The sequence below is a fragment of the Pezoporus flaviventris genome, unplaced genomic scaffold (genome assembly GCF_033815535.1).
Source record: "Pezoporus flaviventris isolate CSIRO_AGI_PZ_B2104156 unplaced genomic scaffold, CSIRO_AGI_Pfla_v1 ptg000054l, whole genome shotgun sequence".
Taxonomy (NCBI): Eukaryota; Metazoa; Chordata; class Aves; order Psittaciformes; family Psittacidae; genus Pezoporus; species Pezoporus flaviventris.
The window spans coordinates 1,154,354-1,440,765 of record NW_026892602.1 but is presented as its reverse complement, the minus strand read 5'-3'; the positions used below and the strand labels follow the sequence as shown (position 1 = coordinate 1,440,765).

At 46.2% G+C, this 286,412-nt stretch overlaps 6 protein-coding genes across 13 annotated transcripts; 3 read left to right on the top strand and 3 right to left on the bottom strand.

Moving 5' to 3' along the window:
* Window positions 1–49,943: 49,943 nt before the first annotated feature.
* GNAO1 (G protein subunit alpha o1) lies at window positions 49,944–196,840 on the top strand. 2 transcript variants are annotated; one of them, XM_061468987.1, is made up of 8 exons: window positions 49,944–50,587; window positions 50,679–50,721; window positions 99,762–99,903; window positions 146,175–146,335; window positions 173,006–173,134; window positions 173,945–174,074; window positions 181,149–181,302; window positions 184,886–185,591. In XM_061468987.1, the coding sequence occupies exons 1-8, from the start codon at window positions 50,470–50,472 to the stop codon at window positions 185,071–185,073; spliced, it is 1,065 nt and encodes a 354-aa protein (XP_061324971.1). In that variant the 5' UTR covers window positions 49,944–50,469; the 3' UTR covers window positions 185,074–185,591. The 2 variants fall into 2 exon arrangements, with proteins under 2 accessions (XP_061324971.1, XP_061324972.1); XM_061468988.1 differs by lacking the exons at window positions 181,149–181,302; window positions 184,886–185,591 and adding exons at window positions 194,431–194,584; window positions 196,265–196,840 and having other exon boundaries at window positions 49,960–50,587.
* Window positions 196,841–201,479: 4,639 nt separating this feature from the next.
* Window positions 201,480–235,356, bottom strand: AMFR (autocrine motility factor receptor). 4 transcript variants are annotated; one of them, XM_061468957.1, is made up of 14 exons: window positions 234,966–235,282; window positions 233,472–233,564; window positions 230,117–230,281; window positions 228,333–228,485; window positions 223,464–223,504; window positions 222,546–222,678; window positions 221,779–221,912; window positions 220,096–220,206; window positions 216,394–216,584; window positions 214,538–214,641; window positions 212,543–212,677; window positions 207,422–207,505; window positions 203,716–203,900; window positions 201,480–201,681 (listed from the first exon to the last, which is right to left on the bottom strand). In XM_061468957.1, exons 1-14 carry the CDS (start codon window positions 235,185–235,187, stop codon window positions 201,537–201,539), a joined length of 1,896 nt encoding a protein of 631 aa, XP_061324941.1. In that variant the 5' UTR covers window positions 235,188–235,282; the 3' UTR covers window positions 201,480–201,536. The 4 variants fall into 4 exon arrangements, with proteins under 4 accessions (XP_061324941.1, XP_061324942.1, XP_061324943.1 ...); XM_061468958.1 differs by lacking the exon at window positions 203,716–203,900 and having other exon boundaries at window positions 234,966–235,300; XM_061468959.1 differs by lacking the exon at window positions 201,480–201,681 and having other exon boundaries at window positions 203,767–203,900; window positions 207,370–207,505; window positions 234,966–235,302.
* A 1,512-nt stretch (window positions 235,357–236,868) lies between these two features.
* Window positions 236,869–244,438, bottom strand: NUDT21 (nudix hydrolase 21). Its single transcript, XM_061468938.1, has 7 exons — window positions 244,219–244,438; window positions 242,099–242,299; window positions 240,788–240,851; window positions 239,450–239,539; window positions 238,746–238,821; window positions 238,270–238,384; window positions 236,869–237,161 (listed from the first exon to the last, which is right to left on the bottom strand). Exons 1-7 carry the CDS (start codon window positions 244,332–244,334, stop codon window positions 237,140–237,142), a joined length of 684 nt encoding a protein of 227 aa, XP_061324922.1. The 5' UTR covers window positions 244,335–244,438; the 3' UTR covers window positions 236,869–237,139.
* Window positions 244,404–253,610, top strand: OGFOD1 (2-oxoglutarate and iron dependent oxygenase domain containing 1). Of its 3 annotated transcripts, none has more exons than XM_061468937.1 (13): window positions 244,404–244,695; window positions 244,770–244,915; window positions 245,003–245,049; window positions 246,171–246,271; window positions 247,133–247,249; window positions 247,936–248,027; window positions 249,502–249,630; window positions 249,760–249,873; window positions 250,609–250,688; window positions 250,836–251,131; window positions 251,629–251,751; window positions 252,524–252,602; window positions 253,070–253,209. In XM_061468937.1, the coding sequence occupies exons 1-13, from the start codon at window positions 244,539–244,541 to the stop codon at window positions 253,074–253,076; spliced, it is 1,488 nt and encodes a 495-aa protein (XP_061324921.1). In that variant the 5' UTR covers window positions 244,404–244,538; the 3' UTR covers window positions 253,077–253,209. The 3 variants fall into 3 exon arrangements, with proteins under 3 accessions (XP_061324921.1, XP_061324919.1, XP_061324920.1); XM_061468935.1 differs by having other exon boundaries at window positions 244,405–244,695; window positions 252,544–252,602; window positions 253,070–253,610; XM_061468936.1 differs by lacking the exon at window positions 252,524–252,602 and having other exon boundaries at window positions 244,405–244,695; window positions 253,070–253,610.
* Window positions 253,611–258,125: 4,515 nt separating this feature from the next.
* On the bottom strand, window positions 258,126–276,994 carry BBS2 (Bardet-Biedl syndrome 2). 2 transcript variants are annotated; one of them, XM_061468969.1, is made up of 17 exons: window positions 276,849–276,994; window positions 275,508–275,735; window positions 274,803–274,928; window positions 274,467–274,529; window positions 271,707–271,784; window positions 269,104–269,208; window positions 268,550–268,636; window positions 267,114–267,249; window positions 265,079–265,218; window positions 264,146–264,284; window positions 263,406–263,577; window positions 262,230–262,359; window positions 261,239–261,370; window positions 260,563–260,700; window positions 260,004–260,116; window positions 259,173–259,321; window positions 258,126–258,546 (listed from the first exon to the last, which is right to left on the bottom strand). In XM_061468969.1, the coding sequence occupies exons 1-17, from the start codon at window positions 276,963–276,965 to the stop codon at window positions 258,440–258,442; spliced, it is 2,160 nt and encodes a 719-aa protein (XP_061324953.1). In that variant the 5' UTR covers window positions 276,966–276,994; the 3' UTR covers window positions 258,126–258,439. The 2 variants fall into 2 exon arrangements, with proteins under 2 accessions (XP_061324953.1, XP_061324952.1); XM_061468968.1 differs by lacking the exon at window positions 275,508–275,735 and having other exon boundaries at window positions 276,849–276,993.
* A 7,647-nt stretch (window positions 276,995–284,641) lies between these two features.
* LOC133277206 (chorion class high-cysteine HCB protein 13-like) lies at window positions 284,642–286,041 on the top strand. The gene is made up of 3 exons (XM_061468846.1): window positions 284,642–284,885; window positions 285,187–285,252; window positions 285,774–286,041. Exons 1-3 carry the CDS (start codon window positions 284,657–284,659, stop codon window positions 285,866–285,868), a joined length of 390 nt encoding a protein of 129 aa, XP_061324830.1. The 5' UTR covers window positions 284,642–284,656; the 3' UTR covers window positions 285,869–286,041.
* Window positions 286,042–286,412: the final 371 nt, after the last annotated feature.

Here is a 286,412-nt window from a genome sequence, read left to right as displayed (position 1 = left end):
GTGGGCTGGAGAAGGCAAGGGAAAAGTTTCCTGGGAGATGAACCCAGCATATGATTCCATGGCAGTGGGTATACCCCCAGTGTGCCAAAGCCATAGGTTCAAAGGGAGAAGGAGGAAAAGTCTGTCAGAAATGTGAAAGAATAAAAGCAGCAGAGGGGGAACTAATAAAAATGTATTCAAGAGTTCAAAATAATTAAGTAAACTAAAGTTATCCTGTTGACGTCACTTTGGGATTTCACCCTGATGGGGGATTTATAAGGCTTTTTTATTTGGGGAAGGACTTTCAAACCTGTGCCCTTACTCATCCCAAAAGATAGCCGTTGATACCATGCGTCTGGCTTTCCTGGGCACAGTGATGCTTCTGCCTGGAAACCACACTGGGAGCCAAATCTTTGCCCAGGATGAGAGGTGATCCCGTCTGATGGGGATAGCAAGTGCAATGCAATGGGGCAGCTGCAGCCATGACCTTTAGCTGACAGCACATTGATGGGGAGTTGGTTATTCACGGTAGAATAGTGTTCCTCCAGCCCAGCCATGTTCCCGCAGTCAACAGGAAGTCGAGCCCCACTGGGTTCATCATGGCAAGGCCATTTCCAAGGACGACGTTCATTTTGAAGGTCTGCACCTTAAGAAGCCCCCAGCGAGGAAGTCAATAAAGGCAAGGTAGAGTTTCAAAGCGAGACTGCAGGCAGGGCTGCCTGCCATTATTTCAGCTGCGTGGAGCAACGCTCGCTTGGCATTTGCAGGCAGCTGCTTGCCAACAGCATTAAAATGTGTTTGAGGTGGAAGAGCAGCAGCGCTCAGCTTCCAAAAATCACAGCCCTCATCCCTTGTCTGGCAGTGTGAGAACCGCCCCCACCCCAGGCTGAGACAGGCTCAGCCCCACAGCCCGGGTCCCACTCAGCGCCCGCGGGCACAGTTCAGCCTTCGGGGGGGGGGGGGGGAGGGGGTGGTGGTGGTGGTGGGTTCTTAATTAAACCAATTACAACGCAATTACCCCCGTTTCGCCTTGGTTTGCCCCCGCAGGGGTGCGGGTTTCGTGTCCCCCCCCTCCCGCCACGTCCCATTCGCGGCGCCCGCCGCTGCGTGGGCTGCACTGCGGCGCCCCCTGCCGGCCGCGGGAGGCGCGTTTCCCCGATTGGCGGCGGGGGGAATGGGGGTTGCAAAGCATCGCCCCGCACACAGCCCCAGGGAGACGGACCGGGAACAGTGCTGGAAACAGCGAGACGAAGGGGGATATCTGGGCTGGAGAGAGCCCTGCAGAACTTCCTGGGCTGTCCCATGTAAGCCCCTGCTGCGGGAGGGGGTGACCTGCACCCTCCCAGGCAAGGCGGCTTGTCGAAATCTTAGAATCCCAGACTGGTTTGTGTTGGAAGGGACCTCAGAGCTCATCCAGTTCCAACCCCTGCCACAGGCAGGGACACCTTCCACTAGACCAGGTTGCTCCAAGCCCCTGTGTCCAACCTGGCCTTGAACACTGCCAGGGATGGGGCAGCCACAGCTTCTCTGGGCAACCTGTGCCAGGGCCTCAGCACCCTCACACGGAAGAACTTCTGCCTCAGATCTCATCTCAGTCTCCCCTCTGTCAGGTTAAAGCCATTCCCCCCTGTCCTGTCCCTACAGGCCTTTGTCAAAAGCCCCTCTCCAGATTTCTTGTAGCCCCTTTAGATACTGGAAGACTGTTAATAGGGTCTTGCGGAGCCTTCTCTTCGCCATCAACAGCAGCTTTTCCTCCCTGCAGTCAGGAGCCTGTTTCCAGTCCTACCAGGCTTTTAGAAAAGCTGCTGTTTTCTGTGAAATCCCACAGCATTTAAAAGCCATTTAATGTTTGGCTACTCCCCTCTGAGTTGCAAATAATTTTTTCCAGCACTGAAAAATTGTTTACTAACACTTTCTGGAGGCTTTCTTTTCCAAAGAAGGGATGACGTGACTGGTGGTATTCCCCGTTGGGACTCTGGGTCACACACAATGGGCTGACCCAAACACTCTCGGAGGTATATTTGCAAAATTTAGAGTGAAACTTTGCAGAGTTTGGAAGCCAAGCATTGTCTCCCCAGGCATTGCATCCCCTCTGTCTCAACATTTTATTCACCACTTTCCTATATTCTATCCCATTTCCAAGTACCAATCCCTAATCTCTCCATCTTGAATTTTGACACTGGATGTAACGCAGTGTCTCAATGTCTGTGGTATTACACATCAGCGTGTCTGCAGAGATATTTCTAGCCATCTCAGGAGTGAGATAACAGCAGAGGGGTTGACCCATGGGTTCCATCTGGAAACCTGTGCCATGTGAGTCACCCCTCCAGAGGAAAACACCATAGGATCTGGTGCCAAGATCACCCACTGCTGCCCAAAACTCTTTCACCCATCAGTGATTTCTGCATGGACCTGAAAACATCCTGACAGTGCTGACCCTGGAATCAGGAATGGAAACAGAACATCTCCCTGGGGAAGACACCCTGTGCGGCGCTATGCTCCGAGTGCTCATATCTTTGGTGTTGGAAAACAGCCGGGTCCAGCACGAGCATGGCACAGCAGCACAGATGTGGCACATGGCTTTTTGGGTGCTCAACCCATGGCAGCTGTCAGAACTGGGAGAAGGGCTGCACCACACACCTGTGGTGTCATCACCCACATTTCTGGGCTAAAACCTCACCTGTGATAGCCTGGGCATTGCATCCTGGTACCTCAAGCCAGCCATTCAACATGCTGGGCTCTGATAGTGCAGGCAGCCAGCCAGCAGGGACCCTGTGTCACCACCCACCTGCACACTGACGTGGCTAAGCCCATCAGCAGTGCGAAGGCGAGTTTTTCTCTCTGTTCCTTATTTTGCGTCTGCTCCACACCTTTTCTGTTAGGCCAGAAGTGGTGCTGGGGTGCTGGATGCCTCCACAGCACCCAGCAGCTCCGCTGGTGCTGCAATGTAAACAGATGCTTACTTGTGCAGCAAGTGAATGCAGATGTGGCGTGACGTTAGAGCAGCTGAAGAGAGGCATCACCCTGGGGTGGGGGTTAGACCCTGTTACACCAGCCCTAAATCCTCCTTGCCCATGCCCTTACTCTTTGAGAACATCACTGGGGTGCAGGTAAGCAGCTGGCTAATAGGGCTGCCAGTGGAATCAGTGGTATTCGTGGTTCACCAAAGGATGTCAGCACATGATTGGTTTTGTGTGCATTGCACAATGTATATTCCAAATTATCAGCTGATTAAAAAGAAGAGGTTTGGGCTGCAATGGGTGAGCTTGGTGCCAGATCCCACGGTGTTTCCTCTGGAAGGGTGGCTCACATGGCACAGATTTCCAGATGGAATCAACAGCGAATGGAAGGTGTCCCTGCCCGTGGCAGGGGGTTGGAACTGGCTGAGCTTTAAGGTCCCTCCCAACCCAACCCAGTCTGGGATTCCATGATGCTATAAAAGGGAGCTGGGGCTTGGGTTTGGACCCCACTGGGTGGCTGTTGGGTGCCAGTCACAACATGCTCTTGTGTCCCACCGAGTGGTGACACCCAAGGGACAAGCAGTGCCCACAGCCAAGGCAGGGCTCGGGGGGGCACTGGGTGCACCACAGCCCCAGAAGCAGACCCTTCAATGAGCCCTGTCACCTGGAGCAGCCGCATCAGGCTGGGTGTGGAGATGGCTGATGGGGACATGGTCAGGGCAGGCAGGGCTGGGAGGGAATGACATGCTCCCTGGCCTCCTGCGATACCGAGAAACCCCCAGGAGGCAAACTGAGGTTTATCCCTATGGAAAGCAGACCTCAATGCTCAGACATGCAAGCGCCAGCTGCTGGGGCAGCACCAGAGAAGCAGCAGAGCTGCAATGTGACTCTGGGAAATGATCCAGCCAAGGGAGCTGCTCTAATGAGAAAATGAACCAGACATCATGTGGTGTTGATTTAGTGCTCAAATTTGAAGAATATGGGAAAGGGAGGAAAATAACACCAAACCAGCCTCAAAGCCCCTGGAGTTTATAAAGGTGCTTTGTGCAAACACACTGCTTTTGCCCCAAGAAGCAAGCAATGCTCCTCCTGCTACCCATATAAGGTTACACTTAATCTGGGTTCAGCAAACCAGAAATGGAGTTCCCAGCTCTAGTAAGAGACACCTTCTGGGGAGTCTTAAACATCTGAGCTTTGTAGAATGCTGGTGAAGACAAAGGAAATTAAAGCATTGTTTAGGGTGACACCATTCAACACTTCTGGAACAACAGTTTTAATGATGTTTTATCACTGAGGCACCTGATCAGCTTCCAGAGCTGTGGGCTGGCATCACCCTCAGAAACTTTTGAAGTCTTCCTACTATTGTCTAAAAATTGTGTTTGGGATGCAGTTACAGGTGTTCTAGCTGGGGGATGCTACAGATTGTGACTATCTTTCACATCCTTTGGCTACAAAAGGTAAACACCCCTTGCAAGTAGCCCCAGGACTGGTGGCTAAAGAAACAATGAAAGGTCAGCCTGCCTGGGGGAAACACGGGAGTTCAGCTAAGACCATCCTGTGAACTGAAGCCAATTTAGACATCTGAGCCATCAGCAGCATGAGGAGTTTGAATCACCCACACTGAGTCCCCTCAGCAAAGGCACAGGCAGACCTGTGTTTGGGGAAGACATAATTAGAAGAGATCCCAGACCATTAACTTCATTACTGCAGCTGTGATTATAGCAGCAGCAGTGTGGAGCATCACCAGGGAGGATGGATGTGGGATCGCAGCCCTTTGATGAATTCCCTCCACCAGGAGCTGCTCTTGGTGGCTGAAAAGGGTATCTAAATTAATTGCCACCATGTCCTGCTCCACAAAGGAGGTACCTCCAAAAAGCAGGAAGCTCCAGCCTGTGCTGGCAATAGGAGCTACAGAGCCCCATGGATTGGGCCCAGGATTTTAGGGTCAATGCGGGTGATGCTGGGGATATGGCCGGTTTGGAGCTGTTGGGTTTATGGACACTGCATGTCCATACTGCACCATCACCTGCACTCACCTACTATAATCACCTCTTGAATGACTCCATAGATAGGCATTACAATGCTTGGTTAGTGTATGACAGGTTCCATCTAATACAGAACACTCCAGTAATGCCACATTCATGCGCTGGGTTTTTTTCTTTTTAATCAATAGAACACTAGATTGGTTTGTGTTGGAAGGGACCTCAAAGCTCATCCAGTTCCAACTCCCCGCCATGGGCAGGGACACCTTCCACTAGAGCAGGTTGCTCCAAGCCCTGTCCAAGCTGGCCTTGAACACTGCCAGGATGGGGCAGCCACAGCTTCTCTGGGCAACCTGTGCCAGGGCCTCAGCACCCTCACAGGGAAGAACTTCTGCCTCAGATCTCATCTCTATCTCCCCTCTGTCAGGTTAAAGCTATTGTCCTGTCACCATAGGCCCTTGTAAATCCTTGCATTAGCTGTGCTGCATTTGTTACCCACTGGCTCTTGACTAGCTGCCATTCCACAGCTCCTGCTATTTCACCGGCTGCTCCCGCTTGCCTTCCCAGCCCGTGTCTGTCCAAGTGTACCTCCTGGTAGGTTTCTTCTCTAATAACTTAATGAACAAGCCAACAGCAAATGCTATGGAGTCAGAAGGAACTACAGAGCCTGTTCTTGCAGATGGAGGGGACTAGTGATCTGGCAGAGCTGGCTTCTCCTGTGAGATGCTGAAGATGGCAGCATACGCTGGCAAAAGCAAACGCTCTGACAGTAAACCTCCCTGCAAAGAAAACCAGGAGTTCATAGGGTTTTCTTGCTATAAACCAGGAGCAAAAATAAATGAACCCCAAAGCTCACAAACTTCAGTCTTATAATCCCTGAGAAAAGCCAGGTATATGCATGTATGTGCTCGTGGGGAAGAGCAGGGTTTGATGCTGCTTAGTTATGTTCACACAAGCCACGCGCAGAGCTTGTGTTGATGTCCATCCTCCTACCCTGAAGAGAATATACTTTAGATACACTTTTTGCTCAATGTATTTCATTGGGGTTGGAACTAGATGATCTTAGTGTCCCTTCCGACCTTAACCATTCTGATTCTAGGATTTAGCCAACTTGCAGAGGCTTTGATCTGGACCATGCCATGGTGTCTCCTGGTCAACCCAGCTGTTCCTTCCCTTGCACAAGCCTTGTAGGCAGATATTTTGGGTGATGAAAGGAAAACACAGGAAAAGCACTCTCCGTCCCAGACCACAGAGTCAAGGGTGCACTGGCTGCAGCTCAGGATAGCAAGGGTAACAAGAAGTGATGCTTCTGGCCCCTAAAGCATCAGGGAGGCAATTAGGCATGTAATAAGCAGCATTTGGGCCCCACCTGCCAGGCTGGAAATGCTGTGACACAAAATTCGTGGAGATATGGTTTGGGTCTGCAATTGCCTCCCCCCCCCCCCCCCCCCCCCCCCCCAGCATTAGCTTCAAACCCACGAGATTTGCTTTGTTGCATGGGAAATGCTTCATTTCAGAAATAATCGTTTTAAGTTCTATGCTGTTTAAAGGCACATTTGGAATTTTAAAGGGTAAAAAAAAAAAAACAGAAATGAACGCATCTTGAAGAGCAGAAATGAAAACAAAACTTCAGCAGCTTATTTTAAATTAACAATGCACCAGAGCTGACACGTTCATTTTTCTCTCTTTTGTTCCCAGAACAAAGTGCTTTCCCTGTTGATATAGTCCTCCAAGACTCAGGAATAGGAACCACCCAACACCCAGTCGAAGCAGCAGCAAAGCTGTACAGAAGCTCAGAGTGTGGGAAAAATAAAACGAGCATCACTCAAAGTGTGCAAGGGAGGCCATGTGTCCCAGTGGGACATGGCCGGGCTCATGCCTAAATCCCAGCTCTTCTGTGCTACAGAATCCCTGAGTATCCCAATTGCAGCAGCCCTGGGGCTCCTCGGATCCAGGATAAACCTTGCAACCACCACACACTCAGCAAGGAGCAAGGATACTCACTGAGTTTGAACTCCAAGATGCTAAACACCAGCCAAAAAACCCTCACCCTACAACCCAAGTATAATCCAGAGAGCAAGGATTCGGGATAACCCATCAAAAGCCGTCTCTAACTAGCAGCTCCAAGGTGATCCCAAGTGCCTGGACTTCATGAGGTCATGAAAAATGTGCCTGGAGCCAGGACTGGTTGCCCAACAATGCTGTCCCCTGCCTGCACACGCACATCAAGTGCCAGAAGGGGGCAGATTCGGTACTTAGCAGTGATTTCGGTAGACAGTTTTCCTTAATGAAAGCCCATTTGGCCATTGACAGCCCAAATTCATTGTGAGCTCTTGCAGGCAAGGATGCTTCCCCCAGCCTGAGGATGCAAAACCACGGTAGGTAAGGAGGGTGCAAGTTCTGGCTCCTGTAAGGCCAGGGATCTGCGGTAGGGAGAGCCATTGCCTTATGAAAGCTGCTGGGCAAAATGGCTCTTCATTACTTAAAGTTCCGGTAGAGCTGATTAGCACCTTCACCCCCTCCTGCCATTGGGGAAAAAAAGCATTGGAGCTGCCACTTCCCAGCTTGTCCTTCATCCAGAAATGCTTCTTCCCCCATCCCGGGGCATTCATTTGGCACTACAACTGCCCTCAGCGATTGCGCAGCACACAGTGATGGAGAAAGGGAGGAAGCTGGGCTAAAGAAACTGGAAGCAAATAAGTGGTGTCCTGCGAAGGGACACATGGCCCGAAGGGCAAGACAGGAACGCCCCATGAGACCGGAGCATCTCCTGCGGCCCCGCGCTGCTCAGCTCCCGCAGGCTCCTGACAAGGACGGAGAAGAGGGAAATGAATGCTACGCAGCTGCTGATTTCCCCGCCGTTGGCAGACTGGCAGAGGATGAAGCCATCATCCTAATTAATTGCAATTGTTCCTGGACAAAGCGGAAGGGAGGGGAAGCAGCCTGTGCTCACTGGAGTGGGAAGCAAGAGCCTCTGGATGGAAACGTGGGTGCTGAAGGAGCTGCAGCTGCGTCTCCTCGGGCTCAAGCGCCTCCGACCCCCAGGGAAGAGGGTGAGAGACGGGAAGGAACCGGCACCTCTCTCGGTGGCTGCGGGATGCCCTGCGCATTGTTCCCAGATCCGGCCGGGGCCGCAGGATATCCTGGAGAGGCTGCCGGACCCCGGGGGGTGGGCGCGGGGGGCTGGATTGGGCCCTCCGCCTCCATTTTACGTCATCTTTTCTGCGAGGAGAGCTGTGCGTAGGTGATGCCCAGGCTGTGGCAGCTTCAATCAGCCACCATGCCATCAAATTTGCCATCAAATTTCATGCCAGATCACCATCATGGCGATTTGGTGTGGAGCAGGAAAACTGGCTTAAGTTGCTTTCCCCTGTAGCAAAGCTAAAGCCATGGGGTTATAGCGACCTTTAATATTATGTGGGTGCTGGGTGAAGGGTTTGGGTGGAAACAACACAGACAGCAATCTCCAAGGAGGGAGGGGAAGTTTCCCAAGGTCTCATGAACCTGAGGGGTGCAGCAGTCCTGCTCTGTCAGCCCCACCAATAAACTGGGGCCAGCCAGCACATGTTGCACCCCAGCAAGGACACCCCCCACCAGCCCCCATATCCCCATAAGGTTATCTGCAGCACCCACGGGTGCCTGGAAGGCCAGCAGTAGGAAGGCCTGGAGGAGGACGTGGCCTCGCTATGTGTCACCTTGCTCCTTGCTCTTCTCCCAGGATCAGACTGCTAGAAATAGTCCCAAGGCAACAAAGAGAAGGCAACGAGCACCCAAGACTTCCTAGCTTTGCTTCATGGAGCTTTTTCACTTTGGCAGGTGGGTCTGGATGGGCTGACATGGCCATGCTCTCATCTCAAGGGGCCCAGGGAGCAAGGGGGATCTGCCTTTCCCCATCTGCACCCCAGTCGGGGCTAAAAACCTCCACCGAAGTGCCAGGACCCACCTTGGTTCCCTCCCACCTGCTTTCCCAGCAATGGGACTCTGACAGCGACGGTGCTGCTCCTGCCACCAGCTTTCCCCATGGTCTTGGTCCTTTCCCTGTGCCCCCCACAAGGCTCTAGAGAAGCCCTGCGAGTGCTGCTCCCACCACCTGTATGGCTTTCTTTGGGGCTTTTTCTGGGGTCTGGGCAGTTTTATCCAGCCTCAGGTGTAGGGAGAGGACAGTGACCCCACGCTTGCACTCTCGGGTGTCATAGCTCTGTTGAAACATCATGATAATATTCCTCAGGTTGTCCTGTCTAACAGTGGCTGATTGAAACTGCCAACAGGTCTCAGATGTTCAGAAAGTTCCAGCAAGCACAAGAAATACATATTTTTATCCTATTGAGGTGATTACTCAGCTGCTCATGTATTATATTTGCACCCTGAATCTATGCACCAGGGAGCTCATGGGAGAGCAGCAACCAGAATGGGTTTCTCCAGACCACAAGCTAAGAAAAACCATGAGGAAAGGAGTTTCTGTTTGGGTGGAAATGGAGATACAAAACAGTCAGTTGGGCTTGGTATGATAAAAGGGCAACTGACTGAGGTGGAATGTTCCATTCTGGAGCTTGAATTGCTTCTTTGAGTTGTGCTGGGGTACATTTGGTGAGGAAATGTCAGTACAGAAGAAGTGTAAAATCCTTCTGAGGCACCTGGTGTGAAAGAGTCCAACTTGGGGGGAAAAAAATGGGGTTTTTTTATTCCCTTCCTGAAAACTGTGATGAACAAAACAGGAATTCATGAAATGTTTGACTCGACATGACTCTGCCTATTTCCATGTGAGAGAGAAAAAGAAACCCCAACATGATGTTGTGACTCAAAACCGCTGCCCAGTGCCAGCAGCAGCTCCCGTGCTGCTTACTGCCAGCATTCCTGCCTCCAAGTCAGTCCGTCCGGCAGCTCCCACACGGGATGTCTGTCCCACTGCTCACCTGGCTGAACATCTCCTGGCAACTTGGCATCAGGCACCAGCTCCTGCAAGCAGTAATGGGGATAATACCCAGCTTTTAAGGGATGAAGTGCATTGGGCAGAGGAGCAGGTCCCGACTGCTGGAGCGATTCCTCGTCAGCATCTGTCAGGAAAGATTAATCCTAAGTAGGCTGTGGGCTGGCTTCCAGCAGCATTTTTAATAATCAGATGCCATGCTCAGTTTGAGCAACCCACAGAAATGAAGTTGCCTCATTACAATGAAGAAATAAATCTGTTGACAGGAAGCAGCTCATTTGCCAGGGATGTTAAAGCTGGTGACAATCCCGGTTCATGGTCTGACACCCCAAAACCCTCTCCCTCGTTGCAGCATTGCCTGTGCCGGCACAGGAGGGATGTGCAACCAGCACAGCACCTGCACAAAATGTAAATGAGGCCCTGAGCTGGAGCTTGCAAGGTCTTACGGGTAAAAAAAAAGGCAGATTCCTGCCTCCTGAGGAAGGGGCTGGGCTGGGTTTCAGGCTGGGTTTCAGGCTGGGAGCCAACACGCCTTAAGGTATGACCATAGCTTTGGTGGCACCATGGGAGCAAGCACATTACCCTGTGCCCCCTCAGCAATATCACCAATCCCCAGAGTTTGGGATACGTTTCTTTTCCATCTGCTGGCACTCAGTGCCAAACTGCTGCTTGGTGCTGCCATAAAATCCAGGTCGCTTTGGAATTTGCACTTCATTTTCCTCTACCTGCAGAAAAAAGTAGCTGGTTTAGGAAGAAGACACACACACACACACACATATATATATATATGTGCAGTCCTCTTGCATCAGATCATCAATCTTAATCCCATGGGATGCTGTACTGCTGGTGGTGAGAGCCCGGCAGCAGAGGCAGGACCTGAGCATCCAGCCAGCCCTGCCCAGTCCATGGTGGCCAGAGGGGCTCGGATACATCCTAAAACTCCATTAGGGCTGGTGGCCCCAGCCAGCTGCCAGAATATCCTTGTCTTCATTTCCAGCCTCATCCTCCCAGAAGCTCTGCTTGATGCCAGCCCAGCATTAATTGGGAGCTTAACCACCCGGAGAGGCTGGGCGGGATATTAATAGAGCCAAGGCAGAGCACGCTGCTTACAGGTCCCAAAATAGGCTGCCAAGGCCAGGGAATGCCTGAAATGGGGGATGTTCTCATGAGGGAGATCCCCAAAAGGGCTGTGAGGGCACGGGCTGGCATGGCTGTAGCTGGGACACGCTGGGAGCAGCCATGGTCATGGGGCAGTGTTGGGTCCAGGTATGGGGCACTGGCAGCTGGCGAGTGACAACGCTCTGCCACTGCAGTGAAAAGACATTTCTCCTCCCTGGCATTACACAAAGGCTCCTGCAGCAACCCGGGCTGAACCCCATAAGAGGATTACTGGGCTATTAGAGGATTGGGACCGTGGGGAGGGTGTTTGGAGAAATTTGCTCTCCCACCCCTTTGGAAGGGACATTCGTGGTCCCCAGTGGGTGCCTTCTGCGTGCAGAGCCATGGGTGATGCTGGTGCTGCGCTCCCCATCCCTGTCCCCATCCCTCTCAGCCAAAGGTCACCAGCAGAGATGAGAACAAGAGTGGAGTGAAGACATCTGGTCAGGCCCTCAGAGCTCTGGATGGGCTCACGGAGATGATTTGCCAGTGTTAGGATTTGTACTGGGCAAGCCTGACCCCCCAGAGGGCTGGCCACCAACCACAGGACATGGCAAGCTCACCCAGGAAAGCTCCTTCCTGCAGAGCAGGAGGGATCCCAGAGACTTACATTTATTTAACCTGAAAATGTAACAGGGTGGAAAGAAATCTGGGAGCAGTATCGACAGCGAAATCCCATTATTTGGCATGAAATATGCATGTGCTGTAACTGCAGGGGCTACATCCCCAGGCTGGGCATCCTCAGCCCTGGAGAGAGCAGGGAGATGGGCAGCACAGGCAGCTCAGCAGGTCCCATTTTATGTGCTTCCTCATGCTCCTGGGAAGTAACCCCACGCCAACACACTGCTGCAGCACTTCCCAGGCTGACAGCAGCAGAGTGTGCCTAAATATATTCCATAGTGTTCATAGTTCAAGGAACAAGTTGAAGTCCTGGTGCCTCTGTGCTTACCATGTGCAATGCCTTTTGCATTTCTTCCCTAGTGCTGATCCCATCCAGCTCCTTAAATCCCTGTGTTGACTTGACATTAGGGGTCATTTGGGAATGTTTTCTCACCAGCTCCAGGGGGGAAATTCCAGGTTAATTCATTTTTGCTCAGTGCTGCTCCCACTGCCGGTTCCTATCACTTTCTGCTACTCTCAGGGGGCAAAACTAAAGTCAGAAAGCTGAAAAACCTGGTGGAAATTGCTCACTGGTCGAAAGCCCTCGGGAGGGGTTGGGGTGTTCCAGAGCAGGCCTTAATTATGTCTCCAGTTAATTGTTGGTTGCTGTTAGAGCGGATTCCATAGGAGCGAAACCTTGGATGTAAGACCACAGAAAAGAGGTTCCCCCTCATCCAGCCTGCTCCTGCCCCAGAACTGGGGTGCTGCGGGGTTTGTGAGGTGCTGCCCAGCCTTGCTTCTTGCCAGGAGATAGAGCTGTGCACTCCTCTCCAGAGCTGCCTGTGAAGGGATGTCAGGCCCTGGGGAGCATCCTGCCTGCTGGTGCTCCACACCAGCTCCAGAGCATCCCACCCCCAGTGCAAAGTGAAGAACCTGGCTCCAGCCCGCTGGGGGGGGCATGGATCTGGACCCCCATGCTTCTGCTGAAGCACATCCTATGGGATGTTCTTCTGGGATATTGTAGAAGTGGATGGGGTTTGCGAGCAGAGGCTCCTGCCTGGGGTGAAGGTGCAGATGTGGTGCTGTGGGGTACACCTGGCTGTGTTACACAGCTGCTTCATCTGTATCATTTATCACCCCTCTTCTCACCAAGCTGTGCTCTGGCACCAGGCTCTGGTGTGTCCCCATCCCTCTTCCCAGCCACCCTGGTGAGACTTTGCACTGCCAAAACACCCTTTGGGGTAACATAGAGCCAGTCCCAAACCCAGAGAGGGGAGTTTCCATCTCCAAAGCAGCTCCATCACCTCAGCACATCCCAGGAGTTGCTCTGCACTCGCAGTCCCACTTCAAATCAGCACCCAGCTAATTACCTCCAGCAAGCAGGAAATGTTTGTAGCGAGGATCTGCTTTAAAATGATGTTTTACACAACATAAAAGGATTATTTTGTAATTAGCTGTCTTCTAAAACCTGACCTATTGAAATTATGATATTAAAACACACACCGTTCTCTGCCTTTTAAATATCATCTGGAAGTTGATTAGTTTTGCATTACTAAAAAGCAACCCATTCAAATATTTAATCATCAGGAGACCCTTTTCATATAAACATTAACATTTGAAGGGTTTGATTTTTTTTTTTTTCCCTTGGTAATTACTGTAGCTTTGCTTACACCAAAAAAGCAAAGAACTGTCAGAGCAGTATTACCCTAAGGAAGGGATCAAAACAGTCTTGTGCTTAACACCTGGAGCATCCTTCAGGATACTGCCTGGCACAGCTCCAGATAGAAGATAGTGCTTCCACTGCAAGACCAGTGAGCACCCTTAGGACCCGTGTAATGGGATGCGATGCCCCAGGGGGGATTTTCCTTTCTGAAGGAAAATCCTGGCTCTGGGAGGAGTAGGTGGGAACAGGATGTGTGAGATCAGGTGATATACCCCAGGGGATGTATTGTTTTATGCAGGGTGATGAGAAATTTTAGGACAGATGGGGCTGAGCTGCAAACCATGGCACCAGGATGCTCAGATCCTGGAGCAGAGACGCTTGGCAGCTAGGGAGCTGGACATCACCTGTGGACACCTAAAATGCTGTGAGGATGCAGGGCTGCAAGGGCAGGGACACCCCTGGCTAGTAATAAGGGAAAATGGGAGCTTCTGTTATGCTACATCTAAAAGAAGCTTTGTGGGAGGCTTACTGCTTTTAAAACCACATAGAAATGCACATGGGCATCAAGGGCTGAATTGTCATCCCATGTGCTCAAGACAGGCAGGTGCCAAACTGTGCTGCTCCATACAGTGGTGGGCACAGGGGATGAAAGACCAGCCATCCTCATCCCTTCTGATCTCAGATACAAAGAAAGGAAGCAAAGCCTGAGCTGAGAGGTGCTGGGAGGAGCAGGATCTGTCCCATGGCTGGACTCTGCCCCTGGCATGAGGAGCAGCCAGCTCTGCTTGTCTTTGTCTGCACTCACATGGGGAATAAACCATCTGGGTTTAGACACACTTGAAATTCAGCTCCTGCTCCATGTCAGTCATCGGAAATGATGCATTTGTTGTGAAATGAAGCCAAGAAATATAGTGTAGAGAGGTTTTTTTCAGTATGCCTTAAATAGCCAGAACATTTATTCTGTAGGCAATGAGATCCTTACACATTTCGGTCAGATAATGAGGATAATGTTTCTGGCTTAAGGAAAACTCTCCTAACATCAGCAGAGGGGAAATGCACATTCCAATTTATAACCTTAAGTTACAAATTTGCATGCAAATGTGTATTTAGAAATCTGAAAGAGCTAAGTCATACATTCTGGGCAGGCTTTTCCTTGCAAAAGAAATTTTCAGCACGGATAGGACTTTGTATTAAATTCTATTATGTTGCTTAAAAAAAATAATAAAAGCTATAGAAAAGCAAAGGAGATCTGTGAAACACAGCTGGGCTCATCCCTAGCGCATATCCCATGTGCATCTGCACCGGTGGGACCTGGAGTATCAAAAAAAAGGTCCCAATTTGACATTTGTAGATTGATTTTTGCAGCCTGTGTGTGTTGCATTTGCCCCCAGGTTTGGGGTTCATTTATCTTTCAGACAATTTAGGAGACAGAGTGGTGCTGGGGAATGCAGTGGGGCTGGGAAGCGCCAAAACCTCCTGGCATAAATCAAGGGGAAATGGTCTCTTCTCCCAGGTAGCAAGAGATAGGACAAGAGGAAACAGCCTCAAGCTGTGCCAGGGGAGGTTTAGTCTGGACATTAGGAAAACTTTCTTTGCAAGAGGGCAGTCAGGCATTGGAACAGGCTGCCCAGGGCAGTGGTGTAATCACCATCCCTGAAAGTTCAAAATCATGTATATGAGGCCTATAGTGACATGGTTTAGTGGTGGCTTTGGCAGTGCTGGGATAAAGGTTGAACTTGATGATCTTAAAGGTCTTTTCCAACCTGGCTGATTCTATGATTCTATGGGTCCATATCCTCTCCCTGCCAGGCAAGCATGCATCCATGGGATTTGGGGTGGATACCACACTGAAAAGCCCTGAAATACTTGTTTTCTTGCCATTTTCCCTTCTAAACACTATTGTGAGAGTTTGCCTAATGTCTGACCTAAAGGACCCCAAAAACATTTGTCCTCACCAGAACATTATTTATTTTCCCCGTGGAAAACATTCCCCTGCATAACCCAAACCCACAAAGCCTGAAACCACCATTTCCAGCAAAAACCTGCCCTAACCAGTAATGACACCTATTTCTGCTCCAGGACCACAAGGAAAATTCTCCTTCATGAAATGGCACAATTTAAAATAACTTTGAATACACCTTTAAAATTCTTCTGCTCCTTAGGAACATAATTGTTTTTATTTGCAGTAAACAGAAATAGGGTAGATCTGAATTAGATCTCAGGAATTAAGTTCTTCCCTGTGAGGGTGCTGAGGCCCTGGCACAGGTTGCCCAGAGAAGCTGTGGCTGCCCCATCCCTGGCAGTGTTCAAGGCCAGCTTGGATGGGGCTTGGAGCAACCTGCTCTAGTGGAAGGTGTCCCTGCCCATGGCAGGGGGTTGGAACTGGATGAGCTTTAAGACCCTTTCCAACCCAAACTAGTCTGGGATTCTATGAGTCCATGAGATGGCTGATTTATTGCATAACTCCTCTTATGTGCATGGAAAATCAGCTATTAGTTGTGGCAAGTTAACCACCATCATTTCACCCATGTTTGGACTCGACATCAGCATCCAGCACCTATGGGGCTGGGGAGGGCTCCCCTATGATTACACATTCCCACAAATGCCATTTGTTTGGAAAACCAGGAAGTCTGTGTTGCAAAAGGAGGGCTGTGTGTCTTGGTACCCATCACATTGATGTTTGTATCCAAGCCCTGCCTGCACCTGTCTGTGCATGGACACACTGGCACTGGTCACCTGTCCAGGTTCTCCCTCGCTGCAGGAAGAATGCATTCGTGTGACTTCAGAGCACAATATGTGAAGGATCCTCCAAAAGAAAAAAACAATCAGGAAGCAGCAGTGTTGCTATGGAACCAGACATGAGTACTCGACTCATTTTCCCCTAAAGGACACCAACAGAAATCCCTGAATTCCAGGTCACGTGCAATGAGGAGCTTGGCTGGTGGTTCCCAAGCCTCTGTGCTGGCTCCTCCATGTCCAGGGTGCAACAATGCTGCTATCCTCTACAGCTATCCAGCACATGGAGAGGACAGTAATGGAGGGTGGATAGGGCAGCAATGTATAATGGGAAAGACAATGATGAAGGATGGAGAAGATGATGGAGGATAGAGAGGGCAGTGATGGAGGATGGAAAGGTCAATGATAGCAAGTGGAGAAGGAGATGGTGGAGAATAGGGAATAACATGATGGAGGGGGCAGCAACAATTCATGGAGAGGGTGATGATGGAGGATGGAGAAAGCAGTGATGGAGGATGGGAAGGACAACAGTGGAGAGCACCTAATTGAAGGGAGCAGTTAAACAGAAATAACCAAAGCCTGTGGTTGTGGCCACTCACTTGACCCAGAAGAATGCTCATTAAGCTTTAATGCAATCTTGCACTGGTGGAGATTATTTATGAGCCTCCAGCGTTCCTGTATCATTAGGCTCAAAAAAGGTATAAATTATGGATCATACTAATGACAAATAGAGTGTTAAGGGCCTGCCCGCATAAGGGGAAGGTGTGTGTGTGCCCATCACCTGGCTGGTGACTGCCCGTGTTCCATCTGCATGGTCCATCCAGCATCCTGAGATTGCTGATGTGGCTGCAAGCACCGCGGTCGCCACCACAGCCACCCTGCAAAGCACAGATCCTCCTCCTCTGCAGTGGGATCTTCCTTGTGGAGCTCAAACCTGAATCCCTGTGCGTGGCCACATGTGATTTTGGAGTACTGAAGTGACTCTCACCCACATTGTCTTCCAGCTTGGGAGCCAACCAGCTTCTGCTGCTAAACATAACTCTGACTTTTCCTTTTCTTTTTTCCTGAAAATACTCCAACTATTTTCCAAAGCAAAGCCCCAGAGGATGCTATTTTCATCTCCCCAGTGGGCTGAGGAGCCAGCTCGTTTTCTTCCCACCAAAATAGCTGTGATTTTACATGGATTCCTCATTTCTTTTCGGGTTGCTTCCTATTAAGATCCTCTGGCAGCCAGGGAAAGGAGGCTCCCTGGTGCTGCCCTGTTCCTGAGCTAACACATCTCAGACTTCACGGACTTGCTGGTGCAGTGCTTTTTTCCCTGCAATGATTCTGATTTTCTAGAACTTTCTACTGTGTAGCACTGACAGTTGCAGAGCTGATGGTCTCATTTTTTCAAGGGACATCAAGTGAAGGGAGTTTAAAACATGCAGCCAACATAACAGGATTGCTGCTAGCGCTGCAAAATGCCACCTGGATCTCTCTCCCCATGAAGTCTGCTGAGGGATTGCAGTATTTCCCAGATTAAGCCATTTTAAAGAATTTGGCAGCACGGGGGATGCTGGCAACAGTCAGTGCTGAGATCCAGCTCACCATCACGAGCACTGCCAGCAAAGGCTGAAATTTCAGGATTAATTCAGAGCAAAGACATTCATTCCGGTCCCCATGGGGTTATTGATTCCAGGAAGGCATGGGAAGCTTCAGCTCCAGGAAATGGGTGGTGGGCAGAGAAGGAGGATGGACATGCAAGTGGAAGCTGAGAAGGTTGACTGTGAGTAGAAGAGCCCTGAAAAAGCAGAGCAGACCTCACCTCTGCTCCACATCTCTGCCTTTGCACCGTCACAGATGTGAAGGATGCTCTTTGCTATGAAACCGGAGCAACAGCGCACTGAGCCGAGCTCCTGGGCTGAGGCTGCTGCATTAAACATGACCAGACAAATCCGCATGAGCAATCCACCGGCTGCTGCTCATCCTGGAGCAGCTTTTAACAGTTTAGGGGCCAAATTCAAACCCTTCACACTGGAGGATTACTCACCCTGAAAGCTCGCAGGCAGAGTCGTGGGCTACGTGAGCCACTGTGCTTTATATTTCTGTGGCATTGAGGGCTCAATTTCTTTGCTCACAGTAAACACCACTGTAGTTGAGAGGTTTCTTGGTGGAGCTGAGCACCATGGGGTGGATGCTCAGAGAGGAATCTGACATCTGGCTGTGAACCAGGGACTTTAAAGAAGATTTTAATCTAAAACTCTCTGTAATCCTATGATAAACATAACCTGAGTTTATTCTCTGAGTCACCCTTTTGCTACCAAACCAACCCAAACTTCAATAATGACCCGTAAGCCTCCTAGACTGGCTCAGTTCTGGAAAAACAAGGGGATGTTTGTACATAAGCAGAGCTGCAATTTAATCCTGCCTGCCTGGGGGAAGAGTGCAAGAGGCTGGCTTCCCTCAGGAAAATATCAACCAGCCCCTTCTTCCTTTGGCATCGCTTTTCTGAATCAGAAGTTGGCCAACTTGAGCCTCTGGGGAGGACAGTGCTGATGAGGGCCCCAAGTCCAGGTCCCAGTTGGAGACCTGATACACTGACATCCTCCAGCCCCTTCCACCCACCTTCAGCCCACCATGGTCTTCCTCTGAACCAGATCTGAGCTTTCCCACATTGCAGCTTTGCCCCAGAATTCATTATCCATCGGCATCCTTTGCCATTAGCAGGGTGTGGGACCCAGATGTCTCTTAGCTACACCAACTCTTCCTCTTCTTCTCCTGCCACAGCCACCTTGCTTAACATCTCCAGTCCTTCTTCAGCCACAGCACCCTACCAGACCCAGCCTTTTCCCTGTGCCGGGCACCTGTCCGCTCAGACACTGGTTTAGCCCTGCCAAGGGATTAGGATTACACACACTGTCAGGCAAAAACATGCCTAGGGAAGAAAGTTCTTAATGTTGTATTATTTTTTTCCTAAGTAGGTAAATATCCCTGTTGAATGAAACACGGATGTCCATCTTTGGGGTCAGGATGGGATTTGGGGCTGTAAATCTCTCTCCAGCCCAGTATACTCCATCATGTTTAACCTACAGTGACCCGGGCTGGAGCATGAGATCTGTGTCTCAGGTGTGCATGAAGCTGGTAGGCACATCCATCTCATTCATCCAATCCATCCCATTCATCTTATCCCATCCACCTCATCCATCCTGTTCATCCCAAAAAGCAAAGGGACTGAAGGGACAAACCTGCTGTAAAATCCAGCTGCTGAACATCAGCATACCAGGTCAGTAGCCACCCTGGGAATGGTCTGGGTTACTGTGGAGGGTAATTCATGGAAATGTTTCCTATTAGGTTGATAGGGAGGTCAGTGCCCACTTCCAGTACCATTTTATTCATGGGGTATTTAAATGTGCTGATTTTTCAGCTTCCCAAAGGGAAAACCAAAAAAGCAGCCATATAGAATAAATAGTACAACGAAACAATGAATGTGCTGATGTAGGTGAAGACCAGGAAACAGCAAGAACTTGGCTCTGGACCTTGCAGTGGCCACAGGACCATCTCAAGTAATCCATCCTGAGCCTACCAAGCACAAAAAGCAACTGAGCACACAAACAATGACCATGCAACTTCACAGTAGCATTTTCCCAAATGGAAACATCTACATCTTGGGCAGGAGAAGCTGTGAAAGGCACCCAAAGGTTCACAGGCACAGTGAATGGACAGGGAGCACCCTGGGAAGGGCATAACACTTTTTAAGGTCCTAAGCCCTAGGCACATCGATTTTGCTGTCAGTTCTGGAGGAGAGGGGTGCAATCAGAGCAATGATGGTTCTGGGCAGAGGCCAGGGGATAATGGAGCCAAAGGTTCCACTACCAGGTTCACAAGGTGGTTTGGGTCAGGGAGAAGCAACACATCACTAGTCGTAATTTCTTTGCATCTCTTCCTTAATTTCTTTTCTGTGACTGTACATCAGCACACTGGTTAATTTTTCTGTTTGCTTGCTGTTCTTATGGTATTTCTTCTTTGGTGGGTTTGGTTGTTTGTTTTTTTTTTTTGTCCTTTAAGCTTGACTGCAAAAACACACAAGCTGGAAAAAGCATTCAGAAAAGCAGACGAATAAGATAAGATCATCTTACAATTCAAGGGGTTCCAGGAGCAAAGGCTTACGGGAGAAAATCCCATGAGGATCACAATTCCCACCACTGTGAACTCAGACCCTGCAGCAGGGTCTCTACAGGCAGAGCAGGAGACCCCAGCACATCAGTCCAACTGGTTTTGTGGGTCTCCCCTAGACACAGCATAAAGAAATAACGACGTAAATCCCAGCAGAAGTGGTGGTGCTGAGAAGCATTTTCATGTCATGAAAAATGCCCTTCAAATAACTGCTTTGCTTCATCTTATGCCATTTAATGATGGCAAGCCAGAGTAAAAATTCATTTCAAGGTGAGCCAATGTGACACTGGGGTTTCTGGTTTTCCACTGAAGTAAAAAACATAACTCCTGTAGCTGGAGTGAAACAATTCATCCCACGCTCAGAACTTTTTGTTTGGTTTTAATATTTAATTGAGGCAAGGTAATTTTGTGATCAAAGGCCAGTTCAAGGTCAACATTTGCAGTGTTTCACTTAGAAAATGGTGAAATAAAAGGCTCTGACATTTTGGGAAGGCACATAGCTGGTTTTCCTGCTACTCTGTGTTAAAGCATTAGTGTGAGAGCCTCCCCCCAGGCCACGGTTTGCCTCTTCATCATCATCTATCATTCTATGATTTCTCATGGCAGGAGCTGCCAAGGCAGATCCCAATGGAGGTACCATCCCTGCCTGGAACTGACTGGCATGCTAGCCCTCATGCAGAACTAGTTTTACACCATATTAAAGCCCCCCAAAATGCAGCTTTGACCACCAGAGCCCAGTTGAGGGCATCTGAGCCCATCAGTAACATACATAAAAGCCTTCCTTTGTGACTCCTGTAGTTAAGTTTCACAGGGTGACAATGTGACAGACATTTCCACTTGCACCGTACTGGCTATTCCCAACAGCGTCCTTCTGTCCAGCCTCTGCCCCACATGCTGGGATAGATGGTGCTTCTTCCCCGGTTCAGAACACACCACAGTGATGTATGGCACTTTTTGAAGCTGCTTTTCCTTAACCCAAGTGTTTTCAAGTTTTACCTTCTGAACTAAGCTCTCAAACAGAGCATGCCCAGTGAGGGATGAGTCCCACACCAGACCAGTCTTCACAACCATAGCAGAGGGCAGTGTCTGAGGGCAGTGCCCCCAATGGGGGACAGGGGATGTGAGTGACAAGCACATTTCAGGGCCATGAGGGTGATCTACATCCAGCATCTAGCCCTTCGGTGGTGTCCATCCACCTCTTGCCATGCCTGTCCTCCCGTGGCCTGACACAGTCTCCTTCCCATCATGTATCCAGTTGCCTGAAGTACCCGCTCACCGGAAAACACATGATATTCCAGAGACAATTAATATTCCGGGAATATACAACTCTGCTTCCTGTGCTTGTACATTTGTAACCCGAGTCTCTCTGCTCACTTCTTCCCCTCCTCTGCAACATCCTCTGGGGACAGCCGAGGACTGTTGGGGGATGCAGCCCCTCACCATGGCTTGGAACCACACCAGCCCTCCTGGGACCATCCTTTCTGGGGAAGGGCTGATCTTGAAAGCAGCCAGAGGCCACAGGCAGCATCCCAAAGAGAGCTGCCTTTCTCCTCCCTGTGGCTCAGTTTTCCCTGGGGAGCCATGCCCTTGCCTTAAATCTAAAAGGCATTGCAAAGGCTGAATCAGGATTAAGCTGAGAAACCCCCACAAAAAGGTCCAGAAATTATGTTTCCATTTAATTAGCCACAGGGCTTTGCTTTACTTCCAAAGACAAAACACACACCAATGCCAAGGAGACTCCTGGGCACCTTGTGTTCACACTCATTCGAACTAAGTGCATCTTCCACAGCCCATTTCATTACTCCTTATCTGCTCTGAGCAGGGTGATTAACTTGAGCGGAGAGCTCATTGGAGGTCACCATGCCACAGGCTCTATATGGACTCAAGTGATTTTCCATCTTGAATGCAAAGACCAGGAGCTAGGAGAGGCAGGGCCAGCCGCCGCTTGCATTCACCTACACCAGTGTTATTCTCCTCAAAACCCTCTCCTGACCATCTGTCAGATGCCTAAGCCTGCATTTGCAGCTGGTGGAAACCTGGGCACTGAAAAAAGTAATGCCCAAGAGCAGCAGTGTGCTGGGAGTTACACCAGCAAAGGCTGAGAGACGGCTGAAACACTCCCAGCCCAGCACTCCTAGGTGGAAGGTGAGAGGAAAGAAGTTCTGCTGGAGCTGGGGAAAAGATCCCATCCCACCCAGAAATCACTTCCAAAAATATTTCCATTAGACATGACAGGTATGTCGTGGCTATTCTTTGCAGAACAATCAAAGCCCCTTCCAGCCCAGCCAGCAGCCTTGCAACTGGTCTGAAAGAAAGGAAAAAAGATGGTGAGCAGCCTCTGAGTCAGGGAGCAGATCACAGAATCCCAGACTGGTTTGTGTTGGAAGGGACCTCAAAGCTCATCCAGTTCCAGCCCCCTGCCACGGACACCTTCCACTAGAGCAGGCTGCTCCAAGCCCTATCCAACCTGGCCTTGAACACTGCCAGGAATGGGGCAGCCACAGCTTCTCTGGGCAACCTGTGCCAGGGCCTCACCACCCCCACAAGGAAAAACTTCTGCCTAAGATCTCATCTCAATCTCCCCTCTGTCAGGTTAAAGCCATTCCCCTTGTCCTGTCCATACAGGCCCTTGTCCAAAGCCTCTTTCCAGGTTTCTTGTAGCCCCTTTAGGCACTGGAGCTGCTCTAAGGTCTTCCAGTCTTCTCTTTTCCAGGCTGAACAAGCCCAGCTCCCTCAGCCTGGCTCCAGAACAGAGGTGCTCCAGCCCTTGTAGCATCTCTGTGACGACAAGCTCCATTCTGCAGCTGAGGCTCTTGGCAGGTAAATGTGTTGCAAAGCTGGTTCTGGTTCCTGGTCTGGAGAAGTCCCCAGCAAAGGCAGCACGGGCACAGACACAGCTTCCCTGTCCCTGCACGCCCCACCTGGTCCAGTGGTGTGTGACACCAGTGTTCCCAGCCCTCATGTGCTGAAATGCTGCCTCTGCACCAACACATAACACTAGTACAGCCCATCTAGTCTGTATACCGACCTTGAAAAGCATCCTCTTTAGGTGCAGTCCTTCCTTGAAGACACTGGCAGGTGTTGGACTGGGTACTGCTTTCTGTGAACAGGTTTTCCATTGGGAACCAGCAATGTGGGCAATGGGAGGATCACGCCCAAGTAAGCAGAGAGGGGGATGTACAGCATGGGAGGGCAGGAACCCAGGTTTGTAAGGAAGGGTGGGAAGTAGCAAGGTCCCTGGGCTGGGTGTTACAGTGCCCAGTCCTCCTCCTAGCAGTTTGCTTTCTGATTTTAGGACATGATGCACTCAGTGCTGCATTCTGGCAGTGCGGGATGGTCATAGGCTCAGCTCAGCTACCTCCCAGTGCCTAATAGCTGGATTTCTACCCCTAAGTCCTATGGTCCCTTGTAAAGCACATAGCCAGGGGAGGACCACAGGCAGCACAAGTTACAGCAGCCACCCCAGCACACCCCTGCATTCACACTGCTTCCCTCCTGGGATGATAAAATAAGCCTGGAGTGACTGATTCCAGCTGTGGCTGTCAGATTCCAGCTTCTGGCATGAGGGGACATGGCCCCTGTAGGCCAAATCCTGCTCCATCCCACTTGCACCAACCCAAGCTCCCTTCAGTTCAGGCTTGCAGCAGAAATGAAGCAGGACAAATCCCCTCTGCCCTGGCTGGGGTAGACCGGTTGTGTATCAACTGCTGCATCTCCTGGGCCATGCTGCCACGGGCAGCTCAAAGGCATCAGGCTCAGGGCATTGCATCTCCAAGAGGTGGATGTCTCACCTGCACTGGGGCCAATGGAGACATCCAGGACATGGCTCTCACTACCTGCCTCTGGACAGAATGAATCCCCACCTGGAGATGCTGTGCTGTCTCCATTGTCCACACAGAAACTTACAATGCAATTTAATGCAGCATTAAAATCTGAGCAGCCCTTAGAGGAAGGAAAAACACAGACACCCCCAAAACCTCATGAAGCAGCTTGGCTTCTTCTTGAGCCTGTCTCAGTCCTGCTCCCTATCTCAGCCAGGACCTGAACATCCCAGGGTTGTACAAGGTGTTCTCTCCACATCCTGGGATGCCTTTGACACTCCTCTGAAACTGCATGGGACACCCCTGCAATTCCCTAGGTGAGGAATAAATGAAAATCATATCCCCCTCTCTCCAGGGCAGCACCCCAAATGAGCGCAGCACCCAGCAGCACCCCAGAAGCAGTGCAGCACCCAGCAGCACCCCAAAGACAGCACAGTGCACATGTTCAGTGGTGGCTCATTCCACAGCAGGTCTGTGTCCCCTCTGACCTACAGTCCCCCCATGCCATGACGCAGGGGCTAGCATCCACCCTATGGACCACCCTGCCTCGCTGGCAGTTCCTCCACATCTTTTGCTGGGTTTCCATGGAAACCGGCATAGCATGCACATGCCAGCCAGGCTGGGCAGCTCCCAGCCTCGGTGGATGGCCCACATCAGATACTGCATCTCCGTGGGCACATCTCCCTCCTCCCCTGACTGGCATTGCTCTGAGCCCATTGCTCCTCGTGGTATTTTCTGGCTGGTGGCAGCAGTGAGGAGCAGCGGGGCAAGGAGCAAACCCATCTGCTCAGTAATTCGGAGGATCCTGTGAGCACACATGCCGTGTTCTCCGCCTGATGCACTTGCAGGTGGCATGTGAAAACAGCCAGCTCCTGGCCTGGGGTGATGCAAGAGATGCATTCCCAAGGGAGGAATAAGACCCACATATGAAGCTTTATCTCATTGTAAGTTGTTGCCCCTAGGTCTCAAACAGATTTCTGCCAAATAATCACAGCCCTGCTATCCTCACCCTGACCCCTCTCCATCCTACACACATTGCCTTGCAGCTCAGCTCTTCCCCCAGGCTGTTATTTAATAGTGTCACATCATCATCTCAGCTGCGTAAGGAGGGATGCATGCTCCAAGCAGCTCAGGGAGATGCTGCACCCGCTCTCCTCCATCCACTGCTGCAGAGAGATTGAATTGCTCCATGGAGGTGGGCTAGTGAAAAAGCAAGAGCTTGTTCCCACGGTGCCAGCCTGGAGAGCTATTCTTACCACTGTCAAACTTCTTCAAGATCTGGAAGTCCTGTGGTTCCCCTATGCTATTAAACTCTTTATGAAAAAGAAGTTTTGACAAATATCCAGTTTATCACACTAATCAATCTCCCTCATGTTTCAAGACATGTCCTTCACGTCTTCTCCACCTTTAACTCACAAGTACTTTTGCAAATGCAGGTGAAGCATCTGTCACCTGCCAGACAAAACACACCACTGGAAAGGGAATTCTTACTCTTGCCCCTCACCAGCAGTGATGCAAATCCTGCTCACAGTTTGAAGGAGATGCTTACCCACTTCCACTGTGGGAGCCTCAAGACAAGTGCTCTGCTGGCAAGTACAGCCCCAGGAAAAGGAGGAAAGAGCACACAACCCCAGACCGGACAGCTGTGTGGAGCTGCAGTGGTTCCTGGCAGTGTTAGCAGCCATAATGACACTGACAAGGACTTTTAAACCCTCTTACAAATCCTGTGGGTATCTCCTGGGCCAGAGTTATCTCTAAAGAAAACATTCAAATTCAAGGAAGGGCATGAAAAAGAAGGCTATAACACTATCAAAATGGAGGTATTGTTTCCAGCTTACATCTGTCTGTGGGGCTGGTCTCATCTTGAATGGAAATCATGAGGTCATGGTGGGGAATGCAGAAGAGTGGTACTATTGTGTTGCATCAACACATTTACTCGTAATAAAAGGCAGGCTGGTTTTGTTTGGTTTGCCAGTTTCCAGACTGGTGAAGGAGTATGGAGAAAACTTCTACTCCCTCTCACCCCTGTATGTTCCCACATCACATCCTGACTGATGACCAGTATCACTTGAAACTCTCTGGGTTCAACAGGAACTTGCCCTGCTTGGGTACAGCTCCACAATTACCCAGCACCTCAGTATTTAAGCAGGTGCTTATCAGCAGACATTGACTGGAACAAAACTTGGGCAAGTCTCCTTGTTAAGCACACAGCCAAGTGTTTACTTCCTCTAACAGGATCTTGAAAATACTCTGTTTACCAAGGCAAAAGTACAGTTTAGGGTTTTTTCTGCAGCCCTGAACTTACAAGCTCCTGAAATCAGGCCCTTTTGGGTTGCTTCAGTGCTGTCTTTGCTTCCTGATTGCATACTATGCAGTAAGTATGCCACATCTTTTTCCCCAGGAGCACCAAACCTTGTATTTATCTCTTGAAAATTGCTATGCAATGCAAATAACTCCAAGAGTGCCAGCTGAACAGAGCACATTTTCAGTGCCCAGGGCAGAGGATTAGGAACAGCCTCTATCATTCACAACTGCTCTGCGCCAAGCAGGAAAAAAAAGTTTCGTACTGAATTAGAAACACAGCTCCTGTTCCTGCCTGCAGATTTGTGTTCTGTGAATACAGCCAGAAAGAATCAAAGACAGAAAAAAAAAGGAAACTTGGCAAGCAAGCACTCATTCACTTTGAATGAATCTGCTTTGACCAACAATGTGAGGTTTCCACATTTTCAGCCTCGCCAAAAACCTATCTCATGCATGGTCAGCAAGGAGAGGTCCTGGGGGACACAGGGAAGCCCAAGTGCCACAGTGAAGATGCTGCCGGTGGGAAAAAAGTGGGTGCCAGGATATTCTGATACAAAAATGCATGGTAATTCTCAGCTGGCCATGGCACTGGGGGGTAATGTTGCACACTGGTGTTTTCTAGTGCTCCCTGATTCTCCATCCTGAGTCCATCCATATCCATTGGGTGTCCTGGTTTATACAGGACTGCAGACTCCATTTTTGAAGCAGTGGGATGCTAATCTATAATCAATGCTCTGGAAACAAAATGCTCTGGGATCTTATCTTAATGCACTGATTGCAATATACTCCTGAGTGATTCCTCTATTTGAACAGTGCTAGTCAAAACACTTAATGTCTTGAATTTCATTGGGTGGATATCACTAATGAACTACTTCTGTGTTTCAATAGTTCAAAAATTGGTGGCTGAAGGGTGAAGGGAATCATAACATCTTCCCTGCAACCTGCAGAGAGAGAAGAGGGAAGAGCTCTGTCAGATAAATGATTCATTACCCAGCCTTCTCCCAGGCTAGGTGCTCAAGTTAGCATCTTAAGGAGCTGTCTACATATGGCTTCTCTAATTGCAGTCAGTGATGCCCTGCCAGGGCAAGCAGTGCCCTGGGGCTGGCACTGCATGAGCAAGGTGTCCCCTGCTGCTGGGTACACCCTCAATGACACCTCCTTTGAGGAGAGAGGCTTGACTTTAAGTAAAAAATCCTGCTTCCACGAGACACCCTGGAAACCAGAAACCCCTATCTCATGCCAAGTTAAACGCATGGGAAAGAGAAACAAATAGGAGTTATACATCTCCACAGGGTGAATGTATATATTATTGACACCAGCAAGATGCAAAAGTCTACTGATGGGTTGCTATACGTATGTTCCTGAAAGAGTAATTATCCCGTCAAGTTTCCAGCTCTTGATGACGCAGAGGATAAACAGAAGTTTCCTGCTTGGGGTTTCATAAACACTCTGAGCAGATAAACACTCATAAGCAAGGGGCTTGGGACGGGGAGGCAACAGGCAGCAATCCTCTTTTATGAGATTGGAAAAATGGTAATCTGCTAAATGGGCATGGCTGGTGGGCTGATAAACAGAGCTCCTAGTCATTACGGTGATGAGCTCAATAGAAAAAGTGTAATCCCAGCCCAACTGTTCGGGAGATCGCTGCACTGCCTCTTCCCCCCTTTCCCAAATCATCACATTAGGCTGCTAAGAGAAAATAAACAAGATCTCTTTGTGCCAGGTTGTGTAATGTCATTGAACAGAAGCATAGAGCTTTGCACTTTCAGCTGGGGGCATCAGTGACTTCCTACCCTGAATCAGGGGAGAAAACCTGTCTTCCTGCATGCAACTTGTGTCCTCCGGTCCCTCCTCTCACGGAGCATCCCTGATGCATCACAGCCAGGCCAGCCTTGCTGAGAAGACCAACACCCCCCTTTACTGCTATGGAGGAGGAACTCAAAACACAGCTCCAAGGCATACATACCTACAGCTTAAGTGTTGTTCTGGGTCTTTTTCTCACGGTTCCCTCAGTAGGACTGCAAAGGAACACTTTGCATCCAAGTGCATATGAATACAAAACCTCCTGAGTGCCAAAACTGCAGGCTGGGGACAGATTTAAGGCAGAGGACAAAATGTCATTTGATGTATTTTTGTTTAGTCTCAAAATGCAGGGGCTGGGGTTGGAGGGAAGTAGAAGGCCATGTAAAAAGTTGTAGGCAGCATGACAATTAGTGATAGGATAATGACTACCCAGCAGCACTGCAAAGCCATATGGACATCACAGACCCACAGCACCAGCCACATCAAAGAAATCTAACTAGCACCAAGTTCCACCAGCCAATCATCAAATCAAATCAAAGCAAAGGGACAAGCTCCCCATTTCTGGGAACATACCCGCAGTTATTGCTCCAACCCATTGCAAACAAAGAGCTGTCTGCAGTTTGATTAGAAGCTCGTAAGGTTTGTGCTAATGGAAACAGAGCCAGAGGGATGGCAAGTGCAGGGCGAGCAGTTCAGGGAAGTTAGTTTGTAAGGTGACAGTTTTTGGGAAATAATTTTAAATACAGAGAATAACGAACAAACCTCAAGCATTCATGGCATTTTTTGGGGATTTATTTTGCATGAAACAGAAGACTAAACCAATAAGCAGTTTGTACAGTAACAATAAACAGCATAGGAATAAAAAAAAAAGAGGATTATCACTGAAAGAGGCTCCTGCATACACAGCACTGAAAGTGCAGGGGAGCAGATCTGTCCTTCTTTCTGCTGTCTGCAAGGCTGACTATAAAAGATGTCAAACTACAGATAAAACAACAAGGTAGAAAGATGAAAAAGAGGTTTTTGTAGCTAAGCCCATGATTCACATTCAAGCACTAGATTCTAAAAATAATTCTGAAAATCATGTTTAAAAAAAATAATACATTTGATTTTTTTCCTCCCCTTTCCTCACCTGAACAACTCCTGACTCCGGAGCTGGCTGTGGGATAGTTGTGGATATTTAGGTTCATGATTCACAGGAAGAAAGGATGGATTTGAGGTCCCCTGTGCCAGAACTGGGTTTGGCTGAGCTCAGACTCCAGCAGGAGAGACTGTGGGATGTAGGGCCATCATCTGCTTGGAGGTGATCAAAGCCACAGGAAGGTGGAAGGAGTGGGCATGATTTACCCTGGACTTCAGACAAGCTTTTGATGCATAGCACATGAAAGCTTTGCTACAGGGATAGTAAAATAGGATTGCAAAAGAGTGATTCTTGGAAAGATAAAAAAGCTGAAAATGGAATCAAAAGCTGCAGGGATCACACATGCTTCTGTGGCAGCAAAACTTCACTGCCATGAGTCCTGCAGGCTGTGGAGCCATGCAGTCTGCTTTGGAAATAGGAGGCACAGTGGTGATGGAGCAGGCAGCATGGATTGGTAACCACGGGAAAATTGCAGCAGGGCTCCAACCCCTGAAACCAGTGTCTGGGGGCTACATAAGGAGCTTGTGCACCACACAAAATGCCTCAGCATCTGGTTTTCTCCCTTCTCCTGCTTTCCCCAGGAATATTCATCCCTCCCCCCTCTGCCACTAGCAGAGTACCCCAAGGGGGAGTGGGAAATGTCCCTTGCTGGGAGTCAGGGGCAGGGAGTGATCACCACAGAATCTTAATCCCCAGAGGAGTGCAAGACATCTTACTAAAAGATCAAGTAAAGATCAAGTAAAGATCAAGTAAAGATCAAGAAGTTTCCACTCACCAGTTTGATCTAACTCAAACATTATTTAGCTGGTCTTAGAAAAGGAAGGGGTGGGTTTAGGGAAAAAAAAATCTCATTCTCCATGCATTTAAATGGTTGAGAAAAAGAAAATTCCCCATCTTTGCCCCTAATAAACAGACCTTTTTCTACATACATCTTCAGCCCACCACAAGCTCAATGCAACACCCAACACCAGAACAGGCAGAGGCCCTGCAAGCAGCCTTCCAATGGCCGCTGTCAGAGCTGGGAAGAGCAGTCACAACTCCAGAATAGACCTCCTCCATCCCAACCTTCCCTGAGGCTTGGAAGAGGTCCCAAGAGCTCTGGTCTGTGGTATGCCATCCTTGCTCTTCCTCGCTCTGAGTCCCTCAGAGGGTGTGTGGAGGCAAGGCGATGCTCCTGGCTGCTTTAAGAGCCAGCCAAGGCTTCTCCCCCAGGCAGGGGCTCAAGGTACTCTGCAGCCAGCTTTTAACAAGCATCTATTATGAGAAATGATATATATGGTATATTTCAAGAACACTTCATTGAAAAAGGCAAAAAAAGAGGCCCTTGAAAGCCTACTCAGTACATGGGGTTGTGTTGGAGGTGTTTACACAGATGCTGAATCATTTTATCCTGCTCTTGCAGGGATGAAATGCTTCAAGGACAGTTGGGGAGCCTGAGTTGGGTCTGTATGTCTGCACCAGCCTGCACACAGGGTTGTTGTATTGAGCTTCCAAATCAGAGATGGGAATCATCCCTTCTTCCACTGAAATGCAACCTGTTCTGTGGGAAAAACCGTAATTTTAACATATTCTAATCTGGGGGGGGGGGGGGGGGGAATTGTGGATTGAGCTCTGGCTGTGCCCAGTGCAGTACAAAATTTAAAGTAAGAAGGTGAGCTCGCCTATAGCAATTGAAATACAAGAGAGGAGCCAGGGGGAGGATGCAGACAGAGGGATGCAGACAGGCGGATGCAGGAGCATGGGACCAAATCTCCTAATTTAGGACAAGAAACAGAGATTTTGCTCCAGCTGGGATCTGGCAGACAACAAGCCAGGGCTCAAAACCCCCCACATCCTCTCTTGTCACGCAGGACCTTGCAGTGTCAGGGGCTGTAGAAAACCCAGAACAAGTAACAGTCCTTCCTCTACATACCAATAATGGGCATACCAATAGTGATACCCAGTGCTTCCTTCCCAAGGGAGCTGGGAAGCTTCATTAATGGTGAATTTTAAGGATCCTTGAAATCAGTAGCTGAAACGAGCTCCAGAAATATAGAGCAGCTTTATTTTTAAAATGGATAGGCAGTAAAATCCCTCCCTGTATTTTCTGAAAAGGTTTTTTTTCCCAGTCTGGAAAGGCTAGCTGGGCTACCAGTGCTAGGAGAAGGGAGGGAAAAAGAAAAAACAGAAAATCAAACCCAAGGCAAGACAGACAAAGATGATTTTTCTTTTTATTAAGAATGATATTAAAATGCTGAAAAGTCCTATCAGGATACCATAAACCAGAAAGTGGGGAGATAAGTGGAGCATTTTCTGCCAGATGAGCAACAGCAGGAGGTGCTGAACCTCCCCAAGCATCCCTGCTTCATGCACCACATGCACTGGCATCGCTGCAGCAGGAGCAGCAGTGGTGAGCTATGGCCAAGCAACTTGCCAGCGCTGCGGGGATCTCAGGAGTTGGCTGGAAGCAGCCAAATAGGAGGGCTCTGCTGAAGAGGGGCCTTAAAGTGAGGTAATCTGGTCAGACTAGGTATCTTCTGGGGCTAAAACAAGCCTCCAAGCACAGCCGGAGAAGGAAGGATGCAGTTCTGCCCTGGACAGAGTTTATTCCAAGCCTTGCTCTGCTGCAGTCATTGTCCCATCCTCCACAAGGCTATGTGTTTCCCTGGGGAGCTCTGCCACCTTCAAAAACCTCTAGAAATGAGTATTTACCTCCAAAAGTCTACTTCTGCTCATTATTTCCGTTAACCTATTGCATTCTCTTTTCAGGGTGTAATTTTGCTCTGGTTTATTCAGAGAGGGCTGTAAGGAAGCAACATGAAGAAAGACAAAATGGGCTGAACAGAGAACAAATGAGAACAGTTTGTTCTTGAGAAAGGTATGATTCATGTCGCAGACAGGACTGAATAATTCTTTGGACATATTTGAAAGGGACTGAACCTATTTTCTGAGGTTAAGCAAAGCTTAGGTGCCAAATGATGAGCCACACCAAGTTCTGCAGAAGATATATACCAGATGGACACATCTGGGCTTCATCCATCAGTTATTCAGCACTTTTCAAGTAATTTGCATTTATTTCTCCTATTCCATAAGACAACAAAGCCTCTGAAGAGCATCTTCTCCAAATCATCCATTTCTACACAATCAGAGCCGAAAAATAGGAAGCTATCAAAATGAGACACTTTGGTCAGGGCGTCCAAACACACTTTTCCCCAGTGTTGTCACAACTTAGCTTGTCACCAGAGGATTAGTTTCAGAAGACAGTGGTGGATTTTGGGTTTTCAACGGCTCTAAGGACAGGTAGAGGAGAAAGCAGGGAGAGAGCATCTCTGCCCTCCTCTGCAGCCTTACTGTTCCTTGTAAATGGGTGCCGCAGCAGCATGGAGAGAGGGATGTGCTGAAATGGGGTGAGGTGGGGAGCTGAGCCCTTCATACCCTCACAGGTGTGGGGCTGGGAGGAAGGAAACAGAGCCAAACAATGAGCTCCAGGAAGTCACTGACTGAAAGCAAGGGCCTGACTCAGCAAATACTCACTGGAGATGAAGTTCCCACCAGCCAAGGCAGTGCCTCAGTGGCTGCAGCCCGTGGTTCCCCTCATGTGGATACCCAAGGCTAAGCTGGGCAGCTTGGCCAAGATGCACTCCCTTCATCTTCCTCATGGGAAATGTGCCCTATGCATCCAGCACAGAAGCAGAAAGGTCCAGCAACAGCACCCTAAAGGGTCAGACCCAACCTCAGCCATAGAGTGAGGGCACATCACATCCTACGGGCTGGGGTTTTGGCTCAGGCACAGAGGGAAAGAAAAAGGCTTTTTAAAACACCCAGGGCTGAGGAAGGTGGTACAGCAATGGGCATCTTCTCAGCTCTCATCCACCTGTGTAGCATTCAGTGACTGCACAAACACCATCTCCCCTCCAGGACCTTGGAAAATCTCTCTTTTTTTCATTTGCCTTTACAGTTTGGGTTTTGGCTCCCAGAGCATGCAGCAGCACCCTGTGCTGGGGCACACACCTGCGACCCAGCCACCAGTGGACCACATCATGCAGCACATGTCTCTACATTGGCCACGTTCAGATGCAGAACCAACTGGAAATATAAATAACTAATAAATTATCACTAAATAATGCATTTTCCCTCACTTCTTGTACTTGCTCCATGCTCAATTCCCAAGCGATCTGGAGCTCCTTGGATTATAGGTAGCCTCTGGTAACAAATGGGGCCTTGAGCAGCCTGGTCTGTAACGCTGATACGCACCCCCCCTGCCCCCCCCCCCCACACCTTTTCCACTCCCTTGCCCCAAAATGGGAGATGTTTTAGGAGATAAACACTGCCACTCGTCCAGGGCTGTGGTTCACAGGGCAGAGCCTGCTAAGCCCATTTAGATGCCTACCACTGGGCCCCAGAATTGTTTTGCTCCAAAAGGCAGAAATAACATTTTTCTATTTGTGAATTTTCCCAGAGGATTCATCTGATTCCTCTGCTTCCTCAGCCAGGATTTCCAGGAGGAAGGAAGTCTCCTTCCCAGTGAGAGTAATCAAGCATCTCACCGGCAAAGACACGAAGTGGCCATTCACACACCCAGCACATTGCACCATCTACACATGAACAGGAGTGCCTGCTGTGCTCCCTCCAGCCATTCACCCATCGCCCACCTTAAGGGCTTTGGCACAACACTTCAGGCCCCCTGTAGACACAACAGCCTTGATTTTTCAGGGAGACACTGCAAAAGCAGGAATGACCGTGCCAGTTCCCATGCCAAAAGGTAAAGCTGCAGGCTGGCCTGTGTCTCTGTTACCCATCCCGAGTGGCAGCATGTGAGAAGCGGCTGTTCAGCCCCCATGGGGTGATTCACCCATGTCGACATACAGAAGCTATCACTTTCTGAAACAGAGCAGGGCCCAGCTCAGGACCAAGTTTAGCTCTTAAAACTCAGTACCAGGAGGCCAGGAAGACAGGAATTTGCACTTCAGTCACTAATGCCAAAATCATCATGTGCCCAATGCCATGTTTCTGTTTGGAGGAGGACAGTGTCTCAATCTAATGCCTCCCCCAGGGAGAACTTCACCACTATGATGTGGGAAAATACTTTCTAGGGAGTATGTGCATGGATAAGTGTCCAGGCTAAGAAGCAACATTCATAGGTACTTATCCTGCCAGAGGATAAGTACCTGTTTGCCACTGGTGTGGCAAACAGGAATAGTTTCCAGGGGCCTCATGGTTTCCAACATGAAATCTGTCCCCAGTTAGCCCCCATTGGCAACATATACATAGCTCAAATGCAGCATTGATTAAAGCGGTGGGTAACAAGGTCTTAAACAGCTTCTTATTTATAAGAGATCTAAAAGATTCAGAGACAGAAGACGCTGGAAGAAAACGGTACTAAGTAGATGTGGATTCAGGAGACCTGCAAGCAAAATAGAGCTGCAGCTTAGAGGCTGCAACAGAAAATGTAGGGCAATAAATTTATAAAGTGAAAGCGACCTCAACATTGATCAAAAGTACAGAGAAAGCATCAGGGAGATGAGCAAATAACAGAAACTTTAATTCATATCCTACCAGCCAGTACATTAAATATTAATGGAATAAGTTGGAGAATGGGGGAGCTTCACTGGGAAAGCAATAGCAAAAACACTGAGATTGATTTTCCATCAATCAGTATTTGACATATTCAAGCACTTGAGGGCTGAGAAACAAAACCTGATTTTAGGGGGGTGATAGGCATGATAAATGAGTTTTAAGGCCCACTGACGGTGGCTTGAATTAAAGTGCCCAGAACTCCACAAGCTGTGCCCTTTGAGCCCCCTCTGTCTAGAGGGTCCTTCCTGCCATTCAAGGACCAACAAAATATGTTTCTAATCTCAGGCCTCTGTAGGCACATAAAATTCAGACCTGTCCACAAAAGCGACTTGCAGTCCATGTAATGAGCCAGTCCACACAATGAGCACCACCATTAACCTCCCATCCCACAGCCATCAGCTCCAGAGCCAAAAGTGGTGAGGAAATACACCTGCCCTCTTCCTTTTGCCCTCATGGGCCACTGGAAACTATTCCTTTTCACCATCGATTCCTCTGGCAAGAGGGGTACCTATCTTAGCCTTCACATACTCCCTAGAGAGTAATTGCCCCATCATATAAGTTGGAGGGCTGTTGCTCTTCCAGTTGCCTTGCCCAGTTTTAGGTCAATTTACACGAGGAGATATGCACAATTTGGTCTGAAGGCACCATTGAAAATAGCCCTGCATCCTTTTCTTTCAGAGAAGTGCATTGTTGCCCATGAAAAAACTCCTCCTGTTGATACCCAGTGAGCCTCTCTGTGTGGGGAAACTTTTGCCTAGTTGGACAGCTGATGATGCATCATGTGAGGTACTCCCAATTGGCATCGATAACACTGCAAGTAATGAGCTCATGCTGTGCCCGACCCCAGCTTTTTACTCCATTGTTTGTTATCTTCAGCTTCCCAAGAGCTGTTACAAATTCATGTTGGGTCTTGCAATGCTGGGATGAGACCCCTCCTCTCCACACACTTGGCGCTCCCTCAATGAGCCAGAAAGCTAAGCTCCCTTGGCACTTCACCACCCACCCCATCCAAACCTTGCAGAGCAGGCTCCACTACACCACACACAGCAAGAGGAGCTCATCAAAGCAGCCTTTTAATTGCTGGAGTAATGACTTGGATGTACAAAAATTCCTGCAAAATTTGCATTACTAATTAAATAATTAAAAACAGCCTGACAACTAAGGAACACAATCGTGCAGCTGAAACTCAAAGCCACCTCCTAAGCACTGGTGGCAAGAAACAGCAAGGGATTCACCACCCTGCGTGTCCTGTCAGTGAGACTTTCTGATGGGTTATGCCAATTTGATTAGAGACCAAGCACGATTAATGGCACCACTGTTCTCTGAGAAAACCTCTGATCTCTGCCCATAATGTTGCTAAATCCTGAGCTCAAGCTAGCAGCCTTATCAGAAAAGCAGGGCTAAATCTGGCCATGCTGCTGATGGTAGTGGAGTGAGGACTGGATGCTCACAGTTCCGTGAAGACCTCAGTGTATGGTCTGCTAGCCCAGCCTTCAATGGAAAATGCTGAAGAAGCTGAAAATCACAGTGCTGGTCAGCCCTGATTTAACCTCAGTCTTCAGCAAAAAGCAAATCCCACTCCCTCCAGCCATGTGTACCAGACCCAAAGGGTTAAACAGTGTTGTTTTCCAACCAGAAGAAGCACCTATCCCACCTCCTTCAGCCCCACTTTTTCACGCAAACTTATAAAACCCACTTAAAATATTGCTATGGAGATGATTAGTACTTCACAGGCTAAAGGGCAATTTGAAAAGCTTAAACCTCTATTACAATCCAAGCCTTGATTTCATAACCTTAGAAGGCACATTCCCCGAGACTCCCCTGCGCTGTGGCACAGCACTGCCCCAGGACACCCGGGTTGACAACACCAAGACCTGACAGAAGCCAGAATCTGACATACTTTAATTCTTCAAGAAAGAGCAGCAGCAACATGGGCTTGAGGAAGAAGGGAGAGGAGATGGGAAATCCATTCCTACTGGAGAGACCTGGGACGCTGCCAGTATTTTTCATTCTTCGTGACACAGTTTGCTGCTGGCTCCATTACCTGATGTGATTAGTCTGAGAAAAGACTGGCCAGTGCCTTCCCAGACCAGTGCTATCAAGGTGGCCCTTGACTCACACTCTGCCCACAGCCAGCATCCTTTTGGTACCCAGGAGCTCTGTAAGCCCTGGGTATCCATGTGCAAAGTTCATTATTTTTCCCCTCTGCATTTGCTTCCATTATGTGGAAGAACACTGGCACGCTTTCTGTCCAGACCTTTAAGACACACAGAGAGAGACGGGGAAAATACCTCCCTAGAGGAGCAGAGAAGGTCTAACATGCATTTTAGTTTTGCAGCATAGCCTCTCTGGCCACCAGAGGAGCACCAGAAGGGCTCCCTCCCCATTCCCAGTTTCTCACAACACCCGTGAGAAAGCTGGTTAATAGAAACTCTTTTCTCAGTCAATACGATTAAAATAGTGTGAAAGATCTACATGCCCAACTTTGCTATGTTCTCACCATGCTTATATAAAGTGATTAGTGATAAACTGGTACAAATCTGGTGTATCTATGAAGTGAAATGGCTGAATGAGCACACCACAGGGCTCCAATGGAGTACCTGTACTGTGCACGCAAAACGTACCTTATTCACACTAGAGTATGTTGAAAGGAAGGTACTGAGGCCATATCTCATGAATGTGTTGTCCATTGCAGTGTCCTTGAAAGGAGAACACAGAATGAAGGGCAACCTGATCTAGTTGAAGATGTCCCTGCTGATTTCAGGGAGATTGAAATTAGATGAGCTTTAAAGGTCCCTTCCAACCCAAACTGTTCTCTGATTCTATGATTCTGCAAGTTCTTATCATTGAGAGCTGAGAATCAAACCAGAGAATCACACTGATTTCTCCCTGCCTTAGTGTTTGAAATCAACCCCTCTCCCCTGGGCTTGCTGCTGAATGCCAAGTGCTAGTGCTGAGCATCCCTGAGCCCGCAGTGCTGCTCCTGGAGTGAGGGGAAGATTGCATGCCCTGGATTACCCAAAGCAAGAACAGACCCTCCAAATGGCAGCACAGCTATAAACAGCAGTGGTGCCATTAACAGGCATTGACTTGCCTTTTTGCTAACTGTGCAGATAATTTCTGTACAGCACAAGTGTAAGTAAACAGATGAGAAGAACAGAAAAGAAAGTATTTCTCTTACTGAAGTTGCTGAGAAGCATCATGGCAATCTTTAAAAACTGCTCAAGAACTCAGGAGTGTCAACTCTTTCAGTCTCAGAAGTTTATTATTTCTGGCTGTATTTATAAATACAGGTAAGAGACTATCTAGAAAAGCAGATCCATTTAGCCTCTGTAGCAGAAGTTGAGACCTCATAGCAGCTTTCCAGTATTTGATGCCAGAGAGGGACTTTTCATTACAGACTGCAGTGATAGGACAAGGAGCAATGGGCTCAAATTTGATTTGATTAATCTCAGGAGAGAGTCAGGTTAGATATAAGAAATTCTTTACTCTGAGGGTGATGAGACACTGGCACAGGCTGTCCAGAGAACCTGTGGCTGCCCCATCCCTGGCAGTCTTCAAGGTCAGGTTGGACAGGGCTTGGAGCAACTTGGTCTAGTGGAAGGTGTCCCTGCCCATGGCAGGGGGTTGGAACTGGATGATCTTAAAGTCCTTTTTGACCCAAACCATTCTATGATTCTGTGATAAGTATACTGGGGATTCAGAGGAGATAATGGAGACCCAAAGGATCCATGTTCACATATTTGCCATAATTCAGAGCTCCCCTGGGTGTCAAAGACCACTTGTCCACAAATGTATAAAAGCATCCAAAATCAGGCCCAGATAAACAAGTTTCTTTTATCTACACTGCACTAGCACAACAAGAGCTCTTGTTTGCTGAATACTTGTAAAAACCACTGCTCTCTTTTCACAACGCTGAGTAATTTCATCAATTTGGCCCCAGAAGACAGTGTTGCAAACCCCAGGACCCTCTCAACCAAGCAGAAACCTGTGCTCAGGTTCCCTGATGCATGCGCAAGCAAGACCCTGGCCCCAGCACCTCGGTTTGTCAATTTGTAAACGTGGTAAATACAGACCCACCTCCAGGCTCCTGTATAGCTACATTTATAGCTGTGTAATTAGTTGTGGTATCAGTGATGTCAGAGCTGGAATGGGCAGAGGGTACAAGACAGGCTGGTAGAAGAGTGTTACAGCCACAAAGGTGACAACTGCCGTGTTAATAATTAGCATCTGTTGTGAGGCAGACACAAGCAGGGCTGAAAATACTGTGTGCTGAGCCAGAATCTCCAGTGGGTTTGTGGCCCACCAGTGAGACTCTCCAGCTTCCCATCACCCTCAGTGGTGGGACTAGTGCAGGATCTGAGAACCAGTGAAAATTTTGTGTTTAGAGCAAGGTCTGTATGTCTGGCAACAGGAGCTGGCCTTCTTCCTTGCTAAATGAGGCCCAAAGACTTCACGCACAAACCTATTATTTTGGAAAAAAGAGAAAAAGACCACCCCACAGTGAAATCTCGTATTTCTTGCATTGAAAAGCACTTGGTCCCCAAAGCACAAAGCTAAACACAGCCTGCAATGGCTCCTGAAGAAGACCTCACTCAGTAATTTCACCAAGCAATGTGCACACTTGCTGCCTGAGTGACTTCCGGCCCCGGAAAATGCTCACCCTTGCCTGAGCAATGGACTCCAGGACACAGTTACTCTCCTGCCCCTTTGGGGGCTGGTGTTTTCCACCTGAGCCTGGAAAAGCTCTGCCTTTGCCATCACTCCTTGCACCTTACAGGCCAACATCACAGGGGCTCCAGTACGTGCCTGTCAGATCACCTTGATATCTGCCTAAATAGAGGAAATGAATGGCACAGTCCTGTCCTGCTCCTGTTGTATTTACCTAATACCTCAGTGAACCTTAGAACATGCTCTGGAGCCACCTCTGCTGCCAGGGATCTTTTTTCATCTCAGTTGGTCCCCTGGCAATCTGGCCAGGGTTGCAGCTCCAGCTGTAAAGGTGCCTTTCCCCCAGAGCCAGCCCCTTTTCTGCCACCCCCTCCCTCTGCAGACAGCAGTGCCAGGAGAGAGGTTTGCAGAGAAACCAGGAGTTTCAAAGCGTAATCCCGAACAGATGGCAGCTCTAGCCATGCAGCCTCAGAAGGGCACTTTTCAAAGTAAATAGCAACAAATGTTTTGGTGTGTAATGCGTTGAAATCTTGATCTCACACAGAGTTTATTTTCTGGTTTCTATTTTTTTTTTCCTCCCCCAGTAGTGGCAAATGGCTGAGAACAAATGCTGCTGAAAAAAAAAGCAGAAAAAAATCCTTCAATCAATTATATGTTTTAGAAACAATTGTGTTTCAAAACCAACAAGAAGAATTCACGAAAATCAATCCTAATTCAAGAGGGCTGGACTGATTTGTTCATCTTTCCCTTTCCCTGCTTAAGCAACCAAAGCAGTAAAAAAATGAAAGCTCCATCTCAGGCAAGAAGGCAATTGAAACTTCAAAAAGGCTCAGCATCAGCTGATGAAGCTTGATGCAGTCTCCATGGCCTGAAAGCTAAATATTCTGCAAGAGAAGCAATGTACCAGGCAGATGAGTGGGAGTTTCAGATAACTCTTATCCCTTCAGCTTCCTTCTCTCAACAAAGCCAAGCAAACCAAGGTAAGACTGTCCTGCCACAGGGGAAAAGCAAAACTGTTTCTATCAGCAAAGGCACTGCACAGACGGGAGCTCTCTCAGTTGTTCTTTGCCAGCAGAGAACAGCCACTCTGCTCTTACATCATGCCCACCCAGGACCACCACACCAGGGACATCAAGATGTCAAATCTCCTGGCAAGGAAACCTCAGACTTGCAATGCAGACCGTGCTATACCTTCCTGAAATGCCACAGGAACACTGTGCATCCCACTGCACACGGCTGATCCAGAGGAAAGACTTCTCAGGAAGCCCAAAGTGTGGGTATGGGCACCTGCTGCTCTCTACACCTGGTGCCACCTCAGCATCACACAAGGAGAAAGGCATTTTTCAGACTGTCACCCTGGCATGGAGAGTGCCTGGAGGATCACAACCATGTGTGTTGATGTTGCCCCAAATAAACGGAATTGCCACCAGACTTTCCCACTTGAACACGGGGTGGGGAGAGACACATCCTTCTGCCTGGGTTTGCCCTGCTCTAAGCTGACCTGATGTCATGTGAATGCGATTCCCGCAGCACCCAGCCTTGTGCAAATAAACCATGTCTAACCACCTCCAGAGAGCTTCCTAGAAACACAGGAAGCAAGCAGAACCAGAGCAGAGCACCAGTACCACAGACTAATGTCCTCTTACCTTGGCACTGCTGACAATGGCTACAGAGTGCTGTCTTGAGACACACAAGTTCAGACTCAAGTGTGGTTTAAAGTTATTTGAAGATAAAAGCTCCCTAAAGACAAGCTCCCCAAGGAGGGTTTCTGTTTAACAGGCAGCTACAGCACCTTGTGTCACCACATAGCAGCTGACATAGTTACTTGCAGTGGAGACTGTTTATCTGTGGGCTGCAGACATCTTCCCAGCTACCCCTAGTGCTCTCTAAAAGGGAGCGGGAATTTGAGTGACAAAACAAAACTGGGAATAACAGTGTGGAATGAAATGATGAAAGGCAGTTAAGAGAGAAAGAAAAAAAACATGGAGACAAAACATAGCAGGAAGAAAAGAGGAAATGTAAATCACAGTCTGGAGAAGTACCTTAGACATCTGAGGTTTACACAGGTTAAGATTTTCTTCAGACAAGGCTTTTCTACTTCTCTCTATAAAGTAATGAATTTTTTTAGACTTCCATCTGATCTTACAGTAAGACACGGTGATGAAGTTCTTACAAGAAGACAGGGATTTATGCTCTGCCAGCCGCTACCTGGACCAGCCCAGTGACACAAGCATTTGTTTGTACTGCCGTTCTGTGCAGGCAGCACCCAGCAACCAATGATGCTGTTTGCTTGCCAGTGAAGGTGCCAGAAGGTGGTCAAGTACCCCAGGGTGTGCCTAAGGGTCACTGCCAATGTTAGTTGCCTCATCCAGGCACATGAGAATGGTCCTGTCTGTCCAAGTGAGCCTTGTCTTGGCTCAGAAGGTGAGCAGAGCAACCCATTTTCCAGCAGCATAGCCACACTTGCAATCAGATTTTTCTTTCTTCAAATGTATCTATTAGATCTGTTATTTTAGCTGGGATTCACTGGGAATGATTTGCTGTAAGCAAGGGTAAGAGATTAAAACCGTATTTATTCCTGAGCCAGCCAGCTGTATAACCCATTTGCTCCAATGGATAGACGAATTACATGACCTTACTACTTTTTTATGTCAAAACTGCCCAGGATATATCCTCAGTTCCTTGCTGGGCTTTGGTTTGATTATTTTGTAATCACTTCAAAGGTACACATCGCTAATATGAGGACAAGGCATGTTTTACTTCCTTGACAGCACTTCTGGAGCTGAGCAGCCAGAGATCCCTCTTGAACCATCCTCCTCTTTCTAGGAGTTCAGTGCAGCTGGGATCTGGCCTCTGAGACATACATGCCTCCAGTGTCAAGCTCATGAGGGTCAGGGCTACCCTGGAACACAGATTTGTGGTTGTCACATTAATCTATGAGCACCAATTATTATCAAGAAGAATAAGGGGTTGCTAAGACCCTTAGCTCCTGCCTAAGAGAAAACACATTTTAATTCTACCTTGGCACCAACCTATTGAAGGCAGTGGACTTGCATCCAGCCTGAATTTTTCCTCAAGTAACTGCATCCAAACAACATCCAGCTTTGCACAGAGAGGTTAAATCCTATCAAATTTATCTACAGTATTTCAGTACTTCAAAAAGAGCTCTCAGTGAGTTTTGTTCCTCACATCAATCAAAGCAAAGGAGACAGAGTAGAAAGAAACATTCCTGCGTATATGCTAATAGATCATCTACCTTTCCCCAAAGGTGGGCTACTCAAAAATCAAGAAGCTATTTATATCTTACAGCTACACAGTGCTCTTCATCCCAAATCTGAATTCCGAACTATAGGACTATCTAAGTCTCATGTCACCTCCTGCTGAAAGAGGGCAGGTGTTTAATAGTTCAGTTTAATTGTCCCCAGTAAGAGGTCCCCTAGTGTAGGAGGTGAAGAAAAGACCACAACATTCCATGAAGAATTCAAGAAGAGAGAAGGAGTCATCCAGCTTAATACTCAAGTGAATGATCAATGCAGGATCCCAGGTATCTCACCTGAGCATTCAAACCTCCTGGGCACAATCCTGTTGGGAGATCAGGGAATTCCTGCAGTATATTTGAAAAACACTGCTTCAGCCACACAAGCATTTTCAGCCAAACTTGGGATCTTTGATGCAGGCAGCAGTCAACTATATCTCAGATAAAGTATACTGCTACAGAAATGTGTATTCCTCATGCTGTGATGATGCATTTTTCATCTTAATCATTAATGCAGAACTCTCTTAAGCTGGCCAGATGCTAAGTTTCCAACACCACTGAAAATCAAGAGGACTTTCGCTGCTGCCTGGAGAAGCCATGAGAAACAGCCAAGAGCATTCCTCTCGGGAAAGTTGGTAAGTTTAATCTATCTCCTGGCTGTGGTCATACTCGGTAAGAAAGGATGGCTACACCATGTTGGACTAATAAATTGCCCAGCCCAGCCTCCTCCCTTCTCACTGAGGCCACTGGACGCTGTGGTAAGAGGGTACATGAGCAAGGCATGCATGCAGCAGCCCTCTCCTCTTGCACGTGCAGCTCCTGACAGCCTGTCACGTGAGGACATCTTTAGCCAGAGGCAGTAATTTTCTGTATTTAATAACCTTGGATGGATCTTTTCTCCATGACTTTTTCCTCCCTGCTTTTTGAAGCTGGATCAGGTTTAGCATCCAGCCAATATCTGTATATTAACTGAGTGCAATGATACTCCAGATACGGAGTTTGCTTCAGGTACTGTTTCATCCTTGCCTGAGATGTCATTTCCCCCACTATGACCTTCTCAGAATAACACTGCCTGTTTTGCATGTGCAGAATTTGCTCTTCCCCTCCCAGAGAAATCAAGTCCTTGGTTTAGAGCATTGTGTAGGATGCTACCGGAGGACAACTCCAGCCAAGGACAGCCAGTCTTTACAGGCCCTCTTCAAAATCAAAGGTGAGAGATGATTCCCATTATTCATCCTCCACTGGAGTGTCTCTTTCCCTACACTGATTATAGCCTCTGTCAGCTAATGTTAGCCTTCGTGAATCACATCAGTACTTACAATAAGGAAGCACTGCATGACACTGAAATAACACTCGGTAAAGATCAGGCTTATTTAAAATATTTTAACACATATTTCTAATACAACAACAATGTGATAATTCCTACAAAATAAAACAACAACAAAAAAAAAAGAAACAAGGCAAAAACCAAACAAAACCAAACAAAAAAAAACACCACCAAAAGGTTTTTATGGAGAAAAAAAACAAGAGTTGTATGTAACTAATGGTATATTTGTACTTGGAGTTAACTTCTGAGAGTTGTGAAGTAAGTACACACTCATAGGGAACGAATTAGCATTCCTCAATAAGATCACTCATCAGGGCTACTTGTGTGAACAAGACCTGCAAGATTTCTGGATAGCATTTATATAAAACCAGGAATGTGTCTGAAGAGCTGTAAATGGAGCTGCTTAAATTATCTATCCAAATCTTGCATCTGATGACAGTAGCTCAATAAAATGACACCTGTATGCAATCAGTTCCATGTTTGAGCTTGAATGCTTAATTCAGAAGGTTAAGTGTGGTTTCACCTAGACCAAGCAACAACTGATATTCCTACACAGAGGAATCAAGACTATGCCTCTAACCAGCATTCATGGATCATGGCAGGAATTGTTTCATTCCCACTAAATCATCACCCCTGATACTGTGGAAAGAGGAATGGTAAAGGGCTGATGATGTCCTCATCCTCCTAGCCAAGGTCAGCTACCCTGTCTCAGGTTTGGCATCATCTCACCCTCACCTGAAGGACATTGCATAGCTTCAGTTTTGTGGGGTTTCAAGGTTAGTAGTGCACCTGCTGAATCATGCATGCTATTCTATGTATCTTACTGCAGAAAGTGGATAGAAGTAAGCCTCCTCCCCACTTCTAGTTCTGTGCTGTTTAGGTTCTAACATTACCACTGAAGTATGGATATCCACACTACCATATAGGCAGAAATTGGATTGGGTAAGGGACAAAAGTAGTGCATCTTTACACAAACCTGTCCCCAACAATGAAAATAAAAGGGAATCTGTAGTGGTTTCCTTTCTAAGATCATCAGCAAAATAGTTAATCATTTAGCTTCTGATTTCTTTGTAGTCTTTCAAGCCTTTCTCTTTACGTGCCATGTGCCCCTGAACCACTAGAAAATGGAAAACATTCATACTGAAAAGCCTTCTTAAGAGCTAAGGGTTGCAAGTCTGTGCAGAAATGGGAGAGAAGTTCACACCTCATTAAGAGTTATTGACAAGTTCTTTCTCACTTTGAAAAAACATAACTTGTGCCCCTGCAGACTTAGGTAATGTCCTATTTCAGGCCACACAATAAATTTCTTTTCACAATAACTAGTAGAAATCTTGAATTTTATAGATAAAAAAACTTTATCGTGGAGAAGCTGATGTGAACCCTTGTAAAATCATTGGTGTCAGCCACAGTAGTGAGCAGTGCTCTCAGCGGCTGTCTTCTGGGACTGGTAGACAGATCAGCTTCCCCAGGAGATTTTCTACCTGGCATTTGTTACATTCCCTTGAAAATATTGCAGTTGCACTCTGTCCCCCTCTCTGTGGCAGGAGAGACTTGAGCAGAAAACTTCCTAAGGTTAGTTCTAAGCACTCTGAAGACAAGCTGTTTTATCTCTGTCATGCACTGCCACTCCAGATGGCCAACATTTCTAGCCCCATATGCCCTAGCCCAAAGTCTTCACTCAGTTCCAAAACAGCAGCCCTCAGTGACTCCTAGGTCCTGCAGTTATTATTGTCCACCCAGACAGGCATGAAAAACTAACAGCAAAAGTAGAATTTTCAGCATTTCCCTAAACTTGGTCAGGCTGTCCAACTTCTTGACACCAACTATATTGCAGGTCATACTCTTATCCACAGTTTTTGTGGGTTTGTTTGGGTTTTTTTTGGTTTTTTTTGGGTTTTTGTTTGTTTGTTGTTTTTTGTTTTTTAAATATTAATTGCTCATTCTTATTTTAATGCAGATTTCCATACAATAAACCCACACCACACCTTCTCCTCCTTTAATACTGCCCTTTACTTCTCCAAGTGAATAGCCAAATTCTAAAATGCTTCCTTTCTTGATCTGTTGGAGTAGAACATACTTATGGGGTTTGTAGTAAGAATGAACTAAGGATATTTGCAATTTGAACTAGTATGTGTGCATTTCATTAATCCCTCTTCCATCACCCACTTAACCTTTATGGGTGTTATTACTGCCTCTCGTTGTATTGATTTCTGTCCATTTCTTCACTTTAGTGAGATCATGCAGTATTTTAAACCTGTCTTCCACTGTATAACTATGTGTAGCTGGGGGGTAATTGACATCAATTTAAAGAATGAAAAATTAGGCTAAATATCCAGGGTAAACTTCCTAATGGTGAGATCTGGTAGAATGCACTGCTGTCTCTACATGGGATTGGTGGCTCTTGCATTACCATGTGCATTAAAACTGCACTAGAGGAGTATAAGATTATAGATCGGACAGAACAATCCTGAAGTAGGAGGAAAAAGACAAGCTGCAGAGCATTGCAGCTTGCCTCCTATGGTCATCTCAGCCTGAATAAGAGCAGGCCCCATGGAGACGTTATAGCAGATTTCCAGTACCTAAGAGAAAAAAAGAAATCTGGTGAAGGCCTTTTAATAGGGACTGTAGGGACAAAACAGGGGGGAATGGCTTTAAACTAAAGGAAGATAGATTTACACTAGATGTAAGGAAGAAATGCTTTACAATGAGTGTAGTGAAACACTGGACCAGGCTGCCCAGAGAGGTGGTAAATGCCCCACCCCTGGAAAAATTCTAGGTCAGGTGGGAGAGGGTTCTGAGCATCCTGGACTAGTTGAAGGTGTCTCAGCTCATGGCAGGGGGGCTGGAACTAGAGGGGTTTTAAAGGTCCCTTCCAAAACCCAAGCCATTCTACGATTATACAAAGAAAGCCAGAGCACTCTACAAATCCCTGACATAGGTAGTCAGAGCCTGGGACAGTGAGTATATGCTGGAGCACACATCTCTTCCCAGTCCCCAGAGATACCCATCACCTGCAGAAAGACAACACATCTAAGATCACAAAGCCATCACCTACCCCACAACATTACTCTGATACAGTTTGTTTCAGTGGCATTGGTCAGTTCTGTCATCATCCTTCACTTCTTACAGAAATCACATTCTAGCAGAACAGTTAAAAACTGATTGCAGAAAGAAGCCTGTTTGTGTCAAGGCACACATCAGAAAAAGGAGAATAGGACTTTCATTTAAAATACACTGCTGGCTCTTAGGACTGTAAAGGTAACAGTCCAAGCAGAAACAAGCATGTTCTTTATGCACCTTGAGTGAAATGGTTTAACTGCAAGAATGGCCAGAAAAAAGGTTCTCCTCCCTACTTTTTATGGAGAGGTTCTATCATATCTAGGGAACAGGGGAAGGAAGAAGCCTATTTTCATCTGAAGTTGGTACTGCCAGCAACCACATTTTATTAAATAAGGACTTCTGTCAGCTCCTGGGAAATGGAAACATCATTTTCAGCAACAAAACCCTACATATTTATCTCAAAAGCCAAGTAGGCTGGTACTTATATTGATTGTTTGGGGCGGGAGGCAGGCTTTTTCCTTTTCAGGTCCTTGAAATTTGTCTGCCATGAATAAGCAGATTTTTCAAAACCTGAAATTTCCCTCTAAGAAAATTTCAAAGGAAACATTTCCATCAGGTCCACTGAATTAGCAGCAGCACAAAAATGGCTCAAAAATGGCTCAACTTCACAGCTGCTCCCCTGAATCTTTCTGAGAGCTGAGCAAGAAAGGAGAAGACCTCTCCATTTCTGATTTTCCATTAGGAAAGAAATTAGCAGATATTTGTGTAGTGACAGGGATGTACACAGGATAAAGGGCCAAGTATGAACTTCACACTGTTCATGAAAAAATAATTTTCTCCATGGCAGGAGGTGAAGGCTACAAATTTGACTGATAAAGAGTAGCCAGAGGCTGATACAAAAGGCTAATTCTCTTAGTAAAACCTCCAGAGAGTATTCCAGTAGAACACTGAGGCCGGCAAACTGCTGGGGAAGATGAGAAATAAATGCAGCCATCTCACATGGACACTGCCTCTGGATTTCTTGACTGTGCTTTTCCTATACGGCACTTTTCATAATGCCCTCTGGCTAGAACCATTGAAATGAAACTTATTGATTGAAATTCTGATCCGATGGATTTTACACATGAGATTTGTGTGAATAGGAAAGAGCAGGAACTGCTCTCTGACTGCTCCCATCCCCGTTTATTCTCTGCTGAACACACGTAGTAGGCTTGCATGTCCATCTCAGTCCCCTGAGCTTTCAGAAATAAATTACCCAAAATTCAAATATACGGTACCTATTAGCTCACAAATGTGTGGTAAATATTACTGGTCCTTGAATACAGTAACATTATTTATGAGTTCCTATTCGCTTTCTTTTGTCTGCTTACCCTCTTTATCTCATTAACTGCACGCTTTGTTTTTCCCCTTCATTTCCGAAGGTGGGAAAATGGGAAAAATACATTCCAGGAGGAAGGCAAGATGGGAAACAGTGCTGGGAGGAGATGATGTTTCCCCGTAAGAAAAATGCCTGGGAAGTCATGCTTAAAATACTTATGAAGTGCTATTTGAAACTCTGTATCTACCTCTAAAGGAAGAGTCCTGGATGTGAGAACTGCAGGACTCAGGACAGCATGTCAGAAGATCCCAGAGGAGGCAATGAACAGAGGTCCTAAGTGAAAAACACAGTGTGAACACACAGTCACCCACACCCAACACCACAAAAAGCAGCTCACTGCCTTCCCTGAACAACTGTGATGCAACCCCGGAGCAGCCTAAATCCATCATTTCTTTTCCACAACACAGGGATGGCCCTGTAGAGGCTCCTGTAGACATTTGCTTTCTGGCAGGGAGGTGGAGTGGGCTTTAGAGGCAAAATCAGCTGCCTCACCTCTCACAGCTACTTCGTAATAATGAAACCTCCCTTTCCAGACTTCTTGTTTGTTGAAGTGGCGGGTGTCCCTTCTGTACACCAGACAGCACTCCTTGATTTTGACCATTTCATGTTGATGCATCTTACCTTGCTGCACTCAACACTTCATTCTTTCCTCTCTAGATCTTTTTATATATCAATGTTATGGATTAAGGTTGAATATATTTTGACTGTCTGGGCCAGTAGAAAAGCATTTTAAATGAAGTCTTATTTGTTTCATTTTCCCTATTGATATTTGTTTTCTGTTTCTAACCTTGTGGAATGGCAAAACCTGCCAGGGAAATTGTAGGATTTTAACTTGCTAGAATCCCTAAATAGTTGTTGGATGTCATGGAATGGTTATGAAAAGAGGAAAGGTCATCTGCTAAGATCTGTGATTGCACTGCAAGAAAGCATCAGCCTCATGTTAATTAGACTAATGAAAAATATAATCGAAGATGCTACTGAAGCTCAATGCCCTGCATCAAGCGCATCACTCCTGCTTAATCCGTTCCACAAGTGTTGATGGAACTGACTTCAGCTGCATGGGGCGGCAGCCCCGGGCCTCTGGGGAGCCCAAGGCCGCACATACAGCAGCCGCTGGAGCCCGCCACTCTCCCGACTCCCCATCCCCAGGCGCTGAGGGGCTCGGCCCCGAGTGACCGGGAAGCGGGAGGCAGCGGCCCGAGTCACGGCCTCTCCCGTGCAGGTGACGACAGAGGCCCGGGGACCTCAAGGAGCTGGGATCATGGCCTCCGTCCTACCCAGGGCGAGGAGACTGGAACCGAAGCTGCGACCCCTCTCCATGCCGGCTGTGCAGCCCCGGCCGGACCCCGCCACAGGTCCTCCTCTCACACCAGGCTCTGGCGAGCAACGCTGGGGCAGCGCCCAGAACCGCTGCCGGGAGCATGCGCGAGTCCCGCGCGTCACGGGAGCGGGCGAGGCCGGCGGGAGCGCGGAGCCCCGGCGCGCCCCCTCCCTCTCTGCTTCCCTGCTGCCGCCGCGCCCGCGCCTCCATTCGGCCCTGCCGAGCGCTGCCCGCTCCCAGCCGTCACCGCCCGTTAGAGCCCCGCCACTCGCCAAGGAGGGGAGAGCACAGCAGAGGGAAGGACCCTCCCCTCGCCGCGAAATCTCTTCCTTCTTCTTCTCCTCCTCCTCCTTCTCTTCCTCCGCCTCTGCCTCCCGGCCGGGAAGAACTAGCCGTGCCCGCAGCAGCCCCGGTGGATGCACTGAGCGCTCGGGCGCGGGGAGAGGGGCAGAAGAGGGAGCCGGGAGCCCCGCCGCTTAGGCGCTGTGCTGCCGGAGGCTCACGGCCATCCGCTTGAATTCTTCGCCCCCCGCCCGCCGGTAGCTGGCTTCGCCCCTGCCTCCTCTCCGCCCGCGGGAGCCAGCCGAGGCGGCGGCGGGGGCTGCACTCTCTCCCCCTTTTTCCGCCTTTTTTTTTTCTATTTTTAATTTAATTTTTTAATTATTTTTGCCGCCGCCATGGGATGTACCTTGAGCGCCGAGGAGAGAGCCGCCCTGGAGCGGAGCAAGGCCATCGAGAAGAACCTGAAGGAGGACGGGATCAGCGCCGCCAAAGATGTGAAACTCCTCCTGTTAGGTGAGAGGCCGGTCGCCCCTTCCCCTAACCCGCGTCCCCTCACCCGCCTCCTCCCCGGCGCTTATTCCGCCCTTCATCTCTCTTTCAACAGGGGCCGGAGAGTCGGGAAAAAGCACCATCGTGAAGCAAATGAAGTAAGTCTGGCCGTAGCCGGTGGGGGTTGGGGAGAGGGGCCATGAAGGGGGGGAAGTTAGAGGGCCGTAATAGAAGGGAGAGGGGGCTGGCTGAGGTGAGTGAGGGCCGCGGGCGCCATGTTTACCTGAGGGGCCGCGAGGGCGGGAAGGCATAAGGCTGGGGGGAAGGCTCCGCCACCGCAGCTCACGCTGCTGTTCTGGGCGATGTGGTGCTGAAGTATCCCCTCGGCGGCCTCGCCTCAACCGCTGAAGCTGTTGGAGCCTACCTTCCCCTCCCCGAGCCGTGAGGCGAGGCCCTGTAGATGCCCCCGCGAAGCCGAGCGCTGTCAGTTCAGCTTAATGTCGGTGTGATATCTGCCCTGTCTGCGGATTCAAATCAAGGCATCCCCATCACTTTTCCCGAGATTTCAGCCTCTCCTTTGAATTAGAGCGTGGCCGCCCGTCACACTCAACCCCTGCCCTGGTGCCCGAGGTGGCTCCCAGAGCTCCCCTGCACATGCTCTGCCTGTGTTTAATTAGTGCAATAAACAGCAGTGACATCCCCCCCCCCCCCCGCACCATCTCTTTCAACACTGCATCCCTTAGGAAGGCAAGCGCAGGGGAAGGCTGACGATGAAGGGGGTGGAGGTGCTGCCGTGGTACCGTTATTCCCCCCCCCCCCCCCCCCTTCTTTTTAATTAAAATACAGCGAAACACCACGGTCTCGCACCGACACAGACATGACGGGCTGGTCGGAGGTGGGCGCCATCTCGGGACAAGCCCCGGTGCTGGTTCAGCGTCTGGGTTTCAGCCGAGAGAGGCGCGGAGTGGCTGATGCTTTGCTATGCCAGTGGTTGCAGAGGGACCGGAGGCTGGGAGGGGCCCCCACGGGGTTGCTGAGCGAGGCGGGGGTTGGCAGCAGAGCTGGGTGTGGATAGGGTGCAGGGAGCTGGATGCAGGCTTCCCTCCGCAGTTCCGGCAGCCGGAGCCTATGCAGGGGACCGAGCCAGTCCCGGCGCGGCTGTGGCTTTCAGGCGGTTCGCGTGGTGGACAGCGCCCAGCGAGGGCTCGAGCCGCCGGCGATGCGGCCGCTTCGGTACTCTTCGGCTCTTCCCGGAGGTGGCCGAGCGCCGAGCTCGGCTGCCTTCGGAGAGCACTCGGAACCTGTCTGGGAGAAGCCGAAGTGGCTCGGACGTAGCCGAAGGGCGTCGTCGTCGCTCGGCAATATGTTGCCTTGCACACCCGTAGCCACGCTGGATGTGTGTGTGTGTGAGAGTACGAGTGTGTGTGTGTGCGCGCGCCGGATCTGGGCCTTCATCGCTGCTCGTCTCTAGCCAGAGTGGCTCAGCAGGTGACTCCGGTATTTCTGTATCAACTCTGCGGCTGCTGTGCCCAGCCCTCTGGAGTGGACTGAGAGCTAACCATCATCCCTGCCTGAGGCAGTGTTTTTTTGAAGGCACTGCGGGCCTGGAAGGCCTCCAGTGCAGCTTTTCCCACTCGCATCTGTGTACTGTACCTGTGTAAAGGCTCTGAGCTTTCCCTTTCACAATTTGAAAGGGGGCTGTCCACCCTGACAGTTTGATTTGGTGCTGGGGCAGGGTGGGTTTGGTTTGGTCTTGTTTGTGGAGGAAAGGTGGATCAGAGGAGCTGTTACTGCAGATGAACACCAATAAATTATTTAATCTCTATGAACTGCTTCTGCAGAAGCATGTTGGAATGGTGGGCGATGCATTTTGGTGGAAGAAAAAGGCTGTAGGTACCACAATAGCTGTGCAGATACATGGAGCCCATAGGTGGGAGGGCAGGTGGTGAGCACACTGGCTTACACAATTAGTGTGCAGTCAGTCTTGTCTTCCAAAGAGCAGAGCTCTTGTTTTTTATCTTGATACAAATTACATCAAGATAATAACCTGTTTGCTGGACTAGATTAGTATGTTGAAGACTGAACTATGCCCTGATATATATATATATATATATATATAAATAAAATATTTATATAAGTATTATTTTTATTTTTTTTATACATATATATATATAAAAAAACATTTTTTCCATGAGACAGTCTTAAGGTAACGCATGCTAGGCTTGCAGCTTTGTACCTGACTTGAAAATGCCAAGGAGGCTGCTGTGGTGAAGGGGTGTAGTGTTGGCAACTGAGAGGCATCTGTCAATGTGGAAACTCCAGTGAAGTGTGCGAAGGCTGGGGTGGGGACAGCGGTGTTGCTATGAGCACAGCAGCAGGCATCGGGAGGGAGCCGCGCAGCCACGGGCACCAAAAAAAAGGATGTGCAGGGAACAACTCAGGGAAATTAACATTTCTGAAAATTAGTTTAAATGTAATGTAGGGGTTAGCATTTCACCTGGTCAGGCTCCATTAGACAGGCTTGGGGAGAACCTAATGAATTCTTAATAAAAATTAAATCACGTGTTCATTAGATTTTGATGAAAGAGACTGCTATTTTATTTTTTTGATACTGTGTTACTGGTGAGCTTACATACTAAATCTCATCCTCATGAGTGGCTAAAGCAGCTTCACACTTGGTTATTGCCTTGAAAAGAAGCACTGTAATCTGTAGACAGATGAGAAAAATCTAAGAGAAACAGAGAGCAGACATTTTTAGAGAGGACTACAAAAAGGTCATGCACTGTCCAGTTAATCCTTGAAATATTAGGTAGTGGGAGAAGTGACAGGTAAAAATTACAATAACTTGAGAGTGTATTTGAGCCAGGATGGGGATTAGGATTTGTAAAATTAATTCAGGATGTTTTAGTGAAATATTTGGATAGCTTTCCGCTGGTGAGTGGGACGTTACCATCAAAGAAAGAGGTACTGGCGAATAGGAGAGAGGTGGAACTGAAGGTTAACCTCTACATCCCAGACAGTGGCAACACACTATCTGGGCTGCAGGACTGGTTGTGAAAAAGCAAGCAAACCTAATCAGCCAAGGTGGGTGTATTCAAGGGCTAAGGATATCAAAACAACCTTGGTGCTATCCAAAATGCCATCCTTAGCCCTTGACTACACCCACCTTGCCTGATTAGGGTTGCTCCTTGTTTTTTCACAACCAGTCCTTCAGCCCAGATACTTTCACCCATGCCTCAAAATTCAGTGTTGGGGCCAAGCTAGTGAAGGGAACAGTCCCAAATGGTGCAGTTGTGCCACGCAAGCCAATGAAACTTCAGGGTGTGCCACAGTGTTCACAGGCTGTGACCACATTCTGTTTTCACTGAGCTTAAACAAAAAAACAGCTTTAATGATGGAAATGTGGGGCTTCCTTTGAAGAACCAAGCCAGAGTGTGAGAGATACCAGGTGAGAGAAGTTACAGTCTTAGATTCCCAACACCCCATCTCAGCAAATTAACTTTGATATAGGACCGCAACAGATGTCAACATTTTTTAGATCTTTTACCTGTAAGTAAATGTTGAGGACATGCAGAATTTGCAGTATGTGACCGTCTTTTCTGGAATACCTGGCTTGTAGCATGGAATCAAGACTGCTGTTTTTCTAGGATATTTTTGTGGGGGCTTAAATTCTAGGAATGTGTTTGTTCATGAAATGGCCCAAGCATATCTCCATCCATTACGGCTCAGCAGGATACTTAAATATGCCCAGTGGTCCAGTGGTGAGCAGGGATGGACTCCTCGGACACCACCCACTGCCATCAGTATGAAGCTTCTAGGGAATTCAGCATTTAATCAGGCCAACACAGGATGAATTAACTGGCATGGCTTCAAAAACAAGGTCCTGTGACCTACTCAGTGTCAGCAGTTCTGGATGGTGAGTTGGGGCAGTACTTCACCTTCCCAAGCAAGGGGTGATGGTGATGGTACTCAGGGGTAAACATGCCTTCAGCTGCCCACAGGAAAAATCTTAGGGTTTGAGGTTTGGTTTGGGATTTTGCCCCTGCAGAAGCAGCAGCTTCTGTCCCCTCCTTAGCTGGGAGCAGAGAGGTTTTTCTGGCTTCCTTTCACAAGATGCCAGAGCTTCCATCCCTGCATGTCCTCCAAAACAGCCATGTCTTACTTCACCAGCAATGCAGGTGGTACCTCAGTTGATAGGCTTCTTTGCTGGGCCATTTTTTGGCAAAATGATTTTATGTGATTTATAAGAAGGATGAGAATATTCAGTCAGGAGAAAAAAATACACCAGCACACAATGCTTATCTTTAAATATCTACTATCTGCTCCCCAACAGCCTTCAGTCCCATTAGCCGTCTGATATATTGTTCTGACCTTCTTCAAGCAGCCCCTCAAAACAGCCTCAGGCTCTACTTGCTGTCTGTGTAACTGAATTACTTATAATCTAATGAACTTCTCCAGAGTGAGAAGGAGTCCCCGCCCACTGGTTTTAAAGCCCATCTCATCAATTTGATGGTAAATGCTATTGAAACCAAGCAGTGTGTTGTGCACACCCACTTGAGTGGTCTTTGACGCATGTCTGTGTCTCAAAGCTGTAATGATTTCACACTTGAGCACCTTCCCCTGGGAATACCTCACCTCACAGGGGCTTATAGCGTGGGACTGCTTCGCCTACACAATGAGTACCTGGGGACAGAAATGCCAAGTGTGTCTTCATGGCCTGTCCTACTCCTCAGAGCAGCTTTTTGGTGCCATTCAGCCCTTGCTCCTTTCCAGGAACTGTTTGGTCACTGACAGCCCAGAGGCACGCACCTCACTAGAGCATCAGGTCAGGCAGAGCCATCCCCATCCTTACTTGTCTCCTGCTCTGTTTTCCAGGATTCCTATGACCTAAGGCCCAATGACAGGCTGCTCCTGGGATGTGTTTGAAGTGGGTTTCAATAAGCAGGGGAAGGAGCTGCAGCCCTGGATGCTGTGGGTGCCATGTTCCATCCCCTGCAGTGGAACAGTGCAGGGTGGTTGCCTCTGAACCAGGAGGAATAAGAGCTGTGAAGAGAGAACAGTGAGGCTGTGCATTTTGGCTTATAGTTGCAAAGGGAAATCATATTTTCAGCACTTATTTCCTTCCTTTTGGAGTATTAATTGTGCTTATAAGCCAAAACATTAACAACCATAGTTCATTCTTTTATACTTAAGGTTCTTATCATTAGACTGTGAGAGGTTTCAGAGAAAAGCAGTAACAATATTAGCAGGCAAGATGGAATACATTTTGGGTTTGTTTTTTTCTTTATCCTTGACAGTTCTTAATTTGTTTCTTGTTTTCGGGACTCATAAAAGTAAAAATATCTTTCAGTGACAACAGTGAACTGCATAGCTTCTCTTTCAGCCTAGTTTCAAAACCTTAAAAGAAATTTGCCTGTCATATTCTGACGTGACACATCTAGTCCTGTTAGAAATGTTTTAGCAACCTATTGAGATGAAAGAGGTTCTGTTAATGAGCTCTGAAGAAGGAGATGAATCTGCTGCGCAAGTGTAGGCAGGTCTCTGTTTTGGTTTATGGCTTTGCTAACCGAGAAGTTGGAAGAGGCATAAGACTGAGACATAACAAATAATAAAAAAGTGGTGGGTTTCCTCTTCCTTTTCCCATCTGGGATACAACTTCATATCAGATGTGGGTTCTCCAATATGCTTACCTGGAGAATATGTGGAAGATAATGAAAATGGGGGAGGAATCAAAGAGACAAATAATGGAGGTAGAGGCACTCTGTTGGCTCTTCTGCTTGGTCTGGTCAAGAGAATGGGTGGAATGAAGAAATGCTTCACTGCTGTCCAAGGCAGGAGCAGGTTGCTGGTCACATGGAGAATAACAGCCAGGCAGTCAATGTCTTACAGACTCATAATTTGCTATCTCTGGTAGAGTTAATTTTCTCCAGCCACTTTGCTGAGTTACCGTGTACCCCTGTAAGTGTCAAGCTGCACAGGTTTCTCCTGGATTTGCAGGATACAAAACCATGAATGAGCATTGAAGCTGGGGAACTTGCAGCCAGAAAGCCTGATGCAAGTGCAGGGTCTCTTAGAGCTCGATTTTGCACAATTCTGGGCTCATTCACCTCCTGCTCAGGCTGGGAGGAAAGTAAAAAGCTTTTCATATGAGCCAGCAGCAGTTTGCACTGCACAGAAGGACCTATACTGTGAAGTCCATGGTTAAAGCCTGAGTGCAGAAGACAGGATTTGGTCCTTTAGTCATTATGAGAGTGTGAAGACAAGCTCTGGCAGAAGAGAATTGGCAAAACCTTCTCAATTTCAGGTGTACAGGCTATTTAGGAGTCTTGTCACTCTTCCTGATGCAATTGCAAATCTCCTGAGATTTGTGGTTTCCTGTAGAGCCTGAAATTGCTTCTGTGGAGCCTGGACTCACATGATGACTAGGCAAGCTCTGTTCTCAGGGCTTCTTTGCTTAGTTCTTGGTTTTGTTTTTGAAAGAAAGCTTCCAGCTCTCCTCACTTCAGAGAAAAAAATAAGTGTCCTCATTCTAGCCTGAGGACTCAAGAATTGGGAGCAAAATAAAAAACAGCCCAAATGAAGACAAAGAAACAAAATACATCTCAACTGCTTGGTTATCTTTGAAGGTTGGTTATTTTTTTCATTAGCAAGGTTGAAACCAGCAACCTCACTTGTTTCAAATCAATTTGAGTGCTACTGACCCCAGATCCTCTCTTTGTCTTCATCAGACTTTGGGCCAAGTTCTTCCCACACTGAAGCTGATGTCTCTTCAGTGTACAGTTTTTATGAGATCTGATGAATTTCAAATGTCTGTGTGGCACTCAGTGCAATCCTGGAAATGGCTGAGTGTCATTCACAGAAACAAAACCAGGAACCAGAAAGGTCTGGAAATGCTATTTGCAAAAGCATTGGCATGTTAAACCTAAGGCCATTTTTCTTGCCATAAAGGAAAAAAAAATCTTTTATTTCCTTCTTAGAGGGAAATACTAATGATTTTTTTTTTGCCACCATTTTCCTAATGCTGAAGAAATGCTCTGCCTAATGTAAAAATCCTACTAAACTGTTAATTGAATCATTCTCCTTTTATTTTTAAAACCATTTGTGCAAATGGCAGAATCAGGGTAGTTGGAGGATTACAGTGCTGATTATAAGATGATGTTAGGATTCTGCCTAAAATCAGAAAATGCAAAAGGCTGAAAAATGCTACTGATAACACAAAGCAAATGAACTAATGCTTTTCTAGTGCTCAGCAAAAGGGAGAAAAAAGTCCTCTAATCCAAAGTGCCATAATTGTGTGCTTATTGCGATAATAGAATAAAACTCTTGATGGAGGCATTTCTTAGCTTACCAATAAAAATGCTTAACCCTCCCCCTCAGCTTTCAAGTTAATTGAGAAACAACTGAGGAGTGCTCTCTCAGAAGGGAGCCCAGGAAACTGTAGTAAGCTGACTCACGCCTATTTGCAAATTGCTAATCAATAGTATTTTTGACATGGAAAGAGAAGTCTTGCCAGAGCGGAAATTGCTTTATTTTTTGGTTTTTTTTTTTATTCTTGGGCAAGTCTTGCTCTGCTTGGTCACCAAAATTTATGTAATTTCATCAGAAGACTTTTCATCTGAATATAAAATTAGAAGCTCCTGCAGCAGCTTCGGAGAGAGTAAAGAGGTGTGGGTAATGTGGGGTCCCCCCACAACTTAATGAGTTTGGGCTCTGGGTATTAGTAACCTTCCTCTCCCCAACCAAACCATCCTGTGGGATTCTGTGTCCTTGGGAGCCAAAGGCAATTTAGCATATATTGTGTTTGATACAGGTAACTTGTGCAATCTTTCAACAGAAACTTTATAGCAGTCTTCCAATACCTAAAGAGGGCCTAGAAGAAATCTGGAGAGGGACTTTTTGCAAGGGTATGTTAGGACAGAGCAAGGAGGAATGGCTTTAAACTGACAGAGGCTAGATTAGACATTAGGAAAAAGTTCTTTACTACCATGGTGGTGAGGTGCTGGCACAGGTTGCTCAGAAAAGCTGTGGCTGTCCTGTACCTGGCAGTGTTCAAGGCCAGGTTGGATGGGGCTTGGAGCAACCTGGTCTAGTGGAAGGTGTCCCTGCCCCTAGCAGTGGGTTGGAACTAGATAAGCTTTAAAGTCTCCTCCAACTCAAGCCATCCTGTGAAATTCTGCTGGCTAATATTGCAGGAGTTGGTTTTGGGGAAAGTCTGTCAGACGCCGATGCTGGTAATTGCGTTGAGGTGCTAGGCTCCGTTCTCTGAGAAACCTAAAGGTGCTGGTGGACTCTGTGTAGGATTGTGGCGTTCAGGAAAAAACGGGGACAGGTTTTGGCAGAGGCAGGATCCAACACTGGTAGAAAATACAGGATTTAATAACAGGGAAAGGGATCTTCTTCTCTTTGTCATGTGTCAGAATACTTTGTGTAGAAAGGCAGGGGTACATGTTTCACATCGGGAGGCCATGAGGGATGCCTCAGGGCTGCTTTGGGGGTGTGTGTGTGTGTGTGTGTGTGTCAGCAGTCTTTGACTGGTCCAGAACTCACTGCTCCAATAAATACCCTACTCAGAGGATTAATCACCCCAGTGTTAGCACCTTGGCAGGAGGGCTGGGAACAGATATTTCACCTCTCTGCACATCCCTCCTCTGAAGCATAGCCCCCAGTGCTTAAAACAGTCTGAAAGGCAGAGCAGTGACTCAAGATACTTTGAAACTCTACAGCAACTTCAGACTTGCATTAAATGCTCTTATCTACAAGAGCATCATCAACAGCAACTTTTACACACTGCAATAGTCTGTTACAAGACTTGGAGCATTTCTGGATCAGCTGGAAATTGCTGCAGAAGAGGACAAGAAAAGAACATATCTCTATTGAGGAGAAGCATCACTTAAGTAATAAACTAATAAACGTCTACTACCTCCTAGCAGAATGTGGTGATTTATCCTCTCCCTGTTAGAGCAGATTTGCGTTAGTAGCTCCAATTTCAAAGCATTAAGAAAAAGTGCATAGTAAAGGCTCAGTGCACAAAATGGGTGTTAGGCAGAATAACCAAGGTAACAAATGATAGGTTTTATGGCTAGGTTTCTGGAGCTAGACATGTGGTAGCTCACTGTGATGTAGTGATGATTCCTCACTGCTAGTGCAGTGCTCCTTATTCATTACAGCCTTTTTCCTCACCACCTTGGTAACATGGGCATTGCTGTGATCCAGCTCCTGCCTTTACAGTAAAGGTGGTAGAGTTACATTATTTTGATGGCTCTCAATGAAATACCACCATATCTGTATGAATTTTATGTGGAACTGGTGCAGGCTGCTTCTGAGTCTCTCCAAAGGTCATGGTGAGATTTTCAAATCACTTTCGGGGCACCACAGTGTGGATCTGCATGCCCTAATTTAACACCTCAATACCTAAGCCTGTGTGAATTCACCATCCTTTCTCATGCTCCTCTGTGGCTGGCCATGACAGGGCACGTGCTCCTCCACAGCATGGATGTTTCTGCTGAGCTTCAGCCACAATACGTCTACCGGCTACAATGCCCCTCATAATGAAGAGGGACATACCATCCTCATAAAGAGTTTTAAATGTAACAAAATCAGGTTGGCTACTTTAGTAGTGCAGAACTGAGGTTTTGATTCAGCATGTTTTGGGAATCTGTTCTTACTTACTTACAACCTCTTTATATTTACAAGCAGCGCAAAAGGGTATTCAGCAGGGGTGAAGCAGCTGCAGTTAAATCAGACCAAATAGAGCCCTTCCCGCATGGCCCTGGTAAGAATGAGAAATAAGTCACTTGTTGATAAGGTGCAGTGATAGTTAGATGGGGACCCTTTCTCTTTGCCTACAAATTCTAAAATGAACAGATATTTACCATTGTAACGTGCATGTCCGTGCTGTAGGCATTGCAGAGCCTTGTCCATCACACTGTCAGTAACACAAGCACAAATCACTGGGAGGAAAGAAAACTGTCGTGATGAACATACACCTCAGAACACCATCATACTGTTGAATTATTACACTGGTACTTTTAGTTCTGATCAGTGAGATCAAATTGTGTTACTTTGCCCCTCTGTGATCATTCAAATAGCTGAGTCCTTTTGCCATAATTGAATATTCAGAGTTTTTTACATTCTTCTGCATAGGACTTTGTAAGAAGCCTTTTCCATTTTTTACTGGAAACTCCACAAACCTATTTCAAAATGTCCATAAGAGTGATACAAACCCAGGCAAAGTGGTGCATTTAAATTCCACTGTAACTGGATAAATACACCAAGACTCAAATAATAACAAAGATCATGATGTTTTTATTGGCTCCTTCATTAACTGGGGCACAAGCCCGTGCAGCACAGTCTGTCTGAAGCTCCCAAACACACCCTGCTCCATCTGTTCTCCAGGAGAACCCTCCTTCAGTGGAATGCTTCTCCTGGTCCTCCCAACAACCCACTCTGTGCTTAGCTCCCCACTGTTGGTGTTCAGGAGCACAGAGCCCCACAGCTGTCTTATTTCAAGACAGTAACAACTGTACAGCTCAGAGCTGCTCAAAGCAGGGGCACAGGACTTGTAGTTCTGCCAAATTGGAGATACGGCTAATCTGTATGTAGCTAAGTCCCAACTTAGCCATAGCTCATGTTTCATTCACACTCAGATCCCAAACCCCAGAACAATTGAGTTTTCTAATAATGTGCACATCAACATCAGTGGGCTGGAGCAGAACTGAGTTATTGCACACAAATCGATTTGCATGCACCTGAACTGTGTTGATCAGATCACATCATCTGTGCTTGTGCTCACTTTCACCCAGTTTTACTGTCACTCTGTGTATCCAAGCTTTGCCAAAATATTCATTCTGTTTTGTTTTGTACACCACTTGAAAAATATAGATCAGGAGAAAAAAAAATTATTGTGGCCTTTTTCTTGCCACCTTCATTTCCTTTTTGCCTCAGGTGCTCTCAGCTCTTAAATTTATTTCAAGTTACAGTTATTTGCCATGTTGCATGAGGAGAAGAAAAAAATACTGTCTGGTTTTAGGAAGTGCAGGTTTATTTGTAGCATTTTATATATGTATTTGATTACTTCAGGAAATGAAGTGGTATGAAATCATTTGGGACTAAATCTTGCCTGTTCCCCACTCTTTGGTAGACACAAACCTGCATCTGAAATGCAGTGTTGAGTTTTGGGTCCCCTAAACCAAGGGGTAAATCGCTGGTAAACTGGGGCCACCATGGTGTTGGGGCTGGTGCACTGGTTAAGTGAAGGGGGGCTGAGAGAGCTGGAGAAGAGAAGCTAAGGGAAATCTTACTGCTCATTTCCAACATCCAAATTGATAAGATGAAGCCAGACACTTCTCAGAGATACACAGAGGGATTTTCAAAACCCATTGGGACAAGAACCTGTGCAACCTTACGTATCTAAGCAGCTCTGCTCTGGGCAGGGACCTCTAGCCCATGTTATTCAATGATTCAGTGACAAGAAAAGTCAAATGAGTCTCCTTATTCAGTGTTCCTAACATCTGCTTTAACTAAAAAACTATGCCTTTATTTGGAAAATATGAGGGACAATGCTGTGCAGCATTGCCAGTTTTCCCTTAGAATGCATGAAGAGCGAGGCTTAGCTGGGAAAATTTAGTTACTGTTTTTAATTCCCCCTCACACCACCTTGGTTTGTTTCTTTGCTTCTGGGTGTAGTTTTCTTTGATTTATTCCATACAACATTTTCTAGGCAGCCTTCTGAAATCCTAAGCTGGGGTTTGATTAACATCTCTTTTTGTTGAAGGTGTGAGTTTAAGTCACCTCTGCTTATCCCTGCTCAGCTGTGGTAGTAGGGTGATGCTTGTGTGGGGATGTGAACCAGTGCAGTGAACCAGACCTCTGGCACTGATCTGGGTTAACATAACCCAACCACTACCTCCCCCCCGCCCAAAAAAAAACCAACAAAAAAAAACACAGAAAGAAATGTCCAACAAATGCTCCCATAAGGCAGTAGGGTACTGAAGGTTGAGATGTGAGATTGTATTGAAAGATTCAGTCACTCCTAGCTAATTCTGTGTGTTGGAGCTTAATTTCTGAGGGTAAATCAGTCATATTTGAAGATTTCAAAAAGCAGTTTTCAAAAGTCTTTCTGTACCTTTAGGCATTTAAATGACAGGTGGTTTTTTTTCCAAATCAGCCTTATTTTATCCTTATTCATGTAAAAGAAATGGCTTGAAATTTCTGTTTTCTTTTAAATAAATTTCTGTGATCCTTGACACAATGACAGGAAAATGCAACCATTTGTTGCTGTTTCAGTGTATTTAGACAAATCTTTCATGCTTGTGGAGGTCAAATCTATTTAATCTGGTTATGCTATTTCAATCACATTTACATTTCTAATGCAAAGCTCAGGTTTGCTTCACAGTAGAATGATCTCTCTAGTTTTGTAACAAGCTTTAGTTCTCCTGGGCTCTAGAGACTTTTCTCCTAGTTTTCCTCAGCCTTAGATGCAGTCTTTGTAATTTATAAGGTAACTTCCCTCCACTGGGTTGGCAAAATGCTGCAGAATCCTGAATATACAAGTGGTGAACAACATTTTCAGATTCTATTTTGAGAGATTTTAAAGCTTGCGTGAAAAACCTGGTGGTGCTGTGGTTTGCCTAGCACTGGTGACCAAGGTGGTTTGCATACTTCTCTGCTGCCCTTTTAAAGGGAAGAGCCCTGTGTATAGAATCACTATCTTCATCCTGTACCCCATTCAGTCTGTGAGCTATCCAAGTCCTCCCCTTGCCTCACTAGGGCTCACCAGTTCACAGCCTCAGTAAGATACCTTTTGTGCTCTTACAGTAAGTAAAACAGATTAGAAAGCCTTTCCTGTGAAATACTTGTCACATTATGAGCCTTACAGAAGCCCAGGAGGAGCGTGCCTCATCTCCCTTTCCTCTGTAACTCTTGGTTTCCCTTTTTGCTTAAAAGAAGCTTTCACGCAATGAGCTTTTTTTCCCCAGAAAATGCTCTGTGTTAAGTAAATTAAGAAATAACAGGAAAACACGCTAGACTGTTCAGTGTTTTCTAAAGCCCCACTTGTTTCTGAATTTGAACAACCCACCTCTCTCATCGACTTTTGCACCAGTTGCTTTCCAGCTTCAACTAAGTTCCTGCATTGCCTCCTGAGGTAATGGAAATTGAGGCCCCAAATACTCATTTTGTTGACTTGTAACATCCTGTATAAATGAGCAGGAGAGAAATGGCCAGCCTGGACAACATTTGATACCACCAGTCAGGACAAGAACTGAGTGCAGACAGTGAAATGCAGACAAGAGGCAGAGCCCGATCTTTAAAAGAAAGAGTCAAACAAGGAATAATGATCAAGTTCAGGCTCTGGATAACAAAACAAGTTTTTTTTCCTGTGAGTCCTCCAGAAGACTGGCAACAGCTTGGTACAACAGTGCACAGCCTGGACACTGACACCTTTACATGAACCTGGCTCAAAGCAAGTGCCAAGAATCAGTGGGTCAGAGCTGTCACGAAAGGCAAAGGCTGGCAGGAGAAATATCAACACCTCACTCAGTGTTAGGATGTGCATGGTAGTGTGTGACAAGAAGAGAATGCCAGCAGCAAAAGAGATCTAGCAAGCCCCCTTTTCATGGTTAAGTCTTGAAGACTAATTTCCTAAGTAAGGCTGCAGAAGCAGGACCAAAAACTCTGCAGGCTAAAAGACAAAATGATACCATATGCTTTTCCTTTCTTAAAATACATCCTTCCATAACTAACACTAAAGCACAGAGGAAAGGGAGAGAAACTGTTGCAGTTCAGCTTCAGTTACAAGTAAGCCTTCTCCAATTTCTGATTTGTTTTCTGCTAGAAGACCTCTTTAATATAACTTACCATGAGTAGTGGTCCTGACTGTAAATGGAGAGACACTGGACCATTTGCCCAGTTTGTATGTATCCAACAGCCGTGTGATGAGTGTAAAAATAAATGTAAATGTACACAGGAACAGAGGCAGATCTTATACCCAATAGCAAAGTCACTCTTAATTATTAATGACTGAAGTGCTGTAGTCTTCACTTAGCAAAACATACCCAGAATGTCTTTCAGGTTGTGTCAGATTGACAGAACATCACTGTCAAAGACAGTGTCAACTTTTCAGTGATGGATCAAGTGCCATGTATGACAGCAAGAAAGGTGAATATTCAAATGAGAAATTCAGTTTTCTCTGATAAAAAGCCAGGGATTCCAGGTCCAAGGACTGATTGATGGAAGTTGCCCTTGTCATGGACAAAATGGTAAACAACTTCAGAATAATGAATTAAAATCAGAAATTGTACTAGTCGGTGATGGAGTAGACCATGGAAAGGTCTTTTTGTCCAGCTCTGTCCTAATGCAGAACTCTTCTTGATCACATATTCCTCAGTGTTCTACGTGATTTACTTGTGAGTGACCTAAAGACACTGATATTTTCAGTTTTACGGCACTCCTAAGTGCAAGTAGATATCACATTAAAGAGCTTTCTCCAGTAGCCTGAAATTTTTGTCTTCAATTTCCTCTTGCTTCTCCTAATCACATATCTGAACAGAAAAGCTCTTAACAATATCAGTTGCTGGAGTAAAAATAAGAACTGGTGAATCTCTGTTCTAGACTGTATCTTTCCTAGCCTTTTTACCAAACTGGATTGAGAAGTCGGTGGGGCTTTCCTTTGCCCATACTAAACATTTCCAGCGTGAGAGAGGCTGGAATCACAGACAGGAATCGTTGAGTCCTGGCAGTGGAAGGAAGTGGTTGGAGGAAGCCATACCAGTTCACGGTGAAAGGTTTCAGTGGTTACATCTCAGTGAATTTTTAATAGACTGTGTCAAAGAAAGCAAACTCAAAGCTGAAAGGAAGATTACACTTGTGGCAAATGAATCTTTAGTAGAGAGCTTGTGGCTAGACTGCATTTTGAGTGCTAGCCAGCCATGATCTCAAGATAGTTTTTGGGCTGGCTTAGGCTGACCCAGCAAAACAGAGACTGTAGACCCACATGCACCTCTTTGTTCTCTGCACTGACAGATGCATAGCTCTGCAGTCCTCCATGTCTTACACATGATCCAGAGAGAGCAGTAGAGTTAATAAAGAGACTGGTCTTTCTGAAAAGCAGGCTTCAAGCATCACAGAACAGGCACGGGTGTTATTTGGCCTCTTGGTGGTTTTCTAAAAGTAGAAGGTGCCCAAGAACTTGCTGTGTCTGAAGCTGGTGCTTGCCAGAAACACTTGTATGAACTGTATGGATGAGTGGAGAAAAGGGGGTCAGGAAGGGAAGAGGCCTCTGAGGGGAAATGGCTGAGGAGATACAAATGAAAATTCAATTAAACAGAAGACAAGGAGAATTCAAACTAGCATTGACACTCTGCTCAAGGCTACTAACAAGTCTTGATTTCATCTCTAAACCTAGCAAATGAAGGCAACAGTGAAAAGAGTAAGTGACCACCCTGGAAGGAGCTAAATTAGATGATCAGGAAGATAAAAACATTCAAATAAGGATCTTCTTTTATTATATGCCTAGGGTTTGTAACATATTCAACCAGAACAACAGATCTCGGGCTTGTAATCATTCCAAAGCTTGTCCAGTGTCCAAGATTTTTTTCCTAAAGGACTGGGTTTATTGGCCAGCTGGAAAACTTGACATGGACAATGAACATAATCCCTGTTGCTTTCCATCCTGAGTAGCCATCAGAACAATGTTAATTGGCTATATTAAAATCAGAATGGCAGCATTTTACTCATCTTACCTCTGCCCTCAGTTTACTCTGGTATGGGATGTCATAAGTGATCCATTCTGGTTGTTCTGGTTGCTACTGGTTTCCTGTTTTGTGGGAGAGGTGTGCAAATGGTTAGTGGCATAAGCTGTTGTAGCAGGGAACCAGCATGGTGTTTTCTCTCTCAAGATAAACTAATTGCTCCAGAAAGTGATGATCATCAATTTATTTCAGCTTTATCTTGCTCTTTGCCAGCTGTGCAAAGTTATAACCAGTTATTCTAATACCTTAGTCTCTCCCATAAGTATTTTACTTCTTTTGGGGTATCACCACAATCCCATTTAAAAGCCTGCTAATTGTAATTGAAAGCCATTTTATGCTTGCAAGTAGTATCAGGGTTTGAGCTGTTTTATTTGTGTGAAACAGAAATAATAGCTAGCTCTGACAGATACTAGGAAGCTAAACTTCCTAAGCCAGGGCTGACATGCTTTTGGAAGCCTGCATTGCTAGAAGAAAATCACGGTATTATCGGCTTGATTCAGAACATGAATGTACATCTTCCCAAGGACTTCAGCGTGCTTTTGATCAGATTCTGAGCACAAAGTGTGATCAGCAGTGGCTAGAAAAAGGTTAGGCACAAAATAATCAGGAACTTTGGCTTCAAAGAAGGTCCCTGGGTCCTCTGCCTGTGGTTAAGAGGCATGTTGTTGATCTTCTACAGGAAGCAGAGGGGAACAGAGGGGAAAGGCTGCCAGCTGGGTTGGACTGACCCGTGTTTAGACCAAGCGGTCTCCTAGATGATTTGCAAAATGATACCAGCTTTATTGGGAAGGAGGAGTCAGCTGATGCTATCTGTTCAATTCCTCGTTCATAATTATTTTAGCTGATATCTATATGCTAAGCCGATCCCATTGAATGGCATTTGAAACATCCAGACTGAAATCATTACATTATCACATTCAGGCCAGACTTTTAAGTGAAAGAGATTTGGCTTGTTCTTTACATTGCTTGGCCCCTGTCCTATGTACTACCATTATAATGGAGGATTATCTGCACTGGAGATTTTCCTCATTTCCATTAGGAGAAAAAAATTTCATTCAGCACAACAAGGGCAGCCTGAGATGGCAGGAGGAGATTGGATGCATGCGGATGCCTTTGTTAGCTGCCGAGCAGAGCCTGACATCCCCTGACACGGCCAGGGGCTTGGCGAGGGGCTCTTATTTATTTCACTGTGTGGAGCACATTGTTTTCCGAAAGGGAGGAGAATCAGCCTTTTATTGAACAGGAGTCACTGGGCAGCGTAGTCACCAAGCTGCAGTAACTGGGGTTTGTTGATATAGTTGGCTTTTCATCAAGCGCCTTTGTTGGGCTTATCTTTTATTCTTGTCTGCATCTCTTTGGTGTGTGTAAGGTGGACCCTAGGCTCTCCTTGTCTTTCACAAACCCTGTGCCTTTTCTAATATAAAACCCAGGGATAGAAACAGAGGGACTCGTGTTTTTCAAGTTTAGTGATCTCTGTAAGGCCCCTTCCCTGAGATCCATAACAAACTTCTCATATAGGGATGCCATCTGCTATGGGATGCTTTAGTTCAGTGGGTTTCTCAAGTCCATTTGCAGACCACAAATGGCCCCCACTGCTCTGGTAGGCAGTGTAAAGTGGTTTCAAGATTGCACTCAAAAAGGGCTGCTGATTGCTGTCTTACACAGAAGATGAAGCAAAACACTGTGGCCTCTTCTTCATCTTGTAACCCTTTGTAACAACCCTAGTGACACATTTGCGCTGAAATGGAAGCTACCCGGTGTAGTAGCCTCACATCTTCCTAGGGCCTACACACTGCACACATGCTGCCCCCTGAGAGACACCGTATGACACAGGACAAACTACAAGAGCACTTTGGAGCACAGACCAATATATAGCAAACTCACTTAAACAGTGAGAAAAATCAGGCTTTCAGTCTGGGCACTACTTGCTACACTGAACCAGCAGCAATGTAGGTGTGGAAACCAGGAGGAGATTTTCTCTCTGGTGTCAGGGAAGTGTTAACCTAGCCTTGATTGACAGATTTGTCATACAATCATTCCAACTTGGCCCAATGGGAGCATTTTTTCAGGGGCTGGATTGTCCCAGAAAAGTCTTCAGTTTGGAAATACAAACCCAGAGGTGAATCAAGAGACAACACAAGTCTCAGACTCTGCTCTGGACCAGTCTGCAGATCAGCCCTCAGGACCAGATGTGCTCTGCAGACCCGCATGATGCTTTGCAGTACGGTTTGGCACATGCATTGTTCATGCTCAAGACTGAATTCAGGTTGCTGTCTTGTTAGGGTAGCTGCTATGGTAAAGATTCTGAGGGCCAGGAGACTCACCAACCAGTTCACCAAGCATTCTGAGTTCCTCAGCTAAAAGGCTGTGCTATAAATAATTTTTTGCATGGGGGGGGAGAATTCATAAGCATGCAAATTGCTCCTTTTTTTTTTATCCTAGAAACATGTCAACAGTAAAGCAAAAGGGGCAAAATATTTAGTCATGTGACTTAAAGAATAGCAGTAAAATGTTTGCTGTTCAGGAGGGAAGCGTGCCTTCAAACACAGAATGAGACAACATACAATCTGTAGATTTGTACTGAGATAACTGATCAGTGCTTGACATCCATGGAAACCTAGTAGATAAGTATGCCGTCTAACAGACAGACAAACCAATTTTGTCTGATAGTGAACTTTCCATTTCCAGTTGATTTCTTACATTATAAATCTCTTAAGTACATCTGTCTGTGGGTACTACAGAACATGGTGGAACAGAGCTCTTATCACAACTGGGGAAGGAGAATAATGTGTTTTTTTAATGCCTGCACAGAACAAAATGGGAGCATCCTCAACCTGTCTGTCCTAGCTGTGGTGTGAGGACTCCATTGGTCAGTCCAAGAATGGGCAGGGGAGTCTGCCCCAAGGGCTAGAATTGTGCCAGTGTGCAGTCCTGCATGCAGGAGCCAGCTGCAGGCATGGACATGCAGTCAGGCTCTGCAGGACAGAGCATATTCCACACTCCAGGAAAAGCCAGGTTGGAGTCCAGCAACTCACCAAATTAATGAAGCGCCAATGAAGATTTTATTCAAAGATGCTTTGCATTATTTGTTGGCATTTCTCTGGTCATTTTGCTTTGTTGCCATAATAAACATGGTACATGTGGAACTTGGGGCCATGAGCCAGTATAAAGGGACAATGTAATGGATGTTGCTTAAATCTTTGTAGTTAGAGCAGTTTTTGGAAGGCACTAATTCCTCTCTGCTGATTATTGCCTTTTGAATGAATCCTCATACACTTTCCAGCAGCCAAACTTGAGGGTTTTCAAGCTCAGTAAAGCTTAATAGAACCAAGATCTTGCCATTTATTTTCACTGTTATTATGAATATTTCAAAGCAGTTTTCTGCTGTGAATTCCCCACTGTTTGATCACAAAAGCAAGCAAAGGAAGTTGTTATTTTTCATTCTGAACCTTTTGTTCTTTTTATTTTCCTAATCCACGTGAGGTGACTTTGCTGGTCATTAGCCGAGTTAGTAAAGTGAGCTCTCTTTGTTGGGCGATAGCAGGGAAACATCAAGTGTCTGGTTCCATGGTAGCAATTTGCTCTTGAAATAAAGCAAGCGTTGATAAGTTGCTACCCTCAGCTATATTTGTCCTAGTAAATAAACATCATCAGGACTTGAGCACAAATACACGTTGTTTTGCCCTGTTTAACTATTCTGAGATTGTGTCAGACTAACAAAATTTCCTCTGCAGCAGACAGAACTGTTCTGCCATGCTCCTGTTTTGCAGATGATGTGTGTTTCTGCATACCTAGCCAAGGAAGTGGTGTTTTAAGCACTGATCAGCACAGCAAATACATCCCATTAACGCAAAATGGTGCATACTTTTTGATGCTTTTTAGAGGCTAAGGTTTTTATCAGTGGAATGATTTGCCTCTGTACTGCCTTTGGACAAAGGATTTGCTTACTGTGGTTTGCTAGCACAGGGCATGGTGGGGACATCACACCCTCAGTGCCCATACTGCCTAGCTGATTTGAGGACAGCAGTCGAATGATGGCTTAAGCAGAGCAGAAAAAGCCCTGAAGGTCTGTCTTTGAGAAAAAGATTCCATTTTCCAGGATACCCATAAAAAAAAAGGTCATTAACCGTTTTGCAGTGAGCTGTTCAGCTTGAAAGTAAAATTCCTCATTTGAACCTCACAAAATCAGGATCATGCTTCTTCCCTGACAGGCAGCAGGACTCAAAATAAAACAAAGCAACAGCAGGAGACCAAGCGAAACACGACAGTGACATTTGTTCCACTTGGAGGAGCAGAGCCGCTGCTAATTTGGGCTAAAAGATCTGAGCACATGGCAAGAGGTGGTTGGATGTGTTGAGATAAACATACCAGGTCAGCCTTGAGCTGCAGGTGCTGCATGCTTTGCACCAAGGCGAATCATGGCTGAAATAGGCAAATTCCACCCCTTCACCATCACTACATTTCCCATAGCCCTTCCTAGAAAAATCAAAGGGATTTGGGCTTCCAAACCGAATCCTAGCTTTTAATGGGGTTTCATCTGTTTGACAAGCTGTAGGATTTGCAGTGTGCATCACTATTCCCACTCACTTCAACAAAATGATGTGTGTACGTGACAAGTTGGCTGCCCCACCTGCTGTGCTCCTGAGACCCAGAGGAAACACTCTTCTTCACACTTCTGTCTAGCAGTAATTAGATTATGGAAGTTCATAGTGATGGAGGAAGGCTGCCCTCCATGAAGAACCACCCAGAGGAAGTTAGTAAAGAAGCAGAACAGTTCTGTAACAGTGATTGTTAACTCAGGGTTCTGCTGGAGCACTTGCAAACTGTGACCTGAGCAAGATGCTATCATGGTAGGAGCTCCACATCCAGCACAGAAAGGAGGTTTCTTCTGCAGAGAGGCATATATTCTGGATGATTCTCCCCTCTCCTTTTAAACCTCCAGATCAATCAAATCATGCCTTGTGCAGTGGAGAAGGTGCATTCCAGCTTCAGAAAGTTTCGTCTCAAGAGTGAGCACCAGTCTGGTTCCTCCAGGGTATGTGCCTGTCCCTGAGAGATGGAATGGGGAGGGTTTCTCTCCTCTACCTTGCCTTGTATTTTCATAACACTTCAAGGAGGTTGGTGCCTTTGGGCTTCCAGATTCAGCAAAATCAGCCAAGAAACTGAAATCTGGAGAAGAGAAGGCTGCGTGAAGACCCTCATAGCAGCCTTCCAGTATCTGAAGGGGTCTACAAGGACACCAGAGAGGGACTCTTCATCAGGGACTGCAGTGATAGGACAAAGGGGAATGGCTTCAAACTTAAGCAGGGAAGATTTAGGTTAGGTATAAAGACGAAATTCGTCCCTGTGAGGGTGGTGAGGCACTGATGCAGGCTGCCCAAGGAAATTGTTAATGTCCATCTTTGGCAATGTTCAAGGCCAGGTCGAATGGGGCTTGGAGCAACCCAGTCTAATGGCAGGTGTCCCTGCCTGTAGCAGGGGGTTGGAACTGGATGGTCTTAATGTCCTCTCCAACCCAGACTGTTCTATGATTCTATGACATGCACTAACCTGGGGACCTTGAAGAGCAGACTGAGAAACACATCAGGGGAACCTATCGCCTGGGTTTTCAAAACCACTGGACAAATAGTAAACCTAATTACTTGCAGGCAAGTAGATGAACTAAATCCACTCTGAAAACATTCTTCACTGAAACATTTTTTTTGACAAGGAAAGCTAATTCTGGGCTTATTAGCCAGCTTCAATAAATACAATCACACTGATGAGCAGACACTGCTTAATTGCCTTCTATAACGTAGCTGGGGAACTAGGAAACAGGAGATGAACCTCACAGCACTCTTCTTAGCACCTCCCCCTTCATTTTCCCTGAAAACCAATAAAAAATGCCAAATCCACCTTCTGGCAGAGATCAATTATGTGCTGCTTTTTAGCAGAGTTTCAGCACATTATTCTCCAGTTCAGACCAAATTCAGAAGTAAATCTGAAGATGGTTCAGATGTCAGAAGAAATTGGTCAAAAAATGGGTGTCGGGTGGGCGAGACCAGCTCTGCACAGTGTAATTCGCAACACCCTGGCTCTCAGTGGGAGAACAAAATTGGTTTAAGTGAGAATAACTTACACGGATTCGGGGCAGGGGTGGATGTAACTCTGAAAGTCTGAAAATGGCCTTTTTCTTGGACGAAAAGAAAAGGAGAGGCCGGGAAGGGATCTGTTTGTGGTGAAAAGCGGGTACCAGGCCCCAGGAACAAAGGGCCCTGTTTGCAGTACGTGCCCTGAAGAAAATGCAGAAGCTGTTCCAAGCTCCCTGAGCTCCCTCTTGCTCCTCGTGTCCTGAGACACCCTCCCCACAGGCCCAGGCAGAGTGCAAAAGGGTTCATTCAGGGTTTGCTGATTAAAACAAAGCCACGGAAGAGCACTGCCAAAGCTGGAGATGACTGGCAGCCCCCAGCCCCTGCAATTTTATTTCCTAGTTTCCTAGGAGTAATGTTCAGTGCTGGCTGCTCTGGGGTAGAGAAGAAAGAACTGCTGTAGTAACAGCAAAATGAAGAGCCTAGATTTTGCGTAGATGGCTTATTAGGTCTGAGCTATAGTACACTTTGATTTGTATTACTGATGATTTTACATGGGCACTAATTGGCCAAAGAAGCAAGGGATCTTTGTTGCTTTTGTAGTTTAATGAGGAAAATATTGTGTAATGTGATGATTATTTCCTAATCAAAAAGCAGAGGAACAGAATGGGAAGGAAAACCTATGAGTGAATAAAGACTCTAATTTTAATTAGTATTTCCTTGCGCTAGCCAGTTTCTCTGGTTTATAACCAGCTGCTAGCCCTAAATATGTCCAAACATTATATAAATATTATATAAATTAATATTTAGATTATGCGTAACATTGTAGAAATATTTCCCTTAGTATTTGCCTATGTATATGCTGTTTTGCCTATGCATACTTTTAGTCACATGTACAGGCCCATTTAAGATGACACGACTGCTGAGGGACTAAAATGAGGCTTTTATGTCTGCTGGATTGGGGTCTTTTGTGTCCTGTGCATGCACATCATTGCTTATGTTTGTAAAAGCAAAATGGAAGTCTCTATGGAAGAGCCCTGCAATCTGGAAAGTGAGGCAGAGACATTTGCTAAGCCAATTTGGAGCTGGATTATGTTCTCATTTACATGCAGCTGTGCAATTCCCTGCAATCGGTGGGATTACCCCACTACCCAGGGGTAGGATATTTTGGCTAATGAGTGATTTGCTTTGATGTGGCAAGACTAGATGAACAGATGAGAGCAATACCTGTTCAAAGCATTTTCATTAGTGAATCTCAAAGCACTCCACCAGGTGAGACCAGTATCGTTGCTCCATTTTACAGGTGTGGACACTGTGGTGGGAAGAGGTTGAGGGACCAGCCTGTGCATCTGGCAGTGTGTTGGCCAGACAAGGGTCACATCCCGAGGTCACCCATCCCCTCTCTCCTTCACATCCTAACCACTAATTCTCTCTTCCCAGAACGTGTTCTGTTTCAGCCAGCTCTAGGTACATGCTCATGTCTTCATGCTCAATGCCGCTTGGCAAGGGGCTTTGTAGCTCTCAGCACGTGGTCTCTTTGTCCCACACAAAAGCAGAGCTGTTTGCAAAGCTGAGCTGAAGGTGAGAGATAGGATTCTCAACACACTACTGTATTTTAAACAAGGAAGTGTGCAGGATCAGAAGCAATAAAATGCCAGTGATCCCTGAAGTATTTGGAAGAACAGGTTGTTGCCTCCCTGGGTTGGAAGGCCTGTTTGTCATGGCCACTTCTGTTCTCAGGAAGTATTTCTCATGACTCTTTGCTACCTTTGACTCTTGGAGGAAATGAAGCTGATGCACTGAGCTTGCACGTTCCGTCCTGCTGTGGAGGCCTGAGAGCCTCTTATCTGATTACCTGCTGGATTTTAAGTAAGAAAAAAAACCCGATCCCTCTTTGAAGCGTCATCTAAGCAGCAGGGTTGATCATCTTTAAAACAGGCATAAAGGATTATGCGTTTAAACTTGACAGCAAAATTTTGGAGCAGAGTCAATGAACATAACTGCACCTTTACTTAAGTAATTAATTGTGTATAATAAGAAATTTGGGCTTCCTTATTTGTTTCTTTTAAAAGATCAATTGTAACATTAGATTCTGTGGCTCTACTTACATAGTTTCACTACGTGAGGAAAACTCACATAGTACTCACTATGCCCAGAAGCCAGTGCAGGATTCCCATTCCTGCTCTTCTTGCAAGTCTCATGATACCTCCTGGATTTTCCTTAAAAGCCCCTGAACACATGTAAATTTGAGACACCTCAGGGATTTTGGGAGGGGAAATATCTCACTGTCTGTAGCAGCAGAGACATTGGACCCATAAATCTTAAAAATCCAAATGGAAAGAAGCATGTGTGTTTATTGTACCTTAAATAAGAGATTTATGATGCTTTAGAGCAGCAATTTCATATCAATCATCTCTTTAAATTCATAAAAATCTGCAAGACATCTAATAATAAAGGGATTTTTTTCCCTGACTTGTGTGTATACATGGCTGCATGGTTATGACATACTTCATCCCTCCCTGAAAGTCTTTTGTCTTGAAGCAGTGAAGGGGGTAAAGGGCTCTGGTAATCCTACTCAAGGCAAGAGATCCATTATTCTGGCTCTTTTCTGTCTTAGTCTGGAGATTGCAAAATTTAATTTTTAGCCCTAAAATCCATCAGACCAGAGTATGATTATTTCCCTGAAGCTTCTGAATCACTGGTGTGGGAGTGGTGCCTGCCAAAAAAAAAACTGTTTTAAAGAAGAACGAAGAGGAAGGGGAAGGAACATCACTCCTTTGCTGGCATTTCGTGGAAGGCATGCCCTCTGCAAGGCGAGCCAGGGGCAGGGCTGCTTCCACTATCAGAATGGGGCTGGCTGCCCTCCACATTCTTTGTGACAACATAGTGTTTTCCTCATGAAATTGCAGAAGTGTTCATTATTCAGATTCGGCAATAGCAATAGCTATTTATGGAGACTTGCTGCTTTCCCGCATGAGCAGGGCCTGGATCCCCAGTAGATCCATTATCACGAGTTTTGACAGTGCCAGTCTGCTGCGGGGCTTTCAGAGCACAACAAAGATTCCTTCAGCTATAGCATGGATCTGACAAAGGCAAAAGGAAAGAGAGTCACTCAGTAACATGCATTTCTTCCCCTCTACTTCTTACAGCAAATTAATACAAGATAGGAAAGTGGTGTTGCCTGCATTTTACAGGGAGAAAACCAAGGCCCATAGGGGGAGGAAAGGGATTTGTACAAACCTTTTTGGCTGATGACTGTCAGGACAAGGAGCAGAAGAACTGGCCAAGTCTCAATTCCCTGTCAGACGCATGCATTCATCCAGCTGTAGTGAAAGCTGCTCTATTTCCATGCACTTGAACTGTGAGTTATAGGCAGAAGAGGAAATACAAAGGGTAGTGCAAAATTCTGTACCTGTTTCAGTAGCTGCCAAGCCTCTACTTGCTTCCCCCTTCACTACATCATTTACTTTGTGGACTAGCTGCACATGTACCAATACATGGTACTGTGGGTACCGCTCTCCAGTTTCACTTCACGCAAGCTTTTCTCCAAGCAGTTTTTGCCACTATTGTTTTTGTTGTTATAAAAAATTTTAATTGAATAAGAATTTTAATTAATTGTAACCTTGCTGAAAATGCCAAGAGAAAAGCACAAATATAAGGAGAGAGTTGCTCAGGTCAGAGCAGCCCACCTTCAGTTAGCTGTGTTCCCTTTGAGATCATGCAGTGTGGCTGCAGACACAGGCACAGGGAAAACACCAGATTCGGGACAACATTTTAATGTCACAGAGAAATACAGTGGTCTGTCAAGTCAGGAAGCCTGTTTGAGGCTCTGATGGTGACACTGGGCTGGCATACTGTTAACTGGAAAACTGCATCCCAGAAGGATTATAATGACCTTTTTTCTAGTTCTCCAACTAACTGTTGGCTTCACCATAGCATTTAAAGTATTCTGTGTTTTTATGAAGCTATAAATCGGCTTGTTTCTGGACTGATTTTGCTTGTAATCAATGAATTAGCTTGGCTGCATATTTCTACCTTTGGCTGAACCACTTTCCAGGGACAACTTGTACCTTGGGATGTCAATGGCCCACAGACACCCTCTTCTTGTTCAACATGTCTAGAAAAGAAAATAGTCTCATTCTAGCCTTGTTATTTGTTATTTGGCCACAATGCCCAGCAAATTGTGACTCCTCTGGTAGGGAAGTAATTGAGGTTCATTTGTCCATCGATAACAAAGGCCTGGACCAGCTCTCACCTCACAAACTTATTCAGCTTTCTGAGCCTGAAAGTAATTTTCTACCCCCTTAAAATGGTTTTATGCCTTGGTGCACAGCTGGACAACCGCAGCACACCATGCATAATAGATTCTGAAAACCTGTGAACCCTTTATTTATTTAAACACCTCAATATTTAGAATTTGTTCATCCCGTTGTCATATTTACTCCACTTTACCTGCAGTAAAATGTCTCAAAAGTGTTTCCACCTTGCAAATCTGCTGTAAGCAGTATTTACAGCCTGTTGGCTGAGGTGCCTTTAGGCCCTTGCAGTGAAGCAAACAGGATTTCACCCTCATGAGTTGGCAGCCCCACCTCTCTTTCTGGAGAGCCAGTTGGATGGATTACTGTTTGCATCAAAGAAACTCCTCTTTAGAAGGGTAATGACAGAGCCACGAGGGTTTTCAGGGCCTTTGCTCACAAAACAACTTCATTCCCCAGTTTTCTTCCAAGTGGTGCCACAGGACTTGTGTGAACTAGTGCGGAGTGTGGAGGTCTGGGTTTGAATCGTGCCTTTTCCACTAACAATGCTGCTTTTTCTCACCACTTCCCTTCTGACCACAGCATGACCTGTGTCCTGCTGGAGAACAAGCTGATCTGCACAGGAAAAGCCTCTCACTGCGTGGTTGGATTGTGCTGTCTTAGGCTGTAGCTGGCTTTCCAGGCTCAGCTCAGAACTAGTGATAAGCAGTTTGGAAGCTTAGCAATATGCAGGTGTGAGATTCCAGTGACTTAAAGAGCAGAGGGAAGAGTGTAACCATGCCCCTTCTCAGGGCTTTCCTCCTGTACAATCACTGGTGTGTTCTTCTGACCCTTGCTTGTGGGGCCTAGCTGGCTGGGTCAGCCTGGCTACATCTGAGAGCTTTGAGATGAACTTTGACAGGAGCAGGACCAGAACTGTTTTCATGCACTGAGGCTATTATTTCCCTTGCTATCACTAATCTAAACCCACAGAGCTCCACAGACCTCAGCAGTGCTATTTTGAAGGGTGAAAGCCGGGACAGCCACATGCTGTAGCCTGGGGCTGGTGGCTTACACAAATTGATGAGCTCCTTGTGAAGATAGCTCTAAGTGACTCAGCTTTCAATCTGTTTAGACCAACTTTATAGATTGAAGTGGAAATTGAGCCTCAGTAAAGTTACTCCTCATCCCTCAGGTTATGTCTGGAAAGCAACAGTTTGCCTGTGAACATTTTGTTGTCACAAGTGGTGCCTTAATGGCAAAACCTGCTGGCTCAAACCCACTCAGTTAATCGTTTCATCATATGAAGGCATGGCTGTGCACTTCAGGGTTTTCCGCTACTCTGCATTATTGCCCTGATTCTGCAGACCACAGTTACTGCCTTAGGCATCCTTAGCTGAACTGATTCCTCCCAGCACAGCCCATGTGAGAGGATCTACACCACCAGGGCTGTCCTCACTCCAGCCACTTGTGAGGCAGCTTGTTGCTTTAGCTATGCATTACCATGGGCACAGGCAGCAGCTGAAGAAGCTGAGTTTGCTTCACCTTCTCCTCCACTGTGTGCCATGAATTCAGGCAGAGGGAGCTGCGTGTGCACCAGCAATGGGATCCCTGGGAAAAGGTGTCTAACTTCAGGATTAGTCACAGCAGAGATTGCTGTGCTAAGCACTGAATATCATTTGGCTCTGAAACTCTTTAACTGCATGGTGTACATAGGTGTAGGGAAGGCTGGAGCTGATATTGTGACCAGGGAGCAAGCCAGCAGGTGACTTGCCCTGAAAAAGAGGTGCAGGGAGCAACCCCCTATCAGGTTCCTGTGCCCCTTTCTAGCAGGTACAGTAAGATACAGTCATGTTTAACATGCGGTTAAGCAGCAGAACACTTCCTGTGTGTAGGGAACACCAAAGGGGAATGCAAAGGATGTCTGGGAAAACAATGGTGACACTAAAGCTTAGTTCTGAATATCTGAGGGAGAGGAGACAATATGTTCTTGCTACAGAATCCTTTAGAGGTGCAGAGGAGGGAGACAAAAGGCTGGTTTAGGTGGCGCAGATTGCAGAGGTTACTGTACTGGCAGAAGGAGATAAGGAGAAGCACAAGCAGGAAACCAATTTCCTTCCAGCCCTTTTACCTGGCCGAGAAGCAAGCTGTGTTAGAGAGCAGGATGAAAAGGCTGGTACTCGAGCCACCCACCTAGGCCTGGATTTTTAGGGTGCCTAAGGCACAGAACTCTTTCTTTCTAAAGAAAATACTTTACATGTTGAGGCACTCCTGGCTCTAAGGGGAGTCGCCATGCAGCACAGCTTCCACATCTGGAGGCCTTTGCTTTTCTAGGTGTGACAAATATGGAATCCCTGGAACGCCCCAGCCACAAAGTTGATCCTGGCCTCTGGCGCTCGGGCAGCCAGGCCTACCTGTCCTGGGTTTGATTCCGTGTGTGTGGCCAGCTGATGGCCTGTGGATTCCTGCTGTGTGAACAGACCTTGCTCTACACCAGGAAAAGCTGAGCACTGTGTTTTCCTATGATCACTTTTCTCCCCTCTTGTAATCTCCGCACCTTTTCTCTTTTTATATTACTTTCTCCATCTTCATTTTTTCCCTAAACAATTTCTTTTGATTTTCCCTGTACTTGACTGCTTTCTTCCTCTGAACCCTACCTTTTTTGTAGACATTCTGGGGGTTTTAGTATTTTTTCCTCCTTAACAAATTTTTTTTCTTCCTTTCTTTCCTTGCTTTATCCGCAGGTTTATTTCAGCTTTTATAGCTACATTATCTTCTTTCAGCCTTCCTAGGAGGGGTTGGACCATACATCCTACTTGCCTTCCAAATGTTCACAAGTCTGTTTTGGAGGATGAGTGACTGACAGACAAACACCAGCCTCAAATACTCTGAATGCTCCGTTACCAATAGCTTTATTCTTGTCAACACAGCAAAATAACCCTTGGAAGGGATAGGCCAGATTTTTAGCTAACCTTCAACTTGGCTTATAAAAAAATAGTGTTATGTTCAGCTGCCTGTCTCGCTGCCTGGATTCATGTTCTCCAAGCAGGTTTTGAGAGGACGGCTTTTCACTTTAACCTGGTAGGAGTGTGTAATTAGACTCTTGGAAGGGTGTTCCCTTCAGACATCTTGCAGTGCTGCTGTGAAGCTGACCCACAGCTTGTAGGAAGCAGGAGACAGGAAATGGTCCTCCGGCATTTTACCGCATGTTTAGTCTCAGGAGTTGAACCAGCACAAAGGGACTGAACGGGGTGAAATTTTAAGCCTTCCAAAACCAATTAATTGATAACAGAGTGTCAGGGTTTCCTCACCCTGTCACAGTGCCCACCAAATTAAAATCTTGATTATTTTGATGTATCTGGAAGGAGTTAAAATCTAGAACAGCCTAGGGAAAATAAATAAGAGTTTCTGTGCTGGCCTCAGATGTGCATGACCTTGCCTTCCTCCTCTCCTCTTGGTCTTAAGACAAGGCAGATTAAGGAGTGATCTCTTCCAAACAGTCTTCAGTTTGTTAAGCTTGTAAACAACAGCAAGGTTGGAAACCATTGCAAGATGGATAAAGCTTAGAAATGCTGGCCAAGATTTCCCTGTGGCATGCCTGTAAGGAGTGTGTGCTAGTTAACAGGGCTAATTCTTTGTGCAGTGCTTGTCTACTGCTTCTCCATGCAGTTTCTGTTCCATCCTGGTGGTTCAGGTCCCACGTTGCTCACCAAGGCTGCCACAGCCTTCAGAAAGCTTTCTTCCTGCAGGACATTACTGGGGAGAAGGAGAGGACCTCATTGTCAGCTCGGCCTCTGCAGTCCCAGCCCAGCTGGGAAAGCGCAGCAGTGTCTGTTCCAGCCAGGGGCCCCACACTACCTGCCCTTTGGGCAACCCACCTCCAAGCAGCACTCTGACACCCAGACAAAACAGTTGAAGCAATAGGACAAGGGGTGATGGGTTCAGACTTAAACAGGGGAAGTTCAGGTTAGATATAAGGAAGAAATTCTTTACTTTGAGGGTGGTGAGGCACTGGAACAGGTCACCTGAAGAAGTGGTGAATGCTCCATCCCTGGCAGTGTTTGAGTCTTGGGTGACATGGTCTATTGTGAGATGTCCCTGCCCATAGCAGGGGATGGAACTAGATGATATTAAGGTCCTTTCCAAACCAAACCATTCTATGATTCTATGGTAAACTTTCAGCTCTCCTGAAGCCTGTCTTCGTACAGCACTTGATGTCAACATCTCCTTCGCTTGAACGTGGCAGGATCCGAGGCAGCATGCTCAGCAAGGGGTTTGTGCTCACTGCTCTTCTAGGCTGGAAAGAAGCCAGAGTTCATTGTTGGGGCTGGTGTGTTGCTGGTCTGCTTTGAATTATGTTCCCCTTCTTCTTCACTAGGGACACAAAGGAAAAGACTTTTGCGGTGGCAGCATTTGAGGCTGCTGCATTTGAAGTGCTCTCATTCTTTTGTAAGGGATGACTTGCTTATGGCAGAACAGCTCTTAAGCAATTATTACCAGCACATGGAGAGGTACGCCTTTTTCTTTTATGGATTATCCCTGAAGCTCTCAGTACAGGGGCAAAAAAGCAAAACCACTAGCTTAGGAAAACAAAGAGGTATTACAGACGTGAATGTTGCTGTACCTGAACTTAGTAATGAGGGATTCAATCAAAAATTAACAAGCAGCTGTATAAACAGCCTCATATGAGACATGGTGTTGAGCACAGGGTGACCGTGTAGTGAGCTGCCAAGTGCCCACATTGTTTTCATTGACTTTCAAACTGGGAGGACGTGTTTCCTGACATGATCTGGTCCTGCTCCCAGTGTTGTTCAGTATTCCCCTTCGTGTTTGGGGTAGTAGTATAAGAAAAGTACATCTCAGAAGAAGGCATAGCTCAAAAACGCTGGAGGGAAACTGCAAGGGCTGAGGAGGCCAGCATCAGAAACAGTGCTGGTAAATGAGCTCAGGAAAAATAATGAGACAAAACTCAGTAACAAAGGTGCTGCATTTAAGAGGAAAAAACTAGATTGTCCCAGAGCTACAGACATCCTGTATGTGCTTCACCCAGGTTAAGGAAAGTTCTCATGTAGATACCCTCTGTACCAAGCAGGTGCCCTGCAGGAAGAGGCCAAATCCAAGTGAATATAGCAAAGGAATCTTGCCCTTACTGGCTACAGGAGCTATAGCATTCCCTTTCTGTGAAATACCCTTTATCCACTGTTTTGCACAGGCATGGAACACAGCAGACATCATTCACCAAGCACAGTCTGCTTTAGGAGGCCTCAGCTGCATGCCCACTCAGGAGGAGGATGGAAACTATGTCATGTTATAGGCAGACTGACGGGAAGGGCTTTTCTCTCCAAACTACAAGGCATCTTTTCCACTAGCAGGGCTTTTTCTGTTCCTTTGGCAGTTTCAGCATGATATGGAAAATCCAGCCCAGCTACAGACTTAAAGACATCATTTTGGGACAAGATCTGTCAGGAGGAATGAGGCATTTTGATGACAAGTCACTTACGCTGTGACTAGTGCATGTATATAGGAGAGGCTATGTTTGCCTTTGTGCCTGCTGTCCTTTCTGTATCTGGAAAAAGTGAGAACCAGTGCAGTGTTTTCCTTTGGCCATTCAGTACTGTTTGTACCAATAACAGCACAGTCATGTAGAGTTTAGGGGAAGGGACTGTGTCTTCTTAACAGGGGACAAGGCCCTACCACACCATGGACAGTGCTGCTGCTCACATAATGAACAGAACATGACGGTCTTCAGCTAATTTCTCCAGTTGCCTTTGCTCTTGGCATAAAGCTTTGGTGCCCTTGGTTCCTGTGATACGGGAATTTAAATGTGAAATGCAGGTCAGAATTCATGTTGAAAAGCTTACTCTAGTTCAATAGGAAAGGTTAGAACAAGTTTCTTCAGCCTTCAAGAGAGTAGTGGGGTGAGGACTAGACAAGTTATCTGTTACTCAGTTTGTGGAGACCCTCAGCTGTAGCCCCTGGTAACAGGCAAGTGGGTCTAGCTGGAGCCAGCTCTGCAGAATGAAGAGCCAAGAATTAAGACACCTTGCTTCCACTAAATTGAGGAGAAGCTGAAGAAAGGCTTTTGGAGGACAGAGTGAGATGCATCCAGACTTCACAGGTCAGATCGGTTCATGTTGGGGTATAACAGATTGTATTGCGGGGACTGCCTTGGGAAGCCACATTGCTGTTGAATCTTGCAGTGAGCAAGCCCCCAAACCCCACAGCTTGGCCACAAAAATCCACATTTTCCTATCTCACAGGATACCCATCCTGTTTGTATCTCATGCATGAGGGCAGGACACATTGCCCAGATCATATAAAGGAGGATGGTAGGGCCAAATTCTCTTCTAAAACTTGACCAACACTTGTCCTGCAGACGTGCAGCCAAATTCTCTGCTGAGTCAGCAAGATACAGAATCAGGTGTGTATGCAGTTATGAGTGAGCTTGAGTCCCCAGAAGCCTAATGATGTAAGTTCACCCAGTCACAGCCTTTTGTCACTGTGTTTCCTCAGTGCATTTTTACTCGCCCCAGTGGGATTTTTTCATTTCTCTGACCACTTGCTGGTTTTCAGCCCCATTTTCTGGTATATATTTCCTATCTTTTCCATCCCCCTGTTATTTTCCTGTGCATTTGCCTGCGGCAAATCCAGCAGCCAACAAATTCTTGTTGAACTTCTGAATCTACCCTGTTCAAGTGGGTGCTAAATCAGGCAGGACAAGTCAAGCCAGTTCTAATTCTTGTGATAGCAATTGTGCTTTTGGAAAATAATTGACAAAAATGTTGCCTTTAGAGCATGTCTAAGAGAGAATGATCATATTCTGAAACTCTGGTCTGCAGAGCGCCAGTGTTCAAGTAGGACATTTTAATAACATCCTTCATGGACAAGTGTTTTGCTTGGACCAATTTTTCCCTCCCTCCTCTCAGACAATTGTCAGCAAAGGGACTCTCAGGGAACAAAATGGAATTAAATCTATTCAGAAAATTAGAACAGTCTGCATTTCTTTCTTTCTGTGCTGGATGCATTACTAGTGGGGCTTTAATCTGCGGGTTTTTTTTTGCCTGAAGCACACTCTCACTCTTACCTCTTCACAGTGCTGCTGCTGTTCCACAGATAAACAGGTCCTCCCTGAGTGGATTATAGCTCTCAGGCAGGCTGATGACAAGGATAAAACAAACAAATGCATTCCCAGGGCCCTATCTAGCTCTTCAGGAAGAAAACAGAAACCTTCATGGATTTCAGTAGAGCTTTTACCCCACCCTTAACGGTCCCTTTGCTGATGGCTAATTGTACAGGGCCCAGGAAGTCTGGGTTGTAACAACTTGTGTGGAGTAGGTTGTGTGTTTCCATGCAGCAGGTAGCTCGGGCTGGAGCCCGCTGTTCCCTCCACAGCCATGCTGCCAACCACTCTCATCTGCACTCAGACACGTTTGTATTCCATGTGACATTTGTATTCCATGTGACGTGATCCCCTCAGCTGCTCCTGCAGGTTTGCTGGGTTCTGTGGAACTGGGAGTGCCTGGGTGGACAGACTAGAAGATCCCTTTGGAAGAGGGGATCCAAACTGACAAGGCAGTAACTGAAAGGAGCAACACTGGATGACCCAAGACTGACATTAATATTCACATTCCGAGAAAAGGAGAATGAGTAAATAGTGAAATAAGGGGCAATTGAAAGAAAAATAAGCCAGAAATACATATGTTGAGATAAGCAGCTGCTAGGGAGGGGACAAGAGCGATGTTAAGTGAATGATCAAGAAATTTTGTTGGCTTTGAGGTGGAGACAATCTGAGACTGATCCTCCCCATCCCTCGCTTTAAAGCCTGCCTGCCTCCAGCTCACACCCACTGATCTGTGTCTCTTCTGCTGCTGCTGGTACAGTTTTCTATCTTGGCTATTTAAACAGCTAGTTTCTTTCTCCCACTCAATTTTTGTGTGCTTCTACAGCTGGGGACCAGTGCTTTCAGTAGTAATGGCTTTGAATTAGAGGAATTTTTACCAGCCTGCTGTTCCTGTAATGTACCCTGGCTTAGAGTGATAATGAGGATTTGGGCATGTAAAGAAACTCTAAAGTACCCATGGATATCAACACGAGGGAGTGCGACTCTGAGCCTTGGGCATTAGTGACTGAATGAGTGAGTGATCGCTTAGCACAGGAAGCCAAAACAGGGGAGACAAAAGCCACACATAATCTTCCTGGGCTGGCAAATGCTGTTTATCTTATTTGTTTAAATGAGTGGAGAACAGAAAGGTTTTCTTCCCTTCTGTTGTTCTGTAGCTGTGTTACAGTTTAGCCTTAGCTGTGCACAGTCGATTGCATGATGTTGGCAAGGAAGCCATCCTGGACTGGCCCAGTGAAGGACTGTGAGGTGGTCTGAAGAGTCCAGGAACAATGGGCATGAGGCCATTACCCCACCACAGAAACCAAAAGACTCGAAGGACTCTGTCGTGGTTTAAGCTCGGCCGGCAACCGGCTGAACCCAGGACAGTCTCCTTTCGCTTTTGTTATGTCTGAAGAACCACAAATATAAAACAAGGCAAGGGGAAGTTCTTTAAAATTACTGTTCTTTTGGGGTAAAAAATATGAAACGCTTCCATGCCAGGGATAGTTTCTAGCAAGAAACATCAACTGTGGTCACAAATAATCCTGCCAGAGTATGTGCGTCTGTTTTGAGTGCAGCATAACTGCATGTGCAAGTGGGGTGAAAGCACACTGCTTTGCTACCAGATTCCAATGCAGTGCAAATCGTTCATGACGTTCTTGGCACTCAGTTAGTGCTCCCATCTATAATTTCCAGAAGCCTCATTCTAAAGGGCGGGGGGACACATCAGGCCTGTTATTTCTGCTGGCACCGTTGGTACTAAAAATAACTGTGAATGATATGATGGAAGCTGTATTTGAGCTTGTCAATAGATAAATTTTGACTGGACAGCAAGAAATATTTCTAATGATGGAATGTGTTATACTGTGGGTTTTTATTTCTTGAGAAGAGGTGAAAGCCTCATTGCCCTGAAGCTTTTAAAGGGATGATTTAGGAATGAAGAGGAGGGAACAGTCTTGCATCATGCTCACATGTTCTGGGATTCTGGGGAGCCCTGCAGGAGATATCAGTGAAGAACGACCATACAATTTCACTTCCATCAACCAGATGAAGCAGCCCCATGGCTGGGTCTGTTTCCCATGGTTAGCAGTTGACTCCAGGGCCCAGGTCCCTCCTTCAGAGAGCCAAATCCTGATACGCTCAGGCACACATGGGCTTTCTGCTGCCACATGTTTCCTGGCAGGAGCTGCTGTGGCTGCAATACCCCCAGGCCAGCAGCTTGATCGGGCATGAGCTGCTGCAGAGACCAACCAGATAACTCATCCTACCTGCAAGACATGCTCCTGGCTGGCCTGGAGGTGTTTGGACAGATAGGCCTGCCATACTCACCCCGAAAGGGATGGCATCTCCATGCTGAGGTCCTGTGTGGCTCAGGTTCCAGCGTTGGAGGTATGGGAGTGGGACTCTGGGATATCACAGCCTGCAGCTTCTAGACTTCCCTCGCACTGGGTTTGGTCCCTAGAGGGCATGTTGGAGCAGTTTCAGCGTGTGCCAGCTTGTAGAGGTCCCCAGGAGGCCAGTACACCGAGTGAAGAGAGCAGCTGTGCCCCAGCCATACCCAGTCCTTGAAGATGCATGCAGAATGTTTTTTCCAGGGGACCCCTGCTCAATTATCAGTCTCATTCCCATTATCCCCATTCCCTTGCCCTTTCTCAGGCTCTTGGTTTGGCATTATTTGGGATAGAAGTGATTTCCAATTCTCAAGCAGAGGTGGCTGTGGCTGTGGCAGTCCTGCAGGAGTGGGGGTGGACTGGGACACCCAGCCTGCTTTCCCAACCCTACTGCACCCTGCCAGGGCAGCCAGGCAGGATTTAGCATGAGTTACTCCATTTAACTTTGTTAATTGGCTGGCTAATGAGCCACTGGTTGCCTGAGGTTACTCAGCACTATTGCCTCTGCTTATGGAGGAGGTGCTGCTTTTTATCACACGTTTTCACATATCCTGTAGGTTGTAGATTTATTATATACGAATTAGTAAGCTATAATCATAACTATTTAAAGGGGGCACTGGCAGTGCTATTAAATGCTATATCAGCCCTCCCTTACCTATGCTTCCCAAATTCAGATCATCTTTGTATTGCTTTCATCCCACCTCAGGGTCACAAAACTGGGGGCTGTTCCTGTTCATGGGACTGCAGGTGATGGGAGGGAGGCCTGGCCAGAGAGGAGAGGGAAGGCCTGTGCTGTTTGGAAAACTCCAAAGCTTTGAGAAACTAATGAGATGTCCAAACTTTCCTGGGTACTTTCTGGAAAACCAGAAGTCTACCCCATCAAAACAGTGCATTGTCCAAATGCCAGTAGCACACCCACCGTGTGGGTGATAAGACAGTCCAAGTAGCCTACACTAATTAAACCTCAGCCACTATGAATCTAGTCAGGCCTCTCCAGAAGAGAGTTTTACATGAGGGACAGTTAAATAATACTAGAGATAAGCTTAAACCCTGTTGATCGGATGTGGAGCAAATTTATTAAAAAGCAGACTTACCAAATGTAGTTGGATGCTTTATAACGCAGTTCAGACAGTCTCTTTGAACTGCAACGTAATGTCTTCTCAGATACAGACTTACAGGCATTTGCAAATGAAATCAATAAGGAATTTCTCAACAGAAGATGAGGACATGGGGTATAACAAAGACTAATGAAAGCATTAGAAGGAACATGCTCATTTTCGGAGGTGTTTGTCACAGCAGTCCCTTCCCATCATAATGTGTGGACACATTTACACATGCATTTAAACGCAGCTCTGCTCTCAGTTGTTGCATCTACCTAGAGAGCAGGTGGTGACTTGCTGAACCAGACCTAGTCCCTACACCCAGCGCTGGCTGCTTGCTTGCACCATGGCATCTGCTGCTGGGGCCTGGTGGCCACCAGGTATTGCCTGCAAATGGGGAGTGTAAAGGGAAGTAGGAGGAGGTGCCAGGAGTGCTCTCTGATGAGCTTCCTGAGGGGCTCATTTCCCAGCTGTCCATGTTGTTTCTTGGTAGTGCAGCACTCCTGGGGCTCCCATTAACACAATATGGGCCTGGGAAAGAGAACGTAAGTGCCAGCCTGGCTCTGGGCCAGGCTTTCAGATGAAAGAGTGCGTCTGTCCAGAGCACCCTAGACACTTGATTCTTGATCACTCGTTTCTCCACTGGCAGGAGCTGCCGTGCCAAAAGCTGGCACAAAGCTCTAGGGAAGCACAGGGATCTGTGCCTCACCCAGTAAGCATGGGAGAGCTGACTCTAGCTCTCAGTATTCCTGGGTGACAGGGGCCCCCTAAGGATCCCATCAAGCTGGCTGAGTCACCCAGGGACACAGGGGAGCGCCTCTGCTTTCTGCCAGTGGCCAGTCCTTGGTCCACTGACTTTATAGGAATGTTCCTGGTTAGAGTCTCATCCTTCTCTCCTGCTGCCATCAAGAGGTCACAGGACAGTCCTTGGATCTGGTTACAATGCTCCAGCTCACTCTGCAGAGCAAGGACAAGTAATTATTTGTGGTTTTTTGGCAGTGGGTGAATTCAATGTGGCATATGTTAGTATTCTTCCACTATATGGGAATGTTTGGCAGCGCACTGCCTCCCGGTTCCACCCAGTGCCCCAGCGGCCTCACAGGGAGACACTGACTGGCTGTCCTGGCTCGGAGAGGTGGGGGCACAGAATGACACACAGAGGGACCCCAGAGCTGAACCCTTAGTGTCCTGTGTGCCAGGAAATGCCACGAAGCACTGAGGATGCCTGAGGTCTTCAAATCCTTTTCAAACAATATCACATTGGAATAGGTTGGCTGAAAAACTTGATAAAATGCTGGGAGAAAGTGTTCCTTAATCCTTTTCAGGGCAGTTGTAGGTGGGAGACTTGGAGCAGAGACAGGGCCTTCCCCCACTGCCATGGATAAGATACCCCTCTCTGGATGTGGGTGCCCGGTTAGACCAGTGAGGGTCTCATTCCTCACTGGTATTTTCCCAACATCAGCTGCGGTTGAGAATCCCTGAAGGGTTAACGCTACTTGACTGAATCCTTGTGGCAGGTGTCAGGGGGAAGCTGTGCCTTTGTCTTCCATTTAGATAACCTATTCTCTGAGTACAAGTGTAGAACTTATGATTTAAATACATCCAAATGCATGTAATTAGTCACAAGTGCAACATACCTCTCCTGCTGCGAAACCTTATGAACAGTGTGGGCAGAATCCTAAAATACCGCATGTGCCACGTTCCAGCTCAAACTCTTCAGCTTGGAAAGCCTCAGTGCAGTGAGCAGACCTGAGAAGCCAGGCTGCAGAAGGTCAGACCCATCACTTCATGTTACCAAGGTCAGGGGCCCAGAGCAAGCTTCCACTACCACCTGGTTGCAGAGGTGTCTACCTCTGCTTCATCTGAGCCATGTTTCAGCTGGAGGTAGAGACTTCCAGGAGGATGCAGTAAGTACAGACAGCAGAAACTTTGCAACCCCTGCAAGAAATAGCGCAGTGAGGCAGGCAAGTTTTGGTTTTATGCTGCTTGCAGGAACTGCTGTTCCTCTGCCAGGACTTTTATCACATCTACACCAGACATACCCATTTTGATTGCAAAATTTTCCATCAGTGGAGGATCCATTGTGGTCTTTGGGAATCTTCATCCATCAGCCAGTTACTGTCCCTTGGACTGTGAACTGTGGGGTGTGGTGCTGGGTTATATCCACCAATGGAACGGCAGCATTTTGCAGGACTGGGAGCACCATGACTCAAAGATCTGAGTTGAGATTAGTGGAGGCTAATGCCAGCTTGGCAGCACACCCAGGGGCTTGGCAAGCATGCTGGTCAGAGATGGAGCCCCTTAGCTGTAATCATGCCAGAGAAGATAGACAGGATATGAAATGGCATAATCACTCCTTCCAGAATTGATTCCTCCTCAGCTTGAAGCATGTTAAAACATCAAAAGTACTGAAAAAAAACCCTTATCTGCTAGACCAGACCTAACCAAACACATCAATTATTGCTTCAGGAAGACAGTCGCTGCTAGGTCTGATATCCAAAAAAAATCAAAGATGCTTTAAAGCATGTTTTTATTTTAGCTGAGTGTTTTCACAATTCCTAATGAGCACTAATACAGCTAGGACACACAGAAAAGTGTGTCAGCTGTGCAAAGATCAGCTCTAGATACAGGGAAGGAATTCTGAATTCCAATCCATTTCAGTAGAATGGGGGGCTTTGGAAGCTGGGTTTGTCACGTGATGGCTGGGAACCAGGTACCTCTTACCAACACCTTGCCTTAATACACAGAGAGAGTCGTGCACTGAGTGTCTGTACACAAGTTTGCTCTGTTTTTACTGTGGGATTTGGTGGTGGTACTTGATTGTGAGGATGAAATACGCAAGGAGATGAAGGGACTGTGTGTGTCCCTTGTCTTCTCTATTGTCCACAGAATATTTGGTTATGGAGAGCAACATCTGGTAAGATTTTGAAAGGCAAAGTCACCTTCCAGCTATCAAAACACATCAGATGAGGCAGATGGGAAACCAGAAATATTATTTAGGTTTGGGCAGTAAAACTGATATTGAACCCATTTGCCTTGTTTTTCAGGCTTTGATGATAGTTAGTGACACCTTACAGAAGTTGTAAGTGATCTAAAAAAGACATAAAAGCTGCTTTGTGTCCTTGTTTAGGGGATGATTTTAACAAAACCATTATGGGGTTTTAAAACACTGTTTTGACTTTCTAGAACCAGCTGTGGGATGATCCAGCTGCAGTTGGATCCCCCTTGCATCTAAGAGAACATTTAAGAGGATTAATCCCAATAATTTTAATTCAACAAAATGACCTTATATAACATTACCAAGGAATTAATGAGAATTCTCTCATGTGGGTCATCACAGGCTGGTGGATTTTTTTCCGCCCCACGGAAAAACTGGTCTCAGGCATTGCATGGACAACTTGGATTGACTATGTAACACACTGCATGGGATCAGAAGATAAGTCACTCAGAGCAGAAACCCTTTTTCCTTCACTAAATAATGATTTAGGAATGCACACAAAGAATGCAGCTGTCAGCCTCCACTGGTGCTATTTGAAACCCTTTTGGCTCCAAGGCTTTTTCCACAGAAAAATGCAATCTCATCTAATGCAAATGCTACTGCAGGAATCTCTGTAGTCCAGCTGTCTTCTTTTAATCGAAAAAAATCCTGATTTAATTGTTTTTGACTGAGTTTCTTTGCTGTTCTTACTGAGCCGAACAGGATGCATATTAAAGCTAATTAGGTGCATGTAGGGTATTCAGTATTTGATCTTAATATTAAAGGCCCCAGGAGAGGGCACATTATCAAAGTTACACAACGGCAAATTTTAGTAAAACCAAACTATGCCAGTGGCCTGACACTGCATAAACCCTGTGTCTTCGCTGCTCCTGCTTGGTGCAGAATGTGTGGGGCTGGCACAGCTTCTGCCCGTGTCCCTGTCCACGCCTTTTACAATTACAGAATCCCAGACTGGTTTGGGTTGAAAGGGGTCTTAAAGCTCATCCAGTTCCAACCCCCCGCCATGGTCGGGGACACCTTCCGCTAGAGCAGGTTGTTCCAAGCCCCGTCCAACCTGGCCTTGAACACTGCCAGGGATGGGGCAGCCACAGCTTCTCTGGGCGACCTGTGCCAGGGCCTCAGCACCTTCACAGGGAAGAACTTCTTCCTTCTATCTAACCTGAACTTCCCCTGTTTAAGTTTGAGCCCATCATCCTTTGTCCTGTTGCTACAGTCTCTGATGAAGAGTCTCTTCCCAGCGTCCTTATAGGCCCCCTTCAGATACTGAAAGGCTTCTGTGATTTCTCCACACAGCTTCTCTTCTCCAGGCTGAGCAGACCCAACTTTCTTAGCCTGTCAAGAAAATTACTCCCCATCTGGACAGATTTGCCTTTGGGGAGCATAAGAAACTGATTTGAGTCAGCAAGAAATGGGGGTCTATTAGACCCCCATTAGACCTGTTAAGAAATAGTCACTTCTGTATCAGCATGATGGCTTTTTTTATCCCTGACTGCACCCGTATAGCACCATCCCCTAATATTAGGGTGACTTGGGTGGGTAAAACCACTGGTATGGTTGACTCTGTGCACAGTTAGGCTCGTTTGTGTGTTACCTATTGTCATGGGTAAGCCATGGGATGCTTCATTTTCCTGACTTTACGTTTCAAAGGATTGCTACATCCTCATTGAGTTTGGGTGGAGTACTAGCACAGTAGCTGGATTTGCTCTGCCTGCTTTGCCTTGACTTCTTTTGAAATATCAGAACCAGTGTCCTTCACTTATCAATAGTAATTAATTACTTGCATGATGAACTAGACTGTTTAGACTCTCAAACTTGTTTTATACACAGGGTTAAAACCAGCGTATTTCACTCTGCTGCTTTCTGTTAGAAAATGTAAATGCTGAAATAATCCTCATGGGGCAAAGATGGAAAAAGTTGTTGGTACATCCCAAATGCAGGGTACAAAAACCAACCCAAGACCTCAGGCTGATGAAGGACACATGGGACTAAGCATGCAGGCCAGGAAATCATCTCTGCTTTCAACTGCAGCATGCAACCAAGGTTGGGAGCACCCCTCAAGATAGCCCAATGACAAACATACACATTGATGTAGAGGTCAATGAAAAAATAATACTAATTAAACAAAGCCTAAGAGCTGTTTCCAAAAAGCCACAGGACTGTACAATCACAGCACCACAATGGGAGTTTTATTTAGTGCACTTGTTTCTGCTTTTGGTCTGTATTAAACTGGAAATGAAGAGTATTCTGTTTATACACCTGAAAACAAGCTGAAATCAAAGAGGCTGGGGAAGATGCAGTATCTGGGCCCTACATGTCTAGAAGCTAATTGTGGTTAGTTCAATAGCTGCTTATCTGCAGGCGAAAATAAGATGGTAGCAGCATCTATTCTGAATCAACATGAGAGTTTCTTGTAACATCCTTTTCCAGCTTTCTGGCAAGCAGTTAAGCTGCACATGTCTGGTTTTAACTAGACCTCATGAAGGCATCAGCGTTACTTACAGATGTTGATGCTAGGCACAAATTTAGTTTCCTTACGCGGCAAAGCTTCTGTCCTGTACAGGTCCATGAACCTTTTGAAACTTATCTGAATAAGTTTGACCATTTCCAGGGCTGTAGATTTTGGTGACATTTCAATCACCCAATAGATTTTTTAACATGAACCAGCTGGTTACTTAGAATAATGCCTTTGCATGCACTTTGGTGGTAAGAATTCATTTTTGAGTGACCCAAAGGTATTTCCTCCAGCTGGGAGTCTATCACAGGGCTCCATCAGTACTTTCTTGGACTAGTGTTAAAAATTCAGGTTGAAAAATTGCACTCTTTCAAATGAGCTCTGTTTGCAATTTTTAGTTCACCCTAACTAAAGAAGCTGTTTTTCTCTTCAGAGAAGTGGGCATGTAGGCAAGCAGTCATCTTAATCTCCATCTCAGAGAATTCCTTGTGGAAACAGGATGTACAATGTGTCATTCAAGCAGAGCCAGAAGGGAAGAAGAATGAGAGTCTGGAGAGATTTGCACCATGTTCACAGAGGTCCGGACTGTGCCTTTGCAGTCTTTGAAACATAAGGTCATGTGTATATGCGTTGATTTAGTTTAACATAATCCAGGAGTTTTTAATCGCATTTCAGGCTATTAAATGAGTGAGAGGAGAATCACTAGAATTTAGCTTCATAACTCTGCTGTAAACAGATTATAAACCTCGTATCAAGGTAAAAATAAAAGTAACTGATGACCTCTAGCAGATTTTCCATCAACATTTGATCAACCCTTTCCCTTCCCTACACATTAAAGTCAGATTTTTTCATGATTATTTTTCCCCATTTGGAAACAAAGTTTAGAGTTTTCTTCAAAATTAGGTGGGGTTTTTTGTTTTGGTTCAAGCTCTGTGACACCTCATCGGTATAACTTGCTTGATTTTGGTATGAAACAGGAAAGATTTTTTTGAAAGAAAAAGAGAAGAAGGGGGGAAAAATATCAGAAAATTTTGCCAAGCAAAAATTAATTTGTAAGGTGCATTTGATCCAAAAGCCTTCACATAAGATCCGTTTTGGATCAGTCTGTACCCTAAACATCCATGAATGAATGGGGCTGTCAAGAGCCTGAGCTAAAATGCATTGGTGGGCAGATGATCAGTTGTCCCTTCCATATGCCTCCCTTCTGTTGTGGCCCAAGTGCTTCCGGCAGTTCCAAGCAGCACATACACCCTGTAGCATCTTGCACTCTTTGCATTGGCTGGGGGATTTTCCCTGCCCACCTTGTCCATTTGGACTCTGGGAGCTCCCCATACAGAGCACTCAGGTGATCTGAGCTTTCCTGACATGGAATGAGATGCTGCAGGGGAGCATGTAACCATCCAGGTGGAAGCGGAGTTCTGGGTTCTGTTCAGGGTACCTCTGCCACCAAACCCAGGCCAGCATCCTAGAGCCCCAAGTGCAATGATCTTAAAGTACCTTAATTTGCCCAGATGAAGGCGAGAAGCTCTTCTAGGAACTGGACCATTCATTTGCAAGGTATTAGCTTCTGCTACACTTCATGTGTAATAATCCCCTGGTGATTTCCTACTTGGATTTATTCAAGCAAATCGCTGTAATTTTAGGGGTATGCATTGATACAGGAAAACTTCATTCAGCTCGAAACATCTTGCTGATTGAAAGTAAATCTACTTACAAAACAGAAATCGTATGGGATTTATTTTCCCTGGTAGGCAATTGAAGTCTCTGTGTATGTTTTTTAAAGTGGTGGAGGCAGTTTTAAGCCACACAAAGTTCCCTGAATTTAGCAGGAAAAATTTCAGTGGCATTGGCTTGAGGTTTAGTTTTGACAAAGTGCATGAGATGAGGCAGGGATGTGTCAGTCAGGAAAGAAGAACCAGCATGCAAAGGGATGGAGAATACTGAGAGCTGAGAGGAAGAGGGGGAAAAGTGGTGTCCACAACAGGCTCCACTGCTGAGCACTGCCGTCTCTCTCCCTCCAGTACAAGAAGGGCAAGTTGTATAAGATTAAATGTCTTCAGACCAGCTGTTTTTAAGGAACTTCTTACCACATATTTAGAGGCTCTGCTGGCACCATCTCCAAAATGCAAACACTTCTTGAGAGCTCTTGGAGGGCAGGTGAGGTACCAGAAGACAAGGAAAAAATGTAAACATCATGGTGTCTAAATATAGAGGGAGAAAAGAGCAGTAAGAATTATAGACCAGTCAACTTCTAGAAGCTAGAGGAGAATTGAACTATCAATCAAGCAATCTGCAAGCACCTAGGAGATAAAAAAGGAGATGAGTGACATCCAGCATAGATTATACAAAAATGAGGCATGTTAAACTGATTTCATTTGGATTCTCAGCAGATGTAGGAGAGGAATAGTTGGTGCCATAACTCAGTTTTGGGAAGGGTTTGACTTAGTATAGCTTGACTTTCAGAAAGTGACCTGGAAAAACAGTCTAGATAAAACTACTTCAGATCTTACACAAAAATGGATGAGTAGCTAACTCATTCCCAAAGAATACAGTTACCAGGGACTTGTGGTGAGAGCAGAGGACTCCATGAGCCAGGACTCTGCAGGGATCTGGGTTGATTTCCTTCAGAATTTTCATCAGTGAAAAATACGTGAAAAGACAGAATTGCATCTGTCAGTGTTGTGGAGCTGGGAGAAGTGCTTCAGCACATCGGAGGATGAGCTTTATGGCTTAAAATGGTCTTGTCAGGTTAGAGGAGTGAGGACTGGGTCTAGTCTGGTGCACTGTGCCTCAAGAAGGAGGAGGGCTCATTTGGAAGAGGTGTACAGAGGAGTCATTGCATTTACTAAACCTGGCTTGGGTTGGAAGGGCTGCAAGGAAAGCACCAGAATAGCTTGTCTGGGATTGGAGCAGGGAGGAAGGAAACTGTAGCCTCTGCTGCAGGAGGTTTTCAGGATTGATGGACAAGTATTCCCACCAGGAGTGACCTAGGCAAACTGACTGCTTGCTTGGATCAGCCCCAAGCTGAGATCCAGCCCCACCGTGCTGGAACTGTCATGTGCTTTGTTCAGAGCTGCTGTTCCACCACCGCTGGGAAGTGCTGTCAGCAGGGACATACGGCAACATTATCTTTGGCTTTGCCTTTTGAATATGTTCGTTTTATAGTGAGAGGCTGAAGGAATGTAAGTGCTGTGTTGAAGCCAAAGCAAGCTGCTACGCAGAATGCACCCCCTGTTTCCATGTATTTCATTTACTTTGTAATTAAGCAGTAATTGCTGAGGCACACTGGGTGCTTCTTCAGTATTAATGACTTGCTGGAGGACGGCAGAAGATCTGGTCTGCATTTTCCCCAGCAAACGTCTGTCTGTTAATGCCATTCTAAAACAAGTATGACAACATAACATGCAAACACATGGGGTATGCTGTTAGCAGCTGAGGAACAGGGAGCAGTCATTCATGGGTGCATTAGACAATCAGGTTGCTTCAGTTGTCTCTCACTGTTCCACTCAAAGCAGGGTGTTTCATTAGGCACTTGGTGAATGAAATGGCTTTTTAATTGCTCAGAATCACTTTTTAAAATTCCAGCATTGTCTCCCCCTTCCACAGCCCCCTTGATCCTCTTAAATCTCTTTTCTTCCTTTGCCCTGCAGAGAACCGGCTCCAGCGTGGCAATGAGGAACCTGCCTGCAGCAGTTCCCTTTGTATTTCAGAGACAGGCAAAAATACAAGCCGTTTAGAAAGAGAAGATTCACATTTTTAGTGGTGAAAAACCTGTGTTCCAAATAATACGCAGGTTGCTTAACGAGTAGCCAGCCCACCCTGCCTGAGTCTTTAAAGACTTCCCAGTCTTGGTGCACTGTTCACGTCTATTAGTTCCTACACCCTCTGCATTTTTAATGGCTACAGCTCCCTACAGTATCCAAATCCCATTGCTTCTTGTCTCCTGAGGCACACAACCTGGGTCCAGCCATGACTCATAACAGTATACCTCCCAAGAGTGTTGTTGGAGCTTTAAATGCCCTCAAGGCAGTAAAGCACAACAGCAGACAAGAAGGTGTATCCCAAACGGGTGAGCAGCAGCATGAACATTTCCAAAGGACTGTGGAAAAAGCTGCCATGGAAGCTCAGCCGTCAGCTTGCCAAGGCAAGCAAGAGGAGAGACATTTGCTGGAAGCATATAGGACAATAAACCAGTTCACAGTGTCCTAGCAGGCTTTGGAACAACACTAGTCAGTGGGGATTTGCTCGCTCACATATTAAGTAATGTGCATGATTGATTAATCCGTAGGTACTTCCTACAGCAAAACTTCAATCCTGGCATCCGCAGTGCTGCTTCCAGTCCCTGTGGCTGCCTTCCCAGAGAGATTTCAAGGAAGAACAATTGGGGTGATTTTTCTCCACGCTCTTTTCTGCCCCCTTGAAAAGTAATGCCTTTATGGCTGCTTTGAAGGATGCCAGCATGCTGCCCAGTCAGCAGTATGGCCACTGAGGGATCAGTGAGCCACTCTGCATCACTTAATTCTGCCCCTTCAGCACAAGGAGCCCTATTACTTGATATGGAGCTTGCTGGCTGGGAGTATTTAGAAACACTGAGTGTTTAGAAGTGAAAATGTCAGGCAATAACTTCATGGCACAAAGCCATAGATTCTGAATGTGACCATTCAGCCCTCTTTTTGCCGTATCAAGACCCTAGTTGATGCCTGTCAGTGAGAGGCAGAAACAAAGCCGGCTTGAGGTACGGCACCACTCTAATCTCCACCAGCATGATCAACGACTGGACCAAGCAGATCTCAGCTGCATCCTCTTTCTCACCCTTTTCTTCACTGGCACAGGCTGCTCAGAAAAGCCGTGGCTGCCCCATCCGTGGCAATGTTCAAGGCCTGCTTGGATGTGGCTTGGAGCAACCTGCTCTAGTGGAAGGTGTCCCTGCCCATGGCAGGGGATTGGAACTGGGTGAGCTTTAAGGTCCCTTCGAACCCAAACCAGACTGTGGTTCAGTGATTCTTGCCCCACTCTTATGTTTCCTTCTCTTAGTTGACGCAGAAGCAACATGCAGTTCCCCCTGCCCCAAATCCCAACCCCGAGCCAACCAACCAGAAAGAATGAATTATTTCTGTGGATGCTTTTGCTAACCGCCTGCTTACCTCCCACAGGACCCCCACTCTGCCAAGCTCATTGCTGTCATGCTCAGAGCTGGGAGGAGCCAGCACTGTACAGTCTCCCTTGAATGTGAACAGGACTGATGCAGATCCTTATGCTTTGTGCCAGACATAACTCTTCAGGTTTGACTACAGCTTTTGACAAAGAACACATTTCCCAGAAGTTCTGCAACTTGTCTGAGTAACAGTAAATGATCCGTGAGACCCAGTGCTGACACACAGTTCTGCTGGCTCCCCTCCTTCCCCTGTACTCAAATGCTGCTATTCCAAACCTCGGCACAAGCACTGGCCAAAAGCTACAGAATTCAAGGTCTGCTATTGCCCTTAACTCCTAATCAAAATCAAAACTAGCTATAGAAGGAATTTTGACAAATTGGCAAGTCTTCTAGTAAGTCAGAAAGGTTTTTCCCCAGCCCTGCTCCTCTCAGCCTAGTTGAGACAAACCAGCAGCCCTTTGTGCTGTTCCCAGCACCATTCCACCTTTCTGGAGCTAGGGTACCTGAGCAGGGGGCTCTGCCGAGCTCCTAGGATTAGTAGCTTAAAATTTTCCTGGACAGCAGGTAATTTGAACTACAGCCTGTCTTAGGCTGTCTTTATTTGTAGTTATATATTTCCAGGACTCAGAGGGTGTTCGAGCAGCTCCTCCGTGGAGCTCAGTGTTCGATGATGTGTGAGCAAAGGTTGTTGTGGGGAGAGCAGACGGTTGGCCACTTGTATTAGAAAACCTTTCGTGAGCTGAGCATCCGGGGAAGTAAATCTGTGTCTTTGTCAGCATGTTTCTATCAGCTATGTTTTTCATGTAGTCATCTGTTAACAACACGGGGCTGGCATCCAGCCCTATTCTTCAGCACCATCCCAGCACTGTATCTATTACAAGCTCACTGTGGCTCCTGCTAGCGCTGCCTCTCCCCAGGGGAGTGCAGACACTGGTCAGGATCTTGTTTGGTGTGCATCTGATTTAGAAAAAAAAGAAGCAGAACTCCATGTTATAGACAGGATGAGAGATTTTACCAGTGACCAGATCTCTTACTGAAGGACTCTCTCTTGTCCAGTGAGATCTGAGGATGAGCAAGCAAAGACTTCATTTTGGTGAAGCAGATCATCCTTCCTGCTGATATTTAAGAGACAGGATCATAATTTATGTCTTTACTGAGAAGAATTATTGTCAAGCACAATTAGCTCTGCAAATCTAAGCTGTCTTCTAGACACACCAGGCTTAGTTCTGCTTAGTTTTTGTGTTACTTAGAGTTGAAGAAATTATAGGGTCAATCTTGTGACCCGAGCAAAGGACTACAAGAACTCACTCCATCATTCCTTTTGCAGAGTTTAATAGAGACTAACAGAGCTATTGCTCCAGTGTGAGGAGCTGATAGGATGTGGTCTCGTTCTCACCAGGATGTGGGTGTCATTCCCACCTCACTTAGAGAGAGGATAACATAGCATGCTTTGAGGCAGCAAAACTCCCAGCACTGTTCTTAAAGGAAAGGTAAGGAAGCAGGAGACATGAAGGGTTGTAAATACCTTTTAAGTGCTACAGCTAAGTAACTTCTCATATCCATGCCTTTGTACCCCATGCTTTCAAAGGTATTTTAATGGTAGTTCCTTTTATAAGGCACCCCAGGTGCCTTTCAATTACTTGGGCACCCCCACTCCATGTGAACATGAGGCTCTCTGGGCTCTAGCATTTGCAGTTTGCCTGGGAGGGAGGTACCATATGTACCAACCCTGCACAAAACCTCCTTGAGAGAGAGCAAAAGGGATGTTAATTCTAGGCACTGGGCTCAGACACACGACTGGTGAACAACCAGAAAGGTTTAAAAAGAAATGCTGACTAAATTAAGTGAATCGAGCTGGCAGATGTGCTCTTCAAAAGAGCTCTCTTTGAAATGCCTCCCCCATTGAAATTACATTCTCAAGAGGTTTTTGTCCTTTGCATTTTCTTCAGGATCATCCATGAGGATGGCTTCTCTGGAGAAGACGTGAAGCAGTATAAACCAGTGGTCTACAGCAACACTATACAGTCACTGGCAGCGATTGTACGTGCCATGGATACCTTGGGCATCGAATATGGTGATAAGGAGCGACGGGTAAGTTAAAATCACTACTGCTTGAGTACAGAGAGCTGAGCACTTGGAGGCTTCAGAGCACAAACGGGAAGCATTTGCACAATCTGAATACCTGGAGAGAAGAGGAGGGAGGGGGGAAGATCTACATCACTGTTGTATGCCTATTGCAACCAACCGAGGCACAGGAACAATTACATATGACATGCCATTTGTACGCTTATCCCAGGAAGTGTAGCCTTGGGGACGTGAATGTCACAACAGCCACAATCTCTCGTTCCCTGGCACTAGCCAGGCCAGTACATAACAATTCTGTTACCTAGGGACAGCCTAGAAAGGGGTACTGACAGATGTGGGGAAACAGGAAGAATGTGCTAGATCCACAGGCTGCAAGGAGAGGTGTCTCAGGAGAAGTCTTGCTGCTGTTCAAATTCCCTCCACCACCCTGCCCATGCAGGGAAGCTTTTAGGATTAACTTGACTTCTGTGAGGGCTGGACTGGCTCTTACATACCCTCAACAGCAATTTCACTTGCAAACAAGGGGATGTATTAACTTCAGTGAGGTTTGTATGGACAGCAGGCAGCAGCATTAGCATGTATCTTATCAGAATAACCGTTATGTCTGGCAGCCTCCTCATGCCACACACCTAGGCGAGTCTGTCCTTTTACAGTTGCCACTCTGTTGTTCCTTTAACCAGCATCCTATTTTTAAACAGTGGCTCTTCTGTGAGGTGCCCCTACCAGCCTCTGCCTTTCCTTTTCGCATTTCTGGCTCAGGCCAAGCCCACACAGAGAAAGTCAGAGCTCTAGAGAAGTCAAGACCACCCATTTTGCGTGCTGCCATCCCAGAGAAAGTAAAACTACTTGGTTTCACTGGAATTAAAATAATTTCATATTAAAGACCTGGTAAAGGCAAAGTCCTATACGCCACTGAGTTAGTCATGACTATTTTTAGGTAGCTGTCAAATGACAGATGTATGGCATACCCCAGACTCCTTATCTAAGGGTTGATAATAAAAGCATTCACTAGAAAGAGCTCCAGAATCCTGCTGTGGTGTTACTGTATGAGGAGGTACGTTGTTTCTCTCAGTTGCAAAGGGGTATTTTGATTTCTTTGCATGTAGCGATTTTTCCCACAGGAACTCCAAATCCTGGAGACGTTTCCATCTCAAATGTAGAGGTGATACCATAATGGAGTTCTTGTGAGCTTGCCGAGAACTAATGGGGATGGCTTTCAAACAGAATACATTAATCTGTTGATTACTCGGTGACTCAGCTCTCAGCAAGGCAAAATATCTTGTCTCAGCTAAAAACCTATGCCCAGGAAAACAGAAACAAATCATTCTCCATGTCTGATAAACCGTCTGTGGCAGACAGCTTTGATATGTAAAATTTCTTTTTTCTTAAATAGCTGAAGTCCTAGTTTGAGCAGAGAAGCTCAGCACTGCTTTAGTGCCAGGGCTGGCAAAGTACAGGGCATGGAGGGGGAGACCTATTAACAGGTCTGCCAGGAATAAGAGATGGAGTCCTAAGCTACGCAAAACGTCGTGTCCGTTGATACTGCTGTGGGCAACGTCCCAAGTGTTCCTGGGATCATACGATAACTCAGGATGGAAAGGAGCTTGGGATGTGTCTCACCCATCCACCTGCTGAAGCAAGGTCAGCTCTGAGGTCAAACCAGGTTGCTCAGGGCTTTATCCTATCAGGTTGGAAATCCTCTGATTTTGGGGACTGCACAGCCTCTTTAGCAGCCTGGACCACTGCTTTGCTGTCCTCTTGATGAAAAGGTTTCTCCTTATGTCTAGTGTGAACCTTTCTTGTTTCAGTTTATGCTTTTGGCAGTAGAGATCCTGAGTTATGCTTTGCAAAGTATAAAGCAAATTAAATCAAGTTCTCCCCAACATAGTTTCTCTAAGATACAAAGTCCTAGAGAAATTACTCCTGTCTTATAATGGTGTCATGCTGACTTTGTACAGATAAGCCTGCAACAAAACATTATAAACCAAACAACAGTCTGGGAGGGCAAATTCATAGTATCTTCTTTCATAGATGGGAGTAGTATTCCTTCATGTAGTAGTAGATAAAGGGGAAAGAAACCAAATCTTGTCGGCTGTGGTCTTCCACTTGCTCCTTTCTCTTAGTCAACCTCCACAGAAAGTTGCTGTTATTAGTATGAAACAGTATTTATTTTAATCTTACAAAGAAGCACATGGCTTCTGCTCCCCCACTTTTGTTATTAATGCACAGCTGCTCTAAAGAGAGACCATTACACAAGCGATTTGTTGAGTATTATGCTACATGGTTCATCCCTTTTCAAGCAAAGCTTTTCTATTTTAAAAGTCATTCCTCAGCCATGGGTTTCCAATGCAAATCTTTTAGTGGGGGATTTTCCCCTACTCATCACTTAAGACCCCAAGAGAAGAGAGCTAGGGAAGGGGACCCAGGGCTGCAGCTGCTCAGCCTGGTTCAGCAGCAGAGAAGGACAGGATTTCCTCAATGACCACTTATCTATTACAGCTTCCCCTACCCTGACTTCATGGGAGATGCGTCTGCCCCTGTATCCCTTCCAAGTGGCACCTTGACATGATTCAGAGCAAAAAAAGCCCCTCCTCTACTTAATAAATGTGAATGAGATTATTTGTGCTTTTGTTATTGAGGTAAAATAACTATATCCTCTCTCATTGTTCTCATTTTATTTCTGCCCATAATTATACCTCCAGTCTAATAGAAGCAAATGACCAGAAAAGTCCAGATTAACCCACTTAGCTTTTGTCAAAGTGAGATCAGTGTAGGAAATATGAGCTAATACATCAAAATAAATCACAAAAAACATATGTTCCAGGTCTTGCTGACCTCTTTCCTGGTAAGAACCTGTCCCCAAGTTAAGAACAAAACAGTCTGCGTGTAGGTTTTCACTTTATATGTGCTCCTTGGTGCAGGTGAACAGGTTTTCTTGCAGTTGTGCTTGTCTCAAGGTTCATGGCCTGAGGGCAGCAGGTACGTCCCCGTTTTGTATCCTTCAGCACAGGGAGGTAGGAGCATATGACACGTTACCACTGTACACAACCCAGAAGGTCAGTCTGGAGCTCCAGAAAAGATGTAAAAGTGCTAAGTCACAAATCTTTTACATGTTGCAAGAGGGCAGGCAAAAAAGAAGTAGTCAGTGAGGAGACAGAATCTGGCTACAGGAGGAGCAGCATCCATGTGTGTTCCTCATCTCCAGGGCCATCACTGCCCAAGGGCTAGATCACCCACTAGCCGAGAGCAAGAGGGTACATGGAGGAAGAGGGGCAGAGGCTTAGTTTTGCCTGGCTACACAAGACCCTCTATTTGGCCTGTAGGCCACTGCTTAGTCTTTACCTTTATAATCAGATTAACAGCAGGAGAGTCAGGCCATAACATACAGCCTCTGGATTAAACCGTTCTCTAAAGTGCAAATGTATTAATAAAGCAAGCAGCAAGCTCCTCACTGATTCCCTTTCACTGCACCCAGGCGGACTAAATGGGAAATGGAGATTTAAAGCCAGGAATCCAGAAGCTGACACAAGTGTTTGGATCTGATCAAGCAGGAAGGGCAGGGAAGTGATGTATTTTCATTTCTCCATTTGAAGAGCCAGTTTCATAGTCTGGCTTTAGAAATCCCAGCCAGAAGCAGCATAAAGTCTCTTCCTTTGTGGGTCAATGCTGACCTCAGGAGCTGCTTGGAAATGCAGTGCCTGTGATCCCACTGCAGGCTGGTATGGAAACCGCTGTAGATGTTAGCATAAACCAGACAGAAAAAGGCTGAAATTGTTCAGAAATCACTCAGCAGAGAATCCCAATATCAGCCGTGCGGCTCAGATACAAGTGTCTGAGGTGGCAGGGTCACAGGTCCAGCACTCAGCAGCTGGAGGTGGCAGGCAGTGACTTTCACATTGAACTTTTTTCCTAGCAGGAGTCTGGAAATGTCTCTGTTTCAGCTATGAAAGGGAAATCTAAAAAGCTGCTGAAGCATTAAAAATAATTTGTAGCAAATTTTTTTCTTTCAGGCAAAATGTGTCTGTGGTGACCTTATACTGTATATAATGTGTAACTCCAGAACTGGGAGCTAAGCAGATATGTACCTGAACATTTTAAATACTGGCTAGTGATATGAAAAAAATAAATCAGTTTAGTGTAATTGAACAGCCCTCTGAGGCAGCTGGCAAAAGGAGCCACGTACACTGGAGCTACATCTAACCTGCTTCTGAAGAGGATGGTGCATGCAGAAATCCAGAGCTTCCAGCCCATTCCCTCTGCACATGCCAAAGGTAATTTTAGGAGCTGCCCTCTTCCTCTCGCCTCTGCTTGGTGGTGGCAGAACCAGGGACACAAAAGTGTCACCTCCTGCCTTCCAGTCACTGGAAGGGAGCAGTGTGTAGCAGAAAGCTCTCTTTTGTAAGAGCTGCTCCTGTGCCTGGCTTTTCCTACTTGTCAGCTCAAGGCAGTATTGTAGAACTGTCTGGGTTGGAGGGGACCTTCAAAGCTCATCTAGTTCCAACCCCCTGCAATGAGCAGGAGCACCTTCAACCAGATCAGGTTTCCCAGAGCCACATCCAACCTGGACTTGAATATCTCCAGGGATGGCGCATCCACCACCTCTCTGAGCAACCTGGGCCAGTGTCTTGCCACCTTCACTGTAAACAGTTTCCTCCTCACAGCCAGCCTGAATCTCCCTCTTTTACTTTAAAACCATCACCCTTCATTCTGTCACAACAGGCCCTGCTAAAAAGTCTTTCTCCCTCTTCCTCTAGTTCCCTTTTAAGTACTGAAAGGCTGCAGTAAGTTCTCCCCAGAGTCTTCTCCTCACTTCTGTCTATTTAGCCAAGCTGGCTCCTACTGCGTGTCCCTGACCTGAGCTCTCTGAAAGATGCCAAAAGCTGTATAACTTTGGGGAGGGCAAGTGAGGTTAATCAGGCACCACCATGCTGGTAGGAAGTCCCAGATCGCTGACTGGTACCTAGTGGGGTGGTCTGTGGTCTGGGGGTGAATGTGGTATTCTTGGGTTTGCGCTGCTGCAGTAAGAATACTGCCAGCCCTTGTTTGACTGCTGTGGTAAGCAATGAGAACATAGTGAAGCATAACTTAGGGCTGCTTTGTGGAGAAGCAGAACAGAGTGAGAGGAAATGGAAAATGGAATAAGGGGGCATTAGCCACCCCAGTTTTACCTGGTGTCAGCATTTGTCTGGATGTCCAGCTGAAGCCTGCATGTAACCTGCATGTTCCTGCTGTACTGGGTCTGCTGGCTTCCTCACTGTAAGAGCACTGGACAAATATTTCAGCCTGCCCTTCACTAAGGCGTAAAGTTCTGTCAGTCTTTTTCGTTAAGACCAGTGCCACCTTTCTCACACACCCTCATCTTTCTTTGCTCCCCCACGAGGTGCATTCCAGATACCATCATTCATGGTTTTGAGTGGTAGAGACAGTAAAAGGCATGACATTTCTTGAGAGGTGGGAAACATAAACCAGAAAGGAAAGCACTTCTTGTTTTCACAGCCTGCCTTGTTGCCGGGGAGATGCTTGGCTCATTCAAGAAAGGCTTGTTGTTGCTACCTAAGATGGCCAACATATTGGAAATCATTGCTGTAAAATGAGGGTGCAGGAGAAAGAGGGAGACAGCAGAGAACAAGGGAAAGCCCAGAATAAGCTCTGCCTGCAGTCATAGTGCATGAGCTGCAAGCCCCACTGTGGCAATTCTGGGATCTCTCTAACCAAAAGCTGTGCCTTGCACATCCCGCTGATGCATTTTCCCCCTTTAGACATCCCTTGAGCCCCTGAAAATACAAAATCTCTCCAATAAATGATTGCAATAAAGTAACAGCAGAGTGTGAAAATGGTGTATGATAGCCCTTTGTGCCAACTAGAAGACCCTGAGATCGTCTATTTCCATGCCTTTGCTCTCCTGCTTAGGGAGAGTCAAACTCACGCATCATCACCAGAGATCCCAGCCAACTCAGCTGAGACCTATGGCCAGACCCTGGAGACCTTGCTTTACCACAACAAGAACAGCAGGCTTGACTTCGCTCTCCTGCAAAGCTGAAGTCGTAGTCATTAAGTTAGTAGCACGGGATGATCTTCATGAAGCAAAAAAGTTCACCCTAGAACCAGTGTCTGGTTCGCTGTAGTCATGCTGCTAATAAGGATAGCATTCAGAAGGGAGACAGAATAAGCTTGTATCATGGCTATAAACAGAACGTGGCTTGCTCTTGCAGTCAGGATTTGGCCTAGAAGAGTCATCCGAGTAAATAAGCAGGTTGGAGGTTGCCAAGTGTTCATGTAGAGTTTTACTTAGACTAAATTTGTCAGTCTTCTTTCCAACCTGGGTAGTTGAAACAGAAAACTGGCAATTCATTGAAGGCTAAAATGTGATCTTAGCTCTGGCATCACAGCTATTTATAGGGCAGCAGTAGTGACGATGAACAATAGTCAGAATCCCAGCCTTCTGCAAGTGTGTCACAGTGATTGTGAGCAGGAGGAAATCCTGTGTTCATGAGGGAGATCATACTGGCTCTGAGTAAAGGGAGGGATGGGGACTCCATGTAGCTTAGAAAATGTAATAGCAGGTAAGGAACTTAATTGCACAGATGCAGCTGCATGCAGGAGCAGTATCAGCTCACCTTTCTTCTAACAGGCTGTCAATCACTGACAGAGCTCTAAAACCCCAAACTTCCACAGGCTGGCCCAATGTTACACAGTTTTAGTCCAAACTCATAAAGAATGAAGAAAGGCCGTGTGAAATGGAGCCGAAAGGAGGCAGAGATTGTGGGCGGCAGGCATGTGCCAAGTTGAAAACATGTGGCATGTGGAAGGCTGCTGTGAAGGTGCCACCTTGCTAAGCGGCTGATGTGCCAGCATGATGTTTTTCCCATTGGTCCTGCTTCTAATCAGGAAGCAGAATAGATCAGAATCTATGATGTTGGCATGGCAACACTTTAATCCTCACTCAAAAGTAAACCCTTGGTCTGTCTGGTCCTTGGGGTCTCCCAGACAGCATGGGCTGGTGGTGAATGGGCAGCAGTTGGGGACAGGGTGGGATTGTTCTCCTGGTCTTCCAGTTCCTCTGCACAGTCAGAAACCTGTTTCTAAGAAACACATTTGTAGGAAAAATTATGCACTTCATCATCATTTCTAAGTAAGCCAGATGATGCCATCACACCCTAAAATGCCACTAGGATCTCTTTCTTTGGTGAGCACTTGCCATCAGCTAGGCACTGTAGATTGGTAACATTTGCCATCCATGTCGCTTTCCCAACTCTGAAATTAGGTCTGTAGCTAACTGTCTTATAAAACTGCTGACCAGAACAGATGCCATCAATTCAAATAAGCTTTTTAATTTTCTTTCAAACTAAGAGAAGGGAAAGAGGTGTCTCAGGGGATCATTAATAAGAAAGAGACCATGATCATCTTGCTGAAACTGCAGGCTACAGGTTGAATCTAATCACATCTTTCACCACCTAAAGAGGGCTTTAAGGAAGATGGTTCCTGAGTTCCCAGGGAGGCACAGTAAGAGGACCAGGCAGCAGTCACTGGTGCCAGGAAGGGGATTTCAGCACCAAACTGGCTCAGGCTCTTAGAGCTTTCACTTTTATCTCCATGTCATCAGGAGAGATCAGGACAACCCGCTCTTGAACAGCCGCCCAGCCCTTTGGGCATTAGAAGTGTGGAGGGGTAAAAGAGGTCTGAGGACATTTGTGTATGGGGCAATCAGTGAAAACAGGAGATATCTGAAAGATGGCTTTCAAGTTGCAGGTATTGCCTTCCCCTTCAGCTAGTCTCTAGGAGAAAAGCTCATCAGATGAATCCTCCTGATGATGTTTGCTCCCTGGCTGGTGCGAAGCACAGCCTCTTCAGGTGCAGATCCATCTTTAGAGCTGCTTTTTTTTTTTCTTTTCTTTTTCTGCTTCCAGATGCCGTTTCAGGCTTGATTTCTCAGTAATGAGCAACACTAGTCCTGACAAGGGTCCTTGAAAAGGATCTCTACCTCACCCCAAACTGTCCAACATCCTTGCTCACCTGTGAAAATGCAGACCCTGTGCTGCAGGGAGCTTAGTCCTTCCTGTTCCTTCCTTGCAAGCTCTCTCTTTTCACTGAAAGAGGGTTGTATTTTTCCTCCACGAGTTTTGTGTGTTTGATACTGATTTTTTGAGTGATGCAGGGAGTATTTTTAGTTTGAAAAGAAGAAAAAAAAACCCACCAGCTCTGTTGCCTGGGAAGAAGGGCTGCCTGCCTTCTCCTCTGAGATTTGTTATTCAAATACAGCCACAGTTAGGGCTGCCAGGGAGGTGGTGTGACAGGGAAACAATGGGCAAAGAAGGGAGAGCAAAGCAGCCACGGGACTGTGGCATTAGTGGTGAATTAATGAGGGGTGGAGTGCTGCTTTCATTCCCACAAGATACCAGTGGAAGTTGGCTGCTCTGGGAGCCCCTGGAAAGCATCAGAGCAGTACAACACAAAAGTTGAGGTGTTCAAAGATACTTGGCAGAAGAGCACAGCTGGAGCAGAGCCCTGAGAAGATGAAAACCTCCTTGCCGCCCACAAATGGGCTTCCTGGCAGCTCCTGGATCCAGGGTGGCATGCAGGTCAGGTGAGGGACCGCTCCATACCACTATCTGCTCCTTCACAGAGGACGGCACAGCCTGGCCAAGGCAAATTTCAGCCCGTTTGATGGCGCCCAGCACAGATGCTCCCCGCAGAGCAGATAGCAGTGGCATTGCCCTGATGTTGATGAACACAGTCAGGTACTGTTTGTCCTTCTCTAGTGCCTTTCTGTCCAGAAAGGGATTGAAGGGAACAAAAAATACGTGTAGTTATTGGATGTACTGTGCAACTGAGGCACTGAGGTTAAACACGTGCCACGGCCAAGGCTTCACAGATGCTTATACATGTTTCTGACCATGTGGGTGGTCAGACACCAAAAGCCTTCCAGAAGGTCATCACCATGTTTGATTCTGAAGATCAGGTTTCATCTGGCCACAGCCTGATACAGGCAGGGTGCCTTCTTCAGGTATGATTGCAAGTCAGCTCTCCCAGCAGCAATTGCAGATAACTACAAGCTACTCAGCACATCTCAGATACATGTCAGTTACTAAGTGGATTTATATCCATCTCTTCTGGGAGCTGTTGGAAAGTGCTGCTGAGTCATGCTGCCTAGTCCCGAGTTTTAGGAGTGCCATTTAAAATACTTGTTTTCCAAATGCTGTTGATGATGTTCGTATTATTTGCATGTCTCCAGATGTAAAATGAAAACATTTGTATAGGGCATTCCTGGCCTTAAACAAATGTCTTGGGACCACCTTCCTGGGTCTGTCATTTCATGTTTATTCAGGGATGATGGTGAGGGATAGCACAGTCTTTGCTCCCAAACAGCAAGAGTACAGGCTTGGAACAGCTTGGGAGGAAGGGAGACAAGGAGGAAGGAGAGTTATGCCCAGGCGCTTGGGAGAGGGGGGATGGGGAACACGATCCTTGCTTACACCAGGTGCTAGTAAACTTACGATAAATATTCTTCTGCAGTGGTCTGCTCTAGCCACAGACTCCAAAGCAATTCCTCCCCCTGACATCAGGTGTCCTTGCACTTGGTCTGAGGACAGGATGAGCACAGGTGCTCCAGCTCTGCACAGGGCTGGTTTCACTGCTGGCTCTGGCAGGAGGTGTGCTGAGGCCTTGCTGACAGCCCGCTCCCTTCACACACTGAAATTCGTACAGACAGGAGCAGAGGGGTCATTTTGTGGCCTGTGGCTTGAAGTCCCATCCTTCCAAGAGGAGAATTCTGCTGAGGTGGCGAGGCAAGGAAACGGAGCCCTTGAGGAAATGAAAATGTGCTGAGGCTGCGCTCAAGCCCCACACCATCCTCCTCCTCCTAAGGGGAAACCTGTCCCTCCAAAGCAAGCAACTGCTTCTTAAAGTAAGTCAGCCAGGGAGGGAGCTCTTGCAGCCACTGTGGGGACAGCAGTCTTCCCCTAGGTAGAGACACATCAGGATTCCAACCCCTCTATGTCCCTCATACTGCATCAATCACGGGGATGGCAGAAAATCTGCCACATGGGAAGACTTTATTACCCATATCCAGGTTTTACTGAGGCTGTTAATCAGTACTGTGTACATTTGTAATAACTGATTAAAGATGCCATGTGGGAACTAATTTCAGAACTACGAATATTGCTTTGACCTCAGCCTCACCAGTGGAATGGGGCAGGGGGATGTATAGCCATGCAGCAGGGACCAGCTTCACCCAGGGCAGGAGGAGACCAGTGATGCTGCTGACCCAGGCCAGGGTTCCTGTGGTGGGAGGCCAGGCATTTCATTAATAGGAAGGAAAGAATCAAGCTCCAGCTGAAGATTAGAAGCACAGCCTCAAGAGACACTGTAAAACAGTATCAGTTTGCACAGTAGCAATGTTTAGCCTTGTGGTCAGAGGCAGAGAGAGAAACTGCGCAGGGAAGAAAGCACAGGAGATGTGCATCAGCCTGGGTCTGGTTTAGGGGTTTTGTTAGATAGTTGCTAGGGGCCACAGAAAATCGTCCCTCCCCAGCAGAGACCCACATCCACAGCATGTCTCCCCAGAATCGCTTCAGGCAGCACAACGCGTCCCTCCCAAGTGTCAAAACCCACTCAGGAGCCAAAGAAAACCTCACCCACAGGCTTTGAACAAATTCACTCCTTTCTTTCTGCTGTGTGCTTCATTTTCCAGGGCTGTAGGAGTTTCTGGTTTGCTGCATATTATATCTGTGTTAATGGCATGATTGTTGCTACATAGTTCCCCCTTGATAAGAAACAACTCCCCTAGGTTGTCTGTTTGTAATTAACTCCTCATTTTCCTGTAGGTTGGTTTAAGACTAGATTAACTCCATTGATTAGAGGAGAATTACTCTTGATATACACTGCAGTCATGAGAGTGAAGAACCAAGTGACGCACAGGAACATTCCTACAGTAACATACTCCAGTTAGCTGTTGTGGTTGTCATTTGCTTATGGACCCATCTTTCTGCATTTTGAAACAGTCCTTCAGATGTTTGCTCCTTTATGAGAAGGGGGTTTACTAATCCAATCTTATCTGCTGGGTATACATTACAAATGATCACTCAGCTATCTAGGCTGTTGGGTCATGTGTTGAATACAACCAGTTACTTTTTAATTAGGCTGAGAGCAGAACAGGAGCAGGACAGTCTTCCAGAGAAAAATGAAGATTTTTCTGAGAAGAAAGAGATCCCAGTAGTGTAACCATCCAGTTAGTCTGAGTTCTGTAAAGTTATGAATTAGTTTCTTCCAAGTGAGAACCGCATCTCATCTCCATCCTTCCTTCTACATGTCATCACATTTGTGTACTTTCTTTTCTTTTATGCAGGGCTGGTTTGGCAACACAGCCTATCTGGAGGCGCATTGTGACATTTCTGTGGATGCCAAACACAGGAATTTTAGGCTAAATTTTCCTCACCACCTCACTAGCACCTTAGTCAAAGGTCCCAAAACCATTTTACTTCCAGCTTTTATTCTCTTTAATTACTGTTATTGACACTATAAGCTTTCAAAAGCTTTTCTCTTGCCAAGTTCTGCTGCTGTATTTATGAGGCATGCAAAGGTTTCGAACTGATGACATTTGCGCTATCCTTGTGCAAGTCCCTTACTTTAAACAGACTTGCTCCACTACATATTCCCTCAATGCACGTTGTGGACAACCTCTCCCAAGCTGCACAGCTTTTTGATAGCAAGTTCAAGTTCTGCTTCTCTTAGCATGCGTCCTCCTATGCTTGCTTCTACTAGTGAGATTCTTCACCCAGCAAATGGCATAGGGTTAAATCTGCTGTCTGTGGTTGGTATGAGCCTGCCCCTATTGCAGGCTTGGTGGTTTAATTTACTCCAGAGGCAAAAGACGTACCAAGGCTGAAAAGATCATATTCAGCATTACAGTGGATCATGAGCCGAGTTCAGGATGGCCTTGTGATGAGTGAGTAGGCAAAAATCCTTATTTCCTCAACTTTCTCTCAAAGAACAAAACATTAAGGAAGGCTCTAGGACGATGTGTAGGAGCACACAAGGCTCTGCAGGGCTGAGCCTTTGACTCACCTGCTCTTTGTGTTATTGTGGACTAAGTGACAAGCATCTTCTATTCCTTGTTGGTGATCCAAGCAAAAAATGTACGTGCATAAAACAATCCCAACCTTCAGTTGTGTACCAGGAGGCAGAAACCTGTCCCCCAACATGAAGACCGAGCAATTTCAGCATCAAGGCTCTCAAACGATGAGGTTTCAGAAACCGAGAGCAGCTGGACCCAAACTGCATCTCTGCTTATTTCAGTCATGGGCTGTGCACACAGACATTTTATCATACCGAAGCTGCTTAAAAGCCCCCTCTTGAGGTGCAAACCCTGGCCTTTCTCAGGTAGTTGTTGCACTTGATGTTCATCTGCAGCCTGCAGCCACAAACCAGCATGCAGACACCTCCAGTGGTCCTTACCAGGGCACCACTGCATGGCAAGGCCAAGAAGAAAGCCATGTCCACCCCATTTCAAATCAGAAAGCATGATCAGCGCATACATTTAGTTGGAAAAGAAGCAGTGATCAGGAGAGAGCTACATATAGTAACCCACACAGGCAACTCTGAAATGCCTTTCCACTACTAATCATCTGTCCCTTACAGTCCTGGACAGGTGAGATCCCAGTTCTGGGGTCATGCTGCATGTCAGCATGCATTTTCAGCTTAATTTCTCTGGTCTGATCCAAGAGCACAAAGGGTGGAAGTAGTGGACAGGCTGTTGCACCATATCCCCTTCTGCTTTGCCATCAACTTCACAAAGAAAGAATGGGAAGCAAATGAACAGCAAGGGCTGATGGGGAGGTGAAGCCTATCAGTCCACACTATCACTATCTAACTTGCCTTGAAATCCTCCAGGAGATCACCAGTGCTAGCAAGTCTTCCATGACCCTTCCATGACCCTTGGGGAAGAGAACTGAGCTCGGGAGCCAAGTCCACCACAAAGCACCAACTTTCTGTGAATTAAATTTCAGATGTAAACGGATGTTTCCGTAGCACGCTCACAAACCCTATTACATTCATTAGGCAGCACCAGCACTGTGTGGCCATAAGCTGTAGGGTATTGCCTGGGATCAGGAAGTCCAGCAAGTTTCTTGAGCCAGATAAAATCAGATTTCCTTTCATACTGGTTAAGCAGCTGCTAGTTCAGAGCAGAAGTTATGAATCAGATTGATGTACTGAGCACTGCAAAGGAGGTTTAATAGTGCCAGGACAGTTTCCAGTGAATTATTTGTTCCTAACCCACTCACCAGCACTGAACCTGGCTGTTCTAAGAGGAGTCTCCTTCCCTGGAGACATTCAAAACTCGCCTGGACACATTCCTGTGTAACATTATCTAGGTGTTCCTGCTCTGGCAGGGGGATTGGACTAGATGATCTTTTGAGGTCCCTTCCAATCTCTAGCATACTGTGATACTGTGATACCGTAATCAACCACAGCCTAAAGAGTGGGATCTTCTCAGGTGGGCAGGGGCAATGCTGACTTAGAATCACAGAATCCCAGGTAGGATTCCAGTTGGAAGGAACCTTAAAGCTCATCCAGTTCCACCCCCCTGCCACAGGCAGGGACATCTTCCACTAGACCAGATTGCTCCAAGCCCCATCCAACCTGGCCTTGAACACTGCCAGTGATGGAGCGTTCACAGCTTCCTTGGGCAACCTGTGCCAGTGCCTCACAATAGACTTTGCTCTGTTTCTTCATCACTGAACCAGATAGATCCTCTCCATTGGGTCAGAAGCTAGGGGAAGTATTGGTGCTTCCTTCTAAGGCAAGGGGTAGGATTTGGGTGAGCATCACCCAAGCACCCTCTGTAGAAGGCAGCCTGAGTTCAGGCACACCACAGGGAGACCCCAGCTTCATTTATGTTTCCTCTCAGTTGCCCTGGAAGAGGAGGCTGCTTATGGAAAGTGACCATTAATGCTCGCGGGAAACGTGTTAGCTCTGAGAGATTAAATTCTTTCAAAGCCAGAGAGGCTCAGTCCTGGGCCTCTGGTGTGGGTTACTGTAACAGTCGGTTTGTACCAGGTGTCAGGATACGCTGTGAAACAGCTAGCTGAACTGCCAGCACCTTGGTGCACACACAAAAAACACAGTCCATCTGAAGCATTGCCCAGCACATAAATCTGGATGGGCGTATGCTAGGAGCACTCAGAAATTAAGCACTTGATATGCAAAGAGATATCCAATTTTATGTGCACCACCACCAGCAAAGTTTCTAATGGCTGTTTCCAGCTCTTACAGAAAAGAAAGGTGCAGTAGGTTCTAGTTGAATGCCAAATAGGATAGCAAGTAGTGGGTGATAAAAGTAGCGTCTCTGTAACTGGAAAAGGTTGTTCTAAAGGTCAGAACTTCATGTGCTCTCCTAGCTCTGTGAATAGCTATTCAATTTGTCCACAAGTTGAGATTTTGACTAGGACAGGATGAAATAACAAGGCTAAAGCTGTCCCATCCATTATCATGGGGAATGGCTTGCCTCCAAGAGCAGGCTCTGCCCCTGCAGATACAACACATATCAGAGAGCAACCCCGGGGGGCAGATGGCTTATGTGGACCATCCTTGCCACCAAGCCTTCATCCCCAGACTTCAAAATGCTGCAGTGCCCCTCTGCAGAGAGACAGTGATATCCTTGTGCTCACTGCCAACGCCCCTGAGCACACCCCCCTGGTCAATACCCCGTTGAAAGCATGGGCAGAAGCCTCTCATTCTGTATACAGTGCCCAAGACTATTTATCTGGAGTTAATTTTCCACCCCCTAAGGCGAAATGTAGGGAGAGAGACCCTGGCAATCCTGCCTGTGTGTGTTCGTTCTCTCATACCAAGTCAAAACAGAAAAGCCCTGTAGGCCTGCTGGCACTGACAGACTGACAGAGCCACTTTGCACAGACTGACAACTCAGTTCCTGTGGTAACACAACCCTGCTCTTCCCATGCTGTTACTGGTGTCCTCCTGTTGCCATGGCAACAGGGCACTTTTAATTGGCAAGTAAGAAACAAAATTAAAACCGAAGCAGTTTATTAAATGTCAAACCATGTCGGAGTGTCTCCCAGTAATGTGATGGGAGCACAGCGACTCTCCAGGCATTCATTCAGGAGCAAAAGATAGCAGTGCCAGAGGGGAAGACGACAGCCCCTCTGGGTCTGCACGTTGCCATCATCTCCAAAGGAGCTGTCCTGCCTTCTTCACACACCAGTCCAAGGATGCTGAAGCCAGGCAGGCCCTAAGATAGTTGTCTTAGCAAAGCCATTCCTATGTCCTTGCACATCCTTTGTCCATGCTTTCCATGGAGGAGGGGAGATCTATTTGCAGGCTATGCTAAATCTTGCTCCTGCTTGTACCATCTCCATGTGCTCCAGAGGGAAAGTCCTCAAGCAGGTGATAGAGCCATGCCCATTATGAACAGAGCATCTGGACCAGGAACCCTCTGTATCAGCAACTTCATCTGCTAGGTATAGGTGATGTAGGCTGAGAGATGATTAAGTATTCTTCCAATACATAAAGCTCTTCCAGTGCCTAAAGAGGGCTTACAAGAAAAGCTCAGGAGGGACTTTTTACAAGGGCATGTAGGAATAGGACAAGGGGAAATGGATTTAAACTGACAGAGGCACAATTTACATTAGACATTAGGAAGAAGTTCTTCCTTGTGAGGGTGCCAAGGCGCTTGCACAGATTGCCCAGAGAAGCTGTGGCTGCCCCATCCCTGGCAGTGTTCAAGACCAGGTTGGACAAGGCTTGGAACAACCTGGTCTAGTGGAAGGTTTCCCTGCCTGTAGCCTGGGGTTGGAACTGAATGAGCTTTAAGGTTGCTTCCAACCCAAACCAGTCTGTGATTCTATGATCTCTCATAGTGAAACTAACTCATCATCAACCGAAAGCTTTAAAAATGTTGTCAACCACTCCTTAGTCTATGCCCAGAAGAAAACATAAGATGAAAGACTTGATTCTTGCTTATGGAAGTAGAGAAACAAATCTTTGCTGTCCTGGGAAACATCCATCTAGAGTTTGCAGCAGGAAGACTGTAAAGTGCTCTGGTTTCTGGTGGAAGAGCTGAACCTTTAATACTCTTTTGCATCACCATATTCTAAGAAGCAACTTTCTGTTGGTCTACCCAGCTGTCCTATTTCTAACCAGCCTCTATGTTATAAAACGTGTATAATTCGCAGTTTTTCCTAATTAGATGTTGTAACTACAATCCTATTTCACACCACTCTAATTTACTCCATCGCAGTATTTTAAAGTTTTGTATTAACTATACCATGCAGGACAAACTCTTTAAGGGTTCAAAGCTAGCAGTTATGTGCCACTTTGATTTATACCTAAAGCTGATGTGAGTTCATGTGGCAACATCCCATCATGATGTCTGAAAACCTGGGATTAAAAGACACTGTTAAAGCTCTGTCCACAGTGGGGGGGGTCACTTAAAACAAAGCATGGCAACTCAGAGTATGCTGCTAGGCTAGTAAAAGTTCTGCAGTCCCAGTCATTTCTGACCTTTCTGGAAGTATTCCATTTTCAAAAGTCCATATTTGGTAGATCTCAAGAGCAATCTGCAGCTAAATTTATAGCTGACATTCAAATCTCTAAAAATGGAAATGGGCCTTGGCCACTTGAAGATTATTCGTTATAGAGGGAAAGATCTTGGGAGCAGCTGGGCTAACGTGGTTAAGCAAACATGACTGGATTAGCAAAGGGCAGGATTAGACATTACCCATTAACATGGCATGTGCAATAGCAAAAGAGGTTGGGGCTGATTATGTTATTATGAGTGAGTGTGTGCGTACAACTGCTCACCTTGTTTGTGCAGATCAGATAGCTGCTTTGACTCGTGAGGAGACTCTTTAGGAGGTTTGACTACCAAAGATTTGTTAAATGCACTGGCAAAATGAGCTGTAGAAAGCTCTCCCATGCAGGTTGGTTTTAACCTCAGACTTCTTGCATGCTCTTTGCAAGTGTTTATTAGGAAAAAAAAAAAAAAAAAAGAGAACCAAACACATTTTGTTGATATTCATAGGGTGCAAAAGCACAGTAAGACTACAGAGTCTCTGTGATATTGCCAGGGGGCTGTCCTCAACTATCTGTTAACTTAAGAGCTCCAATTTGGGAAAAACTACAGTTTCTAGAAGTTCTCTCTATCTGCCTTTGCCTCCAAGACCAAAACCTTTGAAATCCTGCAGCTGTGTGTTAATACAGAAGAATGGGTCTTTCCAAGCTCCTTTACATTCAAGAGAGCAGCAGCCGTAGGTTAGGGCCTTTCTTGGCTGAGCTGTTGGAAGCAAACAGTGAGAAGCTGCCAGTGGATGGTCTCTCACTCTTCTTCTGCCACACCAGGCACAAACATCCCCATGCTGAGGGCAGGTCCTCAGCCTGAGCATATCCATCTCGGCTGAAGTCATTCTGGCCCCAAGGCTTGTTTTGCTATTTTACGACAGAACAAATAGAGCAACACTTCATAACATCCTAATGAGGCACACTGAAGAATGCCCAGGAGACAGAGACAATATCAGTGTTTCTTGGCATGAAGGAAAAATCAAAGGCCTTTGTTTGTTATCTGAAATGTTGATCTCTGTTCCCTTCAGTGGTGGGCAGACGTTTTTATAGTGTAGGTTCCTGGAAATACTCAGATGTCACTGTCAGTGCATTCTAAGGGTATTATTTGTTTCAGATATACTTACAAAAGCTGTACTTATGAAGCAAGGAGTTACTCAACACCGTTACGGGGTTATTAAGCTTTAAGTAGTGCTTTGCGCTCTTATGTCCTCGAAAGGTCTTACACTTGTAGACCCGTTCTTCTTCTCATTGAATGGGAATTACATCACTGCAGAAAAGACAGTGGTACCTCTGTTGTGAAGACTGCTAAAGTCTCACCTACGATCCTGATGGTGCCTTTTGAGAACATGCTGTTCATTCTGTCTAGCTTGATGCTTTTTTAAAATTTTGACACTTGTGAAACATCTTCTGCTTCTCCAGCCTTGGTAATCAGAAGACACAATCCAAAGGTGAAAATACCAGTATCAAAATACCCTTGGAGCCTGGTTTAGGCTCATGTTGGGACAGGGACTACAGCTAGGACTGGATGTGTTTGCTAGGAGGAGCTGACAGCAGGTGACCTCAGATGATTCACTGCAGGATTGTGATCGGAAGGCTCTTGAAATCTGCCCCTGAAGAAAGCAGCAGAGACAGGCTGTGCTCTATATCTCCTCACCCACGCTGGTGACGCTATAGCTGCAGTTACAGGTGGTAACCGAGAGTTTGCTGCTGTGCAAGTCTCAAAGGAGACGTGCTGCAGGATGTCCATGTCCAGGTAGGCTGATCAGAGGGGAAGAGTTGAAGCCCAGGGAAGGTGAGCTAAGCTGACCTATTCTTCAGAACAACTGAAAACATACTCTTTAAACCCCTGAGCATTAAATGCTGCTGTATTATTAAGAAACCAGGCAATTGGAAGGTATTATCCCATTAAAGAAATACATCTGCAAAAAGGGTTTCCTAAGGAAGCAATGCTGTTCTGCAAAACTTGGACTTGACAGAGATTTCTCCATTCTCAGTTGGATCCAGGAAGCAAGCATGTTAATAAACCCACTGCCAGGCAATTTAATGTTATTCTGTATACTCTGCTCACTCTGGAAGCCCAGCTAAGCATAAGAGAACAAGTAATTTTTGCTTATTTAATACATTCTTCCTGAATGTCACTACGTTAAAAACCCAGCAGATGAAATACCCCCCTCCCTCCCACTGCAAAGCCAAAATCATCTCAGCTAGGTCAGCTATGTTCATTGTGGTTTCTCCAGTTAAAAGCTACCATCCATCAAGATTGTAGTCATCCATCCATCACAACTGTATCAGCCATTCAACTTGTAAAAACAAATACTCTTCTGTTATTTCTGAGGACACACAGGCTGTTCCACAAGATCAGCTCATGCCCACTATTTCAAAATGCCTCTGCAAGAGATTGAAAAAAGGAGAAGAGTGGTTAAAAAAAGCAATTCAGACATTAACAATGTCATGGCAACAGGAAACCAGATTCTCAAAAGCAGAGCTCAGATCAGTAAAGGTTTAGGGAGTCACTGTACCTCAGGACTGAATGAAATATTCAGCACATAAAAGAGGTCCCCAAATGTTTTTTATATTTGTGATTATGATGCCAAGCCAACTGCTATTTATATATATTTTTGTCTAACCATAGATGTTTTTTCTCACTGAAAAAGATTTTATAATAGCATACTTGTCAGGTAAATGTCAGTCAATTTTGATTCTTGGGGAACTTTGGCATTTGAAAGCATAATCATAAACATCCACTTTTGCCCTTATGGAAACTACTGTTGTAGCAAAAGTTGATAGAAGGAGAAATCAAGCACTTTGGGAACAGCTACCCAGTGAGGGATTTTGTATGTTGAGTAAGATGATGTAACATGAGGTGACAGCCTGACCCATAACCAACAGTGAGGTATGCAGCCTCACATTCTGTGTTTTCACCTAATGCTGTCCGTGCGTATAGACGACAGACCTCCTTGGCTGCTCCTTTCCCCTTGCCACAATAGCGCTTCTCCTCTTGGTTTTTGAGGCTTTTTCTTCCTGATCAGGTCAAACATAGAGTCATCATAAAATCACAGAATGGTTTGGGTTGGAAGGGACCTTAAAGATATCCCATGCAACCTGTTGACCATGCTCTTTTTGATACAGGTAAATACTCAGTTGGCTTTCTGTGTTGGGCTGCAAGCATACACTGCCAGGTCACGTTGAGCTTCTTGTCAGCCAGCACCCCCAAGTCCTCGTCACATCTGCTCTCAATCCATTCTCCCTCAGGCTGTGTTTGTGCTTGGGACTGCCCTGACCAAGTGCAGGACCTAGCACTTGACCTTGTTGAACTTTGTTAGGTTTGCACAGTCCCACCTCTCAAGCGTGTCCAGGTCACTCTGGATCCCATCCCTTTCCTCCAGTGTGTCAGCCGCACCACAAAGCTCAGTGTCATTGGCAGACTTGCTGAGGGTGCGTGATCCCACTGTCTGTGTCACCGACAAAGATGTTGAACAGGGTCTGCCCCTGAGGGGACACCACTCATCACCAGTCCCCTCTTGGACATTGAGCCATTGACCACAACTCTCTGTGTACAACCATCCAGCCAATACCTTATCCACTGAGTGGTCCATCCATCAAAGCCATGTTGGCTGTCAGCAATCACCTCCTTATTGTCCATTTGCCTTAGCATTGTTTCCAGGAGGATCTGCTCCGTGCCAGGCACCGAAGTGTGTCTGACTGTCCTGTAGTTCCCTGGGTCTTCCTTTTTTCCTTTTTTGAAAATGGGTGTTGCATTTCACCTTTTCTAGACAGCAGGAATTTCACCAGACTGCCACAACTTCTCAAATGTGATGGATAATTTCTTGGCAACCACATAGAGTAGTTCCCTCAGGACCCACTGGTCCCATGGACTTGCACACCTTCAGGTTTCATAGATGATCTCGAACCTGATCTTCTCCTACAGCGTGTAGTTCTTCACTCTCCCACTCTCTGCCTTTGCCTTCTGCGACTTGGGCAGTGTGGCTGGAGCTCTTCCTGGTGAAGACTGAGGCAAAAAAGTCATTGAGTACCTCAGCCTTCTCCATGTGCCAGGTGACCAGCTCTCCCATTTCCTTCTGGAGAGGGTCACATTTTCCCTTATCTTCCTTTTATCTCTGATGTACCTAAAGAATCATGTTAAGCTGTCCAAGTATCCAGTGGCTGTTCCTACCTCCCTAAGCTTTTCTTGCCTGGTCTTTACTCCAAGCTTCATTCTAGTGCTTAGTTTCTTGATAATATTAGCTACCATGGCCGACACCAGAAATGGGGTGGGATCAGGGGGAAAACTGCATTGCAAAAGATAGCTTCTAGTTTCAATTTTGGCTTATGCCAGGCTGGCAAGGAGATAAAAACTCCAGCAGAATAGGTTCTGAGTCTTCTTTAGCATACAGAAGTGAGGCAGTGCTCAATATTTTTGTCTTGTGTTTGTATCCTTCTTCATGCTTTTTTGTCCTCCACACCTTTCAACTTCTTCCCTTCCCTTTGCCTTTGCTATATTAGCTTGGGAACTTGAACCAAGGTTTGAAACACCTTGAGACTTTCTGCCCACGTAGATGATTTCTCATGGAGCACTCCACACTGGTGTGCTACGATGTCACTGCTAACATTTCCGTAGTGATACTGGATGGGAAAGTTCCTGAGCATCTGAGGCTGATGCAGTATTTGCCCATTCAGTTGCCACATCCTGAGATTCTCCCGCATTTGAAGGTGCTGGGTGTCTTTTAGCTAAGTCTGTACCTCCCATTACTCCTCTAAACTCTTTCAAGTCATTTTTCACAATGCTGGAATCTTCTGTATTTGAACTTGACCTTAAAGTGAAATTTTATGTAGTGCTTACAGGTGGACCCCCTGAGTTGTAGGGTCAGGTCAGTTTGGAGCTGTGAACTTTTCCAGTGTGTTTCAGACCAAGTTCTTCCTCCAAGTGACTCAGTACCAACAAGTCCTGAGGTATTAGAGAGCAATCTAGCAGGCTTTAAAGGTGACAAGCTTTTATATTTTGCCAGCTGGGGACTCCTGATACCTGGATCCAAATCCACTGTCTTCTGTACCACTGAAGGGGCTGGAAAGCACTTAGGTTTTAAGTCATTCAGTACCAGAGCTGCCACTGAGTGAGGCTGGGAGCTTTTAGTGGTTTGTGTGCTTAAGCTTGAGATAAGAGGGCTTTCAGGCTATAACACCATATTAAGTTAGGGCACAGAAGAGTTTGAAGTCTGCTGTTTCTTGTAGGCACTGTAGCGCTTGCCATTGGCACTCTTGGGCACCATCACAGGCTTGTCTGATGGAGGGGATTTTTGGCTGGATCTGGCTAGTGGGTTGCTGAACACCCTTAGGGTGGCAAGACAGCTTCTCTTTTCCAGAAGGTGGGCAGGAAAATTGCACGTACACAAAGCAAGATCTGAATAGTATAACTGAGAGCAAAAACTAGCTGCAAAGAGAAATAAGAAGTGTTCTGAAGTCAAGGTCAGAGGAGTTCCCAAGGATTCAGCCTCCAACTTACAGTATAGGGTGGTTTTTTTTTTTAGGGACTTAAAGCAATATCAGGGTTTTGATTTCGCACTTCTTGGATTTCCCTCTCCTCCCCATCTGAGCCCCTGCCTGCTTTCAGTTACAGGAACCCTAAAACCGGAAGTACTTCCTACACTGCTGCAATGCCCAAGTAGTTGAGCCAGAGCCCAGAAAAGCCTTTGTGATGAAGGTGATAGAATTTATTTCCCTCCCAAAGAAAAGTGTCTTAGTTTCTTAGTCTCAGAATCATGATGTGACTCCCATGCTGCTTTGGGAGAGGACACAAAGCTGGCTGAAGAAGAGCAGTCAGATTGCAGGCAGAATTGAATGGGGGCTGATAGCTTGGGTAACCCTTGCAAAATGTGTGTGATTTCCTCTCTGGATTTAGAGAGGTGACTATTTTGGAGGGTCTGTTGCATGCAGAAAGAATCTAGAAGGGTTAGAAGAGAAGGAGGGTAGTGAAAGGAAAGAGAAAAGGCATCCACTTCCAACTTTTAACTTGGTTGCCTATCAACAGCTCCATCTTAAGGAGTGCGACTGCCATCAGAAGCTTCAGAGCCTTCTGTACTCTGCTCATCTCCTGATACTGCTTGTCAGAAGTGCCATAAAGCAGATTTTCTAACAGAAGCCCTAATTGCTGCACTTACTCTGTCAGGTACATAGAGCCCTAGAGTTATCTGAGACAGCAAGAGAGAAGTGTCCCTTTGAGCTTTTCCCTGCATCTGCTCAGCTCTCCAACATCCTGCACACCTCAGTCCCCCAGAGCAAAGCCCTTCTAGTGCACCGGTCTCCCCATTTATGTGGTTCTGCTGAACATCGTTAGCAGGTGAGAAGTACTGGCTGTGTAATCACCTCATGAAGGTAATGCTGGACCCAAAATATTTGACAGAGCATCTTTAGGCTGAGAGGAGCTGGAGCTGTTCCTGGTGGTGAGCACAGGGCTGCTTCCACACGACCTGAATACGCTCTTGCCCACAGACATGATTCCCAAATCCCACACCTCTCTGTCCAACTTGTTTGTGCTGGCACAGGAAGTATCTGTTGGTTTTGTTAACCCTTGATCATCTGCCTTTCCTATTGCTATTCCAGTAAACCTTCAGGGTTCTGGAGAGTGGGTTTGTTGCTCTGGTTTTTTGTGAGGTGTTCAATTCGTAGGAGGCTCGGGCAGCCTTTGCTTCCAGGTATGTGTGCCCCATGGACATGTTCACCTGTGTTATGTGCTACTCAGTAACTTAGGAGAGTTTATCTTTACCAGGCTCCCTAGGAATGTATGAGGAATGAATGCAACTTAGGCCGTCACAGCGTCATCTTCCCCTGACATTTTCTTGGAAAGCCATGGCTGCTGTGTGAACTGAATGGGGGAAGAGCTGGCTCTGGGTACAGATACATCCCCGGTGCTGCCCAGGGTGCGATGTTACACATAGCACTTTGGAAAGCAATGTGCTGTTGAGAGCACCCTTTCCCTCCTCCATCATCGCCTCCAAACCATCTACTTCTCCATAGCTTTCACCTACCTTTGGAAACTTGCTCTCAGGCTAGATTCCATCAGTGCTTTCAAGAAAGAGGAGCTGCCAACCTTGTTGTCACCCCATGTGTGTCTCAGAGCTACACAACCCTCCCTTTCCTCCAACGACACCTGATACCAGCAGTCGTCAGGGTACCTGAGCAGCCCAAGAGCTCTCCTGGTCCTACACCTTGGCTCTCACCCTTTGGGCATGCTATGGGCTGTTAAACCACTATAGAGCTGCTTCACTTTGCTCATCTCACACTTGAAATGCAGTAGATAGAGAAGGCATGAGAAAAGAGGAACCTGTTTTCTTCCTTGTGATGTGCTAGGTAGGATCACCAATGCAATGCTGAAGGGTGAAGGTGGGAATTGCTCCTTATCCCCACAGCAAAAGCACCAGGTGCTACACTGGGTTCTTCACCATCAGGGTAAGAGTGCCTGAGATACTTGTCACAGCTAAATGCACGCTATCAGTAAAAGCTGTCTCATGGATTAATTAGCACGGAATTTCTGGTCCTTTTAGCAGAAGGAGCTATTACCTGCAGATTTATGGGTCTGCAGATAAGTGTCTCCACAACTCTGTAGCCCTTTAACCCTGATACAGTGGCCATGTGTAGGGTGGAAATGATCACCAACACCAGCACTGGCGAGTGGCACTTGCAGCTGGAGGTAGCTGGTCTCTTGGTCTTCTGTCAGTGCTCAAGGATAAACTTCCCTTCGTCTTGCTGTCTGACACAGGTATGCTCTGAATGATGGACAGGAGACTGATATTTTTGGACATTTTAATCAACGGAACAAATCAGAGCCATTTTTTCCTGCACATCCAAATGATTGAATTTGAAAACAGCTCCCGTTCCCCTGGATGAAAGGTGGTGAGCTGATGCCTCCCCATGCACTGTATCCAATTTTATTTATTTCCCTGGGAGTAATTTGCTGTCTAAAAGTGCAGCTTTCTCAAAATTCCAGCATTTTCAGGAAAAGTGGTTCTGCTGAAATTTGTGACAGTGAAAAGCTGTACAGAATGGTTTGAATACCTTGATTTTTGCTACATAGCAATAGCAGCACTTAGCTGACAAGTGGAAGTGAGAGGAAAATTAATGTTAAAGGAAAAAATTAAAAGAGGATATTTTGTCATTACTCTAAACATGTAATACTGCTCAAGTGAGAGAACTTAATACTCTCAAAATGTTGCATGGAGAGAACCACCTGCCAAAATCTGTTGGCACATTTGCTTTGCAAAAAAACCAGTGTAACTTCTTGTCATGGCACAGAGGAGAAACCCCAGGATCCAACTGGCTCTGTTGAACACAGCATTGGCAAAGCCAGATACACATCTAGTGTCAAAAAAAAAGATTAAAAAGAAGCCTGGATTAGCATGAACATTATCTCTCCCTTGCACCTAAATTGATGAGTGATCACCTTCTTTGCAAGTGTTGACTTCAGTTCCTCGAAGATGCTGGTGGCACCTTAGCCAGACACCCATGTAGGCAGTGTGAAAACAGCCCCTGCTCCCCTCCTCTGCAGGGGAGAGTCCTGGATGCAGGATCTGGTTGGCACTGCATGCTTCTCCCAGGAGAGCAGATCCTCCATCTGGCACCTGAACCTCTGAGCAGGCTGCAGGCATGCTTCCTACCAAGCATCTGTCTCCTAGTCCTCCAAATGGGCAGGCTCCAACCTTCTCACGCTCTCCTTGTTGCCTTGACTTGGTGGAAGAAAGTATGCAGACACAGGAGGAGCAGCCTCATGGTCGCTGCTTCTTCTCTCTTGTATTTGAATGTGAACAGGAACAATTTCACCAAAGCCACTGGAGGTGCAAACCATGAGAGAGGGGAAATAGGACCTCTTCATCTATATACTTTTCAGGGTTGGAGATGTTCACCTTCAGTCAGAGAGGTGGGGAACAAGAGGGGAAAGTGGAAAGTGTTAGTGAAGAGACTGGAAACGTACTTGGGATGAAAGACAGAATAATTAAACAGGGACTGAAAGCAGACATTTATCCTACTTCTGGAAATGCTTCTGAGCTTGAAAGCCTCTGAAAAAGGGGGAAAACTGAGTGTTGCTGTCACAGTCCTAGGAGAGAGGGGCACAGTTCTTAAAGTATGTGAACTTCAGAGTATGCTGTCATCTCTTATGGCTATGAGGGCTCTATTTCATTTTAGTTTTAATTAAAAGGATGTTTTGAGGTTTTCCCACTAGCTGTTCCATTTCATTCTCTGATCTAGTCAGAAATCAACTTCTAAGGACTGGACCTGGAGGATAATTCAGTGGGGAAACACTAGTGAAACTATGTCAGAGAGAGGGCATAAATACAGCACACAGGGACTTCAGTGCCTTGGAGACACACCTGCTGGGGCACAAGGCATCTCTGCAATGGACAATTTACTGCCCAGTCCCTACTTGGGTACTTGGAAGATACTCTGTGTCTTCCAAGAGAGAAAAACCTGGCATTTCTCTTCTGCCTGAAATGCCATCTGTGAGCAGCATGCCTATGCTGAGACGTCAGTAGCTTTCCACTTCAGCTCCATGAACATAATTCCTGTTCATAACTGTCTGAACATCTTTACTCTCTGAAGATCTCTGTGACTTCAATCGCTTCCTTTGACGATATAAATAATGTGGTCTATTCTTAGCTCCACAGCACTATATTCAAATCTTTATCTAAATTCAGCAGAATTTTCCATTTCAGATGTTTGGGCTTTTAGAGGCAGACTGCCGCTTATCCCATGTATGGCATTATTCCTTTGATACATCATCTGAAGATTTAATTATCAGACCAATTCCTGATTTTTCTGAAATTTACAGGGAAAACATTAAAGTTTGATTAAGTGAGAATTCTCACTGGACTCATCAGCAACGAGACCAAAATTAAATTTTGTTTTTAATAGCTTTGCCATGTTGCAACCCATGCGAAGTATCTGAATATGAAAGCCTGTTGCCAAAAATCAAACCTCTGAACAATAAGCAGTGAAAGATATATTTGACTTATTGGAAAAATGAATATATGTGATACTCTGATGCCAGAGCAGGGCCAGGCCAGGGTGTGTCGAAGGTGGCAGCACTGGGAGGGAGCATTTCACATTAATTCTACATGCAGCGAAGCTTCAGTGGCAACAAGATGGGGTCCTAACCTTTGGTGTTACAAGGTGCTGAACAGCATCATGTGGAGGAGCAAAGCAACAGGAAATAACCACTTCTTATCTGGAGCTGGATCGACAGCAAAATGATACTGCATTGTTACCCATGGTAACCCAAGAGACACAGGCTACTCCAGGCATCTGTCTTAGATGCCTTGTACCAGAATGAGGAGAGCAACGTCAGTTGCGGGCATCTCCGAAACACACATCAGGGTTGCTGGTTGTGAGGCACGTACACCTAAAAGACACTTTTGCAGGGTGTAAAGGTTTGTCCTGTATAGCTAACTGGAGTACGAACCCAACTCGTTATGGACAGATAAACATCTGCCTAATGATGCCCTCCCAAAGTTTGGAGTGACATCTTAAAATACAGCACTTGCACAGGCAATTCATATGCTTCTGCAATTTGCAGGTATAAAATAAAGCAAATTGATTTTAAACATTTGCTTGGGGAACAGATGAATCCGTAAAGAGTACAGAGAGGTAGATATATACAGTTGCAGCATCAATTACATGACTGTAAACAATTTAGAAAGCCAAGCAGTTGCTGGTTTACAAGATTAGTAAGAAGGTGCAGTGCCAGTGCAGGGTCTCTCTTTGGGCCTTTTACCTTCTCTGAGTTCTTGCACTACCCAGAAATACCTCTCTTAACAGGGTTGAAGAGGAGGATATGAGTGCTTTTGTGTAGTGATGACACAAAGGTGTTTAGAGAAGGTACTAAAGGACAGTTGAGATGTTTGAATTTGATAAGAGATGTTCACGTTAGAGGAACACAAATCCTTCAGCAACTGTGAAGCTCTTTCCATTTGCACAGCACAGTCAATGTCTGGGCACAGAAGCTATCATTCCCTCAATTTTTTCCACCCCCACAACATCACTCCATCTTCCAGCATGACACCGAGAAGTAAGGAAAAGCACAGAAATGCCTTTTAACCTTCAGCCTCCATCAAATCAGAATTTTCTGATGCAGCGGACTAATGCATAATGCAGAAGCACTTAGCATGCTCCCACCTCTTCCTCCTGTGGAGGGGTTAATGAGTGAAACAAATTGTGTGGTGGCAGGGCTGGATTCCTTTGGAAAGCTCCTCTCCCAGAGCCTTTGGATTCATCTTTCTTAAATAAACACACTTCAGAAATCTTGTGGAGTGTAAATAAGTCAGGGCAGCAGCAAGAAAGCAATTGCTAGTGGATAATTTGTAGAGCCGCTTGCAGCTGGCCCATCCTGCTGGGGCCAGACCTGCTGGTTGGCAGTGCCTTGTTTATACCGATGATCTGGGCACATAAGGACCTTCACTTAAAGAGGTTTCCATGATCCCCACTCACATTTTCCCTCCTGCTTTTTGAGCTGTAATAGGCAAGGCACTGTTGATTGTGAGTACTTCAAACAATAACCCTCTGAATGATTTAGCAAAGCTGCTTCAATAACAGCTTCGTCTTGGTTGAAATACATTCATATTTGTGTAGGACAGAGGTTTTGGAATGCTATTAAATTTAAATGGCAAGCTGGCAGAGCAGCCATCTTCATCTGATAAGGAGAAGGGTTCCTTCACAGCAGGAGGAAAATATTTATGAACACAGAAAAATCCTGCCCCTGTTCATTACCCCAGGTGGGGGACAAGGACAGTTCACGTTAAAATGGTAAAACTGTTTAAATTGCGAGTCCATCAGGCTGGTGTAGTAGGGTAGGATGGAGAGCTTGGTGGTGTAGGTTATGTGTGGGATTTGTTTTTTCACTTGACAAACGCCTAATGCTGGAGGGGATTTGTACAGCTTCTCACAGAAATGAAGAAGGATGAAGAGGAAGAAACCTTGCTGAGGTGCAGTGAGGGTGGGTAGAGATACCACATCACACAAACTCTGCTTTGAGGATGGATGGGCAGGTGGAAGCATCATGACTAAGGGTGAGAACAGAATTAACACACCCACAGAAGAAGCAAAGCTTGGTTGAGCACACAAAGACTGGGCACAGAAGGGGACCATCACCCAACACCACAGCCAGAAGGGTGCTTGCAGTGGCTTAAGAGTTTGTTATCACTGACCCAGCAATGTGCAAAGCTTGCAGATGGATTTTCAAGGCAAGACTCACCAGACCTACCTATCACCATAAACAGAAATCAGGTTGGCGCAACATTGCCCACTCTAAACCGTGAACCTCTTCAGCTGAGACTCTAGAGGAAGGAGACAGACTCATCTCTTGGGACTTCAGAAAAGTGTTAGCTACAGATGCAGCCAGATAATTCCTAGCCCAGCCAGAGAGCAGAAGAGCCTTGTGTGTAGCTGAAGAATGAGCCAAAGCACAGGCCAAGTTGGGATCAGCTTATGCAAGGACAGATTCCTCAGAAATCTGCCAGGGACTAAGAAGCACATTTCAGAAGGGATACAGGGCCATGAAGCACACAGCATCCTTTCCCAGCTCAGGGCTGGCTTACTTTTCCCTTCAGTGTGAGAGGCCCCATGCTGGCTGAAGAGATGGAATCCCAAGCAGCTAAACATCATGACCTTTGAAGAGCCCGTGACACTTCTTTGTGAGAGCAGAGGGGCATTTACAGCAGCACTGTGGCTGACCTCCAATGTGTGCAGATTACTTTTTGCCTCCTTAAATATTCTTTGCAGTGTCCATGAGCTCTAAAAATGCCAAAAGTGCTGGAGCAGCTCCAGCTGAAACAGATAACTTGGTATTATTTATTTGGAGAAGCAACATTTTCACCTCCTATCCTAAACTGTTGCAGGTGCTAACTGGGCTGTTCAATAGCCCCTGCATTTAACCACCGTGTCAGCTGCCTCCCAGCCATTGGCACAGCAGTGGCTCCAGGGTAAATAAGCAGTTTGCACCAATTTAGAAGCACCACGGAAACCTCCCATCTCTTTATCAAACTCACTGGGCTGTAGGTGGCAAATAACTTCACCAATTCCCAAATGGCCTCAAAATGCAGCGGCTGCAAAGAGGCAAATTAGTCATTTTATGCTCTAAATACTTAATGTCAGTGCTAAAAATGAAGAGATGGAAGAATGTCCTGGAGAAGTGGATCTGGAGGCAGCCAAAAACAAGCCCCATCCTCATCTGGTATAAATCGATGCAGAGCAGCAGCGCAGCGATGCTGGTTTACACCCGCTACATCACTGACTGAGCAGCGTTACCGAAGAACAACCCATACGAGGCTTGAAATATTTTTACTGACAACCAACAGTCATTTCTGACCAAGCAGAATTTGAAATGGAGGCAAAAAAGATGACTTCAAACATGCTGCCCGCTGATAGGCTGAAGGAGGTGAAAGGCACAGTGTGAGGCTTTTCTCCTTGGTGGGAAATAGGGAGGGGAGAGATAGGAAGCTGGCATTGCAGAAAGGAACTGAACAACAAATCAAGACCTAACAAGCACAGGCCATGGTGTGCCTTGAGAGGGATCAGTGTGACAGCTTTCTGATATGGGCTAACTGAGGCAGCAGTAATGTGGACCGGGAACAGTGGAGCCCATGGCTCTCACCCTGGGATGGGCACAGGAGCTGCTTAAAGCTGACCAGTCCTAGTATTGTATCCACAGGCTTTGAGCTGGGAATGGAGCCTGGCACCCCATCTGTTTCACTCATTTGATTAGCTCCTTTTGCTTTGGCAGCTGAAAGGCCTCTTGGCAGCACCGGGGCTTCACATCTTGTTGAGCTGAATAAGAGGGAGCAGGGTTTTGGCAGGGACAAAAGAACATAACCACTGCTCCATCAATGGCCTCATTATGGAATGCTGTGGCTCTCAAGGAGTGGCAAAGAGCGATGCAGAGCTTTCTTCTGGTAGGCAAACATGGGTTGGAAATGCATTTCCAGCTTGACCTATTAATCTGAAGATACCAGCTCAAAGGGAGGTTGAAAGCTTGACAGCCTTTATCTGTGGAGGAGATGTGAGTGCATATTGTCTGTCCCTGGGCTGAGGGTCTAGAAGCCAGCCTTTGTGTATGCATGTCAAGAGCAAGCAGATTGAGCTAAGCCATCTGAAGCAGAAGGGTGGCACAGAAAATTAAGGGACATGCAGGTTTTTAGGAAGCGGTTGAAATTCCCCAGCCTGCTCAACAGGTGCTCAGCACCTCATCGTGTTAGGACCAAGGACCATGTAACAGCTGTATTGTCTCCTATTCATGCCTCTTGAGAAGCTAAAACAACATGAGAAATCAGCCAGAAAGTACTCTGAATAGGTAGCTGGTCACCCAGCTGGCTGTGTTTCAGAGCTCTTAATTCATTCTATAAATTTATTATAGTATAAATCAATACTATTTATTCATTCAAGCATAGTAACAAGACTGTTCATATAGATACCATTTAATGACCTGAGCAGATACATTGTTAAAGACATCTAGGTGAGAATTTTTAACAAGCCTGTAATAATGTATGCTGCAAAGTCTATTTTCTCTAGTGTCATGTCCAAGCGGGGGGATTTTCAGAAGCATTCACTGTTCCCAGTTGTTAACAATCTACTGCCAAGCCCAGAGTCAATCAGGTTAGGTCAATACCAAGTGATCTGGAAAAGCCCAACCCTTGTATTAATACTGTGAATTATTTTGAGAGCCAGTTTTACAAAGGGTGGCACAAACCACACAGTGTACGTCATGTTGAAGTGAGGCTGAGTGCTTTGAAAGCAGTCCAGTTGTACCTGCAAGTAAGAACTTGATGTGATCTGAGGGAATCATTTGACGCAGAAGTGAAGGTCAGTCACATAAGGTTAAAGTTATAGGAGTGGAAGATGACCCAGGAACACTGCAAACGAGTTTAGGGCTGAAAGTTATCAAGCGTAAAATATGCTTGGGTGGGTACTTGTAAGAAGGAAGAACTGGGCCAAGAGGATAAAATGGCTCTAGTGGTTTTGATGCAAATGTCCCAAGTCCTGTGCTCTCCTGATCCTTAAAACCAAGTCTCGTGCATGCTGGTCCATCCCCAAGCCCCAGTTGTCCAAGCTTGCCCCCACTAAGTGCCCCCTTCAAGAGTGGGAGCAGAGTGACACGTCAGCCTGGTTGTTCCCAGCTCTTCCAACAGCCATGCCTCCCTGCCCCGAGCTCTGCAGCTGGTGCCCACAGGCGGCCTGCCTGTTCCCCCTGGCAGCATCCTTCCACGAGGCCAGGGAGGGTGACAAACTGGCACTGCCTGTTGCATGCCTGGTTGCAACTGGGCTGGAGGTGGGAAGATGTGGTGACAGCAGGCAGCCCTCCATCTCTGGGCAGGGTGATGGTGGCCAAATCCCAGCCTTGCTCCAGCAGGAAATTCCTCATTCTCTGGGGTTAAGCTAAATTAAAACCATTTCAAAAGGGGAGGAGTGAGAAGCAACCTCATAATCTCAAAACTGGCTCAGATAGAACTCTGCTTGGCATATCAATATGAATAATAAATAGCAGTTGTTCATCCATACAGATGGATTTGCTCTGCCCACAGCAGAGGGTGCAAAGAAAAAGTGTGAGAGGAGCATTTCCCACCAGCTCTCCATTTGCAAAGCTCTTGCTTACGTGGTATTGACTGAAAGAAGGTACAAAGGAAAGACATTAGTCAAATAAAATGTTTTTACATCAGGGACATCAATGGTTGAGTTGTTTATTATCTGAGAGTCTCTAAGGAAAAGGAGAGGAAGAGCATGAGCCCAAGGCTGGCTTAAGCCCAGTGTAGAGACCAGGACCAGCACACGCTGATGCCCTCTGTCCCTCCTGGCCACTCCAGGGAAATTCCTGGGCTTCCTCCTCCTTTCCCCCCCATGCCGAGAGCCCACTCCTGGTGTGATGGGGCTCCAAGTCAGTTGTGTTGTCAAGGAGCTGGAAGCCAGCTCCATTGTAACTCCTGACCCAATATATGTCATGTTCCCAGGGCATCCATGCCACCTCCTGGGACATGTAGGAAAAGCTCCGGCAGCTTGCTTGGGATCATGATCGTAAGCTTTTAGGCATTCCCATGAGACAGGAGGGAAAGGAAAGGCAAGAGCAGGGTGTCTGCAGGCAAGCATCTCGGCTGGTGCTGGGGAGCTTCTCCCCTCTCAGGCAGATATCAATCCCATCAATTATCCTAAGGGCATTTTACTGTGGCAGTCACTTACATAAGGGCAGCATGCACGTTCAGTAGCACCACGGTGCAGTCACAGACCTGCCCTTTTCAAGGCTGGTGCTGTCAGACAGGGCTGTGGGTGCCACTGATAGGGCATGGAAGGTAGAAGAGGGGTCTGTGTTCTCCCCATGTTTGAAGCCTCAGGTCCACTAATCTGGGAAATGACCAGCTCAAAAGGCTGTAAGAGCAAATGTGCTTTTGCAGCTATAGTGATTCTGCAGCTTGGATTGCACACATATCCATGTACTGCGTAGCCCTGGAAACCTTAAAAATGGATGAAAACATGTTTCTTTCCTAATGGGAAGAGACAGAGGGATGCTCCAGTGCTCTGGCACCTCCCATCTCACTGCCCTGGGCTGTGGAGAGAAGGACGCAGCTCAAGCAGGGGTGGGAACCTGGGTGGTTAAAATCAGCCCTGGCTGAACAGCTCCTGGGACCCAGGAAGGCTCTGCCTCAGACAATGGATTATTTTTAAATAGATGGAATCTTCAAATACATCAAAAAAGGGGGGTAAAGAAAAGAATAGCCAATTTGTGCGACCTCCCCTGCTCCCATTAAGTCGGTGAGGTGGTGCTGTGCATTTCAATGGGGACAAGACTGTGCTTCTCATGAGATAAATTGCACCCTGTCCCTTTTCATGCTCTGTGCAGCTAGTCCTGGCTTGCTCAGCTTTGCTCTTTCCTGGCCCCCCTACGAACACTCCTCCCTCCCTGATATACTGCCCAGCACATTTTTTTGTTGTCGTTGTCACTGAGCTATTCATTTTCCATAGGCTGCCTTCATTCCCCTGGCCTTTTGCAGCTAGGAGACAAGATGTTGCCTTGGAAACAAAGCCCCTTAGATGTTTGGAGTCTCTGGGATTGCTCTGTCTGCCCCCGAGTACTTTTAGGTTATTTTTATTAACCACACAAAGATGCAGCAAGCTCAAGGCCAAGGCAGAAAGTAGCCCTGGGAGGTGGAGGCAAGGTGAGGGTCTTACTGGCATTATTCACTCCACTGGGTACATGGGTTTTGCAATACACCGTGGGCTGAATGTCTGTGAGAGAAACAGCATCTCCAGAGAGTGCTGCGCGTGCAGGGCTGGGGCTGGATGCAGGCAGAGCTGCAGGAGCATGGGGAGAGAAAGCAGAAGGAAGAGAGAAGGGAAAGAAAAGAGGATCTAAGAATGGCAGGCATGTGGGGTTGTTGGTATTTCTGACTTTCCAAACAAGCAGCAGTGCTACGGGGAGACCACCACTCTACTGCTGAGGTGGCTATAGGCCTGCTTTGTTTATTTAAAGGAAACCCGATTTCCAGACCTGTCAGACAACTGCAAAAGTTTCTGCTCAAAGTTTTACTGACCTGGACAGTTCCCTGTGCTGCAGGGCAAGTCGGGGGCTTTGCTCCCAGCCAGACTGCCAGAGCATGCCAGCTCCTGCCCAAATCTGTCTGTGGGAGAGGTCTGATCCCTTCTACAGGGGGGCTTTGGGGGCCAGTGAGAGGCTGTACTGTTCCCATTTCCCCTTATCCAGAGTCATCACTGCCAAAGTGACACTGCCAAATCCTGATCCCTCCATGGCGAACATTTTGGAGTAGGTTTTTACTCCTTCTGCAAAGATGTAAAAAAAAAGAAACAAAACAAAAGCTGATTAAAAGACGCTCCCTAATCCCATGCTGGAACTTGAATTATTTACAAACCAGCAAAAGCATTCCTGAAATAAGTGAATATATATTATTTTCAAAAAAATAATCAGAACAGTATTAAGTGTAAGTATTATGTCTCATGTCAACACAGTCCTCTGCTCTGCACAACCATGAGACAGGGCTTCCAGCTGCAGCAAGTGCATGACTTGCAAAGCCAGGGAGGCACAAAGAGAGGGGAAGCAGGGAGGGGAAGGAAGGAGAGCACCACAGTAGGATGGACCTGGGAGACAGCGGGTGAGGACTGTCAGCAGCACACACAGAGGTGAACACCACCAGGTCGCAGCCACGAAGAGCTTCAACCATGTTGTTCAACCAGGTGCTTAACATGCTGCAGCTCTTTAAGTTCTTGTCTACAGACAGGTGCTGATGCCATCCCCATCGGTCTGTGGGGCTCCAGGAGCTCTGCAATGGTAGCAAAATGTTTTCAGGGGGGACCCATTCTATATTGCTCATATATATCATGTAGGATTACACCAAGTGAGCAATCTCACTCTTTCATGGCATTTTCCATCATAGCTGAGCCTCACAGATGCCCAGGCTACCAAGATGCTCACAGACTTTCTTCTCCCTTCTGGTGCATTCTCAGGGGAGCTAGGAAGTCTGCCTCATCCTCAAAAGTGTCATAAATGCTGGATGCTTTTTTCCTATTGTTTCTGTTTTTCCTTGTCAATGCTATGTGATGCCATGGTTACAGATACATAGGAGTAATCCAGCCACAGTAGGTTATGGTCTTTTTGGTTTTGACATTCTTTGATACTATATTTGTGCCAGAAAATTAAATAATACATACACACAAGAGCGTCAAAGATTTCTTCTAGGCCCCGAGCCTCTTTCTCTCTATCTTTGTTAAGCCATTATATTTTCCTGCCATCCACTTATTTTATAGACTATCATGTCATCTGAGGCTGCACCTGAGCTCCCTTTTATCCATTCTCTCTGAAAAGAGCAGTTAATAAAAGAAATTTCCTGTTAATAGCCCCAGTAACAGCTTCCTCTGGAATGGCAATGCCCACACCGAACCCATAAGATTCTGGTTCTTCCCCTTCCTCTTCTCTCACTTTGTATTTCTTCCTCCTCCCACCCTTTCCCTACAAAAGGGTTGGGGAACTTTCTTGACACTCTTGTAAGGAAAACACAGGGCAGCTTTTTCCTTGCAGGAACCTGAATTAATGCATAAGCAAATCTGTTAGTGTGTGAAGTTCCTCAGCTCCAGTAAGGAAGAACTTCGTGGAGGTTAGTCTCTGTGATCCCCACTGATCAAAGGAATTGCTCCTCAGAGCCTGTTACAAGCACCCACATCTCAGTTTTGCTGGAGATATATTCACACAGGAGAGATTTAGCAATAAACTTGCCTTCCATCTACTCTAAACTCTGGGGCTCCTTGTAGGCAGCCACAGACACCTCAACCAGACATTTCTCAACCTCAGCCCCTTCAGATGCAGCTTCTACTTGCAGCAGGACCACAGCCAAATGCTCTTCCACCCCCACATCGTCATAATCCTGGTCGTTACTACAGAGGAAGACTCACCGGCAGCTGGGAATTAAGAGGGACAGAAGCTAAACAAGGGTTGTAGTAGTAAGAAGTCATGGGCAAGATTCTGCTAACAAGCCACTCTATAAGTCATGTCTTGTTTCAGCCCATCCCCTTCATGGTGTTAATATGATGCCTCTTGAGAGCTGGTTGTGTGCAGCCAGAGACCAAAAACCAAGAAGTTATCGAACAATGCAAGCAAAGACAGTAAGCATATGGGTTACACAGGCAGCTTTCTTGGATGTCTGCATTGGGAACTGCTGCCCATGACAATCCTGAAATGATCACAGTTTTGCACACTTTGATTTGCACACTTCCATCGTCTCCTGTCATAGAGGTTCCCTAGAAAATGGTGAAGTGCAACAGAGAAAGCTGTGTAAAACAAAGTACTTGAATCTTTTCTGAGGCCCCTCTTCCCAGAGTGCTTCTTCTTCAAACAAATAAAGGAAACTTGATTAGGTTTGCGGAAGAAATCCAGTTCCCAAAGTGCCTTCACTGCCTGGCACGATGCCCCGTTAGTTAATATATAGCCAATTACAGGGGCAGCTCTTAAACCACAGTGCCAGCATGGCCTCTTGCCCTAAGGGCCTGTATCCTGGCCATGTAGGTGTCAGAATTATGTACCTTGCTTTGCTCCTGCAAAGTCCAAATCAAACCCAAGGAAAACCTGTTTGTCTGCGCTCAGCAGTGGTCAGTCATGTAAGACATAGGGTGAAAGAGTAAGGACTGAAAACCAAAACACTGGAAGCGGTGAGAATCCAGATTAAAACAGAAAATAAGCAGTTAATCATAGAATCTGAGGCTGGTTTGAGTTGGAAGGGACCTTAAAGCTCATTCAGTTCCAACCACCTGCCACAGGCAGGGACACCTTCCACTAGAGGAGGTTGCTCCAAGCCTTGTCCAACCTGGCCTTGGACACTGCCAGGGATGGGGCAGCCACAGCTTCTCTGGGCAACCTGTGCCAGGGCCTCAGCACCCTCACAGGGAAGAACTTCTGCCTTATATCTAACCTAAATCTCTCCTCTGTCAGTTTAAAGCCATTCCTCCTTGTCCTGTCGCTACAGGCCCTTGTTAAAAGCCCTTCTCCAGATTTCTTGTTAGCCCCTTTAGTCATGGGAAGCTGCTCTAAGTTCTCCCCGCAGCCTTCTCTTCTGCAGGCTGAAGGGCTCCTGATCATAATGTTCTTGTACTTATTACTAGACCTGGACAGAAATTTTTGATGAATTTGCCAAAAAAACAGAGTCTAAAAGAAACCAAAACCGTTTGTAAAATGCAGTCAAACGTGCAGATAGTCATGGCCAGGAGGAAAATTTGGAGAATTTTTCTAAAAGATTTTGCATTCTTGAAAAGCCAGGGGTTTTGTTCATTTTTTCCAAATTTTCATTTGGAAACCAAATTTTTGCTTGAAAATTCACCTACATGTAAAATAATATTTCTGAGCTCCCAAATAACTCGAAAGAAACAAAAATACTTCTGCAGGACTCACGGGCAGTGCTTTGGCTGGATGGGAAACGAAATATAGGGTAAGATTTGAGGTCCGCAGAAGAATGCAGAGAACAGGCTGGATCTAAGCTGATTTTTCACAAGACCTGGTTTTTGTGTTCTTCCACCAAGGGGAAAATCCAGGATTATTTGTCTGCTGTGATAACTGCTCTCACATCAGCAATGCAAGAAGTAATTTGGACATACCCAGTCAGGCAGAAGTCTTGGGCACAAACACCAAACCCACCGACTGCTGTTGGCTGTTTCAGTGGAGGGCAGTAAGAAATCCCTACCCAGATATCCCAATTATGGGTTACAAAGGAAGGGAGAGGAAACAGAGAACTGAAATGTAGCAGGATTGGGGTGGGCTGGGGAGATTTTTCTGTTTTACCTTGTCCTTTAAGTATATATCTTCAACACAGATCACAAGTGAAATAGCATAAAATTAAACAAGGCTCTTGCTGATTGAAATACTGTCACTTCCCGCAGGGACAGATGACTGTAAACCACAGACGTAGTCCTTCGTTGTAGGGATCACTGGTAAATCTGCTAGATTAGTTCTAGAGTGGAGATTAGCATCCACCGTTCAGCATCAAGCTCTGAGCATTAAACTAATTACTGGGTTCCAGCACTGCACAGCTTCCCTGTGTGGAATCATCATATACAAGCAGCATTTAACCAGATGTAAAATAATCCAGCTTTGTCCTGGGAATACTCCCACCACAGGGGCTGGTTTCCCTTTCTGTTCCAAAGACAAAGCCTGTTTTCCTCTTTGTGACAGGGAAAGATTGGCACGAAACCGTGTCCCATCTGCCTGCCACCCTTGCACACTGGCTTGGAGGGATGTTGATGTGGAATGTCTTAAAAGACATTTGACGGGTGGAAGATGTGCAGTCTAGAGCTGTCAGGAATTCCCAGACTCAGATCAGGTTCATAGAGAATCACCATCATTCCCACTCAGCTCATCCTCAGCCATCACTTTGAGATGAATAAAAGCCATTTGTTTCAGAGGCCCGGCACTGGTGCATCTTCTCCACCCCCCACTATGCGATATCACGCAATTCCCTGCCACACAAACACTCCAGTGCCACTACATTTTGTGGACTTTTACGCAGTGGAGAGGATCATACAGAGAAGAGAAGGGCAGGAAGCTGCAATGATTTTGTTCTCTCATCTTCCCGTGTTCCCAGCTCCTCCTCAGCAGTGCAGCAGAGCACTTCCCTGTAGAGTGAAACCATGTGGCTAACATCCCCATCTGTGACTCTTTCCCTTGTATCCTCCCTGGTGGGCAGCACTCTCTGTGCCTGCATGGCCTGGAAGTCGCCATGATATTTGGGCTTGCAGATCCCATACCCAGTTACAATCACCTCTTAGTGCTTGTAAAACAGAGGACCCATTAAAGCATCCTGCTGTCGGAGGGACACTGATGGAGTTTGCTCTTGGTGTCTCAGGGATGCCATCTTAAATTAGAAATGACCGGGACAGACAGTGCCATTTTCTCACCTTCCATTGCAGTTAGCAGGTGAGGACCAATATTGAAACCATTTAACACATGCTTTCTGGCTTTCCCATCCTTCCTTGGAAAAATCAGGTCAGCTATCCACTGCGTTTGTCTCTGAGCTCCTCAGGGACAGAGGAGGACCCTACAGTTTCCTACAATTTGTTCAAGCAAATTTGGGATCCCTTTTGCATATTCTGTGCTAATGGATAGTGGGGTTTTCCATCTCTCTGGTGAATGCAGTGCTATTTCCTACACAACATAGGGCTGTAGGAGCTCTTACGATGGTGGCAGCTGTCTGGCAACCCACTAGCTTAGTCTAGTTTATGTATTATTGGGTCCCTGGATTGCCAGATAGTCAGTAGTCCAAGCAAACAGGGAATCTTATTGTACATGTATTGCAGGAGGGACAAAAAGTGTATACCCATATAAGACCCAGCAAATTTTATCAACTGCAGTGTCATACAGAAGTAGTACCGAACAGACAGTCATTGGCTTGCTTTTAAAGCCATAATAATCTTTAATACCAGTCCTGCTCAACATCTCCCCAAATGAGAATCAGCAGACAGGAAAAAACGGCTGTAACGAGGTTTCAGGATAGAGCTCCTAAACTGAGTACCAGACACACAATCAGAAGTTGTTTGGCCAAGGCAGTCAGAGGTGGTGGTGCCATCTTGGCTCCAAAAGGATATGGAAATCAGGGCTTTACTAATTGCTAGCCAGACAGCACAACCTCTGCACATCACCATGGCTGTTTCTCACTCAAAATAGCCTGTCTGCTGACAGGCAGACAGCAGCCTTGTGTGGTACCCAAGTACCTTTCTGTGAGCTGGACAGAAGATGGCTAGCATGACACTGGGAAAGCCAGCCATCTCTAACCGAATTTGTTAGGCTTTCTCTAAAGGGATAGATTTGAATTAGCCAGTGGATAGTTTTTTACTCAGCACCTTCCAGGGTCTCTCAGCAAACCAAATGCTAAGCAGAGGTGGGAGGCCTTAATAAAATGTTCTGAAGAGAGACGGAAAAGTGGAGCAGGGAGACGATTGTCCCTACTGCAATTCACAGCAGCTGCTTCATGCTAGACAGATATCCACAGATTGAGAGGTCAGCTCTGAAACACAGATGTGTGAGAGTGAGGAGGAGAGTCATACGTGCAGCTATTTATTCAGCATCTACAAAACTCCTATGGACTTGGAGCTGGGCCCTGGATGTCTCTGGAAGAGGCGTGTTCACCAGCCCTGCTTTGTTTCCAGAATTCATTCGGGCTTCAAATACTGTGAAAATAACTGACTTTAGCTGCAGTGCAGCCACACTTGAGCTGAGAAGCAAAGCCCACATTTCTGAGGTGTTCTGTAAGAGAAGGAGATTTTTGGTTAACAAGACACATTCTGCCCCCATGTTATGGGACCTCGTTTCTCACTGAAGTAGCAGAGGCCATACTACTGTGCCCTGAGGTCAGGATCTGGGCCTGTCCCCCTCCAGGGGCATCCTTTGTGGGTGCTGTATGTTTTCAAGGCATCAGTTTGATTTCCCCCAGGTTTCTGACTGGTAATGGCTACAACTTTTTTCATGAGATTGCATCCTGACAACCTAGTACCATGCCTCTGATTTGTCCTGCACCACCAGCAAAATACACTGCTCATCTCTCTCCCCATGCATGGATTTTCTGAAATGTTCTGAGGTGCAGCTTTCAAGTACAATCAGCCACCAAAGGAAATCATCCCAGTGTTAACCTTTGCGATAGGCTGAGTGAGAAGTATGATTAATCAGAGCAAATAACAGAAAAAAGTTATATTTACTGGGATTTAGTTCACCAAAAGGAAAGGACAGTACAATATGACACAGGTCAGTGCTTCTGTGGGTGTCAGTCAGTGCAGCTCTATCGGGCTTAACAGATTTCTAGGACATAGCTTCAAATAAGGCTTTGCCTTTCCCTTAAATTCTCCCCTTCCAGAAAACCATTCCTTAGGCAGCTTCAAAGGATCAGAGTAGGATTTACCCTGGGATGTCAGAGATGGGTACCTGAGTCCCACTGCAGTGCAACTCTACTGCAGCCAGGGCAGGAGCAGCTCTGTGGGTATCTCTGTGGGCACAGATCCTGACTAGTGGTGAGAGGCAAATAATTAGGGGTGGTCGATATTAGCATGAGGACAAAGAACTTGCTTTCAGAGACAAACACGACTGCTGGTAATGTCAGGCTGCTGGGAAGAGCCCCTCTCCCTTGTAGCAAGGTAACAAATTAATTGGGCTGTGTGGCTGCTACAAGCGAAGTCACAAGTTTGCTTGCTGAGCACAACCTGTGTACTTGGTGACAGTGACATATGGGAGACAATTAAATAACTGCAGTTATGTCCAGGTTAGTGAGGAAACAGATCCCTTTATGAACTAGATTTATACCATGTGTCTGGCACAAACACAGACACAGAGCCCAGGCTGGAAAGGAGCCACACTGACTTCCCACTAAGTTTACAAGCTACCTGTTCACATATACCTTTGGATTTCACTGTCTTACAACCCCACCACCCTGCCCTGGCACTACAGAGCCCTCCCCATTCCCTGTCTGGCATGGAGGTTGTTCTTTAACACAGGGTTACTTGGTCTTTAGCTTGATGGCTAAAGTCTGGATGTATATTTTACCATCCCAGGGTTTCCAAGCTCAGCTCTTTCCCTCAGACAAGCCCAGCCCAGACAAGCCAGCTCTAATTCTCCCACGGTACGTGGGCACATTCAGCATTCAGGAATGACACTGAGTTAAATAAATCCCACTCCTGACAGCAAGCAACCCAAAGGCAGTCAATTCTGGTGTGCATCCCCAGCAGCATGACCAGCAAGTCGAAGGAGGTGATCTTACTCTGCTCTTGTGAGACCCCACTTGGAGTATTGTGTGCAGTTCTGTTGTCCTCAACATAAAAAGGACATGGAACTGCTGGAACAAGTCCAGAGGAGGGCCACGAGGATGATCAGGGGACTGGAGCACCTCCTGTATGAAGATAGGCTGAGAAAGTTGGGGCTGTTCAGCCTGGAGAAGAGAAGGCTGTGTGGAGACCTCCTAGCAGCCTTCCAGTATCTGAAGGGGCCTATAAGGATGCTGGGGAGGGACTCTTCATTAGGGACTGTAGCGATAGGACAAGGGGCAATAGGTTTATTAAACAGGGGAAGTTCAGGTTAGATAGAAGGAAGAGGTTCTTTACTGTGAGGATGGTGAGGCACTGGCACAGGTTGCCCAGAGAAGCTGTGGCTGCCCCATCCCTGGCAGTGTTCAAGGCCAGGTTGGATGGTGCTTGGAGCAACCTGGTCTAGTGGAAGGTGTCTCTGCCCATGGCAGGGAGTTTAGACTGGCTGAGCTTTGAGGTCCCTTCCAACCCAAACCAGTATGGGATTTTGTGAATCAGCTTGGCATTAAGGTTTGTCCTGCTATGGAAAATGCAAGCCATTGGGAAATGGCAGTAGGATGCAGTGGAATCGCTGTGGGGATGGGCTGGGGATGCCAGTTAAGAACCAGCCTGAAGGAGATCAGCCCAACCCCATATCCTCCTCTCAGCCAGCTTGTACCAAGGGCACGAGAGACAGAACAGCTGGGGAAAGACAGGCAGTAATGGAGGAAGCAGCCTTGCACCATTCCATGGCTCCTTCCAGCAATCCCAGGGGCAGAGAGCACTGCCTATTTTTAGTTCCCAGGGTAGCTGAAATACCACCGTGATATTCATTAACGACAGGCCTGCTGGATGGGAGCTTCAAGGCCAGGCTGGGGGGCTGTTTGGTCTGGTTTGTTTTGCTTTATTTAATTGCTGGCTTGAGTACAGAGACAGAGCGTGGCAGGAGGCTCGGCTCCTCTCACCTCAGGAAAAGCAGGAGCACCAGACTCAGGGGAGGTGGGAAAGGAAAAGTCAATCAGGCAGTATTTAGAAATCTACCTGCTGAGCCCAGGGTGGGGCTGGAGATTTTAATGTCATTCCCAGCTTGAGATGCAGCCTGGAGAGTGAGAAAAGAAAGGGAGATCTTCTGTTCTTGAATCCTTAATTGCTCGTTAAATCATCTCACAAATGCCTGAACTCCTGGATGGCTCCATACTCCTTGGGTATCCAGAGGGACTTCATCCTTGGCAGGGAGGGGGGGTGCTTTCAGAAATACTCACCTCACCTTCTTTTCCTGGGTCTTTAAAACTGAGAGTTCAATGGTTCAGTTTGCAAAATGAAACTTCAGACTGAAATATTTCTACTGCCATTCAGCAGCAGCAATAAACTTCCCTTGCTCCAGCCTACCCTGCAGACAGCTGCTTGCACTGCAGGAGGGCAGCTCTGCCGTCCCCAGAAGGGATCTCGAGTGACTGCAGAGGAGCGTGTACCAAAGTAACCCCCTGTCCTTCAAGCTCAGCCCCACTTCTGGCCCAAGCAGACCTGGTAACCACAGCCAGAGGTGCCTGTCCCTGGTCATTCCTGTTCTGCCCTGTCACTGCTGTTCATCCATGTCTTCTGCTCAAACGCTCTTGCTTCAGATTTTAAATCATGGGACTGCCACAAGTCTCAGTAGTGGGAGTGGTGAGGCAGCTACTTCCCAGCACAGAAATGAGATGGCCGTGCTGTTCCTTCTCCTGCTTTGCAGAAAGAAGCCTGCAGTTAAATCTGAAAAGCTTAGAAAAAGCCCACGCCCTGCCTGTAGCAGCTGGAGGGATTCAGATGTGCTTTGTGATCACAGACAGGTGGACAGATCTGTGATTTACACATATGAATAATCCCCCCAACAGTCAAGATAACATAAGAAAGACCTCCTCCCTACCTAGCTGAAGGCGTGGATGCTTTTGTGCACCACCCATGCAGAAGAAACAGGGTCATGCCAGAGTGCAGTCCCAAGCGTACTGGCCATTAGCAGGTCATGTGTTATGTAGAGTCTGTGAAAAGAGCAGATTATCAGCTCCAGCAGAACAGGCAAACTGTACTGATGATTTATGAATATTCACTGAGCTCACAAAGCACTCAGGGCAGAAAACAAGCTTTTGAAATTAACTGAACTCCTCAAGGTTCTTTGTTTGTCTTGACTTTGAGGTATGAGTCATCAACATTATTTCTCCAGAACAAGCAGAGTCTACAGAGGGCTGGGAGGAATCCTGGGCACCAAAAGTTAAGTATTTTGCAAGAAAGACTTTATGAACATGAAGTCTTCAAAGCATAGAGACTCCACCCCATTAAATTTTATGGAATGGTGTCTCCATACAACACAGACTTCTTCAGCCCATAAAGATGTTTAGGGGACTTGAGGCTCTTTCTCTGAGCATTGAAATTTCCACCAGCTTCAGTCTCCACCAATTTGGTGCTCTGTGACTTTTCAATAATTTCAATATTCAATAGCAAAAGGCTGCAGATGAGTTTTGCTCCTATCCATGCAGGCCACGCCATACACTTCATTGTTCCCACCAATGCAATTAAATTAATGTGGTGCTATCCAACACTGGTGCTCCTCTACTTCTAATTGCACCCATGAGCTAAGAAATAATCTGCTTGCTTTGCCCCAAAACCTGTAACACCTTGTCCCCAGTGCTCTAGCAGTACCCAGGGAGAGCAACCCATTCAGCAGTTGGGTTGTTCCTATCATAGCTGCCAACTCTGAGCAATAGCCAGGAGCAGCAGCAGCACCTGGCAGTGCAGAGGAACAGGACAGAGCCTGTTGTAGCCAGGAAGGTTGTAGGAGCTGCTCCCTAGCAGGCAGTGCGTGGGCTCCCCAGGAGCTGCATGCTCAGCTGTGGGTGCCTTTTGCTGTGATGAAGAGGGGTTGTCTGTCCATGGGACAGTGACAGCAAAGCATGGGAACTGCCTACTCTCCCCTTTCTGAGAAGACTTATACCTGTATTTGTCCAAGAATGGGTTCTATCTCAGACAAGAGAAAAGGTAATAAAACAAGGTGGTTGTCTTCACTGCTTTGCTGTAAGCGCACATAAGGAATAGCAGAATGGTTTGGGTTGGAAGGGTTCCACCCCCCTGCTACAACAGGCAGGAACACCTTCTACTAGAGCAGGTTGCTCCAAGCCCCGTCCAACCTGGCCTTGAACACTGCCAGGGATGGGGCAGCCACAGCTTCTCTGGGTAACCTGTGCCAGGGCCTCACCACCCTCACAGGGAAGAACTTTTGTCTAAGAGCTCATCTCAATCTCTCCTCTGTTAGTTTAAAACCATTCCTCCTTTTCCGGTCTCTACAGGCCCTTGTCAAAAGCCCCTCTGCAGACTTCTAGTAAGCCCCCTTTAGGTATTTCTCTAAGGTCTCCCCTGAGCCTTCTTTTCTCCAGGCTGAACAAATCAGAACAAATAGGTGCTCCACTTTTTCCATTAATTACAGCAGTAACAATTGTTTTTTTTCAGCTGGTAGAAATATGAGACTACTCCAACATATCCAAAGTCATGAGAGAAAAACTCTGCAGATTAGTCAACATCCCTGGGCCTCCTGAAGCCTGGGGGGTGTGGGATGTGAGAGATCCACTTACCACAAAGCAGGCAGAGGGGGACATGAATTTGGGTGCCCATGCTTTGCAAACAAGGGAAGCATCAGCCACTGGGGACTATTACAGTAGGAATGAACTCAGTGTTCCGAGTCTGTCTAGGCGTTCCCATCCTAAATCTGAGACATCTTCCAGACCTGAGTTGTGTTAAGAAAAGCTGCCATTCCAGCAACTCACATATTTCTACCCAAAAAGATTCCATCTGCAAGCAGCCAGCTGGCCCAGCCCTCACTGCCATACTCCTTAACCATGGGAGATTCCTCTCCCTGTGAGTCATAAAGCAAGACAGCCAGCCAAGGTGTGCAGTATTACCATGAATTAGCCCCTGTGGCAGGGGCTTAGAGCAAAGAACAAGAATTCAGGAAAAGCAATAAACCAGCATCTGAAATAATTTTTCTGGAGCATTTCTGATGTGCTTTGTAATACAAATGGCCCCTACTTCAGCAAAGTTAAACCAGGCATCACTGCACAATATGTGTCCCTTTGCTAACAATTTAAAATGTCCTTGTACATAGATGGCTTCCTTTCTTTTCCCAGGAAACTCCACACATCCACAGTGCCAACTGGTTTGACTGCTGAATAGAAGTATTTGTTGATGTGAGGTGGATTGCACAAATAATCTCTTTCCTTGTGGCTTTCTTGTTCCATCCTCCTTTTTTGCCTTCTGCTGGATCATATGGTATGGATCCTAAAGGGTGCAAAATGCAGCCTCTTTACTCCTCATGGTTTCATGAACTGTTTCTGAAATCTCTGGCTCCCAAATCTCCTTTAAGCATCTATGTGACCTCTCTTTTCCTTTCTCTGCAGGCTGATGCCAAGATGGTCTGCGATGTTGTAAGTCGGATGGAGGACACAGAGCCCTTCTCTCCGGAGCTGCTGTCAGCTATGATGAGACTCTGGGCAGACTCTGGGATCCAAGAATGCTTCAACCGGTCCCGCGAATATCAACTTAATGACTCGGCCCAATAGTGAGTATCTCTGTCCATAGTTTTTGGCGTTGAAATTGTAACTAAAATTAGGGACCTCATAGCAGTGGATCTGAACGTGATTCTGCTTACAGACTGGGATGCATGTTGCGTCACAGGCTGCGGCAAGGCAGAAAGGATCAGGCAGGACATTCAAGTCCCCTGTGGCCAGCCTGGGGTCAGGTCCATGACCTGAAGACCAGGTTCCCAAACTACTCCCAAACAGCTCAAAGTAGGTTTCTGTAAACACAGATCTAGTCAGCAGAGACAAACCAACTTGTGGACGTGGCTGGTGGCTTCTTCATTTGTCTGATACATAACAGAAGGGTAGGATTACCTGCTGTGTATAGTAGTACATCTCTTGGGTTTGCTTTTCTCATAGTCATACACTGTACTGGTAGGCAACTGTCCTACCACCAGGGGTAAGAGATGGCTTTGCTTTTACAGTGTCATAATGTTCTCATAATATAGTCAGTGGTATCTCTACCATTAGATATTTTCTAATGTTGATTGTCTGAATCCATAACTTTGGTTCATCTCATCGTAAGGACAGAACATCTACTTGTAAACGGCCGCTCTGGCTCTGAAGAAATGTTGAGTGCCTCCCCAGTTTCAGTTCAGAACCATTTCTAATGGTAATTCATCCAGTCTGTTTGCCTCCACCTAGGCAAGGAGGCTAAAGCCTTTCATTCCATAATTTCAACTGCAGCAGCTGTAGTAGTCAGGCGAAACATCACAAGGCCCTGTACTGTGTCTTGGGAGTAGTCACTAACATAGTTAAGTATGAGCATAAGGAACAAGCAAGCACAGAGAGATCATTTCCCCATTTATACCTTGGACCTTTTGGCAGTCAGGGAAATAGAGGCTTCCCCAGATGGTGACAGGGTAGTGCTACATCCATGCTTTTGGCTTTCACATTACCCCATGTCAACAAGTTCACCAGCTGACTCACACACTTTGGGAGTTGTTATTGTGTGTTTCGATTGTCTGGCTTTGCCGTGCAGGGTTTTTCTGGGTACCTATCAAAACATGAACCCAAGCACCAGCATGGCTGACGGTTTTGTTCTGTGTGGTGGGCCTGATCATCCCCAGTCTGCACAAGCTTCTCCGGTCAAAGCTGGCAGGGCAGCTGGGGAGTGCAGGATTGTTTCTGCTCTTGTGGTGCTGCAGGAGAAGGCGGGTGATGACACATCTCTTGGCACTGACCAAAAACCAAATGGGAAACCTGCAGATATGTAGTTGGTGTCACAGCATCCCACCCAGCCATTTCTCATCAAAAGCAGCTACATCTCAGTGCTGATCCTGACATTATGCTGCCTTTTAATCACTAATAGGTGGACGTTTGTGTTTCATCTGTATTTCATTGCCTGTAATAGCAAACTTATCCTTATCTTACCAGCATTTTTTTTTTCCTCACAGAAGAAGGGTTTGATGGCATAAACATACCTTTAGAGATATAAATTATATAAAATGCCAGTCCTAATTGCATTACAACCTTGTGGAAAGTTCTTCAATTGTTTTAGAGCCAATTACTTTGAGGAAAGTGTTTTGATTTTCTTTCCATGTGAGATAGCAGTTGAAAATAATAAGCAGCGCCCTCCTAGTGTGACCAGCTGCTGGACAATTCATCAACAAGAGTTCTGAAACCACAAGCAGTTTCTAGACTTCAACCAAGGAGGCTCTGTGCTGTGGTATTCACAGCAATATCAGTGTGCAGTTGCAGCCCAGCAAAAGAAATCCTCCTTGCAAGGGGAGGGCTGTACTGCCTCTCCTTCACTACGCTCTGAGTCATGCTGTGGCTGGACGCCCCTTTTCTCTGGGCTAGGTCAGATGGTGAAGCTGAAGATAACAAGTTCCTTCACATTTAGGCACCTGCTGGCATTTAGGTGCCTCTTGTGGTTCTGTGCCCAGAAGCAGAGATGCTGTCTCATGGCAGGGCAGTGTAACATGTCCTGCTGCACCTCGAGGCCTTGGTGCCATCACACCAGATGGTGATGCAAGTGAGAGCTCAGTTGGCATTTATTCACACCCGGTGGACTCCAGTGAAAAGAGGCATATTTTTCATTTAATCCTTCGATGCTTTGAGGTCGTTTTTCTTCTGCATGAGTGAAAGATTTGGGACATTTTTCTATGTTTCCCTCTTCACCCCTGCTGCCACTTCCCCCCACCCCAGGAAAGGACTTATCTTTATTGACACCGGTATGTGATTTAAAACACTAGCAACTACAAAATATGTCTTCAGTTGGGGCTGAATTTAGGAAGCTGAATCTGAAGTTCCCCAAAATCTGAAAAACTGGACTAGCATCATTCTTACTTCAGGCTTCGCTTTGTGTTAAGCCATAGAGTTTGATGTTTTGCTGGCTGGAGGGAAGCTTGCTGCAGGAGACGGATATCACACTCCAGGGCTGCTCAGTACATGTCACAAAGCCCAGAGGCACCAAGTGACCATGTCCTGTCATTGCCAGCATAGGTGGGACCTTCAGGAGTGGTTCAGGCACTTCACCCCAGAAACCACACACTGACTGCTTTTCAGAACCCACTCCACTGCCTGGCTATTTCTAAGGAACCACCATTTGGGCTTCTCTGAGTCAGTGCTGCTGCTGTTCCACATTGCTCTTTCAGTGCTTTACCTTGAGGTTTTATTAATGGCTCAAACAACAGGCCTGTTACAGCCCTTGGGAGACCAAGTCACAGCCTGCCAGAGCTAGCAGCACAGCTCATACTAGTCTAGCACTGATTTCACTGACAATAGATGCAATATTTTATATTAGCCTAAACAGGAAGTGAGTACTGGTGCTCCTATAAAAGATGGGCAGGAGTGCATTGCTTTCTACTCTCCCATGCACACCTGCCTACTGATGTGGACTTCCTTGCAAAGCTTTGATTCTTTCAGGCTTTAAAGTCAGCCTGTCCTTAGCAAGGATTTCATAGCTACTGCAAAGGAACAGCAGAAAACAGCACTTTTGCAAAGAAAAAACATGGCTGAGGAAGGTGGGAGGTTTTGTAATGGGTCTCTTGTGTCTTGGACTGCAAAAAAGTAAAACCATAAGGACAGAAAGAGAAGGGAAGAGAGTAAGACGGAGCAGTTGGTTTCATCTTTTTTCATTACTGCGTTTTTTAATCATTCCCTAAGGCAAATTTATGGGTGGGTTGAGTTCCACACTCCTAATCTCTTGATTATGTTTTTATTCCTACTTCGTCTCCTCTTTCTTGTCTCCATGCCTAGGAGCTATATCTACCTCTAATCATCAAAGACTCTGGGCACTGCTGATGTCTTTTTCTTCTTTAGCCAGTTTCTGTCTGTGGAGTCACATCTGTGACCCACATTTTGCTTTCAAAATGAGCAAAATAGAGGTTTCCAGCTGGTTTCCTTAATCTCCTACTTTTGTTCAGATTTTAAAATTGTTTTGTACTTCCTGGCCTCGAGTTCCTAACTAGCCTGGTCAGTGAAGCATAGTGCATAGGGCAAATTTGAAATTAACCACACGGGGTTGGGGACCTGCTTTGAGCGGCCTCTAAACTTCAGGAAGGAGGGGAATGGAGCAGACACAGCATTCACACAAACACTGGTTTTCCATGTGCATATACAAACAGGAGCAGACCCTGTAAGATGTGTAGGCAGGGACAGTTTGCAAGTACACAGACACAAAAAAGCCAGACTCCATCTCAAGTTATTCTCCTGCTTCCAAGTACGCTGAAAGATCATTTGATAATACCAGGGCTGTGAAACTACCGTGAAAATGTAAAATATTTTTAGGCCTGCATTCAACCCATCCATCTTCACACATATCAGAGGTGTCAGGGCTAGGAAGCTTGTTGTCTTTGGCTCTCTCTGTAGGGAGTGAAGGGAGGGAGAGATGGCTCTGGAGAGAGATACAAACCTCACTGCTGAAGAAAAAGAGATGCAATTGCATCTGCTGCTTTACCATAGCTTATCGCAGGCCTGACGTCTCAAGTCTGTGCCAAATACCAAGCCCAAACTGGACAACACTTTGGTCACTCCATCTTCCAGAACAGTTCTGGCAGTGCCTTATAGAAAAGCAGCACCAAACGCAGAATAAAATACCTCAGTGCCTTCTTTATTACCCTGTCTTGTGTGGGACTGTTTTCAGGTCTCTTCCTTGCAAAGGAATTGTTTTTGCATGACGGTGTCACTTCTCTACTGTTACTTATTGCATCCCACATGCCAACAACACACTTTGCATCAAGAAAGCAGTTAAGGAAGTAGAGCCAGATGCTGTTGTGATGTGGTGAGTGGCTTCCGCAGTGAGCCCTGACAAGGCAGCATTGGAACACAGTGCCCAGAGAGGCTGTAAAATCTCTGTCCTTGGAAATACTCCACACTGAGCCACCTGAGCTAACTTACAAACTGAATTTAACTCTGAAGCTGACCCTGCTTTGAACAGGGTATTGGTCCAGAGGAACTCCGGAGGTCCAATCCAGTCACTTTTGAGTTTGTCTTTGCTTTTTTAACCCTTGCTTTCTCTCATGACACTAGGTTTAAAAGAGAGGTCTTCAGGGTTGGCTGCAGTCCCTGTTCCTAGCCATGCAGGACCATGCAGCTCTGTGATAATAGACCACAAAACTTGCAGGACATGGGCATTATGCATGACTGGCAGGACATGGTCCGTTTTAATGAGCTGCAATTGTTGCTAGCTCTCTCAGACTGAAGAAAGAAAAATTATAGGTCAAGGTTTTGCATTAATATTACTGTCAGGTACATAGATTCCATTTTCTTATTGCAGCTTCTGCATTAGAATATGGTTTTCTGCGAGCCTGTCCTACTTGCGCCTGTCACTGCACTCCCTTGCATTTAATTGGAAGGAGTAGCAGCAGAAATGGAACAATCCAATTAATTGGGATAACTTGCATTGTACTGCTTATTGAACAGCCCACCATTGTGTTTTGGAGCCCAATTGCCCATAAAGCAGAAAGGGAAAGTGCATCAATAAATACATTTGTCGATATATTTGTCTGAATTTATGGTTTAACTTGCCCCTGTAAGTAAATATGCCCAGCAGCTTTGAATAATTGAGTTCATCCTAAGATAAGCAAAACAAAACAGCTCATAAAGGCCAGAGCTGGTTGACTGGAATTGCCAACATTCCTCAGTTCCCACAAATCAGATGCAAACATATTTCCAGGGAAGAGCAGCTCAGCAATGTCTGCTGGTGCCAGGTCTGGTGTAGGGCTGCTTCTGGTAAGTGCAAGGTGGGGGAGACAGGAGCAGACATCAGCTTGTTACTGTCTAGCAGGGTTGAGCTTGGTACAGGTCCCAGGCTTTCTTAACCTCAGAAATTAACGAACTGCTGTCGTTACATGGCTACTCCTAGGGCAGTGTGTGAGATGGAGGAAGGGCACAAGAGGAAAGATGTCTTTGAAGTCAGCTGGATGTTCTCCAGCATCTTGCCCTCAGTCTTCATCCACCTGGAGACCCAATTTCACCAAAACTGGGTGCAGTGTCTCCAGGGACTGCCTGTTAGCCTAAAGCAGGGCAGAGACTACATCACATGATCTTGAAGGTGGGTGTTAAGCAATGCTCACCTTCCCATCCCACCAAACACTGCCAGGAGAACTTGAGGACTGAGCCTCCTCACCAGAAAACTCACAAGCAGAGGGAGCAGAGGTCTGTAGGACTCCATCATAAGACATTGCTGCTTGTTATAATGCCCATCCCACTTGGTCCCTCTCACACACTGGCACAGAGGAGACTGCCACCAGACCTGCTCTTTCCTATTAAAGCTTAGTCCCAGAGGCAGGCTTTTCCCTTTATCCTTCCAAGCCACACATGCAAGTCATCAAGGAAAGGGAAAAAAAACATATTTCATATCTGGAGCTCATGCAAACTCTAGAGGAAATAAAGGAGAGGGAAAAGCACGAGGTCCTGTCCTTTGTGAGCACCTGGTTTCTGAAGGAGTAAATCCCCTCTTGGTCAGTGTGAAGGTATCTGAGATGTTGTTACCCACCCCACCCCCCCCTTCTGCCATGGAAAGCTTTAAATCAGAGCTTTAAGTGAGAGCTTGTGGCAGTACCCAACAATGTGGAAATATCCAGGAAAGCAGGAAAGCATTCACAAGCTGAACCAGAGCGTCAGTTGCTTGCTGCTTTTCCATCTGAAATAACAATTCTGCAGCCAGCTCCACTAAAACTCAGCAGTTTAGATATGGCTCTTGCAGGCAAAACTGGAGGTATGGTATTGCTTTCCCCCTCCTAATCCTTTTTTATGCCCCAAAATTCTAAGGTCAGTCTGAAGAGACCCAAGAGATACAGACTGCACTGCAGGGGGGGGAGCAGAGAAGTTATGTAGTTCAGTCCTTGTGGACAAAGACGTAGCAGTGGCTGCTACGTCTTTGCCATTCTTCATTGTTGTGTCATATTGTAACGTTGTTGTCTTTGGTCTGGCAATCACTAAAATCTGACACCTTGACTAAATAAGTTGCTATTTAATGACCCATGATACCAGTCAGGGCTATCCTATTTTTTTGGCAAAGCTCCCATCGAAAAGGGCAGGAGCCAGTTCATGGTGCCTGGAGAAAGGGACACTGCCAGAATTTGGGAACAATCCCTTTTTTTTTTCTCATATTGTTTAGAGGTGAAGAGCAGCCAACACCACTGATAAACACATCACAGGGCATTCACCCCCAAAGAAACCTGCTGAACTACAGTCTTGAACCCTGGATAATCTGTTTTCATTGCCGACTGACAGATTCCTGCCTTGCAGAAAGCTGTGGATGACAGATTTGATACAGAAAGATTTGACTTTTTTTGGCTATTTGTGTATTTTTAGGCTGAAGTGTCCTTACGAAATCAGCTGGAGCTGGCAAGCTGCCACCAAGGCTTGGAGCTGAGGTTGTTTTGTTCCATTCAGTTTCTTTTCTCACTGCTTACCCCTGCTGCTGCCCACAGTCCCCCTCTCCCATCAGCTCTGCCCTTCAGCAAGCAGCACTCATGTCCTGCAGCTCACCCATCACTATGGTCTCCCACCTTTCACCCCAGCCTCCTTCCCACACTCAGGGATGGCAGTGCAGGGATGCGGCTCTAGAGCCAGCGAGTTCAGGATCTCCTGGGAAGCTGCAGCTCCAGCTTCTCCTCTCCTGCAGAGACAGGGAGCCCAAGCGTCCCTCTCCCTTCATGCACCTTGCAGTGCCACATGTCCCCAGCTCCACTGTCACAGCCTGCCCTGCAAGGGCAGCACTCACAGAGGAGAGGGCAGGAGATGGGCTGTCTCCTACCAGTGAGTCTCTCAGGGCGTCCTACTGCTGTTTCAAGCTCCTTAGGGAATCAGGTAGCTCTAGCAAGGCAGATGTCCCTCTGTGTGGGTAATTCCTGCATTATGCCAGCTAGCCTGCATCCAGCTCATCTCTCACCAGGGGCTTTGAGCCCTGTGCCCCTGCAGCACATGTGGCTGCTCTCAGCTTCATGATTCCACAGGCTGTCAGAAGACCATCGTGCCACAGCTCTTCACACACCTGGTATCAGGTCTGGCACCATTTGTGATGCTGGGAGGCAAGTGTGCTGGTGGCACGTGGTTTCCTGACGTATTTGCTGTCTGTTTGAAATCCTTAAATGGCAAAGAGTGGCAGGAACATGGGAATTTATAGAATTACAGAATTACAGAATGATTTGTGTTGGAAAGGACCTTAAGATCATCCAGTTCCAACCACCTCACACTAGACTATGTCCATCAAAACTCTGTCCAGCCTAGCCTTGAACACTGCCAGGGAAGGAGCATTTACCACTTCTTTGGGCAATCCATTCCAGTGCCTCACCACCCTCACAGTAAAGAACTTATTACAGCATCAAAGAACTTCTTATAGAATTCTTACAGAATTTCTTTGTAGCTGGGGTCCAGGATGGAGTAAGCCAACTTCTGTATGGGTCACGAGGCACTCGTGGCCATGGTGTGATAGGAAGATGCTGTCCATCTGTCGTCTGCCCTCTCCCCTTCCTCCTCCTGGGTCCTATACCAGAAATCACCCCGGTTCAAAAGGAGAAGCTGCAGAGGACTTTGCTGCAGTCCAGAGTGCACACAACAGCACATTGGGTGGAGCTGCCTTCCACCAGCCGTGGGATGCACAGCTGAGGAGGAGCCACTCCAGCCCAGGACAAGTGCTGTCAGGCAGGGCAGATAACACCTGTCCACTCAGAGTGTAGTTATCTCCCTTTCCCCTCCTTCCCATTCTCACAGCCACCAGCCTTTCCCTGCCCTGGGTTTCTCAGGGCAACACTCTCCTCCCCAACCCCAGGAGCTACAAATCCATCAGCACCCTCCCCCTGTCCTGCCACAGCTCAGGGGATGCGCTGTGCCAGACTTCAGGGCACAAGAGAGCCCAAAAAGCATGTGAGTGACTGCTGAAGTTGTGTAGCCACTGCCATGCCCCCCTGCCTTCCCTCAGGGTGCAGCCCATGCTGAAGCTGGGGAGCAGTGCAGCATCCCCACACTCAGGTGTTTAAGGTTAGGAGTTGAATCCAAAACCAATCATGAGCTTAGTTAAAAAGCCCCTGTTTTTCAATATATATTAAGACAACCATTGGAAAATTGCTTTTATCTGCTGCTTCCTAAAACCTCCAGCTTATATTTTAAAGCCTTTTGTCTGTGAATAGGAGAGCTGAAAAATCCTTTCTTATTTCCTTAAGCGAATAGTCCATCTATTATCCAGCCTTGAGGGGCTGAGGCTTTAAGAAAATCTAGCAAACATTGTGACACTTGCCATAAAATCACAGGAGCTGGCAATGATGGGGATGAAGCACCAGGAGCTGTGCTCAAGAGTGGAGCCTGTGGTGCCCACTGGTCAACAGGTTGAAGCTCCTCGAATTGGTTCCCCAATGGGAACAGTAAACACGCTCCTATTTGTGAGACACTGATGTCCATGGTGGCAAGAGCAGCAAAGGCAGCGGTGAAGTGAGGCAGCAACCTGCAGGATTGGGCAGATGGGCAGAGCATGATGGGGAGGGGTGGGTGAGGCCCACAGGAGCAGAGTCCCAGCACTCATCCAGGATTGACCTGGGGGAACCCTGGGCACGGATCATTCCACAGACTAATTGATTGAATAGATCTAATTAGCTCTGTAGCAAACACCACTTTGTTTCTCACTTATCCAGGCCAAGTTCTGAGCCAATATTCCACTACCAGCTCTTGATTTCCTACTGCTTTTTAGGTGGTGAAGGGGGAAATATGGGGTTTCTTTCTCTATGTAGAAGATGTGGCCAGGGCTCAGCAGCACAGGCACGTGTTTGGCATGGCTGGTGTAATGCACGCGGTGCATACCCAGGGTGTCTTAGAGAAGGCTGTGACTGCCCCATCCCTGACAGTGTTCAAGGCCAAGTTGGATGAAGCTTGGAGTAACCTGGTCTAGTGGAAGGTGTTCCTGCCGGTGGCAGGGGGCTGGAACTGCATGAGCTTTAAGGTACTTTCTGATCCAAACCATTCTAGGGTTCTGTGAAACCCAGCACGACTGGTCTCTAGCCGCAGGCAGCGCTCTGGGCCTGCAGGAAGGGCTGTGCTTTCCCTTGGGGTTCCATCAGCCCTGCAGAGAGCTGCAGGGATGGTTGCTCCCCAGCCTAGTGCCTCTGGCTTTGCAGTCAGTGGGACAAGGAGGGGAACCTGTTGCCTGGCTGTCTCCCAGTCCAGCACTGGGTTAATGACAGGGATGCCCTTCCTGCCTCTTCCCTGTCTTGGAGACCTGACAAGGGGCTTGTACCTGTTTTTTCAAAGCACATGGTGGTGAGATGATCATTGATTCTGGCAGAAGAACCGAAGGCAGCCATATGTGACAGTGCCATGTTACTGCCTCGTGTGCCACTCTCCTGTACAAGCCAGGCATGAGCCCAGCCACCAAGTGGGCCTGATACACTTTAGGCAGATTTTTGACCTCTTCCTATGTTTTTTCTTTCCCTTCATCTTTTCTCCTGCAACACACACATCTAGTGCTTGGTCTGTGTCAGTCCATTCACCCGTACCTGTTACATTACCTATTAGAGTAAAAACAACACCAAGACTGTCTACAAACTATTATTTCACCTTCTGCAGTTATGTTCCTTGCCTTCAGACCACCAGTGTAACAGATCCAAACCCTCAACTCCTCTATTTTGCAGCCCTCATCAGAAACCCTTGTGAATTCCCCCTGAGTCCCAGCAGCCCCTGATCAGGCTCTCAGGGTAATTCTGCATGGGCTGTTGTGGATGGGCACACACTCATTCCATTCTGCAGACACAGGCTCCATGCAGGGCTGCTTAGTTTGGTCTTAACAGCGCAGTTCAGAGCAGAAGGAGGTTGGAGTACAGCAGAGTAAACACCCATCCTTGTGCCAGAATCTTTGTGCTTACACCTTTCCCACCTCCAATATGTTGAATGCATTTAAATGCTTGAATGCTTGGAGAAGGCACCACCTCAGAAGTTCTTGGGGTCTCTTTGGGGGATGAATTTTTGGGGAAAAAGAGGAGAAATGATGCTGAGCCTAGATTTTAGGCAGCAGCTTCTCCATGCTGCTGGGAGAGGAAGGAAGAGATACAGGGGAGAAAGAAACCAGGCTTACACCACACTGTGGAGCTACACCAAGGAAGTGTCAGCTCAGGTTTTGGCAGGTAGTCCAGTTTACGATGCACTTTGGCTCACTGTAACCCATTCCCTGCTGGGCTGCGTTGCCACCCCAGTGCTGAGCAGCAGGTTTGCTGGGAGCACCAGCACTGAAAAGAAATTCAGTGTTCTAAAATCATAGTCCAAGGCCATGAAACACCCCCTTGAACAGTCACTGTAGCTGTGAGGCTCTGACAGCACTTGTAATGGCATAAATCAGCATTTCTCAGTCCCTCAGTATTGCTCTCGGTACGTAAGGTTTGGTAACAGCATAAGAACCATTTCCAAAGCCTTGTTCAGGAAAATGCCAGCCAGTACATCCTACTGAGCAGCATTAATGTCAGTTTAAACATTTTCAGTTAAACAGCTCCACAGTCTTGCAATCCCCAACATGAGAAATACTGCATCAGGGAGTTTGCTGAACAATGGGCAGGAATAGGAGAAAGAAAGAGAGGAGTCCAACAACAGCTAGCAGCTGTTGAGAGCTGAGAATTGGGAACAGAGTCCAGGCAAAAATCTGCGCAAATTAAACAAACGTTGGAAGCAGCAACTTCACATGAAGGAATCCTCGGAGGAGTATCTCATTGCACAGAAATACATAAACAGAGAAATGGCACAAAAACAGAAGTTACAAATAAACTTGGCAGATAAAGCTACACATTTCTACCTAGCTGTTCAACTACGTGTATCTTACCCAAGGGACCACCCTTAAGGATGGAAGAGCATCTTTCTCACCCACGATAAAGAGCTCCATGATCCAGTCTTGAGCAGGTGCCACCTACATGCAGTCTTGAAGGTGACAGAGAAGAGCTTTCAGTGCAGGACGCCCCAGCCACACCTCTGAGCATCCTCTTCCTACCTATGTCTGCTCTTTGGCCAGGTCTGGAAGGGTTTCCTACTTGCCTGTGCTTCCCAGTGTGAGTGGAGCATCCTTTGAAGTGGAGCACATAGGCAGGGCTCATTCCTGCTGGTTTGTTCAGACATCCACGATCACTAGGGGAGGCTTAAGAGCATTGTCTTAAAAAAGTTGGTAGCATATAGAAAATGTGCTAAAAGCAGAGAGGTCACCTATATGACATGTTTATCATACCAAGGATTTCCCTGACTTCTGTGCAGGCACTCATGTGAATATCTGAAAGAGTTGCCTCCGTCTAGGTCAGTCCATTCATCCCACTCCTTATCTTCCCTTGCCTCAGAACATGGGAGAGCTGTGGGTTTGTCTTTGACTTCATGCATTGCTGCTTTCCACCAGCTTGATGAGAAATCTGTGTGTAGGATTAGCACTGATACATTGCCTGAAGTCCCAGCACAGAGCATTCCAGAGTGGGACTCCCTGACTCCTCAGGGTATCTAGCAGTGACAGCAGGGAGCAAGCAGCTTTGCTCCAGAGGAGGGAGGAGCTCCTATATGGAGATACAGCCACGTCAACAGGGAAAACCTGAAGAAAAAATAGACAAAATCCAGTATCTGCCTTAAACATGCTACCTTGCATCTCCTGGCACATGCCCCGTAACAACAGAGCCACATTCCGTGCCTCCATGGTTTGGAGGCTCCCTCCATGCTGCACATCACACTGGTCCCTGTCTGTGCAGGTCTGGGTGCCTAGGGAATACCGGCTGCCTGCTCTCTAGCCGCTTCCTCCACGCTGCTCATCCTCCTCCTCTTTACTTGCTTATGCCTCAGATCTCATCAGCCCAAGTGTATAATGCAATGAGTGCATGAAGAAGACCCACACATAAAGGACATATATGGATGTGCAAAGGCAAGTCCTGATGTGAACACCAGTGCACCTATGACCCAGTCCCATCCTGCAGCCTTCCCTGTATGGACATAAGGGGCCACTCCTGGGATTCAGGGGGTTATTTTTGTTTTCACTTTGCAGTGGGAGCCAAAAAGCTCTTTCTTTTGAGAAGCTTCAAACATTGATTGGATACAGCTGATCCTTCCATCAGCTGGTACAGTGCTACCAGATGAATAAATCTTGCATGTGTCCATAATTATTGCTTAGCTTGTGTTTAAATGCAGCACCATTGATCTGCAGAACTCATCAAAAGTCATGTAGGAATGCATGAAATCATATTGGATGGAGCAGAAAAGTACATGACAACATCCATTTTCAAACTTCTTTGTTTTCAAGGGAAAAAAAGAAAGCATTTCTTTATTCAAATTCTTGGTTTAACTTGCTATTTAATCATCAGTTATAACACCATTTCGAAGGCTGCCCTTTATGTAGGGAATAGATTTCTTTCTTATAATAGGCTAGCAAATATCTACCACCCTTGCTTGATCTGCCCCTACTAAAATCCCTATTAAAAGCATGGGAGAATATTGCTTAAGGGTTATAAAACTCAGTATGGAAAGGTCTGGTGGTTAAAGCTCCTGATTGCGATTTAGGGAACTCAAAGTGATTTACAAGTGCCATCACAGACTTCCCATCATGTCGTCAGGCAAGTGATCTATCCCTTTAATACTTCTGTTCCTCCTAAAGCAAGTGTGATTAATAGCATTTCCCCACTCCAGTTGGAGGTTGGGAGGACACATCAGTCATGCTCAGCAAGAGCTGAGGTGCTCCAGCAGCAGAGAGTGGGAAAACGTGGGCTGGCTAAGGGCGATGCTTGTCTAACCAAACATCTGCTCAAGATGCTCTCCTCCCCTTCTGCAGCCAAGAGGAAGCTCAGCAAAAGCAATTACCAGCAATAAAGTTCATGGTGTCTGGAAGAACTCCTGATGTTTTTCAGACCTAACACTGCTTTGGGCCAGCTTCATGCTCCCACTGGAAGTGAAGTGCTCCTGGGTTGGTCCAAACTTCTCCCACCAAGCAGACTAGGACTCCTGGTTTGCCCACCTGATTTACTGCAGCAGTTTGTCCTGTGAATCACTCCCAAGAAACGTGGTCACTGGCAGGTGAATGGGCAGACAGCAGGGCCTGCTTCTGCAGGGATGTGTCCCGGGACACAGGAAGAGGCCTCTGCACAACCTCAAGTGGATGGGAAGTAGCTGTCCACAGCCCTGGTGGAATATGTGCCTTGGGGTGGTGTCCTGTGCTCATCTTCTGCAGAGCCACACCAGCTCTATGACCAGGCTGTTCTGTAGGGAGTATCCCAAACTGTTTTTATCATGCACACATCCCTGATGCATCTTCAGCTGAACAAATGGATCAGCCCACCTCCTGTGGAGACCTGAAAGCAACCCAGACCACCTGCCTGGTGGTCTTGCAGGAGCCTGACCCTCCAGGGGTGGTTGTGTGATGACGGGCTAAATTACAGACCTCTCTGAGGTTGCTCATACCCATAGAAGAGGGAGAGAGGAAAAGTGGGTGATCAGCAGGATGTCTCACCAGCACAGCCTGACCCAGGTGACAGCATTCCCTGGTGGGAACGATCCAGCTAAGTTGATATATGAGAAACAGATGTCCTCCTAATAATGATTCAGTTGAATGTTTTTCAAAGGGATGAGAAGCTCGATGAATTTTCCCTTACATGTCTTCTGCTTCTGTATCCAGCCTGGGCTGAAACCAGGCTGCTGCAATACCACAAGCAAAGCTGTTCTCAGAGGAGCCTCAGCCTGGCAGCTGCCAGAAAGCCCATTTTCATAGCCCAAGACATTCACCTATGGGATGTCTAGGATGACTATGACACTTCTAGCATGTAGCCACAGGTAAAACTTCCCGGGTTTGCTTTTGCTAACTGTGGATCACATCTGTCCACAACAGAGCACTGGCTGATTTTGGTACCCATTATTTCTAGCAGTAATGCTTAAATGGGATTTGAAATCAGAAATCAGCTTGCTAATAGGTCAGGACAGTGGACAGATGAGGAGATCCAGAAGCATGATTCCCACTCCATCACTAGCAATCCGTCTTCCTCATCACAGTGAGTGGATAAATGGGGCCTCAAATTGAAGTCAGCTCCTGACAGACCCACCCCACTCATTGTAATTGTGCTGTCATCCAGCTGTGGGCATCCTCTAGTGACTTGATACTAGAGCACAGTTCGTGTTAGCTAACACTTTCCTTCATAGCATTAGATCTGAATTCTTCCGCAGTGCTATCTGTGCTGCAGGCAGACATCTAGCACTACAAAAACTAGTGCTGCAGCTCTCTTTTTTATCTTCCAGCTTAGAAATGGAGATGTTAAAATGTTAATGCTAAAAATGGAAATGTTAAAATGTTAATGCTACTTCCCTTACTGCCACAAGTGTGTAAATAGATGTGCTGGGCCCTTGTTAGCACTCTGATGAATCTCTCTGGCAGTGGCTCATCAGAACGTTAAAGTCTGTGGGGCTGGTTTCATTTGTGGTGTCTGCTTTTCAGGGTTGGAGTAATTCTGAGTAATTAGCTCACAAGATGGCCTTGGGGCCGAACTGAACTGGCTACTGTGGGATGTGAGGAGCACTGGGGTAAGCCAGCTCAGTGTGCTCACTGTGGGACATGGTGAGCTGGGGCTGACATCTCTCCCATTTGGGCTGAGCGGAGGCTGCATCCTCTGCTCAGGGCTCCTTCCCAGAACAAGCCCTTCATTATCCCAAACTCCCCACAGCTTATTTTTAGCCCCTCCTTTTCTTTCCTTTCTTCTTTTTTTCTTTTACAGTATAGAAAGCCGTCAACTCCACTGTCAGCAGGTTTAGAACAGCAGTCCTAAAGATAAAAAATACATCAAACCCACTTACTCTGTTGCATAAAGGTTTAGGCATAGATCCTCCTCGCTTCCAGGGTGGTGCTGACTCCCACCAGGCCTCATCCCTGCTCCAGCTCAGCTGCTGCCCTTCAGGGCTGGTCACTGGGAAGAAACAGAGGCTTATATAAAGCAAGAGCTTTTGAGATTTCCTCTGCTTCAGCCCTTGTGCCTGCGCTGGAGTGCAGAGGACACCTGCTTGCAGGGCCACCAGGAGAGAAGACCTTGCACGGCCTGAGCTGTGCATCATCCCAGTGGGCTCAGGTTCCCATAGCACTGCTGGAAAGATCCAGCCAGCCTCTGTAAAAATCTTCTGCTTATAAAACAAAAAGGTGAGGGTGCCCTGTGGTCAGCAGCTCTGTGATAAACAATGCTTCAAGTCACAGCAGCTTTATGTAAACAGTGGTATTGCACAGATGAGGACACTTCTAGAAGAGATTACACCACTGCTGGCAAACTACCAGTTCTGCCCATGCCACAGCTCTGAGGGGGCTGGTGTTAAACTGTCCAGTTCTCCAAGTAGCATTATATTGTCTGTAAAGCAGATGTTATGTATAGAGCAAGCCAGTCGTGGCTCCCTCCTTTTGCCATCCAAGGGAATGGATGCCCATCCAGGAAATCCTATATTGCCTGGTTAGGATCCAGGAGATGAGGAAGACCCCTTCCTGGTGTAATGAAAGGCTCTGAAGAGCTGCCATTCAGAAATGTCTCGGGAGCAGAGCAGACATGCTCCATGTGGGATGTGCAGTGGTCTACAGAGAGGTCTACAGAGGAACAAGTGGGGAATAGGGAGGAGAGGGAGCAGAGATGTTCCATAGAGTGGTTAACAAAGTTAACTGATGTGGCAGTTTAAAAGCCATGAAGAGGCAGTTTTTCACAAACAGGGGAGCTGAAATTCCTTGCTGCAGATGTGACTTGTTAGAAAGTTACATTGCTTCAAAAAGCAATTAGACAGAATTCTGGAAGCGAAGTCATTGATGGGTAATAAATATAAAACTTAACCTTCTCTCTAAAACTCTTTTATCCATTGAAGTAGTGGAGACTGGGAAAAATAAGCAGTGCATATTTGCCCTGAATTTGTACTCCTCTCAACATTTGTTCTTGGACATTAGTTAAGCTAGGTAGGTCACTGATCTCATCCAGACACACTGTTTTTCTCTTTTGTAAGGGATCCAATATGTTTAAAAAAAAAAAAGGAAAATCTTCATCATCTCCTCTTACATCCCATTCAGTTTTCAAACTTCAGACAAATGCAGAAAGATGAGCCCACATCTGCTTTCCTAGGAAAACTACAAGTCTAACTAGGGCAGCTAAACTCCAACCTGCTTTTGTTCATTCCTCCTGCCTATCATTAGTATTAATATCAACTTGTCAAGTTGATCTTGATGCACAAGCCCTGCACAGCCCTGCTTCAGTACAGGAGGAAAAAAACCCAAACTTATGCAATGCAGCATCCCTTCTGTCAAGATCTGACACTTTTAGATTTTAATTAATTAGGATTTGGTCCTTTAATAGGAGGGACATTCCTCCTCATTTCCCAATGGAGAATAATGAAAACCCAGGGCATCCAGCAGAGTTCATTGAGGAAAACAAACCCAGTAACCTCTGGGCCTAGGCACTATTACTCTGGCTGTTAGCAGCCTGCAAGAAGCAGGCACCAGAAGTGGCTTGTGGCTGGTTAGATTTAGGGAAGGGAAACCGGACACTGGCCATGCTCATATCTCATCTGGTTAGAAGTGAGATGAGATTTATCAGGAGCAGCAGCAGGACAGAATTGACTGCTGTGTAATTAATGTGATTCCCATTAAGGCAGGACTGGCTGAGAGGGGTACACAGGCAGAAACACAAAACACATTGCCCAGAATCCAGGAGTGAATTCCCAAGACCTTCCTCTTCTCTGGGCTGGGCTCAGAAAACAGCAGAAGATGCCCTTGCCCTCTTAGCTGAATTCCGGTCTCTTGTGCCTACCATAACCTACCTGAATGTGTCTGAGGAGCAGTATGTGACACTGGTCTGGCTTTGATGAGGAGAATGGGAGGGCCTTGCACATGCAAGCATGCCTTGCTCCTCACCCCCAGGGAGGACTAATTTTTGAAGGGACATGATGCCTCTGCTTGGCTGCATTTCCAGCCTTTTATAGCTGGTGATTATTTAAGATGTGTTGCATTACCACTGTGTGTGCTGGATTCTGAGAGTGGGCTGTGCTTGATTTCTCCCTTTCCCCTAAAATAAAACAGCAAATAGAGCTGGGCATGGCATCTGCAGGAAAAACTCTGTGGTGCCACATCCTCTGGGTGTTTTCCCAACACAGGGTGCCCTTGTAGCCATACCAAGTTGTTGCACACCTTTGAGAAGCAGTGCCTATACAGTTTTTCTCTTCTGGTAGAAGATACTAGGAGAATTTACTATGCTATTGTGGAGTCACTACTGACACTCTGTAAGTTCATGCTTATCCTCAGAATCCTTAATCTACAGTCACTAAATAAGAAGTGGTTTTAATGCTAGATGTACATTGAGCTCTGTGATCATTGGTGAAAGGAGGAAAGAAGCTGAAGTACAAGCTAAGCTCGGGTGCAGATAGCCTTCCATCCATGAACTAGGAAGGAGACATATTTACATAAACGTCTGGAGTTAGATGAGATGATCATGCTTGTGACAGCCTTGATTAAAAACTCATCATTTGCCAGGACACAGTGTTGGAGCTGACCCTTGAGAGACTCTTATATGGAGTTAAAACTAACCCGGTGGTGACTCAACTGCATCCCTTGAGGAATGTGGATCTACTCTTTCAATCAGATACAATCAAGACAACAGAATGAAGCTGGAGTATCCTATGCATGGCCTTTCTTTCACAGAGGAGATGTGGACAGAGGGCAGGACTGCAGGACAGAGGGGCAGCTGGGAAGATGCTGCTGTCTCCAGACTAGCTCTCCTGAAGTTCCCACTCCTCTGCATGCCTCAGACCAAGTCCAAGGCTGTGGCTGCTGCTGCACCACAGTTTGTGGAGTGCTGAGAATGTGAGCAACTCAGGTTTGCACAGTGCAAGCTGGATGCTGCCTGCAAAAACGCTGCCAAGGTGTCACCTCTGAGGCAAGAAAAACCCAACCGTTGTTTAACCATTTGATTGCCATTAACCCCAGCAGATGTGAATATGCATCTGTGTGAGTTTTGTCACAGGTATCCAGCTTTGACCACAGCCTGAGGCCTCAGCTACACTCCTTCATCCAAGGAAGCAGCTAGCAGAGCCTGTGGCATAGGCAGTACGATCCTGGGAGAAGGTTCCTGTAGTAGCAGAGTGCCTGGGGAGAGGTCCCAGTCCACGCACTGCACGTAAGCTGCTGCTGCTGGTGTGTTCCCATGGGACAACTCTGACAGCAGCGCTTTCTCCACACAGTGTCTCTGGCACCAATAGTGATGCTACCACTTGCTGTTGGAAACAGCAAATGAAGGCACAAAAAACTACATTTACTGCTTATTTTCAGTATTACTGTGTGAAGATTCTCAGTACCAGCTAGTCTCTACAGAGCGTCTGCCTTTGTTGGCCTCAGTTTGGTGGGATCCTCTCCCTGGTTTTAGGAAATACCATTTCCTGTGCATTTTTGCTTTTAGCACCATAATATAGTTGGGCTTCACCTCCCTGAGCCTGATAAACTGGGTGGCTCAGAAACCTGCAATCTGCTTCAACATAAAGCATGTAAGGTAAAAGACATAAGCAGTAATGGAGCTGCTTGGCTCAGGGGTATAAATGCTCTTGTACTCAAAAACCTCTTCTAGCCTTTCTTCTTAACTCTTGCAAGCCCTGGGCAAGTCAGACTGCAAATAAGAGATGATGTGTCATTTCAGATATGCCTCCACTCCAGTGGGAAAACCCCAGAGCTGGGGAGTGGTAGGAGCTCAGATGCCAGCACTGTGCAGTGAAGATAATACGTCAGGGGCAGAGCTGAGTGCTTGCTCCATGGACTCCAAAGTGCTCTTATTTCTGCTGGTTAAACAGATGCCACTTTCTGAGGTCATTATGTGTTGTGGAGCCTGTTGGCTGTGACAACTAATTATCTCCAGCAGCAGTTTGGCCATGAGATTTGTGGCTCAAAGGGAATGCTGTCATCCAGCACCACATGTAGCAATTTGCCTACACTTGGGTTTCCTTGTTCCCGAAGAGGCAGTACCCCCAACACATCCCATCCTCCGCTGGCTCAAGCTTACCCACAAGACACCAGCAGGTCGAAACAAGCAGCACGGGCAGAGAGCACCAGATGAGGCCTCTGAGATACCTCCAGCAGGAACCAAGGAGAATCAGCAGCTAAAATCAATTTAGCATTCAAACAGCAGCCTGCCAGAGCTTCCCATTCCCTTTCAGCTGGATGTTAGCGTGGCAGCCAGGACACGGCACACTTCTCCAGCTGAACTTCATGGGGTGCGTGCACTGATGGGGTCCCGCTAAGTGCAGCCAACTCTAGGAGGAAAAAATATCTGCTGCAGCCCCAGATAGTAGAAATTCCAGAGAAAGCAGCCAGAGGAGTAAACAGTTTTGGAATGCAGCCTCAAAAACAGCACTGAAAATGTTGTATACCTTCATAGAAGTGGATGGTTGACCCTCATCGAGACTACCATGAACAGACAAAAAGCAGACACAGGCAACTAAAAGAATCTGAGTCATTGAAAAACACATGGAGAATGGTGGAGAAGACTAGACATGAGGAAAGAGATGAAGAGGGGAATTAACAGAAAAGGTGTTGGAGCTGGGCTGGAGGTATTGGCATGGGAATGACTGAGGCACCAAACTCGCAGAGCTCAGGTCACCTGAAGCCCAGACAGGGTAAGTGTTGGGGACGTGAGCACTCCTCTGTCACTGAGTACTGGGAACCAGTGCCCTTACCCAGACAGACGTTAGAGACCTCCCCAGCCAAGGTTCCTATGGAGATATCCCAAGTGAAATTGGAAGTTGGGTGCTGTCAGGGAGGATAGGGTGGATGGGATGGATGCTGTTCAGCCATACTCGCTCTACTGCTACTCTCCCCCAGATCTCCAGTCCTGCAGAGTAACTCAGGTGGAGCCAGGCACATGTGATTGTATCTCCTCCATTGACAATGATGTGAAGGGAAGTGCTTAGCCTGGTGGCAAGACTTAAGGAGGGGGTTGAGACGCTGAGGACTATCAGGGAGTGTGAAAGGGAGATCGACTGGTGGAGTAACTCCCTGGCGGGCCAGTCGGAACGGTTCCAGGGAGATACCCCCCAAAAGGGGAAGGACCCCCTGCCTTCTCACACAGAGGGGGATGGCCCGAGACAGCCCCTGCCCTGTAGCTGTTGCGCAGAGGTAGGGGACCAAAAAGACGACGAGGGTTGGAAGCGAGTTCCAGTTCGACGTCGTGGGAAACCCTCCCCCCTTCCTGCCCTGCTTCCCCAGGTGTCCCTCCGTAATAGGTTCGAGGCCCTGGATCTTGAAGGAGACGTAGGTGAGAATGTGGGGCAAGGCCAGCCCACAAGGCCACATAGGAAAAGGGGGTCGACTTTGCACCTCAAGACTGCCTCTGTTAAGAAAGGAAGAAGGGTCATTGTAGTAGGGGATTCCCTTCTGAGAGGAACAGAGGGCCCGATATGCAGAGTTGACCCTCATCATAGGGAAGTGTGTAGTCTGCCTGGAGCCCGGATCAGGGATATCACCAGGGAGCTCCCCAACCTGGTGCACCCGACAGACTACTACCCGTTGCTGGTCTTCCAGACAGGTGGGGAGGAAGCTGCTTCCCGCAGTCTGAGGGGGATGAAGAAAGACTACAGGGCCTTGGGGCGGATGGTGAAAGAGTCTGGGGCTCAAGTGATCTTCTCCTCACTCCTTCCATCTTCCACTGATGTGGGAAGGAATGGGAAGATTCAGTTCATGAACAATTGGCTTCGAGACTGGTGCTACAGGCAGGGCTTTGGATTCTTTGATAATGGCTGGTTTTATAGGGCACCAGTCTGGACAATGACAAGTGAGAAAGGTTTGTCCCACAGAGGCAAAAGGATGCTGGGACACGAATTAGCAGAGCTCATTTGGAGATCTTTAAACTAGATTCGAAGGGGGATGGGCTTGTAGCTGGGCTTGCCCCAGTGGGGCAGCGCTCCAGAATTAATGAAGACTGGGAGGCCTCCTACAATCCTAGGGTGAAATCGGTGTGCTCAGCTCGCTCCCTGAAATGTTTGTACACCAATGCACGCAGCATGGGAAATAAGCAGGAGGAGTTGGAAACCTGTGTTAAGTCAGGAGACTATGATCTGGTGGCAATTACAGAGACGTGGTGGGACAGCTCACATGACTGGAATATAGTCATGGAGGGCTACGTCCTTTTCAGGAAAGACAGGCCAGCCAGGAAGGGTGGTGGGGTTGCTCTTTATGTGAGGGAGGAACTACAATGCACCGAGTTCTGTCCAGGGACAGACGATGAGCGAGTTGAGAGTCTGTGGGTGAGAATTAAGGGGCAGGCTGGCAGGGGGGATACTGTTGTAGGTGTCTGTTACAGACCACCGGATCAGGGTGAGGAAGTTGACGAGGCCTTCTACAGGCACCTGAGAGCGGCCTCACAGTCACAGGCCGTGGTCGTCGTGGGGGATTTTAACTTCCCTGATGTTTGCTGGAAGGACCACTCGGCAACCCAGCCACAGTCCAGGAGGTTCCTCCAGTGTATGGATGATACCTTCCTCATGCAAATGGTAAATGAGCCACCCAGGAGAGGAGCGCTGCTGGATCTCATCCTCACTAACAAGGAGGATCTGGTCGAAGCAGTAAGGGTTGAGGGCTGCCTTGGTTGCAGCGACCATGAGATGGTGGAGTTCAGGATCTTGTGTGGCAGGACTAGTAGAGTAGCAAGTAGAATTGCAACCCTGGACTTTATCAGGGCAAACTTTGGCCTTTTCAAGCAATTGCTAGGGGAAATCCCATGGGCAAGGCTGCTTGAAGGTAAAGGGGCCCAAGATAGTTGGTTGACATTCAAGGACTGCTTTTTCCGTGCTCAAGATCGGAGCATCCCGACACGTAGGAAGTCAAGGAAGAGGGCCAGGAGACCTGCGTGGCTAAATAGGGAATTGCTGGGTATGCTCAGGTGGAAGAGGAGAGTTTACAGGTCATGGAAGGAGGGGCTGGCCACTTGGGAGGAATATAAGGCCGCTGCTAGAGGATGTAGGAAGGCAGCTAGGAGGACTAAGGCATCCTTAGAATTAAACCTGGCGAGAAGGGTCAAGGACAGCAAAAAGAGCTTTTTCAAATACATGGCAGACAAAACTAACACCAGAGGCAATGTAGGCCCACTGATGAATGGGATGGGTGCCCTGGTGACAGAAGATACAGAGATGGCAGAGTTACTGAATGCCTTCTTTGTCTCTGTCTGCTCTGCTGCAGGCAGTCCTGAAGAGCCCTGTACCCCTGAGACCTTAGATGAAGTCAGGTCGACAGAGCAGTTTGCCTTAGTCGATGAGGAATGGGTTAGAGACCAGTTGAGCAATCTGGACATCCATAAATCCATGGGTCCAGATGGGATGCACCCGCGGGTGCTGAGGGAACTGGCAGAAGTCATTGCTAGACCACTCGCCATCATCTTTACCAAGTCTTGGGAAACGGGAGAGGTGCCTGAGGACTGGAGGAAAGCAAATGTCACTCCAGTCTTCAAAAAGGGCAAGAAGGAGGACCCGGATAACTATAGACCGGTCAGCCTCACCTCCATCCCTGGGAAAGTGATGGAACACCTTATCCTTGGTGCTATCTTAAGGCATATCAAGGATAAGAGGGTTATGAGGGGCAGTCAACATGGCTTCACCAGGGGGAAATCATGTTTGACCAATCTCTTAGCCTTTTATGAGGAAATAACACGGTGGATGGATGATGGCAGAGCGGTGGATGTGGTCTACCTTGACTTCAGCAAAGCATTTGACACAGTCTCCCACAGCATCCTCACGGCTAAATTGAGGAAGTGTGGACTGGATGATCAGGTAGTGAGGTGGACTGTGAACTGGCTGAAGGAGAGAAGCCAGAGAGTTGTAGTCTATGGGGCAGAGTCTAGTTGGAGGCCTGTATCTACTGGAGTGCCTCAAGGGTCAGTACTGGGACCGGTATTATTTAATATATTCATCAATGATTTAGATGAGGGAATTGAGTACTATCAGCAAGTTTGCTGATGGCACTAAGCTGGGAGGAGTGGCTGACACACCAGAAGGCTGTGCTGCCATCCAGCGAGACCTGGACAGGCTGGAGAGTTGGGCAGGGAGTAACTTGATGAAATATAACAAGGGAAAGTGTAGAGTCCTGCATCTGGGCAGGAATAACCCCAGGTTCCAGTATAGGCTGGGGAACGACCTGTTGGAGAGCAGTGTAGGGGAGAGGGACCTGGGGGTCCTAGTGGACGACAGGATGACCATGAGCCAACACTGTGCCCTTGTAGCTAAGAAGGCCAATGGCATCCTGGGGTGTATTAGAAGGGCAGTGGTTAGTAGGTCGAGAGAGGTCCTCCTTCCCCTCTACTCTGCCCTGGTGAGACCCCATCTGGAATATTGTGTCCAGTTCTGAGCCCCTCAGTTCAAGAAGGACAGGGACCTGGTGGAGAGAGTCCAGCACAGGGCAACTAAGATGATTAAGGGAGTGGAGCATCTCCCTTATGAGGAAAGACTGAGGGAGCTGGGTCTCTATAGTTTGGAGGAGACTGAGGGGTGACCTTATTAGTGTATATAAATATATAAAGGGGGAGTGTCACGAGGATGGAGCCAGGCTCTACTCAGTGGCAAACAATGATAGGACAAGGGGTAATGGGTACAAACTGGAACACAAGAGGTTCCACTTAAACTTGAGAAGAAACTTCTTCTCAGTGAGGGTGACAGAACACTGGAACAGGCTGCCCAGGGAGGTTGTGGAGTCTCCTTCCCTGGAGCATTCAAAACCCGCCTGGACACATTCCTGTGTAACCTTATCTAGGTGTTCCTGCTCCGGCAGGGGGATTGGACTAGATGATCTTTCGAGGTCCCTTCCAATCTCTAGCATACTGTGATACTGTGAAGTGAGGTTTTCCAAACCTCAGAGACAGGTTGTATGCAGCTAATCTGGAGCTAATTTGTTGTTAGGGCAGCCCGGTGAACACCACATTGAAGAGCTATAGGCTGTGCATCCCGTAAGAGTGAGAACCCCCTGACATCCCAGCACAGGGCCTGGGGTTCAAATGATGCTGCTGTTCACAAGTAAATCATTGCAGGTTGAAGGCAGCAGTTCCAGTAAAGAACTCTGTCACTATGCTGCTGTGGTGCCAAATCCTTTGGCCAGTTTGCAGCTGATTTTGTCATTTGCTGCACTCCCAGCACTAAAGGCGGACCTCAAAGGCAAGAGTAATTGATAGGGAACTTTAAATTGGAGAGAACTGAATGATAGAAAATTACAGAAAATGAAGATGGAGAAAGTGATAAAGGTCTTCAGGGTACTGCCAAGAACTCTAAGAGGAAAAGAAAATCCTTCCTCTCTTACACCTCCACTTTTTACCATCACCTTGAAGAATTTTGTTCCTGAGGACAGAGGAGAACCTGAATCTCTGAATAACAGCACTGCAGAGCTGCCTTGGTCTGTAGGGATATGTGAAGAAATGCAGCTGTCTCTTAAATAACAGGAGTTGACATGAGTTGTGAATAGATGAGTGATCATGGCTTCAGCCGTTACTGTAAAGGATCTGATTTCAAATGAAGCCCCATCCAGGACCCATCATCAGGCTGTTAAGGGAGCATCTGTCACAAAACCACAATGGCTTTAACTGCTTGAAACAAAAATAAGCCTGTTCAGCTTAAATACTTTTCTCTGGGTGATGTGATTCTTGCAATTCTTTAGCAATAATGAATGATAAATGTGATGGGTAGCTAAAATACGTGATGGGAGCAGGGCAAGGTGTGTTTTTCACATTAGCATGGAGTTTGGTTGGGTAGGCATGAATGCCAGTGGCAGTAAGTTTTCTTGGGTAGCAGAGTGCACAGCCCCAGCACACCATGCATCCAGCTCCAAAGCCCTGGCTCAGAGCACTCCCTCCAGGACACAAATGGGAATTTTTTCCCTGCTTTCTTGATGCACCAGGGAGAACATCTCCAGCGGCAGGACAGGGCATCACCTTCAGGCCAAGCTTTGTCAAGGCACAGGGGAAGTGTGCTCGTTACCATGTGATCGTGATTGGGTAACTCGTCGGGACTAGATGAGTTTTTAACACAGAGTGTTGAAAATATTGGCATGTCAGCTGCTGTCCTGCTGTCCCTTTGGATGACATCCACGCTGCCAGGAGCACAGAGATCAAAGGGCAAGACGACTGCTCATGCACAGACTTGCTTTATTATGTTCACAGTATATTGAAAACATCTCACATGCTTTAGATTGATGTTTCTGGGGTTAGGGGTAGGCATTTAGGCCCTGTAATACACATCAAACCCCCTCTCAGAGGAATTGGAGTATCTGTGCAGCTTGATGGTGGCAAGAAAGACTTTATTGTTTGATGTAGATTTGTGTTTCTAATTCATGTTAAACTGTATTCCAAGATCCTCTTTATATTTAGTTGGGCTGAGTTGTTTTAAAAAATTGCCTTGAATGGGTACGAAAAAATGGATTGTGGTTGTATGTGCACAGCTGTGGGCTCCTCTACAAACGTACTTCATGTCGAAAGACAGGACTTCTTGCACAAATTTTCAGCCTATGGAGGCATTGCTGATGTTCACGGTAGAATAGGGTAAATGTTTTTAAAATATCCAAGTGTATTAGAAAGCTAAATCTCCCCTCTAGCCCACCAAAACCCCCAATTTATACTCCCAGAGTATTACCATCTAATCGGGCTCCTGGGTTTTGTCCGTGTGCTGCATCTCCCGCAGTCCCAGCCCTATGCTGGTTTCAAGCTGAAGCAGTGACTCACTCAGGCAGAGATTCATCTCCTTCATCTGAGCTGACTGAAAGCAAGGCATCTCCTCAGAACAAGCCACCAAGCCTCCCTCCCTTACTAGCAGAGGGACAGGCATCTCCCAAAAGTGACTTGACCTCTCTGTTCTGGGCATGAGACCTATATGCCTCAACCTCTTATCTGAATAAACCCTTGCAGAAAAGCATGTGTGTGTGTACAGAATCCAGCACAATGGACAAATTGGGCACTTCGTCCCTCAGGGAATGAAAATAGCAAGCAATGTTAAAGCTGTGTGTTTTCACAGATTGCAATCAGGGCTCACAACACAACGCACACTTAATTTCCTGCTTTCAGTTCACTATCAGATTTTATGCGTAGGTTAGTGGGGTTTGTTTTTCACCAGAATAGGATATACTACAATACATTCAGCCATGAAAAATGAGATTGAAAAATATTAATAGGAAGCAGAAGGATTCATCTGAGATTGACAAAGATTAATGTGTGCTTTATTCTTATCTGTTTTCTTTTTCTTTTCACTTTTTCTCTTAGTTACCTAGACAGCTTAGATCGAATTGGAGCTGCAGACTACCAGCCCACGGAGCAGGATATCCTCCGAACCAGAGTCAAAACAACTGGCATTGTAGAAACCCACTTCACGTTCAAAAACCTCCACTTCAGGTTAGTCTAAGTGCACAGTAAATTTCCGGTACGTCTATTTGCCACAGAGTTTTCCTATAGCTCCCAAAGGAGAAGCTGTTAAATTCTAGTTAATGCATGGATGACTTCCACTGCAGAAGGCATGGTGTTTTGGAGGGTCAGCAGTATGATCCTGTCTTGAAAATCACTGCCTTTTGAGAGCTCATGGTAGCTTCTTCTAACCCAAATGGCACCTCTTTGCTGAGAGGTGTAATGTAAGATTGACCCCCAGTCAAGCCTGATCAAGCCTCATAAGTGTAAAAATATTTGGCCAAATCTTTTCCCTAAAGTGAGTCAGTCACATGTGGTTAACACTGTGTATTGACTTCATGATGCCAGCCAGTAGAGAAAAGGACATGAAGGCAGAAAACCATACACAAACAGTATTTGGAGTATTTAAAGATCAAGAGCATGGAGTCTCTTCCTCTGCAGATGTTATGGGACACAGCACAGTTCTGAGGTTCTCCCACAGATCCCCACATCCCTTGCTGTAACTGCTCCTCTTTGTCCTCCTCATCTCCAGTCTCAGAGGAAGAAAACCAAGGCAGTGGTAAAAGACATGTTGCTTTATGTTTGGAGCCTTCCAGACACAGTATGCTCCATCCCTGACAGTGTTTCAAGGCCAGGTTGGACATGGTCTAGGGGAAGGTGTCCCTGCCTGTGTCAGGGAGTTGGAACTGTATGATCTGAAGATCCTTTCCAACCAAAACTGTTCTGTGAAATTCCAAGAATGCTCAAGTTTCCTTGTAACTAAGAAGGAGCAGGCACTGATGGTCTTCTCCTGTGCCATAGGCTGTTTGATGTTGGAGGTCAGCGGTCAGAACGAAAGAAGTGGATTCACTGCTTTGAGGATGTTACAGCGATCATTTTCTGTGTCGCACTGAGTGGCTACGACCAGGTACTTCATGAAGATGAAACCACGGTGAGTCTAACCGGGTCTTGGAGGCCCCAACATTTCTTTATGGAATACTGCATAGCCAGCAACTACTCAGAGATTACCGAATGCTCACTGGGCTGCTACAGTAATGTGCTTTTGTCAGTCACTCCCCCTTGACTCTGAAATCCTGGGGAGATGTGTCCTCCTCCACACTCTTCAAAATCAAGTCTGCATGCCCAGGTAATGCTTCCTTGCACTGGTAAAGTCGCAGTGTTTTATGTCTCCTTTCTAACTGGCCTGTGTGTTTTCAAAACGTGTTAACAGAATCCTGTGTCCAGAAGGAGGAGATAGAGGTGGGCTCTTAAAACAAATGTTAAGGAAGCAGTTGTGCTGTGGTGCAGAGGTGCAGGACGGTCATGCACGCCCAAGGCAGACTCAGACTAGGAATATAACCTATTTCTTCAGGCTACAGATACTCATTTTCCTAAGTGAGACTGGAGCTGTTTGATTCCTCAGGTAATTTGCTCTAGGAGAGCTTTTATGACTTCCCACTGTGACGTTAGGCTCAAAATGCCATCTGGAAATAGAGCTAGCAAGGACCTGTGTGCTTCCTGGTATTAAAGTGCAATTAATACAAGAGGATGCAAGAAGACTCAGTGTATTTTGGCCATTCAGTCAGTGTAATGGAGATAGCTGCAGCAAGCACCTAGCTGCATTTGTCTTGCAAAAATAAATTGGAGTCCATACTCATACTTGGTAATGATTTTATCTGTGTCCATTCTGCAGAAGTATGGAGGGCCCAATTCTGCCTGCTCTGTTTCTCTGAGGCTCTTTTTTCTCTGGCTGCTGAAGGTGTAGGTTTGCAGGAAAGTGTTAATGAGGACGAAACTGAGGGAAAGATTCCTGTTAGGTATCAGTTGGCTTGTCCCAGAAAGGCTGGGAGGGGGCTGTGGTTTCTAGGCTCTTTAACTCAGGTTTATGAGCTCTAGAAAACTGATTAAGTCACCTGGTTGTTCGGGTTGTACGGATGACAGAATTCAGGCTGATATTAACATCATGACTATGTCCCTCCAGTCTGAGTTACCCTACACCCTCGTATGTCCATTTATTTATAATTCTCAGTTGTCACCTACCTCTGATCCTGGCCCTAATATGCTCAAGGATGCTCACTCCTGTAGGATTTATTAGGAAGGAACCTAAGTCACCTGACATGATTTGAAAAACCAAGTCATTAACTCAGTGCCATAGAGCTCTGCAGCTGAGCAGGGGAAACACAACCACGAGATAAAGAACAACACGAAGGGAGAAAGCAGCCCCAGGAGGCAGGGAGCCGAGCTGTGACCTGAGCAGGGAACAAGGCGATCTGTAGGTATAACTTGGGCTTGCAACACCCAAACAGTGAAGCCAAAGGCAGCCTTTAATACAGGTCACCTTTGGGTGCCAGAGCGGTGATTCAAAGCCACAGTACACAAGATGGAAGAGCCTGAATGCCAGTGCCATTTTTAAATGTCAACTTTTGACTCAACTCCTCTGAGATGGAGGTTACAGCATCTCTCCTGGGATGCTGAGCTCTGCCAGTGACTGTCCATCTCCCAGCACCACCCCAGTGACAAGCAGGGTGCCAGGTCAGCCTGCCCCCTGCAGTGCTCCACTGCAGAAAACTGGGATTTATACGTCTCCAACTTCCCTTTTGCACCAGGAAAGCAGGCTCGCACTGCTCTGGCACAGAGCTGACATTTGATTGCTATTTCAATCCCTTTTCACAAAGCCTTTTTGGGGATGCTGAGCAACAGGAGGGCAGAGGCAGCTGCTGTTCACTTACACACCCAACTGTAAATGGGGAAAGGATTCAGCACTGGCACTGCTGTGCCTGCAGGATGCCCCTGCCTAACCCAAATAAACAACCCTGAGTGAGCCCAATCCAAACAGGAAAAATGTTGGAGTTGGATCTTATCTGCCTTATTATATCCCCCCAGCATAGGTGGAAAACCCATAGGCTCTGGCCTTCTCCCAGCTGAAACCCCAAGCATTCCGTTTCCTGCCTCCTAACATGGTTCCTCTCCAAAAAGCCAGCAGTAAAAGCAGCATCTCTTCAGTCAGCTGATTTGCCGTCTGTCTGCATCCGTCACATCTGCTGGCTTTCATGACGTAAATCAGCTTTTATTGCTTCTCACTTAGAAATGACAAAGAGGAGGCAGCTGAGACAGTGAGCTGGATGCTGCTCCTCCATCTTCATTTTCTGTAGAGATTCTTACTACGATCCCGGCACTTCCAGCTGTATTAAGCTACTGAAGGGTTGGTGCTGCGCAGATGTCTCTGTTGAGTATGAAAAGACTTGTAGAGCTTTCATTGCTGGCATGGAGCCATGAAGAGGAAAAGAACATCTCAGGCACCCAAAAAATGCTTGCAAAGCATAGGGAGAGCAGCTTTTCCTTGTTGACAGTAACCACAGGATTTCACAGGGGCTTTTAGCACTTTTTTTTAAGTCAAACTTCACTTTGGGCAGGTGAAACTGCAGCTCAGATCAAGTCAGCCTAATACAGAGGACTTGCTTTGGGAAGCTCAGTCACAAGAGCGCTGGGAATAGCCTAGTTGTGTCAGCTTGTCTCACTGAAAGAAGCTCATGAACAACAGGTTCACTGTGAACCCTTTACAACAAGATCAAGCAAAGAGATGGTTAAACAAGGCTGGGTGAAATGCCCCCTGACCTGTTCCTTCCCTTAAAATAAAAGCACAGCTCCACGCTTGTAGGTTTTTTGTGGGTTTTTGTCTCTTTGTTTTAAAAAGCTGAGCACCCATCCTCCTGCAGCAGCTAAAAAAGGGCTATTGCACACAAAGCCATCACCCCCTAGGACCAAGTAGTCTTTTATAAGGGACATATATTCTCTCCAATTCCCTGACACAAAGAGTAACATGGCAGGAGTTGAGGAAAGCAAGTACTTTTCCATGTCCAGAGCAGAAAGACACAGATAAAGAGAACTTTCTGCATCTGTGATGACCCATGAAGACAATGCTTTGCACAGATAACTCCTGGTGCTCTTGAATCTAGCCTCTCCCATTGCCCCAAACACCTACTTGCACCACTGCTGGCAGATCTAAACTGCTTCCCTGCATGCCTGTCTCCCAGGGCAGAGGATCAAACCTATAGGGAAATTCAAGCAATGCCTTCATCAGTCCCATTGCTATCAGGCACAGCCAACAGCTACAGCTCACGAGGCAAAATTACACCCTTTGCCCAGCCCATCCAATGCACAAGGCACTGTCTTCAGGGTTTTACATGTGCCTCTTCATCTGGCTTTACAAAGTCTGTCACAAGGAATTTCAGGACTCTCTGCTGCATTTGTACACAGTGGGAACATCCTGTTTTAACTGACTGAACAACTCCATGGATTATGCCTTTGCATAACAAAGCTATTTTGCCTCATTTGTTACTTTATGTTTTGTAAACTGAGTTTACAGGAGGAAAAGCCTCAGACCTGTAATCTGGCAGGAGAGAGGGACAGCAGTCATAATAATGGGTAAAACTGGCAAAGACAATTAACAAATGTAAATTTGCATTTTTCCTTCTAACTGGAATTCCTAATGGATTTTTAAAAAAGACAGCAATGTCATGGGACCTATCACTGAAACCAAGACTATCCTCTTTGTTTTTTAAATTGCAAATTCAAAGGAGTCATGGCAAGAGAGGGAGGTGTTCATGCTGCACATTGATGTCTCTGAATCCAAACTATTTAGATCACCTAGCAAAGACATGCAAGTATTGTTCATGGCCCCATTGCTAAGCGTGGGATGGGTTGAAGGCGCTGTGCTAGTGATCCTTGGTCTGTTGGTTCTTATTTCATTGCATGACCTGGTTAGCATACTCTCTCTGCTGTCACTGGGAAAGGAAATTGAATTGCCGTGCTTAGAAATTGCCTTAGGAGTGACAAAGCCAGTGAAAGTGGCTTGAGCATCTTAGGCAATACAAGCAGGAGGGAGGATATGGAGTTTCTGTCCTTAGGATAACCATCAGCACCCTTATAGTTCACATGCCAGTTAGCATTTAATCACCGAGGAGAACAAAAAAACCCTGAATCAGTTGTGTGTGGGAGAAATAACCAAGTCTCCTCCCATGCTCTGATGAAAAAAGATGGGATTTATGACTGTGTGTCTGCCTGAGCAGAGTCTTGACCACAGCATCCTTTCTCCCTCATGCTTAGCAGAAAGTTGTCTGACCTTCACATCAGTGATGGGAACGCTATTGTGCAATGACATCTGAACTCAGTGATAAGCAATTCTTGTCCTGCACAGGAAGAGTTAACTGGGGTTTTAATTTGTATGCGCAAATGGTTAGTCATCTCTAATGTGGCTGGTGGGGCTGCTTTGCTTTTGGGATATAAAGTATTTGCAGGCATAAGGATTTAAAATACTGATTTTGAAATAGGAAGTGACATTAAGAAGCCAGTGTTTCAAGAGCCCTTCCTTAATGATAGACCCAATATAAAGTAGGAAAAAGCAGTATAATGGATCCAAAAGCAGATGAAGTAATTTGTATCACTTACTATAAAACTATGAGAAGTGTAATCTTTAATGCCACCTAGCAGAACAGGCATGGGTGCTCCTAAGAGGAACCCTGGGGAAGCTTTAGGTGACTAAAAGGGTCTTTCACTTTGGATTTACTGGTAGGAGGGGGATTATTTGATGGCTTTAACTTCTCACACCTCCTTTAGCAGCAGTCTGTCCTTTTACATGTGGTTCCCAGAGACTGCCTCCTCATCCTTGCATCTTAGCCAGGGTCTGCTTGAGTTGTTGGAGGTCTCCTACAAACACATACAGAAGGAATCAAATGTCACCCATGATGCTTCCCAGCAGTTGGGAAGTGCAGCCTAGTGCAGGCCGGGTGGGGTGCAGCATGGTAAGTACATTGACCTCTAGGCTGATGGCTGCTGCACACGAGCTGTGGTTTAACCCATGAGCAGTGTTCATGTGTTCCTCCATGCTTCTATTTTAAATCAGAAGGGGTGATAAAAATGTTACTAAGAACGTTCTGTGAGGCACCCTGATTAAAAAACAGTTAACTGTATTTGCCGTCTGCTCCCCTGACTGCACTCCACCTTCTCTCTTCCCAAAGACTTCGGGTAGCCAGATCTGTACAAAACCTTTGCAGGTTCCTACATGATTGCAGTTCTGACATTACAAGTAAAAAAGAGCAGCATTGCTCTGGGGCTCCCACACCAGCCAGTACAAAATGGGTTAGCAAAAACCAGCACACAGATATGGGATAATACAGACAAGCAACATCTTGCAACTGAGACCCAATAAGGAACTGCATTTTTCCATTTGTACATGATTACATCTTCCCTGTGTGTTAGTGGGGAGATACTCAGTCATTTCAAGCCTTGTAGCAAAGCGTGTGGTGTACGGTACAGCAAATCACGCATGTCCTGTTTCATTCTCGGTCAGATCAGATGTTTCCTTCATCCACAGAGCCACATTTATCTAACTAAAACATTCAGCAGCAGCTAATGTATATCAATGAAAAGGAAAGTGTTAATCAATACAGTGCTGGGCTCTATCATGCAGCCAGCACAAGCATGAAACGGAGCGAGAGAGGGGTGAAAGCCACCAGCTGTCTCCTGCAGCATCCCGAATTTCCAAATCTGGGGAGGGGGAACACCCTCCACCCGTCCTCAAAAACCCTCCATCAACGAGACCGTACCACCCTGTCCTCTCCAGCATCTCTCAGGTTACAGCAACAGGTGGTTGCTGTAACCAGTCTCGTATGTGCATTAGCGGGTTTGGGGAGTGCTGTCCCAAGGAGATACCACTGGGAAAAGCCGAGGAGCTGGTCTGGTCTGTACCGTGCTTTGCATTTGATAACCCCCTGACTCTTGGGTGTGCTTCGTCCTCACCGTGCCTGCTCTCTCCGCTCCCTGGCTCCCAGCTGAGAGACGGCCACGCGACCAGCGTGCGCGCTCCGGCATCGGCCTTGCGCGCCCAACATCGCCAGCCTCAGCACCTTCACAGCCTTTCCTCGGCCGTCTGACCTTATCTAGCCAAACAAAGGCCAAAAAATGAGCATTTGAGAGACCAACCAAATTGGCAGGTATGAAGCTTCTCTTGAACTGAGAAAAAACAACAAAAATAAAAGAAAAAAAGAGAGTTGAAAGCAACAGGGAACATGACAGTTGGTTGACTTTGCCGTGAGCTCTTTCCACCACCATAAAACCATGTGGCGGACTTTGCAACTCTCTAACTGGTCTGTTTTGTTCATTCTTCTTATCTCTCTCTCGTTTCTTGTGTCTTTTTTTGCATGACCTATAACCGAAAAGCTGACTTCTCGCTGTGCGTGCATTTGAATGTGTGGCTCTTCTGCTGGCGAGTAGCTGATATTCTTGTAGAGGCATGAGCTAACATCAGTGGTAGCTGCCTGACTTCTAGTCTGGTTGTTCTCAGATGCCCTTTGTTAAGTTTTTCCCTTTTATACTATTTCTTCTTCCTTTTTCACTTTTTTGCTCTCGGTGAGACACTTTCTGTTGAGCCATCTTCCAAGACAACTGAAAAAATGGGAAAAAATAAAAAGCCCAGCAACACTAAACAAAATAACAAAACCTGGCAAAGGTCACGGCAAGGTCATTTCCAAAATTATGTCACCTTGGTGTCTGCTTCCAACTCCAGATTAATTCAAGGATCTACCAGTCCTTGGTTAATGTATTCAACCAGTTGTGTGCCACACACACTCGAGACAGTGAAAAAAGAAGTTTAAGAAGTTAATGAAAACATTGTAGAAAATCTGCATGAGCTACACGAACACATAAATCTGATCAAAGGGCAAAAATAACTCCCCATCCATGCATGGTGCATGATGATTTCTATGAGCTGGGATCCTGTAAATTATATGCTCTGCAAAATCGGAACAGCTCTGTATAGTTAAATGCCCTTAAGTTACTAACTGTGTGTCAAATGTTATAGGAATTGCATCTGTGTACGTATATGTTGAGCTGTATGTATACATCAAATTATTATGTATATTGTAGCCTTTTTTTTTCTCCTTAATTTAGTTGTTTTAGATTTCCCTATGTGTTGAACGTCCTTGAGTCGCTGTCGTTGGCCTCATGTGATCTCTCCTTTCTATTGCAGAACCGCATGCATGAATCAATGAAGCTTTTTGACAGCATCTGCAATAACAAGTGGTTCACAGATACATCTATCATCCTCTTTCTAAACAAGAAGGACATATTTGAGGAGAAAATTAAGAAATCTCCACTGTCTCTCTGCTTTCCTGAGTATACAGGTAATGAGAAAGGTGGCTGTACAGAAGTGCATAGCAAAGGGATCATGGAGCATTTCCATCCAGGCTGACACTGTCATGTATCACAGCCTAAAAATGCATGGCTAGAGCTCCCATTTCCTTCACTGCAAGTTTTATTTCAATAAATAACATAGGCTCATTCCCACCATGTTTAGTGGTCCACTGAAAGCATGAGGATGACTTAAACCCAAGTTATTTTCTGCCAAAAGGCCACTGTCACTAAGCAGTGTATTTGATCCCTGCATCCCTCTGTGGTTCATGGCCACTGGAACCCACTACCAGGCACCAAGCAGCTGCAGGATCAGCCCTCCAACATGCAGACAGCAGGTTTCACAGCTTGGCTGCTTCAGCTCAAGCTGTACATTTTTATCATATTAGTTTAGGAGGTCCACAGTTTCACTCTCAGGCTCACTGACATCAAGCATCTGGACACAGAAACGCTTCCACTTAAATGCAGATAGAAAACAAGATGCTTGATTCTCCGGTGCATTGACCACCAATGCCTCTGCTGATAGAGCAGGCAGTGAAGAGCCACAGTAGGCCGTGCTCCGATCTTGGCTGGAGAGAAGAAGGCCTCAGAGATCAGAACAGAGGCTCTGCAGCACAGCAGCATGTGAGAGGCCCTCGCTTCTGTTGGCTCCTGATGGGAATACATCACCCATGCAAAGGCTGCAGCTGCATCTCACCAGCTTCCACCAACGCTCATTACCATTCTGAGACAGCATAAAAATTAACTTTTATCATCATGAATTATTTAAGCTCATCAGAGACATCCAGATGAATCAAGCTGACAGACAGAGAAGCAGATCTCTTCGTCAGGAAATGGAGTTGTGAACCGGGAGTACCAAGAGTGTCACACTTCCGGGCAGGACAACAAATTATTACCCAGAGCTTCCTACTTCTGAGCATTTGATTTTTCAATGTGAACAGGCAAAAGCAATCCATCACTGCTGCTTTGGGCTGAATGGTCTATGGACATGGAGCTGAGTGACTCCGTTCAGAAGAACATCTACAGGCTTCCTCTGGGGAAGGTTTGGATGTTTGTCACTACCACATTTCAGCCATCTACTCACCTGCTTGGTCTAGACAGAGCAAACATAGTCATGATATGTTTGTCTAAAAAAAAAATCTAATAATGGAAATTCCACAATCTTTACAGTGGAAAGGTCACAATAAAGCCAAACTCAAATTTTTCTAGTTGCAAATTAGGTTGCTGCTTGCCATCTTTTGGATGACTTGTAGAGCAGCTCATCACCATTTTCTTTCTAGCAGTGTTTCTGTATACCAGAAGATTATTATCATGCCATCTTCCTTTTTTCCATTTCTCCATGAAGCAAACCTGCACCTTTCACTCCTTCCTGATCGCATTTTGTTAACCTGGTTTTGTCGATCTTCACTGAAGTCTCTCAGTAACCCCGCCCTGAAATAATGTTCTTACATATATCTCTGATGGCAGAGAGACTAGAACAAGAAGAAATGTTGATTTAGATGTAACTTTTCCTTCCCAAGCTATCCCAGCCCAAGGGAGGAGTTTGGTGGGGAAGACAAACACTCATACACATGTAGTTAAGCTTTTGGCTGACTACACAAAGGAAAACAAATATAGTGTGTTTCTGGAGCACTTCAGCTGCAGGTGAACCAAACCGGTCCTCCCAAATCTCAGAGTATCCCAAAGATGCTCTGAATTCCTTCTAGGTGCTGCTTTGGAAGCTGGGATTTATCACAATGCCAGGGACTCTCCACAGACCACTTGTCTCTCTCCGGAGAGGTCTGGAAGTCTGAAGGCTGAAAGTCCTTCCAAATAATCCAACAGGTATCTGAACCAGAGGTGAAGAATGTCTTCCCCCCAGGCATTCAGCAATGCAGGGACTTTAGCCCAGACTTTAGGCCCAAGCACACACTTAAGCTTACTCATTCCTGCTTTGCTGACCACAGCTCAAGGGTGAAACCCTTGTGGCCTTGTGAAAAAGCAGCATTATTAGAAAGTTACCCTGGAGTTAAAAGGAATTATTTGATGAAAGCCTATAAATAAAATGAGTGGACCTTCTACATCACAAGTAGGTTCCACAAAATGCTTTTAATAAAATGAGGTTTCTGATGTCCATTAGTTCTGCTAACAGAGCTGTTAGAAGACTGTATCCACAAATTTTCTTGCTGTATGCTAGACAGAGCACTAACTGTTTCCATCCCCTTAATTCACTCATGCATTTAACATGCATTAATCCACAACAGTTACAGAAGCAGCAGCAGAATCCAGGGCGTGTTTTAAACCAACCTGGCATTAGTGATTCCCAGCTTTCCAAGAAGGAATCCAGCACCTAAATCCTTACACCTTTAAACAAGCGACTTCCCTTTGATCAAATACCCTCTTGATTGTGGCAGCATGTGGAACTGTTCCCAAAATCTTTACACAGGTCTTCATGTAAGAGCCTCCTCCTAGGAAACATTTTGCTTCTCTTCAGGCCTATTTCCAAGTCTCATGGTCTTCGTAAGCTTGTGTCTTCAAGTAGCGGTGCATGTACATTTACATGCAAGTTGTTTTCCACTTGCTGCCTTCAACTACAGCAAATCTCGCGCCCAAGTAAGCTTCTTTCTAGCAGATAAGCACATTTTCCATCAGTAAAGCATCACAGAGGGCAAGGGATCCATGAGCGTTAGCACCGGAGCCTTCCAGGGCTGCACTCCAGGCCAGACCGAGAAAGTGAGTTTATCAGACCAAATCAGGTACCGGAGCGGAGCTCTGTGCGTGACAAGTGTCAAGGCTGGACAGATGAGAAAGGATCTGCTCTTTTGCATGACTGCTCTTCAGCTCTTTTAACACAACCTGATGGTTAATAAGGTTTGGCATAGACATTGCTATACATCACAACAAGAAGTTGCTCACAGTGTGATTTTAGGCACAGCTCCAGCAGAGCATACTGCCATCCTAATTCCTCATAAAGAGGCACATTTTATATGATTTGTCACTGTGTATCGTTTTCTTTGAGAAAACTCCTCTCACCCTGTAACAGAGGCTGGATTTTTTCATGTCCTTTTCTCTTACTGCTCCAGGGAAAGGAAGGCACAGTTACCAACAGTGCTTCAGGGAAAGGAGGGCACAGTTACCAACACTGACCTCAATTCATGGACATTTTAGTTCTTCTTTCCATCAAAAGCTGAAAATATAATAACAAAGTCTGAAAATGAAACAAAAGTTAAGCCTTTTCACCAGGTTAAGCACTTGCTGCATTCCTGGCAGATTTCTTCTCTTTTTTGTCATCATGATGTGGAATTTCTGCTGGATTCCCCATCACAGCCTGTGTAACACTCAGTTCCCTCATCCATTTCATCTCTGTAGACTAGAAACAGCAACCCAGAATAAAAATATAGCTGAGTTGGCAGTCAGAGAGCATCTCCTCCCTTGCAGCAATCCTGGCCAGATCCCTGAGATGGAGCTGGCGTGGCTGGGTTGCAGCAGCCCCGTATGAGTCTCCCATATCCCTATGATAGGGTGCTTGCAGGCACCCTACAGATTTAGGGTTATGGGATTGCTTTAACCAGCTCTTTTTCCTTGGCTCTCTTATAGGCCCAAACTTATTCACAGAGGCAGTGGCTTACATCCAGGCTCAGTACGAGAGCAAGAACAAATCCACCAACAAGGAGATCTACACGCACATCACCTGCGCCACTGACACCAACAACATCCAGTTCGTCTTCGACGCCGTCACGGATGTCATCATTGCCAACAACCTGCGGGGCTGCGGACTCTACTAAAGCACCCTCCTCCTTCCCTTCTCCCCTCGCACCCGCCAGGAGCATCCTCCGGTCCTGCGGACAGGTCCTCTCTCTTTCTTCTTTTTTCTCCTCAGAGGATGATGAGGAAGAAATCCATAAATCACTCCTTCTGTCCCAGAAAACTTTGCAGCAAGTTCTACTTTCCCCAGCCCCAATTTACTTTGGTTTGGTTTATTTTTGTTCACTCCCTTGCTGCCTCGCTCTACTCCTCCGTCTCAATTCACAGTGCTGTAGAGGGAGCTAACGCATTGCCCACAATGTGCATTTCAACTGCCAAATGCCAAAAATACTTCAGTTAAAAAAAAAAAAAATCAAAGCCTTAAAATACTGGTCAGCAACAGTCTAGTTTGGAACCGAAACTTTTTTCCTTGAAATTAGGGGATATTTTTGATTCTGATTATTTATATACTTTTTTTTTAACACTGTTTCTTTGGGAAGAGCTAGACACAATATGATCATTTTGAGGGTACCTTATGGCTCCAGTTCCTATCCAAAAGCCAGAGGGGTTGGTGTTGAATGCAGCCACCACAGCTTGGATTTGTATATTCTCCTTTTTTCCAGACAGCTATTTGAACAAGTGAAACAGCTATATCGAGTTCTGCTGGTGTCTGAGTAAGAAGGACACAGTAACAAAACCTACTAAGCTATGTCTAAAAGCATTCATTGCTGGTAACAGTTTTACCTCAAGTTTTTCTAAATTAATGTTAAAATACGTCTAGTGGTTTCAGTAACCCATTTCTGAGGAACTCTGGTGGATGCCACAGAGCTGCTGGGCGGTGGCAGCTGGTCTTGGACCCCTGGAGCATAGGTAGCAAGGATGCTCTATAGATGGCATCCTGATGGGGACCCCATGCACAGGGATGCCAGCTGGAGACCCGGGACCTTTTCCAAAGCACCTCCCAGCCTAAGTGATTCCAGCACAACCAGTGCTCTTGCAGACACGTAGCATCTCTTTCCAAACTTCAGCCCTGAAATGCTAGGGTTCACCAAAAATATTTACCCCTGGCTTTTTGTAGGCAGAGTTTGACCTTCAAGTAGCTGAAATGCAGAGGGGTGCTTTGGGAAACCTCACCATACTTGGGTGACAGCAAGGTGTGCAGGACCCTTACAGCTCTTTATCGCATCTAAATACCCTTGAGAAGCCTGACCTTGCACTCTGAGCCTCCCTGGCTGAACAGAAGCAGGTAGCTTGCCTGTGTCATCTCCTGCCTGGGCATCCAGGAGAGACAGCTCCAGATTCGGTGTCTCCAGTCAGGGCGTCCCTTCACCAGTATCTAAAGTGAGAGGGATGGTTTATACTGGCCATGTAGTGGCAAGGGAGGACTCAAGGAGCTGATTTGAGCCAAGTGATGGAATAGGAAGAAAAAGTGCAAGGAAGAGAGGGGAGAGAAGAAGAAAGGGCTGGGGTAGTGCCCAACACAGCCAAATGTGGGGATACAAGGAGGACAAACGTGTCTGGGCTAGGTTATGTGTGGCCATCTGCCTGCCATCACCAAGAGCTTTGGTACTGTTGGTGTGAAGGCAGAGGGGAGTGTGAGAGGTGGGGTTGTCACCTCCAGGAACATGGAGGGACCCTTAGATATCAACCATGAAAGCTTGTTTGGTGTCTGGGTGGGACAGCCACCTCCAAGGTCCTACTCAGGGCCTAACATGGGGACAGACAGACAGTGCTGATCCCTGCCTCTTTTCTGTGTCTCTTACCCTACATGATCCTGGAAAACGTGTGCCTTTCCAGGCCAGCCACAAGTTCATCTGTCCTCTCTTCAGAGCCCGAGCTAGAGGTATCCTTCAGGTCTCAGGAGGCCTGAGTTTTCTCCAGTGCCTGAGAGGGACAATATCTCTTTTCTTGCTGTGCCCATCTACGAGAGATGGTGTGAGAGCAGCCCAAAGCAGCACAGCCCAAAGGCAAGGGGCCAGGTGAGGGTCAGTGTGCAGGAGGCAGGGAAAGGAGCAGGTATGGTGGCACCAGATGGAGAGGACCAGCATGAGAAATTGGGGTGTGGGACAGTTTTGAAGAGAAGTTGCAGAAGGGAGATGGGGCAGGTTGCGTCAGCAGGAGAGCAGAAAGCGAAGGGAGCCAGAGTCCCTGTCAGACTGGACTCTGCCAGGACACTGCTTGTGGGATATCTTGACAAAACCCCAGTGAGGGAGGTGAGCAGGAACACACTGGGACTCAGGGGTGGCCTGCACAGGAAGACAAGGTGGCTTTCACCCTGTAACCAGCTCACAGCCAGTATGATTGGCAGCTGTGTCAGTAATCCCCTGAATGGCATTAAGTGATGAAACTGTCTTTAGTGTTATACAGTGAGGGCCTGCTGCTGCTCTGCTGGACACTAACGGCAATAACACCAGGTCTCTGTCTCCCTGCCCAGCACAGAGTACAGCCTTTCTCTTCACCATCTGAGCCTTAAAATACCTCCAGTGGCATTAGCCCCGCCACAGAACTGTTCAGCCAGCAAAGCCAGGAGTACCTCTGCTCCTCACGCCACATTCTACCTGCACGTCTTGTTTTCCCAGGTCCCATCCGCTCTCCCAGCTCCATTTAGTGCCAGTGCACTGCTGTACCACCATAAACTAAAGGAAGACTGATCACAAGGCCTGCGTGTGTCGTTGTATTTGGTTTAGCTCAGGATTTTCAGAGTCAGTGGGAAGGTTTTCCAAAGAAAGGATTCCCAGTGGGAACACCTGCCCAGTTGCCTGGTTCCTTGGAAGGGGCTAGCTAAAAGCACTAAGATGGTGCCTCTGCCACAGGAGAGGCAGGGAGCTAGCTGCAGAGGGGTGGGGATGCTCCTGAAGCTTGTCCCATGTGGGTGGCCGGGTCCCACCAGTCAAACCTAGCATCCCAATGTGCTCTGGGTGTCAAAATGAGGGCCGAAAAGCTGGGTGTTAGTTACATTTGGTACTGTCCTGGGTTTGGCTGTCCTTCCTAGTAGCTGGTGCAGTGCTGTGTTTTGGCTTTAGTCTGAGAGCAATGCTGATAACACACTGATGTTTTAGTTGTTGATCAAGGACTGTGATCAAGGACTTTTCAATCTCATGCTCTGCCAGTGAGGAGGGGCACAAGAAACCACGAGGAAGCAGAGACAGGACACCTGATCCAAACTAGCCAAAGGGCTATTCCATACCACAGCACATCATGCCCAGTATAGAAACTAGGCAGGAGTTACCTGGAAGGGACCAATCGCTGCTTGGGTCAGGCTGGGTATCGGTCACTGGATGGTGAGCAATTGCATTGTGCATCACTTGTGTTTATTGGTTTTTTCCCTTTCCCCTTTTAGCCTTATATTCTCTTCACCTGTTATTTCCCTAAGCATTATTATTTAGTGCTAGTGGTTTTGTATTATACTTTTGGTATTGGTCTGTTCTTAACTCAGCCCATGGGATTTACATTCTCTTGATTCCACAGCCCTCTGGGAGTGGGAGAAAACAGGGACTGAGTGAGCGGCTGCGTGGTGCTGAGTTACGTGCTGGGCTTAAACCACGACAGTCCTTTTTGGAAGTTCCCCCCCTGACTGGGGTGAGTCTCACATTGGGTGCCAAAAACACAAGTGATGCTCAATCAATAAGCACTACTTAACAACTAAACCATTGGTGTGTTACCAGCATTGTTTTCAGACTAAAGCCAAAACACAGCACTGAACCAGCCAGTAGGAGAGAGAAAAATAACTGTCACAGCTGAACCCAGAACAGGTACATAAAGTGTATGCAACTGCTAGGTCCAGAGTGCAGTGCTTGTGCTGGCGGTGAGGCAAGTCTTATGTTAAGCTCTGTCAGAAGAGTTTGATCATTAGCACTGGAATTCTGGAGATTTCCTGTTCCCATTCCTTACTGTGGGTGACATTTTATCCAAGTGAGTAAGTAACAGAAGCTGTTCCCAGTGCAGGCAGCACCAAGCCAAGGCTTCAGGACTTCCCAGCACAGAGTACACAGGAATATTTTGGTAAAGAAAATTGAAATTAACTCAACCCCAAACTCTGCCAGATCCTACCAAGTCACCAGTGATGGCTCAGAGTGCCTGTGCCGTGCTCCACGCCGGATTCAGGTAATCCATGCTTGGCCGTGCTGACTGAGAGGTCCAACCGCCTCCTGAGAAAAGGGAGGAAAAGAGGAGAACATGTTGTCACACAAAGTCTTTTCTGTCATTTTCTTTGGCATATTGTATGCCTAAAGCTTCATTTCAGCAGCTGCTGCTGATGACATTCCCTCCCTCACACAAGTGTCATGAGGATTCACTGACAAAGGCTGGAAGCAACATTTGGAAGATGAAATGCTTCCAGTGTTAAACACTACTATTTCTCCCACTTGATGGCCGTGTATAGATTTTTGTCTTCAGAACGCCTGCCAAAGCATTACTCACTGCTGGCTTTCTGCATGCACCTAAGCCTTCTCTGACAGATGTGCCTTCTGCAGGCAATCTTTTGCCCTGTGCTTTTCCTAAGTACCAGCAATCCTTGCAGCAGTTGCCTAGAGAGAAGACCTTGAAATACATTGCCTGCTTTCAAAAACCCTTTTCTTAATGGCCCTTTATGTTTTGCAGTCAGGATTCTCTGAATTCAGACCCTCAGAGGCCCTGAGTTGTATTTCATTTGCAGTCCCCGCATAGCAGGGATGTTGCAACTGGCACAACTGCATCAGAAATCATACGAGGGCATGGAGGATGTATTTTAAAAGCACAGAGTTGAAACAGCTGTATATACACCCTGCTGCCCTTCAAAGCTAATGTAGGAAATTGCAAAAGATGCCCTTTTTGGAATGCAGAAGGTTTTTAATGACTCATTTTTTAATGACTTTTTAATGCATAAAAAAGATATGCACAACTATTTGTTTATTTGAACAACTGTTCAGTTCAAATAATAGAGAAACCTGTAGAAGGAAAGCCTGGAAACAAGCCCATAGGTGAGGCTGCAAGGTTGAGCTATAGAGCACTGCTCCTTGGGAGGATGCAGAAGCTGGGCTTGTCTGGAGAGCTAGCAATAAAATACACATGTTAAAATAAAGCCGCACACTTCAAAGAGCAGGTGTTGCTCAGCAAACAGAGCTCACAGCCTGGTTCTCAACCAGGGCCAAGGAGCCCGACGGAGCGGCAGGGCAGCAGGAACACTCGGCCAGGCCATCTGCCTCTTCGTCTGCTCACACCGTGCTGTCCCTGCTGCCCCTGCCCTCCCATGGGCCCATTGGCTTCCCACCGCCGCCTCCCTGGAAACACTGTCAGTTAAATCTCCCTCAGGAGTTTTGTATCAAAATAGCTCCCTGCCTTCAGCTTTCCTGGTTGGCCATTGCCTCCATGGAGGGGAGAGCAGCCTCGGGAGGAGGCTGGTGTGCCTCCTCAGTAGGTGTGATTTTGTTTTACAGGGCACTAAAAGTATTAATGACAGCAGTCTATATGTAATGTACATTGAAATGTATCTGGTGATTTTAATCTACTGTGGCATGGGCCCAGTGCTCGCCTGCAAGGGAACAGGCTTTGTTCTTGGGCCAGGAATGCAATCCCAGGAGGTTAGGATGGAACACAGATGCCCTTTCGCCAGAACATCCCCTTCTGCCCATTCGCTGCTTGACAGGGAGCAGGGTTCAGCTGTGGGCGGCAGACATCACCTACAGGGCATTTTGCAGTTGATGCTGTAAAATGGACCAGCCCTGCACTGTCAGCCTGTGCAGTGGGTCTGAGGAATTTGGGGCCGAAAAATCTGGAGCCAGGGAGAGTTGCTGAGTTCCTGGGAACAAGGTTGACCGTTTGTCAAGTCAATTAGAGAAGCTTAGTACTAGTGTATTTGTGTCTTTGTCATGGGCCAGGTTTGTCTTCAGGCTTACAACCAAAAACTCCACCACCATTTCCAAGGAGACTAAAACACTCATTACAATCTGATGCCAGAGGCACCAAGGTCAATGAAGGTGGTGCTACTAAGCATCATCCTGAACCACCCACACCCCTCACACACTTGTATTCCCAGCACACACACAAGAAAGCAGAAATGTGGTCTGGGTGGCACAAAAGAGCAGACCACAATCTTGCCTCCACCACCCTGGAGGAGAGACCAGACAGAAACACTGTCCTCAGGCACCCCAAGACTTGAGTGTCCGTTATAATTTCTGAGCTCCTGCAATGACACAGGTAACTGATGCTGGCAGATACAGGTATGTGACCTATATCAGACGTTACACTGAGAATGTGACTATGGAAAGGGTTTTCTCACAGGACCACTCACATCCAAATCAAGGGCCTGTGAGATCTTTATTTGTGCTGCAAAAGCTGGCTGGCAAACATGAGCAAATGTGAGCCTTAAGCATTGACGTGTTAATAAGAGGAGGAGGACCAAAGCCTCCCAGATAGCACCGTGCAAGTAGAGGGAGAGGGGAAGGAGCTGGACTGGAGATAGGGTAAAACCATCTCCCAGAGAGGACAGCCCGATTCTCACTGGGCAAATCCTGACTGTCCTGTGGTGCAGGCAAGTGACTCCAGGACTAACCCCCCTGTTCCAGGTGGGGAGAGGGGATCATAGTGAGTAACAACACAATTTTCAGCATTGCCCGAGTCTCACCAGCTTTGCCAGTGCAGAAGCAACCCTGTGGCACTCAAATAGGATTGCTTAAAGACCAACCATTGCCACATTAAATAATCCAGTCCCTAAATCAACATCCTCAGCCCTACTTCCCCACCTCCCTTTTCCCCCCTTTCAGCTCGACAAGTGACTATCACCCTGCCTCTGGGCTCCCTGCTCCCCACCACATTTCTTCCCAAAGGATCGCCGGAGGCTGCCACCATTTTCCTTTTGCTGGCTTCCCGCTGAACCGTTTCTCCTGCATGTTTGATGGCCCAAACTATTAATGTAATTTTGTATGAAGAGTGACTGTCCATGGGTTTAATAGAGCATTAGTTACTGTAATAATTTATTGGCTGTCCGTAATGTATTTATTAGTTACAAAACCTTAATAAAGTGCCAGCTCTTTTCTAGTGTGAGAGTGGCTTTATTGTGTGTCCCTTGAGTGTGTCCAGCTTCTCGAGCCAGTTGTTTACCCTTCGTCTGCTCCATGCGCATACACACACATCAGTTGTCTGCCACAGCCTCATACACCTGGAAATCAAGAATTTGAAAATTGTATGACCAAAAGCTATTAAATTTTATTTAAGTATTTGGTGGAATTTTCTTTCCCCTGTGTTTGAAGTAGAACAACTTCACCGTTGTACATCTTTGTTCCTTGGCTTCTTGAAGTTACCCTTCCCCTCCTGCAGTCCCTTGCCCCACCCACGATTTTCCATTATTTGGGTCATGAAATAGAAGCAAAGAACTGGAAGAAACTGAGAGAAAAATTCCCATAAACCTCAGCAAAGAAAAATTAACCATGATTCCCGTTGGCTTCGCTGATTTCCTGTGATGTAACTTCAGCTGGACACATCCTCTAACACATATTCCCACACATCCCATCCTGCAGATCTGAATTAAAAGGCCAGCCCTGAGAAAAACTGATGGCCAAGAGGAAAAGGATTGCTCTTTGCTAATTCATATAGGGTTATGTTATAGATTGCCTCCCGGATGCTAGCCTGCCTCAACCTTCTACACTGGAAACTTCTGTTAGGTCATCAGGGTTTTTTTTTTCCCCTGCACTGGGTACATGCTTTATTTCAGCGGCTCCTCCAACACCATCAGTTCCTTATTTAAATCTAATACATATATGGGACAACTTGGGATGAACAAGGTAAAAAAACCAAACCCCAGGATCCTTCCCATGAAAGTCTCAAACCCAGCATTTTTGGAATAGCCACAGGTCAAGACGACCCATGTTGTTCTGTGGCAGTTTGTTTTCTCCATGAACAAGGATTTTTGTTTCTTTGTTTTTAAAAGATAAGAATAAAACAAAGTCCTGAAGCTTTTGAAAGTGCAGTGAGGGATGCCATCCCTTGCTGCTCTTTGTCAAGGAACCACGGGTGTAATCTCAAAGCCTTTCAAGATGAAATCAGACATCTGCTAAATTTTGCATGCGAAAGCTACAGTTGAAGTGTAGCTAATAGAATGACTCACAAATAAAACATTTATGGAAAACTCCTAGATGTGTAATTGGGTCATCTTTTCATTAGGAAACGCGTGTGTTCTCCCGAATCTTCAGCAAATCCAAAGCCTCACCACCGCCATCCTTGGTGCACCTCTAAAAAGTGGCTCTCTCTGGGGGGCATTTGCTGCAGGTGGGTTTCCCACTGGCTGCTGAGCACCCTCCTTACCCTCTGCTCCATGCAAGAGTTTTCCTGATAAACCCCCATGTGAGCAGCTGGCCACTGAGCCAGGACCCCAGGAGGGGGCTGGGGAGAGGGGCACAGTGGGTCCAGCGTCTTCAGACTGCACTAAGTCCTGGTTCTGCACCAGAAGCTTTGCTCATTCAAATAGTGAGCCAGGTGGGTACATGCAACAGGAGCAGCACACAGACTGCCTGAAATGGCTCCTGACGTTCTCCCTGGAGCACAAGGGAATGGCTTTCCTGTTTGTTCTAAGTTAATGATGGAGAAAATTTGAGACCCTGGAGAGCTGTACCTGTCATGTCCAGCAGCGCCTCCACACAGCAGTGGGTGCATGTGCCTGCAGAGAACCCCTGCAGCAGCTTGAGTGAAGCATAAAAGTAGTTGATGGGGCTCTGCAACAGCTGATTCAACACAGAACAACCTCTCCTTCCACTCCTGTCTATTCTCCACCCCTCTCTGGTAACAAGTTCTGTAGCAAGAGTGGAAATGGCTTTAAATGGCTTTTGTCCAGATGTGAAAGGGCAATTCTAAAATGACAGGTTTTAGATATTTCCCTCTATTTGTGCTCCTACTAAAACCCTTCCGTGCCAAGGGCAACGCCTCAGCACCAGTCTGACCACATGGCACCGCCTGGCACAAGTTCTCTTCCAGGCAGGTCCATAGGATCACCCCAGGTAGCCAGAACTCCCGCCATCTGGCTGCCCCATTTACTGGCTGTCCATCCTTGCTTTAGGCTCTGAAAGCAATGCTTCAGGGGTGCCCAGCCCATGCAGAGACACAGGCCTCTTTCACACTTCTCAGGTAAGGCCTGTGACGAGCTAATGACTTTTTCTGCTCTTCCTTGAAGCTTCAGGTGTCAGTGCTGCTGGAGCAGCCCCACAGGGATCTGCCCCAGCCTCCACAGTGCCTTGTCCTTCAGCCCAGAAGGGCAGTGCTTCATTTCCGCCACCTTTGTAACTATCTCACAATTACCACTGTCTTATTTCAGAGATTCTTTTTTGCTTTCTAACCCTTTCAATTCAGAAAGATGTTCTCCTCTCCTCTAACTCACTCTTTATCTTTGCCTTTCTGTCTCCCCTCTCCTCCCTCCATGCTCCCCATTGCAGAACCGCATGCACGAATCTCTCATGCTCTTCGACTCCATCTGTAACAACAAATTCTTCATTGACACCTCCATCATTCTCTTCCTCAACAAGAAAGACCTATTTGCTGAGAAGATCAAGAAATCACCTCTGACCATCTGCTTCCCTGAATACACAGGTACGTACTGGGGCTGGCGCAGCCCAGCATGCCCCCACCACCACGCCACTGGGGATGAGGGCTGCAACTCAACCCACAGGGGGCAGAGGGGACAGGGCACCATTAGGGTGGCAAAAGCACTGTCCTCCTTCAAGAGCTGCAGTGGGGCTCAGAGACACCACAAATGAGGTGGGGTTGTGTTCTGCATGAAGTCAGTTCTTGTGGCATAGGTGCACAGTCAAGAGGTGAGCTTTAAGGAGCCTGGCCACAGGGAGCTATGGAAAGATGAAGCCTTGACAGGAGCTGACTGCCTGCCACTCGAGCCATGGTATTTGATGGTTCCTGAGAAGTTCCTGCTAGAGGAGCCAAGGCAAATGGTCCCCCAAGCCACGTCCTCCTAGGAGTGCCTTTGTGCAGGGCACAGCTGGGGGAGGAAAGGGCCTCTTTACAGCAGGTCTGAAACTACAACAGAATCACATGGTTTTGGGCGAAACTGTCTTGTCTTGGGGAAAAGAAGAAAACCCAAGAAAATGGGGTAAGAACAGATCTCGCTTCTGAATTCTGCAAGAAGGAACAATCAGCTCGGATTCAGAGGCTCCAGCACCCCCTGCAGATACCAGGATGTCTCTGAACTACTTTCACTCAGAGCACACCCTCTGCCTGGACACAATACCTTGGGGACAGGGGGTCCACAGCAGGGCAGCCCCCATTGCCCTACAGCAGAAGTGCACTAGTGTTTCCACTGGAGGTTCCGCACTTTCTCCATCATGGAAGCTGCAGCGCTTTTTACCCAGCCACCCAGCAGAACATCCCAAACTATCCCACATGAAGCTGTACGGCACAGCCTGGCTACCCCGGTGGCACCAAGCCACCTCCCCCTGTCCTTTGGGAAGGAGGGGAAGTGGTGAACTGGAAAAGTAAAACAAATCCCCATATAAGAGCAGCTCTTCCAAAGGCTATTCCAGGGATGTCATTCAGGCTTTGCAGCTTCCTGTGAGGAGCTGGGCGCTGCCTTAAGCAGCTTAACACAGTAATGCCCATTTTCCAGCTCCAGCATCTGCCCTGTTTCAGCCCTACAGAAACAGGCAACAGCACATCTCCCAGCAGCTCCTGCCACACCAACCCCCATCACCCATTCCAATATGGGGGTGAGGCCCATAGCCCCCAGAGGGGCTCAGCCCCACTGTGGGTGCCCAGCCACCACCCATGGTTGGTACTGGAGTGGTCACCAACCTGACACACTCCCCACACTCCACTGGGATGCGTGGTGGGGACTTACCAGTGATGTCAGGGCAGCAGCAATGCCAGAGGAGCATCCTTGTGGAATGGCCCAGCCAGGCACTGCTGGGAGCTGCTGCCTTTCCCCAGGGCCTTAAAAGGGAGCAGGCAGAGAGGGCAAAGTAGCCACAGCTGGGGAGGCAGGAGTCCCAGTGGAGCCCAGTTGCTCTGTCATTTGGGGGAAAATGGGGCCGGATGGGGTGGAAAAATGTAGCTGGGGAGGGGTGAAGAGAGAGATGGGGCAGGAAAAGGGGTAAATGGGCCATGCTGGGGGGGGGGGGGGAAGGAAATGACCATAAAGAGGGGTTGCCTGGTTTTGTTGGAAATAAAGCACTTTGCAAGCAGCGAGGGGCAGGGTGCATGGCCAGAGGGTGGCAATCCCGGCCCTGACCCCCCTGCTCTGTCCCCCCCCTCTGCCCACAGGTCCCAACACCTATGAGGACGCGGCCGCCTACATCCAAGCACAGTTCGAAAGCAAAAACCGCTCCCCCAACAAGGAGATTTACTGCCACATGACGTGCGCCACAGACACGAACAACATCCAGGTGGTATTTGACGCCGTCACCGACATCATCATTGCCAACAACCTGCGGGGCTGCGGCTTGTACTGACGCCCCCCCAGCGCAAAGCAACTTGTGGGGTGGCGGCAGCCCCAGTGCCAGGAGAGGAAAGAAACATGAAAATAAAGATTAATAATAATAATGATAATAACAAAAAACCCAATGCAACCACACACAGACACACACAGACACACGCACATGCAGGAAAAACAAGTGAAACAAAGCGAAAAAAAAATTGAATGAGAGAAAAACAAACCATGATCATGCAAGTTGGTAAATAAAAAGGCATAAGGAAAAATTATATATATACGTATATAGAGATATCAAACCCACACCCACCTCCTTCATTTGTCTGAGAGCCCTGTGCCCCTGGCTGCGTCCTGGGGCAGCCCTGGGGCTGGGGCAGTCTGCCTGGCCCCATTCCCAGAGCTGTGGGACAGAGAGGGTTGCGCCAGGCTTGTGTGCAAGGGGGGCTTCTCCTCCCAGCCCCCATTTGACCGTGCAGGTTTATTTTTTTATTGCTATTATTACTATTATAATTACTTCTTGTGGGTTGGCTTTTTTATTTCATTATTATGATTAATTACGCCTCTTCCCAGTGCAGGGCTGCTCCCGCCTGCCCCAAGCCCCACCGGCACCGCCAGCCTCCAGAACCCAAACCATTCATTTTTGTCTTTGAAACAGAGGGGGAAATCCTAAAACCTGCCCCTGGCCAAGTGTTGAAGGGAAACACCAACAGCAACGAGGCCTGTTCCTGCTCCTCCCATCCTGGCTGCTTCAGGAGGGAGGCTGCAGGGAGAGCATCCTCCAGGTGCTCCCTCCCTGGGGTTCGGGGTTTTAAGGCAGATGTTTCCGACTCCCCACCCCACTGCAGGGCAAAGCCAGTGCCAGCCAGGGGCCTGCGGGGGCTTCCTCCCGTTTTCCCTCCCTCATGGTTTAACACCTCCCCGCTGGCTCTGCCGGTTGGTACCCAAAGCACATCTCGGCCCCAGCAGAGCATCGGGGTCACACAGACGTTGAGTTCATTTCAGGTTTTATTTGGTTCGGGTTTTTTTTTTTCATTTAGGGCATATATACAGATTTTTTTGTTGATTTTTATTAATTTTAACTTCCCAGTGGATGCTCTTTTGTGCTGCCTTCCTCCCCCTGCCCCGTCACCCTGTCCTCTCTCCCTGTTAGTGGATGGTGTTTTTTCTCTCTCATGTGGGGATGTTCGTGCTGCAGAAAAAGAAAAAAAGAGAAAAAAAAAGAAAAAACTTAAAAAAACAAACTTAAAAAAAAAGCAAGGATGAAAATTATTTTAAAATTTTGAAAAACACACACAAAACCACAAAAAATCGTTAAAAAAAAATATAGAAAAAACGAATGTAGTGTTTACATTGAAGCCACCGTTTTCATGACCAACCCTTCATCATTTCTACTTTGTTTAGTAACCAGATGTCTTCACGGCTCCACTTTTACGAGTTACCTGTGGTGAAGAAGAGCAGGCTCAGCTCTTCCAAAGAGAACAGATCCATAAACAGGAAACTAAAAATAAAATAATATTATATATATATATATATATATATATATAAAGCACCAGGTCTTTCTAAGCCTTTCTATTACCAATCAGTGAGGTTTCTGTGATATATTACACACTGCCAATCTCTTTCTCTGACTAATGGAAAACTTCATGTGTAGCTCAATAAAGAGAATGTTTGTCTGTACCCTGGGCTCTCCCCCTGCGCCTCCACCTCCTTGTTTTCTCCCCCTTCCCAAGGAAAGAGGAAAAAAAAAGGACTGAACCTTGCAGTTTTGGGTGTTCGTGCCTGGTAGTGCAGGCAGAAGGGGCTGGGCTGAGCTGGGTGGAAGGGGAAGCCTCGAAGCTCTTACAAGTGGCTCAGGTTGCTTCAGAGCAGCACCAGGAGCAAGAAAATACTTTGATTCCTTTGGGAGTGCAGAGGTAGCCACCAGGGCAAGGCCTCTGGTTTGTGGCAACATCAGAACCCCCCCACCCCCAGCACATGAGGTTTTTGCCATAGGATATAGAGGAAGGCTGTCCAAGAAAGCTGAGACTTTCAGTCCCTGCTGCAGGAGCAATCTCGGGATGGTTTGGGGGATTTTACCCCCAAAATCTGGGGTTTCCTTACAGTTTGGGCTGGGTTTCTTTCTGCATTCCCCTCCATCGTGGGCCCCGCAGCTCTTGCACACACATCAGGCCCATGACTCAAGATGAGCTGCCCCATGCCCAGCCTGGGATTCGCCATCCCCTCCAGTACTTCCCAGCCCCATGGTGAAGATCCATAGGGAAGGTTACCCAGCAGCCAGAAGCCCCCAGCCCAACTTTAAGCCGGGTCTCCTTCCCAAACGTCACCCCCTGCCCACAGAAGGGGAGGCTGGCTGGAAAAGATGCTCCATTGCACAGCAGCACCTCCTGCCCAGCTGGGTTTCTCCAAGGTTCCTGCTGTTCACAGCAATCCAGAGGCAGCTCATGTTGGCAGGAAAGTCAGTCAGGCCCTTCTTTGGATAACCTCCTGTCCTGGGTTCAGCAGTAGCAGTCATGTTTCTCCTTCTTGGTAGCTGGTGCAGTGCAGTGTTTTGACTTTCGGCCTGGGAACAGAGCTGATAACAAGGATGTTTTGGTTTGGCCAAGGACTTTGTGAGCCTCATGCTCTGCCAGGGGGGAGGGGAAGCCGGGAGGAAGCAGAGACAGGACACCTGACCCAAACTGACCAAAGAGGTATTCCATACCACAGCACGTCATGCCCTGGAGGTAACTGGGAGTGAGCTGGAAGGGCTGGGAGACTGTGGGGTTGGAGGAGGTATGGGTCAGTGCTTGGTCGGGCTGGGGGGGGGGGGGGCAAGTTGTCGGGCGGCTGGTGGTGAGGTGTTGTATTCTCTTCCCTTGTTATTTCCTTTACCATCATTATTGGTGATAGTGGTAGTGATGTGTGTTATACCTTAGTTACTAAACTGGTCTTATCTCAACCCGTGGGAGTTGCATTCTTTTGATTCTCCTCTCCATCCCTCCAGGATTAGGGAGAAAGAAAGAAGGGGGGACTGAGTGAACAAGTTGCCTGACTGGGTTTAAACCATGACACCTCCCCTTCCAGGGAAGTAGAGCCAGCCAGGAGGCCACCACTGGGCTGCTCTGCACAGAACAGCCTCTTACCCCTTGAGTCAGTCATTTTGTGCAGTGCCACAGACAAGGATATGTTCAGTGATGGCCAGGGGGGAGCAAACGGAAGAGCTGCCAGGAAAAAGTCGGGAATCCAACAAGAGGAGAAGAGATGTCTGCAAAGAATCACAGAATCCTCAAATGGTTTGGGTTGGAAGGGACCTTAAAGCTCATCCAGTTCCAACCCCCTGCCACAGGCAGGGACACCTCCCACTAGATCAGGTTGCTCCAAGCCCCGTCCAACCTGGCCTTGAACACTGCCAGCGATGGGGCAGCCACAGCTTCTCTGGGCAACCTGTGCCAGGGCCTCAGCACCCTCACAGGGGAGAGCTGCCTAAGAGCTCATCTCAATCTCTCCTGTCAGGTTAGAGCCATTCCTCCTTGTCCTGTCCCTACAGGCCCTTGTCCAACGCCCCTCTCCAGGTTTCTCGCTGGCTCCTTTAGGTATTGGGAGGCTACTGCCAACAGTTCACTTTACTTTTACAGTTCCTGGAGATGCTGTTTCTCTTCCATGTTCACAACTTGACTGAATTCCAGCTCTGCAATCCCAGGCTTGGGGAAATGCTCCCGCTCCGGCCTTGGACAGCTGTGCTCCCTTCCATGCCATAGAAAGGGGGAAGCAAATGGGGAGCAAAGGGGAGGCACCATTCTTACAACCTGAACACACAAGAACAGGACACATCACACTCCAGAAATTCCCAAACAGTTTCCAACACTGACCAAGATTTTATTTGTGTGGGGTTTTTTGGTTGTTTTGTGGGTGGTTTTTTATTAACAATAAAGCCAAAACAGCAGTGCTCTGAGCAAAACCAAAAATCTCCAAAAACCTAACGGCATCACAAGGTAAGGCCTCCCAGAGATTTTTATTGAAATAAATTACTGTCACCTACACACTGCTGCAACTCCTTGCACTGAATTCACCTGCAGATGTTCTACAAAACCAACAGTAAAAAAGTTACCAACACTTCTAGGTAATACTGGGCTCCATCTAAAGGATGGCGATACCAGAACTCATGCTTCAGAAGCTGAAAATTCATCTTTGCAAAGCTAGCATCAGCGGCTCCATATGGATCTTGGGGCAAAGTCCTTAAGGACAACCAGAGGCTGGCAGCTGGGCTGCAGCCAGCCCCCGTCCCTCCACGCTTTCAGAATAAACTCACAGAGCTGTGGGGTTAAAACAGAAATCGAAAACCAGAGCTGTCTCCACAGAGTCCCATCCGTGTGGTGCACAGCAGGCAAGTTGTTCTCCTCCCTTGGTGGATCGTAACACTGAACCACAGGGCTGTAACTTCACCTCACACCCTCTCCTCTTCACTCCATGCCCCTCAGTGTCTGGGTAGTTTTGGCCATGGGCAAAGGGTAACAGCTCAGCCCTGGGCAGTGACAGAGCCAGATGCAGAGGAGCTCTGCAATAGTCAACTTAATGCTGGTGAATCACTGCTCCGCTGCACCACTCATGAATTCAGTTTTCCCCATGTTCTGTAGCTCAGAACCCAGCCTCAAAGCTGACCTTCCTGCAATGTGGACTACCTAACACCCCTCTCTGCAGAGCAGGCACCTGATCACCCAACACAGGGGTTGCTCCAGGTTTCTAAAGCTTTCTTCCCTCTTGGAGTAACTCTTCCTGATCCCAGCCTGTGTCCACAGCTGCTAATGCAGAACACTCCTTCCCCAGTCTCTGCGGTGCAGCCAGCTTAATGCCTCATGCCAGCTGCAGAAATCCCACCTGTGGTTCAGAAACTGCCTTTTGTTCATGGAGGGGATCAACGTCACATAGAAAATACTACAAAAAAGAGGTGAATGAGTCGGCTGTCCAGACATCATCATACCACATGCTTCACTCGGCAGAGAGGCGGTTCCACCAGCTGAACTCTGAAGAGACATGTCCTGTCAGTACAGAAAGCGCAGGGAGGTTGGGAGGTGTGTGTAATTCTTTATTCAACATTGCTGACGAGGTGCAAGGAGGAGGGTGATGGCGCTACAAGTTGTGCTGCATCTGAAGCCTCCGCTCAGCAGCGGCAGCCAGCATCCTGCGGCGCAGGGTCACGGCGTCCACTGAGGCTCCTTCGGGACAGGGCTTCCCTGTGGTCAGCTCCTCCTCCAAGGTCTTGTTGAAGTAACGCCTGCCAGAGAAGAAAGGGAACAGAGCACAGCCCAGCCCACCTCATTCTGGCTCTGGACAATACTTTGCTGGTACATCCATGAAGGGAGGGCTGCAAGGCACACTGAAAGCAGGAAAATACCTGGATATTTTCACACCCCATGTACTCAGAAATAAAAAAGCCCATGGTAGACTTTGCAGAGTTGGCAGAAGCTCTTAGTTTTTGCGCAAGACTCTCATGCCTGTGGAAAGGAGCCAGTTCTAAAGGTCAGTGCAGTGGGCTGCATCCAGAGGAACGTGACCAGCAGGTCAAGGGAGGTGAGTCTGCCTTTATACTCTGCAGATTAATAATTACAATAATTATACTACTGGTACTAATATATACTAATAATAATAGACTCCCACCTGGAGTCTACATCCAGCTCTGAAGTCCTCAGTACAGGAAAGAGATGGACCTGTTGGAGAGGGTCCAGAGGAGAGACACAAGAAACAATCTGAGGGCTGAAGCACCTCTCCTATGAGGAAAGGCTGAGAGAGTTGGGGTTGTTCAGCCCGGAGAAGGCTCTGGGGAAACCTGATTGTGGCCTTACAGTTCTTATAAGGGGCCTATAGGAAAGATGGGGAGGGATTTGTTAGTAGAGCCTGTTGTGACAGAATGAGGAGTGATGGTTTTAAACTGAAAGAGGCAGATTCAGGCTGGACATGAGGAGGACATTCAGTACAATGAGGGTTATGAAACACTACTGCAGGTTGCCCAGAGATGTGGTGGATGCCCCATCCTTGGAGACATTTAAGGCCAGACTGGATGTGGTTCTGGGAAACCTGATCTGGTTGAAGGTGTTCCTTCTCATTGCAGAGGGTTGGACTAGATGAGCTTTGAAGATCCCTCCCAACCCAAACTATTCTATAACTACCACAAGAAGTCACTCCCTGATGACAACAAGGAAGCCTTTGAAAGAAAGGTGCACTAGGGCCGCGAAGCATAAGGTAAGGCAGAAATACAAGGAAGCAGCTGCCAGAGTTACTATCCCAAAGAGTTCTTACACTTGGTGACAAAATATAGCAGTTCACAGTTCCACAGCTCTTCAGTGCAGGAAGGGAACCAGTAAACCAATACCACTTTACCTCCCTAAATGACATTTTTCAAAGATCAAGGAAAACTTATTCCAAGAGTAAGCCTATTTACAGACAAACTGTAAAAGGTGTCAATACCCCAACTGGGGGTATGACAAAACAAATAATACTAAATAATTATTTATCTGAAGGTATTTCAGTGTGGGGAAAAAAACCCAACAAGCAGAGGTAGCCAGCTAACACAAAGGACACATTTTGTAGCTTTTGTAGCCCCTTCCAGGAGTCTCCCTGCAATGCAAAGGAAGAGACAACACTGATTACAAATGCTAAAAAGTTTTCTCTACGTGACTGAAGGGCTTTTCTTCTTCCTTTTAATCAGCAACTGGATGCTAGTAAAGTTCACCAGTATGAATGGAACACATGTAAAGAAAGTTTCATTCTACCTATAACACCTATTACTAGTTGGTCAGGTGTTGACTTGCTGGTCATGAGCTCCTTTGGTGGGCTTTAGGAAGTGGCTACTCCTTGCTGCTTTGTGCTTAACACTCTTGCTCCGTATTTGGAGAGTGGTGCCTAAAAGTCATTTCGGCTGGAACAGCACAGGCATCGAGGGTTGACACCTATGCCAGGAAACAAGCTAAAGATTACTAGAGGACTCAGCACAAGTAATGCCTTCTCTCTTACTACAGACTCAAGAGTGAAGCTCATCCAAGCTGGAGAAATCATCCTCTGATTTCAAAGAGCTTAGATCAACCACTAAGGAAGCTGTGTGTATGTTGGGACATGTGACATTGCTTCAGAGTTGGGTTTATCAGCAACAGTCAGCAGTTTATCAGCACCCTGAGCCTGCTGTAGCAGATGTATTCACTCCTCTTACTACTTTCTGCTACATCCCATGCTCTCAGTGATCATAATCCTGTTGAACTCCATTCTGGGGTACTATAACTGAGTGGCCAGGCTGGAGTTTTAGCAAGAAACATACTTTCGAGCTTGCTGCAACAAGTCCTCCTTCCGCTGAACCAGCATACGCTGCCTTTCATCGGCTGACTTTGAGAAGCGACTTCCCCTGGCCTCAAAATCTTCTGCTTCACTAGACTCTGCTTCCATTTCATTGAATTCCACAATTTCTTCCAGTCTGGAGCTGAGTTCCAATGGCACTATCTCAGACTAAGAGAAAAGGAAAAAAGTCTTTACAAAATATGCTAACAGGGCTTCACACATCAAATCAACAAGCTACACTGAAATGTCATTTTCTGAGGCACTGGAAGTAACTAGACTCTCACCTGCTGTACCCAGTTCCCTTGGGCTCCTTTGAAAACCCCAGCCAAAACACAGAACAAAGCTATTTCAAAACATGTTCAAAGAGCCTGCATTCTGTAACGCTGTATCTTTTATGCCATGTTTGAAAGTAATCTCAAAGACAAACATCAATTACTTATAATTAATGCTCTGAAAATGGGGCATTTAAAATAGGTTCTGCAGCTGACTTGATGAGCAATGGAACAGTAAAGAGTTGAAAAGGCAGAAGAAATCCATATACTAATAGAAGAATAACAAACGTATTTGCAAAGATGTGTGCTTGATAAGGAATTTATGAGGCTTTGTTTCAGTTCTGCAGCACCACCCAGGAATTTGGTGGCCACTGTCCCAGGCATGGTGTCAATACAAGGAGCTGGCAGCTCTGCAAACAGCATCCCTTCACCCCTGACAGCTGACCAGCATGAAAACTGAGGTGCTGAACGATGACACTGGTGAACTAGCAGAGGCAAAGCAGCATATCTTGATCACATCTTGTCATACACAATCACATCAGCTCTGCGGTATAGAACAGCAAGATGTTACTAAGTGTGGTAGCGTCAAGAAACAAATCACCGCAATGACAAACTTAAGAGTTTAGCCAGCATCTGGTATCCCAGAGGATTATTCAAACGAGTAGGATGCATCCAAGAGGAGGAAGCGAAAGCTCCACACAATGATCCCATGGATTGTACTTGGGGTCAAGACAACTTTGGCAGACCCAGACGAACAGACACGGAGAAACCTGAACACTGTTTCTGATTACCACACAGGTGGACACGGACAAGAAAAGCCCTGCTGGGTAAAGCAGTGAGGAGACACTCATTATAGGTGATGTTTAGACACAGCCGGTTTTGGTTTGTTTTTTTTTTTTCCCCGGGACTACTTGTATCAGAAGATGCCAGCTAGCTCACCTAAGGTTTGGGGCTTTTTTTGTAACATTACGAAGATGCAAAAATCAATACCCAGAGCCCATTCCACCATCTGAGCACAACAGTGGTGAGTGAAGAGGTTTTAGAGACAAAAATACGAAAACTAATGGCAGTAAAGGTTATGAGAAGCCTCAGTATGATGGCAGATCGCAGATGCAGAAACCCGTACACTACAGAAACTACTCCTTCAGGCTCAGAAAGACACAGTTTCGTGAAAGCCATGGGATGCCTCAGAAATGTCTATTGTAAATAGAGTCACCAAGTACTTCAGTAATAACAATAAACTGGATTCTCAAGGGGAAGGGGGGGACACTACACAAGTGCTGCAGCAGGCAAGCTGCAGCCTTGTAACAGTTTACAAGCTAGATCTGAGCAGTCTGACCCATTTCCACCCCAGATTACAGGAACAGATAAATAAATACACCACAAAATTTGAAGGATAATCTCCTAAACCTTTAACACAATTAATACCATGATGATGCTTAGAGATGCCTCTCAACTACCCTTATTATGTCAGCACTGACACCCCAAAACCATAACCTATATTTGGCAGGGGAATAAAAACCAGTCATTATCTTAAGACCTTTGAATTCTAGATAGAATTGTAATATGATGTAAGACACAGAGGAAAACTGATGCTACTTGTGAAGAAGGGTGCTTCAGTTTGAGCACGAGTTCCCCTAAGAAGTGTTACTTCCAACAAGCAGAACTTCAGTGGAGTTGCTGTTGTACATCGACAAAGATCTTCAACTTCCTGTTGGAGATCTACAAAGATTCCCAGTGGGTATGTTAGTTTGAAATAAAAGAAGGAAAGAGACGGAAAGCTTGTATAACTTACTACAGGGCTGCAGCACAAAGCAACTAGGGTTGCCATGGTCTCTCTCAGGGACTGTGTCATAAGGTGTGAAGTTACATCTACCCACTATTTGGAAATTCAAGTACTGCCTAGAGGAGATGATGATGGCTTATGTCCTTTCCCACCTGCATTTCATGAAACTTCTTAAAAATCAAGTGCAGCCTGCTGAAGTAGTTGCTGGTGAGCTCAGTTTGCTGCTGAGCTTTCCACACAGACAAGAGTTTGACTGACTACACCAACATTTTTCTGGAAGAAGAAAGAGAACATCTACAGTATGACAGATAATCAGTTAAAAGTGGAAATCAGAATCAAAGAGACACAAAAGTGATGGAAGTTTCCTAGAGGAAGGACACCCCTGGGCTCCCAAGTTGTCTCTCCACAACAGAAATACCAGCCATAGCAAGGAGGTAAGCAAGCCTGACTCCTAGGCAGATCTCTGTGGTTATCCAGAAAGCACTTACGAGGCAGGAGAGGACAACAGCAACTGGAGCTTCTGTGACTACCTAGTGAGAATGCATGTCTACCTAGTTAGGTAGTCACAGCTTCTGTGACTACCTAGTGCATGCAGTCTCAGTCTCTCACTTCACCTTTTGCACAGGAATCCCATTTGGCACAGGAAATATTCAACCAGAAGAAGCTGTGTGAAGGCCACCAGTTCATCCCCTTCCCAACCACCAGCAGCCCCACTCAGCTGCAGGAAAAGTCAGAACTGTTCATGGATCTCCAGGCTACCACTCTGCTGTTCTACAAAACAAAAATACATTCTCCATCCAAACTGCCATTTGCTCCAGCCAGAACACATCACTTGAGCGAAGTGCTTAGCTGTGATTCAAAGCAAGAAGATGCCACTTACTGAAGAGTACATGCTCAGTGACACAATGTGTGAACACCACTCTTGGGTTTTTCAATTTCTGCAGGACGGACAGAGACACAGGTACTGCAGGCAGCCAGGAAGAAAGGTGAGCAGCAACACGATCATTCATCATCATGGCTAGTTACAAAAGTAGACCGAGATCTTACTCTACTCACAGGCTAATTTTTTTCTCCCTGCCCCATTTTAGCTAGCACGTTCTGCTTAATAAAGCCCTTGATGAAGAACAGCAAAGCCCGTGATTGTGCTTTATGTGTAAAAAGGCTATTATCTCTTTGTCCTGTTTGTATACCACTTCATTCACACCAAAGCTCCCCATGTCTCCAAGTGCATCCACCTGAATACAAAAGAATTCTTACAACCAGAAGAGACTCCTTTTAAGACAAGTGTCTGGAGACATACAGAATGGGAATGGGAAGACGAAGGGGAAGAGCAATGCATCTTGTTCCTCATATTCACAGATGGGGCTGAGCAGATGTAAACACAGACGTGATCTTCTGTTCTTTCTATACCTTAAGAGCACTTTCCTTCCAAGGAAGAAAAAGAAAAGCCCACAGATAATTCTTTACAGGAGCTACACGCTGAAGTCTTACTTCAGTTGCCTGGCAGTGTTAATTCTGGTGTGAAATGCGCAGAAGGGCTGCCACCAACCTGATCTGGTACAGAACTAAATGCACTTACCTGTTCATGCAGCATCTAATTGTGCTTTTTGCCCATTTTTATGCCAAATTACCTGGGTGACAGTTTCAGTATCCTCCTGATCAGTAATACGCCATTCCACAGAACTGTTCAATGCAGGTCTAATGCTATCTGTACGCTGAAATGCAAACATCATGAGTTTAATACAGCGTGTGAAATGGCAAAACAAAAATGAGTTCTTCAAACACATTCAAACTCTGCCCTCTGCAACATCACGTGTTATGTTCAATTTAGAAACAGGTAAGTTAGCAGTAAACAGAATGCACTGTGTTGAAAGAGAATTCTCTCAGCTTCCCCACACACAGGCTCCAGGTAACAGTACTATCTGATGCACACAGAACCAGAATTTGATACTGTTAACAGAAACATTGTCCCCAGACTGCTTTACTGAAATCTGCTGTCACTAATTAAGAACAAGACATCATTTTGCTGACTACTTTCTTTGCAGAAAACCCTCCTAAGTGGTACAATTCAATTATCTGTCAGCAGAGAAATCAACTGGAAATGTTCTAAAGGCTCTGCACACAGGGTCACCAAGAAAAGCTGATTTAACTGAGCAAATATTTGTCTCTAGTCTAGTTAGGACATTTTCAATATAGTTTTGATAACATGACTGAATATACTGCATTTGCAGAGATTTAAACAAAGAAAAAACAAATCCTAAGGGTTTTTTTACTAGAATTTGGCACTATATAATGTGTTTTGAGACTGCATAGGGAAGCACTTCATGCATCCTAGGGTCCAATCACATCAGTCAGGGGAAAGCTATAGGGCATGGGTGATAGATTCCAACCTTCCTTCATCAAAAAAATACCCTGTTGTTGTAGTTTAACACCAGCTGGCAATTAAACCCCTCACAGCCCCTCACCCAGTCCCTCCCCAATGCGATGTGGGAGAGAACTGGAAGAATAAAAGAGAACTCATGGGTTGAGATAAAGACAGTTTAATAATTCAAATAGAATATAACAACAATAATGAATTGTAATGAAAACAACAGAAAGAAATAACACCCAAGAAAACCAAGCAATGCAAATGAAAAACAACTGCTCCCCACCTGCTGACCGATGCCCAGCCAGTTACCAAGCAGTAGACCCCGGCAGGCTTTCCCCCTAGTTTATACACTCAGCATGAATTCGTATGGCATGGAATATCTCTTGCGTCAGTTGGGATCAGCTATCCCAACTGTGTCCCCTCCAAGCTTCTTGTGGCCCCCGTCTCCCAGCCTCCCCACTGGCAGGGCACGAAGCAGCTGAAAAGTACATGACTGAGTGTAAGCACTAAGCAATAACTAAAGTATCAGTGTGCTACCAATGTTACTCTCACACTAAATCCAAAACACAGCACTCTACCAACTACTAGGGAAAAATTAACTCTACCCCAGCTGAAACCAAGACAATATCCACCCATTATTCTATACCATATTTGTCATGCCCAGATCCCACACCTTTCAATGCATCCCTATTAATCATGACCTCTTCTGTCTTTTGATAAATACGCACAGATAATCACATCCTTAATCTATAGGCCATCCCTCTAAAATGTCCACTGAGTTCATTTAATCCACAACTTGGGGCTCCATCTGTCGTAACAGTCCTTCAGGGCAGGACGATGGTGTGTGCTGTTGGATTCTTGCATGTTGAAGGCAGTTCCGACCCATCAAAATTCATTCTTCATTAATCTGGGTGATTCTTACTGTAATACTGTCAATATGGTATACAGCAACCACAGCAGTGATGGCATATGGTATTATACAGCAACTAACATCATACAAGTCAAATCATTGGTTATTCTCACTCAAAATCAGCCCCCCCTTGAGGTACACACTAGACTTCCCCATCCTCCCACATTACCCACCCAGGTCCTTGAGCAAAAGTAATCCCACGAGTGGGTTTGCCTGTGCCTGAGGCACTACAGGGGCTGTATCATCTTCTACAGCGTATAAAAGTATTGATAGGGCTGGGCCAGTCCTGTTGGCAGATCCTCTGGTGCTGACCAACCAGGTGGCCTTTGGTAAATGTGCATCCCAATGCCTGAAGGTCCCACTACCCATTGCTTTCACTGTAGTTTTTAACAGCCCATTGTACTGTTCAGTTTTCCCAGAGGCTGGTGCATGACAGGGGATGTGATATAACCACCAGATGCCATGCCTGACTCAGTTCTTTCTTGTCCATAGTCAAGTCTACCCCTGAATCACAAATTCATCTATATGTTGCATCACTTTCTTGGTAGCCTGAGGTGTCACAGGACACCAGACTGAAAATAATTCATTCTTATGTTGCCAATATAAATCCACATGAGCCACCTCAATCTTAGTAGCTTGATCCACCTGTTGGTTGTTCTGCTGTACCTCAGTGGCCCGACTCTTGGGTACACCATCTACATGGTGTACCTTTAGCACAAAGGCTTGTTGTTGCTTAGGGCCTCATTTGAAATTGTTCTTCTGGGTCACTTGCCAGAGAAGGCTTACAGTCAGACCGTAATTTGGGATGTGCATTCTCTAAAACCCCAAAAGGCCTTAGAAAGCCTGTTTCCCTTTCACTAGCTGGCAGAGAAATGGTTGTTATTAAGAAAAATACATTAGCAGTTATCAACAGCAGCATACCACTTGGCTGAGTAGCCCCACAACCAAAGGGTCCTTCAAGAGACTGGGCAAAGTAGACAGTGGCTTAAGTTCCTCCATCTCCAAGGCAGCTATACCACATTCCCACTGCTATCCTTCTGGGTCCTTGAAGTACCCCCTCCGAGACAGTCTATGCCAAGGATGCACAGAGCCTCTGGGCCTGTCACAGTTCAGTGCTTTTCCCACTCATTCTCACTTCAGCCTGCAATACAGTCACCTGTTGGGATTCCTGTCACTGTGCAATTACATCTAATACAGCTTTATACTCACTCCTGTGGGTCTGATGTGCCAGGCCATCTGATCCACACAGTCCAGTATACCCAAGTTGTCCCCTTCCTCCACCTGGCTGGAGGCAGGGCGCCCCTAATACTGGTAATAGTATTTGTTACTCCCTTCTTGTAAATACAAATCAGAAGATCCTTTATTAAGATCAGCCCTTCTCTGTCTGGGAAAGTGCCCACTGGAAACTGGAGAAGCAATTTTCCTGAAAGAACCCCCTTTTGCAATTGTTTTTTCTTGCAACTCACGTACCCGTGCCTCTAGGGTAGCAGTAGGTTTTCCATCCCACTTCCTCATATCCTCTCCATGGTCACGCAAGTAAAACCATAGGGCACCCCGTGGTGTGTACCCACTATATCCTCTCTCTTGCGCACACGGACCCTTGTTCTTAGTAGCCAAAATACTGGGCCGTATAGATGCTGAGAAGGATATATCCTCTCTGAGTCGCTGAAACTCACAGGACAGTTTCTCCAAAGCCAAGATGAGGGAGGAAGAGAGACCTGCTTCATAACGCCAGAGCCGGCCAGCCAATTCATCCACTGTTTGTCCCTCTCCATCCTTCCACATCATTACTGCCAACAAGTCGGCATATAATGATGGTATGCTCTGTACAAACTTCTGCCACATGTCTCGTGTGCACCTGACTTCATCCGGATCTTTGGATAACTTCTCATTGTCGTCATAAATCACCTCCAGCACAGCTAATTCCCTCAGGTACTGGATACCTCTTTCCACAGATGTCCACCTGACTGTGTGACATACATCTTCCTTGAATGGATACTGTTCCTTCACACTTGACAGAAGTCGGCTCCAGAGGCTGAAGACTTGTGCTCCTCTTCCAATCGATTTGTCAATGCCTCCTTTCCTAGAAAGGGATCCCAGCCGCCTGGCTTCCCTACCCTCTAATTTCACACTACTGGCTCCATTATCCCAGCATCGGAGCAGCCAGGTGAGAATGTGCTCACCTGGATGACGTCTGAAATCTTTTCGCAACTCACTCAGGGACAGGGATTGGGTGGTTACTGCCTTGTTCATGAGTTCTGTCTCTTCCTCCTCTTCCTTTTCTTTTTCCTCCTCCTCTTCCTCCTCTTCTTCTTGTGATGGCTCTGCTTTAGAGGAGCCTGTCCCACCCACTTCCTCCCCTACTAGATGAGCTAACTTTTGCTCCCAGTATTTCTTCTCATGTATAGGGACAACTGATACTGGCATAGTTTCGTTCCCTGGTTCAGCTGCACTGCCAGGCCTGGGGGATGGAGGAACTACAATGTCTGTTGAAGGGGTTGGAGCAGCCTGGAGGAGAAGGAGAAGGTGAAGGAGCGAGAGAAAGTGTTTCCCCTTCTTTCCCTCATTGATTGGCTCTCCAAAGCAATCATTAATAGTTTCTGAGAGACGGCTCTCAAAGTACAGAGATGATGGCAATGCTGAGTACAAATACCAGATTAGCCTCACAACTATTAATTTTTTCATGCTGTAAGCCAGTGTTACCTAGTACATCAACATGATGGCCTTAACCCAGCCCCAGAGGAAACAAACAGCATAAAAGGGACAAATACAGCAAGTAAGGACCTACGGAACTCTGAGCACAACAACTCTGAGAGCAAATAGATCAACACTGTGACCAGTGACTATTAAACTTATATAAAGAATTATCACATTTGTCTTAACACACTCTGGTCACATCTGTCATTATCTCAACCCTTTTGAGTCCCATGTTAGGCACCAAAAAGGACTGTCATGGTTTAACACCAGCTAGCATCTAGGCCCCACACAGCCACTCACTAACTATCCCCCAGCAGGATACAGAATTGTATCCTGTAGGGGACAGAACTGGAAAGGTAGAAGTAAGAAAACTTGTGGGTTGAGATGAGAACAGTTTAGTAATTGAACTAAAACAGTTGAATAATTTAAATAAAATATAATAACAATAACAATAATAAATCATATTAAATTGTCATATTAAAAAAAAAGAGAGAACACCCAGGAAAACCAAGCAATGCAAGGAACAGATGTGTACATCTCAGTCACATACCACTGAGATTCCGAGTCAGATGTTGCAAACAGAAATAGAACATACACTAGACTTCCAAAACTAGTTTGGTGCTTCTGACTGCAACATCTTCCTAAAGGTAAAATCTGAATAGCAATACCGCTTTAAGCTAAGCTTAAATCTTACCTCATTCCCCTCACTCATTATTAACAAGCTTAGTTCTGCGATAAGCAATGAAGTTATTGTAGGTGCAACGTCTTACAACTTACCTGTGTGGGGAAAGGTACCTGGATGCGCCCTTCTAGGATGTTGTCAGTGGTGATCTCTACTGAACGAGTTAGCTGCAGATCCTGTAGAATTACATGGTAAGGAACCTGAGGGAACATCTCCTGAATCTGATGGGCCTGGAGAAAGCAAGGTTTATACAGTGAGGACCAGCAGTAAACAAAAGTTAGCTGGTAAGTATCGCAACAGAAAGCCAAAAAAAAAAAAAACAGCTCAAAGATGCTGTTTATGATATGGTAATCCACACAAGAGAAAGAAAACCCATGCTGGCACTGATTTATAGGTCAATAATAACTCTAACAATGCCAATACCAAAACTGCAAATCCATAGAGACACATGATCCTAAAAATATAGATTTCTGAACAGTGTTGTAAATGCAAAATGGTTTCAAAAGCTTCCTAACCCTCTGACAGAATTTTTCATAAAGGTCTATACAAAATTCATGAGAGTGACTAAAAATCAGATCAACACCAAAAAAAAAATATATAAATAGTGGTATTTTCCTTTGTCCCAGGTGGATTCCAAAATGGTACTGGTAAGGACAAGTGGAATATGTTTTAAAAACCTATTCTGCCTACAAACTAGTTTAACAGGATCTGAAAGCTCAAGTAAACTCAACTGAGTTGTCAGGGAACTGTTATTAGTGAATTTCAAGTTACTTAAATAATACCCAAATTAAATAGGTAAAAGTAAGGGGAAGAGGGAAATTTAAACAATGAGGGCGGAAGGAGTTTTCAGAGCAAAGCAAAAAGTATGCATCAGCTGACAGTGAGTTCAAACACAAGCACAGCAAACCTAACTCTCCATTGTACCAGCTTCTGACCAAAACAACTGATACAGCATTTCAGCCTCTGGCTTTTCCCTCCAAATACTTCCCTAGTTTTTATTCAGTAACACAAAGGAGAGTTTCACTTATTTATTGTTAAAAATGTGTAACATTTGAATAGTTCACTAACCTGGGCCTTTCCATTAAAGAGGACATTTTAATGTAAGTTTCTCCTGTACTTTTAATAATACACAATGCTAATAAATCATTACTCATCTCTAACAAAAAAACATTTGTGTCACTGTGCCCACTAAAAGGAAAACTAAACTGACCTTAAATGGAGAGCTCCTGCATATTCACCTAGTAAATCATTTCCCAACATCTGACTGCTCCCTGCCTCAAACCTCCTATAAATTGTGGCCTTATCCTCCTCTTGAGGCTTCAACAGTGATAAAGGCTACAGGAGATATCTCACATCCAGAGATCTACTTTACTGAAATACTTCACTGAACATTTATTAACAGGCTATACTACACATTAGTTTTAAGAACTCAAAGGAAAGAGCACTTCTCAAACTAAACGAACCAAAAGCATTTCATGAGGTGATACCCTTTTCTTTTTGCACTACATTAGAGTATGAATTAAACAAACATGGGATTTGATGCTTGACACTCCTGTCTTCATCATGAATCAGCAATAGTTGGCTGTGCTAGAGAGATCTCCATCTCACACTGACAAGACATTCAAACAGAAACAGCTATCTTGGAGCTTAGTGCTATTAAATATAAATTAAAAAAAAATCAAGAGCTATAGAACAGGTCTGCTTAGTTACCACTTGACTAACAGCTAAATCCTGTGGTTACAGACTCACACCCTTTGCTACTACAAGTTGTGAGTGAAATACTGAAAAAAAAAGCTAAAGTTGCACTAGGCAAGTTGAGGAAAAAAGAGTCTACCTACCTACTCAGAAAGTGCACGTAATTTTTCTCCCTCATTTACCTACCTCCAGACCTGTTCTTTTATATTTGCACATTCGACACAAAATACAGCCCTAACCTCACAAAAATAAAGCTTCTCTCACACAAAACCTCCCAGCTTTCATGTACTATCTAAACACTGTTTTGACTTCTTTCCCCTTTTGTTCTCCATGAACCTCTTCCCTGAACAGCACAAACAGGAAGGTTGAGGTACAAACCAGTGAAGCATTCTTACCATAGCATTGAGCTGTGAGTTGCTGGCTTGTGTGATACCGAGGATGTTGGTTGTGTGCATCACTTCTACTGAAAAACTGGGCAGCCAGCTGGCAATTCGAGAGCCTAAGAAGAAGAAATCACCAGAAAGTCAAGCAAGAATCAAGCAGGCAAAGTATTTCTACATGTACGTGACGTAAGCCTTCATATTTCCACAAGGTAGATCAGGGAAGTTCTGCAGTGCAATCCATCCCTAAGGTCTCCCAAACATGGACAGCCACTGAGTTACTGATTCACTGGAGTAAATCACTAACTGCCAATGCTCTCTTCAAACACATGTCATAATGGCTTACCGATCTCAGGGACAGAAGAGGATCAAGGAAACAACACATCCTTTTCTTGTTTTAATGTTTCCATTAAAGGGAAAAATCAAACAAGCCAGAGCCAAATTCAGTTCTGGAATACATGAGTAACTCCAGCAATTTTACTGAAAAAAGGACAGCTTCTAAACAGGCTGAATCTCGTCCCAAAATGGGTCTGCTACACATGGCTGGTGTCACTGAGAAAATGTCACTACAAAGGGATGCAGCAACTGAACAAAAAGTGACTGACGCAATTGTCTGCTTAGGCTCAACACAGCAGGGCACGGGGCTAGCTCCCTCCTCCTTCTGTATTTCCATTTAAGTAAACACAGTTTGCTCTGTGACACTTCTCCTATCTCTACAGTAATTCTGGAGGTCTCCAAGTCACTCAAGAGCACTGAGGAGGACACCTACTAAAAAACAGTGGTAGCTTAAATTTAAATGTCCTTTGGAGACCTAAAGCACCCCGAAAGTGGGAGCTATGCAAGAAGCTATCTGCCAGCCTCAGCACACCTAGAAGTGTCTGTCCCTTCTCTGCCCGTTATTGTCCTCCCACAATCTTCAAAAACTGCAAAACCAGCACAGCTGAAGAAGGGGTCACTGTGTAAGTTTGCAGCATCACAGCAACACAGCATCATAGAATCCTTGAATGACTTAGGTCGGAAGGGACTTTCAAGCTCATCCAGTTCCACCCACATGCCACGGGCAGGGACAGGAGGGGGGTCTTCCCAGAGCACAATAGAGGGGGAGAATCTCTTCCCTCAACTTGCTGCTCACAGGGGGTCTCTGGGCTGCAAGTGCACACATGGGGAGCTTCTCATCAGCCAATACCTCAAAGTCCTTCTCCTCAGGTCTGCTCTCAATCCAGTCTCTGCTCAGCCTGTGTTTGCGCTTGGAATTACACCAACCCAGGTACAGGACCTTGCTCTTGGCCCTGTTGAACTTCATGAGGTTTGCTTTGGGAGCACTTATATCACTGAAAAAAAAAACTGTTCTAGCTACATGATTCCTTCTAGGAATAAGCTTCTGCACCTAACCAAGCATTGTAAGTTTCTTGCAAATTGAGTGGGAAATGGGAGTTTTGACAACCTCCCATTTAGCTAGGAGATACAGGAAAGATCAGCTTTAAGACTGCACCACAGAGTTTTTTTCCCTCTTTGACTGCCACTGATTAACTGCCACCTGGTAACAAAATAAGACACATGAATTTCCCATGCTGCTCATTAACATGACAGGCAATGAATAAATGCCAGTATTAAAGCTGCTAACCACAACAGATCAAGAAAAAAGGAGCATTTGTACAAAATCTTTCAACAAATCTTTGTAGCTCTGGACAACCTCGGATTTATATATCTGAGCTCTTGCAAAAGAACTGTAAGAAACATATACATATTTGACAAATGCAAGCAGAAGCATGGTTTGAGTTTCAACTAAAGCATGGACAGAATGACCTTCTACAAGAAGGCTGCTCCCTTCACTTATTTGCAGCACCACATGTCAAATATGCTTAGCTCACCGTCAAAGTGGAAGAAGTGATTGTGCTGGTTCAAGCGTGGTCTGCCTTCTGCTACTGCCACAGGGCCCAAGTTCTCATTCATATTTTCCCTTTGGTGATCCTCCCTCACATGATGGCTGTCAGTGATATTAAGAGACATTCTGCAGGTGGGGCAAGATGTATCTTGTTCCAGCCAGGACCGCAGGCACGAGCTGATAGGAAAACAGTAATAACACAAAGAGCTTCCAGCATTTTTCCAAGACAACAGTATCACAAGTACATCAAGCAGCTGTAGCAGATTCTGTAGAGAACATCAGCGTACAGACTGCTCAGAGATAATTTGTGAGGTACACCTGATGAGCCCCTGATGGCTCTGGCTTAGGTTTCTCATTTCTTTCAGAAAAACACAAAGTGTTCACTTTTTATAAGCAAGCATGCAGATTTATTACAAACTTAAAACACACTGAGTTTGTTGTCTCTTCAGCTCAGAACAAGCAAGTTTTGCCTGGAAAGGGAAACAAAGCTTTTCTCTCACCATCTCCAACTGAAAAAGGACAAAATCCAACTGGACAAATATTTAATATACACTAACACATTTTCATAGCAGTTCTCACAGTATGATCTGTCAATGGTACCCCCAAAGTTTTTCTAATGTCTTCTCAACACTATCAATACCCAAATCACTACCAAAGTAAGAACCACCTTGGGAACTCTCAGATTTATTAATACTAATGAGTGCTGTGCCATTACAATGCTTACTTAATTCTGAACATTTGCTGTCTTGCAGAAAGTGCAGGTTTAAACACCCAGAGCTGTGCCTACTTTTTGATTCACACTGATATGACCAAATTGTGGTATCTGTTGGCAAGTTAAACCTAATTTTAGTATGGAAGTACTGAATTTCACGGAACTGATCTCTTATTACAACACATATGTCCCACTCGCAGGGTAGGTTTTGTTCCAGCAGAAGGTCCCAAAACAGTTTAGAAAGGTGTAGAATCCCAGACTGGTTTGGGTTGGAAGGGACCTTAAGGCTCATCCAGTTCCAACCCCTGCCATGGGCAGGGACACCTTTCACCAGACCAGGCTGCTCCAAGCCCCGTCCAAGCTAGGCCTTGAACACTGCCAGGGATGGGGCAGCCACAGCTTCTCTGGGCAGCCTGTGCCAGGGCCTCACCACCTTCACAGAGAAGAACTTCTGCCAAATGTCTAATCTAAAACTACCCTCTTTCACTTTAAAACCATTCCCCCTTTTCCTGTCACTACATACTCTTACAAAAAAAGTCCCTCTCCAGATGTCTTTTAGAATCACAGGCTGCTCTGGGTTGGAAGGGACCTTCAAAGCTTATCTACTCCAACCCTGCTGCAATGAGCAGGGACATCTTGAACTAGATGAGGTTGTCCAGAACTACATCCAGCCTAGCCTTGAAGATATGAAAAAACGTCAAATACACTTGTAGCCTGGCCCTGAAGATATGCAACAAGATCAAATAAATTTGTTTCCCAAATTGTGTGTTTGCAAATAAAGGCACAGATCACAGGTTTAGGCTAATAGAACAAGGAAAAAGTCCTAATTGCAGGACTATTGCAAAGTCAAAGACACAAACAGTCCACACAGCTCCTGAAGCTGTAGCCTACAAACACACTGCCAAAGTGTTCTCCACGGCAGGGGGGTTGGAACTAGATGATCTTAAGGTCCTTTCCAACCCTAACTATTCTATGATTCTATGATATTTACATGGAGGGATATGCAGTGTTCAGAAATTACAACAATGCGTTTCCCAGAACCAAAGCACTACAGTAAAAATCTACCACCTTGGTCATCAGCACAGCTAGCACGTTAGCACTGCCAATGCTGTCCAACTTCATCTCCATCACCACAGCAAAATCACCTTGCACAGAGCAAAGTCAAACCTCTGCCAGAGCTGTACTCAAAAGGTCATCTGTGAAACACGCAGAGTGACACAAGCTACCACCATGCTGGTGCTGCTCAACGGCTCAACCATCAAGATGCTGGAAGGGGCACAGACCCCTATCAGGCTGCATCAGCACCAAGCCCTAAATGCTTGCAGTAAGCCAGCCGTGGTTATGCCCATTTTGTGCCACACAGGCAGAACGGCTTGGTTGCCTGAAGCCTCTCAGTAGGATAACTAACAGGCCAAGGATGGCAACACCTCAGAGCAATAACTCTTTTGAAATTGACTGCTTCCTGAAAGAGAAAGGAAAGAGTTTTAACACAGCCTAAGATATTCAGACACCTACTCCCATTAAAATTCCTTAAAATTAAGGCACAGAATAGATCACAACAATGTGAATTTTCCCTACCATCTTCTCTTCTATGCCAAATAAATGGCCATGATAAAGCATGCCATGTAATTAAGCCTGTTTGCAAAATCACCAGGTTTTTATGAGATAAACCATTCTTAGGTTGTAAAAAGATTATTAATTGCATCTGGTTTTATATGCACACGTAAGTCATCCACTGGAACAGGTTCCCTCCCTAAATGCACAAACAATGTAAGTGTAATTCAGCTTCAGAAAAAAATACAGAAGAATCCTTTTAGATACAGAAAAAACAATTCTGAAGAGAAGACCTTGGGCTTCTCAAGTGCTCAGTAGGTGATGAGATATTCATATGATTCAGCAGCACTGGAATAGAAGTCTGCTACAGAGGCACATTATCTCCTTAGAGGCTTCCTGGAACACATATAAATATTTATGGCAAGGGTTGTCACAAATGACAACAAATTAGCACACAGATTACAACCTCTAGTTTGACAGTTACCAGAAAAGTAGAAGGCTATTTGCATAAAGTAACTTGCTTATATAGTGGAACAGGGACAATCTAATGGACCATGCATGTTAATCACATGGAACTTCAGGAATTCCTGATTCAATCCCTGTATTTCCTTTCATGTTTAACCACAGGTATGAAAATGTAAGCACTGCTACAGAAGATCCAAGGAAAGAACATCTACCACAGCACACTGTCTCCACAAGCAACTGCTACTATTCACTACCCGCTGATTGTGAGACACAGTATATAGAGAGATCCTTTGGCCAAAAGCCTTTCAGTTCCAACTAACAGCTGCTTAGGGGCCTCTACAGCTAATTTGGTCACCCTCTTTTACAGCCTATATGGACTCATCACCCCATGAAATCATTTAATCTGACCTGGCCTTCACAACTGTCCTTGGTACCTCAGCATGCAAGCACCACATTATATAAAAATATTCCCTGTTCTCTTTTTAAAGCTGGTATCTGAAAGTTACTTGAGGATCTAACTCCACTCTTCCTTCCTCACCCAAAAATCAACACACCCTCATGGAATAGCTGATGAGTAGGATAAAGTAAAGGGCAAAAAAATGTGCTTTACCAAGCAGTTACACAGCAAGGCAGGATACAGACTTGTAACTGAGATACCATAACTCAACACTACCTCCCATTAGTTGACAAGATGCATACTCTTCCTTAGAGGGGAAGCGGGGGGGGGGGGGGGGGGGGGAAAGAATGCACCAGGTGAAACAACTCAAACACGGAAACAACTGATGTGAACATGACTTTGTGCTTTGTTATTAGAAGCCGAACAAGATAACCCAAGCAGTAAGCATGCACAGCTCTGCTGATGGTTCATTACTTGTCATCCTGCTGTAACTTTCAGACATGCCCATAGCTCCCTCCCTTTCCACAGTCAGGTGCACCCTCTCAGCCCCAGAAACGTACTTGTGGAAGAAGTGCCCGCAAGGGAGTTTGCGTGCGGACTGCATGGAGTCCCAGCAAATGGCACAGTCATCATTATTGGCTGCTAGCTCCTCCGGTGTTGCAACTGCAAACCTACAAAGAAGAAAAAGGAAGAGACAGAAGTAATCAGTACACCAGCTCAGGATGGCCTCCCGTCTAGAGGATCCCACACTGAGAAAGCCTTATCCCCCATGCTAACTTTTCAGACACTTTTTTTTTTTTTGCACAGCCCATACATCCCAAGTGCAAAAAGCTTTTACTTAGTATCTTCCAAGACATATGACGAGGTTGAGAACCTCAAGTTATAATCTGTGTAGATTTGGCTTATGTAATTTTTCTAAATGAGTTTTAACAGCCGTACCCATTAAGAGATCTTCTTGGGATCAAAAGCATTTATGGTCTGACTAATTTCGGTCTCAGATTTTGCCAACCCCCATTTACCTTTAACCCTTTATCTTCTTTTTAAACCACAGCACCACGCAAGCAGCTACTACGTAGCAACCAAACACAGACAATAGAGAGATGAACTGTGTAACAACATTTCACAGTAGTGCTGGTGTGGAATATACCTGAAGAACAACTACAGAAAGGCAGAGAGCTTGCTGCTGTTGGCAAGTTCAAGAGGAAGCCAGAATGTGGTTTTTCCAGAAAAATCAGAATGACAGAAACACATCAAGTCACTCAGACAGGAAGTCTGAGGCACCTGCAACTCAAAACAGGCTTGTGAGCAGCTTAAAGGGGTTTAGCAGCTGCACCTTACTGAGAAGAGATGAAGCATGGTGGATGAACTTCATTATGCAGCTCTTAACCTGATACTACAGCCATTAAATGACTTCTCACAAAAAAAAACACCCTGTATGAATTTCTGGATAAGTCAGACTTCTTTCTCCATTTGGACTACAGTAGAAGGCATCAGAGCTAGTCAAACCCACTGAAGTCCACAAGGAAAACCGTACAGCAATGTACAGAAAGAGCAAAATTCCCTGCTGTTCTTGAAGTCATTAAAGTCATGGCTGAGTTATGAAAACATGGGATCAGAGATGCAGTCGTATCTGGCACAATACTAGGTTTCAGCAGGCCTCCCAGTTCCTCTAGATGGTCTCACTACAGGGACATGGACTAAAGTAATCTCAAAGTGCTCTCAGCTCCCCTGTAAGTACAGAGTCTTTCAGAGTTGGCTTCAGGTTTAATAAATATATACCTAAAGCCTAAAGCAGACTGTAATTAATATTTTGATTCCAATATCTGAATAGTATGGCCTAATGAAATTAAAAGCATTCATTTCTATCACAGCCAAAACCAGTATCTGACAACTAAAACAAGCAGAGTTCTGTAGAGCTTATGTATACTATCCTGGTGGAGTGACAAGAGAATAAAGGAGAGGAAAGCTGGTCTGGGGAGTTCACATGTTGCCAGTAATAGTTTATCAGTAATACTGCTATTATAAAAGTCAATCCTACATATCTGTTAAAACCAGAAAGTGTGTCCCCAGTAACAAATAAAATGGGTAAAAACCCACTCTAAGTGTAAAGACTTAAGTGCTGGATTTGCAAGATTGCATCTCTCCAGCTTACACTGTCATCACATATGAAAAGAACCTAAAGGAATCCCAACTTCTTCATCAGACTCTTCTCTCCAAGATCCCAGGGCAAATAAAAGGCTCACCTAGCTTCCATATTTCCCACTACACGGAGGTAGTTCTTATGCCGCCGTATTCTTCGTTGAACCTCATGAAACAGGTAGCGTAGCTGCATGAAAATCACGAGGCTCGCCATTGACAACCAAATATTACCAAACAGCTTCAGGAAAAAACAGAAAGGTGATCAGAAACTATCACAAGGAACTGCACCAGGTCTTACAAGGAAAAGAAACTGAGAAACCAGCACTGAAGAATTTTTCTTTCACCGAGACTTCCAAACTAACCACACATAGCCAGGTTGGACAGGGCTTGGAGCAACCTTGTCTACTAGAAGGTGTCCCTGCCCATGGCAAGTGGTCAAAACCAGATGAGCTTTAAGGTCTCTTCCAACCCAAACTAGGTGAGGATTCTATGTTCACAGGTATTACCACTCCATCTTCAGATACAACTTAAGCAGCACAGCATTTATAATAAGAATAAACTGTATTTGATCCTGTGCAACTTTATGTCCCCTGCTGCCAATGAAAATAAGTCAGGCTGGTATTACTTAATAGCAAAGCTAATTAAACACCTACTAAACAGGTTATTACACAGTAGTTAATACTCCGTAACAAAGTTATTTGTGAGTACGCCAATTACACAAGAGTAAAGAATGTCAGAAACCACCCCCATACATTTTCCTCTTTATTTAAATCAAATAAGAAAAGAAAAAAAATATATAAGATACATACACCCAGTACCCTTTATTTTAAGGCCAGTCTATGTGCTCAACCTTACATCCATTATTTCATACCAGCATATGAATGTGATGCATCAAGTCCAGTGAAAGCAAGGTGAGCTCCATGACAAAATCAGTGTAGTAGACATAAGTGCCTTTGCCCTCCCACATTCCTTCATGGCTGAGATCCCAGAGGTGAATTACATATCTGTAAGAGCAGAAAAATTAACATTATTCTGTCTTTTTGTAAACCTCTAGCATTCAAACCATTTTCTCCATTTTAAAAACAGGTTTTGGATATGGATTCTTTGCCCCTCCTGAGCTCAGTGCCCACACTTTTTATGTTCCTTAGGGACTTTTCTTTAATGTTACTGTTTCAAACAGCAACATTTTAAAAAGACAAAAAGCAATCAATCAGTGTTCAGCCCACACTGCATTACAGATACCACCAGCTGACAAAGATGTTGCATTTGCTAAAAATTTCTGCATGTACCAAAAAAGGGATTTTAGTAACTACAGACCCACACTTTTCAGTACATGAGGTGTTTCCCAGGTGAAGCATTACAGTTTGATGACAGACCCAAAATGCCAGCAGTGACCCGGACCAAGAGGTTCTGCTCTACATGTCACATCCCACATCTGCACACACACGTGCATTACAGATACACAAGCATGCTACTCTTCCAAAGCAGAAGTTGTAGCAGTTGTAGTAGTTGGACATTCCAGTAGGATGACATTAAGTAACATGTATTAACTCTCATACAGTAGCACCAACCCATTTTAATCCATGCCTCGAGCTATTAGCACCCACTAAAGCTATCAATGCATTGCAGAATTTATGCTTAAAAATAGCACAGGCTAAAGTTAACCACCTTTGACCACTGCCAAATGTGCTTTTGCAATTTAACAAGGTAATTACATACACCTCTTAGATCAACATGCGATAGTCACCACCTTCTTCAACAGCCATCCTGCAAAACATGAGATACTCACCGTAAAATCACATGTGTGGTTCTAACTGTCACAAGCAGAGACTGCAAAAGACGAGAAAAAGGAAATAAAAGACATATTAACATTCCAGCAGGGATAGCGGTCCAGAGGCAGGTGCTAAAGGGCTAAAACGCATTTATTGCAGCATTTTAACAAGTTCCAATGGTTACCAGAGACAACTGTGTGCACAGTATACCTGTGACAAACACGAAGCTTATAAATAAATATGCAAGAAATTGTTCTGGGCCACACAATGCTCTTGGAGCACTAGCATCACTGCTGTTAAGTCTCTTTTTTTTTTTTACCCACTACATAGAATGTATTATCTTTTTCAGTTCTTACCACTCAATGAGTGTCGAGACCACAATCTCTCTTGACCACTGCTCAAGAAAAATTTGAAGAATCAAACAGTAGCAGGAATTTGAGGAACAACCACAGAAGCACTTTCAAATTATTTCCCCCCTTGGCTGAGATGTGAAGGCTGCAAAAATAACTTCTGCCTTTAATAGTTCTTACCTCTCTAGCCTAAGTACAGAGAAAAAAGTCTATCAGAACTGATTCCAGAACACCTAACCACATTTCCAAGGCTCTTATCACCTAAGAAACACAGGTCCATCACCTCTCTAACCCATCAGGCCCACAGTGCCCCATCCCCTCATTGCATACTCCCAGCGAAAGAAAATGGAACAGGACAAACCCTTCAAAGTCGGCCCTGTAGTTAGCAGGGGTCAACTGACACCAAGATGCAGGGGATTTAGAATGAGGAACTGAAACCATTTCTGCAAAACTGGTCTGATGGCATGCTTTCAGTGTAAGTATTAAAAACAAGTACGGAAGAACTATCAAAACCCAATATAGCAATAAAGCAGTTGGTTTGGATGTTGTTTTTTTTTCCATTTGTAAAAAGCATAAAATGCTTCTATATGTATTTAAACCCTAGTAATATCCAACATACCTGCCAACTGTTTACTAATTGCCTTTAAAGTTTAGTGTTTCTATGACTATTTACTAGTGCAATCTTTTATCCATAGCAGGGCTTCAGGATAAGACGTTCACATCACTCAAAAACACAAAAAACACATCAAGAAGGTAACAGCAAGTTACCTAGCATGGTGTGCTGTTCTCATTACAAACATCTTCTATAAAAAAAAAGTTAAATAAGCACATTAGCCACTCCTGCAAGGCAGATTACGAGACCCTATTCTGCCTCCTGTTTTCCTGCATGTGGGTACAGGACTACACCTTATTCAAACAAGGTCTTTGGCTATAGGGAAACACTGGACAGACCACAGAGGACAAGTAAATACACCTAAATTCTAAACATGCAAGTGGTAAAACAGAATGATTACCTGAGCTGCTTGATGGATATGCCACTGAACATAAATCTGTGTCAAAACCAGACCCGTGGCATAAGGCCTCCAACAAGGAAGACATCTATCAGGCAGAAATCTGAAGAGTCTAGTCTTTGCAACTATCGAGAAGTTAGTATTTCCAAGACATGATTTACACTGGTTAGTGCTGAGGCAGCAGTAGCATCAAAATTAAAAGTACGAGCTAGCACAGCTTGCATCAAGGCCCTGGTCTCTGGTTCTTCCACTGTTAACGCATTTCAGCGTTCTGACATGAGAAATGCTTGGCAGGAAGTAGAACACTGCCTCTCAAGTTACGCAACTCCACAGTCTGAGGTTCTAAATATACAGCAGGCCATTTTCAGTACCAACACCCCAAGAGCTCTTGCTCTGCTCAAAACAAACCGCTTATTCCTCATGGATTCCATGATACTGCAGACATACTAGTCACGTAGATTAGCACACAACTGGAAGGCACTCAAATCCAGGGATAATGGATGCAGCATGAGAAGCCTTGCAGGAAACCTTGTAAGGTACAATTCTAAGACTTGAATATCACTATCATCATGCGGCCTTAACTGAGATGTATGAAACGGGATCAGAGGATGGCTACTACAGGAATGGAGTAATTCCTTCTTACAATAAAAAAGGTACATAGACAGACTGGATATTACTTGCTATACTGTAATTCTCAAATACCACACAGCAAGACAAAAAAGCTCAATGTATAGTCAGAAAGACTGTCCCTATTCAACACCCCCCACCCCCACCCCACCCCCGGCATTTGGACATTTCATGTCTATCCTTTGCAGAAAATAAAATACTGACAAACAATCCAGAACAAATGAAGCCTAACTAAAACACGAGAAAAACACCTATACTGCTTTATTGAAAACCCTTAAGCATCAAACTAAATCAACGTCTGCAGAGTTAGGAGATGAATAGCTTAATGTAACAATGTAATTAAATACACACTAATGGAATACACTTGTCAGGGCCCCTCTTGAACAGCATCACGCAAGCCACCACCAGGAAAATATTTTAGTTTGAAAGATTTAATGCTTTCTGCCGAGAGGTTGAGGACTGCTGTGAGGTGTCGCCACTAGTACCTCTAGAGAGAGAAGCCTAAATGTTTTATTCCACTCACATCACTGCTGGGTATTAAAATCAAATAAACTACTCACAGCTGCCCAATCCAGATGAGGCATATCTAAAATGTTAATGAAAGGGCAAGATAAAATGAGGAAAGGTTAAACAGAATAGAGTTTTTTCGCTTGGAAGGGAAGTCAGAAGAGGAACAGGAGGAAGGTCTATAAAATCACAAATGGTATGAAGAAGAGTAAACAGAGAATGATTCTTTGCAGTTTTTCACCATAAATGTATGAGATGACAGCCAAGGACATTATCAGACAGAAGATTCAGGACAACTAGAAGAGCTCTTTTGTGTACACAAAGCTGAGTTAAATGTTGCCTTTGGATATTGCGGAGGCCAAAGTATAAATGAGTTCAATAAACAATCAGTCAAGTTTCCACAGTCCACCAGAGGCTATCAGACCCAAAAGGCTTGCACAACCCTCAGGTCAGGAGCATGCTCAAACGCCAACAGTTGCAAACAAGGGTGGGAGACCCCTTCCTACCCCCTCCCCACAAACCTCCTCTGCTGGTCACCAGCAGCACAGCAGGATGTGTGGATCCATGGCTTAGACCCATGGCTTAGTTGAGCAACACACACTTAGGCTGTTCATGAGCAGACAGAACAGGTATCACTGAAATGAACAGTTAGGCCACATCCTGCAACCCAAAACACATACACCACCACAGCACCAACGAGGCAACCCTTGGCTGCTGCAACACTCCCTGATAAACTTACACGATGCTAACACACAGCCAGTGCATCTTCCTGCCACACCAAGACAAGAGACACACCACCACCGAGACCCTACCTATTAGAGACACAAATCTTCAATACCCTTCCACTGTGTAGTTACAAATCTGGCCTTGCATATTCTCTTTACTTCGCGAAAAGTAAGCTGACATATGAAATAACTGAACTGTGGTGTGACCAGCATCATATTATCCCACTATCAGCTGACTAACTCCAAGTATGATTTCAAGACAGGATATGAAAACCAAACCACACATGCTACTTGTTATCTGTACCAAGATGTGCTAACACAACTGACTTGCCATTTATACAGGTTATATATGTGTATATATATATATATGTATATATATATATATATACACACACACACGTATCAGACAAGAGTGATATATTGAAAAATAAGGGATCTTAGCATGACGTGAATGGTATGGAACAAGGGGTAGACACCATCCTGGGTTCAGCAGTAGCAGTCATTTTTCTCCTTCTTAGTAGCTGGTGCAGTGCTGTGTTTTTGACTTTCAGCCTGGGAACAGCGCTGATAACACCGATGTTTTTAGTTGTTGCTCAGTAATGTTTACTCTGACCAAGGTCTTTCTGAGTCTCATGCTCTGCCAGGGAGGAGGGGAAGCAGAGACAGGACACCTGACCCAAACTAACCAAAGAGGGATTCCATACCACAGCACGTCATGCCCAGTATATAAACTGGGGGCAGTTACCCGGAAGGGCAAGAACGCTGCTTGGGTCAGGCTGGTGAGCGGCTGGCAGGTGGTGAGCGGTTGTATCCTCTTCCCTTGTTATTTCCCTTATCATTATTATTATTGGTGGCAGCAGTAGTGGTTTCTGTTACACCTTAGTTACTGGACTGTTCCTATCTCAACCCACGAGAGTTACATCCTTTCAGCTCTCCTCCCCATCCCTCCGGGAGCAGGTGGAGGAAGAAGGGAGCAGGGGGCTGAGCGAGCAGCTGTGTGGCTCTGAGTTACCAGCTGGGCTTAAACCACGATATCTCCGCACTGCTGAAGATTATCACTTTCTCAGGCAGAGAGCAATAACCCACCATGACATTAGAAACATACTGATATTCACTCCAAAAGACATCCTGCTTACTCCCTGAAGCCAAAGGTTCAGGAGTGCACGAACACATGTTGCTCATCACAGGTGAGACACTACTCTTGGCACAAACATCATCTCATTCTTTTGGGGGAGAAATTAAATAGGAAATACAACCTCAAAGGAACAGGCTGAGATGCACATTTCCATATTACACTTTTATACACACTCTCTCCCTCCCTAGCAGCCATTTCAACTAACCTTCTTGCAACGCTCCTGAAGCACAACCTTTACTTTTCTCATATTTGGTTTCAGCATCATTCTACAGATTTATACTCTCATTCTCTCCTTCAGACAAAGATTTTCTGAAGGCTTAAACTCTAAAGAGAGAAAGCATAGCCGCTTTCTCTAAAAACTAAACTCTAAAGAGAGAAAGCAGACTTGGTAACCACTCCAAAACATGAAAGGGCATCTTCAGAGTTTCTTCCTTGTGAGAAAGTAAAAGAAAACCCACTGCATGCCAAGGTACTCTCGCGTAAGGGGTAAAAAGCAAAGCAGAAACCACAATACATGGGAAGGAAGTCTCACCTCTGCTGCCATGAAAGCCAATGTGTGCATGCCATGAGAGTAGCCAATAACACCACAGATGAGGGCTAATCCACAGCAGGACAGGAGCATGGCTATGAGCAGGGTCAGGACTCTGATGTGGCTGCTCATAGGTGTGGTAGGAGAAAAGGAAAGCTGCAACACAAATACATAAACACAGAACAGGTTTAAAGTACTACATCCACTCTGCCTTCCATAGTCACCTCATCAAACAAGTCCTCATCCAGGAAAATATTTTGCTTTCTAGAATAAAACCAATTTCACGACCTCAACCACACAATGTAGTAATAGATGACGCAGGATAAAGCTAAAACCAGACACCATCCCAAAGTCTCATTCATTTCTCTGTCATTTACAGTCACCAGGCTTTTAAAGCCAGAAGGGATCATTACAGTTATCTGATGCAATGTCTAAATCACCTGTGCAAGAAAACCATAGACACTTTTCTCACACAGTTTCTGCATCAAATCTACACCATCTGCTTAGGATAAACATGCATTTTATAAAGACACCCAACCTTAATATATTGCCTCTAGTTCTTCCAAAGCTACCTTCTTCTGGAAGAAGGAGACATCTCCAGCTAGAGACTCCTGGATAGAATTTGCTGAAAATAGTTGTCTCATTCAATAGCATGCATAGTGTATTAATTCTCTAAACTACCTTAGCAGTAGGCTACACCTAGGTTGTCGAAATCAAAGACAACTCAAGAGGCAAATTATTTAGGTAGTCCAGTCCTTTATTTTCAGGGCACAAAAGGTAAGAACAGGACAAGGAAAGAAGCAGTTGCCCAAAACTTCCCTCTGGTCTGACTGATGAAGTTGATTCACATGTTTTGTTTTTAAATTGCTTATCTTCCTCCTTTATATCTGGTTCAGCTTCACATCCCCCTGAGTCCTCAAGGCAGATCACACAAGTACTGTTTGTTCAAGTAAAGAATTACAATACATGCTTTGAATGCAGAAGGAATGTAATAAGGATTTTCTTCCACGAGCTTTATTCTTTCACAGCTTTCTGAACAATACCAGATGACTGCCTTGTTTGCTTCTGACTCCATTTTCCTAACCCCAGCCAATCTAGTTTCAAGCTTAGTGCTTAGCTTCTTGTGAAGAACAGCGTTACAGGATAGTAATTAAAAAAAAAGTTAAATGCAAAGCATTTTCACGGATTCAATTTAGTTCAAACTTCTCTTGCATGACAGAGAATGAGGAAACTGCACGTCCATTATATAAGTTTAAAGATGTTACTGTTAACATTCCAATTCCTTCTTCCTTGCCTAGTCTTCACTTTCTGCATCTCTACTGAATTTATACTTGGTATTAACAGAAACTGGGTTGTAGCTTATGAAGAAAGCTGCACTGCATGAAGACAACATTTGGTAGATGTAAATGAACTTGAAACCTGAGCACAGAATGCACAGAAACAGGCTTCATGGTCCAATCCTAGAAGGCACCAACCTAAGGGATGTTCTGCTGTCAAGATTCCTTCACTAGGGAGAACTATCTCACAGAGTTATGTAATAGTAATTACAGGGCACACAGAAGTTGCAATTTATCAAAAGAAGTAAGTATCTTCAGCTCCTTTGTCTCACAGGAAAACTGAAACAGTACACTTGATGTGCACTTTAAAGCTACTGGGAGGTGCACGTGTTCAGAGCCGCAGGGTGGGGAAAAGGTCTAAATGATCTGTTTGTAACTGATCAGGAAGCAGTGCTCAAACCAGAAACTAAATTTGCATGTCCCAGAAAACATCCTGCGATCAAAACTCACATATTCAAAGCGATCCTTGCAGAGCTGAACCATAAGATGAAGAAACACGAGTCCAGAGAACCAAAGGCACCACATCACTACTTCTTCCACTGTCTGAACATTCAGCACACCAAAAATGAAGATGAACTTGTAGAAAATGAAATTCCAGAATTTATCCTTGAGATGCTGTAAAGGAAAGACATTTGGTTACTGTAGCAAAAGTACTGACAATGCACATGCTGCACCAGGGGAGGTTTAGACTAGGTATTAGGAGAAATTTGTTCACAGAGAGGGTGATCAAGTACTGGAACAGGTTTTCCAAGGAAGTGGTGGAATCACCGTCCCTGGAGGTGTTCAAAAAACATGTAGACGAGACAGTTGGTGACATGGTTTAGTGGTGGACTGGTCAGTCCTGGGTAAAGGTATCTGAAGGGGGCCTATAGGGATGCTGGAGAGGGACTCTTCATTAGAGACTGTAGTGATAGGACAAGGGGTAACGGGTTAAAACTTAAACAGGGGAAGTTTAGATTGGATATAAGGAGGAAATTCTTTCCTGTTAGGGTGGTGAGGCACTGGAATGGGTTGCCCAGGGAGGTTGTGAATGCTCCATCCCTGGACCAAGGTTGGACAAGGCCTTGGGTGATATGATTTAGCATAAGGTGTCCCTGCCCACAGCAGGGGGGGGTGGAACTAGATGATCTCAAGGTCCTTTCCAACCCTAACTATTCTATGATTCTATGACTTGATGATCTTAAAGGTCTTTTCTAACCTAGCTGATTCTATGATTGTAATGACAGAAACCTAGCTGAGATTGTATTCCCTCTCATGACTGAGAGACATAAAGTATGCTTTTCGTCAGTGTATTTGGTAGAGTATATAGGGTTATGTTCATCGTGACTGTTTGTCCAAAGGAGGCAGGAAAACATAGGTGTGCAGCTGTTCTATGACCTTCATATTTGGCCGCGCTGGGGCGACTGGCCAACGTTCTCGGTGTGGAGAACAGTGAGATCATGAGAGACTGCACAGCCTCATGAGTAAACAATTACAGATCTGGCATAAAGCTGGTTAGTTTTCTAAGGGTATTAAAGCACGACCCTCTTATAGCCAAATCTGAAGCTTCACCTATAGGTGGACACACTGTATAGGAAAAAAGATAAAAGCAGAATATAAGAATATGTTATCAAAAGCCTGCTGCATACACATCTTGAATAGCATTTGTTACCCTTAGCTTAGCACAAACCAAGTTTGATCTCAGTTAGATATAAGGAAGTTCTTCCCTGTGAGGGTAGTGAGGCACTAGAACAGGCTACCCAAGGAAGTGGTAAATCTCTCAGGCACCCCAGAAACCAGCTCCCCAAGTGCAAACATCCAGACCCTGATTCTAAGCCTAATGCATTATGACAAACCAGGAGCTGGGCATGTCCTACACACGGTACTCTCAGGAACAGTGCCACCAACATGGATATCCTCACTTACCTACCCACCTAAAACTCCATCTGTGTAAAGCCTCATTGGACAGCACTCTTCAGTGACCAAGAAAACAGGTCTCTTAAGTGTGAATGCCCACAACCCAATGCTAAGCCTAAGGTGCCAGGACAAACCAAGTTTGATTTCAGTTAAAGGAAGAAGTTTTTCCCTGTGAGGGTGATGAGGCACTGGACCAGGGTGCCCAAAGAATCCCTGGCAGTGCTCAAAGCCAGGCTGGACAGAGCCTTGGGCGGCATGGTCTAGTGTGAGGCATTCCTGCCCATGGCAGGGGGCTGGAACTAGATGATCTTAAGGTGCTTTCCAACTCAAACCATCCTATAATTCTATGATTCTTCACTCCCAAGCAACACAGCTACCAGGCTGTGAACACAAAGTACTCTGCTAGGAGAGCTGCCACGGTTAGTTATACAAAATGCCCAAATAGCTTAGCACCTTGCTTCTAAGAACCTGTCAAAAGCACAGATGATTAACAGAAGATGACAAAGTCTGTTCTTAAAAAGCAGAATGCCTGCAGTGGAGAATGAGACAAATGAGCAATGAAAAAGAACCTATTCCCACACACATGTAGTATGAAAGAAACAATACGATAGTTTCAAGCAGCAGACAGCAAGCCAGTTCGTTGGGGATAAAAACACTCATGAAATATAATGCTTTGTTAAAGACCATGATGAAATCACCAGGAGTTTAGTTAAGACAGGCCCAGAATTCCTTCAAGATGCGTCTGGTTTTGACTCGCCAGTATTAATAACCAGCTTTCCTTTACATGGAACAGAATCATACTCCCACTGCCCAAACACAAATGGATCCATACTGTTCCTGTTTTTCTCTTCACTTTTTAAGAGGATAAAGAACATCCTTGAAATCATCACTGTTTAAAATTCCACATCCTTGTGGTCAACAGAGTCTGGAAAAGTAATCTGTGTTTACGCATAAAACATAAAAACTGTAAACCAAAACGGAGTCTGACAGTGCCTTGTTTTTAATAGACTTCACTCAGAGGCTCTACCTGTGAATAACAAATAACAACAGGCCTTGAGAGACCCATGGTTATTAGTGAAACTTTATGTGCCTCAGTTCTGCATGTCAAAAATCATCATAGCTTGATTTCTCCTGAAGAACTGCATTTACACATTTTTTTTTTGAATGAAAATACATGAACACACTTCAAACCACCACTGCTGCATTTACAGAGAGCATCTTCTGCCTTTGACTTTTAAAAAAATACACAGATCCTATTCAAACTGCTGCTACTGTCATCTTTCACAGGACCCTATTTTTAAAAAACTTGCAGTTTAATGCTGAATTTTTAAAAATATTCTCACCTGGCCCAAGACAAGATTAAACCACCTGAGTTTTCAGCCCTGCTTAACTCCTTTCTCTGGGCATATGCCTCCCTACTCTCTCTTAAACATGAGGGCACATAAACCATCCACTTGGCATATGAGAACATAAAGCACTTTTCCAGCATCACAGCACAAAAAAAAAAGTACAAGAGGGAACTCGAAATGCCAGTGCTGATAAATAGCTACAAAGCACAGTGGAGAAATGCTGCCAACTACAAACCAAATAGGGCAAAACCCATGCTATAAGTATTCTGAAATACTGCACTTGCAAGAAGTCTGACAAAGTTCATTAAGGAAGCAGGATTTTCAAGTTGATCGTGGGCTTATACAATAGGAGCAGTGAAAAAGTTCCCTTCACAAATCAACTGGAAACTTGTGCCTATGGTTATGCTAGCTAACCACATGGTGAGATTTAACTTTATGTAGGCCTAAAATTTGCTCTTCTTATGTATTTGCAGCAATTACATATAGAAACGCGCAGACACCAGTCACACACCCAGAAATCATGAAAACACCACATCCAAGACAACACATTGCTGTCTTACCTGCCTCTCGCTGACACGGAGAGGACCAAACACCATACACTGGATAAACTTAGCCACCAGCATCAGAAAACAGCAGGCAGTGTTCACTAGTACCTGGAAAGAAAGCAAGCAGTCAGCAACAAATACTGCCCTCCTAGTTAGGAAGAGAGGGAGAGAAGGGGTATGAACAAGTTTAACAAAACCTGCCATTGTTCACAAAACAGTATTGGTTGTCTGTTTTTTGAGGGGGTGAAATTTAAGCCTGGCCAATTCCAAGACACACAGAGTAGCTGATAAGTCACTTAACTTTTTTTCTAGAAATACTAACATGGTCAGTTTGAGACACTGGTATAGCCAAAAAACTAGCTTACCTCTTCACAATAAATTGTTTTGTAAAGATTAGCATATTTGGGCACCGAGGAACACAGGGACAAAACTCACAGATCCCCGAGATGCTCATTTTGTGTAACACATGGCAGACAAGAAAACTCCAGTGTGAATCTGATGCTACAGGAAAGAGGTACAAGATTTAGAAGTTGCCTGGAAGCATTAGAAGCATTACCCCTCCTGTAACAAATGTACTTCAATCCTACTTGGGAAACTGCTTTACAGCAAAGGAGCAAGGAGCAGAATACAAAGACCTGGGAAAACTGCTTCTCACATCGGACAAAGACACTCATAATTAACTTTTGACCTACACAGAATACTGAAAGGGGGAAGGGAAGATGATGAAGTAGCCTCACCCAGTCATTTCTAAAGGACATACATTAAACTTTTCCAGAGCTCTTAATTTAAAGTCCCAAGATGAAGTTTCAATAGGCTGAATGTTTTTGGTATATTCAAAACCCAGTGCCTCAGTCAAATAAGCAGGTTGCAAAGATGCCCTACTACCACCACGTTTGACTGAGACAAAACTCAACAGCAGCAACTCAGCTGGGTTTTTGATATCCCCTTGATGAGCTTTTATTTAAACTATGGAAATTAGTGAGCCAAGAAGCATATACCATTGTCAGGTTTGGGTTTAAAGAGCTACAGTATTATTTCCTTTTTTTTAATTAGATGGTGAGAATGCTCCCTCTCACCGGCATGGCTTTAAACGTTGTTTTCAAATCGAGCACCCGGTGGTCTCCTTCACAGATCCAGCTGAGGAGACACAAAGTACCTGGGGCAGCGCCCACCGGGCACCCACCGCCGAGAGCTTCACCCCAAACCCGCCCATGCCGGGGAGCGGACACGAGCACCTGACTGGGACGCCGGGCTCTAACGCAGCCCCATCATCCAGCCACGTGAGGGAGGAACGGAAGCGGCAGCGGCCCGGGGTACGCAGGGGTGCATCCCCCCGTCCCGAGCGAGCGGCCGGTACGACGGCGCCCCCTCTGCGTCCCGCGGAACCGCCTCCCTCACCCCGAGCGCAACTTCCCAACAGTGACGAGCCCGTGAGGCCTCTCCGCAGGCCGCGGCGCCTGCCAGGCTGGGCCTGCAGGCCCCGCCGCCGCCCGCCCTCCCCGGGCTCACCCAGACGCAGAGGCTGTCCGACAGCAGGTAGTAGGCTACGTCCAGGGCCCGCAGCCCGCCGCGGCGAGGGTGCTCGCCCAGCTTAGAGCCCGCGGCCACGCCGGGGGCCTGGCTGAGGGCGCGGTAAGCGCTGAGACTAGCGCCCAGCAGGGCCAGGGTGCTGAGCGCCGTGTAGGTGCGGAGGCTGGGCCAGGGGAAGCGCTCCAAGAACAACAGCGGCATCGCGAACCTCTCGCCGCCACCCGGCCACTCTAGCTCCAACCCACCGCGCCGCCCAGGCTCCTGCGGCCTAATACCCGCCTCGCCGCCGCCCCTCCCCTGCCCGTGGCCAGGGGAGGGAACGTGCCCGAGCCCGGCCGCCCCGTCACAGACGCCTCCCGGCGCGCTGAGTCATGGGCAGGGCGGTGCTTCCCGGGACAACCCCTGCTTCGTCCGGCCCGGTCCGGCCCCTGGGGCGGCCTCCGCCAGAGCAGCAGGGGCGGGGAGCGTAGAGCGGGGAAGAGGACAGCTCTCCCTCGATATCCGTGAAACCTGGAGGTACGGGAGAGGCAGGGAACGGAGGCTGCTCCTGCAGCACTCCCGCAAGGGTAGTGTGGAACTAACCGTGCAGCAAGGGAAGATGGCACATGGGGCTGTTAAACGCCAGGCCTCGAAAGTGGTGCTGCTTGGTGTCATAGTATTCAGCTTCCAAACTTCCACCTTCCCGTCCTCACTTCCCTATGCAATACCTGTTGTTCTACACTCCCCTGGTAGCTTTATCTTCCCCCTGTGGCAGCAGCATAAGAAACCCTATATTCTGCTAACCATACATCTAGGTTGGATGTTCCTCCACGAGACTGAAGTGAACAGTTCCACTGCTACTATTTCCAGTATTTTTTTCCAGGTCAATCTTATACTTTACAGCTTCAATTTGATCGAAACACAAAGCTCTTGGACTTGTTCTGTACATAGCTTATCAGCACAGCTGGCAAAAGAACTGAGCCCTGCAGCAAGTTTCAATTCTCTTGACAGCACATGCTCTCCAACAATACCTCTGCAAATGAGGAGAGCACACAAGCAACAGTGCATCTTCTGATCCAAGGCAGAATTTGTGAACAAGTCTTCAAAAGAGTTAAGCAAAACTGTGGTAGGCTGAAGACATTTGGAAGTGACACATCCAACTGGAACTGATGTTTAGCCAAGCATGGGAAATAAGCAAAACTATGAAGGTTGGTATTTGCAACCTCCAAGAAAGTACAACATTGAAGGAAAATAGTAGAGATTGGGGCATATCTTCCAGGATGGCACAGCACACTGGTCTGACAGCTAAGCATGTGGAGCCACTTGCTTGTGGCATCAGCCAAACATTTCGGCATCAGCCAGACATTTCAGCATCAGCCAAATTCTGTTTGTAACTATAGAAAAATATACAAAATTAATTTCACTCCCAGTATTTTAACTGGATCTCAGGCCAATCCAAAATTTGTTGGGTTGTTACTTTCTTAAGGAGGCACAGTGGGAGAAGATACATGTTTCATCTCCTCCAAGCCCTGTACAAGCTGTAATGCTTCCAGATCAGTTCTGGCAGGCTTTGAGCAAAGGCTATACCTGCCTTTAAATACTCATACTCCCTTCAAAACAGCAATTCTGTCTTCAAAGTTAAAACTTTATTTATATTGCACGTACTTTTACTGTTTAATTTCTCCCTCAGACTAATTCCCTGCTCAGGAATGTGGATCAGCCTATGCAAAGGTCCCTGAATGGTTTAGGTCCTCCACTTGTTTCCATGATCTTCTGCACTCCTGAAGGAAAGTAAAGCCTAAAATATGTACCTAGAAGTACACAGGAGACAACTAAAACTAAACAAACAAACAAACAAAAACACAAAAAAAACACCAAAAAAACACAAACTGAAGGCAAACAAAATATTAACCATTTTGTTTAATGTTGTAGAAAAAGAAAAAAAGGTATTACAATGAAAAGTGATGAACACACCAGTAACACATTGTCATCCCACTACCTAAACAGCTGTGAGTCACTTCTCAATTCATACTGGGGAAAGTTTAGTAGCCTTCAGGAAAAGAACGACAAAAAAAAGTAAAAAAAAAAAAAAAAGAAGTGTCACATGTGTTCTTTTCTCTACATTTAAAAGCTGTGCTCACAGAGACGGCTTCTTGTCTCAGACTCACAGGACCTCAGTTGTAAATAAAGTTGAACCTAAAATTAAAAGGATGCAAAAAGTTTAATTAAAAGGATGTGAAATTTCCTCACCAAGTGACATTTTGGAATGAATAAGCAAACCTTTCTTTTCTGCGCTTGGTAAGCCTCCATCTGACAGAACAAAGGTGTACTTTTTAGTAAGACAGCTTTATGGTAGAGCAGGAAGCATTTTTAACAGCCAATCCTACATTAGTATTGCACAGCAGTCTCTTAAGAGAGCTACATAGCTATGAAAATACCATTAAGAGTTACATTCCCCCATCATCAGCAACTGTTTTGCTGTGTTTCAGCTACTAGGGCCAACATTCTATACTCCAAGGGTGACATACAGACACACTCAGAGCTAATTCTTCTCAGCTAACTTCCCCAGTGATGAGCATTCCCACCTTGAAAGCATCCCTCAGCTTCCAGATGCCCACCCCTTGGATCACACTGATATGTGGCTGCAGAATAGCCCCCATAGCTACAAATGCCAAAATAGGGGCTATATACAGAAAAACTCCATTCTGGTAACAGCTTTTTTTCATTCAAGTAGGTGGATAGCAGAACTGTTTCCCTGAGTAACAGCTGGCAGGCTGTGGGACACCTGGAGCTCCTGAACATTTGCTGAAGTAACAGCAACTGGTAGGACTAGTGAGCTCTGGAGACCACAGGGGCAATCCTTGTTCAGGTAAGAAAGCCAGAGAGTGTGTACTTTGGGAAAAGGAAGGAAAAAATACTTGTACAAAGATTCTACGTTTTATAAACTTTACTACAGAATCTAGAAGATCCCACCACATTTAACCATCACCAAGCTGAGATAACACACACACTTAAGGGCTTCAGACACACATCTTTGCTTTTACTCTCATGCTGTCCCTAACATTTATAAACAGCTGCTCCTTAGCCTGTACAAAGCTCCAAACTCACCATCTTTCACATTTTCCTTTGCTACAGCCTGCTAGATAGGGCTCTGCTGCGAGCAAGTTGTGATCAGGCAAGGTGTTCATTACAGCTTAGGTACATTCTAAGCTATTTGGGACAGTTGCAACCTTTTTCAAGTTGGTTTCTGTGATGTCCCACAGCAAATGTGTTCCCAAGAACCAAAATACAAATTATAATATACCTGCTCAAAAGTTGAGGAAGGCTGGAAATAATGGGTCCATATCCTGGTGCATTGTCATAGAGCTCAAACAATGGTGCGGCGACCAGCTTGTAATTTTTGGGGACTGCAAACAAGGCTAAAAGCAAATACAAACTGATTAATGAGAGAAGCCACCACACATTCAGCCAAGGGATCACCACCCCTTTCCCTCCCCACCTCTAAACAAGGTCCCTACCTATAGCACTACAGAAGGTTTATTCCTTTTTTAATCAAATACAGGGTTCATATGCTGTACCTATAGCAGGCATGAGAATTTACTAGGAACTCATTTTCCAAGGATCACCCACGTTCAAAACTGATACCAGCATTGATATATTTTAGCCATCACCTATGAGCAACTGCAATATACAAGCACCAACTTGACACTGCATTTCCTTGTGCGACATGCAAGCATTTAGATATTGTTAAAAATACAATCCTTTCCTGTAAACACTTACCCTTTTCTTGAAGCTGGACCAAGAAAAGCTTTTTGTGCTCTTTTGGTTTTGTAATATGAGCTGGGATATAGGGATACTGGAAGAAAACCAACAAAAATTATTTGTACAGAGCTTTGAAAATATTGTGCAATATTAAGTGCTACTTTATAAATTACCAAGCACTGTGCAAACTTTCAGCATATCATACATTGTTCTTTCATGCCATCAAATAACAAAAAACATGCTCATACGGTAAGTAATTGAAAGGAAATGTTGTTGCTGTGGCAACTGTTGACAGGATCTAAAGAGGCACCACTACTCACAAGCAGTTAAAACAACCAGCAAGACAAACGTGTAACAGCAAATTGAGCAAAGCATCCAGAAATAGCACAGCGTGACTAATTTATTCATAGGGTGTCTGTTCCATATGCAGCATTGTGGCTACAACAGGAATTTAAATGGCATGTCTGGCTCAGCACAGGACTGGAAGCTATTGTATCCAGTAGTTCCACATCCATCAGGTTTGAGGAGGGAGATGGGAGTTTCCACGAAAAATAAAAATAAAAATGTTTCTCTTCAGCCACAGAAAGGAGATGATATAGGTAAAAAAACAAAATAATTGCTCATGCAACAGGTACTCAAAAAGCCCAACTAGTAGGTTGAAGGCTTTCGGAAGCACAATCAATACTAGGCTGAAGAAGATAAAAGTCAACACGAATACTTACCTGTGGAGGTTCAAAGTTCGGTCTCCACCAGTTACCAATGCAGTCATCAATCACCCAGTCTTGCTGAACACCATCCTGACGACCCAGTATCTACCAAAAATCCAGTTACAGTCAAAACTTAACTACCCCAAGTCAGGGGATTTTTTTTGAAAAAACATACTGGAAGCATGAAGACTTGCTGGAATAAGGATCTGATGTAGTTCAGAACTGCTCTGAACAGCTTTTCAAATAATTTTAGACTACTTTTGTATAAAGTGACTTTTTTTTAACAAAAGCCTCATCCAACAATGACAATTCAGAAAGCATTACAAATCCCATTCACCAGCGGTGTCCTGGGCTGTATCCTCAGCAGCATGACCAGCTGCTGGGAGGAAGGAGATGATCCTGCCCCTCTACTCTGCCCTTATGAGAGCCCATTTTGAGCACAGTGTACAGTTCTGATGTCCTCAGCATAAGGAGGACATGGAGCTGTTGGAGCAAGCCCAGAGGAGGCCACAAGGATGATCAGGGGCTGGAGCACCTCCCGTATAAAGACGGGATGAGAAAGTTGGGGCTGTTCAGCCTGGAGATGAGAAGCTGTGTGGAGACCTCATAGCAGCCTTCCAGTATGTGAAAGGGGCCTACAAGGATGCTGGGGAGGGACTCTTCATTAGGGACTTCAGCGACAGGACAAGGGGTGATGGGTTTAAACTGAAACAGGGGAAGTTCAGGTTAGATTTCAGGCAGAAGTTCTTCCCTGTGAGGGTGGTGAGGCCCTGGCACAGGCTGCCCAGAGAAGCTGTGGCTGCCCCATCCCTGGCAGTGTTCAAGGCCAGCTTGGACGGGCCTTGGAGCAGCCTGGTCTACTGGAAGATGTCCCTGCCTGTGGCAGTGGGTTGGAACTGGATGATCTTAATGTCCTTTCCAACCCAAACCATTTTATGATTCTGCTGAAGAGAGTCCTGTGAGGCCAATGGGAAGAATGAAATGCATGAATGGCAGACTTAGGCTACTCTGAGAGCACAGGAAGTTAACTGGTGATTGGGAGAGCTATCTCGAAAACAAGTCCTCAGCATTTGTGCTCCACAACATATTTTACTGCCCATTTCACTTGCCTGAAGCCAGCCAAAAAGCAAAGCTGCAAACAAACACAGGACTTGAGCAGGAGGTGGAGAGTCAGCCACCAAAACACTCCATCACACTCAGTATGGAGATAAATGCAAGCTTATTGCTTTATTTCTTAACTACCTGCAAACATCACAAAAGCAGCAAAGTAACAGAAGTCATAAGGAGACTGTTCTAATGCTTTGTACTCCAAGACAATTCAACATTCTGGAATAGCAAGATAAAGAAACAGACCTCTGTCATTAAGCGTTTGAGCCCTTCTACTTCATCTTCTCCTGGATTGAGTTCACCACCAGGTCTGTCAAAATAAACAGTGATGAAAGCTACAGTTATGTTTTATTGCATTTACCAACTTCACAGGTAACACTGGATGTGCTTCCAGGCAGGAAGTTACAAATTCATGGCCCTTAAGTCAGGAATTCCAAATCTAGCTTTGCTGAATTGCAGGATAGCTTTCACCAGAACTGTGACTCAAATGGCTACTGTATGGCCCCTAAAAAATAACTATCACATAAAATGCTTTAACTTCTTCAGCAAGACAAAGTAACAACATATATGACAACTGTGACACTTAAAGGCAAATATTTAACAGTAATATATAAGCACCAGAAGTTGAAGCATGAGTTGTAAATACCAACTGTATTTGTTCTTATCTCAGAAACAGCACTCCCTGACACACACAGAAAGTGGAAAATAAAACTCCCATGGGGAACCACCCAGAATTTGATGCAAGGTTAATGAAAAAAAAAACAAAAACAAAAACAAACCCCAAACAAAACCAAAATCCTAAAAACATATTTTCATCATTACAATTTTGCAAAACTTTTATAGTCTAGCCTATTTTATCCACAAACATCCTCCAAATCAAGAAGTCAGGAAAGAATTCAGATATAAAATGAGATGTCACACACACAAAATTGAGAACAAACAACACAAATGTTAAAACATCAAAGCAAGAGAACAAACAGGAAAACTTGAGACAAGTCAAACCCATCCAGTTTAAAAAGAAAACTGGCACCACTGCTATGACTATATGACCTAAACACTGACATTTCACTCTGGCAGCAATAACTCAGATGACCTGAAGCCATTTTCTCACATTTAGACACCAACCTTTCTTGCTGTCCCCAGCTCCCCCTGTAGTTTGTAAACGGATATCATTCTGTGCTTACTGGGGTTTATTCCTTCAGCCTTAGATTACCATTTTTGCAACCACAGCATAAGCATATTTAAGCATAACAGCTTTTACAATATCAGCACAACACACTACTGATCACAAGTTTTAAACAGGATTTTACCATAGTGACACACCATAACTAAGATTTCCAGTTGGTTCCAAATGAAGTCACCCCACTCATGAGCAGAGTCAGACAAATACACTTTAAATGAAAGCCCCATTATTGAAAAAGATTCTTTCCAGAATGTCTTTTCAAGAAGTGAATCACATTTAAAACATCCATCAGCCAGACACACTTTAACCTCTAGCCCACATATTTAGTGGTCCATGAAGTTAAAACCATGAAGTTATGTTCAAGAAACACTTACAACTTGAAAAAAGTTGTCCCCAGCTGCAGCAACAGCACATGGGGCAGCCTGTGCTCATGGACAATCAGAACCCCTTCCACTGTCCGCCTCATGCCAATCTTGTCAAACTCTTCCCTCATGCGCTGAAACCGAGCTGCAACAGAGCTGTCCTTCTCATACAGGGGTTCCTTTGTACCAAATGTGTAATTTGTCAACGGATACCTGCAAGGGGAAAAACAAAAGTACTTGCATAACAAAAAATCCGCATTTAAATCATTGTGACACAGCATCTCCCTTGAGGCATAACCCTCTGTGCTTCATGGAACAAACAGTGCTACGTGAGAAGTTCTTGTTTGTGATTTATGGGGCCACTACCATGGGAAAATCTGCACCACGACACATACAAGTGTATCATGCCATACAAGCCATCCTCTTTGATCTTCACACCACAAAGGCAGCTGAGGCTGTGACAGGAGCTGGGAAAGGAACATGAGAGAAAAGCTCTGCTGGGAAGGAATCAAGCTGCACAGGACAGCAAGGTTCTTTTTCTGCAGAAGTAATGAAGAGCCTGAGGACTAAACTGTTAGAACTAGGTTTGAAGTGGAAAATTGGGGATTTGGATCACAAAAGAGGACAAATGCTGAATGCCTATGCGCAGGCTGGGGATAAGATCAAGAGTCTGAGCAGATCACTTCCTAGGTGCTGGGCCTCTGCCTTCTCTGCTGACTGTACAATGGAAACTTGGGAAGAGGGACTGAAAAGAGCCAATAAACAAAGGAAAGGTCAGGCAAGAGATCAGCCTGTCCTAGAGAGAAAAGAGGGCAACAGGAGAATGTTACTGTACAACAAAAATCCAAGTAACACAGGTCTGGTGGCATGAGGCCTGGAGGGAAGACAGGATCATCCAGCTAAATCAGAAAGGGAGAGGAAAATGGATTCTGAGCAAAGCAGTAAGAAGTTATCACCATGGTTTTATCAACTTGTGGCATACAGCAACTGAATTAACAGAGTAAGTGACTGATTCCATGGGGAATGTTTTCCTTGAAATACAAGTTGCAATATTCTTTCTCCAATATTTAATCACGTTAAACTCAAATAGCGTATACTTCCCCCGCCCCCCCCAAATTTCCCTCCTGCTTTAGAGGCAAAATCACAAGCCAGATGCAGCTGTTAGAGTCCTCTCACACACACTAGTTTCCTAACCGCAGAGTCATTCATTAGCAAGCTCCTCCACGTTCACTTATCGCTTAGAACCATCTACATTCCTTTTTTTCCATTTATATCCAAATAGACAGGCAAACAGCTTTATTAATACAAAATCTACTACACTAACCCATGCTACACCAAATTAGGTACATTAGCCAGTATAGCAAAACCCTTAGCTTATACTTAAAAAAAAAAATGACAGTGGTAACACAACTTCTTGACAAGTTTTTTCTTCAGAAACACTAGAAACACATACTAGTCTCTGACATCCATATTTAAACTTCAAGAAGTTTAAATATGGATGTCAGAAATATGACACAAATATGTTCACTCTGTGAACAAAGCCAGCTGTACAAACTGTACATATATAAACACACAAGTCTGCAATTAATAGCTAATATCGAATGCGGACTGTTACAGTTAACATTTACATATTCTGCAACAAGACAGATGTGTTCGTTGTGAAGTACTTCTGTCAGAACTTACAGAGGAAGAAAAAGTGTGTGGCTTCCCGTATCATGTAGTTGTTTCTTAGCAAACAGCCAGTCTCTAGGTCAGCTTTATTTGGTAGGCACAGCTCTGAATTTAAGTCAAACGCCAGCCGCAGCCACTGAGCAGGCACTGGCCGTGCCCGGCCCCGTCCCACCGTCTACACGGGGCCAGCCCAAATCCCACCGGGCCGAGCCACGCGGCGGTTGGTGCTCGAATTCCCCGCTCCGCAACGCTGCGGGCTACGGCGCTGGGAGCCCGCACTGCCTGGGCCAGGCCCGTTAATGTCACTAATCTCTCCAAACTCCCCGGTCGCTGCCCGCTCCCGCATCGGCCACAGGCGCCGCGCCGCATCGCGTCCCCCTCAGCACCCAGAGAAACCAGGGCCCTCCGAGCGGCCCTCGCACAGGAGCGGAGCGAGACGGAGAGGTCCGAGCGGCACTCACAGGTTGATGGTCCTCTCCAGCGTGAGCGGCTTCGTCTGCTGGATGTATTTGTTCCCGAACTGGTTCACCCCTCGGGGCCAGCCGGTCTGCGAGCGGTTGGGCGGAACCACGGACATGGCAGCGCAGCACTCAGCGTTCGGCAGCGACCGACGTCACCCTCCGGCCAGGCCGCGCTTCCTTTACGCGCTACCACACCGGAACAGCCGCCGCGCTTCCGCCGCGACCGCGGGGAGGAGCCGCCCTGCCCTCTCGTGGTGTGGTTGTGCCGGCGGAAAGCGCGGGGAGTACCGGGAGCCGCGGTACGGAGTTAGGGCCGCATTATGGGCGCCAAGCGTCGGGGGGCCGCCACACCAGCACCGGCGGGAAGAAAGCGCGGGAAGCGGGAGACGCTCGCCGAGCTCAGCGACATTCTCCGGGACACGGCACTGCGGGAGCGGGCGGCGGAGGCCTGGGTCCGTGGGGAGCAGCTCCGACACGGTACGGCCCGGCTGGACACCACTCGCTCCAGGCCTCCTCCCCTCGTTCCCTCACTGGCGGCGTTTCTCCTGCAGAGGCGGCGGCGGTGGAGCCGGTCCCGTTCCGGCACGGCGTCATTCCCGGCTTCCTGGCGGGTTCGGCCTTCGCCGAAGCGCTGCGCGACGAGCTGCTAGGCCTCGGCTTCCGCGGGCGGCGGAACGACCTTCTCTCGCTGCGGCAGGTGGGCCCCGGGCCGGGCCGAGCCTTGGCTGGCCGAGCCGGGCAGCACTAACCGCTGTCCCTTCTTTTCTTCCATGGGCCGCCGCAGTCCGAGGAGCTGAGGGAAAGCTCGAAGCCGCACGTCGCGGCGCTGAGGTAAAGCGTTGGTCCTGGGCCCTGCAGCCTCCGGGTGGGGAGTCATGGAATCACAGCGATTTGGGTTGGAAGGGACCTCAAAAGTTCGTCCACTTGCAACCCGTGCCACGGACAGGGACACCTTCCACTAGACCAGGTTGCTCCAGGCCCCGTCCAACCTGGCCTCGAACACTGCCAGGGATGGGGCAGCCACAGCTTCTCTGGGCAACCTGTGCCAGGGTCTCAGCACCCTCACAAGGAAGAACTTCTGCCTAAGATCTCATCTCGGTCCCCTCTCTGTCAGGTTAAAGCCATTCCCCTTGCCCTGTCCCTACAGGTCCTTGTCCAAAGCCTCTCTGCAGGTTTCTTGTAGCCCCTTTAGGCACTGGAGCTGCTCTAAGGTCTCCCCTTAAGGAGCCTTCTCTTCTCCAGGCTGAGCAAACCCAGCTCTCTCAACCTGTCTCCAGGCAGGGCTGCTCCAGCCCTCGCAGATCTCTGTAGCCTCCTCCGAACTCACTCCAACAGCTCCACGTCCCTCTTGTGTTGTTGCCCCAAAGCTGGATGCAGGATTGCAAGGGGGGTCTCCCCAGAGAGGAGCAGAGGGGGAGAATCCTCTCCCTTGACCTCCTGCTCACGCTTTGGGGGTGCAGCCCAGCATGCAGGGGGGTTCTGGGCTGCAAGCAGGTCTTGGGTAGCTTCTCATTAATCAAATGAGAAAGTCCTTCTCAGGGCTGTTCCGCCCAGCCTGTAGTTGTGCTTGGGATTGCCCCAACCTAGGTGCTGGCTTCCTGGGGAATTCTGGGGCCACAGGTGGGCCAGGAACTGTCCCTGAAGACTTGAATCCTGGCACTGAAGTCAGATAACTGTTGTCCTCTGTTGTGCAGCTGCAGCCCTCATATACCTGTTGCTGTCAGAATGTTTGCTGGTTCCCCTTCCAGTTGACAGCAATGCTGTGAACATGGGGCTGTTTTCCTAACCAGCTCCTGTGTAGTTTGACAGGAACACACTGTCACTGGCAGCAACAGCACCTTTAACTGCTTAAATAGGTAGAATGGACGTGGAAAATTAGTTTAGGCTATGCTGATACGGTTTGCAACACTGTCATGGTGTAAGTGACAGACACCTTGTGCTTGTCATCTTAGGCATGCTCTGTGTGAAGAATTCCGACCGTGGCTTTCTGCCGTGACCCAGATAGAGCTGGAGCCAACTATTGATATCTCCTGTGCTAAATATGAATATACTGGTCAGTCTATAACCATTTCTTTCCCTAAAGCTGGGTGTGTATGTGTGTAATAAAAGAAACGTATATAGAATACTAATTTCATGACCCGTCCCAAACTCTTTCTAGTTTCAGAGGGTCCTATCAGCAGCAAATCAAAGTCTCAGAAAATAGAAGTACAAATCATGGAAAAACTGCTGGCATAGTTCCATTGCTGATGGCTTTAACTGGGCCCAGTGCTAGTGCAAGTTCCCACCTTAGCAGGGCTGCTAAGCCCATGCGTGCAGGCCTGCTGCCATGCAAAAGGGTGATGTGTTCAGCTTTCAAACACTATAGCTGAGGTTGTAAAGTCTGATGCTAAAACAGCACCCTTGTGAGTCCAGGTTACAACTGTGCCTACACTTTTAGTCATGAAAAATCCCTGGAGAAAGGGGAAAATTGTTACTGCTGTCAGCTCTACTTTTGAAGTCTTCTGCACAACCAGTTGTTGGCCCAGTTTTTCAGTTCCCAGGGTTCCCCCCTCCCTCTAGTCCAGCAACAAACCTCCTCAAAGTGCAGTTCTGTGTTTAGGAGTCAGAGCTTGGATCACTGGTTAAGTGAGGAATCTCTGTCCGCCATGCCGAGGGACAGACAGGGAGGGGCAGGGGATGAGTTATAACTGCCTCTACCTTCAGGGTGGGCTAATCTGCCAGTTACAGAGCGGTCCCACAGAAGTTAATCTTGCAAATCTTGGGCTGGTGATGCTGACGAGTGAAAATGCGCTTCTTGGAACAGGCGTGTTTTTTCTTGTTGTATCCTTGCGGGACAAAGCTGGGAAGCAGTCATTAGAATGAATCATGTGCGTACTAGAAAGATGCTACAGCAGCAAAACGTGTGTAATTGCAGATGTCTTGCTGTGCCATGACGATGAGTTGGAAGGTCGGAGGATTGCTTTCATCCTGTACCTCGTCCCACCCTGGGGGAGAAGGGATGGGGGAATGCTGGACCTGTACAGCACAGATGGTAAGAGCCCTGAGCTCTGCTGCAGGTGGCTGAAAAAGGTGAAGCTTATGCACCCCTTGCAGCAGCTCTCCTCAGAGAGTAAAAGGGAAGAGAGTTTCTCCTTTGTCCAGAGAAGCTGATGTGTAAGAAAAATTTGCACCTTAGAGATGGGCTGTATCACAGAATCATAGAATGGTTAGGGTTGGAAAGGACCTTAGGATCATCCAGTTACAACCCCCTGCCAAGGGCAGGGAGTCCTCACGCTAGACCCAAGGCTCTGTCCAACCTAGCCTTGAACACTGCCAGGGATGGAGCATTTACCACTTCTCTGGGCAACCTTGTTCCAGTGCCTCACTACCCTCACAGTAAAGAGCTTCTTACTTATATCTAACCTGAACTTTCCCTGTTTAAGTTTAAACCCATTACCCCAGCAGACAGAAATGTCCTTTTTTCCATTTGCAAGAGCCAATAGCAGAGGCAGGATGAAAGCAGTGCCAGTAACTATGCTTGAAATGCTAAACTGATGGTGGTAACTTCCGTTTCCAGCACCAGGAGTTCACTGATTCTTCACCAAGTACTTGCTGTCAGCTCCATCCCTTAAACCCAGGTGTCTCACCAGTCACTATGTCATGAAGTCAGAGCGAAGCAACAGTTTCTAGTGAGTTCCTGTTCATGTCTTAACCAGAGTGTGTTTTCTTCCTCCTCAGAACACTTTCAACCCCAGCAAATTGTCAAGTCATTGGTACCTTCATGGAACACACTGGTTTTCTTTGAAGTGTCTCCAGTCTCTTTCCACCAGGCAAGGAGCTGTCTGTTATTCATTTTCTGATTCTCATTGTTGTGATTATTCACTGTTTTTTATGACAGTCCTGATGGGGAAGGAGAGGGAAAGGGAGAACTGTGGGGTAGAGTGGATACTCATGGAAAGTGCTCTGTGTTAAAGGCAGGGCTTCTTAGGAGGGACTTTAAGGAGGACAAGAACTGACAAAGCCAACTTTAAACCAACTTTAACTGGGAGCACTGTGAATCAAAGTCTCCTAGATGTGGTCCTCACTGTCCAGAGTATTTGCTGAACCACCAAATAATTTCCTCAATCCTTTAGTCAGTAAAGTGTAGAGCCTGCAAATTATCCTTGGAGGACTGTGTAAGGTTCATAGTGATAGGAATCCTTCACAACACACACCACCGTTAAATCCTCAGACATCAGACAAAGAGCATTTAGTCAGTACTTCCTAATAGGTCTTCCGCTTCTATTGTGTACATTTTTCCCAGAGATAGCAAATAAAGCTGTGGGTGTTTGCTGCATGGAGCAGGTCCATGAGCTTCTAAAGACAGGAATTTTTCTGGTTTCCATTTCCCAAGTGATTTAGGATTCAGTGGCCATTCCAAATAATCCAGAACACCTCTAAGTGATGCAAGGAGAAGGCCACTACAGCTCTGTAACAATCAGTAAGAACCAAAACCTTTCGGAACAGACTGTTTGTTCCTCCTGTTCTAAAAAAACAAAACAACAAAACCCAGTGCAAAGTCTTCATGTGCTATTCAAAAATTTACAACAGTTTGTGGCTTGCAACCAGTTATGAGGGCATGGTGCTCTCTTCACATTGCTGTTATGATATAGCACCCTAGGATGTGATATTGTTCACTTTAGCCCAGCTTGATGAAATCAAGGTTTAACAGTGGCCATCACTGTGAAAGTGAAGTGTTTTCACAGGCCAGGGTAGAGGGGCTGCTTGTAGTCTGATACATGCAAATACAAACAGCCGAAAGTATCAGGCAGATACCCTTCATGATGGCTTGTATGACAGCACTTTCTAAAAAGGAAAAGACAAGTAGACCAGTATAGCCTGCTGCAGTCCATCAGTGTTTTTTGAGTTTTCATATTAAGATGTGACAGCTGTTTTTTGCAGCCTATGATAGCTGGTTCTTCAACAGAATTAATGATAGAAAAATAAAATACGATTACTTTTAATAACAAAAAAAGGGAATGGATTCTGCTGGAAACTTGGAGAAAAAGCTTGGACTGGGAATCTGAAAACCTACAGTAGACTTGAGCATCAAAATTTGCTTTAGCCCTTTCTCTGTAAGCCAAGAATAATCCAGCCTGGTCTGTCCTTTTTCTGACACTTTGTCTGACACTTTGTCTGACACTTTGACACTTTGTCTGACACTGAATGCAGTAGGCTCTCTGGAGTCCATCTCCTATGATGACCAGCCTATTACAGCTGGTGCTTAAATGTGCTGTGATCTAAGCAATACCAGCGTTGTTGCAGGTGTCCGAAGTTCTGTCAGAGGAGAAGTGCCGCTTGTCGGTGAGTGGCTGGTTTCATGGCCCATCAACAGTCAGACCTGCACGCTGCATTGAAGCTCCCTTGCCCAGGAGCCCACACGTCCCCTGCGACGTGAGTAACAAGCCTACCTCTGCTTACCTGCATTTCTCTTTGTCATATCCATGGGATACCTGTTATGGGGGCGTTGGGCAATCGTTTTCACTTTTGCAAATTCAGCATTCAAATCTATTTCCCTTCCAGCACGAAATCTTGTATGAGTGGATCAGCCTAGTTTATTTGGACATGGACTCCCAAGCTCAAATCCAGGAGGAATTTGAGGAGCGATCAGAAATTCTCCTGAAAGATTTTCTCAAGGTAAGCCCAATGATTCAATCTGATGGGGGCTGCCAGAACAGGTCAGAGGGCTGGCAGGTGCCATAGGTCATGCAGGCTGGAAAAGGGCTTGCTCATATGGCCATCAACTAAAACACCTTCTGGTTCCACCTCCTCAAGGGGAATGACCAGATGACCTCCAGCAATGTCTTCCAAACTCCACCATGCTGTGATCCTGTCATGGATCCTCTCTCACTCCCCGTATACTGCTGCATGGGGACTCATCCAGCATCAGATACTTTGCTTCAACATTCTTGTTTTCTGCAAGAAGCAAAGCAGAAGGACGGAAGGACATGTCATTCTTCCTGCTTTCTAGCCTTGTGTGACCCAGAGTGTCCTTGTCCTGCAGATTAGCACTTAGGGAACTTGACCCGTGTGTGTGTGTGTGTGTGTGTGTGTGTGTGAAACAAGTGATCCATAATGTTTTTGTCTTACTTAAAAGGCTTTGCTTCACAAGGCTGATTGACCTCTCATTTACTGTGCATCTGTATCTCGGTGAAATTGTGTTCTCACCCAGCAGACAATTAGGTAGCATTTGAGATCTAGCAAAAAGAGATGATGCCCACCCAGGCTGCGTGCCTCAATTCAGCATTCCTTAGGAGCCTCAAACCAGTTAGAGGAGTGCCTTATCTGATAGCAGACAGTGGTAGCCTACAGCACAGCAAGGGAGACATGGGAGCTAAATGTTAAAGTTTCTGTGCTACCTTTCTCTCCTAGAAAGAGAAATACCAACTACTCTGTGAAGCTTTGGAGAATAAAGACATCCAGTGGAATAGTCAAGGGCCTGCCAATAAAAGGTGGGGATGACAGCGCCCTGCACCTATTGACCATGCCAAGCAGGAACTGCCATGAGGCTGCACTGGTTGATGCTGCCCTCATGGACATGGTCCTTGCTGGTTCTCCAACAAGGCTATACATCTGCTGATACCTCTACTGTCTTTCAGACTCTATGAGACAGCAGAGGAAGACAGCCTCCCTGACATCCTGGATAAATTCCTGCAGTTCTTACGCTCCGAGGCCTTGTTTTTACTGCTGTCCAACTTCACTGGCCTAAAGCTGCATTTCCTGGCTCCCTCTGATGAGGATGAAGATGCTGGGGTAGGAAAAGCCACAGACACCACTGGGGACAGCAGTCCCAGACCTGAGCATGAAGAGACTGATCACTATGCTGATAGAAAACCCCATCAACCAGACCAGCCTGATCATGTCCCCGAAGCACAAGACAGCAAGACACAGAATAGTAAGTGGCGTAGCAGCAGTTGAAGGGATTTGAGCAGGATCCTGATGTTGAGGGTGTCTGCAGCAGAATTCCCAATGATTTTTATGGAACTAGCATTTTGCCTTGCACTGCAGCCAAGACACAAGGCACCATTTTGTCAGATGAGGTTTCTAAAATCAGTGACCATCACAAAAGAAGTCTAACTAAATTAATGACTAACTTGAAGATACCATTTGCAACACACTTAGGTCTTCAAGGTGAGACTTATTTAGGAGTCAAGGCATGGGGCACAGGTGTGTTATTTAACTGCCCAGTAATCTTTTGCCAATAGTCAGGTGTTTTTTACATCTGCGTACTCCTGCTGTACATGAAATAGATTCTTGTATGAGATGCCAAATTGAAAGGAAAAAAGTCAACAGATCAGAAGATAATTTTAGAATTGGAAAACTTACACCCAAAACAAGGATTGAATCTTTCAGAAAACATTGCCAGCCTGTCTTGTTTGTTCCCTCTCTTAGGCTCCAGGACCCCTGTATGTGCAGGGGAGCTGAGGCGCTGGACCCACGGACACTATACTCTAGTCCATGACACTCAAGCAACAGAGTTTGCTCTTGACTTGCTCTTTTTCTGTGGCTGTGAGGGTAAGAGGACAAAAGAGTTTGCATGAAGAGGCCAAGGGTTGCCTAAAGGAAGGACTTCTGAATTCCCTGCTTTTTCTGACATAGAAGGGTTCTGTAGACCTCATCCAAGTCCTCGCTTGTGCATAAACTGTGGTTTCAGTAGTCCTTACACAAACATTTGGGATTACGGCCATGGGATCAGCTTTGACCCTTCCTGCTGGAGCCAGGAGGTGGCGCTTGGGCAGAGGGAATGGCTGCATCTCCCTGGCCTTTCACTGAGCAGTGGCTCTGGGCATGGTGAAGTGTCAGGTGGGCTGAATACCCACTAGATATGTTCCATTTTGCTCTTTTCTCATCAAAATTCTCACTGCACCTCCAATTCACAAAACCCAGGGTTTTCAAAAGCCACTCTAGTCATGTCTAGGTGTTTCAGGTTGATTGCTAGTTAGATAGTGGTAAAAACAAAAATCTAAACATGAGTATTGGACCAGCTGAGTCCAGAATGCACCAACTGAAACCACCTGGCAAGTGCTGATAGTGATACTGAAATGCTTTGCATATCTGCTAAGGCAAAAGTGTTCCACAGGTGAGGAACAGAGAGCCAAGCAATCTTAAATGGCCCATCTGTGGTAAAAGACAAATCCAGTACATTTGATTCAAGTTGTTTCTGAACAGAACAAAAAAAAACAGACTGGGAAGCATCCTGTACCCAGTAACTGCGGGGAGTGGGGTGTAAAAACAGCATCTTCAGGAAGGTGACATGGAGCCTGGACAGTATTCAACTGCCCAACAGTCTGTCTTTTCTGTTTCAAGACTGGGATCCAGAATACGGTGGCTTTACTTCATACATTGCAAAAGGTGAAGATGAAGAGGTAAGGACCTCAAATAAGGTGAAATTGTTTAGGGTAGAGAGACGTAATTACACTTTGTCATAGCACTGACATAACCCTAAGAGTGTGCTCAGTATCATGCTGCAGCCTTTCAGCCTCAAGAGGCTGGTGTACCCCATAAAGCTGAAGCCTTGGGCCTGGTGGCATTTGGGAAGCCTGTGATGGGCACAAGCCTGTAACAGAGATGATGATTTTCCAGGAAGTGCTGTTCCCTAGGGTCACATTCAGTATCGGCACTAGTGGCAGTGCTGAGAGTCATACTAAGTTGCTATATAATGAATGCTTCAGATTGAGGGGTATTCAGATGAAAATAGTGACATGGTTCATTTACTAACATCAGACTGTTGTTCTGACTAGCTTTTGAAATAGTTTTGTTTGTTTCTTCCTTGGAATGATATCAAAGCCATTGTTATGAAGCTCATTTCCGCCCTTGCTTTCATGTCTCCTAGCTGTTGACAGTGAATCCAGAGGACAACTGCTTGGCTTTGGTTTACAGAGACAAAGAAACTATGAAGTTTGTGAAGTACATCAATCACCGTAGCTTGGCACGCCTGAACAAGCACCCAAACAGAACAGGATTTTGGGATTTTTCCTTCATCTATTACGAGTAATGGTGCAGAGTGTGACCAGAGAACATGGGGGCTTGGGGGCAGGTTTCTGTCCAGGCATTCAGCTGGGATCTCTCAAAGCCCAGGCAGACTTCACTGATGCCAGCTTCATCAGACTGTATACAAGCTGTACCCTACCACATAGGGTCTAGGTGACTTCAGTTGTACAAATGGAAACCCAGCCTTCTAACAACACCCAACTGCTTTTAATGCTGTGTGGAGGGGGGTCGGTGTGACATAGCTGTCAGCTTTCCAGCCGTTCTCTCATGGAAACAGCAGTTTGGTGTGTATGTAACCTAAAAATTACAACTGTACATTGCCCCAGGCTGATGACTGATTTTATTAAAAAAAGAAAGGAAATGGGTCAGTTAAATGCTTCAAACACTGGTTGGGCAGGTTTTGTTACAAAAGGCCCAAGATGTTTTCTGGGGTTTAGCTGTGTTCAGTTTGTACAGGCAGAAACAAAGGAGCTGCTATGGGAAGTAGGTTTTTCTAGCTGCACAACTCTGTGAAGTTGGGAAGAAAGGCTGTGAAGCTGCTGATACTGCAAAGGACCTGGCACTGTAACAAGGAGCAGGACTTTACTATGCTAAATGCTGGGCAGACAGACCCATATGCAGCCCTTTCTCCGAAGAATTTACAAGCTAAAATAGAAGATGAGAGCTGCTCCTGCTTATTCTCCTTGTGTGGGTACCTGGATAATGCTGTGCTTCATGTGTGAAGGGTTGTGTCTCCAGCCTCAGAATAGGACTGGGGGCTGGTAGCAGGAAGGCAGTCACCTCTTCCTGCCTTGTACAAGGGTCACCAACTGCACAGCCTTGCATGGTCTTTGTTCTCTCCCAGGGTCTGCTGGTCTCCAATGTGGCTTTTCTCGATGGGAATCAGCTGAGATCTTTCCAGGTGGCAGATGCCCAGGTCCTGTGGTTAAACAGCACAAGAAAGGCAGTGGCCTTGGTGCAGTGACTCACCCCAGCACATGCTTTCAGTGTTCTCCCATGCCACATGCCCTTGCCACAGCACCATATCAGACTCACTGTGAAGGTGCCCAGCCCATCAGAGGTGCTATTGTAGAGCTGGGCTAGTCACTGCAGAAGGCAACAGACTGTAGAACATGCTGCTGGGGGCTTGGCTCAGCCTGCAGGGGCTTGGCTCAGCCTGCAGGGGCTTGGCTCAGCCTGCAGGGGCTTGCCTGTTAACTTTCTTTGGCAGTGACCAGCCACAGGTGTACTTTCAGCTCACCCAGGCCATGCAGTGCATGCTACAGGTTTGCAGCAAGCACATTTCACTTCTCCTGCCTCTCCTGGGTAGGGAGAGGGTAGATGTGGATTACAGTTTGCTGCTCCTCCTATCCCAGGCCTGTTGTTGAATACCACTGCAGCTGTGTAAGACCACAGCTGGCAACAGAGGAGCAGTAAGGGCAGGAGACTGTTGTCCCTGGGCACCCTGCACCTTCCACAGAACAGGATGTACTTTGGGCATGCCTTTATGAAGATAAAAGAACAACCTTCTACTGTTAAGTACTGGTTTCTGAAGCACTCTGCTGCTTACCAGGGCAGCAGCTCTTCCTGGGGACAATAGTTCTTAGTGTGAGCTGCTACACTGGAAACAGGCAAGTAATGGAGGATTCAAAGAGGAAAAATAAAGGCAGATTTTTTTTTTGTTGTTCTGGACAAAGGTAACAGATACCACAGATATTCACAGCATAGCTGACCAGGCAAAGTCAGGAGTAAATTAATGAAATGAAGTTACTTAACATGTTGCATTATGAACCTGAGTGTGCTTGGTAGGTCTTGGAACAGCCTCCCAGAAGACTGGGAAGAAGCTCGGCTTTCTGAAGTTTGCTGCTTTTTAATAATAAAAACCACACTAGAGGGCATACCAGCCTCTACTTGAGCAAGCATGGATCTATCTGATCACACAAGGAACCACCCTTCTGCCTCTGGTGACTGAGATGAAGACATTTAAGAAGCCAAATTTGCAGTTAGCAGTCAAAAGTTTTAAAAGAATCACCACATCTCTACTCTCTCACCCTTCCTGTCAGGTCCAAAGGCAGCCCCACACATGACTAGTGCTGTAGCCAGAGGGGAAAGACTCCACTCACTGGAATTTCAAATGATACTTGCTGCTGGGGAAAGACACGCCTTCATTTAGACCACACCAATACTGCATGCCCTCTCTCCAGCTGCTCTTGCTGGATACAAATCTGCATTTACGATTAGGTGTAGCTATGGGCAGAGTAGTCTGATTATTATGGAAAGGAATATGTATATGAAATATATCCTTACCCACAAAATGAGTAAGCAGGACAACACAGAAAAATAGGATGGAGAGCAGCAAGTGAACAGTTACGAAGCATAAGCAACAGAGAACAAAAACTTAATACCAGGCAAGATGGCCTCATGCAGACATTGATCATTTGAGGATGCACATTTCTCACCAGCTGAATGCACCTCCAAAGATGGCATTTGATGCAGGGTACCAGCAGCTTTTGGTTACTGAAGTGCCAAGTTGTTCAAGTACTTCCCAACAAGTATTTAGGGATTTGGTCGTTGTCAGTTTACCAAGAAGGTGAAGAAGAGAACACTTCAGTATGGAGGGAGATAAGACAGTGTAGCTGTAGACCAGATTGAAGGAATGGTTTCCACATTCATAAACATGCAATAAAGAAGTTCTGACATTGGGTATTCAGTGATCCAGTCACATCAGATATATAGTAGCAATTAAGATGAGCAGCTGTCCACGGGACTTGGAGAAACAAGGACTAAAATCAGATAACCTGTTGTCAAGTGTCAGTTCCAATTGTTTTGGTTTTATAAACTCCAAACTGGAACTTGAATTAGGACACTGAAAACCACTGCTCTGCAGATCCCTCTCCAGCGCACTCCAGGTACTCCTGCAGCGCCCTTCCCCGGCAGCAAAGGGACCATATGAGGAAGACTCCAGCCAAGACATAAGTTTCAGGCAGGCACTGAAGTGCCCCAGCAGAGCAGGGTAGTGGTCTAGACCCAGTCCCCAGCACATGTACCAAGGTGTTGTGCCATGTAACCAGCTCTGCCCCTGTATTTTCAGGAACATGCAGCTCTATTAGTGTGGTTTCAGTAGTTATTCTGTACTTGACGAGCAGCTTAACCTGCTGTGGCAAGTTCCACCTGAGAACAGGATGACTAGGCATTAGTCCTGAGGTGAATCCTACCAGTGGGGACTGTTTGCCATTGATCTGCTGCAGGTTCATCTCATCATAAAACCACAGAGTGGTTTGTGTTGGAAGGGTCCTTAAAGCTCACCCAGTTCCAATCCCCTGCCACAGACAGGGAAACCTCCTAGTAGACCAGGTCGCTCCAAGCCCTGGCCAACCATGGCCATGTTAGTTGGCTGCTGCATGCCAGCCAAGGGTTGCTTTGTTTCAACAGCAACTGCAAAGCTGGCAGCACTTCAGCTTATGTGATGTGGATTTTACATCTGGCAATGATAAAAGTTGTTTTTATGATTGTTGTCAAATTTAGCCGGGGGAAGTCAGTCTTATCAGAGGTCTGGACTGTGACCGAAGGACTGACCTCACTGCCAAGAGCAAAACAGAGCTGAGACTGAAGTGCCTGGTGCATTGCCCTGAAAATCTGGCTGATGAGAAAGCTGCTTTCAGATCAGAGCCACTCTCTTATCATCAAATGGACTACGTAAATGTAAGTAAGCAAGCATTAGTATTTTGAACATAAAGAACAAGGGGCTGAAACAGTGGGAACAGGGAGCAGGTGGCAGAAAGCCCAGCCCTTTTGCCAGGAGACTGTTCCATAATCAACTCACTTGCTTAGAACAGCCTGGGTGGCTCACCACACTTTTACCAAGGAGCTGGATTTGACTAACCACCAGGTTCTTAAAAGGATTCAGATGTGTTTCTGCTGCAGATCTGAAGTGACAGAGGTCTGTGCTTTTGGCAGCCCAGCTCTCCATACTGAAGGGGTTGAAGCAGTGGCAAGTGCCCACTTTAGGGATTAAAACACCCTGCAAGATTTGCACTCCCCATCCAACCGGTTGCATGCTCACAGGTGGCTCTGTAACAAATAGTGGGCTGCTGGCTTGAATTTGGTAGTGGCAAGTAAGAGACCAGGTACAGGATGCACATATTCCTGACAGCCCCAAGAAGCTACCCCAGAACTTCACAGAGGAGGACCACCTCCTCCCTGCCCACATCACAAACACCAATCCATACAGCAACAGATGTGATCAATGGTGCAGGAACGAGGAGCACTCGGGCCCAACCTCCATCCACTGCAAGATATTTTTAGCTTCTAGAAGAAAGTTACTTTGGCAAAGGTTCTAAAATATCTTTAAGTGCCTTATTGTAATGTTGTAATCCAATTCTAAGAGATCCCACAAGTAATAAACAAGTTTGGGCCAGGAGCCAAGACAATTTTCAATACCTTCTCCATTATGTACTGGCAGCTCTTCAGAATTACGCACCAAGGTTCGGTGTGTAGTTTGGTTTTGTTGCTCCTGAAACGCATCCTCACCCACCTCAGTATATGCAGGGCTTTTTTTTCCAACAGCACAAAAACAGTAGCACAAAAACAGTAGCTAAAGAAAAACCTCCTGCAATCCAGGTGTATGGAGAGTGCTGTTTATGAAACAGACTACGTCTTACCTGTGTGGAACCAGACGGCTTTCAAAGACCTGGCTTAAAAGCCAGCAAGGAGATGTTACTCTTTGGTGCTTCTAGCGCACTGCATTAAAATTTACACAGAAAACAGCACTTCCGTGCAATGACAAGCAGGACTCTCCAGCACAGAGTGTTTACGTGCTTAGTATGCAGAGACCATTACAGCAAAACCAGAAATGCTTGGATCTTTCCAGCAAATAAACTTAACCACATGCATCTCTCCCAGCTAAATCAGAACAAAAGTTATCAAACCAATCTATGTTTTAATGGAAAAAGGACAATGCCTTAACTACAAAATATATTAAAATACATAAATAAGTTACTGTAAGAAAAATAACTGAAGTTATACCTGTCTTGCATAAATATCACATCTACACTTAAACTAATGCTTCCTTCACGAAGCTTTGACTTGTGTAATAACATCGCACCTGATAGCTTAACTACAATGCTACCTTTGCAATGAGTTCATGCTAGAGAGTAGGAGACTAAATTGTTTATTGTTCCTGGTCTGTTATCTGCCTGCAAACGCTGCCTCTGTGCAAGTCCTGCTTCTCTTCTCACAAAGGGGCTGCTCCCACACGCATTATCCTGAACAGTGTATGAAAGTTGTTGCTTCTTATTGCATCCCGACAAGCACTGATCACTTGTGCTTTAGGTTTGCCAACTGTAAAGAGGAAAAAAAAAAAAAGAAAAAAGCTTCAGTTAGTAAAAATACTAATTTGATCACATCTCTCAAGATTTAGGGGATTCTTTCAAATATTTTTTAAACACACACATTTTTTCTAGTGCATAAATAAAATCCTTTCCTTGAAGAATTGTCTGTAGCTCTATTTTAGGAGAGCTTAAAGGACTTGTTGAAAAGGGAATGCCATAAATAGACAAAAACATACCTCCTTCCCCAAAGACCTACAGAGCTAGTAATACAGACAAACAGCCCCACTTGACAGTTAATTTATAATGTTGCTTAATAAAAACAAGAACTTAAAAACACTTTAAAAAGTGCTTTTAAAATTGTGTTCAACAAAACTAGCAATTTTTGTACCATCCAGAAAGCTAGAAACCGCTTTGCACTGTTCTAAAATCATGATCTCAGATGATACTGGGCACTCACAGTTGACTGTTACAGGCAATTGGCTAGGCCTGAAAAATGAAAGATTACTTCTACTGATTTATTTTCAGGCTAACAACCCTGAAGCCACTTAACTAACCCAGGTGGCCTCCAAATCCATCTTATCTGCCTCACTATGGTCCCAGAGTCCACGTTCCCTTCAAACTCACACACACACTTACCACGTAACTGCCCAGCCCTCTGGATTGCCTGATTCACAGCTTTCAGGTTATTCAGCAGCTCTGTGTGATTGTTGCAACGTATTTTGTATTGACTTATTAAATCTCTGTTAAGATCATACAGCTCGATGTAACGTGTCTTCATGTTTTTCCTGGAGGGGAAACAATCAGTCCAGTTATTTGCATCTCTGGGGACAAGAAAGTCATTCCTGGTTTGTCAATATAAAGGTGTAGCAATACATGGTTGCAACGGCTACCATGGTTACCCGCATGTCAGCCAGCTATAAGTCAACAGGCTTGTCTACACATGTTGGTTATACTTATTTTTTACTCTTAGTTTTTCAGTTACTTCATAAGGCAACACAAAGAGGAGATGCCACTTTCCCCAGTGAAAGTGGCACTGCCCTGCTCAGACCTCTCTTGACAGTAAAGATAGGACATTTGCATAACACAGCAACCTGGAGTGAAAAGACACCTAAAATTTCTTTCTTGGTGTTCTCAAAAGTTCATACACCACAGACAGCTTTTACTGCCTTCTTCCCTCAGTATATCTTTCTAATGTATCTCACCATCCCAAGGCTGATTGACACAATGGGCTCTATGCTAAGCCCCTACCCTTGCCCTTTTGCCTTCCCCAGACTGGTTTTCCACCTGAAGAACAAGACAAGGCTCAAGGGGAGCTCATGCGGGACCAGCAAAGGAACCAGTTCTGCAGAGTTGTAACTAGGCAACCCTTGTATTACACAAATGGGGTTTTTGTTCTTTTCTGCCTGAAAAGCAAAGACTGGCTGTTCTAAACCCAAAACACACACAAGGTAAGCAGCAATTGCTCACATGTCCCCCAGGCATCGTGCATCTTCTGCTTGAAGCAGCATGCTGCGGATGAGTCTGGAGTGTTCAGCCATGTCGGCAGTGAGCCTCTGGTTCACAGCATGGTGTTCATCCACCTGTACAATGCAAACAGTCAGCAGAAAGGGCCCCTGGCACTCTGGACATATGGGTAATAGTTCAAGCTAAACCTTGGCCAAGTGTATTAGGAAATAACATCCTAACTTAAGCTACCAACATCCCTGGGACCATTCTTCTTGCCTTAACCTCCCTGCCTGCCAGAACAGTACCTTGGGGTGATCAGACTGAGATATACACACCTTATGCCCGCACTCAAATTCATAGCTCAGTCTCCCAAACATTTTACACTAAGTGATCAACTGCTGATGACCAAGGGCCTGAATAAACAGAAAGCAGAGGGTGCCCCATTGTCCTTGGCACAGAATATACAGCAAGCCTTAGCTGGCCGATTTCCATGAAGACAGAGCAGTTTAGAGATCCTCTCATAAAAACATCCCCAGTGGCTGCTTGGCTGCCAATTTAGAAATGCCTGATACCTCCTCACCTTGACCAACACCTTTCGCAGTTCCTCAAAGTAGGCAGGGAAATCTGCTTCCACCTGCAGGTCTTCAATGGCCAAAAAGGAGGCCATGGACTGGATAATATCACCAGCTAGATCAATATCATCCGTATGGATGGAAATCTGTCAGAAAGGAAAGAAAGCACTTCAGCGCTCTTCAATGCCAAAGTATCTCCCAGAACTGCCCAGCAGGACTGCCTCTCAAACCCAGGCTCAAAGCAGTTCACTCTATCAAGAGGCAAAACTGCTGCATGAGAAAGCTCAAGGGCTTTCAGTACACAAGGAGACACTGAATTGAAAGGAGCATTTATCCAAGCCTGGGCCAAAGAGGCATCTGTGCATACAAGACCATTGCAGAAGTTACACGCAGCTTTTGTGCCTCAAATTATGGCTCCCTGAAACCACTCCCTGAAACCACTCTGTGTGTGAACAAATAGCCTACAGATGTGTAGGCTAAGCATCTTTCTTCATTAACAGGCCCTGGAATTTTGCCAACTAAGAGTAAATAGACCCAAAAGTTTCCAAAAGCATCCCTAAATCATTAGTACTTTCTCTGCCTGTTCAGTCATCCTTAATTTTTACTGCCTCATACTGGCACCACCCTTAAGTTTCACTGGAAGATAATTAAACGGGCGTTCCCCTTGTTCATGAAGGTACTCACCTCTCCGCCAGGCTTGATTTTGATGCAGAGCTGGCCTGCATTACGAAGGGAAGTGAAGCAAACCTGAAAGGGAACGCTCTGAAATTCCACATCCTCCGGTAGCAAGAAGCTCTGATTCAGCCACATAACAATCTTGCAAAAAAATTATGAAGAGCATCAGCCATTATCTGTGTGGAGAGCCTGGAGAACCATGCACTACCTCTGCATATGATGTACACCAGGGCATTCTGTTCAGAGTGCCTTAGAAATTTAATTTACTAAGTTTCATCTCCTAAATCCATTTTTAGAATAAGAACAGCTGAATCCTTGCTCCAAAGCTGAATATTCCTAAAAAAAAAAAAAATCAAATCCAACAACCAGAGATCACAGCCCAGTGTCAAAACATGAGCCCAGGCCTGGAGACTGGAGAAAGCTGGGAAGCAAGGCTTGGTTCTACTGCAAGAAGTTGAAGAGAAGTTTCATCTTGTTTTTGCTTTGAGCATTTAATGCAATAAGGGTCATGTAAAAATGGCAGAGCCCTATAGTTATGAGGGAAATTACTAGCTCCAATTACTGCCATCCTGCAATTCAGATCCTTCAGAACCAAAGCTACAGCACTGCTGCTCATCTGCTGTGAAAGTGAGCGATTATCTGGGCACTGTACTGCCTTTTTCCAGCTCTCTGCTCACTTACAGAATTCCTCACTCACTACAGGGCTCCTGCCACTGGCATTCCATCAGCTGTCACACAGCAAACAAGATTAATTTCTGAAACACCTCATGGTCTCAGGCCATTAGTTCCTGTAGGAACTTCTGAAGCAGGGAATGTCTCAATTGAGACATCTTTTAAACAAGGAAGAAAAAGCATCGAGACAAATTGTAATACACAAACTCTAAAGGCCAGCAGTGCAGTTCATTGCACAATTTTTTCCTTTGCTATTGGAAATCTCAAGCTAATGGCAAACCCCCCACCTCCTCAGTATTTGAAAACAGGAAACAGGGCAGAAACTCACCCTTTGTGGCCTCTCGCTCATCGTACAGTTAAGAAAGCTCAGGGGCTCTGCGGCTGAGTCTGGGCTGCTCAGGGCATACATTGAGAAGCGGGGAAGCTGTCTTGTCGACTCAAATACATGGAACTGTGTGCTGGAAGCAATCCAAACGGAAAACAGACAGTTACTGACATACCAGAGATTCACCTATTGCAAGAGCTCCTGATTCCTCCTAGCTGGCTACTGACATCAGAAGCTTTAAGCTACGTAATTGGCTGCCTACCATTTCCCAGGGGAAAAAAAAAAAAACACTGGAACTTGGAAATTCCAGGCTTATCACATCAGGTGATAAGGTTAAAAAACTCATCCCCATTGCTTACACTTTCCATAATCCTTCCAATGAAATACACTCTCTAGGCTAACACATTTATGATTTTACAATGTGACTGGATATTTTCTTTACAGGTTCAGTGAAGTCTTTTACTAAAGGAAATAATAAAAACAGATAGAGAAAATAAACTATAATTCAGTCCCATGGGTTCTTTCTGCAGTGGCTGGCTAGCTCTCAAAATATGCCTCCCGGTTCAGAGAAAGGATGCAGCTTCCTAGGGCACTGCCAGGTCCAGCAGATGTGAGCAGGGACAAGTTGTTTCCAAGTGCATGTGAAGAGTCATTTTATTTCTACGGAAAACTGGCAAAGTCCGGGCTTGAAATCAAGCCTATGGTACTTCCCATTTGCTCTGAAAACAAGTTACTTTGTAGCTTGAAAGACACCACTGTGTCTCCAGGCTTGCTCAAGTACTTCCCACAGAGAAGCCACCACTTGGGGCATGGAAAGGCAGCCACTGCAAGCAGGCAGCCTGGACACAGCTTCTGCCTCTCCTCCCTCCAGAGACCCACAACAAAGCATGCCCCCCCCCGCCCAACAATTGCTCGCTGTTCCCCTAAAGGCAGGGCCAGAGCACAACAGGTCCCAGTGACTCCAGAGCATTTAGACTTTGTCTGGAGAAGAGCTCAGCATCAAAGGTGCAACAGTATTTTTAAAAAAGCATTTAAGCTCTCCTTCCAGTAACACAGAGAAATGGGGCACCAGGGAATTAAAGGAGCACTTCCCATTGGATAAGCATGAAGCCATATCATTGCTGCATTGTGATCACACACTTGGCTCTGAACCAGGGGAGATCACAACACAAAACTCACCTGTTCCTGTAACCCACAAAGGCTTTGATGTGCAAATCCACAGGAACATCCTTGGCTGGTGTAAGGGGAACACGAATACAGCCTGAGAGATTCTGGGGACTGGGGTGTACTACATGGCTCTCTCCTTCAAATATGCCCTCAGCAAAGATCAGCACAGCACGGATGATTGTGTCTTAGCAACAGGAAGTAAAAGCAGTTCCTAAATTAAAAGCTGTCCTCTGGCAACAAACCACAACTATTTTCAGTATTAAGCATAATCAACTCTTTACACACCTCCTCTGAGTAACCCAAGTGACCAGCATTGTCACATCTGGACCTGACTGCATCCTCAGCACATGTGGTGCCACATGAATTTGGTATGTTGGGGTAGTTCCAGTTTTGCATGTAAAGGCAGCTGAAGTCCAGCTGCATTCATACAGTACCCTCACTAGCACAGGGTTACTGTTTAGAGTCAACACAAGGAGTAGTACTTCAGGGATCACCAAGACTCTTTCATCCAAGTTAAACGCTAATTGCCTTGGAAAACAACACATAACAAGAAACAAATTCCACCAAACTCCTCTCCCCTTAGACCCATCAAAAGAACACAGCTTGACTCAAAACTCTGTGAAAGGAAAGCAGCCACAAAGGGGATACTACAGACAATAAAGGGGAGACAGGCAAATCATCAGCTAAATATAACTAAATGTTTGCATGAATTCACATGAAATGAATGTCAATGGTTGCAGGTTACCACTCACCATTTGTGGTGGAAATACATAGCTCCACATGGGCAGACCGGCTGTCAGAGCCCAGATTAACCAAGAGGGCTGTCTGGAGTTGGGTATTTGCTGGAATCACACCTCTCTGCCCATCTATTTTCTTAGTGTTCAGCTCGACCTGTTGCAAAACATATACCCTGCAGTATCAAAATGTCAAAATTTTCACTCAAGCAACCTAGAAAACATTCACGTAAGTGAGTTCTCTTTCGTTGCAGGAGGTTGTGTTACAGCAGTTCCCAGACTTCACACAGCTATATACAGCAGCTGGATTACGCATGGAGATGTGGACACTTGATTGTAATCTATTCCAAGTGGTTTACTGTCGACGAAGATCAGGGTCTGTACCCAAACCTTTACTCAGAAAAGCATTTAACATCTATTCAACTTTAGGTGCAAGATTAACTCCATGCTTTTGCTGTGGTGGTCTTCTACTATTCAAATATGTTTGTGCTTTCCACAGACTGTTTTTTGAAGCTCTTTATTTCTGTGCCTTCACCATCACGCACAAGTGTGCTTTCCATACCCTGACAGCGCTGCCAGTTCTCACACAATTACCTGATCGTCTCACACAAGCCCCTCTGGCTCCTGAGATGGCTTATGCATTTAAAAATAAAATTTCCAGCTATAAGCCAAAGCACAGGGCTGGACAGAATCCAGCCCCAAGCACAACTGCTCAGGCAGGATGAAGGAGCAAGGAAAATGTTACTTACTAAAATACAAAAAACAAGTTCTGAGCTCACACAAGGAGCAAGCCAAATGCAGAAGGAGAAAGCCACAGCAGACAATCTTGCTGCACCCCAAAGGTTACAGCTCTGATTTGTTTGGACTGCCCCATAACCACTTCCCAGGTTACTCCTGATTTACTAGCAACAGGAAGGTATGTTTCGGCCCTAGATCTTGCTTAAATAGTACCTTTGCACTTTCCTCATAATTTCTTAATTCCAGCAGCAGATTTTGTTTCTTTTGACTAAGTTCTCGGATCAGATCCTGCTCAGCACTTGTATCCATTAGGTTTCCTTTCATCTCCTCACCTCCTGGCAGATAGCCTCGGACTGTACAGAAACAAAAGAGCTCATTTCAGCAAAGCTTTTCACAGCTTTCCCAAATCTTTCATTTCTGTAACAAGACCCCCTTGTACCACCTCAGCAGCAAACACTGGTTCTGATCTTCAGCTGAAAATCTGAGTGGTGATTTACACCCGCAGAGGCTCTGACTTTCCAGATGATCAGAACAAAGGAACTGCACATTTGAAAACAGGTGTATTTCCAACCTGCCTTTAAGCTGTCTTCACCCAACCAGACAAGTGCAGAGCCCAGTTCTTCTGCCACAGGATTCCCACTGCAATCATTCTTTCAGGTGCTTAGACAAGTTTGCAATTATGCTAAATTAGTAGAACGTTTACCTGGATTTCTAGACCTGGTCAGAGGAGTTGCTGCTGTCTGGAAGTGACTTCAAGTCACTGTCAGTCAGCCAGTGGTGTCAGCCACACTAGTTTTTCCCCAAATCAAGGTATACTTCAAGGGGTAAGGCCTGGAAGTATCGCAGTGGAGCAGAGTTATGGAAATATTTCCAGCTGCCTCTGGAGACAGAAGAGCCAAGCAGATGGGACAAAAAAGCTTGCTATAAACTTCTATTTTGCTCTAGGGCTGTGTGATCTGACTGCAACTGACAATGAAAGTGAGGGACAAGCATATTTTGCCTGCAAAGAGTATGCTGCCTGACTGCATATGACTGCTGCTGCCCCATAAAAAGTTGTAGGGAACTTGAAAAGCACTCAGCATGCACACTCTCCTCCAATGAAAGGACCTGCTTTATTACTTCTGAGTGAATCATTCATTTAAAACAAGAGCAAGACAGAAACACAAAAGAACACCTCATGTGGAAGGATGCTGGCCACAAACAGAACTCTAACGACATGGACTATGAGAATGCATAGTCCAGCAACTATTTAATACTATTTTACTATTTAGTAACACCTAAACGCTCCAGCCTAGAGGAATCCACAATGTTCCAAGGTTTGTTTATGACAGACTCATCAGAAAAGATGATCATGTTCAGTGATGTTAACATACACAGCTCTGCTAGGACAAGGTTTCTTCAGAGCAGTACAATATTCCCCTTCTGTAAGCTTGGGAATAAGGTTTATAATGCTGAAGCCCAAGCACAGCAAATCCCCACAGCCTGTGATTAAGACAGGCAGAAAAACACCCTGGTATTTAACAAGGACAGGCTTTTGTTCCAAATGGGCTGTGCCAGACCCACTTGTCTCAGCCCACTGACGCCAAGCAGTCAGATAATCACACCAGTGTCTTTTCTGAGGCCATCCCTGTAAATTCATGCTAAGCTTATTCAAATAAACTGTGATCATATTTGTACCTACTCATAGTAACCAGGTTTGACTTCTTGAATGCATGGTGGGATAAACCCACTGGTTCTTCAGTCTTAGGATAGCATTTTCCAGGGAGCAAAGCACTGTTAACATCTAAAATTTCTCACAGAAGAACTATTCATGTTTAGAAGAAAAACAACACACACAGCTCCTTAGCTTTCTAAACACCTTTAACCACTGTAAAGCAACCAAAAAATCATCACATACAGGCAAGAAGATACTCTATACATTCACCTATAATAATGTTGCCTGAAGAATAACAATCTGCACTGAATGCAGTTAATCTTTGCATTATTAGGACGGGACTTCTTGCTTTAGGCAAATGAATTCTGATGCTTCTTAAATCATAATGAAATTCACACTGATTATCACAGGGAAGGTAATATTCAAAATCCTGTTTGCAGATAAGCATAACTCAAAATTCTCTTAACATAAAGCAAAAGAAACTCAGCATGAAAAAATGCCTGTGGAACTGAAATAACATTTAGCTAATCTGAGATAATGTGATGTGCCTGATATTATTGTGTATTAAATTAATAACCTGAACAGCACTCTTACTTTCACCATCAACTGAACAGCAGATTAACTGGTTGCTCCCATCCATTCTGTAATCCCCCTCCACCACTCCTGCAATTGAGGAAGCAAAGTTGTCCTTAAAGATGACCTCCCCAGTTCGGTCATTGCGTGCATCAACCTGGAAGAACAAAGAGTTCCAAGACACATCAGGAATAGAAAAGCTAACTCCAAAATAGATGTCATGCCATACCCTGAACTGTTAATCAAAAACCAGCTCTGCTCACAGAACAGCAGGTAAATTTGCAGCTCTACTGATCAGAACACCACATTGTGAAATAAAATACCATCAAGACATGACCTCCGGACAGACTCAGCTAGAAGGAGCTGCTCTTCAGAGATGCTTCCCTATGTTGTAAACAAGAGGAACCAAAGAAGAGGACTGCTAGTCTGCATTGGCAAGGTTATGTACACATGAATGCAGCAGTGATGGGACTAAACCAGAAATAAGCTTGATGCAGTATTTACCATGTTTCCTCTCAGCTGCAGACCTTGTGTGGTGAATTATTTTTATACACAAATACCACAATCTTTAATTATCTTTCAATAAAGAAGAAAGAGGGGGGGCTCAGTTCTGTGCTGTCTTTTTACAAAGCCCAGGACCCAGCATTACTCTTTCTAGGAGCTAAAGACTGTTTCAGTACAAGAAGCAGGAAAGAACCTGCCAGTGGAAAAAAAAAACAGAAAAATGAGTAAATGAAGGAGAGCTTCTCTCTTTAACAATGTTATACACCTAATCCAGCGTAAGTTTACAACATATCTGGGCTCTAGATTGCTGGCTTGATATGAAGTTAATTAAACTCCCCCAGGCTAATAAGAGTAATGAGAGATGTGGAGGAGAGGTTGTAAAGCATAGCTTTACAAAAAAACAAATAAACAAACAAAAAAAAACAACAACCTGGCAAGCTGTGTCCAGGAGAGATTTGGCAGCTAGAACAGTCATTTCTGGCAAAGGGGAATATCAAGCAACAGGCTTAAGAGCTGTATAGAATGCCTTCAAATAAAATTAAATAATGCTTGATTAATCTTGCACAGTCAAGACTGATGCTGCTCTCCTGTTACATAAATGCTTTGTTTGAAAATGTTTGAGAACACTGAGGAAACATCCCAGAGGATTATTAGCATGTCCTCAAGACAGCTGAAGAGGCCCTCAGGAGCCCCTGGATGTGGCATATGATATCTGCTGCCATAGAAACAACTTACCACACCTTAACCACTGAATCTGAGCTAAGCAGATCAGCTTTTCTCTGATCTTGCACTTGGCACAGGATTCACCAGCCAAAGCAGGTTTACTGCAATAGTTCTCAGTTTTCAACAGTCTTTTTAATTTTGTGGCTGTTTTCATTCAGATAATTTCACAGCCTTGTTCAGACATAGCTTCCAGATTTACAGCTCTTCATTTCACCTCTGTATAAACTCACCTTCCCATTGGACCAGCCAGTGATCAACTCAGATACACCATCAGAGTTCAGGTCAAATGCACGTATGCTAATCGCTTGGTTTTTAGACTGAGGAGAAAACACAAAGAACACATTAATCACGGACTACTTTAGGTTGGAAAGGACCTGGAAGATCACCCTGTTCCAATCCCTGCCATGCACAGGGACACTGTCCACTAGACCAGGTTGCTCCAAGCCCTGTCCAGTCTGACCCTGAACACTGCCAGGGATAGGGCAGCCACAGCTTCCCTGGCAACCTGGTCTAGTGGAAGGTGTCCCTGCCTGTTTAAACCATCGCCAGCAGTCCCAAAAGCACTGAAGAAACTGACACAGTATTAATTTTGCATGTATGTATAATTATAGTTAGACATAAATACAAATTTTGTAACACCAAAATTACATTAAGTTCTATGCTCAGCAGAAGATTTTGAATTCATCAAAAGGAGTCAGGGTAACATCAGAACAACTCAAGATAAGGTATCAAACCTCCTAGCAGCCTTCAAGCGAAAGTGATGCTATTCCAACACCAGACTAACCTTAATCCTCCAGTAACGGTTTGTCTTCTCGTAAACTCCGACTGTTCCATTAGAAAGAGCATAACCAAACCGACTGCCACACATGGGGTTAAGTGCAGTAACAGTCTGTGAGGAGAAAGGAAGGAGAATGGGGATACAGGAGTGTAAACTTCTACAACTTAAGTAGCAGAGAACAGACTATACAATCTCTACATGACAGGAAAACTGTATTTAAATGAAAAATTGTTGTAGGAAGAGTTGAGTACTGATGCAACGGTTTTTACAAATCAGTCTGAAATCACCAAAGGCCTGTAGGATTTCCTCACACAAGCTGAATTACCAGTGTTAAGATACACTTCAACAAAGATTTGCAGAATTGTCCTCAAACTATGTACTTCGACCAAGTATTTCCTACAACAAGCAGCAACATAACTGCTCATAGGATTTCTGGGGTCATCAGTGCTAACACATTATCACTGAAAACCTACTCCAAACACACAACACTCCTTAAGCTTCAGGAGCTGAGGATGCCAAAGAGTTTAACTTTACATGGGATGGGAAAGTCCTAGAGACATGGAATCATAGAACATTTAGGGTTGGAAAGGACCTTAAGATCATCAAGTTCCAACCCCCCTGCCATGGGCAGGGATACCTCACAGTAAACCATGTCACCCAAGGCTCTGTCGAACCCGGCCTTGGACACCGCCAGGGATGGAGCATTCACAACTTCCCTGGGCAGCCCATTCCAGTGCCTCACGACCCTTACAGTAAAGAACTTCCTTGTATCTAACCTAAACTTCCCCTGTTTAAGTTTTAACCAATTACCCCTTGTCCTATCAGTACAGTCTCTAACGAAGAGTCCCGCTTCAGCATCCTTGTAGGCTCCCTACAGCATTGGTAGAAAATCTTTGCTCAGGATTAGCGAGCTGGAAATGCACAGCCAGGCTTCCCTGGAACGCAATTAGAACACCAGGCTAAGTACTACCTAAGTAACAGCTCCAGGGAAAGACCTGAGAGTCATAACTCAGCCTGCATCTCACAGGCTGAGTTAAGATCCCATCACCTTACGATTCTTCATTGAGCTAAGACTCTCAGTGCTTGGAAATGCAGGTTTTTCCATGCACTAAGACTAGAGATTTTAATGTAAGGAAGAACAATTGCAATTATCTGTCAGGTCTTTTGTACAACATAGTACAGGACATTTCTTTAAATTAAAAGCTTCACCAACTTCTTAATTAAACTCAACTGACTATGCTCCTTAGTTTTCTTACTATAAAACATGGTTTCCAAACCTCTACATCCCCTCTCACCATCTTCTATAAAGCCTTTCCCAAGTATCATAACCCTCTACATTTTCAGCATCCAGTAAAGACAGAAGACCCCAGCAACAGTCAGAAACTCACAATACTCCCTTTATATCTGACCGTCCATTTATAAATTCAATAATCACAACAGTCTATGGCTTTAGTTTCATCAGAGTAAGTTATTAAACCAAAGGAAATGCAAACTATTCAAGCCTTCCAAAACAAGCAGTGTATAAAGCCACTGTTCCCTGAATTTACCTTCCTCAAAGGAAAGGTTTAGGTGCAGCTGTGTCCTTTTAAATTAGGACAGTAGGACTCTGACAGGCCCCCTAAGACACTGTAGGTGTGAATTTAAAACCATTCTACTGTGGATTTGGAAACAAATCATACACGACAAGGACAGACCTTTAACTTCCCTTTAACTAGAAATCACACCGTGACTCCACTGTACGGACAGCAGAATGTATTACAGGCCTAATGTGTTTTACAATGTATTACTAATTCCAACTACAGCAACAACTTCCTTTCTTAGAACACTGCACGGATTTGTCTTTTATAGCGCTTCTTAAGTGGTTTAATAGATAACTAAGCTTTTTAGTCCCAACTTGAGCAACAGGGAGACCTCAGATCTTTAAGGACAAACGTCTGTAACATGTCCTTACTCTACCCTGAGCCCAGAAGGGCACAAAAAGACTAAGCAAACTCTTAAAGGCAACAGTAACAGTACTTTACTCCCTTCCAAGCAACCAAAATTTAACAGTGAGGATCTTCTCTTGGTTATAAAGCAACTTCTACACCTTTTACTCATCTCTCTGTAAACCCACACGTTCTACCCCATTCTTTCCTTTAGGAACTGCAGCCCTGTTTGCCTGGGCACCCCTTTCTACCCTGCCATTCACTTATCTGGATATACACAGGGGCAAGTTACTTCACTGTGATTGTGTCAATGCATTTGAGGAAACCTGCAGAAGACATTCTTTTGCTCAGAAGGCACTAAGAGATTCACAACCCAGTAACCTTAATAACCTTGCAACAGGGCCTTGACTTTTAGTCGAACAGCAGTTACTTTTCTCAACTTGGTGAAAGGCTCGTAAATAAACAAAGAAAAAAAAACAGAAAAAAAAAATCAACAAAAAAAACATGCATAATGAAAGTTATTATCAAACTCTAAACTTCTGCAGTTCTAGCAGAATAGATATTGTACCATATGGTTAAATAACTAACTTCACAATAAATCTGAACCAGAGAAGCTTCACCATACCACCAACCAGTATCAGCTTCACCAGCAATTATAACAAACACTAGCGAGAAGCAATTTACCTCCGTCTCTGACATTTCTGCCACGATCTCATCTTGTTTGAACACCCGGATGTCAAAATCTTCAGAGCCAACAAGAAGCTAGAAGAAAATAGTCTACCTTAAGAATAGTTCTTCGACCTAAGGAAATCAAAAGGATTTAAGTGCCCAAGGAGGAAATAAATATCCCAATTACAGCAACAGAGAAGTTTCAACAGCTCTGTGAAAAGTTGCCAGTGGAACAAAAGGCACCCTGTGCCAAGACACCATTTCAGAAGCCTCCTGTTGATCAAGTGTTATTCCTCGTTTTGTCAAGTTAGACTCTACAAAAGCACAGTGGAATATCTTGGGTAAAAATGAGAAAATATATTTAGGAACACTAGGGCTATACTCTTTTCTCGCTGTAAAAGATTGAGTCTTCCAATTCCTAACTGCAACTGTACACATCAAAAATACTATGCTGCCTGTTGTTGGAGCAGAAGACCTGCGGCTCAATTCTGACTTGTACTACACTATTTCAGAGAAACAGCAACTCCCAGTTACTAGCCTGTGAGCAAACAGCTGGGGAAAAAAATATCAAAATCATTGATTAGCACTGAACATACCTCATTTTAAAAAATCCTCAAAACTAATGAATCCAAGTATCAAACCACTGCTGCTCCTCCAACCAAAATGGTGGCTGCACTACTGAAATCATGGGTAAAATGGGCTTTAACTCAGTGTGAATGATTATACAAATAGGACATGTGTTTTTTTTAAAAAAAAGATTAAATGCTGCTCTTTTTTTCCTTCCAAGTAAAGATGCTTCCAACCATGACAAATTAAATTACACCAAGCTAAGGTTACTGTAGCTATTGAAATCATTTACAACAAATAATAAATGTAAGAGGTAGAGATTTCTTGATCAGTTGCAATCACCAGCAAAAAGTGACCAGCTAAAACATGGAATCCTGGAACAGTTACCAGTGATGCTGCATTTCCCAGAGGTGAATAGAAGATGGGAGTTTAATTTAGTTTGATTCAACTTGTCCACCTCAGTGCCTTTGATGCCACTAGACTGGAATTTGAAAAAGCAGGGAAAAAGTTCTTCCCTAAAAAATGTTGAGCAAGATCAGAAGAATTAATCTGTATCACTCTAAAAACCCAAGGAAGAAAGTGACTACAGTAAATTGTTTTTGTTCACTACTAAATGACAGAAGTATATTCATGCAGTTTTAAAATCAGTCAATTTTAAATGAAGACATGTTTTATGGGGATGGGAAGAACAAATTAAGCTAGCACACCCATTTATCAGACAAGACACAAACTGATAAACAATTTAACAAGATATTTCTGTGTATTTCCCTAGAATTCCAATTTTAATCCAGAGGCAGTTTCACAAATGCCACAAATAAGACAAAAAAAAAAAAAACCCTAAATAATTAAAAGAACCCTAAAAAAATATCAGCAAATGCACGCTGGGCTAACTGGCACGGTAAGTAGCTGGATAACACACCCAACTCTGCTTAACTCAAAGCAGAATCACATTATACCACCCACTGAGAATGAATTTTTCTCAAGGAGAAAAAAAAAGCAAAGTATCAAAAATAAAACAATTTAGAAGCACAAGTGAAAAACATCTACAATTAGTGCCACAGATCAGTTTCCCAGTTTCTGAATCTTCATACACTATCTCTACTTTCTATAACTACCTCTCAGCACACAGGAAAAAAAAAACACCCTAGGGGAAGCTGTGCAAGAAAAGAATGGATAACCTGAATTTTGTCTCACTTCTGGAAGACCCCAGTCAAGCAAACACACATAAGTAACACATAAGAGTAACACATAAGAGACGTAGAGGCCCTTTACATGTCACTATAAATACCACAGTCCAAGTAGACATTCAAAATTAGGATTCTGGGGGAACTAAACTGAAAAGCTTAAGTAATTATGATTAAAATTGCAAGACAGGTGACAAGTATTTTAGTATTTTTAACATGGTGATTTAACATCATATTTACTTGTATCTGACGTATATACTAGGAAGCCATCGATTTCCTTGAAGATTTATAAGCATGATTCTTTGATTCACTCAGGATGAAAGAACATTTACAACGAAGAATGCCATACAAATTCACAACTTCATCTATCATCCCTTGCAGCCTACGTTATCAGAATGGCAGCTCTTTCCTACTTACAAGGAAGATGCCTGTTACACATTATTTTTATTTTAAATCAAAAAAGCAAATATTATTTCATTTAGCCATGTCACTATGAAGAAAAGGGAGAACTGGATGTGAAGATGGATTTCTTAATCTTAACAATCATAAGGAAGCTCTTCGCAGAACAGATTTTTACAAGCTCATTTTTACACATAAGATGCTCGCTAGTTTTTTATCTGAAACTTGAAAAAGGATTTAGAACCACATTCAAGAAATACCACTGAAAACAGATGCCTTGCAATTTATGATCACGGGCATTTCAGTGTATTTCTCCTGGTGTAGTTAAGGAAAATGAGAGAACTTTTCCATTAAAGCTAGCAACCAATTCACCAAAGCAAGGCTGTAATGCTGTAAAGACCCCAGCTATGCCTAGTTTTACACATCCTGAATAGTGCCAGAGACCACTGCTGCTCCTGAGACATGGGCTGAGCATTTGTCTTCGCTGGACCAGAGGCTGAAGAAGGCATAACTCCACTTCAACTAGTAATATAAGTCAGTCATATTTGATAACACATGGTTTCTTATTATCATTTCCCTACAAGACCATGAAAACAGCAGAAAACACACATAAATCGCTACAAACCTCAGTTTTGCCATCACCATCAAAATCACACAGTGCTAATGAACGAACATTGTCTCCAGTAACCTAAAACGAGAAAGACGGTCCTTGATATTGATGATCACTGTCAGAAGCTAAACTAATTTCATGATCTCAAAAACAACAGAACAATTGACATAGCCAACATTCAAGCAACACCTGAGTGCACTGAATACATGACCAAAACACAGTTTAAGGTCTAAGATAAATTAAGAAAGATGAACAGCCAAATTAATATTTATCATAATAAAAAATTCAAGAGGAATTAGTGCCATTGAAAGAATCTTGTAATAGCATCAAAAGCATTATATGCAACCTTACTGTCCAAAAAAGGTCGTTTCCTTCATAATCAAAGCCCTGCAGGGCACAGTTTCCACCAATAATAGCAACTGGAGAAGAAATATCTCCCAGCTTCCCAAGGACTATTGCATTGGCTCCATCTGAAACCTAAAGATATACAACAAAGGAAAAAGAAACAGCAGACAATGAGACATCAGAGTACAGAAATCAAAACGTCACCACTATCAGTCTGAGTTCTAGATTTTCTGAATTTTGCCTTGCCAGGTGACGTGTGACACGTTATGGAAGCTTGTTCTTGCATGTGCATACAAAGACATGTATCACATTCATACTTTTTAAATATTCCAGGTATTCTAAAGCAAAGTGTGCTGAATCCCAGGCTGGTTTGGGTTGGAAGGAACTTTAAAGTTCATCTAGTTCCAAACCCCCCACCACGGGCAGAGACACCTTCCACTAGACCAAGTATATAATTAATGTAAAGAACACAAGCGTAATTAGAATCACAGAATGGTTTGGGTTGGAAAGGACCTTAAGATCATCCAATTCCAACCCCTCTGCCATGGGCAGGGACACCAGATGACGTTGCCCAGGGCTCTGTCCAACCTGGCCTTGAACACTGCCAGTGATGAAGCATTTGAGCAACAAAAAATCATTGACAAAGTAATGTAAAAACTGTCATTGTTAGAATGGAAAGAAAAGAAAAAACAGACATTTAAATTAACTTGCCTCTCTGTAAAACAAATCTGAGTTGTTATACACATCATAAGCCAACAAATTAGTCTGTGTTCCAACCAGAAGACAATCATAACCAAGCTGAGGGTTCAGCACTCCTGAAGCAAGACAACTGATTGCTTGATTAATGTTGAGAAGGGAAATGTCAGAGTCTTGATTACTTTGCACCATTCGGTTTGTGCTTGTTCTCTGCCCACGGGCATGAGGATTATGAATAAAAACCTGTAGTAACAAAGATAAAAAGATATTATCACAAAGCATATATGTGTTTGTGTACAAACAGTAAAGACTACTGTCTGGGTAATAACTGTGATGGGGAGGAAGGGCACTCAACAAGTCAAAGCGAGGACAAAAGAATGGGGGGATTGCTGACAATACTGTTTCTGACAGCTATACTTTCATTTTAAACTATGCCAAAAAAAAGGGAAATGGCAAGAAAAACGTTCCTCTGGCCAGAGGGGTTGTGCCACCATACTTATGCTTCTGGAAGTGGCCACCGAGAACTCTTCAGAGGAAGGCAAAACTAAAAGGATCAACAACAACCTGAGCAAATTACAGCCAGCTCTTAACAAAGTTCCCCAAAACCCCAAACACTTAGGACAAATTACCTGGTATCGCTAACCTCCATCTCTTGGTGAAGATGGTTAATTTAAAGACGGGCCTGTGATATGTAAGTTTTTGTTCTCACTAACATTCAGTCACCGTAATTGTTTGGAGCAGACTCAGGGGATTGCAGGATATGCCTAACAGCCTTTGCTTTGTGGCTGCACAGTCCAACTCTCAAACAAGCCCTCATTTACACCATTCCTAAAGGCTCCAAAATAAAATTAGTAATAATGCCAGGAAGCATCCCAGATGACCCATGTCTGTATTTACAGCAACCCAAATGCCACTGTAGATTTATGCTTCAACCTATGTTTGTTTTTAGTTGGGCTGCACTAAGATGAACCCTCTGCTGTTTACATCTCAAACCCAAACAGAGCGCACACAGCGTTTCCTGCTCGGCAAGGCATCATCTGCAGAACCTTCGCACCAGGCCTTAAACCCACGACTCCAAAACATGCCCCAGCAGCCTGGGTTACCGCTATGAGCTGCTGCCGCCGCCCCGCTGCCTATGGGCAGCCCCAGCCCAGCGGACAGCGAGGGAAGCGGGACACCGCCGAGCCGGCTCCACGCGGGAGGCTGCAGGCCTCAACGCGGGTCTCTGCCGCGGCCCGCAGGCCCGCTACGGGCGCCGTGCGGAGGGACCCCGCGGCCGAGCAACCCCCAAGCAGAGCCGGTTCCCTCAGCTCAGCGGGGCCGGGGAGCCCCCAGCCCGGGAGGCTGCGCCATTACCTTGCCCGCTTGCGTGGCGGCCGCCAGGCAGGGGTGCGTCCCATCGTACCGGCCCAGCGCCACCATGCGGGGCAGGATCTTGTGGCTGAGCTTCAGCGAGAACACGGGCACCAGCATGGCGGGGCCAGGCGGGCTATGCAGGGACGGCCAGGCCTTACCGGGCCTCACCAGGCCCCACCGCCAGGTGCCGGATGCTCCGGGGCCGCGCACCGTACGCAAGCCCAAGGCGCCGCTGCATCAGGGCGGGGCCGCGCCGAGCGGGGCGGGGAGGGGCGGGGCGGGGCTGGGCGTGCGGTGTCAGGCGGGGCGGCCGCGGGGGGGGCCGGTTGGGGTACAGGGAGGGAGGTTGCGGGGGAACTAGGGAAGTTGGGGTGGGACTGAGAGCAGTTATGGATGCAGGGGGCAGGTGGGGAAGACGTGGGGCAGATAGGGGCAGAAGGGGGGGAAATGGGGAAGATGTGGGGCAGATGGAGGTGCTGGAGGTGTAAAACGGGGGGGGGGGGGCAGTTGCAGAGGTCAGGGAAGCTGGGGGGCATCGCAGGGGAAGTGGGGAACCTGGGTACAGGAGGGCAGAGGCGATTGCCCTCTGGGCAATCACAGCAGCCTCAACACCAGCACCACAATCCCAGGGGGGCAGCACCCAGCTGGGGCCATGGGATGTCCCCTCCCTGTCCCCAGCCCCCTGCCCAGCCCTCGCTGCCCCCCGGCTGCTGCACTCCCCATTGTTCACACCTCCATTAGTAGCCCGGTGCTTGGTTCCTCCTCGAACCGAGGAGGAGCAAGCCAGTATAACCAAACCCAGTGTCAGTTCCCATCCCAGCATGGATTTCAGTACCGAGATCCCTTAAGGGTTTCCAGGGCCCCCTCTACCTGTCCACAGGCTGGATAGCGAAGTGCTCTCTCAAGGTCATGATTTTCAAAATTCTTAAATTATTTTGGGTTTGAGAAATAATTTTAACCCAATAACATCACAAGTGCCATAAATTCTCTGCAGTCTCTGACCAGTTACCAAATCCAGCACTTGCCATTCACTGGCACATTATCACCCCCATCCCAACAAGAGGCAGGTCTGGAGAAGGATGTGCTGGGACAACAGCCCTTTCCTGCAGAGGCCACAGGCTTGAGGCAAGGATTCATTTGTTTCTAGGAAACCTGGCAGGCACATCCCATTTGGCTTTTACTTGTGCATCAGCCAAGCCCTGGCCAGCAGCAGTGTTCCTGCCCTGCATATGAAGGAAGGCTCTCACAGACAGCGCTTGCGTGGAGATCATGAGACTCCAAATGTGACAACCGTCTTTTTCTTCTTCTTTTTTATTTTTTTACCAGCTTTTCCTGGCAGCTCTATCAATGTGCCATTATGCTTGTGGAGAACAAGGCAGCAATCACTTCTGGCATATTAAAGAGGAGGGTATTTTCCCTCTTTGTGGACCTGTTTTGGGTGAGCACAGGTCTCAGTGCAGCCTCACCATGGGTCTCCCCCACTGGGTGCCAGTTTGGGTACTGGAGCACAAAGGCAACGCAGCGGGATGAACTCAGGCACACACACTTGGTGTTGCTCAAGCCCAGCAAACGCTACTGCCCTCCCAGGAAGTATCTCCAGCTGGATTGCAATCCCAACCAAGCAAACAGGGGCTAAAACTGAGGTCAGAGACCTCTATAGGCTGGTAAAATTGTAAATGGATGAAAATTCCAGCTTCTCACTAAATATGTATAGTCTAGGCTGTAAATATTATTTTGTATGTCTAATTATGGTATTGGATTTGGTGCATCTGCAGTATAGTAAAATTATGCTGCCTCTTACAGCTGCCACTTTGAATTTGCTGGCTCTGAAACACTGAACACTGAAATCCAGAAAATGATGGCTTTTAATATTCACTTTCCTTCATTTGAAAGGTCTGTCATCTATTTTATATGTAGAGCATCCAGTCTGTGCTTCAGCAACCACCCCATAGCCATCCAGCAGTACTCAGGACAGGAGTCCTTCCCTTTCCCCAGTTTTGTAGGGGGGAAATCCCACAGAATCCTCACTGAGCCCCTGAGAATCACTGCTGCACAGCCAGAGTTAGTGTGGCTGTACTCAAGGAGTTATTCAGCTTCTTTACAGAGCAAGGGTATTAACGTCCAGCATGGGGTTATCACCATCCTCTTTCCTGCATAGTCCCAAGGCAATGCCCTATAACCACTATTTGCTCTTTTCTAGTTTCTGGGTGAATAGAACTTTCTATATATCATATCATATCATATCATACAATAAATTATATCAGTATAATCAAACATTCGTGGTAATGGTTGCTGGCTCTCTAGGCAAGTTGCACAGAGACTCTGCCCATGACAGCAGAACACCCAGTAGCTGAAAGACTTCCAATCTAACAAAAAATTCGTTGTGCCTTTATCTGCCTGGCAGGGGAGTGCTGAGCAGAGCTCAGAGTTTGGGAAAATGTTGGCAAAAATAACCATCACCAGCCCCCCAGGAGGGGATAATATGGTTGGGAGGAGCAGGGAGGGATGAGAAATTGCATCTGCACACCGAAATACTTCTGAAAATGAAGACTGAGCCCATCTGAGCAGCAGCAAACCAGCTTTGCTATCTGCAGGGGCTTTTCTCTTTTCCCATCCCACGTTTGCTGCCTAAGCCAGAGCAGCATTTCTCCCCCCATTCCATGAACATCCCTAGGATAGGAGATGCCTTCCAAAGGGATGGGAAGAGCTGCTGCATGAATCATTCCCTGGACAGACAACCACAGTCTCTGGATCTCAAGAGCAAGGCTATGAAGACATGAAGGAAAATACCACATCCTTGTATTTCACGCCTTTATACTAAGGTGGTTGGTGTTTTCTTTGCAAGCTCAGGCAAGTGGCTGCTCAACATCCCCGGGGATTACTCATCCCCTCTACTCTTCGCTTCTAATTAGCAACTAAATGGGAATAAAATAATTAAATATGCCCAAGGTAATGATACTTGGAAACTTCAGGTCACGTTTCAGCTGGGGAGGCGGCATGTAGTTGGAGCAGGTGAGTTTGAAGTCTGTGGGAACCTGAAAGACACAAAAGCGAAGGGAAGATGGGAGGGGGAGGGAAGAAAAACAAAGAGAAGAAAATCCAAATTGTAGAGTGGGAAAGCATTAGATTTGTGAGTTAAAATGATGCCTAGAATTAAGGTGATGCTTAAATCCTGTCTGTGCTGGTGCCAGCAGTGCTGAGCAAGGTGGGGGACACCTGAGGACCCCCCTTTCTCCAGGAGGGTTTGCAGGGATGCTGGGCAGCCCCTGGCCACCAATGCTCTTCTCTCACAGGCGAGGGACAAGGTAAATTGAAGCCCTTTTATTTCCCAGCAAAAGCTTGGTTGGTCCTCACCCCCTTCTTCCCCTTGGGGGCTGCAATTCTGCCCTCGTTAGACCTTGAAGTAATTCCCATTAACATTAATGAGAATTTCATGATCAAAAGAAGAATCAGCCCTTTCATCTTCCAGGCATGCCTGAACGCACATTGCCCAGCCCCCAAACCCTGTACCACCGAGCAGGAGCTCCTGCCTTGTGCTGGGGTCCCTCAGGATGCACACCACAAAACCAGGGTAAGCTTGTGGGGTCAGGCTCACACTCCTGGACCCAATTGCAGACCTTTGGCTCAGCATTTCTTCCTTTCCCTTTACCAAGTCACCACCCTCTCCATGCTCTTTTTTTTTTCAAAGGGAAGGTGCTATTGGTAGCTTATTTCCAAATCAGAAATAGATATCAAGCCTTTGCCTGGAGCCATAGGTTGCGCTGGTGCTGAGCCCAGCTCAGAAACCTAGATCTGTGAGTCCCAGTCCTAGTGCAGCCAGCTGGGTTACAAGGTGGCTCCCAAACAGCCCACATCAAAGCATGCTGAAGGGTTGTGAAAGCATTGTAGGATTGCACACAGTGCAGCTCCTGTTTAATGAAAATCTCATCCCTTCCTGCTGCCAGCAAGCCCTGGCTGGAGGTGTGTTTCTATTGCTACCGATATGATGGTGGGACACCAAAGCCTACCATGGAGGGCATTCACCCAGATTAATGGAGACACACCATGTATTTGCTGATGGCTGAGAATCTGGAGAAGCACCAGCTGGCATGTATTTTCCCAACACTGCAATGGAGGTGCAGGGGTTTGGCAGGAAAGCAGGCAGCGGGGAAGGAGAGAGGAGGGAAAGCAGACGATGGGCTTAGCTCATGTCTGCCACTGAGACCAGAACAAGTCTCTGCTCACTGTTTTCTGGGAAAAAAAAAAGGAAAGAAGCCTCCACAGCGTGATGTCACCTCACCAATCCGGTTTTACTCTCAAATGAGTTCCAAGGCTTTGCCTATGTACACGCGGAGCATTTGGGAATGGCTTTCCAGGGGAGGTGATGACTGATTCACACCCTTCCTCCTCTGCCAAAGGTCTGGCAAGCACTGACAAAATGACATCAGCACCTATTTCCTGTGTTTTAAACACTTGTTTATCATCAGCAAATAACAACCCAAGATACCCATCAAAGCCAAGCTGCTTTCTAAGCACTGATCGCTTCTGTGGCTTACTGCTGGCTTTTAGCATCTGGGGTGCTGGGTGTTTGCTGGGTGCTAGAGGCATCAGCACCCTTCCCAGCAAACAGCAGGCAACATGAGGGGCAGTGTACCCCCAGGGACTGCACCCTGGGGTCTCCATGCTGTGCCCACCCTCATTTCATAGCTGCCTGGCTATGAAGCGGACCTGCCCATGGTCCATATCCACCGGAGCCATGATGTGTTACCACACAACTGCAGGGGATGTTGTATCCAAGCAAAAGACAGGTCACCAAACCCAGCACTGCTCAGGAGGGAATGATGAGCCTGGAGCAGGTGTTTTGGGAAGACACGTGCCCATCACCCCTCAGAGAGGGGAAAGCAGGACCTGTAGTTGTCAGCAGGTTCCCTTGAAGGCAATGTGATGCAGTGGCTGCAGAAAATCATGGGCAAACAGAGGCAGAAACAGGTTCATCACGTGCCCCTGTATGATTATGGGTGACTGGAGCTGCACATCCTTCAGCAAGGAGTCAGGGCAGACCTGTGCCAGGTCACTTCCTCAAGAGCCTTTCTCCTCACCTGTGTGGCACCAGCCTTGAGTCATTGCCAGTCACTGGCACCAGCCCCAGCACCATCCTTTCACCAGTTGGATCTAGGCTCCCCAGGTGTTGCAAGTGCCTGTCACAGGGATAGGTACTTCCAATGCATCTTCCTGAAGGCTACCAGGCTCCTTCACTCCTTTCTGGGGAGCCCTGTCCTTGCCATGCCCTGCAGAGCCATCACCCTAGCTCAGCCATCATCATCCCACCAGCAAGCATCATATCCGGCTCTGCCTCGAGCACTGGAGCATCCTGCTGACTCACCCCACTTACTTTGCCTGGCAGTCTTGGGGTGATGCCATGGATGTGCTGGGGGACAGAGCCAGGAATCCCACACAGGGGAACATAGCAGCCAAGGCATATGGCTCCAGCATGGCAAAAGCTGGCAGGTAACTGCTGCACAGGGCACCTGTTTGTGGGGAGCAGCATCAAGCTTATTTAAATCATAGAATTACATAACGGTTTGGGTTGAAGGGACCTTAAAGCTCGTCCAGTTCCAAACCCCTGCCATGGGCAGGGACATCTTCCGTTAGACCAGGTTGCTCCAAGCCCCATCCAACCTGGTCTTGAACACTGCCAGGGATGGAGCAGCCACAGCTTCTCTGGGCAACCTGTGACAGGGCCTCACCACCCTCATACATGAATAATGAATGTATGTGAATAGTAAATGATGAGGAACTCACATGCTCGCCCAGCAAATGGACAACAGGGGCCAGAAGGTGAACTGGGGCTTGCAGGGCCTTGTAACTGGGGATTTTTAAGCAGTGGGAAGGTCTCCTCGGGGTCCCAGCTCTGCAGCACATCACCCCAATTACCAGCTGCTCCCAGAAATGGCCCAGCTGACATGTGTCCAATTCACAACCAGCCCTGTCCCAGAATAATTACAGAATGGACCAGGAGCAGTACATGACCTCCCAGAGCCCTGACTCCAAGCCCTGCATTATTGGGGAGATAGTGTGCAAAGGTAGGAAGGAAAGAAGGGAAAAAGGGCCCTGAGCTGAGAGTAGGTGATGGAAAGCTTTTTTTCCACCTCATCCTTTAGTGCAGAGATTGCACAGTGCAGCTGACATTGTTCTGGAGGAGGACCACTGTGAAGGGGCCATCCGTCCCCACACCCCTGAACCACCAGCAGCCAGGGACAGGGCAGTCTGCCAGCACCATGGCTTTGCTGTGTGGCCAAGGGTGCCAGGTGATGTGGGAGGACACAGCAGACACTGCAGTGGCATTGGTGCTCTCCTTGCATCCATCATGACTCAAATGGAAGCACTTCCACACTGTGGGAGTGCTCAGGTGGCTATTTCAGGAGCAGAGCACATGCAGGACCCCAAGGAGGAGTCCCACCTCTGCTGTGACCCCTGTAGTGCAGGGGGCCATAGCCGAGGAGAGTATGTGGCCACTTGCACATGTTTCCTGGCACTTTTGTGTTTCCTTGCTCCCACGGGAGCAACTGACACCCTTGGCACTCACCTGATCCCTGGCACCGTCCCCTGCCATCACGCCCTAATGCATCAGCAGCAGCATGACTGCAGGGCTGGCATGCCAGGGCACTGAGGAGCTGCTGCCGAGGTGGAGGTGGCAAAGGAAGGGGCCTATCAGCTCTGCCTTCCTCGGGCTTTTACACACCAATTTCCCACCCTGGCCTGGCAGGGCTGGAAGAGACGCTGAGTCGGAGCGCTGGCACTGCTCCGCACCAGGTCACCCAACAAGCTCCAGACATGCCCAGACAGCTGGGTGGTAAAAATACTCCCTGGCCCTCTGTTTCTGCTGGATTAGCATCACCTCCAACAAACCACTTTAGCCAAGCACTGTGGGCAGCAACCCAGGAGAGATAAAACCCCAAAAGCAAAGCAGTTTCAGAGCCTGGGGCAGCCAGGATGGGGTACCACCGAGACACAAAAACCCCAGGGGTGAGAAGGAAGGATGCTCCAGGGCTGGCAATGCTCCTGGCCATGGGACAGGTCTTCGTTGCACCAAAAATCTTGGGAAGCATCATTTTTTTTTTGCACTTTCCACCCCAAAGCCTCACTGCTCTTTAGAGTGGGTGGGTAAAACCCGCTGGAGGAGTTGACCAGGATGATGGCAGCTTACCTACCACTGTCTTCCCTGCACACCCGGCTAATGGAGCACAGAAATTAACCCAGACAAGTGGGATGGAGCACTGCAGCTGGGAAGGAGACAGGGCCCCAAGGTGGCAAGCACGGCGCAGAGGGGACGTGGGTGCTGCCATCCCGAGGCGCTGGGAGGGCATGGAGGCTCCGGCTGAGCCAGTCCAGCTTGTTCCTGGTCCCGCTCCTGGGAAGGATGTCAGAGCCATCAGATGGGGTCTGGGGTAGGGACCACATCCCTGTCACTCCACTGTACCAGCTCCCCATCTCCTCACTGTGAGGAAGGGACAAAGAGCAGTGGTGACTGCCCCATGATCAAAGCACCTCCTGAGACATCTGGGGGTTTGGCAGACTGGTTTAGGCAAAAGGCGGGGCTGGGGGGGGTCAACCTTGAGTGAATCCACCAGCCCATGGGAGAGAAGCAGCACTCCCAAGGTGGGTGCCATCGGTGTGATGAGAGCTGGCTGTTCTCTGCATGCACACACACACGCACACGCGCACACGCGCACACGCGCACACACACACGCGCACACGCGCACACCCCAACATCTTGGTGGTCCCAGACATCCCTCCCTGCTGTCCCCACCACGCCGGGGAGGGGACACATGGGAGCCGCAGGTGCTGCCCGGGGAGTGAATCAGCAGCGCCCGGGGCAGGCGCGGGCTGAGCCGTGTGCAGGCTGCGAGGGGCGGAGGTTTTGCACTCGCTCTCACCGGCCACGGATAAATAAGAGGCGGCGGAGAGTTCCGCTAAAGCGGCTCTTCACGTTGCCCAGCGTCTCCCGACACCCAGCCCAGGCGGACATGGACTCCCAAGACTGCCCTTGTGCCACTGGTAAGCCAGCGCTTCCCTCTGCATCGAGCTGCCAGAGCATCCCTGGGGGACCGCTGATGCTCCAGCCTCCTCCTACATCCTCATCGCTCTCATCCTGGCTGGGCTGCCTGCTGAAATCCTTTCCCAGCACTGCAGTGTCACACCTGGAGCATGTCACTGGGAACGCTGTGACCTCTCCAGAGAGACACCAATGTTCCCCCTGCATCCCTCGGCCGGAGCATCCATGCTGAGCCATGGGGTTGTGGGGCTCCCTTCCCACCACAGCTTCTCAACCTTTTTCCCCTTTTTCTCCGTGTTCTAGGGGGCACCTGCACCTGTGGGGACAACTGCAAATGTAAAAACTGCAAATGCACATCCTGCAAAAAAGGTAGGAGGGGGTCCCTGAGCCACAAGCCGGGGAGAAACATTCATGGAGGGTTTCACTAAACATTCTGGGACACACTGAATCCAATCAGACTCAGATTGCTAGGGTGGAGTTTATTCCTCGTGTACATTCTTGCCCCTGGAGGAGCACAGGGTGCAATCCACCTGCCACCAGGCAATACCAGCTACCCAGTGTAACCCACAAGTTGGTATACCCCTTGCTGGCAGCTCAGGCTCAGCACAAGTGGATGACCCGGGAAGAAACCAGCATTGGGATTTCTTCTGGCTGCTCCTGACGCTGGCACCCCCGGGCACAGCCGGGGTGGGGGTGGGGAGGTGCTGCTCGGTGAGGGGCTGATGGGCCCTGGTGCAAAACTACCCCGGGAGACATTGCCAGGATGGGGATGCTGCTAAAAGGGGAGTGCACAAGGTTTGGTGCGAGGTCTCCAGACCAGCCACCCCCCACGGGACCTCCCTAGATCTCGCCCTGAGGCCCCCCTGACTCATTCTTCTCCCTCTCCACAGGCTGCTGCTCCTGCTGCCCGGCAGGATGTGCCAAGTGTGCACAGGGCTGCGTCTGCAAGGGGCCACCCTCCGCCAAGTGCAGCTGCTGCAAATGAGGACCCCCAGCTGCACATCTGGGGGTGCTGTGCATCAGAGGGGATGAAGAACAATAACCTTATTGTGTATGTTGGGGTTTTTTTTATACGTGTGTTCAGATACCTTTAGTGTTTGTCACTGTGATGTGTAATAAGCTACCTAAATAAAGTAATATGTATATAAAGGTCTATAAGGAAGCTGGCACTTCTGCTGGACGGGGGGGGGGGGGGGCTGTCTCTGGAGAGCAGGAGAGCACTGGTTTTGGGTAGTCATGGCAAACAGCTTGTGTGTTCTTTCTGCTTTCTTCTAATCTCGGCTCTGCCCTCCCTACCAGCAGCTCTGACATTTTCCTTGCACAACAAGGTAATTCATAGTTGGTTTTTTTTTTTTTTCCCCACCCTGTTGTTGCCCAAAGGCAAATCCCATGCTTTCTCCTTCACCAGAAATCCTCAGGGCTAGTGAGCAGCTCGTCAGCACGAGCCTTCATTGACAATGTAATAACTGGTGCAGCACTGCCTGTTTCCAGGGGTAATGTTTCCATGATGGGTGGGGTGGTGGAGAAAC

What these genes read in the sequence shown, in the direction of transcription:
- LOC133277206 (XM_061468846.1), top strand. Translation starts at nt 284,657, where the DNA reads ATGGGAGCCGCAGGTGCTGCCCGGGGAGTGAATCAGCAGCGCCCGGGG. An exon ending in AGACTGCCCTTGTGCCACTG is followed by an intron (nt 284,886 to 285,186) that starts GTAAGCCAGCGC and finishes TCCGTGTTCTAG; the next exon opens with GGGGCACCTGCACCTGTGGG. An exon ending in ATGCACATCCTGCAAAAAAG is followed by an intron (nt 285,253 to 285,773) that starts GTAGGAGGGGGT and finishes CCCTCTCCACAG; the next exon opens with GCTGCTGCTCCTGCTGCCCG.
- AMFR (XM_061468956.1), bottom strand. Translation starts at nt 235,187, where the DNA reads ATGCCGCTGTTGTTCTTGGAGCGCTTCCCCTGGCCCAGCCTCCGCACC. An exon ending in TCCGTGTCAGCGAGAGGCAG is followed by an intron (nt 230,282 to 233,471) that starts GTAAGACAGCAA and finishes TTTCCTTTACAG; the next exon opens with CATCTCAAGGATAAATTCTG. An exon ending in ACTCACAGCTCAATGCTATG is followed by an intron (nt 212,678 to 214,537) that starts GTAAGAATGCTT and finishes TGCTTTCTCCAG; the next exon opens with GCCCATCAGATTCAGGAGAT.
- OGFOD1 (XM_061468935.1), top strand. Translation starts at nt 244,539, where the DNA reads ATGGGCGCCAAGCGTCGGGGGGCCGCCACACCAGCACCGGCGGGAAGA. An exon ending in AGACAGCAAGACACAGAATA is followed by an intron (nt 251,132 to 251,628) that starts GTAAGTGGCGTA and finishes TCCCTCTCTTAG; the next exon opens with GCTCCAGGACCCCTGTATGT. An exon ending in CTTTTTCTGTGGCTGTGAGG is followed by an intron (nt 251,752 to 252,543) that starts GTAAGAGGACAA and finishes TTCTGTTTCAAG; the next exon opens with ACTGGGATCCAGAATACGGT.
- GNAO1 (XM_061468988.1), top strand. Translation starts at nt 50,470, where the DNA reads ATGGGATGTACCTTGAGCGCCGAGGAGAGAGCCGCCCTGGAGCGGAGC. An exon ending in ACCATCGTGAAGCAAATGAA is followed by an intron (nt 50,722 to 99,761) that starts GTAAGTCTGGCC and finishes CATTTTCTTCAG; the next exon opens with GATCATCCATGAGGATGGCT. An exon ending in CTGCTTCCCTGAATACACAG is followed by an intron (nt 194,585 to 196,264) that starts GTACGTACTGGG and finishes CTCTGCCCACAG; the next exon opens with GTCCCAACACCTATGAGGAC.
- BBS2 (XM_061468969.1), bottom strand. Translation starts at nt 276,965, where the DNA reads ATGCTGGTGCCCGTGTTCTCGCTGAAGCTCAGCCACAAGATCCTGCCC. An exon ending in CAGATTTGTTTTACAGAGAG is followed by an intron (nt 274,929 to 275,507) that starts GCAAGTTAATTT and finishes GTATATCTTTAG; the next exon opens with GTTTCAGATGGAGCCAATGC. An exon ending in ATGTATTTCCACCACAAATG is followed by an intron (nt 263,578 to 264,145) that starts GTGAGTGGTAAC and finishes CCTGTTGCTAAG; the next exon opens with ACACAATCATCCGTGCTGTG.
- NUDT21 (XM_061468938.1), bottom strand. Translation starts at nt 244,334, where the DNA reads ATGTCCGTGGTTCCGCCCAACCGCTCGCAGACCGGCTGGCCCCGAGGG. An exon ending in CTGGAGAGGACCATCAACCT is followed by an intron (nt 242,300 to 244,218) that starts GTGAGTGCCGCT and finishes TTCCCCTTGCAG; the next exon opens with GTATCCGTTGACAAATTACA. An exon ending in GGTCCAGCTTCAAGAAAAGG is followed by an intron (nt 238,385 to 238,745) that starts GTAAGTGTTTAC and finishes ATTTGCTTTTAG; the next exon opens with CCTTGTTTGCAGTCCCCAAA.